The sequence below is a fragment of the Myotis daubentonii genome, chromosome 2 (genome assembly GCF_963259705.1).
Source record: "Myotis daubentonii chromosome 2, mMyoDau2.1, whole genome shotgun sequence".
Lineage (NCBI taxonomy): Eukaryota > Metazoa > Chordata > Mammalia > Chiroptera > Vespertilionidae > Myotis > Myotis daubentonii.
This window is the reverse complement of record NC_081841.1, coordinates 156,720,165-157,008,522: the sequence shown is the minus strand read 5'-3', so window position 1 is coordinate 157,008,522 and position 288,358 is coordinate 156,720,165. Positions and strand designations below refer to the sequence as shown.

Genomic DNA, 288,358 nt, shown 5'->3' with positions numbered 1-288,358 from the left:
GGTTTTACTTTGCATTACTTCTTTAAAATGCCTTATTTGATAATCCTTCAAGTACTAAAAAGTTACTAAGTTGTTTTTTGTTTGTTTGTTTTTTGCTTTATCAAAGATCCTAAATGTGTCTTCAAAAGCTTGTTTTGGCCCCGCCAGCATGGCTCAGTTGTTGAGCATCGACCTATGAACCAGGAGGTTGTGGTTCGATTCCTGGCCAGGGCACATGCCCGGGGTTGTGGGCTGGATCCCCAGTGCGGGGCATTCATTCAGAAGGCCCACACTGATGTTTCTATCTCTCCCTCTCTCATCACTGATGTTTCTATGTCTCCCTCTCTCTTCCTCTCTGAAATCAATACATATATATGAACTTGTTTTGAATTCTATCATTGGTTCAGTTGATTTTTCTGTAATTTTTCTACATTCTGTAAATTTTTAACAATTACAGATTGAATTATTGGATGCTAGAAATTATAGACTGATTCTTGCTATGACTGCTTTCATTATAAACATAACCTTATTCCCTTATTCACTTCTCTTAGTAGTTGTGTATATACATTCCGCATATACAGGAGTAGAATTTCAGGGTCATGTGGCAGATAGCCTTATATTATAACTTGTAACTAATTTTAAAAGTGTACCAATTATATTTCCACCAGCATAATATGAAAGTTCCTGTTGCTAGATCCTCTCCAAAGATTCATGTTGCATGGTTTTCATTCTGGTGGATGTGCAGTATTAGCTCATTGTATATATGTGTATTTTCTAGAAATATAATTAATTATTATTTGTATTCTATGTCTATTTTAAAGCTAGAAGTATTGAATTACTTTTTTAAAATTTTATAACTATCACAAAAATTTTATAATTATATCACAGAAAAGATGTTTCATGAACAAATCTATATATATAAAGAGGTAATATGCAAATTTATCTGGGACGCCTTAACAGTCACAACTGTCTCCAAGCCTTAACAGTCATGAACCAGCACAGTGGACACACACAGGGCTAGGGGCCTGTTCCCAGCGGCCGCGACATGACTCGGAGCACACACTCCCCCAGCAGACACACACAGGGGGGCCTCTGCGCAAGCTGCAGAGAAAACACCTTTTCTGACATCTCATTGGCTAAACTCCCTTTATGCCACTCACAGTGTTCTTGGTAACTTGCCTAATAAGAATCCAAGAAGGTAATCTAGGGTTTTTCCACCTCACTCTTGGAAGAAAAAACTAAGGTTCACTGCTGGAGGGGCTAAGAAATGTCATATCCTGCCCTAGCCGGTTTGGCTCAGTGGATAGAGCCTTGACCTGCTGATTGCAGGGTCCAGGCTCGATTCTGATCAAGGGCATGTACCTAGGTTGCAGGCTCCTCCCTGGCTGGAGGCAACCAATCGAAGTGTCCCTCTCATATTGATGTTTCTCTCTGTCTTTCCCTCTCTCTTCCACGCTCTTAAAAATCAATGGAAAAATATCCTCAGATGAGGATAAAAAAAAAGAAATGTCATATCCTATGAAAGAGACATCTTGAAAATGCCTAAAGAAAATTATCATTTTTTTCATGGTGAAGAGACTGGAGTCTGTGTTGATGAAAACACCTTGGCAGCTGTAGCAACAGCGGGGTGATGGTGGTGGCGCCTCCCCTTAATCAGCCCGGTCACCTCCTGCAGAGGGAGGCCCCAAACTGTGAGAGGGGGAAGGCCTAGCTTAGACTTGTATGACCATCCCAGGTTCAGAGTTCCCTGTGGACCTGATAGACTTTTTTTAAAACTTGATTTTAGAAAGAGAGGAAGGGAGATATTTATCAGCTGCCTCCTGCACACTCCCTGCTGGGGATCAAGCCTAAAACCCAGTCATATATCCTGACCAGGAGTCAAACTGGTGACCTCCTGGTGCATGGTTGATGCCCAACTACTGAGCCACACTGGCTGGGCCTAATGAGACTTTTATTCTGACTTCAGTACAACTCAACTTTTCTCTTCCAAATTTCATTTCTTTCATTTTTAAATGTATTATTTCCTAAGACTCCCCCGAAACTTCCTGCGTGAATCTTTTTCTCAGAGTCTGCATCCAAGGAATCTTAACCTACTAGAGTTAGTGCCAGGAGAAGTACTAAAAAGCAGACTCTAAACTAGGATTTGGGAGCTAGGTCATTCTCAGTCAGCTGGCTATGAGAACCACATCCCTGCCTGCTGGTGGTGTGTTCATACACCCTGCTATGTGGGAGCAGTACAATTGTTCAACATTTCCCTGAACTGAGCCAGCGTAATGGTAGAAGGAAAGCTACTGGCTGAGGCAACATATCAGAAATTTGAGTTATATTTGGGGCATCAGAAACCTTAGTTAAAAGGAAAATGGAATTATATAGGACAGAAAGAGCTGAGCACTGGGCCTAGGGCTCAGTCACAGGAGTAAGCAAGAATCCACAGAAGCTTGAATTCTAAGTTCTGGCAGATCTACTAGGCCAAGCTCAGGGGCCTGGTTGAGGACTAGGAGATTAAGACATGGGTGGCAATAACTTGGTTGATTCGCATGAAAATCTTAAATTACCAGATTTTCCTGAGAATCAAATTTCTCCATAGGTCTGACCTACATCTCACTATTAAAAGCTAGCACTTCTCCTTTTGGGCAGACAGGGCTAAAGCCTTTTTCTTGCAAGATAATAAACTATTGTTAATATTTAAACCAATGAATTCAGGGTTAAGTGAGACATGAGGTGGCCAGCATAGTGCTAGACCTCCTAAGGAAGGAATGAAACTATATTCCTAAGATGTCCCAGGACCTAGCCTATATACACTCAATGGAGCCAGAAAAATACTTATGGGACTGGACTATGAGATGCTGAATTAAGAGAAGTGTGGAAGATAGAGTTGATTAAGGGAGAGTTTATCAATATGAAAGTTAACATCACAGTAAGGACGCTTAGAGATGGTGCTAACATGCTTTTGGTGTTGTTTTTAGAACCATTAGGATATAGATAGACACATTACATATAGTAAAAATACCAGATCAGCTATGTTAGATGGTTGAAGAAGGGAGCAGAAGACTCAGAGAATAGGATATGCTAGAGTGGATATACTGCATAAGGTTGGAAAACTCACCATATTACAATGTTCTGTGAAAGAGCCTGGGAATATTGCATTTATAAAGTCAAGTAAGACATTCTTTGTTATCCTGGGTGGTATAGCTCAGTTGGTTGAGCGTCATCCCATGCACCAAAAGGTAACTGGTTCAATTCCTGGTCAGGGCACATACCCAGGTTATGGGTTTGATCCCCAGTAGGGTGCATATGGGAGGCAACAAATAGATGTTTCTCTTTCCCATCAATGTCTCTCTCTCTCTCTCTTTCTCTCTTTTTATCTCTCTTCAATAAAAACATATCTTTTAAAAAAAGAGATCCTTTGTTAAGAGGCCACCAACATCACTAAGAAAATCTATGGTGGCCATTCTCTACAGGTCAGGGCTGATAGTAGGAAGTGCAGGAACTGGGCTTCCTTAATCATAATGAAGATGACAGGAAATGCAAATAATAGGGACTCAGTCAAAAACTAGCTCTGTGTCATTCAGATAAGGTTCTATTTTTTTCTTTATAACTTCCTTATTTTCTGGTATAAATTTTCCTATACTTTCTTTGCCCAACCCAGGAATCAGTCATTTCTCTCAGAAGCCTGTTTCCTTTTCATGTGCCAAATTGAATTTAAAAACCAATGTCTAGATGCTAGGTGTGCTCACTATTTTGCAAGTATCACTGTTTCCGGGACTCCTTAGTGAACAGAGCAAAGGAATCTACACATTTATACACACATGTATGTGTGTAAATACATACATTAATGTATATATTTCTATATTGACTAACAGTATTTACATTGTACACCACAAACTTGCACTAATTTCTCCAATTCTTATGTAACACAACAGAGTTTGTTCTTGTGGGTTTTTTTTGTTTTGTTTTTTTCTCTTTTCATATATGTAACTCCCTTCTCCAATAGTAAAATGCCTGGCTCACATTATTCTAAGTACATTTATTTATTCAATCAGTCCGTCTCTGTTTATTCAATCCCTCCTCGCTGTCTTTGCCCCTTCCCCCGCTCCCCTAGAGAGGCCTTTCTCAGCCCACCTAGGCTTCAGCAGCCCACACCAGGCCACTACCTCAACCTGTCCCTGGGAGTCTATGCAATTTCTGATACCTGGACGGATGTCATCTTACTCAGCCTGCCCTCTCCCTTGTGAAATTCTTCACTCCACCTAGGTTCGAAAACCCAAGTTGGGCCACCCTTCCATCCTTCAATGATTCCGTCCTCACATTCCTGAGGCACTAACCTTCTGAGCTGGGCTGATTTCCAAGGAGCTGTTCTCACTTCATTTATGTGCCAACACCTTACAGAAGGTGGATCCACATACCACTAACTCTTTACTCCAGGTCATCCTCCAAAGGCCCACCTCCTCAATTCTCCTGGGTTTCCACACTCCATGTTGGGTAACCTTGCTTGAATTTCAACACCCATGTTAGACAGCTCTCTCACATGGGCATCTTCCTTATTCTACAAGGGCACTGATGCACTTTCCACTCCCTGCACTTATGTACTTTTCACTCTCTGGACATCTGATGCCTTGTGCCTGGCCATTCTTCCTCTACCTCTGAAGAGACAATCAGTGTTTCATAATCTCTGCCAAGCTATTCTCTTGAGTGGGTTCCCTGCTCACTAAACTTGGGCTTTGACACCATATGCTGCTGGCTGCCTTATTATATTTGAGTACCATCCAACGTGTGATCCTGCACTCCACACTCACCTACTCCTTGCTAGGCAGCCTCCTGTGGATTGGGTTTCAACACTTGGTTTCAGACCAACAACATCTCCACTCCCTGACACATACACAGTGCACACACACTCATACAGATTCCCATCTTCTGTGCCACCTAGTGGCTTTGGACAGATTTGTTCAAAAATAAAATGATAAGGGATAAAACAAAAATGGAAAAATAGGAAAAGTAGAAAAAGGGATGGGGAAAAAGAAGAAATTCTACATCACATTCTAGGAGAAAAATTTTTCTTGCTTATACATTTTAGATTGTTTAGTTCATGATGTAACTTAAAGATCAAGTTTCAGGTGTTTTTTAATGTGCTTGTCTTATTGTTCTATCATTATTTATTTAGAAATCCATACTTACTTCTGCTTTGAAGAGCTACTCTGTTCTGAGGGAAGTTAACTTTCCATAGAGTGATAAGTCTATTTCTGTGCTCTATATTTTATTCCATCTATTTCTCTTCAGTACACTAGTTTTAGTATAATTCTTCATAGCTAGTAGAACAACTCCTCCCACTTTGTTATTTTTATTAAATATCTTGGCTACTAATGGTCCTTTGCATTTGTATATACATTTTATAATTAGTTGCCAATAATACTCACTAAAATCTGCCTACATAAAAGATTTCCAGATGTGGAATTCTGTCAAATTAATTTTTTTTCTGAAAATGCCATTATACTTTTAAAGATATATTCTCTGACTTTAGAAATGTAAATTGACAGTTGTTTTCTTTCATATATATACTAGGGACCCAGTGCATGAATTCATGCACCTTGAAAGGAACTGTGGGCCATGAGGCTGCAGTAGGCAAAGGGGTGGATCTTGGTCCATCCTCCGTGCCCCCACCCAGCCCCTCCCTCCAAGCCCCCCAATCCCTTGTTTGCCGGCAGCTCCGCTCCCACTGTCACCTGTCACTGCTCCCACACACTGACGGCGCTGACTCTGCTCACACCTGCTGACGGCATGAAGCAATTGGGGCCAGTGCCAGCTGTAGGTGTGAGCATGGCAGGCTCTGTCAGCAGATGCGAGCGACAGCTGCTACCCCAATTGCCCCTCAGGAGCAGGGGGAGGTGGAGAAGCCCTCAGGGGTGATTGGGCCAGCAGCTGATGCTTGCACCAGCTGATGGCGCCAAGTGATGAGGACCGGCATCGGGCACCAGCAGCGGGTGTGAGTGGTGGCTCCGGTGCCCACTGTGGGTGTGAGTGGGGCCAGCGCTATCAGTGGGTATGAGTGGAGGCTCCGGCACTTTTAGCAGGTGCAAGTGGAGCTGTCACCAGTAGTGGGTGCAAGAGGTGGCTTCTGTCCCCGATCTCCTCTCAGAAGCAGGGGGAGGTGGAGAAGCCCTGAGGGACGATTGGGGCTGGCAGCCACCACTCACAACCACTGATGGTGCCAAGAGATCAGGGTCAGGTCTGGGCGCCTGCAGCAGGTGCAAGCGGGACCAGCGTCAGCAGCAGGTGCAAGCCCCAGGCCGGATCACCGCTCAAGGGAGCAAAGAATTTTCAGTAACCACCAAAGGCTCGCCCCAATAAGAGCAACTGGTGCCCCGCCTTGGTCTGGTGCCCCTATTTACCTGCTACACCATCCCACTGCAGCTGATGCCCACCATGTTCCGTGCACACCACCTGGGGGTCAGTGCAAGTCATAGCGATTGGTTGTTCAGTTGTTTGGTTGTTGCATTTTTGGTCTATTTGCATATTAGCCTTTTATTATATAGGTTTTATATATAGAACTAGAGGCCCAAAAATTTGTGCCCTCGGGTGGGGGCGTCCCTCAGCCCAGCCTGTGCCTTCTCGCAGTCTGGGACCCCTCGGGGGATGACCACCTGCTGGCTTAGGCCCACTCCCCAGGGGATTGGGCCTAAACTGGCAATCAGACATCACTCTGGCAGCCCGGGAGCCCTCGGGGGATGTCCACTTGCTAGCGGGGAGTAGGCCTAAGCTGCAGTCTGACATCCTTAGTGCTGCTGAGGAGGCGGGAAAGGCTCCCACCACCACTGCTGTACTGGCAGCCGTCACTGTGTCTTATGGCTGAGCATAGCTCCCCCATGTGGGAGTGCACTGACCACCAGAGGGCATTTCCTGCATTGAGCACCTGCCCCCTGGTGGTCAGTGTGTGTCATAGTGACCAGTCATTCCTAGTCATTCTGCTGTTAGGGTCAGTTTGCATATTACCCTTTTATTATATAGGATAGAGGCCTGGTGCATGGGTGGGGGCCAGCTGGTTTGCCCTGAAGGGTGTCCCGGATCAGGGTGGGGGTCCCGCTGGGGTGCTTGGCCAGCCTGGGTGAGGGGATAATGGCTGTTTGCAGGCTGGTCAAGACCCCCCCAGTGGGGACCCTCACACCATGGAGGTTTGGCCACCTGGATGAAGGGTGATGGCTGTTTTCAGGCTGGCCACACCCCTTTAGGGTGGGGGGTTCCCCACTGGAGTGCCTGGCCAGTCTGGATGAGGGGCTGAAGGCTGTTTTCAGGCTGGCCAAGCCCCCAAGTGATGGAAGCTCCCAGCCTCTCCTTTTTTTCTCTTCTTTTTATTTTGGGATTATTTACCTTCTATAATTGAAACTTTGTTGCTTTCAGTGGAGCTCAGAGCCCCACGGCAGGTAGGAAGCTTGGCTTCCTGCTTGCTCCAGCTCCGTGTCCACAGCCGGCTGATAGCAGGTATCTGGGTTTTATTTACCTTCTATAATTGAAACTTTGTTGCCTTCAGTGGAGCTCAGAGCCAGATGGGAAGCTTGGCTTCCTCCATCACTGGAGCAACCAAGCCTCCTGCTCGCTCCAGCTCTGTGGCTTCCGGCCTCCATCTTGGTTGGGTTAATTTGAATATAGTCGCTCTGATTGGCTGGTGGACATGGCTTAAGGTGTAGCGAAGGTACGGTCAATTTGCATGTTTGTCTTTTATTAGATTAGATATTATATATATACTAGAGGCCTGGTGCATGAAATTCGTGCACTTGAGGGGGGTCTCTCAGGCCAGCCTGCGCCCTCTTGCAGTCTGAGAGCCCTTAGGTGATGTCCAACTGCCACAGAGGTGGGAGAGGCTCCTGCCACCAACTAATGTGCTCACCAGCCGTGAGCCCAGCTTCTGGCTGAGTGGCCTTCCCCCTATGGTAGTGCACTGACCACCAAGGGGCAGCTCTTGCATTCAGCGTCTGGCCCTGGTGGTCAGTGCATGACATAGCAACTGGTCATTCTACTGTTTGGTCAATTTGCATATTAGCCTTTTATTATATAGGATCTTATATAATAAAGAGCTAATAAGCAAATGGTTGTCATGCCCTCACGCTGTCATGATGTAATGGCTCAGACACTCAACACTGGGGAGAGAGGAACGGGGACCAGCCATGCACAAATGAGCTCACAAGAGAGGAATGGGGACAGCCAGGCTGTGGCCTGGGAGAGGGACAAGCCACCTGCCCTGCGGTCCCAGGTGCCAGTGGTTGCACCTGCGCTTGCACCTGTGGCCTGGCCTGGGAGAGGGACAAGCTGAACACCTCGTGGTCCCAGGCACCTGTGGCTGTACCTGTGCCTGTGGCCGTACTTGCTCCTGTGGCCAGGTAGAGGGACAAGCCACACACCCTGTGGTCCTGGACACCAGCAGCTACACCTGCGGCCCAGGAAAGGGACAATCCACATGCCCCAGGGTCCCCACAGTCCTGGATCCCAGCAGCTGCACCTGTGGCAGAGGAGAGAGGCAAGCCACCTGCCCTGTGGTCCCAGCACCAGCAGCTGCATCTGCACCTGCAGTCCAGGAGAGGGACAAGCCATACACCCATGGTCCTGGGCACTAGTGGCTGCGGCCCGAGCGAAGCCGCCTGCCCACAACCCCCAGTGGATGCATCCAGCCCAGGTGAAGCTGGCCCGGGTCCTGGGTGCCTGGGGCCGCCCAGAGGGAGGGAAGCCCAGGTCCCAGGAGCCTGTGACCCACCAGAGAAGGGAATCCTGGGTCCCAGATGTGGGGCAAGGCAGAGGTGGTTAGCGGTTATCAGGCCAGCAGGGGAGCAGTTAGGGGCAATCGGGCCAGTAGGGGAGCAGTTAGGGGTGATCAGGCAGGCAGGCAGAGTTGGTTAGGGGCAATCAGGCAGGCAGAGGTGGTTAAGGGCGATCAGGCAGGCAGGCAGGTGAGCGGTTACGAGCCAGCAGTCCTGGATTTCAAGAGGCAGTCAGAAATCCCCTGAGGGGGTCCCAGATCAGAGAGCATGCAGGCTGGGCTGCTGAGAGACCCACCCACCTGTGCACGAATTTTGTGCATCGGACCTCTAAAATATATATATTTGTTTTTCTATTTGTTTTGGTTAAGAAGTATATTAGTCAGGATAAGTGAGGTCATGTTTCAGTAACAGTCCCCCTTATTAGCACTTAAAATAGTTTCTCACACACAGGACTCATATTATTTGGTATCATGTCATTTTCAATCAAGAATCACAGCTGAATCTTCAAACTCCTGATTGTCCTTGACAGCTGTGTCCAGGAGAAGATTCTGTGTGTGTGTCTGTGTGTCTGTACACATTTTGCTCCAGTTCCTTCATTGTCTTTATCAGGATGGCTCATTTGAATCATCAAGTTTGGGAATACTAGGAATAGAAAGTTTATTTTGAATAATATCCTATAGGGAAAGACATTTCAACCCATTCCTTGATAGTACACTGCACTGCAGAAGAGTTTACATTTCTTGGAAAAAAATATCCAAAAGTGCAACATTAATGTATATTTCTACCCATTGTTCCTTACCACTCTTTTATTCTCAGTAGTTTCTTAATTTGCCTCTCAACTTCATATAACATAGCATTTTTTTGTATATTTGAAAAACAAAATCTAATTTATTGACTACAAAGAAAGTAAGCTCCTTGTTTTACTCATTTAGAATTTTAATTGTTCTATTTTCTTGATTCTAAGTGATGTCCAGAGTTTGCTTTCTAGAATTTCTTGTAGAATTTTTTATAGAGTTATCTGTAGAGTTTATTTAACCTGAAATAAAATAAATGCCTAAATATAAGTGGGAAACTTCCTAAGTTTCCCTAACTTTTATCTCACTATTTGTTAGGGCCCATCACCATTAAAAACAACAGCTACTATGATAGTATGTTGTTGTTTAATAAACACTGGGGTTCTTGGCATTTTACTGCTTGTTTGCAAATTGTCAACCCTTTTCTCTCTGGTCATTTTTTCTTTTTAAAATACAGATACTAAATCTTGGTTTTGCTATTTCTATCTTTCTTGCTTGTTAACATTTCACATATGCACCACACTTCTGAAGGTGTCTTTTTGAAGTTTATCTGATACTAAGGAATGTTTATTCTGTTATTGGGGCATTGATAAAAATATTAAATAAGAACCTAGGATCATCCCTGCTGGATTTGTAGGGTATTTCATTGTTGTTGTTTTTCTCTTCAGTTTGACCCTGATTAACAGCAATGTGAAAAAGGAATATAATATTGTCTGGTATGTAGAAAAGAATGAAAAATTATGGTATTGATTTTGTTATAATCACAAATGTTTTTTACAGAATGAGAAGTTTGTTTAATATATCTACCAAGAGCAATGTGTTCAAATGAAGTGATTTATTTACATTAGTGTTGCTTTGGCATAATGTAATTACTCAAAGTGTAATCCATACATAAATCAAGTTAATTAATACCATAAAACAATAGCCACAACGATTCCAATTTTTCCAGCAATCTTAATCAATAATATGAAAATGAGAAAATAAATGAAAGTACAAAACCAGCTTCTGTCAAAAGTAAGCAAGCATAGTAATCCAAAAAATCAATTACCATATAAACATGATTTATTTAGTAGGTGACATTTCATTATTATATTTGTTTAACTACATAAAATTAATAGTGATTGTAAGTAGAGTGATTGAAAATAAAAGTATAAATATATAAATAAAATATGTTATTCAAGTTCTTAACTGTTACAGAAAGAAAGAAAGAAAGAAAGAAAGAAAGAAAGAAAGAAAGAAAGAAAGAAAGAAAGAAACCACAGAGAGAAAGGGAGAAGAAAAGAAGGAAGGAAGGAAGGAAGGAAGGAAGGAAGGAAGGAAAGAAGGAAGGAAGGAAGGAAGGGAGGAAGGAAGGAAGGAAGGAAGGGAGGAAGGAAGGAAGGAAGGAAGGAAAAGAAAACTCACCCAGGCCTTTAACTTAATTCTGAACTTGTACTGAAACTATGTTTCAAGTCTTACTATTGTATAGTTGACATTTTTTAAAGTTTCTTTATGTAATATTAACTGTTTACCAGTGTGGTCCATTTATAAAAATACTAGAGGCATGGTGCATGAATTCGTGCATGGGTGGGGTCCCTCGGCTTGGCTGGTGATTGGGACTGATCGGGGGGACAGCTGGCTGCGGGGAGGAAGGTTGGCCAGCTGTGGGAGATTGGCTATGGGAGCACACTGACCACCCAGGGACAGCTCCTGAGTTGAGCGCCTGCCCCCTGGTGATCAGTGCGCGTCATAGCAACCAGGCATTCAGTCGTTCGGTCTTTCGGTTGCTTAGGCTTTTATATATATAGATATTTGTCATCATCTATAATAATAAAAGCATAATACGCTAATTAGAATGGGCAGCCAAACGACCTTCTGGATGTCATTCTGGACATCTTTCCGGACAACCTTCAGGATGAAGCTGGGGCTGTGAGGGCCGAGGCAATCCACCACGGCTGCGAGGGCCCATTGCAGAGCTCCGGCCAGTTGGTCAGGGCCTCCGTCACAGAGCCTCAACAAGATGGGCAGGGCCTCCCTGTGGGCGGCAATCAATGGCAGAATCCAGGCCAGGTGGGCAGGGCCTCCCTCTGTGTTGGCTGCCATCAATTGCAGAGCCCCAGCTGGTTGGGCAGGACCTCCCTCTGTGGGGCATGGATCTGGGAGCCCTGTGATCCATCGCCCCAGAGAGGGAGGCCCAGGCCACCAGCCAGTGACACTGTGGCAGGTGGGTGGGCTGGCCAGCTGTATCCCACAGAGGGAGGCCCAGGCCAGCCAAGCGATGGCACCCATGCCTTTCGCCCACAGAGGGAGGCAACTGGTGGTGGAATGGGGGCGGTGCCTCACAGATGGCAAGCAGTGGCAGCCTCAGGGGTGGGGCCAGCTGCCAGCAGCAGGGGGAAGGGAAGCCCTGGTAGGCCCCTTTCCCTGCCAGCCCCGCCCTCAATCTCCCCCCTCCCCGACTCCTGACCCTGACAGGAGGGAAGAGGGAACCCAATTCCGCCCACCCCTCCCCCAGCCTGCGTCAACGACAGAATATGTCTGAAGACCAATTATTGTCACAATGTAGCCCTGAAGCCAAAAGAAGCTGATGGCATCAACACAATATATCTGAAGACCAGCTATTGGCACAATGTGCCTCTGCAGCCAAAAGAAAGCAGCATTGTCAACAGAAAATGTCTAAAGACCAACTATTGGCACAACGTACCTCCAAAGCTGAAAGAAGCCAGCACTGGTGACAGGATATGTCTGAAGAACAGCCATTGATAAGTACTACCAATACCAGTAGGAACTGCCTTCACAGCAAAACTGATGTAAATGAGGATGCAGTTATTGAATATAGTTGTGGTGGAATGACTGATACATGTCAATTTTGTCTATCACTAAATATCTCCAATGAAAAACCATCTGATAGAAAATATACTCGATGTTGTAGAAAGGTAAAGTTTGTCCAAATGGTATACATTTTTCAGAATACTCGGCATATCAGGATATGGGCCATACTGTTTTAGAATACACTGACAAGTTTATCACCGTACTGGAACTTTACATCCTTCTGATGGTGTTTCTCAGAAGTTTGCTCAACTCTATATTTCTATATCTCAAGCTTGCTGAGAAAGACTCATGATCAATATCAACAACCTCATGAATGAAATAAATGAATTAACAAAATCATACAAGATGCTACAGGAGGTAGAAAAGGAAGCCCAATCTGAAGCACAGCAAAAGGTATTGCTCCCACAGAGGTAACAATGGTGATTAAATACAATAGTAACAGTGACCCAGGTAGATATAATTCTCCCCGTGTAACTGAGGTTGCTGTCATATTCAGAAATGAAGATGGAGAACCGCCTTTTGAAAGGGACTTGCTCATTCATTGTAAACCAGATCCTAATAATCTGAATGCCACTAAAATGAAACAAATCAATATCCTGTTTCTTACATTAGCTGCAATGACATATTCTATTCTTTTTCCACATGGTGAAAAAGACCAAGGAACGGCTATTGCATTAAGACTCAGAGACAACAGTGTAATCAACAATAATACTAGACAAAAATGTAAGAACATGAATCACACAAATGCAGTATTATGGATTTCATCTCTCTGTCCGGGACACATTCAATCCTATTTTAAATGCAAGAAAATTAACTCAACAGTATATTGTTGATTCATATTAAAAAATGGAAGCCAATTGGATACATTTTATTAAAGCAAACCAATCTAAGTTGAGAGTTGAAAAATATAGTAGTTTGATGGATTATCTCACATATAGATCTGAAAATGACAATGTGTCAATTGGTAAAATAATAATACTTCCATCATCTTTTGAGGGTAGTCCCAGAAATATGCAGCAGCGATATCAGGATGCTATGGCAATTGTAACAAAATATGGCAAGCCCGATTTATTCATAACCATGATGTGCAACCTCAAATGGGCAGAAATTACAAACAATTTACAATGCTGGCAATATGTTGAAAACAGACCTGACTTGATAACAAGGGTTTTTAATATTAAGATGAATGCTCTTTTAAATGACATATGTAAATTCAATTCATTTGGCAAAGTAATAGCTAAAATTCATGTCACTGAATTTCAGAAACACTGATTGCCTTATGCTCACATATTATTGATAATAGATAGAGAATCCAAATTATGAATGGGAGATGACATTGACCATATAGTTAAGGCAGAAATTCCAGATGTACACCGATGTCCTCGACTTTTTCAAATTGTAAAATCAAGTATGGTACATGGACCATGTGGAATACAAAATCCAAATAGTCCATGTATGGAAAATGGAAAATGTTCAAAGGGATCTCCTAAAGAATTTTAAAATGCCACTATTGGAAATATTGATGGCTATCCCAAATACAAACGAAGATCTGGTAGCACCATGTCTATTGGAAATAAAGTTGTCAATAACACTTGGATTGTCCCTTATAACCCGTATTTGTGCCTTAAATATAACTATCATATAAATGTTGAAGTCTGCACATCGATTAAAAGTGTCTAATATTATTTAAATACACCTATAAAGGGCACAATTGTGCATATATTCAAATTTCTGAAAAAAAATATTATCAATCATGACAAAGTACAGGACTTCATTGACTCCAGGTATGTGAGAGCTCCTGAGGCTGTTTGAAGACTTTGCAATGTGAATGCATGATCAATCTCATGCAATCACAAGATTAGCTATTCATTTGCCTAATAATCAGAATTTGTATTTTCATACCTAGGATTTTGCTGAAGTTATAGATAGGGCTAAAAGGCATTATTCGACTTTGATGGCCTGGTTTTTATTGAATAGAGAAGACTCTCATATAAGTAATTATTATTATTGGGAGATTCCACAGCATTATGTGTTTAATAATTCTTTGTGGACAAAATGCCAAAAGGGTGGGAATAAAGTATTAGGTAGACTATTCACTGTGAGCTTTACAGAACCAAAACGATATTACCTTAGACTTTTGCTTCTGCATGCAAAAGGTGCAATAAGTTTTGATGATCTGCAAACTGTAGGAGGTGTAATTTATGATACATTTCATGAAGCTGCTAAACATCAAGGGTTACTAATCGATGGCACTATCTGGAAAGGTATGATTGACGATGTGATTATCCTTAATATGCCCAAACATCTGTGGCAACTTTTTGCATATATGTGTGTGTTTGGATGTCCTTCTGATGCAGACAAATTATGGGATGAGAATAAATCTCATTTTATTGAAGATTTCTATTGGAAATTACACCGAAGAGAAGGTGCCTGTGTAAACTGTGAAATGCATACCCTTAACGAAATTCAAGAGGTATTCACATTGCATGGAATTAAATGTTCACATTTCATACTTCCGGACTATCCTTTATTAATGAATGCAAATACATGTGATGAATCATACCAGCAACAATAGGCAGAGGTTTTGATAAATTCTCTGAATGACGAACAGTTGACAGCCTTTCAGACTATAATTTCAGCCATTGAAGACCAAACTGTACACCCCAAATGCTTTTTCTTGGATGGTCCAGTGATAGTGGAAAAACATATCTTTATAAAGTTTTAATACATTATATTAGAAATTGTGGTAGTACTGTTTTACCCACAGCATCTAGGAATTGCTGTAAATTTACTTCTTGGTGAAAGAACCTTTCATTCCAAATATAAATTACCAATTCCATTAAATGAAACTTCAAATTCTAGGCTCGATATAAAGAGTGAAGTTGCTAAAACCATTAAAAAGCCCAAATTCTCATTATTGATGAATGCACCATGGCATCCAGTCATGCTATAAACACTATAGACAGATTAATAAGAGAAATTATGAATTTTAATGTTATATTTGGTGGGAAAGTTCTTCTCAGATGAGATTTTTGATAATGTCTCAGTATTGTGCCCCATGCTATGCAATCAGCCATAGTACAAACAAGTTTAAAGTACTTTAATGTTTGAGGATGTTTCAGAAAGTTGTCTCTTAAAACAAATATGATATCAGATGATTCTGCTTAAGTGAATGGTTATTAAAACTTGGAGATGGCAAACTTGATAGCAGTTTTCATTTAGGAATGGATATTATTGAAATCCCCCATGAAATGATTTGTAACAGATCTATTATTGAAGCTACCTTTGAAAATAGTTTATCTATAGATAATATTAAAAACATATCTAAACATGTTATTCTTTGTCCAAAAAAATGAGCACATTGAAAAATTAAATGAAGAAATTTTGGATATACTCGATGGAGATTTTCACACATATTTGAGTGATGATTCCATTGATTCCACAGATGATGCTGAAAAGGAAAATTTTCTCATGGAATTTCTTAATAGTATTACTCCTTCGGGAATGCTGTGTCATAAATTAAAATTGAAAGTCGGTGCCATCATTATGCTACTAAGAAATCTTAATAATAAATGTGGTCTTTGTAATGGTACTAGATTTATTATCAAAAGATTGTGACCTAACATTATCAAAGCTGAAGTATTAACAGGATCTGCAGAAGGAGAGGTTGTTCTGATTCCAAGAATTGATTTGTCCCCATCTGACACTGGTCTCCCATTTAAATTAATGAGAAGACAGTTTCCTGTGAAGCCAGCATTTGTGATGACAATTAATAAATCACAAGGATAAACTCTAGACAGACTAGGAATATTCCTACGTGAACCTGTTTTTGGACATGGTCAGTTATATGTTGCTTTCTATTGAATTCGAAGAGCATGTGACGTTAAAGTTAAAGTTGTAAATACTTCATCCCAAGAGAAATTAGTCAAGCACTCTGAAAGTGTTTTCACTCTTAATGTGGTATACAGGGAGATATAAGAATAAGTTTAATCAATTTATCAGTCATTGTTTGTATCAATGTTGTTTTTACATCATGTTTTTGTTATTTTTATATCATATTATGTTGTTACTGTTTATTTATTAACAAATTTATATATTACTTTCATATACATTTTACTAATTTTCTTTTGCCTCTGAGACTTCTATTATAGAGAAAGGGTTAATAGCAATATTAAAATGTTCCCTCTAATTAATTCCCTTTCAATGTGCACAAGTTCATGCACTGGGCCACTAGTTACTTAATGACATACCAATAATTCTCAAAATTAAGATTCTATGTGAAATCTTGCTAAGCAGACCTGTCCAGTTTTGATGGTATTTCTGTGTGCTTAGGATGCAAGGGTTAACTTTTACTGAATTACATTATTTCCAAAATTAGTCCAAAACATGTGAGTTTCAAAATCATCAAAATTTCATCAATATAAGCTACTGTTAACAGATAATAATCAATTATTTATTCTCCCTCTGCCCACTGAAGGGGAGTGGGCCTAAGCCGCAGTCTAGCCTCCCGCTACAAAAGGTGACCGGCAGACCGATCAGGGGATGGCGTGGGCAGCGAACGGCCAGCCCCGCCTCCCATTGCACCACTGCTGCAGGGGGCCTCGCTCTGCAGTGGCCTCCCTCTGCATTTTGCCTCACACAGAAAGAGGCAACCCCAGTGGGCCTATTTGGGGACAGAAAGCAGCCATCCTCCCTCCCCCACTGAATCTCCTCACTGTGGTCCCCGGTGGCCTCCCTCTGTGTGAGGTAACCCTGGCAGGCCTATCTGGGGACGGTGAGCAGCTGTCCCTGCCCTGAATCACCCTGCCGCTGCTGCTGCCCATGGCCTCCCTCTGCAGGAGGTGATCGGGCCGGCAATCAGGGGACGGTGTCGGCTGCATTGCACTCCCATCACTCATTTCATGCACCAGGCCTCTAGTTGTAAATAATGCTGCTATGAACATAGGGGTGCATATATTCTTTCTGATCGGTGTTTCAGGATTTTTAGGATATATTCCCAGAAGTGGATTTCTGTGTCAGATGGAAGTACCATTTTTATTTTTCTGAGGAAACTCCATACTGTTTTCTATAGTAGCTGCCCCAATCTGCATTCCCACCAGCAGTGCACTAGGGTTCCCTTTTCTCCACATCCGTGCCAGCACTTGTTTGTTGATTTATGAATGTTATCCAATGAGATGATACCTCACTGTGGTTTCAATTTTCATTTCTCTGATTAGTAACATTGAGCAACTTTTTATATGTCTATTGGCCATCAGTAAGAAGGATATCTTACCCTTTGAGACAGCATGGATGGACCTGGAGATTATTATAAGTGAAATAAGCCAGTCAGAGGAAGACAAATATCACATGATCTCACTTATATGTGGAATCTAATAAACAAAATAAATTGGTGAGCAAAATAGTACCATAGACATGGAAGCATGGAACAGACTGACAGATCTCAGAGGGAAGGTGGGAGGGAAGGCAGGAAGAGATTAATCAAAGAACTTATAGGCAATATGCATAGCCCATGGACAGAGATGATAGGCAGATGAAGGCCTGGGGTGGGGTGGGAGCTGGGTGGAGGGGGGCAATGGGAAGAAATGGAGGACATTTGTAATGTTCTAAACCATAAAATCAATTTTTAAAAATTAAAAAAAATAAGCTACCTACAAATACTAAGTTTAAATGGTACTCATGGTTTGTATCAGAAAGAAGGTTTTTGTGTCCTGTATTAATAGCTAGTTTGTATTTTTTTAAGTGCTTACAGATACCAGATTCAGTGCCAACTGTTCTTTCTTCATAATTATCCCATGAAGTCATTATTATTATCATCACCGTATAAAATATGAGGAAATGTGAGATAAAGAGGCCACATTTTGTTCATAAACATGTCCAAAAGTGAGGCTTGTGCTAAGCACATTCAAGCTTTATTTGAAATATGGTTTTTGTACAAAAACTGGAAGGACTAGGAAGATAGTTAAGGAGAACAAGGTATAACAAGGAAGCCTCCGTGATGATTTCAGCCTTCTTTGATACAAAACAGGTGATTCTCAGGAGCTCACGAGAAAACCATCCAACACTTCCCTATTCTGTCATTTCCAACTCCTGCCAGAAAGCAATGGCTCTTTCTCCTCGGGATTCCATATCTTAAGTCATTTTTTTTCTCACTTGTGTAGACTGACAATAGACAAGCAGACTACTGAGCTCACTTTTGGCTGCCACTACAATACTGTGACTAGTGATTTCATTCATTTGTCAAATAGAATCTGGTTTAAATCTCAGACCTAGTTCAATTCACAGACAAAACCTCTTGAATGTAATAAAAGCTGAGCCATGAGGAAGGACTCTGACACATTCCCATAAATATGTACCACAAATCACCCTCTTAGCCTTATCCAAAATTCTGTGCCACCATTTACCCGAATGGCTACATCCTGCTGAATGGGAAATGTCTAAATCCTTCAGAGATTACTAGACTCTGGCTCTGCACTGAAAGGGGGCACATATGCCACTGAGGGTCCCCAGTCAGGGTTGGGGCTTATAGATGAGAATAGTACATGGTATACTAACCCATCTTGTGGTGATTTCCTTGGTCCCTGAATATTTGTAAAAATAGATACATTTGACCATAATTGGCACACTGACACATAGACTAAAAGTAATCCTATCTAATAAAGAGGGAATATGCTAATTGAACCTCATGCCATCACAGAGATGGTGGTGCCCACAGCCAATTAGGAAGGAATATGCTAATTGACTGCCCCGCTCTTAAAGATGGCAGTGCCCAGTCCCCTCAGCCCCTCTGGGGCGCCTGCGTCCGGAGTCCCCCAGTCCCCTCAGCCCCCCAGCCACCCAGGGCTGCCTGAGGCTCAGGTAACCAGGGCCAGCTGAGGCTTACACTGCCAGCAGTAGCAGCAGCAGAGGTGTGACGGGGGCGTTGCCTTCCCCTGATAGCCGGGTCGCCTCCCACCCCTGAGGGCTCCTGGACTGTGAGAGGGGGCAGGCCAGGCTGAGGGACCCCACCTCCAGTGCATGAATTTTCATACACCGGGCCTCTAGTTATTGCAATAATTCTGCTATCAATATTTCAAAGTAAATGGTATCTTATTAGGGTAAATCAAGCGAAATATGCAATAACAATTTATATGTAACTATGTATCTTTATACAGCAATAGTTAATAAATTCTGAAATTATTAACATGGTGACTTTTCCTTCTTGGTTCAATAAACAAAACTTTTTAAAGTTTTTTTTTTCCCTTATTACTATGATAGCCCCAAAAATGAAAAATTTTCATACAATTTAAAACTACCATATATACCCCAATCAGGTTGCTCCTCTAGAATTCCCTTTTAGATTATTTTAGATACTGTTTGCTCCTTCTGCTTATTCCCCGAAGTCCTCCTTGTATCCTGCGTCATCACTGTGGTATTTATTTTGAAATTCCCATGAAGTTTGATGAGTTGTCCTAATCTCAGGAGCATCTTCCTCCTGTGCCATAGCCAAGTGGAATTTTTGCAGTCATGTAAGTAAGACTGGCTCGATTTTCAGAAATCAATCAATGTGACCCACTTCTTTAAATGATTTAAAGGAGAAAAAACACAAGATCATATCAACAGATGCAGAAAAAGCATTTGACAAGATTCAGTATCAATTCATGATAAAAAAAAAAAAAAAAAAAAACTCTTAACATTCAGGTTTAGAAAGAAGGTTCTTCAACCCAATAAGGGGCACCTACATGTTTCCAACAAATACCATACTTAATGATGAAAGACTAGTGGTTTCCCCCTCAGTTCAGGAGCAGGACAAGCATACCCAGCCTTACTACTCCCATTAACATGGCACTATAAGTCTTAGCCAAGACAATAGACAAGAAAAAGGAATTAAAAGCATAGAAATTGAAAGCATAGAAATAAAACTGCTCCTATTCACAAATGACATGATTTTCTATGTAGAAAGTTCCAGGACTATACAAAACACCTCCTAGAATTAATAAAGGCACTTCAGCCAATAAATTCTATACTAATAAAAGCCTAGGTGGCCCTCATGTGTGACATCATCACAAGATGGCCACCAAAGATGGCTGCACGCACAGCAGAGGCAGGGCCCAGCGGACACTCTGCGCGGTGAGGCCTATAGGTCCTATGGCTCTGCATGGCGTGAAGGAGGCGGGTCCCAGCGGAGGAGGTGGGTCGTGGCAGGAGAGGGCAGTTGTGGGCAATCGGACCAGCAGGGGAGGGCAGTTGATGGCAATCAGGCCAGCAGGGGAGGGCAGTTGGGGGTGATCGGACTGGCAGGGGAGTGGTTAGGGGCAATCAGGCAGGCAGGTGAGTGGTTAGGAGCCAGCAGTCCCGGATTGTGAGAGGGATGTCTGACTGCTGGCAGTCAAACATCCCCCAAGGGGTCCCAGGCCAGGCTGAAGGACAACCCCCCCAGTGCATGAATTTCAAGCACTGGGCCTCTAGTAAGGCTATAAAATATAATGCTAACACACAAAAATGAGTTACATTTCTATATCAATCAACAAATAACTCCAAAAATTGAAATTAAATATTTCAAATATCACAGAAGGCCTATATAAACAGAGAAGAGTACCATGGAAAACTAAATACGGTAAAGATGTCAGTTCTTCCTAAACTGATTTTAGACTTTATGCAATACATATGCAAGTATTAACAGGATGTCTTTTTCAGATATATACAAACAGAATTGAAAACAAAGAAACTATACTTGCATGATAACTTTGAAAAAGAACAATGAAGTGGCACACTACCCAATTTTAAGAATATTTCACAATAAAGCTACAGTAATAAAAATAGCGTGGTACTGGCAACTGGATAAGAACAGAGATGAAAGGAACAGAACAGAGTTTGAAAATAGAGCAACACAATTATGGCCATTTGTTCTTTGACAAAAGTTTAAGTTTGGGAAAGTCTTAGCGCACTTGGCATAGCACTTCACTTGCTCACACAGCACTGGGAGGTGAAGCAAGCCTTCCATGTTGTCCAGCTTATCATGGGACATGAGATCTCCATCCGCACATCTCTAGATGATGTTTCTAGAGATGGTCCTGAGTAGTGATTCTATGGTTTCAACAGACTGTGATTAATTCAATCGATCCAGAAGTTTCTGTGTTCTCCATAAAGGCAACTCAAAAGTACAGTGAGAATTTTCATTGGAATAGCCTAGAAATGAGATAATAAGTATCAATTAGGAAATCTCATAAATGAAGACTCCATAAGGTGATAGATCTCTGTAACAGTTGCAAACACACTGCTCCACCCTCACCCCCCATATTAGGCAGGAGTGGTCATTGGTCATACTTTGTTATGTACCAGCACAGGTCACATGCCGTTATGTGTCTTAACAAAACAAAACAAAAGTGGATTATCCATGTCTCTTTCCACTCCATGAACCTACATAAATTTTCTCCTGGATTTATATGTTACCTTGGGAACTTGGAAATGGGGAGAAGATAGAAATTATGAAGAAAAAAAATGACACTAATAAGTTTGAAGTTGGTATTGATATCCTTGTAACCTCTGTTCAAATCTGTTTCCTTAGAGTTATGAGGAATAATAAGAGGCTGATATGTCTACTAAGGAATATTTATTACTTGGATATTACAGACAATTTCTCACCAAGAAGGTTAAAGACTTAAAAGTAATATTTTCTTGGGTTAAATTTTATATATAGTAATATATATTTAGCTGATAGTTTATTTCATTGAAATTTACTACTATCATAATAAAAGCAAATCAATGTAAATTATTTTAACTTAAGCTTAAACTTTTGTTTTTAGAGACAAAATATTAAACTATGAAACAGTTTTTAACTTATAACTGTATTAGATGACATGAAGTAACAAGTTTGTGGTCAATGTTTTGGAAAATCTGAATGCAGATTTTTGTATGCACATTAGATTACAGTAAGTTAACAAAACTTTTCTTAAGCATGTTTTTGTTCTGCTTCCTGTAGCATGAACACAATAAAAGTTATTTGATTATGAAATCTTTACCTTTTCCAAAATAATCAAATTAAATAATCTTTTAAAATTGTGCTTATAAATTGAAATTTATTTGTAACTTACAATTTGGATCATACCATATATGACCACCAGATGGTGGTAGAAGATTGACTAATATTAAGTAGCATTTGTACATTACAGTGTGCTTTGAAAATGTTTTAAATTTGGCTTCTTTCAGATCCCTTTTTCTGTCCAAGTGTTTTAAATAATTTCCAAATTACATCCAAATACCAACTGATTAAAAAATAAGACTGAGGTTATTGGAATATGAAGATTATTAGAGTTATAAAACAGTAGGAGAAGGAATAATTCTCAGGATTTATATTTTTTAAAGCATAGATGAGTATTTATTTAGAAAGAGATTAAAAAGTTAGACAATCACTTGCTGAGTTTCATAAAAAACTTTCATAAAAATTTACTGTTTACATATACTGTGTATATTCTTTATACTATGAATAACATAATTGTTCATAGAGGATAAAAGGATGTATTAAGTGGAAGTAATGAGTATGCACAGATAAGAAGCTTGAAATGATTTTAATGTTATATCAATGATTCAATATGCGGCATCACATAAATAATTGAGTGATACTTTCCAAGCATGTAATGGCTTTGCAGCATTTTCATATAAAGTGCAAATAGGTACCCAGGGAAGAAACTTCAGGGAAAAGGGAGTAAGGGTCAGGGTAACATTTCCATGGTAGGCCACTGCAGGAACTAAATATGAATTTCATATTTTTTGAGTCTTCTACTCTTTTTAAGTTATTTCTCCCTTTCTTTGACACTTGACCGATAATTAATAATTAACTTACTCCATATTAAATTTTAATTGTTTTCATAGATCTAGTCATACAAAATTTCAGATGTTTGCATTTTTTGTACAATGTAATATCTGAGGTTCTTGTGAGGAATTTGTATATTTTTCAATAAAAGTTTCTTAACATACTCATTGATATATCCTCAAGAATAAAAAAAAAATCTAGAAAGAGTGGTTATTTTTTAGTTTCTTCTTTTATTATACATTTTGACAAAACAGCATGGTTTAAATTTTCAATAATTTTTTTTTTCTATTCTATATGAACAAACATATTCAAAAGTTTATTAGCTTTGGTCACTGATCACCTAACAAAGAACTGGCATGAGGTGATAAAAAGTCAGGAATAACCCTAGCTGGTTTGGCTCAGTGGATAGAGCATCAGCTTGAAACCAAAGGGTCCTGGGTTCAATTGCGTTCAAGGGCACGGACCTTGGTTGCAGGCTCCTCGCCAGCCCAGGCCCTGGTCAGGGCTTGTGTAGGAGGCAACCAATCGATGTGTTTCTCTCACATTGATATTTCCCTTTGTCTTTCCCTCTCTCTTCCATTTTCTCTAAAAAAAAAAAAAAAAAAATCAGGTATATTTTCAGGGTTTAGCACTTCATGATGCAGCAGAAAAGAATGGTTTATCAGTGGTTCTCAACCTTCCTAATGCTGCGACCCTTTAATACAGTTATAATACATGTTGTGGTGACCTCAATTTCATTGTTACAGATTGAACATAATTAAAGCATAGTGATTAATAACAAAAACAATATGTAATTATATATGTGTTTTCTGATGGTCTTAGGCACCCCCTGTGAAAGGGCTGTTCCATCCCTAAAGGGTCACAACCCACAGGTTGAGAACTGTTGATTTATATAATTATTATACACTAGAGGCCCGGTGCACAAAAATTTGTGCACTTGGGGTGGGGGGTCCCTCAGCCTAGCCTGTGCCCTCTCACAGTCTGGGACACTTCAGGGGATGTCCACCTGCTGGCTTAGGCCTACTCCCCGGGGGAACGGACCTAAGCTGGCAGTCAGACATCCCTCTGGCAGCCCTGGAGCCTTCGGGGGATGTCCACTTGCGAGAGGGGAGCAGGCCAAAGTTGAAGTCAGACATCCTTAGTGCTGCTGAGAAGGCGGGACAGGCTCCCGCCACCACCGCTGCACTGGCAGCCATCAGCCTGGCTTGTGACTGAGCAGAGCTCCCCCTGTGGGAGCGCACTGACCACCAGGGGGCAGTTCCTGCATTAAGCGTCTGCCCCCTGGTGGTCAGTGTGTGTCATAGTGACCAGTCATTCCCAGTTGTTCTGCTGTTAGGGTCAATTTGCATATTACCCTTTTATTATATAGGATAGAGGCCTGGTGCACAGGTGGGGGCCAGCTGGTTTGCCCTGAAGGGTGTCCCAGATCAGGGTGGGGGTCCTGCTGAGGTGCCTGACCAGCCTGGGTGAGGGACTGGTGGCTGTTTGCAGGCTGGTCAAGCCCCACAGTGGGGACCCTCACCCCATGGGAGTGTGGCCAGCCAGGGTAAGGGGCTGAGGGCTGTTTGCAAGCTGGCCACATCCCCATCAGGGTGGGGGTCCCCACTGGGGTGCCTGGCCAGCCTGGGTGAGGGACTGATGGCTGTTTTCAGATTGTTCAAGAACCCCAATGTGGAATCACACCCCATGGGAGTGTGTCCAACCTGGTTGAGGGGCTGAGGGCTCTTTTCAGGCTGGCCACAGCCTCTTCAGGGTTGGGGGCCTTACTTGGGTGCCTGGCCTGCCTGGGTGAGGGGATGATGGCCGTTTTCAGGCTCAGGCTGGCCACATCCGCAGGCTAGAATCAGGTATCTGGGATTTATTTAACTTCTATAATTGAAACTTTGTTGCCTTGGTCCTGCTTGAAGCCTGGGTTGCCCCTGGCAACCCAGGTTCCCAGTCCCTCCTTGAGCGGAGGCCACAGTGGCTGGAAGCAGGTATCTGGGCTTTATTTATCTTCTATAATTGAAACCATGTAGCCTTGAGTGGAGCTCAGGGCCGGCAGGGCAGGCGGGAAGCTTGCCTTCCTCCATAGCCAGGGTAACCAAGCCTTTTGCCCGCTCCAGCTCCGTGGTCACCACCATCTTTGTAATGGAGTGGTGGTTAATTTGCATATTACTCTTTTATTAGGTAGGATTCCTGATATTTTATACCTGATTTCAATAAGAATGTGTTTAATTATATCTTAGTTTTAATTGGCATGTGAAAAAACATATTTCTATCCTTAACAGAGGATATAGACTTTGCCCTGCATTTCGCATAAAAACTTCAAAGAAACAATAGGTGTTAAAATATAATATTTCATTTCAAACATTCATGTTTAATTAGCTAGTTCACTGAGGGCTTGACAGAAATGTGACACACAACAGCCTATTAAAAATGAGATGGGTCTAGATTTAAGCCAGTTTCCCACCATAAATGTAGAAGAAGTACTGAAATTTGCTTTGGGCACTCCCCACCTAACTAGCCTTCTGTCTTTATTTTATTTTGTCTTTCTCCCATCAAACAATTTGGATGCTTTTAAGCCAGCAACATGTTTGAGCCCCATATTTCTGCCTGCAGCCGTGCCCCAGTGACATTTTATAATTTGAATCAGTGGCTTGTCATGCAGTCCGCTGACCATTGGGCATATTTCAGTCCATCTGGTAAATATAAAGATAAAAATAATGTAATAATTATTATATATATTTATTTTAATTTTAAAAAGTTTATCTACAAAAATGCTGAGTCTTATTTCTGCGTGGCAGCAATCAGCTTTGAGCTGAGTGGAAGCTGCCCTATTTAGACAAGTATGTGTGTTGCTTTCCTCAGGCTTCTACTTTATGGATTCCTGAAGATGGCCCTAAACGTCAGCTATCATTTGTTATCATATTAGTGCTGTTACTTTTTCCTAGAGCAGTGAATTATTTCTCTGTCTTCATGTCCCCGTCAAAAAATGGGAAAATAAAAGATCAAGAAAACACAAGGGCAAATGAATGAGAAACAGCTTATTAATTTGTGTAAGTGAACAATATTTCGGTGCATTTAATAGCAGGCTACCTTTCAGGCCAATGTAGGAACAGAAATCTGTGATTTCTGTTAAACCTATCCAACCTGATACCATGCTTTAAAATTTGGTTGTTCCAGGAAAAGTGAAATGTTTACATTTTCATTGAAAAAAATATAACTTGCATTATATAATTTGAATATAATTAAGAATTATGTAATTCTTAAATTGTTACTTGAAAACTCAGGGGTTACAAGAATATTTCTGTGTACTCCTAGCCATTCTTGACTATTTGTAAGCAACTATCTTGTCTCCTTCATATTTCAAGTTAATATACATGTATTTAAACAGTTGCTTTCTGAGTAGATTGTGGTGACCTTTCTAAAGTCCCAACTACAATAGAAAATTTCAGATACAATAGCAGGCCCATGAGCTGCTTTGTGAAAAAAAAAAAAAAAATCCCCAGTTATGTCACAGACAATCACATCTCCAAGAATATTTTTTAATGATTGTCTTATTATTGGAATCAGAAACATTTCTGAACTTCAACTAACCCTTCAAAATCCAATTTGAAGGTTATGTTTTTCTCAAAAGTTATTTATGTTTCACTTTCAAAAATTAGTTGTTCATAAGTTTATACCTAATTCAAATTATTATAGATTTTTGGTTATAATTACTTGTTTCACTGTCCATCTCACATTTCACACTGTGAAATGTAAGAATTAAATAGAAAGATGCCTAAAATTACCTATAAAATTAATACGATCATGGCCATTTTAGCTATAACAAACAGAAGATTACAGGACTTATATTTTTTAGTTGTACCTATTACTTTAAGTCATGGACTGCGGAGTTTAAATGACCTATGCCCAAATTCATAGAGTTAATTGCAAATCCAAAACTTGGGCTCAGGTCTCTTAATGACTTACTGGCTCACAGCATAATTTTGTGCTTAGAACATGTACCTCACAAATAAATACCATCCTGTGGTTTCCTATGGTTTACACACAACAAACAGAATCAGGTAACAACTACTTATCTTTATGAATATGTTTCATTGTTGTTTTGGTTACATTTGCAAGCATATACTATCAATGACTGGAGCAAGAAAACCCTACCTACAGATTCCTTCCCTCATCACCTAATATTTATTGGGTGATGCACTTCAGAGAGGGTCAGGTTCACTGCTTTGGTTCAGCACACTGACTCCCTTCAGCACACTGACTTTGCACCATTTGAACCCCTGTATCTCATTGATCAGAGTTCCATATAAAATAGGTTTAAGGGTTCTGAGATGCAGAAAGATATAAATTAGTTGAGTGCTGCCTCCGTGGAGCAATGAAACAAAAGCTGTTTAACTCTGAGCTTTTGCTGACCTTTTGATCCTGCCTTTGCAAGGAACTGAACTCCTTCAGGGGGCTGGTATTCCAAGGTGCCATTGAAATGGGCCCAGGGAACCTTTTAATATTTCATTCCAACTGTTTTGCTAGCTAGTTTATATACACATCTCTCAAGGGGTGAGAATAATTTTATGAGTGATTTTTATGAAGGTGCATATAAAAATGTTTTTCTAACTTTAGTTTTCTTCTGATTGTTTTTTTCTTGGGGCTAATAATACATTAAAGTCTACCTGCAAGAAAGAAGGGGTTTGCATGCCTGAATGGAGAAAATGTTTCTGAGATAAAAATAAAACTTCACAGATAGTTAAACTTCATTTTTTGATATAGAATATTAAAGCCCTTATTTTTAAGCATTAAAATTGAAACAGGATCACAAGATTCCAGTTAAGATCATTTGAGGTTGATTTGTTTTAGAGAAACATGTGGTGATAAAAAAAAATGTATTTTAAAATAGCTGCCTCCATTATCAATGTTTTAATCCTTAACACCAATGTTTTTAGAGGCTTCTCTTGACATTCTTATCAGAATGTAGTCATAGCTGACAAATGGAAAAGGTTAAAAATCTAATTCCCCTGGATCAAAATTTTTAGAGAAGTTATGAATTGCCAAATTGTTAAAAGGATTTTTAACATTAAATTACAAACACTATGAAAACAATCTAAACTTTTATAAGGTCATTTGGTGTGATTCTCTACCATGATTGAACAGTCACAGCCCATCCACACTCTAACATCCTTAGAGTATGGATTCTAATAACCTTTAAAAAAATGAATGAAAGATGTATGTTTCTGTATGACAGTTACAGGGGGTGATTGCTGTTTTTTATACTAGAAACATTATTTATCCCTTAAAAATGATCCATATTACACAACATATAATTATACTACGAGTCTTCAAATGAACAATGCAAATTAGAATAGGTATATAACTCCATGTCTCCAAATAAATTATTAATGTAGTTAAATTCAGGAAGGCTTGTTTGGATCCAGGAGATATTACAAAAACATTTTTTGTGGGTTTTTTTTCCAAATTAATTTCTCTGCTACTCTTCAAAAATTAATAAAGTCCAATTTTAAGGAATGCGGATCAAAGAATAAAAGTAACCTGGAAATTTTTCCTGATTTTTCTCATTGATTATGGCATGCCTTTTTTGAGTAAATCAATTGAAATCGAATGCTTATTTGTTATGCAATTCAATTTACGAGCATACATAAGATAAACACTATCATTTCCAATGTTGATATTCATTTATGCCAGTGGTTCTCAACCTTGGCTGCACATATGAATTACCTGGGAATCTTTTTAAAATCCTGACTTCTGGGTCTCATCCTCCGGAAATTCTGTTTCTTTGTTACTAATGTTGTGGCCCCATAACAAAGAAACAGAATTTCCAACGAGCAAGTACTTGGCAGTGTAATATATGATAATGAAATCTGTGAGTACTATAGAAGCACATGGGCTAATGACTGTCTTGTATCACTAAATGCATCATGGCTGAAACCGGAAGGACTCCTAGGATTTCAGAGGGCCAGTGAGTGGGAAGAGGTTTTCAGGTGGGAAAATCAAAAATCAAAAACAATAAGTGGGAAGAAACACAAATAAAAATAACAATGGTTTAAGTCTGGATTTTTATGGAAGGAGTATGAGTGCAAAAGCAAAGGCCAGATCACAAATGTTTCCGATGGACTTTCAGCAGGAGAGATTAATAGAATACGCAGGAGCTTCAGAGAGTGAGTCTTCATTCAGATGACAGACATGCACAGGTTCGCTTGTGCCTATGGTACACTTACTACACATGATCTTTGAATATTATATTGGGATTGAGAAACACATATCTGTCCATCATTCTGAGTTGCCAGGTGAAAAAAATCTCCCTCAGGAGCTTGGTTCTAGGTCAGTGATGGCGAACCTTTTGAGCTCGGCGTGTCAGCATTTTGAAAAACCCTAACTTAACTCTGGTGCCACGTCACATATAGAAATTGTTTGATATTTGCAACCATAGTAAAACAAAGATTTATATTTTTGATATTTATTTTATATATTTAAATGCCATTTAACAAAGAAAAATCAACCAAAAAAATGAGTTCACGTGTCACCTCTGACACGCGTGTCATAGGTTCGCCATCACTGTCTAGGTTAATGTTTGAATGCTAGAAGTGATAAACTAAGAAAGATGGAAATGATAAACTAAAACTCTTTCTTTAAGAAGCTCAGCATGCTGATACTCATTTCAAAAAGAATATTTTTATATTTTTATATTACCTTTTCTTATGCAAATACAGTGGTTCTCAACCTTCCTAATGCTGCGACCCTTTAATACAGTTCCTCATTTTGTGGTGACCCTCAACCATAAAATTATTTTCGTTGCTACTTCATAACTGTAATTAGGCTACTGTTATGAATCGTAATGTAAATATCTGATATGCAGGATGTATTTTCATTGTTACAAATTGAACATAATTAAAGCATAGTGATTAATCACAAAAACAATATGTAATTATATATGTGTTTTTGGATGGTCTTAGGCGACCCCTGTGAAAGGGTCGTGCAACCCCCAAAGGGGTTGCGACCCACAGGTTGAGAACCACTGAAATAGAAGAACAATCAGAAAATAAATCTCCTTTACCTCCTGGAATCTATTTATTTTCTACATGAATCCTTGGTTATTCATGTTTTTATAATTATATAATGCATATATTATATATATAAAAGTATGCAGATAGATAGATAGATAGATAGATAGATAGATAGATAGATAGATAGATAGAGATAGACAGAGAGAGAGAGGGAGGGAGAAAGAGAGAGAGAGAGAGATGCAGCATTTTATACAGATAGACTTCAGGAAGGAAAGACTTTCATTTAAATTAACTGATAGGAAGTAACAAATTATCAAATGTATTTTAGGGAAGAAAATATTGTAATTTTAAACTCTAATTGGCTTAGGAGCTGTAAAATGCATTCTTTTGAAATTGATTTACAAAATGACATACCCTGCATTAGTGACAGTCCAGTGTGTACATTCAGAGAGCTGTCTGTATGCAGTTTTTTAGATTTTGTTTCACTGTATAACTTACAGCAATGTATTAGGGCTAGTGTCAGACAGTTTTGGTTTCACCTACAGCTACTTCTAACCTCTGTTTTCAAGACTAATGGAATCAGACAATTAACAACATTAGTATAGTTGATGGTCTTGTCTATAGGAATGGTAATGGGCTTCAGAAGATTAATAGCATGAGTAGAGTTTTATAATGGAACATCTGCAGAATACCCATTAAGCATATTTGTCATAGTAATTTATTTGTGGCTCCTATGAAGGAATTCTCAGTAACCAGCTAATTTTTTGTACTGACCTAGTATGTATTTGAAAACCTGGTTTCCCCTTAGATATATGCGGTAGGATGCGGGCATTTTTATTTACCTTCTGAATAATTTAAATAGGACATCACTGACCATTATAGTAGTAACATTACTATTTCAATTCACCTGCATTGTGCCTTGAATTGAATACTTAATAGCAACCAATACACTTAACTAGCTAATTAATATCATTTATCAGTAAGAAAATTATATAAAAATATTAGTTCATGATTAGTATTAACTGAACTAATATTTTAAAGTGTTTTATAATTTAACAAAAGAAATATACTTTCAAGATCTTTTTTTTTTCATTTCAAACTAGGATATGGATAATAGACACATTAATTATAAAAGTTCATGCAGCTTATATGGTCCTTTCAAGTTCAATGGAGTACAGTAATGCATGCTATCAGGCAAACCAGAATGGAAAAGTCTCCATTTAATTGCATCCCAAGTCATTTCTGATAAATCTCATGTATGTATATGTGTGTGTGTGTGTGTGTGTGTGTGTGTGTGTGTGTGTATCTGATTATGAAGATCTGCTTCCACTTGAATCCATTTTTTTTTCCATTTCAGTTCCATAGTACAATTCATTTTAAATCAGCAGAGTGATGACTGAAGGTGAACAGAGAGCCTCATATATGAATACAAATACAAATTACTTCCCTTGACTCTGATCTTTCCTTGGGTTCATATCCATGTCTTATCCAGAGAGAATAGGTACATTTTCCAACACCTTCTTAATGCTCCTGGTGGATTCCCAGGATGTATTATCTGGAAGGAGGCACTGGAGCTGGGTCAGGCTCTGCAATGGTGGGTACGTACTCATGAAGTACTAGTTGAATTTGTGGGAATGGTGAGAAATTCCCTGTCTAAGGCAAGTCTGTGAATGGCAAATTAAAGTGAGGATAACAGTAAGGCAAGAATTTATGATAGAGAGGTTTAGATTATGAATATTGCTATTTTCCTTGTGAAGGGTTTGATACTAATGGGAATTATTATAAGGTATTAACCGTGCTACAGCTATACGAGAATAAACTTGCTGAGCACAATTACCAAGAAAAATTTTAAGAAGCTTCTGATCACAACGAGACTATAAGTAGGAGATGATGAGGGCCTAGGAAGGTAATAAATAAGAATTAAACTAATAATTAAGGATTAGGAGATTCTGAAGGACTTACTGAGGTTGATTAGATGGGATTTGATGACGGGCAATGGAAAATAGCAGGGAGCTAATGGAAAACCAAAGAGGCTGCCCGTTTTTCCAGCGTAGGCGAGAGTGGGGTGATCACTCTATTAGTACAACTGAAATTATAGGTAAAGAAACCACTAAGTGAGAGAAAAATGTGTTTAGTTTTGTATTTCAGTTTGAGATCCCTTATAGAGCATTTAAGTAAATAGGAGGGGTTAATCCTATATGGCGATGGCATTTGGGATAACGATTTGGATCTCAATAAAATTTAATCACAGGGTGATTGGATAATGTCATTCAGGGAGAACCAAGAATGAAGACAGAGGAGAGGGAAATTTCACTTTAAAAAGTGGTCAGAAATGGACGAACAGAAGAGATGGGAAAATTGGACTGGAATGCGTGGTGGCAAAATTGGGCTGGAACGTGTGCGGCATTCCTCTGGGCAGGATGGCTCCCGGGCTCTTTGTCGGACGAAAGGTGGTATAGTAAAAGGTGGAAATGTATTGAGAAACAAGCACAGACTCCCACATGGGGAGGGGGAAAGAGTCCCACTGAGTCCCTTTTCCTTCAGTTTATATAGGCTGCAGATCTTTGTGCTTTGATATCCCCTCTGATTGGTCACTGTCCCCCTCAGATTGGTTTCTATAGCAACTCCAGAACTCAGACCTCAGTGAAGTGAGGTTCCCTTCTTCCCTCTCTTATTGTTTCCCTATTCCCTCTGGGCTTTCTTCTTCCCTCTCTGAATGAGGGGCTTCCTTTCTTTTATTCTGTAAATGTATACCTTTCTGCAGCTCTCAGCTCCCTTATCTTATGAAAATGTACCTTCTGCTACTCCCAGCTCCCTTATCTTATGGAAATGTACCCTTTGCAGCTCTGTAGCTCTGTGCTTTTTCCATGGACCCTTTAATTCCTAAAATTTTCTAAACCTACCTATTTCACCCCTAAAAACTCCTTTCAGTGGTATAAGGCTCACAGATATTGAGGATGTAATAGTGTATTGAGTATGATAAAAAGAAGAAAAGGATATTTAGAAATAGTGTTAGTGAATATTGCTAGAGGCTTTAAATCCTTTAGGATAATTAAATAAAATATATTATTACCTTTTGGCTATAGCAATTTGCAGGCAATTAGTCATTCAGAATTTTTCTGACTTATGAGCTTTTAACTATTTTAGTATCCAAAAGAAAGAAAGAAAAAGAATATACTTATTTTACAAATAGCCACTTTTTCTTTCTTTCTCTCTCTTTTTTTTTCTCAAAGCAAACATATATTAATCTTATAGCTCAAATAAAGTGAAGTATTTGGGATAGTTTAGATAGACACTTGAATAATTCTTACCCTACAAAGAACTTTGTTTTGTTTAAATTTAACTATCATTGTCCAGGACAATCAAATTATTTAAATAACAATTCAACCCTTTGTGTATTATAGCTGACCTGATATTCATAGAATAGGAATGACAGAAGGAATAAATAGGCCATTCCCATGCACCTGAAATATGGCAGAGCCAAGCAATTTGTATGCATATTACATTGCCTTTTATGCTTAACAAAATTATTTAGTATCTTTATCAAACTAGCAGATGAAAAACTATCTAAAGTATAAGCAACACTTCAGAATAAAAACCACAGAATGGTAAGGAATAAGGGTAACCTGCATAATCAACTCCCCCAATCCTGAATAGTAGGCCCAGAAGGTTTATTTGTGAAGGGAACATATTTAATTATGAGAGTCAGGCATAGAACCCACTGCTACCCTTCATATGTTCTTACTCCTTTTAAAGAAAAGATGAAAAGTTTGGTGTCCTGATCAAATAGTTAATATAACCAAATGATATTTTGCCATTCATTTCCACAACTGTGAATCATTTATGTCTTAAACATTTATATTAACTCTCCCAATATTAAACCAGACAACCCATGGGTCTGGGCTGCCTTGTCACTATTTGAGCCAATTAAGCAGACATAGGGTTGAATCATGTATGAGTGTTTATTCTAATAATGCTGGCAGTATGGGAGATCAGCAGTTCATCCACAAAAATCTGCTCTGCACCCACACCCTCATAAACCAGCTGCTTAATGTGGGGTAAAAGGACAAAGATTGCATGGGGAAGTAGGCAAACGGAATAAGAATGGGTATAATGGTTACAGATTACAGGTAATGTGAGCTGGGGGTTTGCAAAGGGCTGGGGGTGGGACTTGGGGCTCCATTGTTTCCTTTCCACATGAAGGTTGCTAATCTTCCCATGATAATAGCAGTATGGATACTCCCATCTCTCATCTCCTAGAGCTGCATTTCCAAGTTAACTCCCATGTCCCAGGGGCATTATAACTCCCAACCAGGTTAGAATGTGCTTTCTTGAATCAGAACAAACAATCATGGTTAATAGTGCTTGATTGATATTTCTTCTAATTATAGCTAGTCCCCAATATTCTATTTCTGCCCCTAACAAATGTACTCCCTTTTTGAGTTTTTTTTATAACCCTCTTCTGAGGATATGTTTTTATTTTCAGAGAGAGGAAGTAAGGGGAAAATAGAAAGAAGCAAGAGAAAGAGAGAAACACCAATGTGAAAGAAATTGGTTGCCTACTGGGAATGGAACCTGCAACCTAGGTATGTGCCCTGACCGGGACTCAAACGGGTAACCATTTTTTTTAAAATATATTTTATTGATTTTTTACAGAGAGGAAGGGAGAGAGATAGTTAGAAACATCGATGAGAGAGAAACATAGATCAGCTGCCTCCTGCACATCTCCCACTGGGAATATGCCCGCAACCCAGGTACATGCCCTTGACCGGAATTGAACCTGGGACCTTTCAGTCCGCAGGCCGACGCTCTATCCACTGAGCCAAACCGGTTTCGGCGGGTAACCATTTTAATGTGTGAGACTATTCTCCAAACAACTAAGCCAACCAGCCAGGGCATGACCCCCATTTATAAAAGTAGTCTAATAGCAAGGTGTGATTTTAAAGCAAATTTAAATAGAATTATTGATCAGCAATGACAGATTATCATTGATAAAATTTACTAAAGCCAGTATTAGAGATGAAAGGAGTTTTTAGGAGTAAAATAGGCAGGTTTAGGAAATTTTAGAAATTAAAGGGCCCATGGAAAAAGCACAGGCTACAGAGTTGCAGAAGGCAGAATTCCATAGAATAAGGGAGCTGACAGCTGCAAAAGGTACATTTCCATAGAACGAGGGAGCTGGAAACAGCAGAAGGTATTCATTTACAAAATAAAGGGAAGGACGCCCCTCATTCAGAGATGGAAGAGGAAAGCCCAAAGGGAATAGGGAAACAATAAGGGAGAAGAAGAGAGCCTCACTACCTCACGTGAGGTCTGAGCTCTGGAGTTGCTATAGTAACAAATCTAAGGGGATAGTGGCCAATCAGAGGGGATATCAAGGCAAAAAGATCTACAGCCTTTATAAACCGAAGGAAAAGGGACTTAGTGGGACTCTTTCCCCCTCCCCACATGGGAGCCTGTGCTTGTTTCTTAATAAATTTCCACCTTTTACTGTACCACCTTTCGTCCGAGGTTTCATTCTTCAACTTCACTGGACAAGCCCGGGAACCATCTTCCCAGAGGAACACCATGTGTTCCAGTCCAATTTTCCCGCATCAGAGGTACTGAAGCATAGTAACCTCCATCTTGGGTAAAAACTGCTATTTAAAATTTAACACTGCTATTCTGGCTTCTGTAAACATTTGATTGCTTAAATAATAGAGAAAAATAAGACTACTCCCATTCCAAAGAGGTCATAAACTGTGCCCTAGACAGAGTTGTCAGTGTTGGCGCCAGGCCAGGCCTTGAGATATGGTCTCACAGCCCCTTCCCAGCACACAGGACTTTTTCTCAGAAGGTCCGAAAGTCTCATTCCAAATTTGGAAAACAAAGAACTGAAAAACATATAAATAGGAAAGACTTCCACCATATTGGGCCCCAGAATTTGAGAGGCAAGATTTCCTCTGGGCCCGCTAGCACTAGTGAAATGAAAAGGACTCCAAATAAATTTGGCTTATTGATTAAGGCATCTTCTTATTTACAATATAACAGTACAAAGTTAATTCTGTTATACTAAGCCTTTAAATATGGAGCTGGAGAGTTTATCTTAAAAGGTCAAAGTGCAAATATCATGACATAAAATTTCCCTAGAGTGTAGTGCTTGAGTCACCTGCTTCCAATAATAGCAGACCATACAGTCTACCCACTGTCTATACCAGTGATGGTGAACCCATGACATGTGTGTCAGAGGTGACATGCAAGCTCATTTTTTTGGTTGATTTTCCTTTGTTAAATGGCATTTAAATATATGAAATAAATATCAAAAATATAAATCTTTGTTTTACTATGGTTGCAAATATCAAAAAAATTTCTACATGTGACACGGCACCAGAGTTAAGTTAGGGTTTTTCAAAATGCTGACATGCCGAGCTCAAGAGGTTCGCCATCACTGGTCATACTAATCCTTTCCTGTTATGGTCTTAGGATTCCCATAATATTTATGAATTTCTTGAAAGGAAAATTAATCCAGCTCCATTCTATATTAACATACGTTATAGTGAAGTAGAATTAACTACTTAAAGAAAAAAGAGGTCAGCCATGGTAAATCATCCCCAAATCCAAGAGTTGTCTTACGGTCTCCCTGTTTCAGCATAGTCATAGACTGTGTCTCTTGCAGTAATCAGTCTTTGAGGATGGAATTTCTACTCACCAGTGTTACTGAGGAGATAGAAGAGGGCTAGGTAATCAGGGATGGGACCACAGGATGGACAGGGGGTGGGGGTGGTAAGTGGAGCGCTGCAGACGCGGGCAGAATGCAGCTTGCTGACTGACCAGCTGACTGCACACTGTTCTGAGAGAAACCACAGACACAGAAAAAAATGACCTACAACTGGACCCAGCTAGGCTGGAGTTACTAAGGCAACCCAGCTGGGAAAGAAGGGTGTGCTTAAGACATATGAGCTTTAAAATGTATGGATATTACTAAGGCAGAATTTTTTGAAATAACCAATCAGAATCTAGCAAGACGTATATCTACCCCTAGACCAGCGGTTCTCAACCTGTGGGTCGTGACCCTTTGGGGGTCGAACGACCCTTTCACAGGGGTCGCCTAAGACCATCCTGCATATCAGATATTTACATTATGATTCATAACAGTAGCAAAATTACAGTTATTAAGTAGCAACGAAAATAATTTTATGGTTGGGGGGTCACAACATGAGGAACTGTATTTAAAGAGCCAGAAGGTTGAGAACCACTGTGGGCCTAGACAAAGAAGCACAGTCCCTTCTCTCTCTGGCACACTGGGTTCCTGGCTCTCCTGAGGCAGGGGAATGCTCCCCTGCACCCATGTGGCTTATGGCCATATGGGTCTCCACACATGGACTAATGGACTTTAATTAGCTTAGATGCTGAACTACATTCAGCTATGACATGGAACAGAAGCTCTGGACACTGGCCTGCTTTTGGCTCTCCTGGAATCCCAGCTGTACCTTCTCTATGACTGGCTTAAGTGGCAAGGGACTTTAGAATCTGAGTCAAAGAAGCTTCACCAGAAACCCAGTTTGGGCCCCCTCCCTGCTGCTCGCTGATACAGGGCGTCCAACTTTTCCTCAGTAAACTTAGCTTCCACTTACCTCTTTGTGAACTCATTCGTTGATTTCACAAGACAATGAACCTGGACCCAAATAGAAATTTTGGCATCATCATAATTGCTGGATGAGCTCTGATTCCATCCAATCACACTACCATGAACTATAGGGAAAATAAGGCAAGTATTATTTGAATTTCATATTCATTCGTTCTTTTTATCATAGGCATTAGAAAGCAGGAATTGGTTTTTGCCAATTCCCTTATACTACGCATCAACATTGCAGAGGAAACCCCAGGTGGTTCATGAAAGTGAGTTTGACTAGAAGACTTTAGGGTTCTTGAGCAGTGAGAGTATCAATGAAAGTAGAGCAAATGGCTGAGATCCAGTTTTTCAAAAGTTACCATGCTGCCCTGGCCAGTGTGGCTCAGTTAGTTGAGCTTCTTCCTATGCACCAAGAGGTTATCGGTTTGATTCCAGGTCAGGGCACATGCCCAGATTGTGGGCTAGATCCTCGGTAGGGGCCGTGTATGAAGCATCTGATCCATGTTTCTCTCTCATCAATGTTTCTCCCTCTCACATCCTCTCTCTCTAAAATCAATAAAAACATATTTAAAAAGTTAGCATGTGAGCAGGGTTAATGTAGAAATTGCAATAAAAATACTTCACATATGTATTAATAACTTAGTATTTCTTGTGTAGTTATAATTTCTTTAGTTCATTCCAATCTTTAAAATTTGACATAAAGAGAACTCATATTAAAAGTGACTAAAAAGTAGTAGCATGGAGAATTTCAGTCTTAATGTTCTCTATTTCCTTTTGGAATTGACTCTGTGGGCGTGTGTATTCACTTGCAAGGGAGACACTTGCTATGTTTTTTGGGGGAAAACAGTATGTAAATATTGGCAAATATTTGAGACCGAATACTTGCGAGGTTTCTCAGGGTCCTGATACTCAGGAATCATTTCTGTTGGATAAATATTGAAATCATTCCAGGCTATTTTTGCATTAGAAGTTAAAATGAAAGTATAATGAGTAAAAATGTAATTTTCTTTCTGTGATTAATATAGCACTGAGATGATACAAACTTCTATTACAAAATAATGGCTAGCATAGGTAGGAAAAATTGGAGGAAGATGATATTAAATCTGTAGGGTACAACAGATTCTTTTTGAACAACACTGAATGAAAATATTGCAAGTGGAAAAATAAATATCATAAACAATATTACAAGTAATCTCCAGATTATCAAAAGCCAATGGTTTCATTATAGAAAAGAGTCAGTCTATGAAATGTTAAAATGACTAAATATAGGGAAAGATATTAACCAAGGTTATGAAATTTGCCTTCTCAATTCAAGAGCCATTATGCTAATTCCCATTTAATGTTTCTGTTTAATGTTTATTTTCAAATCAAGCAAACTAAAGAAATATAACTTCCAAACCATTATAATAAAAATGAGATGGTTATCTCCAGCTTCTTGATAAGAGATTAGAAAGTCTAGTTAAATTTGTGTTAGAATTTAAACTCATATACATGTTAATGCTAGTTTTCTGTTGAATTTCTATATTAAAAAAATAAAATAGTTCAGTTCAAGCAAGTAACTTTTAGTATGAAAATAGATGATCAGACATTATTGCTACTGCTGGGAATATGCAGGGATTTAATTTGCTCATATCATGAAACTTAGATATGTCCATGTTATTTAGTTGACCTTTAAGTATAAGTGGGATAGATACCCATTCCTTCTTCCTGGAGGCACTTAGCAACTGGTGTGCGGTTCTCCACTCTTTCCTTCCAGCAGGGATCCTGAATTGGCAACTTGGAGTACAGCCTCTCGGAGAGTCAGGAGACCTGTAATGGACTTTATGTGAGGAAGAAATAATAACTTAATGTGACAAACAAATGAGATTAAGGATTTTTGTTTCTGTTACTATAGCACAAACTAATCTGTATTTTATAAGGTACCAGTTAATATTTTATAAAACATTTTGGTGTAAAATTATATAACAAGTATAATTGAGAATATACATGAGTTAAATATGATAGTGCCTGGATTGTATATAGTAGATTAAAAAAATGTAAAGCACTTTCTTCCTGTATGAAGTGATGTATATTGGACAGAGGATTAATTTTCTAGCATTTTAAATCTTTAAAATATTATTCTATAAAATTACAGCATGATTAACATTGATGCTGTCCATTATTATTATAGACTAGTGGCCTGGTGCACAAAATTTGTGCAGGGGGGTGTGTGTCCCTCAGCCCGGCCTGCATCCTCTCCAATCTGGGACCCTTCGGGGGATGTTTGGCTGCCAGTTTAGGCCCGATCCCACAAACCGGCAGTCAGACATCCCTCTCTCAATCCAGGACCACTGACTCCTAACCGCTAACCTACCCACCTGCCTAATCACCCCTAGCCACTCTGCTTCCAGCCTGCTCACCCCCAACTGCCGCCACCCCCCCCCCCCCGCCAGCCTGCTTGCCCCCAACTGCCCCTCCAGCTGGCCTGTTCATCCCCAACTGTTCCCGCAGCTGGTCTGCTTGCCCTGAACTGTCCCCTCTGCTGGTCTGATCACCCCCAACTGCCCTCCCCTTCTGGCCTGGTCTTCCCTAACCACCTCTGCCTCAGCCCTACCACCATAGTTTTGTCTGGAAGGACGTCTGGAAGGTCTCCCAGAAGGTCTCCTGGTCTAATTAGCATATTACCCTTTTATTAGTATAGATTATGTTAGAAGATCATTAGATTACAACAATTTTTCTTTTAAGAAAGCATAAATAATATTCTTTTATAATTGATATAACAAAAATAACGTAATTTATAACTTTTATAATTTATACAAATTAGAAATGATTGATTAGTATAGTTGTACCTTGTATTTCAAATCAATAACTAGTAAAGAATATTCTTATATTTTTATTCATTAGGAAGCAGAGTATTTGAAAGATAGAAAGGACAGCTATCATCTGAGTATTAACACTGGCAAAGAAAATTTGCACCAGACAAGTTAAAACAGGCAAGAGAGACTTTATTCAAGAGTATTAAAAGAAGGGAGAGATATTGAACTCAATTCCACTGGGAAAAAAAATCAGGGAGATTTTAAAGTGCTGGGATGAGCTGAGGGGGAGAGTTTTCAAAGTGAGTAGGCCATCTGTTTGGTTAATTGATGATTAATGAAGTTAGGTTCTGACCCTCTCACAGAGATTTAATGGAAGATAGGGCCCCTATCTTTCTAGATAATTAATTACATTACAAGATATGGCTATCAGCTCACACCTGTCAGAATAGCTACTATCGGTAAATCAACAAACAACAAGTGCTAGCCAGTATGTGCAGAAAATATAACCCATGTGCATTGTTGGTAGGAATGCAGAAATGGGGTAGTGGCTGGAAAACAGTTGGTGTATCCTCAAAAAATTAAAAATGGAACTGCTCACCCTAACCAGTTTTGCTCAGTGGATAGAGCATCAGCCTGTGGACTCAAGGGTCCAAGGTTTGATTCCGGTCAAGTGCATGTACCTTGGTTGCGGGCACATCCCCACTAGGGAGTGTGCAGGAGGTAGCTGATCGATGTTTCTCTCTCATCGATGTTTCTAACTCTCTATCCCTCTCCTTTCCTCTCTGTAAAAAAATCAATAAAATACATTTAAAAAAATAAAAATCATCATTCTCCCCTTTAAAAAAAAATGGAACTGCTCTTTGACCAATAACTAGGAATCTAAGAAGTAACCTCTTAATGCATGGGACAAGCTTTAACTAACTGAGTCACAGCAGCCAGGGCTACAGTTGCAAGGTTCTTAGGTAAATTCTCTAAGGAGGTCAAACCTTATAGTCTGAAAGTAACCTGTCAGGATGAAACCTATCATCTGAGGAAATGTTATAATCATCCTGGTTATCATCTGTCTAATTTCCATTTTTCATTCATTGGTAGTCTGTATTCATAGATCCAATTAATGTACTTCACAGTATGGAAAAAATTATTTCACTCCCAATAAACCAGTCTCACCAGTCTAATCTTCACATATCATAAGGTTTGCTTAAACTATATTAGTGGAAAGAGAAACATAATTTATATGAAAAGTGATGAAGGTGTTTATTTTCAAATTAATATTTGACTATATATGTATTAAAATAGCCTTAAAGGAAATACATCATGTCTGAAATGCTATGATGTCTATAACTTCTACAGTGTGAATGTCCAGAAAGATATAATCTTATGATAGATGGATGCAGCCCTGTGGAAAACAGTATTTTGTTTCCACAAACAAACAAACAAACAAAAATGGAACTGGATTATGACCCAGCAATTCAACTGTTGTGAATATACCTGAAGAAACCCAAAACACTAAATTGAAAGAATATAAGTACCCCTATGTTCATTGCAACATTATTTGCAATAGCTCAGATTTGGAAGCAGCCCAAGTGCTCAGCAGTAGATGAGTGGATAAAAAAGCTGTGGCACATTTACACAATGGAATATTACTCAGCCATAAAAAAAGAAGGAAATCTTACCCCTTGCAATTGCATGGATGGACCTGGAGACTATTATGCTAAGTAAAATGAGCTAGTCTGAGAAAGGCAACTACCATATTATTTTACTTATATGTAGAATCTAATGAACAACATACTAACAGGAAACAGAAACAGACTTATAGATACAGAAAACAGACTGGCAGCTGTCAGAGGGTAGGGAGCCTGGGGGGTTGGTTGAAAAAGATGAAGGGATTAACCAAAAAACACACAAAACAACAAACAACAACTCATAGACATGGACAACAGAGGGAAAGGGATGTGGGGGTAGGTAGAAGAGGGTAGAGAGGAAATAAATGGTGATGCAAAGAGACTTGATTTTGGATGGTGACCACACAATACATTATACAGATGATGTATTATGGAATCATACATTTGAAATCTATATAATTTTATTAACCAGTCTCATCATTTCAATAAAAATATTTTTTTAATTTATCTTTATTGTTGAAAGTATTACAGATATCCCCCTTTTTTTTTCCTCATTGACTCCCTCCACCCTGCACCAACCCCTCCCAGACCTTCACCACACTACTGTCTGTGCCATGGACTGTGCATATATTTTCTATTTTAATTTAAGAAAACTTCTGTTGGATTTATGTCACTTTTGCCAACTGAATGCTGACTAATCAATATACCAGACATATATTACCAGAGGCCTGATGCATGAAATTCATGCAAGAGTAGGCATTCGCAGCCATGGCGGCTGCCTGGATCCCTCCCTCACAGGCTCAGGCGGATACCTGGATCCTGCGGCTACAGCCCTGGCTTCATCCTGGAAGGACTTCCCAAAGGATGTCTGGTCTAATTAGCATATTATGCTTTTATTTTATACATACATACCTTCTATCTAATAATAGACAAACATGGTAATTGACCATACCTTTGCTATGCCTCCCATTGGCTAATCAGTGAGACATGCTAATTAACTGCCAACAAAGATGGTGGTTAATTTGCATACGTATGCACAAAGCGGCGGAGTGAAGACTGAAGGCAGCTCCTGCCAGAGCAGCTCAGGCTTGAAGGCGGCTCTGGCCAGAGCAGCAAAGACTGAAGGCGGCTCCAGCTGGAGCGAAGGCCTGGGTCCCGGGTGTCGGAGGAAAACTGGTGCCGGCAGCCAGGGGAAGGGAAGGCCTATTGCACGAATCTTTTCGTGCAACAGGCCTCTAGTATATTTATAACGGATGTAACCAATATATCACTATAAAATTATTGTGAGAAATATCAAGATGAATAAAATACAGGACCCATATCAAACATATTAATTAATGTAATTAATAATACTCACCACTTACTGATAGTTATACTTTGAATGTAATGGCCATCTACTCTACATTAGTCCCATGCTATTTTATTTGGCAAGGTAAGAATTAAGGTTGCCAATCAGTTGCCCTTGATACAGGGAGATGACTGTGGATTGTTAGGGTGGTCACAGGTATCCACAGGGTCCTATAAGGAGAGTTGGTATCCAGGGAGATATGAAGATGCTAAGCTGCTGATTTTGAAGATGGAAGAAGAGGCAGGAGCCAAGGAATGCAGACAGTCTCTATAACTTGTAAAGGCAAGGAAACAGATTCTCCCCTGTTACCTCCAGAAGGAATGCAGTCTGCCAACACTTTGCTTTAGCTCAGTGAGACCCATTTTGAATTTATGACCTCCAGAGCTGCAATCATAAAATTGTATTGTAATAATTTGTTTTAGCGGCCATAGGAAACTACTCTGTTGTAACTAAGGGGAGGGAGACTGTCCAGAGAACTAGCCACTCCCAATGTTCCTGAAAGAGTTGGGGTATTGATATGGGATCACTTAGAAGTGTTCCATGTTCTATGCCACCACTCAGATGCCGAAGGAGTGTTGCCTAAGAAGGTCATGAAAAAGAAAGATAAAAAAGAAATTTTCTTTTAAAGGTATGACTGTTTTCAGATGTTCTATTTGAGTGGAAGCTTAGCCTCATAAGCTCTGGACTAGTCTTGGGCAAAGCCTTTGTTGGGGCTTGTTTTCTTCTCAAAGTATAAGAAAGGTTTCTTGACAAAAAAAAGTTAGGAACAAAGTTTGTCATTTGAAACATTTTTTTTTTTTCATTTTATGGACTAAAACTTCTTGTAAGCATTTTAAAATGCCTAAACTGTGGCTAGAATTTGCTAATGTTTCCTAATTCTCAATTACCAATTACTGATCTCCAGATAATTTAATAAACTCTAGAATACATGAGAAAGCAAAAGAAAATTCAGATTGTAACTTCGAATTTTATTTTCAACAAATTCCCTTTGCTAATGAGGGAGGCCCCTACACAAGCCAGGTACTTAACTAAACTTAACTAAATAGGTAAAAAGCTGGCTCAAGTACAAAACTAAGATCATGTCCTTTCCCCCATTATATCTTTTCATCCTTGGTTTTTCACTGACATCTTCCTCCATCAAAACTTTTTAAAAATTTTAAATGATGGCACCAGATTTCTATGGTTATTGTGTTTTTATTGAGTAAAGGGAACTTTTTTTTAACCAATGAGATGAAAAACAGTCCATATAGTTCTCCTATTCTTTGTCATTAACAAGAATGTCATTAACTTAACAAGAACTTCAAATAGAAAATATGAGTCTCCAAAGTACTGAATAAAGAAGTGAGTTACCTATAATAACTGCTTGCAAGGATAGCAGAATCTTCTTGGGGTGGGGAGTTAAGGAAACAAATTACAATGGAATATGACAAGTCCCATTATGAAGACATGTAGGCGAGGATTATTGAACACAGAGGAAAAACACTTAACTAAGTCCAGGCAATGAATAAAAATTTTCCAGATGGGATAATATACATTTAGGGTCCTGACAAGCATGGAGGAATGGATGCATAGAAGAATCAGATGTATTAAAAAGATGGAGGAAGCCGAAACCAGTTTGGCTCAGTGGATAGAGCGTCGGCCTACAGACTGAAAGGTCCCAGGTTCGATTCCGGTCAAGGGCATGTACCTGGGTTGCGGGGAAAATCCCCAGTAGGAGATGTGCAGGAGGCAGCTGATCGATGTTTCTCTCTCATCAATGTTTCTAACTCTCTATCTCTCTCCCTTCCTCTCTGTAAAAAAATCAATAAAATATATTTTAAAAAAAGGATGGAGGAAGAGCTTGCTGTTTGGAGAGCAGTATTATGTATTTGACATGATAGCACAGAATATTTAGGGAACTTTAAAGAGTAATACAGTAAGATACATGGATGAAGATGAGGTCACTGGCAGGAGAGCAAGGTGGAAAGGTAGGTAAACTTTAGATTAAGACCGATAATTTGTGTCATGTAAAGGTAATCAAACTTTTACCCCATGTAATATGTGTAATGTTCACATATAATAAATGCTATAAAACTATAAAATTGAATAACTATTTGTTGAATTAAATTAATATATATCCATATGAATGAATTAAATTCAATTTACTAGTCACTTATTTCAAGATATTTTTTAGTGAGTATCTCTCAAATATGTTTGTTGAAAAGAAAAATAACCAGGTTCATATGTGTTTCAATAGTTGAAAACTTTCAAATACATGTCATTTTACCCATGAAAAATTCACTGTATAATGTAATGTTTGCAGTATCTTAAACAGGTACCTTACTTTTCATAGGTAAAAGTGAAAATCAGTGTGCTAAATAGAGCAACATGGTGGTTTTTCTGTCAACTATGAAATATGATTATTAGGAAAGTCAGAGAGATAAATACAAAATATAACTTCTTTAAAGAAAACAGCTGAGTAAATTTTAAATTCATGATCTCCCATGGATATTATGTTGCTTAGAAATATTTATGTGAATATTATGGTGTCCAAGTTTCATGATAAGTGGTTGCTGAAAAGCTGAGTCGCACCGCTAGCCAGTTTTTGGTATGCAACTACATTAATCTTGAATGCAAGACTATATTAATCCTTCTTACACTCTCTCAGCAAAAATAAGAAATGTGTCATCCTCAAAATAAGCCTCTGAACAGGTTGGCATGAATTTGAAAGCATATTGACATAAATAAGGAAGAGCAAGAGAGAAATGAGTCCCTGCAGAACACAAAGATTTATTGTGGCAAGAGGAGAAGTCAAGGCAGCTAGAGAAATGAGTTGCTTGATGCCTGTTTGTGCAAGTGAAACTTTTTCTACAGAATTCATGCTACAGAGTTGATACAGGGTTAGAAATTAATACCTAATGTCAAGGCCAACTCTGGAGAACTTTTTATCTTTACAATAAATTTTATATAATCTTTTCTCAGTTAAAAAGCTGGATAAACTAATAAAATACATAAATCTTAAGAGCATACAGTATCTACACTAATAAAAGACAAACATGGTAATTGACCTTACCTTCGCTACGCTTCCCATTGGCTAATCAGGGTGATATTCAAATTAAATACCAACAAAGATGGCAGTTAACCGCCAACAAAGATGGTGGTTAATTTGCATACATAGGCGCAATGCTGGGAGGTGAAAGGGGAAGGACAGAAGAAGCCCCCTGCTGCTGACAGCGATCGGAAACCGAGGTGGCAGCCAAGAACCGGGTGACAGGGCAAAGGCGGCCCCCGGCCCGTGATCAGAGAACCAGGATGCCTTTGCCTGCCCCTGCAAGTGATCACGGGAAGCAGGGGCGGAGCCGGCGATGGGAGCTGGGGGTCCCCTGCCCAGGGCTAATGCCTTGGCCACAGGCATTAGGCCTGGACATGGGTGGAGTGGGAAATCACAGAGAGCTGAGGGTCCCCTGTCCAGGTCTAATGCCTCCGCCAGAGGCCTTAGGTCTGGGCAGGGGTGGTGCCAGAGATTGTGGGTAGCAGGGTCAGAGCCGGCGATGGTGGGAGCTGGGGGTCCTCTGCCCAGGCCTAATGCCTTGGTCAGAGGCATTAGGCCTGGGCAGGGGTGGAACCAGCCATCGCGGGGAGCAGGGGCCGAGTTGGCGATCGTGAGGAGCAGGGGGTCGGTCAGAGGCGTTAGGCCTAGGCAAGGGCGGAGCGGGAGATCGCGGGGAGCTGGGAGTCCCCTGCCCAGGCCGAATGCCTTGGCCAGAGGCATTAGGCCTGGGCAGGGGCATAGCCGGCGATGGTGGGAGCTGGGGGTCCCCTTCCCAGGCCTAATGCCTCGATGAGAGGCATTACGCCTAGGCACGGGCGGAGCCAGCAATCGCAGGGAGCAGGGGCTGAGTTGGCAATCGTGGGGAGCTGGGGGTCCCCTGCCCAGACCTAATGCCTGGCCAGAGGCATTAGGTCTGGGCAGGGGCGATTCCAGCAATCAAGGATAGCATGGGTGAAGCTGGCGATGTTAGGAGCTGGGGGTTCCCTGCCCAGGCCTAAGGCCTTGGCCAGAGGCATTAGGCCTGTGCAGGGGTGGAGCCAGCAATTGTGGGGAGCAGGGAGGGAGCTGGCGTTGGCGGGCTGCAGGGGCTGAGCCAAAGATTGAGGGAGCTGGAGGTCCCCTGCCCAGGGCTAATGACTCAGCCAGAGGCCTTAGGTCTGGGCAGGGGTGGTGCCAGAGATTGCGGGTAGCAGGGGCCAGGCCAAGCCGGCAATTGGTGTGAACTACAGAGGAAACACCTTTTCTGACTACTCATTGGCTTAGTTCCCTGTATGCCACTGGTAATATTCTTAGTAACTTGGGTAATAAGAATCCAAATAGGTGATCTAAGGTTTTTTACCACACTCCTGGAGAAAAAAAGGAAGGTCAGCTGCTGGAGGGTTAAGAAATGTCATATCCTGTCCTAGCTGGTTTTCCTCAGTGGAAAATGCCTCGGCCTGCCCACTGCTGGGTCTGGGTTCAATTCTGACTAAGGGCATGTACCTAGGTTGCAGTCTCCTCCCTGGCCTGGGCCCAGGTCAGGACTCATGCAGGAGGCAACCAATCAAAGTGTTCCTTTCACTTTGATGTTTCTCTCTGTCTTTCCCTTTCTCTTCCACATTCTCTAAAAATCAATGGAAACATATCCTCAGGTGAGGATAAAGAAAGAAAGAAAGAAAGAAAGGTCCTATCCTATGAAAGACACATCTTGAAAATGCCTAAAGAAAGTTGTCATTTTTTCATGGTAAAGGGACTGGAGTCCCTGTTGATGAAAACACCTTGGTGGCTGCGGTGACTGGCAGTGGCTGCAGCAGCAGGGTGATGGGGCTGGTGCCTTCCCCTGATCAGCCCGGTCTCCTCCCACAAAGGGAGGCCAGACTGTAGCTTAGGCCCGCTCCTCAAGGGGAGCAGGGAGCAGGGAGTAGGACATCCCCTGAGGGCTCCCAGTATGTGATAGGGGGCAAGCTGGGCTGAGGGACGCCCCCTCCAGTGCACAAATTTTTGTGCACCAGGGCCTCTAATCATATTAATAAAAATTAATGCTTGAATATGAGAAAATGCATATTAAGCTTGAAAAGAGCCACCAACTAGTTAAGCCAATGCTCAGACAGTACATTAATGAACTTTAGAGCATTTCTGGAAAATTTATATATGACTTTATGATGCATTATTTTAGAATACTTGTTTGCCTAACCCATTGAACATGGATAACTCTTGTTTTTGTTTCCTTTACTTTAATAAATTTAACTTTCAAGATGCTAAAGGTGTTATTTAAATTTAGAGTCCCTGTTACTAATTGTTGTATTGTACCAAAAAAATAATAAATCAAAGGTTTGAGAGGCTTGGTTTTTTGAGTTACAGAATGATTTCTTTAAATCATTCCTTGAATATTTATTGAGTATAGGAAACACTATCTGGCAAATAGTCTTCTAACTTAGGGGTGCATAGTTTTAGAAAACAGTGTAATTACTCATATAGTCCATTTATTTCATAAGGACAATTATATTATGACCATTTAATAAATAAACTTCTGATATGTCAGGTGGCAAAATTTTATATAGAGCAATAAAACATTTATAGTGTTAGGAGGGAACTCTCCAACCAGGTTATGTTTCAACTGAGATGGTAAATGCTATCAAAGTATTATAGCAAAAAAGTAAAAAAAAACCAAAAACAATAGCACAGGACTCATAGAACATGTATCTGTCAATTATCTCTCCAAGTTAATGTGTATTAAAACAGTCTTGGCTCTAATCAAACAGATAATAAGACTCAAGCAGAAAAATTCTAGAAAATTAGACAATTCTTACATAGGTTTGTTAAGAAGAATGCCCAAACATGATATTGAAATGACGTGCAGTACTCTCAATTGATTTCCAAGTTTTAAATGTTGTTTTATTATCGTTCTGCAAATATTTTACTTGTCACCTATGTTTCCCTTAAATGAGCACCTGTGACTCTTTTTGAGTGATATGATATGAGTTGGAATTACAATAAGTCACTTTTATGGTGTGGTAGTATAAAGTTTACTCATGATTCTTTAGTATTTTTCTTCCCCTGCTATGCCATCTGAGGAAGATACTTATTCTGTAAATTAGTGGATCCTCCATGAGCCTGCATTTTTGAGTGACTATGTGTATTAGGAACACTACCTGTTCCCTTTAGTTTCTACTCACAGAATAACAACATCTACACTAATAAAAGAGAAACATTCAAATTGGTGTCACTCTGCTACGCCCACCAGCCAATCAGAGCAACTATGCAAATTAACCCAACAAAGATGGCGGTTAATTTGCATATGCAGGTCAGACTGAAAACTGAAGACTGAAGACTGAAGACTGAAAGGTTTGGCTTCTCCACTGAGCCAAGCCTCGCTGCAGCCGGAGCAGAGAAGCCAAGCCTTGCTGCAGCTGGACCAAAGGCCTGGGTCTTGGATGCCGGAGGAAAACCGGTGCCGGCAGCCAGGGGAAGGAAGGCCTATTGCATGAATCTTCGTGCAACGGGCTTCTATTGTAAAATAATGAGATATATTGTATCTTTATTGCTTTAACTTACTGAGATTTGAGTGTTGATTTGTTAGCACAGCACAACTAGTCTATCCTGGCCAAGACAGAATCCATTACCAAAAGTATGGTAGCATCTTAGTAGTTAGCTACAGTTATTGAAGAACCTAATATAAGAGGCTGGAAAGAGGGCAAGTCATGATTCACAATGAAAAACAAAGTTAAATCTCTCCTGAAGCTTCTTGGGAGGCAGATCATGTACTCAATAAAATTACATTTCTAGAGAAAGAAGTTGGAAAATAAAATATTAGTAATAATGTTGTTTGCTGTTATGGACTGAATTGTGTTTCCCTAATTTTCCTATTTTGGAGTCTTAAACATTAATGCGAGTGTATTTAAAGACAGAGACTTCAAAGAGGTGATTAGAGTGAATGAGGTCATAAGGGTGGGGTCCTAGTCCAGTGTGACCTTGAAAAAAGAGAAACAGACACCAGGAGTGCAAGGGCACAGAGGCAGGCCATGTGCGGACACAGAGAGATGGTCACCACTTGCAAGACAAGGAGAAAGGCCTTAGGAGAAATCAAATCTAGTGACACCTTGACCTTAAGACTTCTACCCACAAAACTATGAGAAAGTAAGTTTATGTTGTTTAGGCCACTCAGTCTGTAGTATTTTGTAGGACAGCCATATAAACGAAAACAACTGCTGTGAAACTGCTATTGGCAACAAATTACAAGAAAGAGATTATTTGTGAAGAAGAAATGACTGTTTTTGCCTGCTTGGGCCCTCGATCTTTCTGAGGCAGGGAGAAGAATGAGAAGACTGATTCCTCCCAAGGAAAGCATTCCACCAAGCACAATTCATAAGTGGCCAAAGAGGATAAATGAAAAATGAAGAACTGTAAGAGGCCACAGTTAATGGTGGGAAGGATAGTTCTTCCAGGGAGCAAAATCAATGCCTAATCAAGAAACATTTCATATCCCCAAGGTGAGGGCCTCTCACAATTGCAAGAGTAATTGCTGAGTATTTCCATTCTTTCTTTCTTTCTTTCTTTCTTTCTTTCTTTCTTTCTTTCTTTCTTTCTTTCTTTCTTTCTTTCTTTCTTTCTTTCTTTCTTTCTTTCTTTCTCTCTCTCTCTCTCTCTCTCTCTCTCTCTCTCTCTCTCTCCCTCCCTCCCTCTCTCTCTCCTCTTTATTATCTGTCTCCATTTTTCTGTTCTGCATTAATTGTAGTGGGGAGAAGAGAAAACTTGTGTGTGTGTTTTTTTAATATATAGGAAGTCCAACTGAATGGGATTATAGAGAACACCATATGGTACACTTAGATCCTGGCCTTCAATATGAATTCAGTGCCTCGCTGGACTTTCCGCTTACCTACTTTGGAGATAAGTTGAGTGCTCTAAGTGTGAGAGGAAGGAAATAGTGGGATATTTACTCAGTAAACAAAAGGACTGCTAAGAAACAATAATTTGGATCAATTAATTAATTGTTCCATGTATCTCCAACCCTATTGTATTTAGATGAGACTATCTGATAAGTATTATAAATTTAATAAGTGATTGGATATGTGAAGTATCATTAGTAGACTAAAGCATTAAACTGTGTGTTCATTTTTTTACTGCAGCATAATTTACCCTTTCCTGATAAATAGAATCAGAGACAAAATGAAGTTATAGATCAAGTCATGAATAGCTAAGAAAAGAATGTTCTACACAGAGGAAACTGTTTCAACAGTCCGTGACTTATAAGTACCGCGTGCTAACCGATTGCGCCACTGGAGCTCCTCAACAGTCCATGACTTATGAATACAATCAGTTGTCTGAGAAAATTTCCATCTCTGCGTGCAATGCCTTTGCATTGTGTATAATATTACCAATATTATATCATCACTTTAATAGCTTACCCTAAACATGTTAAGATATTATGTCTCTGTTAAACAAATTTTCAGGTAAATATGTTGATAGAATAACTTGACATTTTTGAATTATTAATTATTCTGTATCCAACCACACTGATTTCTTTGCAAAAGAAGAGATTTTGATTCTACCAATTCTACCATTTAAAGAGATTTCCTCTTGTATTTATATGTTGAATATAAAAAATTAAAATAATATACTTAAATGTTTTATAAGGAACATAGAGACATTGTATATGTTATTACTATTATTTCTATAAAGTGAAAAAAGCACCAATGAAAACATATTTTGTTATTAATATTTTAAAGTGATATTTTCTTACCAATTAGAATGAGTTATTTTCTTACTTTGGTTTTGTTTAGTCTCATGCTTCCCACTGGCTATTTAATTTCTTAGTTGTTTAGTTGATTTGTATGAAATTCTTGTTTATGTTTCCAATGCCCTCATGATATTAGGGATGAATGACTTGAAATAGCAAACAAATTAGGAGTATTTCTCAAGAGACCTTTAACCCTGACAAAAATAAAACAACTAAAAATATTGAGACAATTCATAAATTTAAAATATTATAATACTGGCCCTAGCTGGTTTGGCTCAGTGGATAGAGTGTGGGCCTGTGGACTGAAGTGTCCTGGGTTTGAATCCGGCCAAGGGTACATGCTTGGGCTGCAGACTAAATCCCCAGAAGTGGGCATGCAGGAGGCAGCCATCAATGATTCTCTTTCATCATTGATGTTCCCATTTCTCCCTCTCCTTTCCTTTCTGAAATCAATAAGAATATATTTTTAAAAATATGCTAATACTGAAAACATAATTCATTACAAAACCAAGTTGGATTCATCTTTTTATCTTATAAGTATTATGAAAAATTTTAAGTCATTGCTATACATAGTTATGTTCACCAGTCTGCAAATGCCTCAAAATCCAAAGTTAATTACAGCAGAATATCAATGTGGATAGGTTCATATTATGATTGCATCTATTATCATTTAGGAAATCAGCCTTTTCAATTAATATACATTATGATAACAACAAAATTATCAAAGTTGTAGTTGATATATATATATATTGAGTGGCCAGATTATTGTGATCACCTGAAATTTGTAGGCAAATTAGCCATACACTGCATTGTATGGGATATAGAAGCCAAAGTCCTGTTCAAACACCTTTGCTGTCTGCAGTTACCAAGATAAAACATCTCCAATTTGCAAAGGATATAAGTATTTGACAGTTGAGCATTGGAAAAAAGTCATGTGGTCCAATGAATCACTTATCCAGTTGCATCATGCAGATGGCAGAGTGAGAATTTGGCGGAAACAGCATGAAAGCATGCACCCAATGTATGAGTACAACCCTTCAAGCTAAGGGGGGCAGTGTTATGGTTTGGGGCATGTTTTCCTGCCATGATTTGGACCCTTTAATTCATGTGGAACAACGTCTAAATAGCACAACATACCTAAGTATCATTGCTGATCAAGTTCATCCTATCATGTTGATGGCGTATCCCAATGGAGATGGTTTCTTCCAACAAGACAATGAGCCATGCCACGGTGCTCATATTGTGCAGGAGTGGTTTCAAGAACATAAGGGAGACTTTACCTTGCTTAGGTGGCCCCCACAATCACCAGATCTCAATCCAATTGAGCATTTGTGGGATGAAGTTAAAAGAGCCATCACGCAGTTGGTTCCACAACCATCATATCTCACAGAACTGGACAGTGCTATTCATCAGGCATGGTGTCAGATTCCTCGCATCACCTTTCAACATCTCGTGGAGTCAATGCCAAGAAGAATCGCCACAGTACTGAAGGCAAAAGGTTGCCCAAAGAAGTACTGATGGGGTGGTCATAATAATCTGGCCACTCAGTGTATATGTAATGTATATACAGTTAGTATATATAAAAGATTTTATAAATCTCCCAGACTTTTATTTTCCTTTCCCCAAATGTGTGCACACTACAATTCTTATTTAATGAACACAGTGACCTTATGAGATAGGTATTATTATCAACCTACAAAATACAGTAAAGAAACTGATGTGCCAAGAGACTAAATAACCATCTTTCTTTGGTTTTCTATTTCTGTGTAAAATCACTCCCCAAGTCTAATGACTTAAAACAAACATTTTCTTTTCCTTATGAATTTGTGCTTCAGGAGTTTGGAAAGGTCTTGAGTGGGCAGGACTTCTCTCATCAAACAGGAATGAGCAGGCAACTGGGGCTGGAGAATCCACCTCCACCCAAAGGTGGCTTCTTCCCTTATGTACACCCCAGCTGCTTATTTGTCTTTCTTTCTCTGAGGCAACTCTTCCTCCAGAGCATGTCTATGCAGCATGGCAATCTCATTAATAAAAGTAGAGAATGAGAAGTTAATGAAGCCTGCAATTACCATCAATCAAGAAAATCAAGGAAACCACCCCAAGGAAAGTTTCAGATAACATGAGAACACATGAACATTTATAAGTGTTCTAAGCTTGTGTTTGTTTGTTTTTTTTACTCTTGTTTTCTATAGCGACTAGCAAAATAAATTTCAAATAGAAATCTCAAAGACAAGTTTATTTTAAGGCTATAAAAGTAGGAGTGTATTTAGAGAGACATGTTTCACTCTGTAAACACAGTGCCCTCCCCCTCCCCCATATTAGGCAAATTTTTAAAGATTTATCTTTATTGTTGAAAGTATTACAGATGCCACCCCTTTTCCCCCATAGACCCCCTCCACCCTACACCACCCCTTCAAGGCCTTCACTACACTATTGTTTCTGTCTAGGGCTGCACATATCTTCTATATATATAAAAGACTAAGCAACTGTTTGACCGGCAAGTAGGTGTGATGTGCACTGACCACCAGGGGGCAGACGCTCCATGCAGGAGCTGCTGAACTGTTACTTGGCAGCAGCGGTTCTCAGGTGACGCACCCCAGAAACAGAGAGGAGGGAGCCCGATTTCTCATGGAGCCGGACGATTCCACCTTCGGCTGTGGGTTATGTTGTTGTTGGGGCACTGTCGGTCCTGAATCTGGTTTATTGCTGAGCTATGGTGACCACAGATTCCCTTCTACCCACTGTGCTTCCCCAGGTGTGACAGGCTCGGTGAGGGACTGCAGGAGGTTGGCTCCAGGGTATGTCTGGCCGTCTCTCGCAGTCCCTCCCCACTGACCATCTTCTAATTAATTTCCATTCAATGTGCATGAATCCATGCACTGGGCCACTAGTATGCATCTAAGTTCCTCAGTTAATCTCTCTCCACCCACTACCCACTCCCATTTTCCCTCTGAGATTCATCAGCCTGTTCCATGTTTACATGTCTCTGTATCTATTTTGTTCATCAGTTTATTTTGTTCATTAGATTCCACATATGAGTGAGATCATGTGATACTTATCTTTCTATAACTGGCTTATTTCACTTAGCAAAGTACTCTCCAGGTCTCTTCATGCTGTCTCAAAGAGTAAGAGATTATTCTTTTTTACAGCTGCATAGTATTCCATGGTGCAAATATAAAACTGCTTTTTTATCCACTCATCTACTGATGGGCACTTGGGCTGTTTACAGATCTTAGCTATTTTAAATTATGCTGCTATGAACAGAGAGGTGCATATATTCTTTCTGATTGGTCTTTTGGGTTTCTTAAGATATATTTCTAGAAGTGGAATCACTGGGTCAAATGGAAGTCCCATTTTTAATTTTTTCAGGAAACTCCATACTGTTTTCCACAGTGGCTGCACCCCCACCAGCAGTGTACTAGAATACCCTTTACTCCACATCCTCACTAGCACTTATCATTTGTTGATTTGTTGATGGCAGCCATTCTGACAGTGTGAGGTGATACCTCATTGTTGTTTTAATTTGCATCTTTCTGATGATCAGTGACTTTGAGCATTTTTTCATAGGCCATCTGTATGTACACTTTGGAGGAGTGTCTATTTAGGTCCTCTGTCCATTTTTTAATTGGATTATTTGTCTTCCTTTTGTTAAGTTTATGTGTTCCTTATATATTTTGGACATTAACCCTTATCAGATGTATCATTGGCAAATATGTTTTCCCATGCAGTGGGCCCATTATTTTGTTGATGGTTTCTTTTGCTGTGCAGAAGCTTTTTATTTTGATATAGCCCCATTTTGTAATTTTTTTTATTTTGTATCTCTTGCCCTAGGAGATGCATTGGCAAACATATTACTACAAGTGATGTCTGAGAATTTCCTGCCTGTGATTTCTTCTAAGATTTGTATGGTTTCCCATCTTACATTTAAGTATTTTATCCATTTTGAGTTTATTATTGTGTACGGTGGAAATTGGTGGTCTAGTTTCTTTTTTCACGTTTCTGTCCAATTTCATGTATTGACTCCATTATATGCTTTTGCCTCCTTTGCCAAATATTAACTGAGTGTAATGGTTTGGGTTGATTTCTGGAGTCTGTTCTGTTCCATTGATCTATATGCCTGTTCTTGTGCCAATACCAGGCTGCTTTGGTTACAGTTGCTTTGTAGTATAATTTGATATATGGTATTGTGATCCCTCCAACTTTGTTCTTTCTCAATTTACTGCATCTATTCGGGGTCTTTTTTGGTTCCATATACATTTTTGGAGCATTTTTTCTAGATTTGTGAAATATTCCATTAGTATTTTAATAGGGATTGCATTGAGTAGATTACTTTGGGTAATATGGACATTTTAATTATGTTTATTCTACCAATCCATGAAAATGGTATATTCTTCCACATGTTTATATCTTCCTCTATCTCTTTTTTCAATGTAGTTTTCCAAGTACAAGTCTTTTATCTCCTTGATTAAATTTATTCTTAGGAACCTTATTTTGTTGGTGGTGGTGGTGCAATTATAAATAGGATTATTATTTTTTTTTTTAGTTTCTCTTTCTGAAAGTTCACTATTGGTGTATAAAAATGCCATAGATTTCTGGGTGTTACTTTTGTATCCTGCTATGCTTCCAAATTCATTTATTAAATCTCATAGATTTTGGTGGTCTTTAGGGTTTCCTATTTGCCATATCATGTCATCTGCGAATAATGACAGTTTTACTTCCTCTTTTCCAATTTGGATGACTTTTATTTATTCTTCTTGTTTGATCTCTATGGTTAGGACTTATAGTACAATATTGAATAAGGAGTTGAGAAAGAGAGAGCGAGAGAGCGAGAGGGAGAGAGGGAGAGAGAGAGATAGAGAGAGAGAGGTCTGTGAACAGCAAGCCAGGGAGGACAGCTTTGTCCCAAAGGTTTCCAGAGATGGTGATGGTCAAATTAAAGTCTAAATTTAGGTAAGGGCAGCAGATGAAAGGAACTTCCAAAGGGGTAGGGAGATGGGTGCAGCTCGGTCAGATCCATCACATCCACTGTCCCAGGGCCACCTGAAGTAGGATGCTAGCAGATGTGGCCTTCTCCCAGCTCCAGGAGAATTGTGTTTTTGTGTGTGTTTGTTGTGGCCAAATGAGAGCACTGTAGTCACTTCATATCCTCTATGTAATATACAGAGTGGGCCAAAAGTAGGATTACAGTTTTGATTACATGACACATGGAGTTTATTCTTGTATTATTAATGAGTACTATATTATTTTTATACAAACAACTGTGAACATACTTTTGCCCCACTCTGTGTAAATATTACACTTGGGGAGAATTTATAAATGCTCTCTTGCTCTCACACCCTGGACTATTACTCTTTTTTATTTATCGAGATTCATATTAGGTATAACTTTTTTGAAGAAACCTTTTTCAAATGCTCAGGAAGCATTAAGTTCTTATTTCTTTCCATAGGACCCTGAGAGTATTTTATTGCAGTAGTTGTCTTCCATTATTAAAAAGAATGTCAAATTTTACATTTATACTATATAGTACATAAAGAATAATATATATGATACCATTTAATAAAATCTATATACTTCCATTTAAATTTTCAAAGAGGAAAAGCAAAACATAAATAATTTTTAAATATTTTAATGAGACATATAATAAAATTGTTACAAAATACAAATATTTTAAATTATATGTTTTCAGCTATATATTTAAAAGGTAAAGATCCTATATAATAAAAGATTAATATACAAATAGACCGACTAGTTGAACAACTGGAACAACAGAACAACTGAACAACTGGTCACTATGACGTGCGCTGACCACCAGGGTGTATGACCAACATGGCGGGCAGGACTGCGGCGCTGGTTACTGTCATGGGGTTGAGCCTCTGGTGGTTACTGAAAACTCTTGGCTCCCGTGGTCCTGCCCGGTGCTTGCACCTGCTGCTGGTGCTGGCCCTGCTCTCACCCGCTGCCAATTCCCGGCACTGGTCCTGATCACTTGGCACCATCAGCGGGTGCAAATGGCGGCTGCTGGCCCTGATCACCCTTAAGGGCTTCTCCACCTCCCCCTATTCCTGGGGGGCTATTTGGGAAGCAGCCACTGACTGTTCTGGCTCTGCTCGCACCTGCTGCTGGAGCCATCCACAATCTCTCTGCACCGTCAGTGGGTGCGAGTGGGGCTGTCACCAACAGTGTGTGGGAGCAGTAGCAGTGGGAGAGGGACTTCCAGCAGACTGAGGGCACGGCAAGAGGGGCTGGGCTGCGGAGGGTGGGCCGAGACCCACCCCTGTGCCTACCGCAGCCTGGCAGCCCACAGTTCCTTTCAAGGTGCACGAATTCATGCACTGGGCCTCTACTATGTTAATAAATTTCCATAAAAAACTAAAAAATTAATATCATTACTTTCTTTAACATTTTTCTCTTTATCAAAATTTTAAAATGAAATATTATTAGACATAATCAAGATATGTTGTTTAAAATGCATATTTATTATTATTTATAAGGTTTATGATATTTATAGTTTATAATTTCATAAAGTGGATAATTTATGTTTTACAATTAAATAAATGCATTGTTATAACCAGTTCCTATTATGAAAACTTTCCCATTGCTATGTTCTTTGAGTCGTCTTTTGGTTGGCTCAGTTTTCTTATTTAGTAATCATTAAGGTATACTTTTAATTTCAACATAAGCCAAAAGATACTTTATTCTGTAAGTTCTTATAATGTATCTGTTTCTCTTCTAATTATAGGACAACTTTATTGATATACAATTATTCATCAGACATTAATTTCCCAGGAATTTGTAGACAGTATGCCAAAATTTCCTGCCACTGTGTATTTCTATGGAAAAGTCTGATGCCAAGTTATATTTTTTCCCATTCATGACTTTCCTGTCTTGATTTCAAATGTTTTGTGCTTTTTCATTTTAGCAAATTACATATTTTTAAAACTGAATTATTTTTAGAGCACAATATTCTCTTTCATTCTACAAATAAAAGTATTGTTGTATGTCAATATCCTCTATATCATTGATTTGTAAAAATATTCTATGTGCTGTTTATATTTTATTAGAAATGTTCATTACTCATATATCTGTATCATCTTGTTTTAATATACCTTTAATTTTTTATTTTAGCTTGTTTTTTGTTTTATATTTTTCCACCAGAATTCAATCACCAATGTGATAGCTTCCTCTTCACAGCCTATGTACACTCACATCTCACCACTCTGATTGAAGATATTTTAATAGATTTTAGAGCAATGTGGGACTTGATATTAGAGAGAACTGTTTTCCGATAAAGGTATAAGAAGTTATATGAAGGCTTTTACATGTGTATTTGTGGGGTTTTTTTTCCTATCTTGGTCTAGATTTCACTGTAAAGCAATAAAAAATATTCACCAGAGTTTTGTGTCATTGCTTGGGAATTGAAGCTGTTTCTTTGTTATGTTGAAGAAAGAGTTGTTTCTCTTTTTACTTTTATGTTGTTTGGGAATTGAGGTTATTTCACTGTTCCTTTGCAGATGCAGCTGATTCTCTTAACTTTTTTGTTGTTGTCTAGAAATGAAGTTAAAACGTGTTAACTCACCATCTTTAAGTGGAATTGTCTCAGTTATGTATTATTTGAATGAACTAAGCAGTAATATGACAAAAAAATCAAGATTTCTTACCTGTTAGATAAAAATTACATATTTATCCTATCCTAAGTTTATTGTCTTAAACAAAATACATTAATGTGGTCCCAAAAGACATCTTAGAATCATCTTTTCTTACTCCATCATTCTACAGATTAGAAAATTAATTTAAAACGTCATCTCTTTTTAAAGTACCTATCCAATAGCCCTAGAGGCATTGTTTGTTTGTTTGTTTGTTTGGGGGGGAGATGGGGGGAGAGGGCAGCATTTCCTGGAAGCCAGCCAGAAGAATTCATTTCTATGGCTGAAATTTATCTTTGTGATGTGAATTCTCCCTTAACTAATCAAAGCTATGAGTGTCTACAATAAACATTTATTCTTATCTTTGTTAGCTTTTACACTCAGCAAATTTGCTTATTTTTCTTTCTTAATTAAAAAAGGAAATGACAAAAAATTATCTTTATACATAGTATTATAAATGTTATAATCAGAAATTAAGCTATTTTCGCTGTTGATTTTTTTCTGATGCTTTCCTTAAATTCACACTTTACTATTTGGATCCAATTATTTAATATAATTAAAATACATGGAAAAAGGATATCTGATGAGGAAATAAGATGTTAATCTTTGACCACAGCATTCTTGGAAAGAAAAACTTGAAACAGCTTTACAAATCACCTCTTTAAGATAAGCACATATCAGTTTTTGGACAGATAGTCAATGGAGATTTCACAACAGTGGTAATAAACTAACCAGAGTTAATTACAGATCTTGATTTTTTAGCCTAGCATAAAATGGTCTTCTTTAGTCTAATGAGTTCAAAATAGATGTGAGCTGACTCCCTGGTTATTTCTTTCTCATATTGTTTTACTATTCAATTGTAAAACTCAGACCAAGAAATATCGAGGACATCTTATAATGTGAAATACTACCATTTGTATGTGTTTCTTTTCCTTTATGTTGACAACGTAGTCTTAAATTGGGTTAAGGGTGAGCAACTAAACTATTATGTCTTGGTATATTCATTATGAATAGCTTGTGACGTGGAATATTTCAGAAGGAATCAGATTATATTTACCAGTATTAGGTTTAGGAAGAGAAATAACTAGGATGAATGCAGGAGAACTGAAATTTCCTCTTCTGTGATTGATTCAGTTTCTCTCTATCTGCTGTTGCATCACTGTACATGGGGAAAGAAGGCGACATTGATCCTTTGTCAGAACTGAGATATAGGCGATGCATGCTCTCATCTCTCTATTTCCTTGAACTGAACTTTGCATTGACCTACATAAAAAACATGTGTTTATGATCTGAACGGTGCCTGTAAATGCCTGTGACTTACGCAATAGGAAATAGGACTTTAAGTGGCCAGCTGGTTCTCTGGATGCACTTGGATGCCATAGAAAATGCCAACATTTCTCACTGAGTTTTTGTGTAAGAATATTTTTAGCTGTTGATTGCCGGGAGCCGGTCCATCCTTGCTGTTTCAAGGGACCTGGCATATATGGCATACGGTTCTTAATATGTTTGCTCACCTTCTTGGTGCTGTGTTTTAACCAAGGTCACCTCTCCGAGAAAGGTTGAATCCCCAGGTAGGGATTTTCCCCTGAAGTTAGGGAGGGAATAAAACCCCTCAACTAAGTGCCAGGCGGGTAATTAATCACTTTAACTATGAACAATCATGCTTAAGCTACATAATCTTTACTCCCTGGAATGGAGATAAGAAACGCCCTAACCTTTGGAATAGAGATTGATAGGATTGGAATCAACTGGTATAAATACAGATGCAACAAGACAATAACAGACAGAATTCAGAAGACAGAACCTACACGGAGCCTAGAGACAGAAGACAGAACTTAGAACACAGAACTTCAGAGACAGAACTTAGAGCACAGGACTTAGAAGACAGAACTTAGAGAGACAGAACCTAGGCACAGAACCTACACAGAACGTTCTCTAGAGACAGAAGGACTTCGCTGGAGAGAACATGGCAAAAGATCCTGGACTGAACCTGACTACAGCAATTGCCAAGAGAACCTGACTAGAACCTGGTGACTGAACCTGGCTGGAGAACCTGGACAGAACCTGGCTGGAGAACCTAGCGAGGGAACATGGCTACGGAACCTGGCTGGAGAACCTAGCAAGAGAACATGGACACAGAACCTGGCTGGAGATCCTAAGCAGAACCTCTCTGGAGATCCAGACCAGAACTTGGCTGGAGATCCTGGCTAGAGATCCTGGCTGGGCTGCTGATCAACTGAACGCTGTCTCCGTGTCCTTCCTTCTTCGCCGACTCCGTCTATGCCTTTGGGAACCCCTGGACCTGCTGGGGTTGGACCCCGGCAGTTGATGACTGAAAATCCAAATAGCAGTGTCTTATATAAGATGTAATTTTATTTCACTTTCATATAAGTAAAACATGCCAAGAGACACGTAGTCCACGTGTAATATGTTAAAGTATGGTATCAGAATTTCTTTCTTTTTTTCTTATTCTCTGGTTATGTCTTCATCTGAAATTATTTATCTAGCTCTAGCCCTCATGACCTCAGCTCAAGCCAGCAGGAATGAGGAGGGAGAAAGAAAGGGAAGAAACATAGTTACATCTAGATGCTAGGTAGGCTAAGAAATGTAGATGTTACTTTGAGTGCCCACAATCCAGCTCAAAATAGAGTCATGTCAAGAAGAAAAGGGAAGGGGAATAGATTTTTGACAGACAACTTGGAATCAGTTCCACTGTTACATCACGTTGGGCTTTTGGACTCATTTTTTAAAAGTATTTTAACATGTAAACTGGAATGTAAGCTCTAACAGAGCTGGACTTCTGTTTTGTTGTTATTTTATACCCAACATATAACAGCGTGTCTAGCACATCATAGTCACATAATAAAAATTTATTGAATGAATCTATGTCTGATGAAGTGCAACAAGCTTGGAAATTATGAGGCTTAGATTTGTGTTTAGGTCTCAGACATGTTCCCTGCCTGAATCTGTGTCGGTTGCTTAATTTTTCAATGCCTTATTTTTCTCTTTTTATACTTGGTCAAAATATCTCAAGAACACTTTTAAAAAATATATATTCTTTATTGATTTCAGAGAAGAAGGGAGAGGAAGAGAGAGATAGAAGCATCAATGATGAGAGAGAATCATTGATTGGCTGTCTCCTGAACACCCCACACTGCGGATCGAGCTCACAGCCCTGGGCATGTTCCCTGACCAGGAACTGAACTGTGACCTCCTGGTTCATAGGTCAACCATCAGCCACTGAGCCACATTGGCTCGGCTAGAACATTTTTTTTATAGAACTACCCGTGACATGAACTATGCTGTTGAAAAAAATCAAGCTAGGAATTCTGCAGTTTACTGTGAAGGGTTTATTTTGAAATAATGTTTTATTGAAATGTATCATGCTTGCAGAAAAATACACATATTATGAATGCATGGTACACAATTTCACAAATTAAATAAAATTTTTTAACCAGAAGGCAAATCAAGACATAGAATATTTCCAATACCCCCAAAGCCCTCCTATTGTTTTGGTCACTATACCATAAAGCTAAATATAATGATGGCTTTTATCAGCATAAATCTATATTTTTATTTAATATGTCTGGCTTATTTTACTTAACAAGATGTTTCTGATAGTCTTCTATTTTTGTATATAACATTACCTTATTTATTGTCATTGATGTATGGTATTCATTGAACAGGATCTATTTCTTTATATCTATATATATCACTAAAATATATAAATTAACCAGTAATATATGTATAAATGTTAGGTGGGAGGTTAGACATGAGTGGCTGGGGTGAGACCTGCCCTGGGGTCCTTACAGGGGTCAGCCCAACATTACCTTCAGGCTGCCTCTCCATGGGTGATCCAGCAGCCAGCAGACCACCAGCCAGTTCTTGGTACAAGCTCAGAGGAAAATGACATGACCTCAATGTGACCTTACTAGGGCCCTGGACTAATTAAGTAAAACTTACATTGCGGTTTTGATCCCAGTGGGTTTTCCTATATGCATATAGGTCTGCATGCATATGGGTAAGAGCATGCATAGAAGAAATGTAGCCATATACCCCTTTTCTGTTAATCATCCTTGAATACAAATGAAAGTCTCTACCCAGAAAATTCCTTATTAAAACCATATAATCCAGGAGTTCAGGGCCATTCTCTCTCTTAACTGGCACACCCTTTGCTTGGAGTATCTCTTCAATAAATCCCAGTTTACTTTACTTTCATTTTTGTGGACCTTAAAGTCTTTTCTGCATTGGTGAAAAGAATCAGGATCCCAAACAGTAACCCTAGTGAGAAATATGTATGCTCATATATAAATATATTGATGCTTCCTAGTGCTGTTGAACTTGTGGGCTGTTTCTAGTTTGGGCTGTTATGAAGAATGCTGCTAGATTATTTTCATATAAGTCTGCTGGTGAATATACATATACATTTCTGCTACGAATGATTTCTGGATAATAAAATATTTAAAGCCAAACAGATACCTACTGTCAAATTGTTTCCCCCAAAAGTTATATCATTGTATATTCCATTGAGATCCATTAGATGCAAATCCAAACTACTAGTATATGAGATTTCACCTCACAGGTGTAAAGATGGCTATTAATAAAAAGTCACAAGGTAACTATTATTGGTGAGATGTGAAGAAAAAGGAACCCTTATTCAGTATTAAATACATTAGTATAGTCATATGAAAAACAGTATGATAGTTTCTCAAAAATTAAAAAAAATAAAATTATCATATAATCCAGCAATCCCACTTCTGGATATGCATGCAAAAAAAGTAAATTTGCTATCTCAAAGAGGAATCTGCACCCTCATGTTCATTTCCAAAACATGGAAACAACCTAAGTCAATGGATGTATGGGTAAGGAAAATTGTATATATATGCAATGGATTCCAGCCTTAAAAATAAAGAAAAAATCCTGCTATTTGCAACAGCATGGATGAACCTGGAGGACATTATGCTAAGTGAAGTGAGCCAGATACAGAAAGACAAGTACTGCATGATCTCACTTATATGTACAGCTTTAAGAATTCAAAGTCTTAAAGAATCAAAATCTAAAATAGAAATAGAAAATAGATAAATGGTAACCAGGGCTAGGTGGTGAGGGCAAGGAGGAGATGTTGGTCAAAGGATACAAACTTTTCGTTGTAAGATGAGTAACTTCTTGAGCATTAATGTACAGTATGGCAGCTATAGTCAATGACAATGTATTGCATACTTGAAACTTAAGAGATTAGATTTCAAGTGTTCTCACTACATGGACACATAAAATGGTAACAAATGTGAAGTGATTGATATTTTAATTAGCTTGATTGTGGTAATAATTTCACAATGTATTTACATACCAAAACATTACATTGTACACCTTAAAGTTTTGTCTGTCATGCTTCAATAAAGCTGGAAAACAGAATTGTGTGATAGTTAAGTTGCTCTACATGATTGTCAAAAATAATAATACTGACTTTAAACATTACAGCTTCTCAAAAATCAAATTTCATTATGGTTTTAATTTGCATTACCCTGCTGAGTAATGGTAATGATTCAATTGTTATATTTATTAGACATTTGATTTTCCTCATTTGTAAAAATGTGTATTCAAGTCTTTAACCACTTTTTTGCTTTTTAAAAAAATATACTTCATTGATTTTTTTACAGAGAGGAAGGGAGAGGGATAGTTAGAAACATTGATGAGAGAGAAACATCGATCAGCTGCCTCCTGCACACCCCCTACTGGGGATGTGCCCACAGCCAAGGTACGTGCCCTTGGCTGGAATCGAATCTGGGACCCTTCAGCCTGCAGGCTGACGCTCTATCCACTGAGCCAAACCAGTTAGGGCACCACTTTTTTGCTTTAATAATTGATATTTAGACATTCTTCATTGATATGCTTCATTTTTTAGATATACATATTATAAATATCTGGTCTCAATGTGTGGCTTGTCTTTTTATTCTTATTGGGGGTACTTGAAGGAATAGCATTTATTGAAACTAGTCTAATTTATATACGTATATACTAGAGGCCCAGTGCATGAATTCGTGCACCAGTGGGGTCCCTTGGCCTGGCCTGCAGACATCCCCCAAGGGGTCCTGGCTTGTGAGAGGGCACAGGTCAGGCTGAGGGACCCCACTGGTGCACTATCAGGGCTGGGGAGGGACTGCGGGAGGGCTCTAGGGCAAGTCTGGCCTGTCTGACCCAGTCCCGATAGGCCGGACCCTAGCAGCAAATTAACCTACAGATCAGAGCGTCTGCCCCCTGGTGGTCAGTGCACATCATAGCTACTGGTAGAATGGTCACTTAGACTTTTGTATATATAGATATTTTCTTTTATGCTTAGTGGTCTTTGAAAAATCTTTGTCTACACAAGGGTCATGGTAATGTTTTCTTATTGCCCTCCTAAAAGCTGTATTATTTTGTCTCTCTCAATTAGAATTCTGCTCCATTTGGAATACATATTTTTGTACCGCAAAAGGCAGGGTCTAGGATTCACATGTATTTAGCTAACTGACTCGGCATACCTATTCAACAGACTGTCCTCCTAATTTACTAAAGAGGCACCTTCCTCATGTCTTTTGATGGATGCATATGAATCTGCTTTTGGCCTTATTTTCTATTACTCTATGTATGTATTCTTGTTCCAAGGCACACTGTCCTTATTACTATATTTTAAAATAAGTTTTGACATCTATTAGTTAAATTTTCTGAGATGTTTTCTCTTCTTCAGTATTGCCTTGACTATTCTTGGTTCTTTATTTTCATTTAATTTAAGAAACTGCCTGCCAATTTCCATGCAAGAAGATTAATAATAATAATTACTACTAAGATTAATTACTATTACTATTATTACTATTATAGATATATGGAGCTTTCTTTAAGATTTCAGTGAAACTATATTTTAATTTGGTATAATTGGCACCTTTAAAAATATTGAGTTTTCCAGTTTAAGAATATATGTTATTTAATTCCTCTCAATAATACATTATAATATTTGTGTATAATTCTTGCATACTTTTCATTATTTATATTCATTTTAAGATACATTCATTTTTCTCAAGGATTTTAACTAGTCAAGTTCTGGCTGTCTTGACAGTATAAAACCACATTTTTGCTTGCCCAATTTGTAAAACCGGCTATTTATTTTATTATTAGAGGACTAGTGCAAAAAATTCTTGCATAGGGGGGTGTCTCTCAGCCCGGCCTGCGCCCTCTTGCATTCCAGGACCCCCCAGGTAGGGTCCCTAGGCCTGGCCAGAGATCAGGGCCTATCGGGGCTTTCCTTCCCCCTGCTGCTGGCAGCTGGCTTGGCCCCCACTGCTGCCACTCTTTGCCATCTGTGTGACACTGCCTCCCCTCCCCCACCACCAGTCGCCTCCCTGTGCTGGTGACAAGCATGGGGTGTGATCACTTGGCTGGCCTGGGCCTCCCTCTGCAGGGCAATCACTGGGCAGCCTCGCCTACCCACCACAGCATCACTGGCAGGTGGCCTGGGCCTCCCTCTGTGGGGCAATAGATTGCGGGGTCCCCAGATCGATTGCCCCTCAGAGGGAGGCCCCACCCACCCACAGCAGCGTTGCCATTTGAGTGGCCTGGGCCTCCCTCTTTGGGGTAATAGATCACGGGCTCAGCAATTGATTGCCTTAGCAGAAGGAGGCCCTGCCCACCCTGCTGGGGTTCCACAATTGATCACCATGCAGAGGGTGGCCTGGGCCTCCCTCTTTGGGGCAATTGTGGAGCCTCCCCCCTCTCCAATCAATTGCCCCACTGGCCGGTGACCTGGGCCTTCCTCTTTAGGGAGATGATGGGGCAATGGTGGGGCCCCCCAACCAATCACATTGCACCCACCTTGGCTGGCCTGGCGCCAGTGCGTGTCATAGCATGGTTGTCTGGAAGGTCGTCTGGAAGGTTGTTCTGCTGTTTGGTCGATTTGCAGATTACACTTTTATTATTATAGATAAAAATACTACCGAAATTTAGAAAACAAAGCACACAAACATGTGTTCCTAACATAATAGACACCATAATTTTTTCAGATTGTATCCTATCTATTTAATTTTTTAAATTAAATGTATTGGGGTGACATTGATTAATAAAATTATATAGGTTTTAAGTGGACAATTCTATGATACATCATCTGTATACAGCATTATGTATCCACCTTCCAAAGTTAAAATTTCTTCTGTCACCATATATATGTGCATGCAACTTGGCAACCTACTTTTTAATTGTATATATCATAAACATTATTTCATGCTTCATGTTCCTTGTTAACATAATTTTAAAGGCTATATTACATTTTTTCTCTAGCAGATATTGCAGAAGGTACACATCCCCTATTATTTATAGATATAGAGAAGTTTCTATTTTTTATTGGAATAAAATTTAAAAAATGTTCTGCATATAAAGAATTCTTATTTCTAATTAATTTCTTTTTTTTAAATATGTATATTTTATTGATTTTTACAGAGAGGAAGGGAGAGGGATAGAGAGTTAGAAACATCGATGAGAGAGAAACATCGATCAGCTGCCTCCTGCACACCTCCTACTGGGGATGTGTCCGCAACCAAGGTACATGCCCTTGACCTGAATCGAACCTGGGACCTTTCAGTCCACAGGTCGACGCTCTATCCACTGTGCCAAACTGGTTAGGGCTCTAATTAATTTCTAAGGCTATGTTTCCAGAAGTACAATTATCTGGTCAAAAAATATAAGCACTTTTTCTCAGGCTGGTGTGGCTCAATGATTGAGTGTTGACCTATGAGCCATGAGGTACTGTTCAGTTATCAGTCAGGGCAAGTGTTTGGTTTGTGGGCTCCATCCCCAGTGTGGGGCATGCAGAAGGCAGCCAATTGATGATTCTCTTTCATCATTGATGTGTCTATCTCCCTGCCTCTCTAAAGAAAAATTATATATTAAAACATATGAGCGCTTTGATATGATATGTTTGATATATTTGCTATCAAATGGCTTTTATTCATAGTACCAATAGCAAGATGCAAAACGATAGTCATTGCTGTATGCTTACCATTCTCTTGAAACACCATTCAAACAGCTTAACATTTAATATACAAAATTCATAATACATCCTGGATAATGCTTTACTTTGCTTGTGTTTTTATTGAACATTTAAAAATAGGTCTGATTACTACTAGTTTTGTTCCTTCCCTTGTAAACCAACTTTTGTGCTTGTTGGCAATCTCGCTGCTATTGCTGTAGGAAAATAACCGTTGTCTGAACAGTAAGGTTTAATGTGGAGCACAGTGTGTGGGTGGCTGCTAGAGTGCAATGAGGGAAAAAATCTACTTTAGATTTTATGACTTTGCGAACCAGCTTCCAGAATGCCACTATTCTTGTTTAAAAAAAAAAAAATTAAAGAAGCTACACCAGGACTCTCCTCAGCTCTTAAACTCCCCTCTGGATCGTGACCCCTTTATTTTCTGTAGCAGTGAGGTGTTTGGGACCCCAGCAATGAGAGAGTAGAAAAGATCTTGGAACCTGACTTGAGTAGTATTCACTGTGGTAAATCTTTCCTTGAGGATCTTGGTGCACTTAGTATCATCGACACCCATTTGTCGCCATATGGTAGGACAGATACTTCCTTCATTTTCATAAACCACATAATAACCCAAGAAAATTCCTATATGTAATGGACCTTGTTTCTAAATGTCGTGTTAAGAGAGCCAGTACTAATGGTCTACATGTGCCCTCTCCAAAGCATGAACTCTACACCTTATGTTTTATATTCTTTTCCATAATGAGCACAGTGTCTGCTATCTCCTTGTGTAAGTAACCCCAAAGCAGGTACTCTCATGTACACTCTCCTGACATTACAATTTCCCCTTTCACATGCCAATTTTATGTGCATTTCTTCTATGGGTATACTCTCCCCTGTGTCTATACACAGATCAGCAGTCTCATCAGTGTGTTGTGGTCTTGGAACACAAAACTTCCCTCTGACAAAGACAGAACTGACATGCTAGTAGCTAATTTCTTTGATTGGAAAAAAAATAAATATCTTTTTCCTGAGAGAAATAGTTGTACATTTTTCTAATTCCCACATTGTCCTATCTATCTATCTATCTATCTATCTATCTATCTATCTATCTATCTATCTATCTATCATCATCTATCTATCATCACCAACTATCTAATCTACCTCAAAGCCATAGAGACCTAATATAAATCTGAGAGCTGTATCCAGTGCCCACAGTGTGGCCATGAATGGGATCCAGGATCCAGGATAGCTCCAGGGAAATGAACTGGAATAATTACTAAGCCATAGCACCAATCTATTCCTGATGGGGCAGGCATGGAGCAGCAGCTGAATCTTATGGTTCTCGAAGTACATATTCCCTTTATAAGTCAGTATTCTTATATATTTGTCCAACTTGTTATTGGTAATCTCACTTGTCCTGGAAAAAAATGAAAGAGTAGGAGTCTTGGCTCTGTAATTATGGGCCTTTCCTAAGGGGATGGGCAGAAAAATAAAGAGAAAGGAAAGAAGAAAGAAAGAAAGAAAGAAAGAAAGAAAGAAAGAAAGAAAGAAAGAAAGAAAGAAAGAAAGAAAGAAAGAAAGAAAGAAAGAAAGAGAGGAAGAGAGGGAGGGAGGGAGGGAAGGAGGGAGGGAGGGAGGGAGGGAAGGAAGGAAGGGAGGGAGGGAAGGAAGGAAGGGAGGAAGGGAGGAAGGGAGGAAGGGAGGAAGGGAGGAAGGGAGGAAGGGAGGAAGGGAGGAGGGGAGGAAGGGAGGAAGGGAGGAAGGGAGGAAGGGAGGAAGGGAGGAAGGGAGGAAGGGAGGAAGGGAGGAAGGGAGGAAGGGAGGAAGGGAGGAAGGGAGGAAGGGAGGCTCTTCTGTTGAATGCACACCTTTTCTATCCTTTCAGCCAATTCCCATTCTTTACCATCTCTTGACAGAAAGGCAGGCAAAGCTTTCTGGGCATCAAAGGCCCGTCATTCTGTATGTGCCATGGATCACCCAGAGAGAAGAATCCCATATCACCAGGAATATTTCCAGATCACATGAGCCCTGAATCTGAAGTGTCCTTACAAATTGCCTAACCTAAAGCATATCTACTTTCTGTTTCAAAATGGAAATAAATGAACTCTTTCTTAATTACTAAGGGAAAAAAATGCCCTTTGTAAACTTAAACAATATTGAAAGTATAAAGAAAGTTAAAAATAACCCTTTTTTCTGGAAATAAGTGCTATTAACTTTTTGTAGTATATCATTTCCATTTGCAACATATATTTGTCACATAGTAAGATGCTGTGGATGTTTCTCCATGCCAATAAATAACAATTTTCATTTCTAGTTTTAGTAAGTTGTATAGAATTCACTCTATAGATGTATCATACTTTATTTAACCAGTCTCCTACTGATGAAAATTTGGGTGCGTTAACAGATCCTAATTCACCAACATAGGCGAGCAAAGGCCGCAGTTCCAGGCGATCTTCCATGTCACCAGTGATTGAGATGGTCTGCCTCACTTTCAATTCTATTTCACTGGAGGAAAGGATACACAGTCAGCAGACTGAAGACAGCATACTAGTAAACAGTAGCACAGGTTTAGTTTCTTTTATGCTTTCATGAGCTTTAGAAAGTAGTTACTGCCAGCAGAGCTTATGTCTAAATAACTTTGAGCTTTAACAGTCATCCCCACTGTTTCCATCTCTCATGGACAGTGTTCACATGGAATTGTTTTGTAAGAAAGCTGAGTGCCCACCCACTCACTCCCCTCCCTCTCCCTCTTTCTTCCTATAATGCAGCACTTTTATGTTTACTAACCCATGAAATCTTGCTGGTCTTGTGCTTTATAGAAACTGAACATTACACAAGGATCTGGAGGTGGCACAGGCTCCCTATTGCTTTCTCATCTTTTTTTTTTTTTTTTTTTTTACAATTGTAGATAGGTTTGCAGCCCTTTTCCCATTCCATTTCATATATCTATCTATATCTATATCTATATCTATATCTATATCTATATCTATATCTATATCTATATCTATATCTATATCTATATCTATATCTATATCTATCTATATCTATAGATCTATCAACTTATTTGTATATTATCTTTCTATTTATAGATATATCTTTATCTACCTATATATAAATAATATATATAATATTATTACTAATTTTTAGAGAGAGAGGGAGGGAAAGAAACATCAATGTGAAAGCGAAGCATGGATCAGCTGCCTCCTTCACACCCCCTGCTATGGACCCAGCCCACAACCCCAGGCACGAGCCTGACTGGGAATCCAACCAGCAACCTGTCAGTACATGGAACAACAACCAACCAACTGAGGTATATCAACCAGGTGCACAAAAATATACTACTATTTTCTTTCTTCTTTACATTTATATGTTTGTACATTTTAAAATTAAAATCATTGAGGTGAAATGATTAATAAGATTATATAGGTTTCAAGTGCACAATTCTATGATGCATCATCTGTATATTGCATTGTATATATTTTATATTTAAATACATTTTTTTAAATTTTGCAAAAAATTTAGATTTAAGGAAAAGTTGCAAAGATAGTGCAGAGAGTTCCTGTATACCTTGATACATTTACATTTTTCCTCTAATGTTATCATCTTCAATACAACATATACTTGTCAAAGTTAAGGATCTAATATTGGTACATTAGTATTAAGTAAACTCCATCGGATTTGGATTTCACCAGTTTTTCCATTAATGTCCTTTTTTCTATTCTAATTACTTTAAAACTTTTTTTCAGTATTTTTTTCCCAGACTTTCTTATTGTTTCTGGTGAAGATACTTTCGTGCCCAATATATTCAAGTATCTATACACATGTGTATACACACACACACACACACACACACACACACACAGCTACACACATGCAGGGTTTTGATTCAGTGAATCGATACAGCTGTCTTTGATCCACTTCACATATCATTGCTCCTCATACAATAAATATTTTTAAATACTCTTTCTATTTTTTGTAGTAATTGAGGCTGCCACCAATTGGGGCTACCTTCTTGGACGTCAGTTCTTCTCATTTACACAGAAAAGGTTTTCAGGTCAACAAAAATGAAGGTAAAGCAAAGTGGGATTTATTAAAGATACACTCCAAGCAAGGAGCAGGCCAGTGGAGAGAGACCATGGCCCCGGACTCTGGGATTATATGGTTAACATGAGGGATCTTCTGGGTGGACACTTTCAATTGCATTCAGGGATGATTGACAGAAAAGGGTTATGTAACTGTTTTTCTTCTGTGCATGCCCTTACCTATATGCATACTGAAAAACCCACTGGGGTCAAAACCGTAATGCAAATTTTATTTAATTAGTCCAGGGCCCTACTAAGGTCGCATTGAGGTCATGTCATTTTCCTCTGAGCTTGCACTAAGAACTGGCTGGTGATCTGCTCACAGAGAGGTGGTCTGAAGGCAATGTTGGTCTGACCCCTGTCAGGACCCCAGGGCAGGCCTCACCCTAGCCCCTCGTGTTTAACTTCCTACCTAACAAGGCTTCTTGACCTCACTCTGCTGCCAAAAATGGGGATACCTTTTTGAATACCTATTATGTTTCAAACAGATATATTTTATTCCCCTGATACTCATGAAATTCTGTATATGGACACCATTCCTACCCTTTCAAATTTCTATCTATTGATTCCCTATTTTCTCTCTTCAAACACACAACAAAGGGCTTTCTCAAAGTTGTCCCAATGAATTGTCTTTTGGACCCTAGAGGGCAAGAGATATGACTTGGGGAGGGCTGTGAGATGTAAAGAAATAGGTAATATTCCCAAATTGTGATCTGCTACAATCCAATTTTAATAGTGGTTAAATTAAAGTTCAGAATCAACTTAGGATAAGAGATTACAATAAAATATTATTATGACATTAGAACAGATATTAGTCTTAAGTATTAGCACACCTACCTGTTAATAATTGAGTTGTGCTAATGTTTCACAGGAACCAGATCAGAATAAGGGTTGGCAAACAGTGAGCATGTCTATAAGTAAGTTTGAGTGTGTGAACTTATAAAAAAATGAATAACATAACTAAGAATGAAAAAGGACAATTTGCAAGTTAGTAGAGGTTTACCCCCCAAAATGAGTGTGAAAGACATGAAAGTGCTTCAAAGCATTCACCAAAAATGCCACATTGTCCCAAATAAACAGATATAACTCTAAGCTTGTATTTATCAGGCAAAGTAGCAGATAGTTCAGTTGCAGACTTTGGGAAACAGATAAAGTGATAGTGACAATTTTATTTTTACTGGAGTCACTTACACCAGTTCCTTGAGGACTAATCAGTCTCATAATATTTGTGAAGAGCTCTCCAATTTCCACTTATATTTGTCCATATTTCGATGTTTGAAGGTGATTTTGTTATAGGCACCCTGCAGACACCAGAAAAGGTGCTATAGAACAGCCCCCTGAGTCAGAGGGAGAAGACTTGGCCACTCCTCGGTTTTTGTCAGTCTCATGGGAATGAATTCATATGGGGACAGCAACATGGTAATAAAGCTAATTTATTAGAAGGTAAAGCAAGCCCCGCCAGCGTGGCTCAGTGGTTGAGCGTTGACCTCTGAATGAGGAGGTCACAGTTTGATTCCCGGTCAGGGTACATGCCCAGGTGTGGGCTCGATCTCCAGTGTGGGGCATGCAGGAGGCAGTGGATCAATGATTCTCTCTCATCATTGATGTTTCTCTCTCTCTCTCTCTCTCCCTCTTCCTTCTTCTCTGAAATTAGTAAACATATTTGTTTTTTTTTAAAAAAAGGTAAAACAAGTATATTTATTAAAGAAGCAAGGTAAGCAAATTTACCAAAATACACCTATCCTATGAGCTGTAGATAGATTTTCCAACTAATTTGGGAAGCAAGTGTGGTGGGGGTTCAAGAGGTTATATCTTCTTCTATCTATAGGTTTTAAAATTCCTCTGCCAGATATCCTGCTATAGATGAAAAAGTTCCCCTTTTACTTAGTTATGGCTTTTCCAGAATTCATGAGAAGCACATGGCAATTACATCTTGCCAAACCCTGAGATTGATGGCTTCTCTGTTTAGGGAATGACATATAACTGCCCTTTTGTTTATTTTTATTTTTCCCTTTCCCTTCCCCCTCTCCTTTCTTGTATTTTTTTGGTTGGAAAGGCATTAACCATTTACTCTCAAGTGTCCTTGGTTTGGGGAAGGTAATAGCCTGTTATTTACAAGCTAGCCACAAGCTGTCCAAACTGTTTGACTTGGTTTAATTTTCTCGACTTAGTTTCCCTATTCCACTTGCTTAGGGATTTTCCTAGCTTCTCACTCTCCTGTAACAACTTGAGGGAAATGGATCATTTACTTCCAGGCAAATTAGGGTAAGGGGAAATTTATTCAAGGCTTCTAGTCAGAGTATCCAGGCTCTTATTTTACTTCAGCATATCAGGTAAAACTCCCTCTTCCCCAGGTACGCTCCCTCACAAACATACAAAAGTAGCAGAATTACATGAAGAGTCAACATCTCTATCATTCTTGTGAACTTTGCACCTTACAAGCCAACATCATGGCCAATTCTCAGGGAAGCTCACTTTTTCATGAAATGTTTGCTTATTTATGCCTTCTCTGGATGTCTGAGCCTTTCTCCTATCACTTGAATGGACTACCCTTTCCCACCAAAACCAGAGAAAGATCTAATGTTTTTCTCAGTGGTGTGGGACAATGTTTGTTTCCAATGCTGCAAAAGAAAAGCTGCTCATGCCATCCCATGTAAGGCAAGAGATCTTGGATTTAGGATTCACAATGACAAATTCCATTTTTTGGGTGAAGAGCAGGAAAAAAACCTCTGACGTGCCCATGATTATCCAGCACTAGGAATTAAAAACAAAGAAACAGAAAACACCTATTAATGACTCAGTGAATTGTCCTGACAAGCGAGGCTAAGACTGAGAAGCATTTGCAGATAGGCAGGCTGACCGCACTGTATTAAGGAAGAGTGTTCTGAAGAGGTGGGAAGATGCTACTAAGAAAAAGAGAAAGTGTGACCCAGTTCAGTATCTAAACCCCAGCCAGTCAGGGGATCATAGTTCTTAACTGTTCCCTAGTAGCAAAAATATGTGGAAGTGAATTTTGATATGGAGGCAGAAAAAATAGTCTAATAAAAAGACTACTAAGGAGTAGGGTACAATTGTCAAACCATTCCTTCATATAGAATTTTTTTGTCTTCCATCTAAAGTTGCATCAGACATAAAATTCATACTCTGAAGAAGACCCCAGGGAAGGCATTCTGCCCTGGTTTGATAGGGTTTGTTCTCACTTCAACATCACCTAAGAAAGTTCCTGAATTTTTATCAGTACATACACTGGTAAGAAGGAAGAGAAGTGGAACAATAGGTTCCTGGCATATTATTTTAAATATTTCTTATTGAATAATTTGAAAGGAATGAAAGTCTCTCTATTTTAACAACACTGATGCAAAGGAATGGTCAGTGTAAATTCATCAACAGCCTAAACACATGTCAGATATAAATCATAATACATATTTATTGAGAAACTAGCATTGGCAGAGCAATATTATACAAGCAAGGGATATAGAAGTGTACAGAATCATGCAAAACCTCTCTATTTAGGAAATATACATTCTGGTGAGGGAAGGTGTTGGGCAATGATTTTATGAGATTCACAGTGTAGCAGTGGTCAGTGAGAAGCAAGTTTTGAAAAAGAACAAGGAGTCATTCTCAGTTACGGGTCTGATATCATGAGGAGAGGTTGCCAGATAATAATGTTATTGCTACAAATGTATAATTTATAATTTGTGTACCTATAAACAATTTAATGAAACTAAGTGTATTTAATTAAAACTGGGTAATTAACATTAAATCATCTTATATAATAAAAGGCTAATATGAAAATTGTCCCCTCGACCAGGAGTTCGACCAGGAATTCAACCGGGAGTTAGACTAGGGGGGTGGGGCTGGCCAGCCAACTACCCGCAGCCCCTCCCCCTGCCCTGCCAGATTGGCCCCAAATACAAATCCGAAGCCTAGATATTTAACATTTCAAAGGTGCATAATCCAACCAGACAGTAGCAAAGAAGTGAAGATACTGACCTTGTTATACTTACCATTTGCCCTACCTGTGTAAAGACCTTTATGTTACTTTGTGTTTATTATAGCTATATGCCTCTCAAGTACACCCTTTGAAGCTAGGGATACATAACTTTAAGATTAAAACTAACAGAAGAAAAATTGCTTTCCCCAAACAAACTCTTATAGACAATGGAAAATCAATCCCCAAATGGATTGTACTTTACAGCTCAGCTTGCTGTGATAGTTACAGCATTGCCATTGATGTACAAACACACTGATTATAGCTGCTCATCATCTCTCTATGCCACCAGCAGTCTCCACCTTGTTCGTCACCTGAAAATGTCATATTTACTTATATAGGGCTAAGAAATTTGAGACCATACTTCTCCCCTGAGTTATGTAATTAGTTATGATCATATTCACTTAACCCAGGGGGGAAAGAGACACACTCAACTAGAACTATAAGTTTAATCACCTGGTTATTTAGTCAGTGAGTCAATCAGAGAGAACAATGCACGTGGTTCTCCTACAATGTGCAAAGCCCTGCTAGCAATATCTGGAACATGTTGCATGTGGATTTTTCCTGGCTTACTCTCCAGTCCTTGGATTATTTTATGAATATGCAATCAAAATAAAATAAGCATCAAAGCCTTATTCTCAAGCATGAAGAGAAAATGATATGCACCTTTCATTCTTAGGAAAAACAAAGGACCAAAGGGTGCACCCAGGAAGCAAGTTGGTCTAGTTCTGCTGGAAATACTGAGAAATATTTACAGACAACTCATATTTTGTTAGAATTTTTGCTTCCATACTTTATTCTTTTAAAATTACATATATCTTTGTTGATTTCAGAGAAGAAGGGAGAGGGAGAGATAGAAACATCAATGAGAGAGAATCATTGATTGGCTGCCTCCTGCATGCCGCCTACTGGGGATCAAGCCTGAAACCCAGGCAGGTGCCCTATCTGGGAATCCAACCATGACCTCCTGGTTCATAGGTAGACTTTCAACTGATGAGCTACTCTGGCTGGGCCGTACTTTAGTCTTTTTAATAGATGACTAGTGGGAATGAGGAAATAAAAAATAATATAAATTGCAAAATATATACTTTGAGGGCAATGAACCATGATCTTCCTGGCTTTCTCTCCCTAAACACAGTTTAGGAATATAACTTTAAAACTTCCCAAGGAAGTCACACCCTCTAACCATTGAGGTGAAATCTATTTATTACATCTTTAATTTTTAAATTAATAAATATAAAATTGAGTCCCTAGTGCTTCTCTAATTATCACATTTTAGATTGCCAAATCACATCCACTCTTCCATATTATGTCAAAAATGAATGTGTCTGTTGGCATGGTAACTGTGCTATGCAGAAGCTTGTCCAGAGAAACCTATCTCATCTCATCATATTTGCAAATTATAGATTAAGGCCTTTAATTTTGGGAGGAAATGGGTAAAATAATTATAAAATACATTATATATTATTATTTAGGTCACGCCTTTTGAATAATAGATATTGTTTAGGTAATGATTCTTTAGTTTTTAGTTGGTCACTTGCCACCCACCCACCCTCCCCCGCCTTCCCTCTGAGATCCATAACATAGATCAGAGATATAGAGGAATAGAACAGACTGTGGGAAGAATATGCTTTTAAAAGAAATATAGAATTAAATTTTCTGGAGCAAAGAAATATGTTTTTGACAATGGACCTTGATGGTGAGATTATATGACAATTGAAATATATGTGTGATACTTGCTAAAATGGACAATGAAAGTCAGATCCTCTGAGTATCTAAAGTATAAGGACTCAGAAAACATTTGCCAATCATTCATTGCTGGGTAATTGTCCATTCCACACTAGCTATACACTCCAAATATTTTTGGTATCGCTAATTGATTTTATTTAAATTTTCATGTTTTTTCAATAAAAAATAACAATTTATTTGTATACTTTAAAAATTTTGTGAATCAGTGAAAAGATTATCAGACTATCAAGCAAAATTTTTAATGTGTGAATTTTATATCTAAAATAAAGAGATGTGATAAAATTTATTGCTCCAGGAAGTGACTTACAAAGAGCCAAAGGCCACTCAGAGGCAGTGACCTCACATCTGTTTGGAATTTGCCTCAATTCTTTTAAGTCTTTATTTTGAACATACATATTTATAAAACTAATAGAGACTGGCAAGTTTTAAGCTCTCAGTCCCCAAAGGAAAACATAAAAATGAACATACGTACTTGGAAATTTGAATGAAATACTGCATCAAACTTTCAACGGATAATGCTACCACAGTGAATGGTAGCTCTCTGGAGAAACTATGTTGGAACAGCACACTTGCAAATTATCTCCATAAGTACAATTATAAGAATGAAAACTTGTAAAGTGTTTTCAGTTTTATTATAAAAATGAACACACAACAAAGATTGTCTTAAGTCATTTCTTGGTTCTACTTGCATTTAGTACTTGCTCTTGAGCAGCTTTCTTTGATTTTACCATCTCGTCAAGTTCCTTATATTGTTTCACGTAGTCCTTCTTTGTCCTGCCAGGCACTGCTTCCGCTATTTTCTCCCATCTTTCAGGTGTATGTACTGGGTATGTTTTCAAGGCTTGTTCCAAAAGCTTCTGGTCTTTTCTTGTCCAAGGGGTGAAATCTGTGCATGGACCTTCAAATCGTTCTGAAGGTGTTGCATTGTCTGCTTGAGGCACTACTCCATGTTCTTCTTTAAATTTATCAAAAGCCTTTTTGTTTATGTCATCTTTTTGATGAGGGTCAAGTTTTTGAAGGCTTTCTGCTTTGCTGATAACATCTTTGGCGGTTCTCTTGACTCCAGAAGAAGAATGTATGTTCATGTAATTAGCAATAACTTCCCATCTTGAATTTGTTCCAGCAGGGAAGAGGTTCACAGCTTTAATTAGTAACTGCAGATCATCTTCTGACCAGTTTTTACTGCCATTTCCACCTCCACCAGCTGACTTCTTTGCATTCGTAGATGGTTGTCGCATACGAGCCTCAGCTTCCTCTTTCTCTTTTCTAATTTGCTCCTTTATTTCTTCTATCTGTTTTTCCTGAGAAGCCTTTCCTACTTCTTTTGTAGATGATGTGAGTGTTTCATTCAAGCACTGTAAACTTGCTAATTCAAGGCGATCACAAAATCTGTAAGTAAGAACTGCATTCTTTACCAAAACTTTTCATGTAAAAGGAACTTTTCAAAACATCTACAGTAATAAAAGGGTAATATGCTAATTAGACCAGGTTGACCAGACATCTTCCAGTTGTACAGTCCTTCTTCCGGACAAAGCCACAGTGGTGGAGGCCAAGGCAATGGCGGTTAGGGGCAATCAGGCCAGCAGGGGAGGGCAGTTAGGGGTGATCAGGCTGTCAGAGGAGGGCGGTTAGGGATGCTTAGGCAGGCAGGCAGAGGGGTTAGGGGCGATCAGGCAGGTGAGTGGTTAGGAGACAGTGGTCCTGGATTGTGAGAGGGATGTCTGACTGCTGGTTTAGGCCTGATCCCTGTGGGCAACCCCCAAGGGGTCAGACATCCGCTAAGGGGTCCCAAATTGGAGAGGATGCAGGCCAGGCTGAGCGACTGCCCCCCCCCCCCATGTATGAATTTTGTGCACCCGGCCTCTAGTACATACATACTATAATTGGATATAATTTATTAATCCTGATCAACATTTTGCAGTTTCTGAAATTTGCAACAAACAATTCCAAGTGCTAGTGCTACAAAAATTAAATATATATAGATAGATATATACATATGTCAATATATGTCTATATTTCTATACATTTATATTCTTATATTTAGGAGACATCATTTAATTGGAATAGATTTATAAACATAACTTAAATAGAATATGTAGAACTCCAAAGAGTGGATATCCAAAGATGCAGGTTAACTATCTTACAAACACATATATACACATTATCCCTCAAACACACACACACACACACACACACACACACACACACACACACACATTAATTCATTCGTTTTTCATTAATTAATTCATTCAATAATACATTAATTAAATGTTTTAGTAATATTCTCAGGTTAACTTTTAAATAGTACTAAAATTTCTACCTCTTAAGTTGCAATAAATAAATCTAAAATAAGTCTTAGTGAAGATTCATATTTCAGTTTTAAAGGGAGGAAATCAAGTTGCAGAGACTTGCCTGAGAGTAAGTTATCTGTTCTGGGAATAATTCCTATACTCATTTCAGATAGATGGTAGCACCAACTTCTATTAGACATCTTTGAGAATCTATCCTATGTCTTGGGTAGGTTGCACATGTCTTTTAAATCACTAACTGCAATGCCTTAGGATCCCCAGAAGGGACTATCCATTTTTTTCTTATAATCAGTTTGAGCAATGGCTTCAGCAATGACTATAGATTTCGGGGTCAACCGGACCCAATAATTTCTTTCCTATTGTCATTATAATTGAAAATCCAAATCCATATGCCCAAAGGCAATAGAGGTGATCTCATTAGCACACTCATGTTGGAAGTGTCTGCACCAGTTGAGAAAAGGTTGTTTTCCTGGGATCACTAATCCATGTGAGTCACAGCTCGCCTCCAGTATAGATTGAGTTCACAACCAGCTTTCCTTCATAGGGATTGTTGCAGCTCACAGCCTGTAAAATCTATTTAACTGTTATTTAATCTAAATATAAGGATGGAGGAAACAGTTTAAAGCATTTTTCCTCTAGCAAAACCATAGAGGACAAAGCATTTCCTGTAGTTACTTTGACTTTATTAAGGACTCTCCCATGTGCTTGTAATGATAGAAATGATACTTCTCATGGCATTTATGTTTTGAACAATATGAGGTGAATACAAATTTAGAACTAAATTTCTCAGAAACATCCTTTCTTAGAAGTACACATTGCAATTTCTGCCTTCCCCCTCATGTTGAGGGTTTATTGTTATCAATGTAAAAGAACAGTGTAGAAAATTGCAATGGACTAGAAGAGATTTATAGGATGAGCTCACTTTAAAAGGAGTCAGGTTTATGAGTTTTCTTGAGATGGAGTGCTTTCCTTATTTACTCAGAGGGACAAAAACAATCGCAGGCTCCATGATACTAGACCAGAATCACCAATGGGAAAACAGTAACTGTAGTAAAGACACACTGTGCTGCATCAAATAAAATTTCCATGTATGATGAAAAAATTATGTCTTAAGAAATGAAAGTAGAGGCTCCAAGGGATTCAGAAATAAATACACTAGAAACTGAATACTATATTATACATATGTTTAATTAGCTGTTGTTCAAGAAAATTTGGTATCTTGCAATAGCAGTTATATTAAAACACATTAAAATGAAATTATGTTTTAAACATGAAATATAATAACAACTGCTATATGTGAATGCATCGCAAAATGACACATCTTATTGGCCAAGGCCTAATATATGACCTTTTTTATTCATATGAAAAATGAAATATATGCATTCATTTATTCATAAAATAACAATACACACACATATATGTATATATATACACCTATATATACATATATATATATATATACATATATATATATATATATATATATATATATATATATAGAGAGAGAGAGAGAGAGAGAGAGAGAGAGCTATCTTTCATACATATTTTCAAAACCTTTATGAAAGTTAGTTGTGGCCCTACAGGAAAGATATGTACTGTTAACATTATTATATATATAAGTTAGGGGAACAGATGCTTTATAGTAGCTTTTAAAATTAAATTCTAGTTCTAAGATCTACCACTTACTGGCTCTCTGAGACCATTGTTCATTGATTTAATCTAGGGGAATTATGTTCCTTAGCCACTGAAAAATAGTCTAGTAACAGCTGCCTTACCTGAAAATATAGCGATGTTGGTACCTGGAAAAAGAAAAGTTCTATAAAAATTCAGCTACTATGTTGATGAAAAGTATTCTGTATTTTTTCAAATACACTTATAATTAAAATTAGATTATGTATTGCCTAATTCCACACACCACCATAATACAGATGAAGGAACCATACATAAAATGTCATTCCCTTCTCTAATTTTATTTTGTAAAATCAATTAAATAAATTGAAAACACTCCAAGATTTCTTACAGACATGGAAAATGAAGTTGAGACTATTGATAATCATTCAGGTGGTTCATATTAAAATATAACTTCTGAATTCCTTAAAGAACTATGAAATCAATGGATTTTTAACTAGTAGTTATGTATTACTTCCTGTTTCCCTAATCTGTTTGTACATATTGTTATAGGTATGGAAATATATGGATGTAGAAACATGATTTTCAAAATTTATGGTGGGGAATTTATTTTAATCTTGCATAAGCCATCAATCACCATTTGTTTCCAATCTTCTAAATGTCTGTTGATTCTGATAGCTAACATAAATAACCCTTCTCCAAATTCATTGTAATTCTCTGCTGGCCCAAGGTTCTCTTATGTGGACTGCTTCAAAACTTCTAACTGGACTTCCAAACTCTGGATCAGTTCTCTTCTTATTCACCCTCAGAGTATGTGTAAGATGTCATTATTCAGAAAGTGTTCTTGAACAACAATAATTTAAAAAATACATGTACCTTTAATTTCACTATCTTACTTCAAAAAAGTTCCAAAATAGCAACTTACCTAACCAGTGGCAGTGCTTGCATATTTCTGTGTTCCACATACTTCACTGTATCAAGTATTATAAACTGTCTAATATTTGATTTAATGAATGTACAATAAAGTTTTATAATCTATACTAGTAGCCCGGTGCACGAAATTCTTGCTCATTGAAAGGGAATTAATTAGAGGAACGTCATTTGGACTCACTATCTAATATCAATTATATGTGAGCATGAGGCAGTCTGCGTTTCTGAAATTCAATGACATGAATTTTAGCTATTACTTTGCCAAATGAATTGAATTTACATATATCATTTAAAAGAGCATTCAGCTTAATATTAAAAACTCTGGCTACCAAGTCAGGTCTGTTTTCAACTTTTTGCCAGCGTTGTAAATTGTTTGCAATATCTGCCCATTTTGGGCTTGCATGTCATGGTTATGAATAAATCAAGCTTACCATACTTCGTTACAATTGCCATAGCATCCTCATATCGCTAGTGCATATTTCTGGGACTACCCTCAGAAGATGATGGAAGTATTATCATTTTACCAATCGGTACATTATCATTTTCAGATCTAGATTTGAGATAGTCCATCAAACCACTATATTTTTCAACTCTCAACTTAGATTGGTTTGCTTTGATGAAATTTATCCGATTGGCCTCCATTTTTTTAATATGAATCCACAATAAACTGTTGAGTTAATTTTCCTGCATTTCATCCCACACAGAGATGAAATCCATAATACTGCATTTGGGTGACTCATGTCTTTACATTTTGTTTAGTATTATTGTCTACTACACTGTTGTCTCTGAGTCTTGATGCAGGGGTAAGCTTGTCCATGTATTCTAAAACAGTATGACCCATATCCTGATGGCGATGCAATATTAGCACCCATGGAAGCAAAAGCAAAAGAACTATTATGGAACGAATATTTTCCATTAAATTTTTACTGTCAGAATCTTCATTTGCCATTAATCTTTTTAAATATGCCAGATAATCTGGAAAATGTATATCATTTGGACAGACTTCCTCTTTGTTACATCAAGTAAATTTCCCATCAGATGGTTTTTTCATCAGAGAAATTTAGTGATGGAAAAATTCACATCGAATAGTCATTCCACCACAACAATGTTCAAGAATTGCATCCTCGTGTACTCCAATTTCACTGAAAAGGCAGTTCCTACCAGTATTGGTAGTACTTGTTGATGACTGTTCTCTAGACATATTCTGTCATTGCCACCGCCTTCTTTCAACTTCAAAGGCACATTGGTCTTTAGACATTTTCTATCGATAACGCCGGTGTTTTTTGGCATTAGAGTGACATTTTTCCAGTAGCTGGTCTTCAGATACATTCTGTCACAAACGTTGCCTTCTTTCAAGATCAGATGTACGCTGCTCTGCAGACATTTTCTGTCAATAACACCGGCATATTTCCGCTGCAGAACTATGTTGTATCAACAGTTGTTCTTTAGACATAGTCCCACCTCTCTACTGTCATGGTCTGAGATACAGGTGAATGAGAGTCCTGGCTGTCAGGCTGCTGAGAACTGTCTGACCGAAGGCTGATTCTGGCTGATTCTGTCGGGGTGGGACTTCCTCCTCCCTGCTGTCAGTTTCCACAGCTGTGTTGAGAAAGCTGGGGTGACAGAGGAAGCCACACCCTCCAAGCTGCCCTCTCTCTCACTCTGCTCTATGTCCAGTGGTCTCCTGTTCGGCCAAGTCCTCCAAAACTTCTGCCCTCTTCCTGCTCCTCTCCCGCTCTGCTCTGCACCCGCAAGGTCCTGGGAGCCCACGGCCACGGCTACCGTCGCACCCTGGGATGCTTGACACCAGCATATGCAAATTAACAGCCATATTTGTCAGGTTAATTTGCATAGTCACTTTGGCTGGTGGGCGTGGTTTGAGCATAGCGGAGGGACAGTTAATTTGCATGTTTCTCTTTTATTATATAGGATACTAGGGGCCCGGTGCACGAAATTCGTGCACTGGGTATGTGTGGGGGGGAGTGTCCCTCAGACCAGCCTGCCCCCTCTCACATACTGCGAGCCCTCAGGCGTTGACCCCCATCACCCTCCAATAGCAGGATCGGCCCCTTGCCCAGGCCTGACGCCTCTGACAGAGGTGTCAGGCCTGCGCAGGGGACCCTCATTTCCCCCCATCACTGGTTCTGCCCCCAGCCCAAGGCCTGATGCCTCTGGCCCAGGAATCATGCCTGGGCAGGGGACCCCCAGACCCCTCCGATTGCTGGCTCTGCCCCTTTCCCAGGCCTGATGCCTCAGCCAGAGACGTAGACCCCCATCACCCTCTGATCACCTGATCGGCCCCTTGCCCAGGCCTGACGCCTCTGCCAGAGGTGTCAGGCTTGGACAGGGGACCCCCATATCCCCCTGATCACTGGCTCTGGCCCCCGCCCAGGCCTGAGGCCTCTGGCCCAGGAATCATGCCTGGGCAGGGGACCCCCATCTCCCTCTGATCGCTTGCTCCACCCCCCGCCCAAGCCTGACGCCTCTGAGCCAGGCTTCAGGCCTGGGCAAGGGGACCATCATATCCCCCCAATCCCCAGCTCAGCCCCCCGCCCAGGCCTGATGCCTCGGCCAGAGGAGTTGACCCTCATCACCCACCGATCACCAATCACTGGATCGGCCCCTTGACCAGGCCTGAGGCCTCCGGCAGAGGTGTCAGGCCTGGGCAGGGGACGCCCAGCTCCCCGCGGTTGCAGGCTCCGCCCCTGCCCAGGCCTAACGCCTCTGGCTGAGGCGTCCAGCTCGGGCAGCGGGGACCCGCAGCTGCAGCGGCCCTGCGATCGTGGGCTCCGCTTTAGGCCCAGGCAAGGGACCCTTAGCTCCCGGGACTGCCAGCTTCGACCATGCCCAGCTCCCATCGCTGGCTCCACCCCTACTTCCTGCTATCACTGGCCAGGGCGGCAAAGGTGCCTGATTCTCTGATCATGGCTGGGGGGCAGGGCAAAGGCGGCCCCAGGGCCGCCTCTGCCCTGCCCCCAGCTCTTAGCTCCCCCCTGGGTTTCTGATCACTGTCAGTGGCAGGGGGCTTCTTCCTGCTTTCCCTTTCGCCTCCCTGCATTGTGCCTACATATGCAAATTAACCGCCATCTTGTTGGCAATCATAGTTGGCAGTTAATTTGCATATAGCCCTGATTAGCCAATGAAAAGGGTATCGTCGTACGCCAATTACCATTTTTCTCTTTTATTAGTGTAGATATGAAGAGCCTGAGGCCGTCACATCCAAAACAACCAAACGAATGACCAAACAGGCTGAGTGGGGCAACCAGGCCTGAGAAACTTAGTGAGGGATGACAAAACAACTGAGCAGCAGGCTGTGTGGGGCCACCAGGCTGGCAGGGGGAGCAGTGAGGAGTGACCAGGCCAGCAGCAGGGGGCTGTTGGGGGTGACCAGGCCGGCAGGGGAGGCTGTGAGGGGGAACCAGGCCATCAGCGGGGGCTGTTGGGGGTGACTATGCTGGCGAGGGGAGCAGTTAGGGCTGACTAAGCCAATGGGGGTGCCATTGGGAGCAACCAGGTTGGCAGGTGGGCCAATTAGGTGTGATCAGGCAAGCAGGCAGGTGAGCAGTTAAGAGACAGCAGTCCTGGATTGAGAGTGGGATGTTCGATTGCCGGTTTAGGATCGGGCCTAAACCGGCAGTCAGACATCCCTAAAGGGTCCCAGATTGGAGAGGGTGCAGGTTGAGCTGAGGGGATACCCCCCCATGCATGAATTTCATGCACCGGGTCTCTAGTTTTAAAATAAGGTGCCTGATAAGTAGAAATATAAAGAATTCCAATTTGGGAAGAAAATATATATTTTTAAAAAATTTTAAATCATCTAAAAAAATGCATGTTTAATAAAAATTTCCACTAAGGACTTGAGGAAAATAATTCTGGTCCCTTAAAAACATGAATACTTTTCCAGCTTCAGGTACAAAATTCTTGATTTGTATCCTGTGTGCCAGTTACATGAATTGGTCCTTCAACACACAGGCTTGCCTTGAATCATGTTCTTTGCAGGAATGGCATTTTTCTTGTCACTACCTAGTGAAATTCAACTTTATTGTAACATTTCCTTCAGGGTTCTCACTAAGTCTCTTTCTGAGGCAAATGTTATAGTTCTGTATCTGATATTGAACTGCACCTTATTCACAACTAGTTATTACATCATTCATGACCCTAAGATACCAGAGATTCACACTATTTCCATTTTCAATTTGTTTTTTTTTTTTTTTTATAAATCAGGAACTATGCGTTAACATAATCATCTGTGTATTCTTAACCCTTAGCACAATGCCAAGTATAGCAAATACTACTTGATACATATTTTAATGGATTGGTTTTTGCATTGATATTTGTTAATAAATCAATGTACAGTTAGGCAAAAGAAGCTCTGGTTAAACTGATAAAATATGCTTAGTTTTCAGTAGCTGCAGATTTACTTAAAATAGTAAGAATTGAAGTATTTCATGTGCAGTGTTACTATAACAAAAAAATTAAAGAAGACTAGCAAGGCTACTTTATTAAAATGTATTGACTACTTACGTATTAGCAAATAGTGTAATTGTTCACAGAGGAATGCTTATATTGATATATCTCTGTCTTACATATAAATACATATTATAATATTTCATCAAATTTAAGGCACAATTAACTCTAGGAAGCTCCATAACTGATATATTACTAAGAATTTGAAAAATAAATAGATGCAATGCTTTTTAATTGCTTATAATTTTATTTTATACTTATCAAACTAGTGGCCCAGTGCATGAAATTCATGCGTGGGGGAGCAGGTTACCCTCAGCCCAACCTGCACCCTGTCCAATCGGGATCGGGCCTAAACCAGCAGTCAGACATCCGTCTCGCAATCTGGGACTACTTGCTCCTAGCTGTTCACCTGCCTGCTGGTCTGATCTCCCTAACCTCTCTACCCTGCCGGCCTGATTGCCCCTAACCGCCTCTGCCTTGGCCCTGCCACCATGGTTATGTCTGAAAGGACATCTGGAAAGTTGTCCGGAAGTTGTTCGGTCTAATTAGCATATTACCCTTTTATTAGTATAGATTGATTTCAGAGAAGGAGGGAGATAGAAACATCAGTGATGAGAGAGAATCATTGATTGGCTGCCTCCTGCATGCCCCACACTGGGGATCAAGCCCACAATCCAGGCATGTGCCCTGACCGGGAATTGAACTCTGGGCCCTTCAGTCCTCAGGCGGAGGCTCTATCCACTGAGCAGCACCGGCCAGGGCTACACTTTCCCTTTCCACTGGGACGTATTCTGTCTGCTGGAGCTGAAACACTGAAGCTGTCTCACTGGGGCAGAGTGGGGTGCACTGGGCAGCTCAGAGCAGAGTGGGGTGCACTGGGTTGGAACAGGTGGAGCTCCCTGAAAGCTGGAGAGCGGCCTTGTTTAACAGCTGCACTGTTTCATGGCTGTGCTGCCTCGCAGTTGAGCAGCCACACTATTGGGCTGTGCCACAGTTTACACAACTGAACTGTCTGCACAGGTAGCTTCCTCCTCACCACACCCCCAAGCTGGGGGTTCCTCTTAGGGTTGAAGTGACACCAACCACCCTTGGTTGGTAGCCCAATCGGCCACTTTGGAAAGAGAAGTGGGGAATCCTGATTTTACGTGAACGCTCCAATTTCTTAAGTTGGCAACTAATGCGAACTTCAGATGTTTGGGCCAAACCAGAGAGGCGGTCAGGCCTGGTGTCCAGGCCACTGGGCAGCACTGGGCTCAGCCCAGCTGTAAAGGGACCCTAGGCGTCTGGGCAGGTGAAGGGGTTGAGGGTGCACTTGGGTAATTCCGATGTCATCCCACTTGGTTTTGTTGTGTGTGTTTTTTCCCACTGATCACAATTTATTATAATCTGTTGACAGCATAGATAGATATTAGTTACCAGAACTATGTCTTCATAGAAGTGGACAGTATGTAGCCATTCTATGGGGAACTGTGTGCACTTAATCAACAACATGATCTTTCAGTTTCTTTTTGTTGTTGTTGTCAATGAAAATAAGCTTTATTACATCAAGTAATAAATACATACAAAGATGCAAACACTATTAGTCACTTTCTCCCAGATGTTTGGATCCACTGATGGGAAAGGCAGAACTGAAATCTACATACATCCTTAGGGGAGATTTCAGGGGTCCTTGTCAGGCGAGGTTCAAGGTTGAGGTTCGATAAGTTGCTCTTTCTTCTGTATTTATAACTTGTGCATTTTAAAGATTGACTTCAAAGTACTAATAGTCATGCAAATGCTTAAGAAAAATAGTTACATTGAGCAGAATTTATACTGTGTGGTGAATGGGCACTGGCTACTAAAGCACTGCCGCAGGACTCACTTAAACAAACCCTCAGAGTTGGATCAGCTCAGAAGAGAAACATACAGAACCATGTGAGTAACAGAAATGTATCCAGAAGAGAAACAAGGTATCTGGGAGGCCAACTACGGTTTGCTGTGATAGGTAACTGACGTGCATCATGTAAATCAATGCTTTAAAAAAAAACACAAAGCACCCTGGGTAGTTCCTAACTAATATGCAAACCTAATGACTGCAAAGATCTCTTCTCCATCTCAGCAATGGGAGGTTTGGAGCCTGACAAACCACGGGAGGGGCACGGGAAGGAGAAACCAAGCTGTTACCATTTTGAAACCAAGTTTCATCTGAAGGGGGCAGGGTGGGGGGGAGGGGAGGCGGAGGCCATGAGCTGTCACCTCTTGGAAGAATATGGAAAGCCTTTCCTGTTGACTCGGAGGCTAGGGCCTGCCGTTCTGCTCCATTTGGGCCAAGCACTCCTGAACCAGCCCTCTCACATGAATGTTGCCTCATTTCTCCATCGTGCTCTTGCTGCCCACATACTGGGGGTTGGATCTCCTTCCCCAGCTCTTCGATGATGGCCAGCAGCTCAGCATATTTGCTCTGGAGTACCTGGTTGTTCCCTGTTCCCTGCATGTATCCTAGAGATGGTGGTCCATAGTCACTCAGCAGCTGGCGGTACTGGGAGGACGTCGCCATGCTGGTGGAAGGCGGTATTGAGGGAGGCAGCGGGCATGTGCGCAGTCAGGTTCGGTTTGTAAGACTTCCCCGAGGGCAGCGGGGCGCAGGCCCCACAAGGCAAGGTGGCAGCGAGGCTGGGCAGCGGCGAGGCGGGCCTGGAGTCCGTGTGCCCATCGTGTACCCACGGAGCTCCCTCTCACTTTTTGTTGTTGACAGCTCAGGCTGCACTGGCAAATCTGGTTGCCCCTAACCCTGACACCACCGCAGTATCATGGTCTTTCAGTGTCTCGATGTTCTGCTGGGGCTGCTCAATTTCTTTCTGCAGACACTCAATCTCTTTATGATGAGTGATCTCTTCTTCATGTTGTTTCTTCAAGGCTGCCAGCTGTTCTTTAGTCCACTCTCAGAAGTATCATTCCTCTTCAGCCTTCTCATTTTTTTGCAAATGTCCCACCGGCTTCCCTGATCGCACCACGCAAACCTGCCTTGGACAGGCCTTGAAGGTCTTTTTTCTCTTCTGTCTGCTAATGTTCAAGTGCCAGCAGCGCTGGTTCGTCGGTGCCTGGCCTGTCCTCTTGAGATTGACCCTGCAGGGCTACTAAGGGAGCCAGTCGCCAGTTCCACCCGGCCTGATGCTCCCTGCGCAACCTCCTCCTGTTCGGTTGTGACCCGTTATGGCATCCAGCCTAATTTGCATATTTCTCTATTTTATATATATAGATATATAGATATATAGATATATAGATATATAGATATAGATATAGATACATAATCTATGCTTTATTTACTTAAATGCAGATTTTATCTTATATCACTTGAATACAAACATAAAAACAAGACAACACAAGCATAATAAATTGAATAAGATATTTCCAAAATCTTTTCACATTTAGAGTCAAATGCTTCTGAAATCCTTTACTACTCAGAGTTATTGATGTAATTTTTCCCCCACATAAGACTGTACCATCAAAACATTAGTGTTACAACATTTTAAGGAATCCATAAAGAACTTGTAGCCATTGATTCTAAGTTCTTTCCTCATTTGCACTTATAAGCAAGATAACTTGATTTCTGCTTTAGGAATATTTCTAAACACATCTCTAAATCACCACTTCCAACCCTTTCTCTTCATACTATTTTTTCCTTATTTTCTTTAAGATTTTGCTCAAAACCGCTAACATTTATTCTCTAAGTCTTGATGCTAGTGGCTATGAGAATGTGTGCAATAACTGATAATTATTTCATGACTTATGCTTGAGACAAAAAAAAAAAAATTCAAGTATGCCATTGACTGGTGGATCTGTTTGTAATCTTAAAGTATAAAAAAAGGCATGTGACACAGGACCAGAGAAATATAATATTTGCTGACTCAGTCTGCAAGATTTTACTATCAGAAATATACATATATCAAATCATCATGTTATATATACATTTTAAGATCTTAAATTTTATTTGTCAATTATAGCTCAAGAAACTGAAAGTAATTTCCAGAATTTTATATTTGACATTGGATTAGCTATCTTTTAAAAATTGCTTTTTTTTTTAAAACAACTGAAAGGCATTAATCATATATACAAATCTCTCTTCTTGTAACAAAAGCTAACCATGTTCTTTCTTCCAAAAGCTAACCATGAAACATTCTTTTTTAAAATTATCATTTAGTTCAGAAATTGCAACAGAAAGATTAAACATTTTGCAAGTTAGGAATTGTTCCTTACTTTAAAAGGAAAAATAAATCTATTTCACCAAGAGAGGTTGTCTCCTTAATTGAAAAATATATAATTTCTAATGGTAATCTTTCTTATAAAACTTGTTAGGACCAAAGAGGTACCTTTATGGGACCTACCAGATGACATCCCTAAGAATTAGTCAAAATCAGAGCACTCAGAGTAAAGTGCCATGCATTCCCTAAAGTAATCCATGCACTTGCAGATATCTGTTTACGACAATCAGGGCTTCAAGGTCAATCAATTTACTGACTATGAAAACCGATTTATAGTCTGACACAGTACTCTAATATTCATGATTAAAAAGTGTTGTTATTCTTTTCCTGGGCCACTTTGGCACTTTTTTATTATTAAAACTCTGTTAACTGTCCAGATGGGGTAAATCTTTAAGAAAAGAGTAGCTCATTTGCAAGAGACCTTTCTGGCCAATTGACAGAGTCCTGTAGATGCTGTCATTACAAAGATTTATTTTTGGGAGGGTGGGGGTGTAGAGGGTGGCTTGCTGCTTTTACAGAATTTTTCCAAGGAGAAGAAAATCTTATGGAAATCAACTAATTTTGTTGTTCTCATCTCCTTTCCATCTCTCCTGACATCAAATATCTATCATAATCCCCTTAAAGATCTCCCATTTCTCATTTCTGCCTTACACTCTATTTTTTTTTCTATGCCCCTGATTCTTTTTTTTTAATTGCTTAAAGTATTACAAAGGATATTACATATGTGTCCATTTTTTCCCCCCGCCCTAGACAGTCCCCTAGCCTCCCCTATCCCCCGGTGTCTTATGTCCATTGGTTATGCTTATATGCATGCATACAAGTCCTTTGGTTGATCTCTTACCCCCCTACCTCCTGCACCCCCACCCTCCCCGGCCTTCCCGCTGCAGTTTGACAATCTGTTTGAGGCAGTTCTGCCTCTGTATCTATTATTGTTCAAAAGTTTATAATGGTCTCTATTGTCCATGAATGAGTGAGATCATGTGGTATTTTTCCTTTATTGACTGGCTTATTTCACTTAGCATAATGCTCTCCAGTTCCATCCATGACGTTGCAAATGGTAAGAGTTCCTTCCTTTTTAGAGCAGCATAGTATTCCATCGTGTAGATGTACCACAGTTTTCTAATCCATTCATCTACTGATGGGCACTTAGGCTGTTTCCAGATCTTAGCTATGGTGAATTGTGCTGCTATGAACATAGGGGTGCATATATCCTTTCTGATTGGTGTTTCTGGTTTCTTGGGATATATTCCTAGAAGTGGGATCACAGGGTCAAATGGGAGTTCCATTTTCAGTTTTTTGAGGAAACTCCATACTGTCTTCCATAGTGGCTGCACCAGTCTGCATTCCCACCAGCAGTGCACAAGTGTTCCTTTTTCTCCACATCCTCTCCAGCACTTGTCGTTTGTTGATTTGTTGATGATAGCCAGTCTGACAGGTGTGAGATGGTACCTCATTGTTGTTTTGATTTGCATCTCTCGGATGATTAGTGACTTTGAGCATGTTTTCATATGTCTCTTGGCTTTCTGAATGTCCTCTTTTGGAAGGTGTCTATTTAGGTCCTTTGCCCATTTTTTGATTGGATTGTTTTCTTCCCCTTTCCTCCCTCTTTCCCTCTCTTCTTCCTTCCCTGTCTCTCATCCTCCCTCCATTCCTCCTTCCATTCCTCCCTCCCTCCTTTTCTCCCTTCCTTCTTTTCTTCCTTCCTTCTTTCCTTCCTTTCTTTCTTCCTTCTTTTTCTTTTTAATGAACACATTTTTCCCCTCAAAATAATTAATATAGTGCCCATTAGTACCTTAAATAGAGAGGTGAAAAAAAAATAGAACACTTTTAGAAAAATAAGCTCTGGTTGATTTCATTTAAATATTAGCCTGCAACATCTGCTGTGGTATTACAGAAGCCAGAAAGACTTTGAAATAATTCATAAAATAAGAAATTTACTGAAATAGACAAAGCTTAACATTTTACTTGTGTTCTTTATTCTTAGAAGAAAAAATACATCCATGGACGTAGGAAAATTGCGTTTGGGGATAGAAAATGTTAAAAATAAAAGGGAGAAAAAGCTCAAGTGAGATAGAGGTGTACTCTCCTTTTTGTTTACTATTATGTGACTTTGGAGTCATTTTCTAAAATAGGAATGAACAAGTTGTAAAGGGTTTATATCAAAAACTTGCTTACACTCATACCATTAACTGTAATATAACTTCATTTTTAAAAAGGGAAATTTTTTTAAAGTTCAAATCAACGGAGAAAAATGGCCACAAAGTGTCAAACAGTTTGTCTTTTACTTGCTAAAAATATGTTCTTTATAATACCAACTAGAGGCCTGGTGCACGAATTCATGCACCAGTGGGGTCCCTCAGCCTGGCCTGCAGGATTGGGCTGAAACCGGCTCTCCAGCATCCTGTGAGGGGTCCTGGATTTCAAGAGGGAGCAGGCCAGGGCAATGGGCTGCTGGAGAGAGACAACAGGAAGGCTGCAAGGTCTGCCCAGCCTATCTTGCTCAGTCCAGATCGGCCAGACCCCACAGCAAGCTAACCTACCAGTCAGAGCAGTCACTCTGTGGTGGTCAGTGCACATCATAGTGACTGGTTGACCGGTCGACTGTCTGCCCCCTGGTGGTCAGTGCACGTCATAGCGAGTGGTTGAGTGGCCTTAGCATATTACACTTTGATTGGTTGAACGGCCAACTGGTCAACTGAACACTTAGCATATTAGGCTTTTATTATATAGGATTGTACTTTTAATCCACATGGACTTCCTCTTTCTAAAGACTCTCTTGTAGCTCTAAAGTTTTATGATTTTGAACTATTTTTTAAAGATTTGACAGTGATATGTTTTATTATATTTTATTTTTAATATGTTTTTAATGATTTTAGAGAGGGAGGAAGGGAGAGGGAGAGAGAAGCATCGATGTCACATAAATCAGCTACCTCCTGCAACCCAGGTATGTGCTCTGACCTGGAATGTAACTCTGTGAACTTTTGGTACATGGCAGGATGCTCAGCCATTTAAGCCATACCAACCAGGGCTCTGAACTTATCTTTATTAACAAAAATAAATGAATAAACCTTTAAAACATTTACTGGTTTTTTAGAGTTAGCTTTTATCCCTTTCTCTCTTTAATATTTCTCAGCAATTGTAAAGAGAAATATATATATACTAGAGGCCCGGTGCACAAAAATTTGTGCACTCGCGGGGGATGGGGGGTCCCTCAGCCTGGCCTGTGCCCTCTCGCAGTCTGGGACCCCTCAGGATATAATGACCTGCTGGCTTAGGCCTGCTCCCTGGGGGCAGAAGGCAGGCCCAATCCCTGGGTGCAGCCCCTGGTCGGGCTCAGAGCAGAGCTGATTGGGGAGTTGGGGCACCAACCCCTGTCATGCACAGAGCAGGGTGGATCGGGAGGTTGCGATGGCACCCTCAGTCACACTCAAGGTAGGTCCAATTGGGGGGTTGGGGCATCTCCCCCTGTCACACTCAAGGCAGGGTCGATGGGGAGATTGCAGCGCCACCCCCTGTCATGCACAGAGGAGGGCCCATCAGGGGGGTTGGAGCTCTGTACCCTGTCACCCACAGAGCAGAGTTGATCAGGGGGTTGGGGAGCTCCCCCCTGTCACACACAGAGCAGGGGCAATCAGGGGGTTGGGGCGCTGCCCCCTGTCACTCACAGAGGAGGGCCCATCAGGGGGGTTGGAGCTCTGTACCCTGTCACCCACAGAGCAGAGTCGATCAGGGGGTTGGGGAGCTCCCCCCCGTCACACACAGAGCAGGGCCCATCAGGGGGTTGAGGAGCTTCCCCCTGTCACTCACACACTCACAGAGTAGAGCCAATAGGGGATTTGGGGCACCACCCCCTGTCACACACAGAGCAGGGCGGATCAGGGGGTTGGGGTGCCACACCCTGTCACACTCAGGGCAGGGCCGATGGGGAGGTTATGGCTCTACCCCGTCACACACAGAGAGGGGCCCATGGGGGGGGGCAGGTTGGGGCGCCACCCTCTATCACCCACAGAGCGGGGCCAATCAGGGGGTTGGGACGAAGCCACTGTCACACTCAGGGCAGGGCCGATGAGGAGGTTATGGCTGTACCCCATCAGACAGAGCAGGGCCCGTGGGGAGGGGATTGGGGTGCCACATGCTGTCACACACAGAGCAGGGCCTATCAGGGGGTTGGGGCGCCGCACCCTGTCACACACAGAGCCGCAGGGTGATCAGGGGGTTGGGGAGCTCCCCCCTATCAGGCACAGAGCAGGGCTGATCACGGGGTTGGGGCGCCTTCCCCTGTCACAAACAAAGCAGGGCGGGTAGGGAGGTTGTGGACCCGCCCCCTGTCACACACAGAGCCACAGGGCGATCAGGGGGTTGGGCGCTGCCCCCTGTCACGCTGATCCTGGTGCCGGGAGGACTCACGGCTCCACTGATCCCTGTGCTGGGAGGCATATTACCCTTTTACTATATAGGATAGAGGCCTGGTGCATGGGTGGGGGCCGGCTGGTTTGCCCTGAAGGGTGTCCTGGATCAGGGTGGGGGTCCCGCTTGGGTGCCTAGCCAGACTGGGTGAGGGGCTGATGGCTGTTTTCAGGCCGTCGGGTGACTGAAGCTTCCAACTGCTCTTTTTTTCTTTCTTTTTTTTTAATCTGGGCCAGCTTTAGCTCTGAGGCTTGGCTCCAGCTCTGAGGCCTCAGCTGCTAAAAGCAGGTATCTGGTTTGTTTGGGTTCTATAATTGAAATACTGTTTCAACTCCAGCTCTGAGATCCAGGCTGGCTGAAAGCAGGTTTCTGGGGTTTTGTTTAGCTTCTATATTTGTAACAATGTTTCAAACTGCAAGCTCAGAGGCCAGCAGCAGCAGGTGGGGAACGTTGGCTTCCTCTGTCACTGAAGCAAGCAAGCCTCATGTTTGCTTCAAGCTGCCTGGCTGCCGGCTGCCATCTTGGCTGGCAGTTAATTTGCATATTGCCCTGATTAGCCAATGGGAAGGGTAGCGGAGGTACAGCTAATTACCATGTTTCTCTTTTATTAGATAGGAGATGTATCTCCTATCTAATAAAAGAGTCACATGCAAATCAACCATTCCTCTGCTACCTTAAAGCCATGCCCACAAGTCACGCCCATCAGCCAATCAGGAGCAAGTATGCAAATTAACCCAACTAAGATGGCAGCGGCTACGGAGTTAGAGTGAGCAGGAGGCTTGGGTTGCCCCGGCGATGGAGGAAGCCAACCTTCCTGCCCTCCCTGGCAGGTCTTGGGCTACACTCAAGGCTACAAAGTTTCAATTATAGAAGATAAATAAATCCCCAAAAAAAAGAAAAAAAGAAAAAATGTGAAAAAGGAGAGTCTGGGAGCTTGGGTCGCCGGGGGAGTGGTCAGCATGAAAACGGCCCTCAGCCCCTCACCCAGGCTTGCCAGGGACCCAATTGGAACCCCCAACCTGATCTTGGACACCCTTCAAGGAAAACCAGCTGGCCTCCACCCATGCACCAGGTCTCTATCCTATTTAATAAAAGGATAATATGCAAATTGACCCTAACAGCATAACAACTGGGAATGACTGGTCACTATGACACACACTGACCACCGGGGGCAGATGCTCAATTCAGGATCTGCCCCCTGGTGGTCAGTGTGTTCCCACAGAGGTAGCTCTGCTCAGCCACAAGCCAGGCTGACGACTGCCAGCACAACGGTGGTGGCGGGAGCCTCTCCTACCTCCTCAGCAGCACTAAGGATGTCCAACTGCAGCTTAGGTCTGCTCCCTGCTGGCAAGTGGACATCCCCTGAGGGCTCCTGGGCTGCCAGAGGGATGTCTGACTGCCAACTTAGGCCATATCCCCCGGGGAGCGGGCCTAAGCCAGCAGGTGGACATCCTCCGAGGGGTCCCAGACTGCGAGAGGGCACAGGCCGGGCTGAGGGACTCCCCAGAGTGCACAAATTTTTGTGCACTGAGACTCTAGTGTATATATATATATATATATATATATATATATATATATATATATATTTTAGAGAGAGGAAGGGAGAGTGTGTGTGAGGGAGAGAGAGAGAGAGAGAGAGAGAGAGAGAGAGAGAGAGAGAGAGACATCAATATAACATTGATCAGCTGCCTCCTGTACTCCCTTTACCAGGGATTGATCCAAAAACCCTGGCATGTACCCCAAAGAAGAATCTAACCAGTGACCTCTGGGTGCATGGGACAATACCCAACCAACTAAGCCACACTGACCAGGGGAGAGAAGAATATTTTGAAATGACTATTGTACAGGTAATAGTGTACACAATGAAGTTAAATTTTTTAAAGACTTTTTTTTAAAAGGAAACTAGATGTGAGACTTTTAAAGATAAGCACATAAGATTTTTGAAACTTCAAGTAGCATCATGTGTGACTATGCATAGAGTCTGAGCATTATTTTCCAGCATCTTTTGTGCAGAGTTCGATGTTCAATGACAGCTCTTGATAATAAATGCTTAAATAAATATAATTCTGGATACTTACATTTTAAATCATGACAAAATCAAGAAAAGTGGATAAAATACTATATAGCCAGGTACTTTCTAAAACCCCCTAAGCAAAAATAAAAGAAAAATTCCAGAATAATCCTACATAATAAAAGCCTAATATGCAAATCAACTGAACGGCACAACAACCAGTAGAATGACAGGTCGCTACGATGCTCACTAACCACCAGAGGGCAGACGCTCAACACAGGAGCTGCCCCCAGCCTGAAGACCCCAGGCCAGCCAAGGTGGGTGCTAGTGGGGGTCCCTCCCGATCGCCCTACCTTTCGCCCCACAGATCAGCCCTGATCGCCAGCCAGGCCTAGGGACCCTACCCATGCTGAATTTTGTGCACTGGGCCTCTAGTTCTAAAATAAAAAAGGATTTTTAATTTTTTAAATACAAGACTATATCTAAATCAAGAAAAAATATGACAAAGCCATTTTGACCCACTCTAAACCTACTTTTAATCCAAAAGACTTAACTTATTTTTTCAAGGTTAGCATAAATATGCATGAAAAATGCAAAACACCTTGATATTTCACAGATTTTGACCTTTTTCAATACGTCTCATGAATTTGTTCCCACATCTTGCCACTTAAGTTCACTTTCTCATATCTTGAGTCTACATATTTACTGACTGTTTAAAGTAGCTACCAACTCCTTTCAATAAGAGAGTATCTATGTCTTTCTTTTAGTCTATTACTGACTTTGTAGCTTCTCTTTTCCTTTCCCTTTTTGTTTTGTTTGGTTTTATTCTAGCATTCTTTCTCTCTGAATAATAATGAAAACAAGTTACTAATGTTTAGAGCAGCCTTTGGTATTCTCCAAGGTTATCCTAGAGTTTCAGGTTATTTTGTTTTGTCATTGTTTTGTTTTGACCTGTGTTGGTTGGTTTTAATAAGCACTTTAGTAACAGAAAAATCTGTTTAATTTTGTTCCTGTCACTTATCATTATATGAAATTAGAGACTTATAGGCTTTGGGAATTTCACAAAAGCTTTCTTTATAGGTCAGCATAGCAAATGAAATAATGACAGTATGTAAGGTTCATTAGAATTCTGCCACAAAATGTACCTATTATTACTATTTGTCACTTTGTGATTTAATGGCATTCTCTTCAGAATTATTCCTCAGTCAATGAACAAGTTATATCACTAGGATCAGTAACAACAAAAAAGACAGTGACGTTATAGTTCTGAGTTGTCTGGAAGCAGAAAACTGAAAAACCCCACGAAGGACCCATGATCCCAGTAGCTATGGGGACTCTTAGCAATCATGGGATTCTGGAAGGAGGCAAGTTTCTATAATCTTACAGAGTTAATACAAATATGTTTTGGTCACTCACTGGGAAACCTGATCATTATGCTTATGTGATAGTGCTAGATCAATTTCATCCTTTTTAAATTAATACTAATACTGACATCATTGTAATTGGAAAAGGTGAACTTCAGTTTGAAGATGCATCCTTATGGAAGCACCAAAAAAAAATATACCTTCTTATTACCCTGTACTTATAAGTTTGCCACTCAAAGAAAGGAAGGGCAGAAAGAAAGAAGAAAAGTAATTGACATGTAGGAGTATTTTATCGCTTCTGCTGGTCATTTTCAATTATATTACATCATCTTAGCAATCCTATTTCCCAAGGTTATAATATATGCTTACTTTATGATAATCCTGCAAAGCTTCATAATAATATTCCAGATAGTGAAATCACAAGGGTGTCTTGCTTCATAAAATTGGTTTGTGGTACAACCCACTTTTCTGTGAAGCCAAGGCATTTCACCACCATGTGTATAGGGGGGAGGGTATGTCTTGCCTCATTAGTCTTGCTTATTTCTGAAAATAAGTCTAAGGTAAATGTCAGTAATTATAGAAGATAATTCTTTCAGTGAATTTAATGTGGTTGAAATTGCCTTGATAATATTATGTATTTATCTTCACATCATTATGATATAAGGTTTTTTTAAAAAAATTATGAATTAACTAAATATTTTTAAACACTTGTGGAAGACCAAACATGTGATTTTAAAAATTATAATATAACTAACTCTCACTCATATTTTAAGATTACTTCACTTGCCCAGCCAGTGTGACTCAGTGCTTGAGTGCTGGCCTATGGACCAGTAGGTCACAGTTTGATTCTTAGTCAGGGCACATGACCAGGCCATGGGCTCGATTCCCAGTGTGGGGTATGCAGGAGGCAGCCAATCAATTATTCTCTCTCATCAGTGATGTTTCTATCTCTCTCTCCCTTTCCCATCCTCTCAAATAAAAACATATTTAAAAATAAAGATTACTTCACTTGGATACTATCATTTAGAAATTAATTTGCAGCCTTTCTTAAAAGGAGCTAGGCTTTTTCCAGTTTGTGAGAAAGAAAACCAGACTAAGATAATAAAATGTATGTTAACTTATATGTAATACTAGAGGCCCAGTGCATGAATTCGTGCATGGATGGGATTCCAAGGGGGCTGGAGGGGACTGGGACACAATTGGCCCTCCAGGTAGGCAGTGGGATGCCCTTGCTGGTCCAGGATCTGGATCCATCCCACTTACTTCACCCCGGTTGTTGGAAGCCACCTGGCAGCCGCTTTTCTATCATTTCTTCCTTGCGGAGCATCTAGGGAGGGGAAGTGGCTGCGATGCCTGAGGCCAACTTCCAGGAGGCCGGTGGTGCTGTTGGGATTGTGCTGGCGGAGCTGGTCCATTGGTGCCTGGCCCATTCTCTGGAGATTGGACCTGCAGGACTATTGAGGGAGTGAGTGGCTGCCACAGGGCTGGTGGGCTGCCAGGACGGGTTGGTCGGCTGAGTGGTGCTCCCATTGTGGAAGCACATTGACCACCAGGGGGCAGCTCCTGCATTGAGCGTCTTCCCTATGGTAGTCAGTGCACATCACAGTGACTGGTCTTCTGGTCGTTCTGTTGTTCAGTCGCTGGGCTTTTATTATATAGGATGAGTCTTTATTGCAGAAGCCAGTGGCCATATAGATGTCAGACAAAATAGTCTTTTACAACAAAATCCATACAGGCAGGCAGCCAAACATGAGCTGGCTAACATGTACTTCTTTCCTACAAAGCAGCATTAATCTCTGTACTCACAGTTGTTATCTGAGCAGCCACATGCTGCCCCCTAGACTCACTGCCTCACATGTAGCAGTACCTAAGCCCTCTGGCTCAGCAGCTTCTCCTGTCTCTCTTGCCCAGCACACTGTCTGGTTAACATGGTAGCTATAGATGAGCTCTCTATGAGCTCTTAACCTTACATTATAGTAGTATCAGCTCTCAGCTTTGTCTGAGCTCTCCCCTCTCCTGCACACATAGGAGCTACATTCTCTGTGTCTACTACCTCTGCTTCTCTGCACTCCAGATGACTCTCTTGCCATTCTCTCACATTAGCTCTGCCCAGCTGGGCTCTCGCTAGCAGACTCCTGGTCAATAATCTGTATATTACTCCAGAGACAAAGAAGGCTAGTTGCCAACAGTGACATCCATCATTTGGGTTATAGAAGGGCAAGGTGTACCATGTGTCCTTGCACCTGCTCCTGGTATCTTGGCCTTCAGCACCCCAATTAGGATCATGCTCAGAGCAGCCTTGACCATTCTGGTGTATTGACAAGGCCTCTGTTCTCCCATTGGCCTTGACTATCTGGGGACCTGGTGTGGTTCCCACAAATACGTAAAAATTTGAAGGTGTCATAATTCATGTCATTAACTTCCCCCTCCACAAAGCAGCAGCTGCTTCACGCATTTAAAAGTTCTCTTTTCCAGGGACATTGAGAGGGGAACAAGACTTCACTATGATAAATTTAGGTATGAAGAAGAAAATCCATGATGTAACTCAGCAGGCAGTGCTCAATATGGGAAACAATATTTTCAAACAAGACACTAAAAGTAAACTTGCCTTTAAAAGTTTAAGTCACATTTCAGTTGTAAAAAAAAATCAGGTGAAATGTGACTCACTATGTCATGATTTTGTTTTTAATTTCAGCTGTGGCTATTCTTCCACTGTCTTTCATAATTTATGGAATTAACCAGGACAATGACAATTTTGATGATTCATTCTTCTTAGTCACCAACACTCATTCTATTTTTATAAATTCCATTTCCATTCTCTCATTAGATTTAGAGTAAATACATATGACTGTCTCCAATGTCATCACCTTAATGTTAAGTCACTATTATTTCTGTCCTGGGTTAGTTGCAATAGAACCTTAATATTATACTTAAATTCACATTTGCATTTCTCAAAACTTTCTTGCACACTAGTCAATATGATATTTATAAATATAAATCTGATAATGTCAATTCAAACATCTCCATAGTGAAACTCCTAGAAAATAGCATAGGAGAAAACTTAGATGGCATTGGGCATGACCATGACTTTTTAGATACAACACAAAAGGCACAATCCAGGATGTTTAATCCATGAAAGGCATAATTTATAAGCTAGACGTCATTAAAATTAAGAACTTTTGCTCTGCAACACACAATATCAAGATAATGAGAAGACTGGCTACAGACTGGGAAAAAATATTTGCAAAAGACGTATCTGATAAAGAACTGTTATCCAGAATATACAAGGAACTCATAAACTCCAGTTTAAGAAAACAAACATCCTGATTAAAAGGGCCAAAGACTTTGACCGATTCCTCACCAAAGGAGATAGACAGATAGCAAGTGAGCACATGAAAAGATGCTCCATGCCGTATGTCATCAAGGAAGCGCATATTAAAGCAACAATGAGATACCAGTACACACCTATTAGAATGGCCAAAATCGGAAACACTGACAACACCAAATGCTGGCGAGGATGTGGAGCAACAGGAACTCATTCATTGCTGGTGGGAATGCGAATGATTCAGCCACTTTGGAGGATAGTTTTTATGTTTCTTGTAAAACAAAACATACACTTCCCATATGATCCAGCAATCATGCATCTTGGTAATTGAGTAATCAGAGGAGTTGAAACTTATGTCCCCACAAAAACCTGCACCTAGATGTTTATAGCAGCTTTATTCATAACGACCAAAACTTGAAAGCAAGCAAGATGTCCTTCAGTGGCTGAGTGGGCAAATAAACTGTAGTACATCCAGACAATGGAATATTATTCAGTGCTAAAAAGAAGTGAGCTATCAAACCATAAAAGGATGGTGGAAACGGAAGTGTATATTTCTTAGTGATAGGAGCCAATCTGAAAAGGTTACATACTGTGATTATAACCCTATGACGCTCTGAAAAATGCAAAACTATGGAGACAGCAAAAAAGCCAGCGATTGTTGGGAGTTGGTGGGGTGGAGAGGTGAATAGGGGGAACACAGAGGATGTTTAAGGCAGTGAAAATACCTTGTATGATACCATAATGGTGGATATACATTATTATACATTTGTCCAAACCCATGGAATGTACACCACCAAGAGTGAACAGTAATGTAAACTGTTGATTCTGAGTGTTGTGTCAATGAGGTTAATCAATGATGACAAATGCTCCATTCTGGCGGGGAATGTTGATCATGGGGGGAGGCTATGCATGAGTGGGAGAAGGGTGTATATGGGAAATCTCTGTACCTTCCTCTCAATCTAAAATGTCTCTTAAAAGTAAGTCAACCACAAACAATCTCATTGGCTTTACAGTCTCTCAGAGGTAAATCTGAAATCATTAACATGAACTGTAAGGCTTTTGAGGGACAGAATTCTGCCTGTGTATCTAATTTCATCCTACTCCCCCTTTTGCCTCTCTTACTGTAGTCATTTCAGCAGTGTTTCACATAGGCCAAGTTCCTTTTCTCTCTGTGAATGTTGTGCATGTGGTTAGAATATCCACCTCTTCGCCTATTTCTCCTATACCAGGTATCGATATTTGCATCATTTTTCTCAGAGAGGCATACTGTAACTATTCAGTCTGTAACACCTTCTTTTTCTTACATATGACTTCTCACAATTTGTAATTACATATTTAATGATTTATGTATGTCCCCTTGGCTGTACTAATGGTTGACAAGAACTATGTCTGTTTGTCCACTGATGTACATCCAGAATATTCTAGTTTACTGATTAGCCTAGGGCAGGGGTGGGCAAACGTTTTGACTCGGGGGCCACAGTGGGTTCTTAATCTGGACCGGAGGGCCGGAACAAAAGCATGGATGAAGTGTTTGTGTGAACTAATATAAATTCAAAGTAAACATCATTACATAAAAGGGTACGGTCTTTTTTTTTTTTTTTTTTTTAGTTTTATTCATTTCAAACAGGCCGGATCCGGCCCACAGGCCGTAGTTTGCCCACGGCTGGCCTATGTATGGTCACTCAAAAATATTACTTTTGACTTACTGATTGGATCTTATTTTACTATTAGTAAATTTATTTTAAGTTATTACCTTATCTTGTCCCTACAGCAATCATGGATAGCAAGATATTATTATTTATATGTTGCAGATTTAAAAAAATCTGAATACTTAAAAGCATTCTAAATCCCTAAGTAAATAAATTCAATTGGTAAATGTATTTAAATTCAATTTCCCACTAATATTAGTGGGATTTATTTGAAATCTCATGAAAAGCTATTAAGTTGGACAAATTAAGATGCCCAGGGTACTCAATATTGAGTTTTCCATAAAAATCATTATATGTTTAAGAATTACAGGTTTCAATTTTTATCATGAGTGGCATAAAAACTAACTTTTTACAAACTCTCTATCTTTTTGCTATTTATTTATTAATTATGCTGCTATCTGCTTCACGATTATTTTGAATTAAATTGTTGAAAGTATATAAAAGATTTTAGTTTATATAGTTGTGCCAAGAAAATAAACATATGGAAAATAGGATAACAAGATAATACTTATCAAATAAATATCAGGTTTAATATGAAAAATGCATACTAGAAGTGACTTGAAGATTAAAACGGAATTCACAAGAAATACATCACAGTAATATGAGAGAACTGTCTGTCCTCAGTCACCACACAGAGGACATTTAATGAGTGATAGCCTCAACAACAGTTCTACAGGAAACTCAATAATGACTTTCATGGGGATGTGTATTCAGTGTCTGTCAATATAGGCTGATGGGATGGAAGCAAAGTTAGTTCTATGTGGAACAAAAATAATGTCGTCTCAATAAACTCTCTGGTGCTGAGCCACCACTGGGGTTTTAGTTAAATTATCTTATTTGAACAAGCCTAGAATGGAGGGTTAGACATAAACATATGGTGATCTTTCCAACTACATTATCCAAAGCAATAGGTATCTTTTCTGAGAAGAAATCTCAAGTATTCAGGTTAAATAGTCATATCTGCTTTCAAGTTAATGCCTGTGCCCCACCTTGTGTATAATATAGTGAGAGACAAGAACAGCAATAAGACCACATTTCCCTGAGAAGGTTTATATGGCAAATATAAGATTATTACAAAACTGGTCATGCCGTAGCTCCTTCTTCAGTTTTAAGATGTTGAAAGAATTCTTTCACTGGTGGTTTTACTCTTAGTTATAACCTGTCATGTTTAACTTACTTCAGATAAATTACAATTCTAAAAGGCTACTTTAAATACTAGTACTTTCATTTAACATTGATCTTGTGTTATATGTGTTGATCATTTGGTTTTCAGGAGGAAAGTTTTATTGTATTGTAAGGTCAAAAATACTATATTTAACCTGAAACAACGTAGTCTCATTTATCCTGAATTCTCAAATTTTGTTAGGAAAGCAACACAATTTATAATAGCAACTGAATTCATAAACTCACTTTCAAGTAAAATACAACTTTATTAAATGACTAACCTGAGAAGCCCTGACTAGAGAATTTAACAGGTAATATAAGATGACATCATGCATAAAAAAAAGCCATAAATTACATGACTGAGCAGCTTCATTAGTCTTGTATCAAGGACTCAGAGGCTAATGTTCTCCTGTGTGTCTAGAAGAAGACAAAAAGAGAAGGGAGAACAGTTCTTTACAATACTATCACCTGCAACACTGTGTAATATTGTTAGGTAATTATTCATCGATGATAAAAATTAAAAAGTCTAATTTATGCTCCAAAAATCAGATTGATTAAAAAAATCCACTTTACTTTTATATATTACCTCCCAGAGTCAGATTGCTAAAATATGAGGTGTTTTGGTTTGAATAAAATAAAAACACCTCTCACCTATTATAATATAGAATGAAAGCTGTTTCTGATAAAGACGGTTTTATATTTTTAGAAAATTTGGCCAGAACTTGTCACAGTGGATTGAATGTGGTTTATTTCTCCCCAATTTCAATGGACAGTTTTATTATTTATTTAACAATCACAAACTTCACCTCCCTGCAATTAGAATTTCATCTTGTTTCCATGCTGAGTAGTAAGACAATGACAAAGCTCATCAGAATAAGCTACTCCAAAAAGAGATTTAAGTTAACAGCTCCCTTTCTCTTAACTGACAAAATATACATATATGCACTTTAGAATGCACCAAGAGAGTCAAGTGCGATCTTGCAGATTGTAGGCAAGGCCAGGATGCAGAAAAGATGAGCCGAGATGCTGTTTCTGAGGCTGCATCTCTTGGTCACTGGGTGGATCTTGACGTGGAGGAAGATTTTAGCTCATACCCAGTGGAGATGTGGAAAGCACAGAGTTGGCTTAAGGGATGTGCGCAGGAACCAAAAGCAGGAAAGTACTAAACATTGCTGAGAGCATCCGCTCCAGGAAGGACTTTTCCTCCAGACGCTTTACAGTGGCACCATCCCCAGTGCTCACACGGCTGACTTTAACCTCCAGGTTCCGTTTGGCACAGCAAGTGGCAGTGTCTCCAGCCCCTATGATGGTGATGCAGCCCCCGGAAGTGGCTTTCACCACTTCATTCATGAGGGCGTGGTCCCTCAGGCAAAAGCTTCCCATTCAAATAAACCCTCAGGTCCATTCCATGTCATCTGTTTGGCTCTAGCAACAGCCTCAGCATATTTCTTGCTGCTCTAAGGACCACAGTCCAAGCCCAGCCAGCCAGCAGGTGTCAGAAGTCACAGTCCTTTGGCCAGTCTTGGCATTCTCATCAAACTTGTCATCAGTGACAAAGTCAACAGGCAAGGTGATCTTCACAGCATTCTTCTCAGCTTTGGAATCAGGTCTTTTATGATCTTGGCTCCTTCTTCATCAGAGAAGTGCCAATCTCCATGTTGTTGAGCACCTTAAGGAAGGTAGAAGCCATTGCACCACCAAGAATCATCTCATTGACTTTGTCCAGTATATTAATGGTCTCAGCTGGATCTAGTCTGTAACTGTAGCTCCACCCAGGATAGCCAGGGAGGGCTCTCCAAGGCCATGACAAAGTAGTTCAGCTCCATCTTCACAAAAAGTGTCTCCAGACTAACTGCTACCATGGAGCTGTGGGCTCGGTGAGCAGTGCCAAAAGCATCCTTGACACAGCCACCCCCTCGCTTGGCAAATGAGGCTCAGAGGCTTCTCCTTAAGCTGGCTGGGCTGTAATCTTATTCCCAGACACATCCTTTCCCTTCCCGTCTTCCTCCACATGAAAAAAAAAAAAATGTTCCCTAGCAGGGTGACAGATCCAGCAGCTGGGTCAGCTCACTCTTTCTCCACTTTGGGGCCCACACAGTCCCTCACAAACAAACATGCTTGCCCAGCAGAGATTTGAGTTCTACAGCAACTGGCTCCAAGGAGTACTTGTCGGGTATGGGGTCAACATCAGGCCTGCCCAGGTGGCTCATAAGAAATGTGTTGGCTCCATTGTCCAAGCAGAATGCGATGCTTAGAATGCAGCCTTGATCCTCTGGTTATGGTATCTGGCTGTTCTTCATAGGAATATTAAACTCCACTCTCATGACGACCCGCTTCCCCTTTGCATCCAGTTTAACCAGAATCTATTTGTTAGAAAGCAATATCTTGGCAATACAGCATCAGCTATACCGGGGGAGGGGGATGAGCCAGCAGCCAGCGTCTTATTGAATGTGGTTTAAATTGAATGTAATATAAGCCTTTAATAAAGACATGAATGAAAATCATTGAACAAGAAAACTAAGTTAAAGTTAATTTTAGCTTCCCTCATCATTTTAAATTATTGTTTCCCAGAATGAGAGCTATCAAACCAGTAAGGCTTTCCTGATGTCTTATGCAAGTGACAACAATGTCTCCAAATGTGTTTGGAAACAATGACAAACAATAAAGACAACATTTTGTAATCCTAAAGGCAACAAAGAAGAAAAATTATTTCAGCAACATATGGTAGAAATAGTTTGGTTTTTTTTTGACACAGAAGGAAAAATAAATGATTGACAATAGATTCAATTTATGAACATATGCATGGAAAATATGTGATAACTCAGTTATTAAATTGTAGACAATAGTAAGTTCCCAAGTGTAAGGTGGCATATAATGTTATCAGCAGCTTGGTGAAATCATTCAGCTTGACACATCATTCAGAATATGAGAAAATAGGTAAGGATAAATTAATTTTTTTCAACCTGCATAAACAGAGGATAAGGAGCAAAATAAGATAATATAATTATTCAACAATTACTGATAATTTTCATTTTTAATTAACAGTTTAGCTACCTGTTCTTTCTAAGAATGATATATCAATGAAGAAGAATATCAAAATAGCATTTTTTTCTGGTTATCTATGATGGCAGAATACTGAAAAATTGAAATATGAAAAATGGAATGATTGGAAAATTAATTTGTTTAATTAGCCAAGATTACTCAACGGAGCCTTCATAGTGGATCTAAACCGGCTTTACCTATTGATTCCACCATTTATTATAAGAAAAAACTAAAAACAAGTTAATTGAATATTTCTGAACTCCATATATAATTTTCTCATCTTAATATGGAGATATTATTAAATACAAACATAGGGTTATTATGAAAACTAAAATGTCACATATTGAAACCTTTGTTACGTATTAGTTGCTCAGTAATTGTTAATCCCATCTTTCTCCACTTTTACATATACAAATAACCCAATGCAATAATTTGCAATAAGATTTACTGTGAGAAATAAAACATTTGTTTAACAGTCTATCCAGCCTAGGCCAGTTTCTATGTTTAATTACAATAATAATTAAACTTTGGAGAGATTCTACAAATGGGTTTTTTTAAGTTGGAATGTTGGAAAAAAGTCAAATTAATTTATAAAAATCTCAGTCACAATATCACAATGTATGGTGACATATGCAAAGTTATCAGTACATTTTGAAACACACATTTATTCTATTTATGTTATAATTGTGTTCATATTTTTCCGGGAACCTAACATCATCATTAGAAATTATATTTAATCTCCACATAAATAGCCTTCTTGGCTTTCACACATCTACCTACCCAGATGATAGCCTTTTGATGTATACAAACTAGAGATTTTCTGCATTAATAATTTCTCATATACAAATATTTTTGGCTTAAATAATTTTGCTTTATTACAAACCCTTTAAACCTTATTAATGTTTCTTGATGTGTAGAAATTGTCTTTCTTCATATTAGTCAATGGAAACTGCTCCTTGATGTATGCCAGCACACAACATATATTTCTATTGACTGAGTTTCTTCATCACAGTAATTCATACTGACTTTGTTTACTTTCTCTCTTATTTGCCAACTCCAAGCTCATCATCAAACCTGATGGCTGTATTTTTGAAATACATACAGAACCTTACCATTTTCACCACCACGTTATTAAATGGCAGCAGTAAATGGCCCCAACTTTTGGAAACATTCTTTTGATTCTCTAGTTCTCTCTCTAATTGATAAAATGAGGTAATGTATGCAATTACATTTCTTTTGCTTTTAACATAATCATAAAAAAGAAAATTCAACAATATTGATGGGAGGAAACAAAGTAAGCAAGTACAATTAGTAATTAGTTCTATGGAATAGTCTAATTCATCCATATGAAATGTAACACCTAATATAGGTCATATCATGTCATTCTTCAGTCAAACCACTAGTTACTGTGAATATTAAAAAGTATATCTTTTAAATTTCAATTAACACAGCTAGGCCTCATTTTCCTTTTAATGAAGAAAAGAAAAATGAGTTTGTTTTTTTTAATTTCCTTCATAAGCCACTGTTCTATAACTCCATGTATGTGGGATGCTTCAGGTTAAATATAACGTTTATTAGAATTAAACATGGAATGATTTTATGTTTTAATAATACCAGAAGCAGAATGATAAAAAAATTTTACAATCAGATTTCACTCTTTATCTTATGGAAGACATAGGGAGGAGACCAAAACATTGACTCCCCTGTTAAAATAAGCATGGATTTTTAAATATAATGAGTATGTGCTCCCAAAAAATCAAGCTCCAAGTCTGGAGTCTATATGTGAGTCTGTATGCTATTCAACCTTATGGATGGAACTCTTATCATGTCAACATGGTGATGTATACTAATCCAAAATGAACACTGATATATTTTATGTGAGGAAATCACTGTGTATAAATATATTTTTATGTTTATGTATAACAGAGAACAGAGCATTAAAGAAAATATAAATATCATAATGTTCTCATTTGCATAAATTCAAAGTACTTGTAGAGTAGTATTTCCCAAGTCTTGAGACTCTGTCCACTTTGGATTGGAATCATTTTGCAGCTGAAGCCCCTTTGTCAGCTGCTGTTGAAACACACAGTGTCAATAATTCTCCTTTAAAATTGTCTCATTAAATATTCATATTCTTGCACCATTTTTTTTCTATTTGCATTTAATTAAATCACATATTCAGGTAAAATCCCCTATGCCAGGAATCTGAAGGTTTTCACCTTTGTATTTTCCTTAGTATATATGGGGAGATATGAGATTTGCAAAAGTAATGCTGTTGCTTACAGAAAATATATCTCATTCCTGATTCTCTCAAGGGTTTGAAATTCATTCTGACATGCAAATCCCTGAGGTTAAAATCCTATTTAAAGTTCACATTTGAGTTTATAATGGTTCTGCTTCTGTGCTGATTTATAGTTCATAAGAATGCAAAATAAAAAGAACACATAACCTTTTACATCTAAAACAGATGACATAATGTTTGTAATTAATAAGCATCACACCATGGGTAAATAGTATTCTGCATGACAATTTTATAGCATCATTAATATCAGTGCTAAATGTCAAAGTAGCCAAATGTCAAAGCATTTTCTTTAACTTACAAATACTGTTCTTATAACAAATGGTATAGCACCTGTGAATTGATAATACAGTCATCCTGGGATTTGGGAAAGAATTCACAGGCACATGATTGAAGGAGTTGAATCATCAGCCTAACTTACATGGGACCTCCCCTACAGTGTGTTTGAAAAAGTTGTATTTTCAGCTGAGCCAGTAATGTCAACTTAGGATCAATTAGGATATTGTGATGTTTAAACATCTATTTTGTTGGTCAGAGATAAGACTGATCTAACAATTTGCTGAATATGGATTCAAATAATATTGCCAAGCTATGAAAGTTGTAACTAATAGTTTTGCTGAATGAGTGCTCAAGTGGAGAAGAGACACAGTTAATTAATCTATGTTTAGTATTTCATTGTTGTACATTATTTCACTTCATTTCGATAACTGAAACTTAATTGCATAAATGAATGTCTCTTTGTACATTCTCTAATGTAAGCTATTCTTTTCAAATATTCCTGCCAAAGGGAAACATTAGTGTTGTCCATGTCACCCACACTTTCCTCAATCTCAGTAATTGTTCTGCCACCTCCCTCTTCACAAATAGTCTCTCTTTTGAAGATCTTTCATGACATGACAACCTGTAGCATCACAAGGAATTTTATAGCCTCCTTCCTTCCTTCCTTCCTTCCTTCCTTCCTTCCTTCCTTCCTTCCTTCCTTCCTTCCTTCCTTTCTTCCTTCCTTCCTTCCTCTGCCCTTACAATGATTTTGAATTATTATTGTGTGCCAGGCACAGGGCCAAATACTACTACTAATAAAGTATTGACTGATACACAGTTTCTGTTTTCCAGATTTTAGCCTTCACCCTATTCCTTGTCACTATTCTTGGAAGATTCATCATTCACTTCTAAGTGTCTTCTGTAATCCTGGTTCCCAGCTTCCTTGATCACTTCAAGACTAATCACTTCTCTTGACATTTCATTCCATTTTTATTTCTCATTTCCACTATCCACATCCTTCTTTAGAATATCATCTTTTGTTTAATTCTTCAAAGTTCACCTAAGTTACTCCCTCTCCATAAAAAGTGGTTTAATTTCAACTCTTAAACACTGTGGTATTTTCTCTCTGTTTTATTTTTTAAAAAAATGCATACCTGAATCAAACAAATAATCATTAAATGCCTACTTTGTACCAGGACAATATTTACTTTAATATTAACATGTATGCTCATTGTGTACTTATCATATGCAGATTTACCTAAATGCCCTTTAAATCTGCATTTCTGCCTTACAGACATTCTTGCTAACTATTACTTAATATTTCTTGAAATAAATCTATCTCGCTTAAAACAATCCTAATGGTTTGTTAGGATTACACCTCATTACGTTTGTTAATATGCCCAGAATAGTCCAAATTACTCTAAAACAAGATTTTGTCACTTGCATCAAGCAAAATAGATAACTAGGTGCTCAATAAAAGAATCAATGTTATCATTGTCAAGTAAATCTTGCATTCATGTAGTGAAATGGATATAACATCTACTGGTATATTTATCATAGTAATGTATAGTCACCAGGAAAGGCAGCATTATAATGTTGGGAAAGAATTATATTTGATTTTTAAATTTCTGCTGTCAGATGTCCCAGATCAATGAACATTGGCTACGGCAGAGTGCTAACGCCCTGAATAACCTTTGTCCCTCACAAGATTCTGTAGAACTTCCCAGTCTGTGACAACGGTTTAAGGAAACTTCCTCTTCTTCTTCTCCTTCTCTTCTCTTCCTCTTCTTTTCCCTTCTCTTCTCTTCCTCTTCTTTTCCCTTCCCTTCCCTTCCCTTCCCTTCCCTTCCCTTCCCTTCCCTTCCCTTCCCTTCCCTTCCCTTCCCTCCTCTCCTCTCCTCAGCCCTCCTTGGTTATGACTTGTACTGCCGGGAGCCGGTCCATCCTTGCTGTTTCAAGGGACCTGGCATATATGGCATACGGTTCTTAATATGTTTGCTCACCTTCTTGGCGCTGTGTTTTAACCAAGATCACCTCTCCGAGAAAGGTTGAATCCCCAGGTAGGGATTTTCCCCTGAAGTTAGGGAGGGAATAAAACCCCTCAACTAAGTGCCAGGCGGGTAATTAATCACTTTAACTATGAACAATCATGCTTAAGCTACATAATCTTTGCTCCCTGGAATGGAGATAAAAAACGCCCTAACCTTTGTAATAGAGATTGATAGGATTGGAATCAACTGGTATAAATACAGATGTAACAAGACAGAACTCAGGAGACAGAACTTAGAAGAGAGCCAAGAAGACAGAACCTACACAGAACCTACAGACAGAAGAACTTCACTGGAGAGAACATGGCAAAAGATCCTGGACTGAACCTGACTACAGAAATTGGCAAGAGAACCTGACTAGAACCTAGTGACCGAACCTGGCTGGAGATCTCAGACAGAACCTGGCTGGAGAACCTAGTGAGGAAACATGGCCACAGAACCTGGCTGGAGATCCGAAGCAGAACCTTTCTGGAGATCCAGACCAGAACTTGGCTGGAGATCCTGGCTAGGCTGCTGATCAACTGAACACTGTCTCCGTGTCCTTCCTTCTTCGCCGACTCCGTCCACACCTTTGGGGACCCCTGGACCCGCTGGGGCTGGACCCCAACATTGTACATTATCACTCCTGAAAATTACAAGTCTCTTTTCCTTTGTTCATCAAAGTAGATATAATAAACTACTCACAAAGAAAATTAATGAAAATCATTTTAAAAGTATATTCCCAAGTTAGGAAATAACTGCTGTCAAAGTTCAGAAACTAGAAACTAGGTACTCATAAATTGCTACTTCAATAAGACATAATCCATAAAAAAATTGACAATCTAAAGAACTGTACTTTCCTTCTAAATGTAATAGGAAATAGGTTGCTTCTGATAAAACAAAAAATTCATTTCTAAGCTAAGAAAGAAGCATAAAGAAAATACTAGGGCTGCTCTTGGGCTTTTGCTATGGTATATGCTTTATGCTATTTATATGCAAGTTTATTTTTTCATATTTAAAATTATTGCTGTTCACATGTTACAAGTTAAGTAGGCTAATTTTTTCTCTATACATTTACATTTCATTTTCTTATACAATGAGTTATTAAACCATTTGTCCATGGCTATACAACAAAAAGATTATACATTTGACATGTATTTTAAAGCAACTAGATCCAGGTTTTGAGCATGGACTGTCACAGGCAAAATTAAGCTAGTCTCACCAAGTATTCCTGGTGGGCAGAGGACTAAGACTCTCTGCTCGGTCTGATTCCTTTGGCTAGAATCCCAGATACTGCTTTTTATTTTTTTTTTTGTATGTGAAAACAATGAGGCTTTGAGAAAACAGTTGAAGAAGTAGAAGATAAAAATCTGCATAAACCTTTGGCATGTGATGTCGCCGACTAGAGAGGCAGAATGTTAGTCCCTAACTAGATATGAAAATAAAATAATAGGCTTCTGTTGACTTATCTCATAGTATAGAATTGTTCAAATGAGAAAGTATAGCTTGGGTTATAAGCAACTGACTATTATTGTCTACTACTAAATAATAAACAAATGGGGTAATGTCTAGGTGTGATAAGAGGTTTTAAAAACTCCCGAAAATATAACAATAATAGAATATGAGCACACATTAGGTTTTTTAAAAGTTCAAGCTTAATGGTAGCTTTTCATTTTTAATGTTCTTTGAACTCATTCTGCCAATGTGATAGAAAGAATAGATGTAAATTTAAATCAAACAATTGCTTTTAAAACAGTTTGAACTAATAAGACTTGAAGGTTTTGCTCATCAATGAAGAGAGCTTAGAAAGAGTGTGTTGCCACCCTTAGGTTCACGACAAAGTAGCAATATAATCTGCAAGCCCACAGGTTTTCTTGAGCTCACTAGAGCTAAGGCAACTAGCGTGTAATCAAAGAGACAGCAGCCTGAAGAGAGATACAGGGTGTGAGCATTTTCTTACTTGGGACTGAAATAGGCAGTCTGCACCCAGTAAGGAAAATTCAGCAAGAATAATAGCTCACAGGTTGATGGGAAATGATTGTGGGCTAGGGGAAGAGTATGGAGACTGAGGGCTGCAAATACAAAGTATCTTTTTTTGTGCAAGCTTTATTTGCCGTGAATCTCCCTTGGCAAGATTCCTTAAGAAAGTCCCTTCATGGTGCTTGGATTAAGAGAACAGCAGCTGCTGGGGAAGGGAAGCTAAATTATGTCTAAACCATTCTCCTTTATCTTCCTATTGCTGAGAAAAGTTTTTCATGAATCTCTGTGTTTCTACACATCTTGCAAGTAGAGGCACAGATAACAAATATCCTTTCGTTCTGGACTGCTTTCCAATAAAATCTATAGTGAACAGCCTTAGAAGATACAGTGTCTCCCTCAGGAGTTGAAGCCGAGGATCCTACTGGGGCAAAGATTAGAATGTTTGCTTGCAGAACCTCATCCTAACATATAAAAAGCCATGGGCTGTCATGACCAAAATAACAGTATGGATGACCGAACAGCAGGCTGCGTGGAGTGACCAGGCCAGCAGGGGGGTTAGTGAGGGACGACCAAATGACTGAACAGCAGGCTGTGTGGGGCAACCAAGCCAGCAGGGGGACAGTTGGGGGCAACCAGGCTGGCAGGGGGGCAGCTGAGGGTGACCAGGCTAGCCGGGGAGCAGTTGGGGGTGATCAGGCAGGCAGACAGGTGAGCAGTTAGGAGCCAGAAGTCCCAGATTGTGAGAGGGATGTCTGACTGCTGGTTTAGGGCTGATCCCAGGGACATCCTCCGAGAGGGGTCCCGAATTGGAGAGAGTGCAAGCTGGGCTGAGGGGACCCCCCCCCCCCCCGCACGAATTTCATGCACCGGGCCTCTAGTATAACTATAGCTTCCTAGGTTTCAAGTTCCTTACCTGTGACACTAGCCTAATACTGTGTTGTCCCTTGGGACTGGGGAGTGAGGTTGAGGGGAGGGGAGTGAAGCAAAGGGAGCCAATGTGAATCTGAAGGTCATGCTGCTTGCTCTTCTGTGAGTGAAGCAGCCTTCTGTCTTTGACCCAGGGTTTTCACATTTCCTGCCAGCATCCAGGAAAGGAGGTGATGTAATCTGGTAGTTTTAGGTAGGGCACCATGTCAGATTTTTCAGTTTTTGATGCATCTCCCAGAAACAAAATCAGTAATCTATAGAGTAAAGGAAACATACCTTCTTTCCCTAAGGAGTCTGCTAAAACCTTATCACAGCTGAGTGAAGTACATGAAAGAAACTTTTAGTCCTGAAGGCAGACCAGGAATATATGTTGGGCCTAGAACTTTAGCTAAGGAAGACTCAGGGCTGCTGAGAAGGCCACAGTCCTGATACCTAGGATTATAGTGCCTGTGGAAGTCTGAGTCTTACTCAAAACAGCAGAGAATCACTCCCCTGTCTAAGCTAACAAGCACCAAATCACAGGTGAGCACACAATACTGCCAGGAGAGTTGAAGTGCATGAACAAATCTCCCTGACACACAGAACAAGGCAAAGACTTACAGCTGGCGATGGAGATGATTGAGAAAAATTGACAAATGTACCCATACTCTGTGTTAATGGTAAACAGAGGAACTTCAAGCCTGGGCTGACCCGAGGATAACAATAGTAGCCATAAACCTAAAACCCAGCAAACACAACCACATTTCCCGCTAGATGAATCCCAACCTTCACACTTAAGATTTGATGAAGGAATGATGTGCCCTTTTTAAAGCATGAAATCTATTTACCTTAGTCATCTTACCCCACACAAGATGTCCAGCTTTAAAAAACAAACAGACAAAACATATTCAAAAGCAAGAAAACACATTTTCAAGAAACAAAGTACTCAGCACAACAAGTTATATATGAAACACATTTTGGAACTAACAGGGAATTTTAAATATCTGTGATTAACATGTTAAAGTCTCAAATAGAAATGGCAGGCAGCATGAAGGATAAGAAGGATAATTTAGGCAGAGAGATGAAAACTTTAAGAATAATCCTAACAGATGCAAAAGATAAAAACCACAGAAACAGAGGTAAAGAAAGCCTTCAATGACTCCATAGTTGGTTTGATCTAGCCTAGAAAAGAATCAGTCAATTGTTAGAAAGATCCCAGAAGGATAAGAGAGGGAGAATGAGGCAGAGATATTTGAATTATAGTAGTTAAGTATTTGCCAAAATTAATAACAGAGAATTCTTACAAATCAAATAAGCTCAAGAACACCAAGAAAGACGATCAGTAACAACAAAATATATGTAGGCATGCCATATTCATTGTGCTTTAAACAAAAGACTAATAAAATCTTGATGGTGCGCCAGGCCGGTGTGGCTTAGTGATTGAGTGTCGACCTATGAACCAGGAAGTCACAGTTCAATTCCCAGGCAGGTCACATGCCTGGGTTGTGGGCTTGATCCCCAGTAGGGGGCATCTCTCATCATTGATGCTTATATCTCTATCTTCCTCTCAATGAAAATATACTTTAAAAAACAAAACTGTGAAGGTGCACAGGGAAAAAAAAATCTCACATGACAAATAGCCAAACAAAGATCCTATGTAATAAAAGGCTAATATGCAAATCCACCGAACAGTGGAATGACTGGTTGCTATGACCCACACTGACCACCAGGGGGCAGATGCTCAATGCAGGAGCTAGCCCCTGGTGGTCAGTGCGCTCCCACAGGAAGAGCGCCACTCAGCCAGAAGCCTGGCTCATGGCTGGCCAGTGCAGCGGCAGTGGCAGGAGCCTCTCCCGCTTCTGCAGCAGCGCTAAGCCATCAGTCGAACATCCCCCGAGGGCTCTCGGACTGTGAGAGGGTGCAGGCCAGGCTGAGGGACCCCCTGAGTGCACAAATTTCGTGCACTGGGCCTCTAGTAATAATAATAATAATAATAAATGTACTTCTCATCAAAATACATGCAAGTCATGAACTATGGCATGATGTATTTAAATTGCTGGGGGGTGGGGGTGGGGAGTCAAAACAAAACAAAACCAAACCTGTCAGCCCAGAATATCCAGCAAAAAAACCTCAACATGTGAGGAGAAATTCATACTGTCCTGTACCAACAAAATTTGAGAGAACTCATTCTAGCAAGTATCTACTACAAGAATGTTTATAGAAAAGTTTTTCAAGAAAAGGCAATATGAAACCAAAACAGAATCTGTGATCAATGTGAAGAGATTAAAACACTGGAAATAAAGATAATTTTAAAAATTTAAATCACTCTTAAAGGTCAGTGACTTTACAAAATCATTACAAATTTATTGTAAGCTTGTAGCATTTGTGAAAGTGAAAATATATGATAAAAATGGCATAACACATGGGAGGTAGGAATTAGGAATGTAGTGTTGTCTTTATGCAATATACAGTATATAGTCTTTATACTCATGTTAAAGGGTATGATATTTTAAGATAAAAATTGATTAAATGAAAACACATATTCTAAATGCTCAGCCAATTAGAATTGAAAAGATGTCTTAAAAAGAGTACAAATAACAAGTCTATAGTGGAGATAAAATTGAATTATAGAAAATTATCAAACTATAAAAATTCATAAGTAGAAAATAAAATATATGAAGCACAAAGGGAACAAAGGAAAACAACTAGCAAGATAGTAGAATTCAATGAAATCATATCTATATGTATACTTAATAAGAGTAGTATAAATCCACCAATTAAAAACCAGTTTTGTCAGATTTGATTTAAAATGAAAAAGTAAAAGCAAGGCTGGATTATATGGTGTCTAAAATAAACCTGATTTAAATATAAAAACAAGTCAAAGAAAAAAGGATGGAATGGGGTATTAAGGTATTCAACATCATAGAAACATAGAGTGCTGGTTGCAAGGAACGGGGGGAGGGGGAATGGGAGTCATTGTATAATGCACTTTATAAGATAAAAAGAATTATAGATGTGGATGGTGATGATATGCTGTACATTATAAGTGTATTTAATATCAATGAATTTTTCACTTAAATGGTAAAGATGGTAAATTTTGTTACATATAATTACCACAATAAAAATGAAAAGAAAAAAAAAAGATAGAGAAATATATACCATTCTAACATTAACCAAAAGAAAGGGTAGAGTATCTGCATTAACATTTGACTGGAAAATAATTAGGATTAAGAAGGAAAAGACGTATAAAATAACAACATAGGGGGCCAACCCTGGTCAGTGTTGCTTAGTGGTTGGAGCATTGTCCTGTGCACCAAAGGGTCTTGGGTTCACTTTCTGGTCAGGACACATACCCAAGGTGTGGGTTCAATCCCAGTCAGGGCATGTGCTGGAGGCAACCAATCGATATTTCCCACATTGATGCTTCTCTCTCTCCAGTGCTGTCTCTCTACAATTAATGAAAAACATCCTCAGGTGAGGATTAAAAACAAAAAACAATTTAGGGGGTCAAATTTCCAAGAAGATATAGAAATCTTAAACATTTATTTACCTAACAACAGAAATACAGAACTTTAATATATCATGAGATGACATGACATGAGAGGCCATAACATCACATAATATCACATAACATGCTCTAACCAGATTGCCCCAGTGGATAGAGCATCAGCCTGCAGATTGAAGGGTCCCAGGTTTGATTCTGGTCAAGGGCATGTACCTTGGTTATGGGCACATCCCCAGTAGGGGGTGTGCAGGAGGCAGCTGATGGATGTTTTTCTCTCATCGATGTTTCTAACTCTCTATCCCTCTTCCTTCTTCTCTGTAAAAAAATCAATAAAATAAATTTTTTAAACAATCATATAACATGAAGCAAGAACTACTAGAACTGAAAGGCAAAACTAGCCAAATACACAGTTCAAGCTAGACTTCAACATTCTTCTTTCAGATATTGATTAAATAGAAGATAGAAAATTGGTATACATATGAAACACATAGACAGAACTATCAGGCAATATAACCTAACTAATATATACAGAGGACTTCATCCAACAACAGCATTATTATCAAGAACACACTGAATACACCTTTTTAAGGACACCTAAGACATCCACTGAGATATACCATATTCTAAGAACAAAACACTTAAAAGTATTAAAGAATAAGATGTATACAAAATATATTTTCTGAAAATAATGAAATTAAGCTAGGAATTTATAACAGATACCTGGAAAATCCCAAAATATTTGGAAATTCAACTTCACACTTCTAAATAATCTATGGGTCAAAAAGGAAGTGTCAAGGGAAATTAAAACAAACAAACAAACAAAAAACAACCATTTTGAGCTAATTGAAAGTAAAAATAAATTATATCAAAATTGGTAGGATGCATCTCTAACAGTGCTTATGTATAAATTTATCACATAAATGCTAAGTTGAGAAAAGATAAACATTTCTGATAATCTCAAAAGATATAATAGTCCTGGCCAATGTTTGCTCAGTGTTTAGAGTGTCAGCTGGAGCACTGAAGGGTCTTGGGTTCTATTCCCAGTCAAGGGCATATACCTGGGTTGCAGGTTTGATCCCTGGCCCTGTTTACGGCATGTACAGGAGGCAATCAATGATGTGTCGCTCTCACATTGGTCTCTCTCTCTCTTTCTCTCTCTCTCTCTCTCTCTCTCTCTCTCTCTCTCTCTCTTTCTCCCCCCTCCCTTCCACTCTCTCTAAAAATCAATGGGAAAATATCCTTAGGTGAGGTATAACATATAATAAAAATTATTTGTTAAAACTGAACATCTTGCCCTGACTGGTTTGGCTCAGTGGATAGAGCACTGGCCTGCGGACTGAAGGGTCCCAGGTTTGATTCCAGTCAAGGGCATGTACCTTGGTTGTAGGCATGTCACCAGTAGGGGGTGTGCAGGAGGCAGCTGATCGATGTTTCTCTCTCATCGATATTTCTAACTCTCTATCTCTCTCCCTTCCTAAAAAAATCAATAAAAAATATATTAAAAAGAAAAAAAGATTTGTCGCTTTAAAAAAACAAACAAACAAACAAAAAAACTGAACATCTTTTCATGATAGAAATTCTGAACAAATTCGAAATAGAAGGGACTCTCCATTTAATGTAATACTTAGTGGTAAAAATGGGATGCTTTCTCAATAAGATAGGAAACAGGATAATAATTTCCTTCCTCATCATGGATTCAACATCACAGTGGAATTCCTAATCAATGTAATTAAGCAAGATAAGTAATGAGTAAAGCATACCAATTAGAAATGAAAAGAATCAATCTATCTCTATTTACAGAAAGTATCAATATAAGAAGAGCTCAATGTTTAGGTTAACAAAATCAATGCCCAGAGATTTCCCTAAATAAAGTTGTCACATAAAAAAGGATATGCTTAGTTATTTTTGTTATGTATCTCATGGCCTGAACTCTGAGAAGTTTTGCATTACAGAATCAAAAGAAACCTCAGAGCACAAAGAAAAATCTGAAGATGTAGATGTATCTTTGAAGAGAACTTTCCTATTAGAATCTAACTTTTTTGGAATCTACCAGAAATTAGGTTTGGTTGATATTCCTATAGTATAAGGTACTCAGAATTTTATGGTAAGTTTTTCATAGAATCCTTGATAAGGAGGTGATCTCTGCTTGAAAAAAAAATATACAAATATAATATATATATACTACAACTAAGATATAAATATAATATATTATACTTGTATTTCTCCCTATACAGACCCTGATGACGATGGAAATTTGAATTACCACTGCTTTCCAAGAATCATCACAGTAGTAATAACTCACCTCTATGTGGAACCTGAATAATAGCAAGAATCTGCTTTCTTTGTCTGCAAAACAAATGTTATTTATGAAACTGCAGAAGTCACAATCTCCATAATCTGAAGCGAGGAGTGGAGTAAAACAAGAAAATCATTGGGAAAACCTATAAGCAGAAAACATTTCATCTTTTCAGGAGCTTTCATTATCCCTTTACTCCTAAGCAATCCCAACTACAGTCTCAGCAATACCTTGAAACTGGCTCTCACAAATGGAATATTTTTAGTGATTAGGACTTGCCTGACACTTTTCTATGATTTGAGTTTTCTTGCAGGTCATTCACGTAAGATATATTGATCAAAATGGGCATAAGGTGTCAGCAATTGAAAGGTGTTACATAAGGGATGACTTTTCTTACACATCCATTTTAAAGGCATATTTACCAGAGGACTTCAAAAATTGATCCATGTCACTTTTATCTGCTCAGATCTGATCCTACTGCAATCTTTCTATACACCACAGAAAGCATTGCAAAATTTTACATCTTTAGATTTGAGATATTGCAAGTAATAACATGGCTTAATGGATCAGTTTTTATTCATTGGGAAACACACCTACTTCAGAAGCCTATACACAGAGCCACAAATACATAAATCATCATTTAGTTATTGTTTTCCTGGTGGGGTTACTTTTGTCCATGATTGGTTGTTTGCATATAGTTTAGAGGAGACCATGTGAGGGTATTTATTTAGTCTTTCATGTTTTATATATATATATATATATAGAGAGAGAGAGAGAGAGAGCACAAAGATTATCATGATAATTATCATTTATTATTTTAATTAGTACAGTTAGACAGCTAGTGGCTAATAGAAAAATGAAAGAAAAATATTGAGTTTTAAATAAGGAGATTGAATAAATTAATTTTCAAAGACCCTGTTAAAGTTATTTTGAAAAAAAAAATTTAAAGATTCACTACTTCCTTCAAGATTTCAATTACATTGATAACTCAACACACATACTCATACACACATTCCATCTTAAATTTACCCACATAAAATCAGATGTAATGAGGTTTTGTTTTTTTTTAAATTTCACTAAAAGTTCACTTCAGCCTCATCCTCCTGCTTATCAACCTCTAGCCATGCCCTTTATTGCCTCACAGCCTTCACTCATAGCCTTTTCCCAATCTTTCCCTTGCTAGTGCAAAACTACAAAGTCATTTCCTGACAGGCATCATCTGACTTTCTGATTTAAATTATGTAACTTCCCTCCTCCTTCTTATCATAGTTGCCCTTTACTTATTCCATTTGCCTATTGTTAAACAGCATCTTACTCTCTAGATCAGTGGTTCTCAACCTGTGGGTCGCTTTGGGGGTCGAACGACCCTTTCACAGGGGTCGCCTAAGACCATCGGAAAACACATATATAATTACATATTGTTTTTGTGATTAGTCACTATACTTTAATTATGTTCAATTTGTAACAATGAAAATACATCCTGCATATCAGATATGTACATTACGATTCATAACAGTAGCAAAATTACAGTTATGAAGTAGCAACGAAAATAATTTTATGGTTGGGGGTCACCACAACATGAGGAACTGTATTAAAGGGTCGCGGCATTAGGAAGGTTGAGAACCACTGCTCCAGATGGTGAGTTCCATCCTGATAAAATTATCATGTGCTTGGTTATTTATTTTGTGTGGTTAGTGCAATTGGGGGTAATACAATTGCTGGTGCATAGAATATGCTACCCGCAACACCTGGTCTGTGCCCAGTTCTCCTCATTTTAGGACAGAGAATTAGGCCCAAACCTGTGCCTCCTCCGTGTCTCACCTTTTAGCCAAACTGTTGGCAATTACAGGCAGATCTTCCTTAAAATATTCACTATAAATTACAAATCTGAGTTCTTTTCACTCCCTTTCCATTATACATGCTAATCCAGCCCTTTACCATGGACCGCCTGAGTTACTGGGTTTGCCCTTTAAATAGTCTGCTTCCCTCTGACTTCCAATCTCTACAAAATTTTCTCAGAAATCAGTGTTCCTCTAAAAAATATAAACCTATCATATTGCTCCTCTCCTCAAATGTCTTTAGTGTGCTCCAATCACACTTCAAAGATAAATAAAGCTCTCAGTGATCTGGTTCCTATTCTGGTTCATGTCTTACAACTTCAGTAAGGTCTTTGAACCGACCAACAGACACCTACACCAGGGCCTTTGCAGTTCCTGTTTCAGGTGCTAGGAACTATGACTCATGTGCACATTAGGCCTCCATTTCAGCATAGCATCATCAGAGAAGTCTTGATTGTCCATCCTTTCCAAAAGAGTTTCTTTGCACAATCATTGATTCCCAGCTTTATTGAGATGTTATTGGCATATAGAATGCTTCTTTTGTTTTTATTTCATGCAACTTTATCCTCTCTGCCATTATTTATTGTCTTATTTTGTTTCTTTTCAATAAAATATATGGTTTTAAGAGTATGAAAGTTCTTTTTTTTTAAATCAATTTTATTTTTTATTTATTTATTTTTTAATATATTTTATTGATTTTTTACAGAGAGGAAGGGAAAGGGACAGAGACTTAGAAACATCAATGAGAGAGAAACATTGATCAGCCGCCTCCTGCACACTCCCTTCTGGGGATGTGCCCGCAACCAAGGTACATGCCCTTGACCGGAATCAAACCCGGGACCCTTCAGTCCGCAGGCCGACGCTCTATCCACTGAGCCAAACCAGTCAGGGCAAGAGTATGAAAGTTCTTTAAAAATTTTAATTCATGTGTAATTTCCAAGCAACCATAAGGTTCTTAGTGAATACTGTTAAATGAATAAATAAATGTCCCACAAATAGTTCTTCAAAATCTGAATAATGTGGAATATAGTGAACAACATAAACTGATGAACTAAAATAGAGCCAGAGACATAGCAGCATCGAACAGACCATCCAACCTCAGCGGAAAGGCGAGTATGTGTGTGGAGGGAGGGGGAATGTGAGAGATCAGCCAAAGGACTTGTATGCATTCATATAAGCATAACCCATGGACACAGTCAATAGGGGGGGTGAAGGCATGTTCTGGGAGGGTGGGAACTAGCGAGGAGAGGTCAATGGGGGAAAAGGATTCATATGTAATACTTTAAACAATAAAGAAGTTTTAAAAATCTGAATAAATACATTAATGAAATAATGCTGCTTGAATGATTAAATTTAAAAAATCAGGTTGTGCAAGCAGTCATTCTCTTTAGCAGGCAATAAGCTATACCAAGGAAGAGTAAACTTCTAAGTTCTATGTTTGAGTCCATTAAATATACATCTAGCATAAAGTTTTATTGATACGTTCATAATGTTCATGTTGCATTAGTCCATATTATTTTTATATCACTTATCTGTTTCATTAAAAAGGACCCTGAATTTTTATAGGCCATAATATCCTGTCCAATATCTTTTACCAAATATATAAGATCCTCTATAATCTGCTCCTTTTATCTTACTTTATGGAAATCTCATATATCTCTTGAATCATCCAAAATATTAGAAATCGTGCTGACAGCAGGCAGCCACATCTTGGTTACTAATATCATTGTCCAATAAAAGAAACTCGAGCTCTTTCTGAAATGACTGAACCTAGGACTGGGGCAGGGAGTAAAGAGATGTTCCATCTTGTAAGATCAGGAAGCAAGAACGTGTTCAATGGAAAAGTCCCGTGATAGTAGGAATCTGTCAGTGGGGCCAACCAAAATGCCCTGAATGGCCAAAGCTGGAAAAATGGGTGCAACAAAACAAAATAAGTAGAATTGGATTATAACCAAAAGTATAAAATGAATATACTTGAGTTCATAATGATACATACACATGATCGAATACATGGGGAAGAGGAAAAACTCTCCTGTGCAGAAGAATTTCAAGGCATTTCTGCATTTACTCTGCTTTCAAGAAGCATAACTCTACTCCTTAAGTATAGACTTTACATAGGGATTTCTTTCCAAGGAGTATAGGATAAAAAGATGGGAGAAAGGACGACTTTATCGTGGAAAAACCTGACAAACACTAGCCAAGAAATTAGGTCAACATCAGTGTTACTAGAATATAGCCTTAATATGATGTGATGAGAATGAAACTTTATCTCTGGGTCTTTCCTCAAACCCATAATTTCAGCCTACTCAGGACAGAAACATATACAGAGAGGAAATATCTGCAAAATATCTGACCAGTGCTCCTCAAAACTTGTCATCAAAACAACAAAAGTCTGAGAAAGGGCCAAGGTACAAAGGAGGCTAAGGTGACACGATGGCTAAATGTAATGTGGTACCCTGGATGAGACCCTGAAGAAAAAGGAAAAAAAAGAACATTAGGTAAAACTAAAATAACTAAAGGAACCTAAATAAAGGATGGGCTTTAATTAATAAGCCTGCATCAATATTTGTTTATTAGTTGTGACAAACGTACCATACCAATGTAAAATATTAATAATGAGAAATTAAGTGTGGGTATATGGGAACTGTAACTCTCTTCACAACATTTCTGTAATTCAAAATTTACCCCCCCCCAAATATTAGAAAAAATAACTTACTCTGAGCCTACAGCTGGTACATGATAAGAATGTGAAAAGTAATTTAGGGCTAGGCATGGATTTAAAGCCTGTCATTTTATCTATAAAGAAGGTGAAAGAAGGTCAGAAAAACTTTCCTAACTACCTGGAATATTTTAAAAATCCTCTTATTTCTAAGCATTTCTATGTAATGCAGACATTTTATTTTGACTTGTATTTGCCCATATCAATTCCAAGGATGTTCTTTAATGACAGAATACTAGGTAACAGTCTTACTAAAGTTATATGAAGCTAGATAGCTTAATAAATTGATCTTTGAATAGTTCAGACATGGGCAACTTTATTTAAAGTGGTATATTACCTTGGTGGTAGTCACCTGCTGAATATTTCTAAATCAAAGAACATTCCTTCTCTTGTCATATTTTCACTCACAGAATGATTTTGAAAGATCTATTAATGTTTCTTATTACTTTGAAGGAGAAAGATTTAATATCCTGGCTTGTTTGGGGGAGCTGAATTATTACTCAAACAATTCATATAGCAAACACCTAACTTCGTTTGTAAACTCCAGTATCTTTTACAGCTGCACTCTCTGCCATCCATGTCACTGGCAAGAGCTATTAGAAAATCGTTTTTGTCCTTCACAGCTTTGTATCAGCTGTCCATTTTACTTTGACCATGGATACCTGATGACAACATAACATTTGACCAAGGAAACAATTTGTTCATTTTTATTGCTTCTTTAGAGAATTGCTCTGTTTCTTATATGTCAGGAGAGGAGAATGCTGACAAGATGATATTGAATTAGACTCAAAAACAGCCAGTTTGGTCATTAGTTTACGTGCCAACCAACGGCTTCCCATTTGGCTTGAAAATAAAGAAATTTTTTTTAACCTCTTAGTGCCAAAGTTCTTAATAATCAAACCTCCTCCTTGTTATCATCATCACCTTACTACTGCAGAGATGCCACCTTAAAAAGCTTTCAATTTCATGTTACACTCTAAAAAGTTTGACTCTAATTAATTGTAATAAATATAATTAAATTTAAGAGGAATTATCTCTAAGAGTTTTTACAGTTAACTTATTTTAATAAGGTTTACATCATATGGAACCTATAATTTATTTTAATGCAGGATTTTATTATTTAAAGTATCTTTTATAAAATCAATACGATTACAAAAAGCAAAATTTTAAATTATATTCATAAGACTCATATGGACACTTGTATTTTCGTAAAGATTTTCCTAAATTTATTTATGAATTTATTTTCAATAAGAGATAGACCTATATGAAATTTCAAATGCATTAATTTTTAAGATTATGAGTGTATTTTTTTTCTATGTCAAGAAATTCTTAATATAATGAGTTATAATTGGCACAATAATGTACAAAACCGGGCAAACAATGTATTAAGCTATCTGGCAATGTTCCACATTACATCTAAACTTCCATGCCAGAATGTTAATGCTTTTGTGCTTATAGTGATCTTTTTTAATTTGTCAGAATGGGAGAAACAAATCTGTTAGCATGGAATGAATGGTTCTTTATGATATAACAATGTTCTAACTTTGTTCTACCTACCTTTCTGCTAAACTATTGATAGCCACTAATTCATACTGTCCAGATTCATTGTTTTAGCAATGTCACATTTAGTGTTTGGCTGTACAGGAACACACATATCACAGGATCACTGTTATGTAACTGAAATGTTCTGTATGTATTTCATCATAGTTGTTAGAGGCTGTTCCTCTGGTTTATAACTGATTTGTATAGAATTAAATACAGTTATTGTACCAAAATATTCTCCATCAATTAAATGCCATGCAATGGCTTCACTTCTATTATTGGAAATTATTAATTAGTTGAATGATCATAATGGAAGATGTGATGCACATATATTTATTTATTTATGTATTTATCCTTTTAATCCTTATCTGCCAGTGGGCGGCCTGAGGGAAGCCAGCCCAGGTCCCGGGTGCCTGCTGGAAGCTGGAGGAGGGAAGCCCGGGTCTCAGGTGCCAGAGGAAAGCTGGTGCCGGCAGCGGGGGGAAGGAAGGCCTACTTTTGCATGAATTTTCGTGCATCGGGTCTCTAGTAATAATATAAGCCCCATGTTTGCATCATTTTACTGCCTCAAACAGCAATTTTCAACCTGTGTGCCACAGAATTTTTAAGACCTGACTATTTAGTCAGGGGCACTGACATCATTTTTCTTAGATTATCAAATACAAAAAAAATTGAGAGCAAGCAACCCAACAATAGCTATTTGGTATGAATGAATCAAAATTATACGTATTTTTTTTGACACATCACAAAAATTAAGGTATTTTATTTTGGTGTGCCACTGAATTTTAGTAATTAGTTTATGTGTGCTCTGAGATAAAAAAGGTTTAAAATTGCTGGCTTAAAGGAAGACCTAGGCCTTAGAGCAGTGGTTCTCAACCTTCCTAATGCTGTGACCCTTTAATACAGTTCCTCATGTTGTGGTGACCCCCCAATTTCATTGTTACAAATTGAACATAATTAAAGCATAGTGATTAATCACAAAAACAATATGTAATTATATATGTGTTTTCGGATGGTCTTAGGCGACCCCTGTGAAAGGGTCTTTCGACCCCCACAGGGATTGCAGCCCACAGGTTGAGAACCACTGCCTTAGAAGGATCATGATGGAACCCAGTCAGCTCTCTGAGATGAAGAGATGAAACTAGGAGAACCAGATAGCCAAAGTGGCTGGAATTTGCAAGACAAAGCACCAGGGGAAAGAAAGTTGCACCAAATATCAACAAAGGGTCTCCCTGGAGTCTTCAGCAAGGTATTGATCGGCACCTGTATATAAGGAAGCTACCAGATGTGGCAAAATGAATCACACAAACAGTGCAAAGAAAAACCCTCTGAGCACAGAGAGGACTGATAATAATCTGTGCTACCACCAGCCAGAGTGGAAAGCCCTGGAATTCATGGAGCATCAAGGATGCTCATTAGGGTAATAAAATAATCCACAAGATTCTTGCACCTATTACAAAGCTGTAAAGTACATGGAACAAAATCCAAAAGAACTGAAGGAGAAATACACAAATCCACACCTGCAATTAGAGATTTTGCTAATTCAGATTTATCAATTTGAAATTATTGATAAAATAAGTGAACAGAAAATTAATAAGGATTAGAAAAGTTAAACAACATGATAAACACAGTTGACCTAATATTTTAAAGGAATTTTGTGTCTATATTCATGAAAGATATTAATTTATAGTTTTTGTTTTTTGTGCTATCTTTGTTTTGGTATCAGGTAATAATGGCTTTATAAAGTGAATTGGAAAGTCTTTTTTATATACTTTTTGGAAGAAATAATGTAGAATTTGTGTTAATTCTTATTTAAACATCCTATATAATAAAAGCCTAATATGCAAATGGTCCCCTCATCCAGGAGTTCCACCACTCGCTATATGTACGCTGACCACCAGGGGCTGTGCGTAACTTGGTGGGCATAGGTGCCGTGGTGCTGGCAGCGGGTGGCAGTGGAGGTGCTGCCGGCCCTAATGAGCCCTGATGAGAGCAGGACAGTGGCGATATGATGGAGCATGTGAACGGATGGCACCAGGCCAAGGTGGGTGTGAGTGGGACCCAGTCGTTCCACCGATCACCCTGCAGATGGTGAGCAGCGGTGGTTGGGGGGCAGGGCTGCCACCCAGCTCAGCTCCCAGGTGCTGAGGGAGCCTGGCAGGGGCCCAATGACTCAGGCGGAGCACGGCGCACATGGGCCTGGGGGCCCAGGTGCTGCTCAGGGCCCTGAGGTCAGCTGGGACCTGCCCTTCCACGCCATATGCTCGTACTTCAATCGGCAGCCAGGCCTAGGGACCGCACCATGCATGAATTTTGTGTACCAGGCCTCTAGATAGATATAATTCACCAAAGAGACCATGTGGGCCTAGGGATTTATTTTGGGGGAATTTTAAAATTATGAATTCAATTCCCTTTCATGGTGTTAGGAGGCTATTCAGATTATCTATTTTATATTGGGAGAGTTATAAGAGTTTGTCTTTTTCAAAGAGTTAGACCATGTTTTCTAAGTTGTCAATTTTGTTTCTAATGTTGTTTATAGTGTTCCACTAGTATTCTTTGATGTCTGCAAAGTTTACAGTGAATTCACTTCTTTAATTCTGATATTGGTAATTTGTCTTTTCTCTTTTACTATCAGTCTTACTAGGGAGTTGTCAATTGTAGTGATCTTTTCAAAGAACTAACTCTTTCATTACGTTTATCAATTATAAATTTTAGTGATTTGTGCTGTTATCTTTATTAGTTATTCTGCTTTATTTATGTTTATTGTGCTCTTCTTTTTCTAGTTACTCGAGGTGGGAACGTCAGTAATTGTTTTAAGACATTTCCTATTTTCTTATGTATTTACTACAACTGTTTTCCCTGTTAATAGTGCTCTTTGTTCTGCCCCAAAGTTTTTAAATGTTGTATATGCATTTTCATTCTGTTTCATGTATTTTTAAAAATTTCACTTGAGGAATTTTGTTTAGCTTTTTAAGTGTGGAAGTTTAGACTCCCTGCTTGCCCTCTGCTTGTGTGGGTGAGGATAGAACCTTTTTTTTTTTTTTCCTGTGCTGCTTGACTAGATTAGAACACTTGTTATTAAGTAATATGTCTTGCCTTGCTAGGCTATCTCTTTCCTTGTCCTTCAGCTAGAGAGAATAGCTTTTGTTGGAGAATTCTTTTGTCTGGGCTATTGGCATTTTCAGGTTACTAGCTTGTTTAGATTTAAGTCTAAGGTATATGAGGGAAAGAAAAACCCACAATGTTTTGGTGTTGTTTCTTTAGTCCCAAATTTTCTAGACAGTCTTACTTCTCTATATGTTTTGGATATATATATATATATATATATATATATATATATATATATATATTAATTTTAAACAATATTAGGTTTACAATTTTGAAATATTTTCAATTCTTGAGTATTGTTGAAATATTTTAACATTGTATACAAGCACCTAAAATTACTTTTCTAATGCCTTACTTATTATTGTATGCATCAGTTGCCTAATAACATTTTAGGCTGTCATATACTTGACACCTGCAACTTCTGAAGACCTGGCAAGATGAAACAGATTGATTAAAGGAGCTTCTATGATTAATAAACAATATACATAGGACAGAATGTAAAATTAGGTTGACAAATTTTTATTAGTAAGTAACAGCTATGACCTAAAAAGCAAAATACTTATAATAATAATACCAAAAAGTGAATTATTTTAAAGGCAAGGGAATTGAGAAGTAATTGATGGATTAATAATAATAATGCACAGGAAAATATTTCAATTACATTAGCAAACAAAGTCAACAATAATACTATTTATTCACTGGTTCTTTTGAAAGAAATTTATAGATGATACTGCTGATAGTATTCTCTGAATGATACCCCTTCCTAGCCCTGATGATGCACCCTCTTGCAATCCGGGACCCCTTGAGTGATGTCAGAGAGCTGGTTTAAGCCCAATCCCACAGGCCAGGCCAAGGGACCCCACTGGTGCACGAATTAGTACACCAGGCCTTTAGTTGGTTAATAAGATGGTATAGATTTCAAGTGTACATTTCTATGATACATGATCTGTATATCACATTGTGTGACCACCATCCAAAGTGAGATCATCTTCTGTCACTATATATTTGACCCCTTTACCTTTTACTATTCCTAAATTAGAAAAATCAAATTCAATAGTTGTAAACTAGAACACTTTAATAACATAGGACAAGATTTGAGATAAATGTAGTAGGCATTTAATCTCCAATGAGGGTGGATATATAGATATCAATATAGATATATATTATGCTTTTATAAGTACTTAAATGATTGTTTCTATAAAGTAATTTAAATTACAAGAAATTTAAACTCATTTTGATAGTGATATAAACTAATAATCTAATTTTTCTATTATAAAACCAATATCCAATCATATTCTTCAATTTATTTCTTTCAGTAATCTTTGGTCCCTCATTGTATGGATGTGTTTATGTTTTGTGGAGTCTTTCTGTGCAATTCTCTAAAAAAATACAAAAGAGAAAACAAAATGTCTCTAAAGACCAGCCTCAGAGTCAGAAATCATCTTGGCACTTATTGGCTTCAAATTTTGGAAACATTTCCTATCTTACCAAGTCTGACAGCTAAAACATACTGTTCATGGTGCCTGTTAAAAACATAGATAGCAGCTATTATCTTGTGATTTTTTTTTAAATTTCAATCTCACTCTTATTTCTACCCTGCTTTCCCAAATCTAAAACAGAAAACAAAACAAAATGAAAACTCTTCCCTTTAAAAAGAATTTAACATTCTCATATATCTAGCCCCCCAAAATTTTCTTTGAACTATTATGGTTCTTTGAAATTGAAAATATGTCATTTCAGTTGAAAGATATAAAAATAAAATACAGCTTCTTTAGAAAGCAAGGATTCTGGACTTGGCCCTGGGTGATCAATAGTATTCTGCCCTTGGATGGACAATCGCCTCTTGTGTAAACTGGAGTCTTTTCTGCCATGTATGGAAGGACTTGAGTGTTTGAAAAAATAATGCATATTAAATCCCTGTCCCTAAAAAGAATGAGAGTAAGCATATGGAACAAATCTTCACTTTAAATCATTTGCACATGATATGAGAAAATCATATACATGGCTTTGGACACATAAATGTATTAGTTTAAAAGATCCACAAAATGTTTAATTTATATATTACTCCTCCCCAAAGATATGCATGCTCTGATAACATGGTAAAATATATTTTTATATTAAAATATTAATAGATTCTAAGAAAAGGTATTTTAATATTCAAATAATACATATCACTCTTAGTTTTAGTGTTTACTACATACATACAATAATTAATGTACATAACAACAATTAGCAAGTAGTGTTTAAGATACAAAGGCATTTTTATCTTCGTTGAAATGTAAAATTTTGTAGACTCATTAAAATATTTGTCTCAAAGTGTCCAAGAGCCCAAGTGTCTATTAAATAACAAGAAAACTGCCTATTAATAATTGAAGTTTCTGTAGTTTAAAAAATTATTTCAAAATATAAACAGAAATATGTGTAGTCTCTGTTAGATGTCTCGAACAGCAGGGCAGTTATACATTTTTAAATAGTCATTGACGTTCAAACCAAAAGTTGAGAGCGGGCTCCTCACCCCCATGGATGTGTGATTGAGAGGTAAGCTTGGCGATCAGCAGTTCTCACTGTAGACTCGGGCTATCATTTGGTTTAGTGTTAGACTCTGTGGTGGCATAGTTTGCAGCTATATGCAATTGCCACTTTGCTTCATAGGCTGCACAGGGACTGCATTCCGACTGAGAATGGTAGTGCATACCAAAGTAAGTGTTGGCTTACCTCTTGATGAACAATGAGAGATACATGCTCCGCACTGTGTGCAGATAGAGACAGTGTCTTGACTAAGTAACAAATCATTCTCCCTTGGAGTATCTTTATTTTTGTATAAATATATTATATACACATCCACAAGCCTCAGTGAGTAGTTAAGTTGTTATAGATAGATCCCTGTAGCTCAGTTATAAACCAACACTCTTTTCATTACCAATGAAAATGACATTTTGAATTCCTGGTACAAATTCCATTAGAATACATTACTAACAGTAGCTTCCAACTATATTATTGACTTGCAAAAGACCGCCTTCATTAGAAGAATATACCTGGCAATACCTAGTCCCACTGGTGGGGTTTAATAGTTCATAAATTAGCAATTGTCACTGCTTTGACCTATATCATTTATTTTTATTGCATTAAAAATTCTTGGCTTGTCGGTATAGGTCATTAAACATTTATGCACTTAACCTCAGCACTAAAATCCATGATTCTTTGGCAGTCCCTCAACAGACTACATAGCACTTAATATTTTTGTCCTCATAAATTGGAATATAATTCAGTAATATAAATTACTTATCTAAAATTGATCTGACTCTGGAAGCTAACAAATTAGGCACCTCATTTAAGTAGGTTACTGCCTAATATATCAGAAGATTTCATTCATTTTCATGGTCTAATTACATTAATCAGTTGCATCCAATAATTTTAAGTCAGATTTCTATAAATTACAATATGTAGAGAACAAAATTACATCCATCAAATTATCAAGAGACCTAATTTTATAAACTGGTGTGCCAGAATGATGTCATAGCAATTTTACTTAGTATGTAATTGATACTCAATTTTAAATTTGCCAATTTAAATTTATTTTTAAAGGCTTTACAGGTTCAACAAAAAGAGAAATGCCTTAATAAAACTATCTGGACATCACATTGCACCTTATAACATGTATATAGTTAATCCTCAACCAAGGGTATTTTTTCCATTGGTTTTTACAGAGTGAAAGGGAGGGAGGGAGAGAGAGAGAGAGAGAGAGAGAGAGAGAGAGAGAGAGAGAGATCAATTGATTACTTCCTGCACTGGCCCCAACAGGGGCCAGGGATGGAACCTGCAACCCAGGTACATACTCTTTTCTGGGAGTCAAACTGGAGACCCTTCTGTGTGTGGGCTGATGCTCTAACCACAGGGCACACAGGTGAGGACTGTGTTTTTTATTTTGATCTTCACCACAGACCGATAATTTAGATTGTAAAATATCTTGATATTGGGACAAGTAAAATGAACAACATCCCTTGAAAGTTTTAAAAGTCTTTGCCAGCCTCTGAAACCTCTCTTTACTGCTCTGGAAAGTTCTTCATTCTGTATAGGAGTATGCAGAATGTAAATTATAAAACATTTCTATTTTAATCAGAGCTGCACTTGTCTAATTTCTATTGTTGCAAAAGGACTTGCAGGAGCAGGCTGCAAGAATGGATACTGGCCATTTGGCAAGAATCCTCAAAGATATATTTTTTAGAAGAATCAGTTCTAAATATCCTGGAACCATCTTCACTCATTGTCATTCCCAACAAATTTACTATTATTTGACTTTTTTCTCCTTTCCTTACTTGGCTCCTCATTTGTTATTATGAATTATCTTCCTTTCTTTTCTCAACAGCTAGATTATAAACTGCTTGTTGGAAAGAGTAACTTTCTTGATATAAGTAAACTGCAGTGTCTAGCCAGCTGTGGGCAAACTACGGCCCGCGGGCCGGATCTGGCCCGTTTGACATGAATAAAACTAAAAAAGAAAAAGACCGTACCCTTTTATGTAATGATGTTTACTTTGAATTTATATTAGTTCACACAAACACTCCATCCATGCTTTTGTTCCGGCCCTCTGGTCCAGTTTAAGAACCTATTGTGGCCCTCAAGTCAAAAAGTTTGCCCACCCCTGGTAGACATAGTAAGTACTCAAAATTGCTGTTGCATTAAATAAAATACTTTCCATATGTCTTCATTTTTTTAGTTCTAGCTTACAGGTGCCAGATAAAATACCTGAATTATTAATAAATATTTTCCCCACTTTCTTTCATGGTCTATGACTTCAGCTTCATTTTTGGGATATTCTATGGATTTAGAATGTTCTTAACCTTGGTTTTCTATGCTCACTGTGAAAGGGAATAAAGTAGAACTGCTACTGTTGCTTATCATATAAGATGTGAGGTTGTCAGTGTCCAAACAGCAATGGTTGTTTGGATAGGTAGAGGGAATAGCCATATGGTGAATAGTAAGATGAAGTTGAATTTTTGGGTGAAGCAGTAAGTGAGACCAAGAACACAGTAGAGGAATAAATGAACATCTATATGTTTATTAAGAAGAGTTTGTCATGGCAACTTTGGATACGTTGTTTATTTTCTTCTCTTTCTGAAATTGGATTTTAGCAAAATGATATGCAGAGCAGCAAATTTGTATGAAAGGATGTAATGCGGAAAAATGCTGTTTAATAATGGGGCAAGAGCTATAAATGGCGGAGAGGCTATAATTTGCTGTGGACAGAGTAGCTATGCTACACTTTCCCCATGATGCAATGTTACTTCTCTGCTGAACTTTCCGAGAATGTGGATATTTTTATACCAGGAAGGCATGCCTTGTATTCCCAACCTCATTCTCCTGGAATCTCTCAGACGCTAATTTAAGACACGTTTCCCTCCATAAGGAACATGCCTGATTAAGCAGGTGCACACGCTGCAGTGAGGCCTCAGGGAGGGATGTGGGAACGTAAAGGCCTCACTCACATAGCACTATAGTATCCACGCTGGTCCAGTTAGAGAGAAGCACTGCTTTTACTGAAAGGTTTTCTTTGTTTTTGGGGAGGGAGGTAACATCAATCATGGAGTCTTTCTTAATGCATTTGAAATACATTTTTTACTTGATTTTGTTTACTTCATAAGAAGTCGTTGGGGCAATTCTCTTTGCCGAGTGTGGTAAGTCCATAGTTTACTGAACAGGTCACGGAGAAAGGATACCCAGTTTGGGGTGGGAGACTAAAACTATGTCTTTGAACTCCTTATGCTAAGAAAGTCAATCTTAGGTTTACAACTTGAAGCAGAGAGCATTTTGTAAACTTATTAGAAGTAGCTGTCCTCCTTAGCCTTTTAGTACTAAGTATGACTTAGAATGACAGCATGAACAAATGTTCACTTAGATATTGAAAATGAGGTATCTGAAATAAGAAATTGATTGCCTAATACTGGAGATGGAGTATGAAACATAATATGTACATAAAAAGTTATATAAACCTGAAAGAAAAATATTTAAATTGTGGTAAGCAGAATTCTGATGATAATTTCCCTTAGATTCCCATACCTTGGTTATTCACTGAAACGTAAATCTTGGTACTGCTAGAACCAAACATTGCACAGAGAAATAAGGTTATTGATGAGATAATCTGACCGTAAAGTGGGAGATTATCCTGAACACTAGGAATTTTATCTCAGAGATACTATCGGGGAAGTCCAAACACATGCCTGACACTTGTCTATATTCAATAATAATCTCTTTTATCTAGTTCTCCTTGATCTTTTTGAAATACTTGAAACTATTAATACATATTGCAATTCTTTCTTTGTTTCATTGCTTTTTTCCTGAGCCTTTTCTATCTTTTGGAACACACTTTTTTTCCCTTACTACCTTCTATTGTTTGCATTTTTCTATTTTTAAAACTATGCTTTATAATTTACTTCTTATTTTGTTCCATCTATCTCTCATACATTTCCTTGATTTCATTCAAGTCCATGTCTTTAACTATTACCTCTTCTATGTACATACAGACTTTGCACATTACAGAAATAAGCAAAATTAAATTGACACATCTTTAATTTTACTGTTAAATCTAGACATACATTTCACCTGCCTCTTCCAAATTTCCCTCTAAATGTTCCAGCAGCATCATAATTCAGCATGCCCCAAGTTTCTTTTCCAATGCAATCAGTTCTTTACTTTCCAATATCTACAAATGGAACTCTCTTAAGAAAAATGACTAGATTCCTTTGAATGACACTTGATGCTTTAAGAATTTCTCTCTATCCAATTATTTTTAAATTGGTGTAGCATCTACCTCTACCACAGCTCTCATACATAATTCCTCCTTTCTATTCTAATTATTATCTTTCCAAGATTACTGCAGACCTTCTAAATATCTCCATATTTCTTTAACTCATCCTGTATAATGTTTTAGCTTACTGAACAGGTCACTGCTTTTGTCCCTCCCTTGGTCAAAAACTTTCCAATGACATTGCATACAAATTCTCCCTCCCCCAATTTAGCCCTACCCAATATATCATTTAGAATTTTTCTTCCCCCTAGTTCCCATATAATCATCCAGGTAAACCATTTCTGTGGTTTCCTACCATTAGAATTTTCCAAATGTTATACTCTCCACCAGGAATTCCAACCCGGTATCATTAGCACCTGGTCACATTTTAGCTTTTCTCCATGAATTTCCTTTTAATGTCAAGGCTAAATGAAGTGGAGGGGGGCGGGAATGCAGGCAGCAGCAGATCAATGATTCTCTCTCATCATTGATGTTTCTATATCTCTCTCCCTCTCCCTTCCTCTCTGAAATCAATAAAAATATACATTTAAAAAAGGCTAAATGATGCTTTTTAAAAATCCATCTATATTCTTTAATGGCACTTGCTTTACTTTGCATTGAATTTTCTCTTCTTGATATCTCATATTCTCCTACCAATGTGTTAGTTTTTTGATGAAGTAACTGTTATTATGCTATATATCTTCATATCAGCCCCCAACAGATACCTTGCTCCAAATAAATATTTAAAACATGTATAACTAATTTGTTGAATTGAAAGAACTATGTAGGAAAAAAACACCCTGCTAAATTTACCTTTACAATAAAGAATACATTTCCATTCATCTTTTAAAAGTATTTTACTTTTCTTTGAATGAATGTGATAAGCCTCCTATTCATTTACAGTATTCCATAAAAATTTCAGAAGCACTGCAGAAGTGACATAACTATTGACGTGTTTTGACTTCCTGCAAAGTGGGGAAGGTTTATTTTTTGTCAATTATTTCTAAGGAATGACCATTCTTTCCTTGAACTGGCTTATGTGTACTCTAACAATTCTAACACAACCTGACACTAAATGGAACTAAATGGCAGAATAAACTAATATTAGAAAAAGACAGCATGTTTCCGTTGGGCTATACACTGGAACTGGTTCACAAATAAAATGCAGGAGCTAGAGCTCCCTTCCCACAATGTGATATTTAGTTTGATAACCACTTTATCACTTTAGCGGAAACTTTTCTATAAATTACTGTAGAACATTAGAGCAGGAGCACATACACAATCAGCACAGCCAAAACACACACAACTTTACCCTTCAGTCAGTCTTTACAGGTCTTATTAATTATCTTAATTCCTCACATGTCAATTTTGCTTAGCTTTCATTAGTTTTGCCATATATATATATATATATATATATATATATATATATATATTCACAAATTCTCAGAATATAAGATGCTTAGGTTTCATCCGAGGATCTAGTGAATGTTCAGAGTCCAACTCAGCAGATCTGAGATTCTGAATTGTTAATAAGCTCTCAGTTAATGCCAATGCTGCAAACATAATGACTGAACTTCAAGAAATAAGAAACTACAGTTAAAAGATATAAAAGGTTAATAATTAAATTTAAAAAACAAACAAACAAAAAAAACAAAGAAATATATCCCTAAATCACCCTCTTGAGGTAAGATGAAATTGAATACAATTTGAAGGGATAGCTATAAAATTAATGTATCTCATATTTTAGCATAATATAAATTTCTCTATTTGGAAAGAAAGTACACTTATCGAGTGATTCTTAATGCTAACTATACATTATAATTCTGTGGTGAAATTTGAAAAATTAATGTGGACTTTTGCTCTGTGCATGATGAAGTAACAGGGACTACATGTAACCGTTCATCTTAAACAATCAGAAATTGGACAAAATATCTGAAATAATAGTTTTCAGTCATTACACAAAAGAAGCAATTGCCATGAACCCTGAGCAGAGGAGGACACATGAAGGGAACCTTATGAATGTTCTGATTTTTATCAGGAAGCACGTTCTGCTCTCTGGAGCGCAGATGGGTGCATAGGTGATCTTTGTGGACTTGCTGAGTTGAGGACAAGAAACTGGCATTCAAAAACCTAGGTGGATGGAAGTTCTGTGAAAGATGTCTTAGTATGAGAAAAACATGCACAGAAAAAGAACTTAGAACTCCAGACATTTGGATTGGGGGCAGGCGTTGGAGGGGAGAGAGAGGTTAATTTTTGTTAGTGAGTGAAAGAAAAGACAGAAAAGAGAGAACTACATGAGGGAAAAGAAATATATTATTTGAGAGTGAACAGAAAATCAAATACCACTAAATGTTTGAAGTAAAGAGAGAGGAAAAGGGAGGCAGTAAAGTTTACTAAATCCTCCACTTTCATGTACATTCACTAGGTCATCATTAATGTTCAAGAAATAAAAATAAAGCTTGCATACAAATTTTACTTATTTAATAGCCTCATGAGAGCATATATATGGAACTCTGTGCTGCCAGAAAAAAAACAAAAAGGATAAAATAGGGATGTCTAATAAGCAATTTGTCTCACTTGAAGATATATTTGATTCAGTTGGACCTTCCCTATCCTATCCTATCTAATAATAGACAAACATGGTAATTTACTGTACCTCCAAAATGCTTCCCATTGGCTAATCAGGGTGAAATGCAAATTAACTGCCAAGAAAGATGGCGGCCGGCAGCCACGCAGCTGAAGCAAACAGGAGGCTTGCTTGCTCCAGTGATGGAGGAAGCCAAGGTTCCCAGCCTGCCGCCGCCCAGCTCTGAGCTGCACTCTAAGCAACTATGCTGCAATTATAGAAGCTAAACAAAACCCAGAAACCTGCTTTCAGCCAGCCAGACTTCAGAGCTGGAGCCGAGCCTCAGAGCTAAAGCCGGCTCTCAGTTCCAGTGACAGCCATAGAAGGTAAATAAATTCCAGAATAAAAAAAGAAAAAAGAAAAAAAGGAGAGGTTGGGAGCTTCAGTCAACCGCCAGCCTGAAAACGACCCTCAGCCCCTCAGCCAGACTGTCCAGGCACCACAGTGGGGACCCCCACCCTAAAGGGGATGCGACCAGTTGCAAACAGCCATCATCCCCTCATCCAGGCTGGCCAGGCACCCAAGCGGGACCCCCACCCTGATCCGGGACACCCTTCAGGGCAAACCAGACAGTCCCCACCCGTGCATCAGGCCTCTATCCTATATAGTAAAAGGGTAATATGCCTCCCAGCACCGGGATCAGCGGTCCGCGGTCTGGGACCTGGATCCATGACCTGGCGGGCTGGGGGCACTGCAGGAGGTTTTCCGCAGTCCTGGGACCTGGATCTATTACCCTGCCGGGCAGGGGGCAGCACTTGAGGCTGTCCGCAGTCTGGGACCTGGATCCGTGACCTGGTGGGCGGGGGGCAGTGCTTGAGGCTGTCCATGGTCCCGGGACGCGGATCTGTGACCCTGCCGGGCGGGGGGCAGTGCTTGAGGCTGTCCACGGGACCAAGACACAGATTTGTGACCCTGCAGGGCAGTGGGCAGCGGTTGAGGCTGTCCGTGGTCCCGGGACCCGGATCCGTGACTCTTCCTGGTGGGGCAGCAGCTTGCACAGGGGCAGATCGGCCGGGGTTGGGCAGGGCAGGATGCCTGGCTTCCGCCCAGCCCCAGTCACTCTGGGCAGGTGAGCAGCGCAGAGAGCCCCTGGACAGGGGAGGCAGGCCGGAGGAGGGCGGCCTATACTCCCCACATGGCGGTGGTGACAGCTGTGAGTGCGCCAAGCGGAGCCTGCAGGCTGAGCTGAAGTAGCGCCTGCAGATCATCAGTGCCCAAGAGTGGCTGTGCAAGATCCACCTCCTGGCCTAGAAGTTGTAGGATCACAGGGACAGCCACTGTGGTGGGCCAGACTGATGTTCTCCTGGCCGCACCACGGGGGTGTGCGGATCTGCAAAGCCAGAGGTCTCCGGTGTGCACATCCCCCCCTGGCATGCGAACATCGCCCAGCATACTGTCACCCTCCCGCACCTGCAACAGTTGCAAACCAAGGCGTGCACCAGTTCCCCCCGCCTCTCCACAGCACTTCCATCAACGCGGCATGCCTAACACCCCCACAGGATGTGCACACATCCCCTCTGATGTGCTCACGTCCTTTGGAGAGTTTATGGGTGTTCTGGGTGCTGAGGGTGGGCACCTGTGAGATGACAGTGAGAGGGCAGAGTGGTGATGCTCTGTTCCCACGGAGGCCAGTGCAGCTACGAGATCACCTCTAGTGGGTTAATGCAGGTGCTGAGGCAGGAGCAGGTGCAGACAGACACACCTGGTGGGCACGGGCGGCCCTCGCTGAGTTGCCTTCGGTCATCGTTCAAGATCAAGAACCCAGAGGCAGAGAGAAATTCCGTCCTCTCAGTGAAACAGTGGGATAGTCGGGGTGACTATAGAGGAGGAATGTGCACTTTGGGTGCCAGCACCCATGAGCAAAGGCTGCCCTGACTGAGCCTCGCTTGCTTGGGGCCTAGAGCACTCCTGCCGGGCAGCGAGTGACAGGACGTGTTTTTCTGAATTAATGAGAGAAAACGTTGATTCTCCTGCTGCCCACGAAGATGGAAAGTGAAGTGGGGAGACATGTGGGGAGTGAGCGAGGTTCCCTGTCTGGGGGTTCCAAATCTGCTGTTAGTTTCTTTCACCACTGACTAGAGATATACAGGGTGACCCCCAAAAAGTATACACACTTTGAATACCTACTAATTCCAATGGTTTTAAGCATAAAAAAGAAACAATGGAGCTGTTATCTGTTAAAAACTGTGGGCACAAACAGGTAGTTGGACATTCCCTGAGGGGTCTCAGATTAGAGAGGGTGAAGGCAGGGCTGAGAGGCCCCTTCCCCCCTACCCCAGTGCACGAATTTTGTGCACTGGGCTACTAGTCTAATAATAGACAAATATGGTAATTAACCGTACCTCCAAAATGCTTCCCATTGTCTAATTAGGGTGATATGCAAATTAACTGCCAACCAAGATGGCAGCCGGCACCCACGCAGCTGAAGTGAACAGGAGACTTGCTTGCTCCAGTGATGGTGAAAGCCAAGGTTCCCCGCCGGCCGCTGCCAGCCTCTGAGCTGCACTCTAAGAAACAATGTTGCAATTATAGAAGCTAAACAAACCCCAGAAACCTGCTTTCAGCCATCTGGGCCTCATAGCAGGAGCTGCAACGGTGTTTCAATTATAGAAGCCAAACAATCCCAGATACCTGCCTTCAGCAGCTGAGGTCTCAGGGCTGGAGCTGAGCCTCAGAGCTAAAGCCGGCTCTCAGTTCCAGTGACAGCCATAGAAGGTAAATAAATCCCAGAAAAAAAAAAAAAAGAAGAAAAGGAGAGGTTGGGAGCTTCAGTCACCCGCCAGCTTGAAAACGGCCCTCAGCCTCTTACCCAGACTTGCCAGGCACCCCAGTGGGGACCCCCACCCTGAAGGGGATGTGACCAGCTGCAAACGGCCATCATCCCCTCATCCAGGCTGGCCAGGCACCCAAGCGGGAACCCCACCCTGATCCAGGACACCCTTCAGGGCAAACCAGCCGGCCCCCACCCATGCACCAGGCCTCTATCCTATATAGTAAAAGGGTAATATGCAAACTGACCATAACAGCAGAAGGACTCGGAATGACTGGTCATTATGACATGCGCTGACCACCAGGGGGCAGACGCTCAATCAGGAGCTGCCCTCTGGTGGTCAGGGTGCTCTCACATAGGAGGATCTCTGCTCAGCCACAAGCCAGGCTGATGGCTGCCAGTATAGTGGTGGTGGTGGGAGCCTCTCCTGCCTCCTCAGCAGCGCTAAGGATGTCTGACTGCAACTAGGCCTGCTCCCCGCTGGCAAGTGGACATCCCCTGAGGGCTGCTGGGCTTCCAGAGGGATGTCTGATTGCCATCTTAGGCCCAATCCCCCAGGGAGCGGGCCTAAGACAGCAGGTGGTCATCCCCCAAGGTTTCCCAGACTGTGAGAGGGCACAGGCCGAGCTGAGGGACCCTCTCTCCCCACCGAGTGTACAAATTTTTGCGCACCGGGCCTTTAGTCTTATATAATAAAAGGGCAATATGCAAAATGACTGTAACAGCTGGTTGCTATGACGTGCACTGACCACCAGGGGGCAGACGCTTAATGCAGGAGCTGTCCCCTGGTTGTCAATGTGCTCCTACAAGGGGAGCTCCACTCAGACCCAAACCCAGCTGTGGGTGCAGTGGTGGTGGCAGGAGCCTCTCCCTCCTACTTAGCAGCTCTAAGAATGTCCAATTGCGGCTTAGGACTGTTCCCTCCAGGGAGCTGGCCTAAGCTACAGTCGAACAGCCCCCCAGGGCTCCCGGGCTGCCAGAGGAATGTCTGACTGCCAGCTTAGGCCCAATTCCCTGGGGAGCGAGGCTAGGCTGGCAGGTGGACATCCCCTGAGAGGTCCAGGGCTGCGAGAGGGTGCAGGCCATGCTGAGGAACACCCCCTACCTCCGAGTTCATGAATTTCTGTGCACTGGGCCTCTAGTTTACCTTATAATAGAGAAGCCAAGGAATTTTTATTTAAACTAATTTTTCATATGTTTAAGAAACATTATTAATATATCTTATATAATATAAAGCTAATATGCAAATTGTCCCCTCGACCAGGAGTTCTACCAGGAGTTCAAGTGGGAGTTTGATCAGGAGGCGGGGCCAGCCCCCCAACCACCTATGGCCCCTCCCCCGTCTGGCCCTCAACCGCCCCCCTCTGATTTGTGGTGGGCCGGCCGGACCCCACCTATGCACTAATCCATTCACCGGGCCTCTAGTTAAATATATTAAGCAAATTTCAATATCTAGCAACTACAGTAAGATGTTCTCTTAAAATTAAGCAAAATTTGTTTAAAGTGCAATTTTGGAAGTGCCTAACCAGTGGTTCTCAACTTTCCTATTGCTGTGACCCTTTAATACACTTCCTCATGTTGTGGTGACCCCCCCCCCCCCGCCAAGCATAACATTATTTTTGTTGCTACTTCATAACTATAATTTTGCTAATGTTATGAATCATAATGTAAATATCTGATATGCAGGATATATTTTCAGGGGTCACGAACCACAGGTTGAGAACCACTGGCCCTAAACATTAAGGGCATTATATATAAAACTAGGGGCCCAGTGCATGAAATTGTGCAAAACCCAGGGCCCAGAGTCCCAGGGCTCAGTGGGAACCAGAAACCCACCTGCTGCCCCGGCAGGACCCAGAAACCCACCCACGCCTCTGGTCAAGTCCTCCAGAGTCAAATACCCACCCACCTGCATGCGCCTCGCCTAGCATGCAGCCCCGCCCACCCCGTGCATGCAGCCTCCTGCTGATCGGTCATTACGGTGTGATGGCCGTGATGACCACAGGCTTTTTATATACAACTAGAGGCCTGGTGCACAAAAATTTGTGCACTAGGGGGTTTCCCTCAGCCAGGTCTGTGCCCTCACAGTCTGGGACCCCTCGGGGGACGACCACCTGCTGACTTAGGTCTGCTTTTCAGGGAAACGGACCTAAGCTGCAGTTGGAAATCCCTAGTGCTGCTGAGGAGGTGGGAGAGGCAGCCATCAGCCTGGCTTGTGGCTGAGCAGAGCCCCCCCTGTGGGAGCACACTGACCACCAGGGGGCAGCTCCTGCATTGTGCATCTGGCCCCGTGGTGGTCAGTGTGTGTCATAGTGACCAGTCATTCCCAGTCGTTCTGCTGTTAGGGTCAATTTGCATATTACCCTTTTATTATATAGGATAGATGAGGATAATATATCTTCTTATATAGGAGATAAAGTAAGAATGGAGATTATATTTGAGATTTTATATTTTTCTAAGTGATTGAAAATGTTCCCATTTCTTTCTGGTTTTATCACCCACATATTCATAGAGTGGATTACACTACTCTTTCAAATGTGTCTTCCATTTCTTCTCCCTCAATATTTTTCTCACATGTAATATTGTCAGGAACACATATGAAAAAAATACTAAAAATAAGCTTTGTGATCCAACATCTAAGGTGTAATTTATGTATAAAAAACATTGAATGGCTAGGTTGTAGTTTATATCACAAGATTTACATCCCACTTGAAGTGGTGCTATATAATGACTAAACATTCTCTTATCTTTTTTACTAAAGGGAAATATGTTGCCAATCAGCAGTATGCCAGATAAGTACTGATCTCATAAAAATTTGATAAAATAAGTGTTATTTCTCATGTTCAAAGAAAGAGGAAAAAAAGGCAAGAAAGAAAATCATAGTTAATTAAAAAACAAAATAATTATTATATATTTCTTTCCTAGAAAACTTGTTTTTAACTTTTGATTGCACAATAAAAAGAATTAAATTTCATTTTTTTAAAAAATCGAGTTTTGTACAATCTATTTTATTAATATAATTCTATAATTTTATGTCCTGATAAATATAAAATGTAAAAAATAATTTAACCCATTTTCAGAAATTTAAGTATTTTTTTCCATGAAGGATGTAAGTTTTCACAGTACTCTGCTCTGTTCTTCCATATGTCATATTTGATTTCATTTTTGTTTTCCATTTCCTTGTCCACTTTTATCAGTCCAGTACGTGATACAGGTGAACAGTCCTGACATTTAAAGCAGAAGAGCTTACATACCATGCACTTGGCATTCAGAATTACATTTTCTGGCTGGAAATCTCCAACTTAACTCCTTTGTAAGCATTAAACCTTTTATTTAGGAAATCATATCAGAAAGCAACATTTACATTTTTTAATACCATTCTGTTTTCTTTCTTTTTTTCTTATATATTTTTTCTTTATTGATTAAGGTATTACCTATGTGTCCTTGTCCCCCTAAAGCCCCCCCACCTCCCGCTCATAACCTCACCCCACTGTTGTCTGTGTCCATTGGTTGGGCTTAAATGCATGCATACAAGTCCTTTGGGTGATCTCTCCCCCTTATTCCCACCCTCCCCTACCTTCCCTCTTAGGTGTGAGCATCTAATCAATGCTTCTCTGTCTCTGGATCTGTTTTTGTTCATCAGTTTATATTGTTCATTATATTCCATAACTGAGTGAGATCATGTGATATTTATCTTTCTCTGACTGGCTTATTTCACTTAGCATAATGCTCTCCAGCACCATCCATGCTGTTGCAAATGATAAGAATTCCTTCTCTTTTTTTTACTGCAGTGTAGTATTCCATTGTGTAGATGTAACACAGTTTTTTAATCCACTCATCTACTGATGGGCACTTAGGCTGTTTGCAATTCTTAGCTATGGTGAATTATGCTGCCATGAACATACGGGTGCATATATCCTTTCTAACTGGTGTTTCTAGTTTCTTGGGATCTATCCCTAGAAGTGGGAACACTGGGTCAAATGGGAGTTCCATTTTTAGTTTTTTGAGGAAACTCCATACTATTCTCCACAGTGGCTGCACCAGTCTGCATTCCTACGAGCAGTGCATGAGGGTTCCTTTTTCTTCACATCCTCATCAGCACTTGTCATTTGTTGATTTGTTGATGACAGCCATTCTTACAGATGTGAGATGGTACCGCATTGTCATTTTGATTTGCATCTCTCGGATGATTAGTGACTTTGAGCATGTTTTTATATATCTCTTGGCCTTCTGTATGTCCTCTTTTGAAAGATATCTATTTAGGTACGTTGCACATTTTTTTTTATTGGATTGTTTATCTTTCTTTTGTTAAGTTCCCTGTAAATGTTGGAGATTAAACCCTTATTGGTGAAAACATTGGCAAATACGTTCTTTCATGCAGTGGGCTTTCCTGTTGTTTTGTTGATGGTTTCTTTTGCTGTGCGGAAGCTTTTTATTTTGATGTAGTCCCATTTGTTTATTTTCTCTTTAGTTTCCATTGCCTTAGGAATTGTATCAGTGAAGATATTGCTTCGGCATATGTCTGAATTTTGCTGCCTGTGAATCCCTCTAATATTTTTATGGTTTCCTGTCTTATGTTTAAGTCCTTTATCCATTTTGAGTTTATTTTTGTGTATGGTGTAAGTTGGTGGTCTATTCTGTTTTCTAAAAGAATGAAATGACACACGAGGAAAACATACTTTACTTAGAGAATTATATAAATACACACTTATTATGGTTCTACATAATAAAACATTTCTTTTCATTTATGTTAACACAATACTTGCAAAGACATTCCTATTTTTTTTCCAAGTCAATTTGAAATTACAGTTATGTGCATGTTTAAGATTTACTCAGTTCTTTAGGAGAATGCACATTTTTGATAGTCATTCAATACTCTCCAAATTAAATAAACTTATTTTTGACAGCATTTGATTATATTATACAATATCACATATTTTTATGTACAACAGTAAATGCTGTTATATTTGCTGTTTAAAAATTGTTTAAATAATCTAATTTTATAGGATGTGTTATATTATGCTCAATAAATAAAATGAATTGCTTTAATTTCATAAAAATATTTAGTTTGTTAAGCAATCTTTAATCATATCCATGCTTTATTGAGAAAATATAAAATGGAATAGAGAGGAAATGATTAAAGAAGGCTTTCTCACATCTGCCTCATATTTTTTCCTATACTGCATAAATGTCAGAGATCTCTCTAAGGGAATGCAGATTAAAGTAAGATGTGTGGCTATATTTATTAGATTTACTGAATGAATTTTATTTGGAATTACTGAATGTATTCAAATGAAATAAAAAGTATATTCAAAATCAAAACATGAACTTTTTAAAAATTATGCATGCCATGTTTATCCTTGCCTGAAGAGAATGAGAGTATTTTGCACAGTAATGACATGCAGTTTTAAAGACAGGACATTTTCTTCTGCTGACTAGTAATATATTTATATTGTTTTTAGTGTCTCAGGAATTAAAACAGTACTTATATATTAATTCAGATCCATTATAGTAAATTAGATTTCCAACTTTATCACTTAATTTAATTAAAAATTTTGGATTGAAATGTAGTACATTTTGTTATAATCAATCTATATCTATACTAATAAAAGGGTAATATGCTAATTAGATCAGACATCTTCTGGACGTCCTTACAGACAAAGCCATGGTGCAGGGGCTGAGGCAGAGGCGTTAAGGGCAATCAGGCCTGCAAGGTGAGCAGTTAGGGGTGATCAGGCCAGCAGGGGAGGGCAGTTAGTGGGCGATCAGGCTGGCAGGGGGAGTTCTTAGGAGGAGATCAGGCTGGCAAGGGGGAGCAGTTAGGGGGCAATCAGGCTGGCAGGAAGAGGCAGTTAGGGGTGATTAGGCTGGCAGACAGAGGTGGTTAGGGGCAATCAGGCAGGCAGACAGGCAGGAGAGTGGTTAGGAGCCAACAGTCCCAGATTGCAAGCGGAATGTCTGACTGTAGGTTTGTGGGATTGGGCCTAAACCAGCAGTTGACCATCCCCCAAGGGGTCCCGGATTGGAGAAGTTGCAGGCCTGGCTGAGGGATACCCCTCCTGTGCATTAATTTCATTAATTTCATGCACCAAGCTTCTAATCTACACTAATAAAAGACAAAGATGTTAATTGACTGCACCTTCACTATGCCCCAAGCCACACCCACCAGCCAATCAGAGCGACTATATGCAAATTAACCCAACCAAGATGGTAGCACACAGCCATGGAACTGGAGCAAGAAGGAGGCTTGGTTGCCTGGGTGATGGAGGAATCCAAGCTTCCCTCCTTCCCTGAGCCGGCTGTGGACTGCTCCTAGCAACAAAGTTTCAATTATAGAAGAAAAATAAATCCCAGATACCTGCTTCCAGCCAGCCTCCACCGGGAGCTTGGGTGGCTGGGGGCCATGGCCAGCCTGCAAACAGCCATCAGCTCCTCACCCAAGATGGCCACACCCTCATGGGGTGAGGGCCCCCACTAGGGAGCTTGACCAGCATGCAAACTGCCATCAGCCACTCACCCAGACTGGAAAGGCACCCCAGCAGGACCCCCCACCCTGAAGGGGCTGGAGCCAGCCTGAAAACGGCCCTCAGCCCCTCACCCAGGCTGGCCACACACTCATGGTGTGAGGGTCCCTGCTGGGGGGCTTGGCTAGGCTGGAAACAGCCATAAGCCCCTCACCCAGGCTGGCCAGGCAGCCCAGCGGGGACCCCCACCCTGAAGGGGCTGTGGCCAGCCTTCAAACAGCATTCAGCCACTCACCCAGGCTGGCCAAACATCATGGGGTGAGGGTCCCCACTGAGGGGTTTGGCCAGCCTGCAAACAGCCATCAGCCACTCACCCAAGCTGGCCACACCCTCATGGGGTGTGATGAGGGGCTTGGCCAGCCTCCAAACAGCCATCAGCCCCTCACCCAGACTGGCCAGGCACTCTTATATAATAAAAGGGTAATATGCAAATTGACCCTAACAGCAGAGCGACTGGGAAACACTGGTCACTATTACACACACTGACCACCAGGGCCAGATGCTTAATGCAGGAGCTTCCCCCTGGAGGTCAGTGCACTCCCACAGGGGGAGCTCTGCTCAGCCACAAGCCAGGCTGATGGCTGCCAGTACAGTGGTGGTGGTAGGAGCCTCTTCTGCCTCCTAAGCAGCACTAAGGATGTCCGACTGCAGCTTAGGCCTGCTCCCCGCTGGCTATTGGACATCCCTCGAGGGCTTCCGGGCTGCCAGATGGATGTCTGACTGCCAGCTTAGGCCCAATCCCCCAGGGAGCAGGCATAAACCAGCAGGTGGACATCTCCTGAGGGGTCCCAGATTGCGTGAGGGCCAGACCAGGCTGAGGGACCCCACCAAGTGCACAAATTTTTGCGCACTGGGCCTCTAGTCTTATCTAATAAAAGACAAAAAGAGTAATTAACTGTACCTCCATTGTGCTTCCCATTGGCTAATCAGGGCGATATGCAAATTAACTTCCAACAAAGATGGCGGCTGGCAGCCACGCAGCTGAAGCGAGCAGGAGGCTTGCTTGCTCCAGTGATGGAGGAAGACAAGGTTCCCCGCCTGCCGCGGCTCAGCTTGAGCCAGAAAGCAACAATCTTTCAATTATAGAAGCTAAACAAACCCCAGATACCTGTTTTCAGCTGGCTGGGGCCTCGAAGCTGGAGTGGCAACAAAGTTTCAATTATAGAAGGTAAACAAACCCCAGAATAAAAAAAGAAAAAAAAGAAAAAAAGGAGAGACTGGGAGCTTCCATTGCTGGCGGGTTTGGCCAGCCTGAAAACCTTCAGCCCCTCATCCAGACTGGCCAGGCACCCCAGTGGGGATCCCCACCCTGAAGGGGGTGCGAGAAGCCTGAAAACAGCCATCAGCCCCTCACCCAGGCTGGCCAGGCCCTCCAGTGGGGACTCCCACCCTAAAGGGGGTGCAGGCAGCTTGAAAACAGCCATCAACCCCTCACCTAGGCTGGCCAGGCACCCAAGCGGGACCCCCGCCCTGATCTGGGACACCATTCAAGGCAAATAAGCTGGCCCCAACCCGTGCACCAGGCCTCTATCCTATATAGTAAAAGGGTAATATGCAAACTGACCCTAACAGCGGAAAGACTGGGAATGACTGGTCACTATCACACACACACTGACCACCAGGGGGCAGAAACTCAATGCAGGAGCTGCCCTCTGGTGGTCAGTGAGCTCCCTCATGGGGGAGCTCTGCTCAGCCACAAGCCAGGCTGATGGCTGCCAGTAGAGTGGTGGTGGTGGGAGCCTCTCCTGCCTCCTCAGCAGTGCTAAGGATGTCCGACTGAAGCTTAGGTCTGCTCCCCGCTGGCAAGTGGACATCCCCCGAGGGATGCCAGGCTGCCAGAGGGATGTCTGATTGCCAGCTTAGGTCCAATCCCCTGGGGAGCAGGCCTAAGCCAGCAGGTGGTCATCCCCCAAGGTTTCCCAGACTATGAGAGGGCACAGGCTGGGCTGAGGGACCTCCACTCCCCCCGAGTACACAAATTTTTGTGCACCCGGCCTCTAGTATCTATATAAAAGCCTAAGTGACCTTTATGACGGAACTATTAGAATGAACAGAACTAGTCCACCAGTCGCTATGATGCACACTGACCACCAGGGGGCACACACTCAATGCAGGAGCTGCCCCATGGTGGTTAGTGTGCTCCCACAGCCAACCTCCCATGGCCAACCAACCTCCTGGTCTCTCCCCCCGGCTGGCAAACCTTCCACAGTCCTTCCCCCCTTCTTCCCCCTGTCTGGCAGGCCCCAGCCAGTGGCCTGCAGCCCACTAGGTCCTGGCCGGCAGGTCCCCAGGCCCCATCCGGGAGCTGGCAGGCCCTGGCCAGCAGCAGGCAGGACCTGGCCGGCCCAGCCTCAATTGGGACTGGGTGAGATGGCCCTGATAAGCCCTGATTGCCCCCATGCACGAATTTCATGCACTGGGCCTCTAGTAAGATAATATCACCCCAAATCTTACTCCCTTACCTAAGAAGCCCCAAAGCAGTAGAAAGCCCAGATGACTATTATTATTATTTTAATATATTTTATTGATTTTTTTTACAGAGGGGAAGGGAGAAGGATAGAAATTTAGAAACATCAATGAGAGAGAAACATCGATCAGCTGCCTCCTGTACACTCCCTACTAAGGATGTGCCCGCAACCAAGGCATATGCCCTTGACCGGCATCGAACCTGGGACCCTTCAGTCCACAGGCCGACACTCTATCCACTGAGCCAACCGGTTAGGGCAGATGACTATTATTGTGATGTTTCTTGACTTGTTGCCTAGAGAGGTGATGGTTCTCAAAGTGATGTCCCTAAGCCAGCAATATCAGATCCCCTGGAACTGGTGAGAAATGCACATGTTAGCCCCCAGGTTTTTATGATGCAACTAAATTATGAGAACCACTGGCCTAGAGTGTCTCTCATCCTCTTGTAATCATTTCCAAAATTAGCTGCACTTTTACAACAACCATACCTTCCTTCTCAGAATGTTGTTCATTTTCCATGAGAAGTAAAGACAAAAATAGCCTATTGGTCTCAAAATTAATCTCTGTTAATTTAAAATATGTAGTTGTTCTAAATTGTTTTCTCATACTTCAGAACAGAAAAGCTAATTTTTATATGAGTGTTGTATAATATTTTTTAAGTTATTTACATCAGAGTTCAAACCCTGGCACTACCATTTATTTACTGGCAATCTGATCTTAAAGCTCTGCTAATTGTACTATCCACAACTGTAGAAATGGATATTAATATCCAGAGATTTTGTGTAGATTAAATGAATAGATGAAATAAAGTACTTCTTGTAAAGTGCTTAGAACAATGTAAGTACTCAATACCTATATACCCTTTCATATATATATTTTCATTTTTTCCCTTGCAAATAGTCTTCATGGTTCTCAAAGTAAGGTTTTAAAATATTTTTTAGAAGGGTAATTTTATTCAGTAGCTCTGAAATGTATAAAGCATGCCTCTTGTTATCTTTCTCTGAATACTATGTGGTAATTCCTAAATGCTTTCATTTGACCCAATTATATATGTCCTCGTGTGTAATTTTGCCAGTCTATTTTGTGTCTCTATGGAGGTATCAAGAACTTGAAAGTAGAAAGCATTATTAGTGTTTGCCTTAATGCTAGTAGAAAGCTTGGCAGATAGCATGCACTTATTTATAGCAGACCACCCAGCCACCTCTGTACAACAGTCTTTTTACCTAGGTAGAAAATAGGTTATTTAGGCATTTTCATAATTATCCTTCATTTAGTTCTGCATTAATACAATTGGTAAGTGCTAGTGAATTTCACTTTTTGAATTTTAAACACTAACCCCTTTCATTCTGCTATTACAAAGTCTAAATTATTTTCTTACTTTGGCTTACATTCTAGTAAGTCAGGAAGCTATTTACCATGCACACTTCTATTTTCCAATGTTCTACTAAATCCAAAAGTTGCTACTAAAACTTATTTATTGTCTGTCACATATAATTGAAAATATTCCACTATTCCACAGTTTTCTGAAGTTATAATTTATTTTGTATGTTGATGACGATAATGTAACTTTCTTTTTCTCTTTACTTCCTACTCTTTATATTATGTGCTATTGACCTTCACACCAAAACTTTTTATTTCATATTTTTAATAATGCCTATTTTATTTGTTCTATTACCATTTTATGGCCTATTCATACTCACTATTTCGGTCATCTTCTATATATATTAAAGCATAAATATATTGAATAAGCATGGAGGACACTAGGGAGGGAATGACATTTTCTTGAATCTTATGGTCAAAAATGTAGTATGATATCTAAAATTTCAATACAAATACTCCTGCAAAGGGCATTCTTATACCATGTTAATTCTGTTATTAAATACTTATTGTTTTTGAAAATTATTCTCTGTATGTGTATAATCAAGAGCAGCTACATTAAAATCACAGCCCTATGACTTGATATGTATATGACCTTAGGGAATTTTTTCACGCTCTCCATATCTCTGTTTCATCATCTATAAAATGTGGTTGATAATAACAGCACCTTCCCTCTCAGAGTGTTTTGAAAATTGAATGTATCAATGAATATACAGCTAAATGTATCAATGAATATACAACCCATGGAAAACAGCTGTTAGTACTGGTATACTTACTGTAGTAATAATTATTAAGCAAGATTTATTTTTGAAAAACAAACATTTGAGCTTCATGTTAAGGGTAAAGGTGGTGCAAATACAAAATTCTTGCATTTACAGCCTTATTTGAAAATAGGCCAGGAATCAAGAAATTCAGGTAACCTATGCTAAGTTATACATAGTTAGGACCATTGGAATGTAATACAAATATATATTTAAACTTTAGGGGGGGAAAGACACAAAAGTTATCAATACTAATTTTGTATTAACATACTGATTTTGCCAGTTATCAGATGACTAAAGTCTAACAAGTTACATAAACAACCCAAAATTCAGCTTTCTCATTGCAAGGAGAGAGACTAAATATGCTAGTTTCTTCTGATCTGTGACTTCACTTTCCGTGGTTTCAGTTAGCTTCAAATTGAAGAAAGGTGAGCATGGTACAATAATATTTTGAGAGAGAGACCACATTCACATAACTTTATTACAGTCTATTGTTATAGTTGTTCCATTTTGTTATTAGTTATTGCTGTTAATATCTTACTATGCCTAATTTATAAATTGAACGTCATCACAGATATGCATGTGTAGGAAAAACATAGATTATAGAGGGTTTGGTATTATCCATGGTTTCCTATATCCAGTGGTGGTGGGGGGGGGGTCTTGGAACATATCCCCTGCAAGTATCCCACTGGGGGAGGGGGGCTACTGTATTATTTTTTATTGCTGTTTCAAGATTTATATGTAATTTATATAAAGTACTGAGCATGCCAAATAATAGGAACACTATTAGTAGATACTTCTATTATTTATAATTTTAATATATATTAAGAACACAAAAATAGGATGTAAATTTGTAGACTAACAAATAGAGTTCTTGATATTCTGGAGCACAAAGAGAATTGAGTGAATCAATTAGTACCAGATTTATCTGAATCTGTATATAGTACCAGGACTCCAACTGTCAAAACAAAAAATAAAATCATCATTATTATTAAAATACTAGAGACCCAGTGGACAAAAAGTTGTGCACTCGGGGAAGGGGGGGTCCCTCAGCCTGGCCTGTGCCCTCTCGCAGTCTGGGACCCCTCGGGAGATAACCACCTGCAGGCTTAGGCCTGCTCCCGGGTGGCAGAGGGCAGGCCCAATCCCTAGGTGTAGCCCCTGGTCTGGCTCAGAGCAGGGCTGATTGGAGGATTGGGGCACCGCCCCCTGTCACACTCAAGGCAGGGTCGATGGGGAGGTTGCGGTGCCATCCCCCGTCATGCACAGAGCAGGGCCCATCAGGGGGGTTGGGGCTCTGTACCCTGTCATGCAGAGAGCAGGGCCAATCAGGGGGGTTGGGGCGCTGCCCCCTGTCACGCACAGAGCAGGGTCAATCAGGGGGTTGGGGAGCTCCCACCTGTCATGCACAGAACAGGGCCGATCAGGGGGGTTTGGGCTCCGTACCCTGTCACGCACAGAGCAGGGTCAATCAGGGGGTTGGGGAGCTCCCCCCTGTCATTCAGAGTAGGGTCGATAAGGGAGTTGGGGCATCGCCCCCTGTCACACTCAGGACAGGACGGATCAGGGGGGTGGGGCGCCGCCCCCTATCACCCACAGAGCAGGGCCGATCAGGGGGCTGGGGCACTGCCACTGTCACACTCAGGGCAGGGCCAATGGGGAGGTTATGGCACTACCCCATCACACACAGAGCAGGGCCCGTGGGGGGGGTTGGGGCGCCGCACCCTGTCACACACAGAGCAGGGCCGATCAGGGGGTTGGGGCAACTCACCCTGCCACACACAGAGCTGCAGGGGGATCAGGGGGTTTGGGAGCTCCCCCCTATCAGGCACAGAACAGGGCTGATCTGGAGGTTGGGGCGCCTTCCCCTGTCACGAACAGAGTAGGCTGATAGGAAGGTTGTGGCCCCACCCCCTGTCACACACAGAGCCGCAGGGCAATCAGGGGGTTTGGGCGCTGCCCCCTGTCATGCTGATCCCGGTGATGGGAGGCCTCTCGGCTCCACTGATCCTGGTGCTTGGAGGCATATTACCCTTTTACTATATAGGATAGAAGCCTGGTGCACAGGTGGGGGCCGGCTGGTTTTCCCTGAAGGGTGTCCTGGATCAGGGTGGGGGTCCCCACTGGGGTGCCTGGCCAGTCTGGGTGAGGGGATGAGGGCTCTTTTCAGGCTGGAGAGTGACTGAAGCTCCCAACCGCTCCTTTTTTTCTTTTTTTTTTTTTTTATTCTGGGCCAGCTTTAGCTCTGGCTCCAGCTCTTAGGCCTCCGCTGCTGAAAGCAGGCATCTGGTTTGTTTAGGTTCTATAATCGAATCAATGTATAACTCCAGCTCTGAGATCCTGGCTCGCTGAAAGCTGGTTTCTGGGGTTTGTTTAGCTTCTATATTTGTTACAATGTTTCAAACTGCAAGCTCAGAGGCCGGCAAGGCAGGCGGGGAATGTTGGAGTCCTTCGTCACTGAAGCAAGCAAGCCTCATGTGAGTTTCAAGCTGCCTGGCTGCCGGCCGCCATCTTGGCTGGCAGTTAATTTGCATATCGCCCTGATTAGCCAATGGGAAGGGCAGCGGTCGTATGCTAATTACCATGTTTCTCTTTTATTAGATAGGATATTTATTTATAACACAATGTATATGTGTGTATTTTAAATTTATAACCTATTTGTGTGGGGGGGCTGTTTTGTCATGTAATTTTTAAATTGCTAAGCTAAACTTTTATTTTTTAACAAAAAATTAAAATTTTGTCTTCTTAAGTAAGATTATGACCATTTAAATTATTAAAAGGTAGTTCATATTGCACTGAACATCTGGTGGCAGAGTGTAAATATTTTTTTTTTTTCTCTTTAGAAAGTTTGACTTGGAAACCACTCCTTTTAATCCCCACTCCTTTTCCCCATGGTGATAAGTAAACACACCCAGATAATATGTACCTTTTTAATCTCTTTCGGGAATTTTACTTTGATGGACCACCTAGAACCATTCTGAATGTTCTCTTATCTTACTTTCTCGTCCCTTTCCCCCTTCTTTCATTTCCTCGCCTCACTCCTCTTCTGTTTACACACTTACTCACACACTCTCTTCTTCTATTTCATATGCTTATTTATTGTTCTATTTCCTGGGATTTTTTTAAAATTTATTGTAATTTCTTTAATTTACAAGAGCCATTTCCTGTTTTAAGAGTGCAACCTTTTATAAGCTTACTGCTAGATATTTAATGGACTTAATATCATCTTTCAACTCCCTGAGTACATTCATTATTTTTTGCTTTTTACTCTTTGTTTTTAAAAATGTCTTCTGCTTCTGCCTTCAATTCACTTTTCTCTTGTTTACTTTGTTTGTTTGTCCCTGATTTTTAATATGGAAGCTTTAAATCCTCTTCTTAAAATGTCAGATGATTTTTGACATTTTTCTTATATGTAAGAGGATGTACTATAAGATTAATTGAGAACTCTTGGTTATTATTGCTGATAAACTTCACTGTGAGTTGAGTTAAATACTTTAACTCATAGACTATTCCTGATGATTAACTGCACTTTTTTTTTTCCTTTTAGTTGGTCAATTTTCATCAAAGAGGAAACTTCATATATTTTGCAAGTAGGTAAATAAGTCTGGTCACCATTTTTGCATTTGAGTTGTGATATGGAACTGGGATTTCACTACCAACAGTGTAAAATTTCATTTGATTTTTTAATATTAGTTCAATACATTAGCAAGTAAATATGTCAAATTTAGTTAACTAGCTCAATATATTCAGAGAAGGGTGGTCATTTTGATGTTTGGATTTTTTTCCCACACATACCTGTTTGTTTGTTTGTTTGTTTGTTTGTTTGTTTGTTTGTTTAATATATCTTTACTGATTTCAGAGAGGAAGGGAGAGGGAAAGAAAGATAGAAACATCTATGATGAGAGAAAATCATTCATTGGCTGCCTCCTGCACATCCCCTACAGGGGATCAAGCCCACAACCCAGGCATGTGCCCTTGACCGGAATCAAACCTGGGACCCTTCAGTCCTCAGGCTGATGCTCTATCCACTGAGCCAAACCAGCTAGGACCACACATACCTGTTTTTATTGATAATGGTGGTTTGTTGTCACAGCTGCTCTGTGGGGTCTGGGCATACCACTACTACTCAATAGTTTGATTTTGGTTATCTCTTTTCTTCTTTCCCATTTTCTTTACTGATATAGACTCATGCTTAACTTATCTTCTTTAAAATTAAGTTTATTGAAGGAACACAGGTACTTATTTGCATTTGAGCCACCCTTTCTCATTGGAAATGCTAAATATTTAAGGTACTTTTAATATTGTTGTCTTATAAACTGTTCATTTGCCCTAAGGGTAAAATATAATTACTTATCTTAATAGGATCACTCTAATTTATTCTTAATGAGTTTATATTTATGAGCAGATAGAAATTATATAACAAATATATATTTAGATTATGTTTGTCTAGTGTACTGTCTGCTGACAAAATTTATTACATGATGCATAACAACAAACACTTCCTTAAAATAAAATTATAGAGTGAATTGTAGTTTACTCTGCAAGTACATTTCTTTCATTGGCTCGCTTATTAAAATGTCAAAATTGGAAAAGAGTAATGGAAGAGGAAATATTGTCCTAAATGTCATGTTATTTTGTTGACAACAGGGACTGTGTAGCATTTATCTTTGATTCTCTAAATTTACTTTATTTAACTACTAGAGGTCTGGTGCACAAAATTCATGCATGGCAGGGGGTCCCCTTAGCCCAGTCTGCACCCTATTAGGGGATATCCGACTGCCGGTTTAGGCCCGATCTTGAGGATTGGGCCTAAACCGGCAGTTGGACATCCCTCTCACAATCCAGAACCACTGGCTCCTAATCCTAACTGCTCACCTGCCTGTTTGCCTGATCGCCCCTAACTGCCCCTCCCAAGAGCCTGATCACCCTAACCACCTCTGCCTGCTGACCTGATCGCCCCTAACTGTCCCCCGCCCCCCGCCAGCCTGATCACCCCACGCAGCCTGCTGTTCAGTCATTTGGTCATTCCTCACTAACACCCCTGCTGGCCTGGTTGCCCCATGCAGCCTGCTGTTCGGTCATTACTGTTACTGTGATGGTGTCCCAGACAATTTGCATATTTCTCTATTATTAGTATAGATTAGTACTTGAGTTCCTATTATGGGCAATACACTATTAGAGACAAGCTATGATCCATTGAAACTTATATTCTAGTGAGAGAAGACAAAAATAGGCAACTTTATACAGTTTACATTAGTGATTATTGCCTTTAAAATTAGACAAGGATAATGAGGATGATAATAAGCATATTGCTCTTTAAAAATTGTATTTTATTATTTTTTTACAGCGAGATAGGGAGAGGGATAGAGAGTTAGAAACATTGATGAGAGAGAAACATTGATCAGCTGCCTCCTGCACACCCCCTGCGGGGATGTGCCCACAACCAAGGTACATGTCCTTGACAGAAATCAAACCTGGGACCCTTCAGTCCACAGGCCGATGCTCTATCCACTGAGCCAAACCGGTTAGGGTGGTCTTTTAAATAATACTCAACACAGACTTCTATAATAATGTGACATTTGAATAGATTCTGAAAGATGAATAGCATTGAGCTATGCGAATATCTAGATACAGAGCCTTCTAGTTGAAAGAAGAGCAATTGAAAATGTACTAAGATGAAGTATGCTTATTGAATTCATGAGGTTACAAAGAGACCAGTGCCTTTAATGTATGAGAAAGGGGGGTTAAGGAGATAGCAGTATCTAGCTCATGAAATTTCTTAAAGACATATCTAGAGTTTCAGAATTTACTTTGAGTGAGATTCAAACTTATTAGAAAGTTTTGAATAGAGCAGTGACACCATCTGGCATTATTTGAGTTAAACATACTAGTAATTGTTACTCTCCTCTATTATTTAATGCAGTTACCAGCTAGGAATAATTTTTTGAGAGCTAAGGAATTCTCAAGTTCAAATAGGAAAGTTATTTTGTATGTTAAGAGATCTTGGGAGTTTTCTGAAAAATGCCAAATTAATTGGGTAGGAACCAAATTATTTCCCAGGAATGAGAAACAGGCAAAGTGTGTTTTTCCAAATGTAGCCAACAGTCTAAAAATTAAAACAACCAATCATATTAAGTTTTTTTTTCATATCTGTATAAACTCTGAAGATAGGAAAATATGTATACTAATGAGTTAGTAATAAGTTAACAGGAAAAGTTCTGTTTATTCTACACCTGTGCATACCTGATACTATAAATAAAATATGGTAATTTAAATATTTAGCAGAATGATTACTAGTGTATTTATGTCCTGAAGCAAATACGTTTTAATGTTGGTAATAATAACAAACAGAAGAATCACAGCTTCGTTTCTCTTGCAAATATCTCCTTTTAGTGTCAGGAGGATTAAATGTCTTATACATATAATATGTTTATATTTCTTCCTTTAGAAACACTTCCATGTTTGTGTATCAATTTTGTAGTTGATGTGTGTAAACTGCTTTGCAAATTCCAAATTGATAAGTATAATTTTCTAAAATATATTTACAGTATTTATCTTATAACCACTGCATTCAATAAATCTAAAAATGTAATCTGGAACTAGCCTATACCAATAATTCCTTTATTACCTTATTAATATTTGCAAATCACCAAGGTCTATATTTTTCAAATATATACAACTAACATTACTTCTGTAATTAGATTAATAGTCTAACCTCTAGTTCCTAATTTTATGAAGTATAATGGCTACCTCTAGGTGATGCTCATTAAATTTTCCAGACTCAAAAACTATTGTTAAATTATATTTAATGAATGGTCTTCTTAGGTTCTTACAAAAGTGTCATAGAAGTCTTATTTCTGCTTATCTCTATTTAGAGTAGCTTTTAAAAATTTTGCTTTTGGATTGATTTGAACATTTCTGTCTAGCTGTAAAACACATTTGGATAAGAATGCAGATTTGTCTATGTAAATTAAAGAACATTTTTAATTATGATATAAATTTTATTATTTATTTACAGATTATACTTGTAAGTAGTGTATCTTTGACTGAAATCTTAAGTATTACTTTAGAAAATGTATGACAGATCACATTTTAAACTTCAGGCATTATACTCACATAGCCACAATTCAAATGTATAGAATGTTTATAAGATACTTTATGTTGTGATTTTTAGCTTAGGTTTCCTCATAGTAATACATGAGTGCTTATGGAATAAATAAACTCATTTCTGTACAGTCATTTAATTCTATCCTGGTTATTTAATCAAATTTGCATTCCTACTTAATCAAATTTAGATATGCACATAGTGAAAGACATAAATATATGCATTTTAGGCCAGATTTATGAGTCATATTACTCTATAGAAAAAAACAGATTTGTTCTCTATAAGTTAATGTAATTGGGCAAGAATTTAAACTTAAGAGAAAGAATAAATGGGAAAAACATGTCTTCAATTGTGTTTAGATATCCTAGACATCTCCTCTCTTCTGGGTCATGAAGCCTAAGCAAATAGAATCAGTTGGGTTTTTAAAAAAAATATATTTTTATTGATTTTAGAGAGAAAGGGGACAGAGAGAGAAACATCAGTGATGAGAGAGAATCACCTATTGGCTGTCTCCTGCGTGCCTCCTACTGAGGATTGTGTCTGCAACCCAGCCATGTGCCCTGACCTGGAATGGAACCTTAACGCTCTGGTTAATAGGTCAATGCTCAACCAGTGAGCTTACCAGGCAGGTAAGAATCATCATTTTTAAACAGAAAAGTAACTGCTAATATCTGAATAGCTTTACTTTTAATATACAAAGTAATCAATGAGTAAATATATGAGATGACAGCTAAATATGTGACATTTTTTTCAGGAAGCTTAAAGCTATTCTAGTTCATATTTTTGTTGTCAATTTTATATTTACTAGACATGAAGATCTTAATGCTAAAATTATGTATTTATTTAAATCTTTCCCAACTATTTTATATTGAATATTTACAATATAACTTTTCTATGTCTGTGCATATGGAAATGTATATATGTGCTACTTATACACATACTTATACAAATGTATATATAACAAAAGTAAGTTTGTTGTTGTTTTGGATTTATTTACTCCTGGGTTGAAATAGTTTTGTATATCTATTGGCTATTAGAAATCCCTCAAAGAAATGCATTACTTAGGGAGCCTTACCATAACCTAAGGCCATAAAATATTCTGTATTTTATTCCAATAACAATAATTTTTTCAAGTCTTTAAACTGTTTCAAAATTATATTGACATAAAATCTTTTACAATAATGCATTATTATACTTTTAATAAATTTAGTATCTTTATTTTCTAATGTCAGTAGGGTTTTTTTTTTCTCAGTTTTGGAGAACAAAAAAGAACTATAGCCTTTGCCAGGTAGCTCAGTTGGTTAGAGCATCACCACCATACACCAAGATTGTGGGTTCAATCCCCAGACAGGGCACATATAAGAATCAACCAATGAATGCATAAATAAGTAGAACAACAAATCAATGTTTCTCTCTCTCTCTATTTCTCTCTCTCTCTCTTTCAAAAAAATAAATTAAAAAATAACTACAGCAGAGTTATTTTCTATTTCAGTCCTAAGGTTATCATAATAAATTCCTTCCTGCAGATGTCTCTGAAAGTTAAATCAATCTGGGTTCTGCTTTACCCATGCAGCTCATTACAACCCCTACCTTGTCTTGAGCAATTTAGTTCTGCCACCAGAGTTCTGCTCCTCTGGTAGCATGAATAATATTTAAATCAAGTTGCTTTTTTAACCCTTTGAGTGCCAACCAATATCCTAGGAACTATGCTAAAATTGCCAAGGCATTTTTGCTGACTTTACAGCAGTTTAGGAAAAAAATTATGAATCTCAAGTAAATGAAGTTACATATTCAAAAACTTAAGGAAACCTTTACTACATTTGTTTTCTGCACTTCGGTGCCATCTGTCCATAAGGAGTGGACTACTAGCATCTAATAGTGACACTGCAGGAGGAGCGCGATAGCGCTCCTGGCACTTCTGGAGAAAGACAGGAGGAGCGTGATGTGCTCCCCCGCACTCTAGGGGTTGATGGTAGCATCTCTCATTGGCAGCTATTACAGAAATTTTCAGGGATTTATGTACTCCCTCAATGTGTTTTTATACTGTGATAAAGAGAGTGTCTTCATGCCTTCCCAGTATTAAAGGGGTGGCAAAGTGATACCTTTGCTTCAACATTTCAATTTTCTGAAGTCTATGAATTCATGTTTCTGCATTAGGCAAAGTTCTGGAATCTTAATCTTGCTTGATATAGGCAATTTCCAGTGAATAATTACCCTGTAAGAAGTCCTCACAGATATTTAAGCCAGAACACGGAACCTGAATACTCTGTTCATACCAGTGCATCTGATCTAACATTATGGAGACATTTTTTAACTTGGGCCCCAATGATTTATCCACTGGGTTTTAAATACCATTGCTAAATGCTTATTAATAATAGTATTGGCAATGTGTCCTCTGCTGTTCATTTTTATATTGAAACTAGTGGCCCGGTGCATGGATTCATGCACATTGAAAATAAATTAATTACAAGAAAGAGTTGTGAGTAATTACCTTACTGCAAAAAATTACATGTCACTTTCTTTCAGCTTCAGAGGTACGCTGTGCAAATAGTTTGTCTTCAGATACATTCTGGTGTCACGTGTGATTGGTGCCAGTGAGAGTTTTATATGTATTGTACATGTGTGAGTCAACGTTTATTTTTAAATTGCTAGTGCGCGTCATATGTACCAGCCGGTCAGTTGGATGGTTGGATGGGTGGACAGTCAGTCACTTGGCCTTTTATATATATAGATGTGTTCTCTTTCAATCAAAATTGTGAATAAGTTTTTGAGATTGGTGACTTTATAAAGCTGAGTAAAGTGATGATGAGATAAATTAAATTCTCTAGAAATCAGTACTAACATGCAGATATGCTTTGATGTTTGCATACTCTTTTCAGCTTGCAGCTCACAGCTGTTTCTGGATCCTCATTATCCCTAATTTCTTGGTTCCAAATTTGCCATTATAACATGGTTCTACATTTTCATCCAGATTCTGCATTGGGTACTTCAGATTTTTAACCTTTTAAAAAAATACCTTTACTATCCTCTAGTGTTCAACCTCTGGTTGCTGAGTGGTTCATCTTGTTGTCTTCCTACCTGCCTGACAACATAAAAGTGTTGGATTAAAGGCATACGTGGCTAAGCACTTCCAAAGTCTTATGTGGCACGCAGAAACAGTTTCTCTCAGTGGGTCGAGTTGGCCAGGAGTCCCTCTGATAACTTCTGTCTAACCTACAGTTCAACTGAGGTGGATTGGCTTGACTCTGGCTCTAAAATAGCAACTTTATTAGTCTTTTTATACTTATAATTTCTAAGCCAGAAATAATCTTTAGATTTAGTTTACTACCCAAGGAGACAAAGTCAGAAGTTTCTTAATACAGTAACATCTTAAGAAATGCCAGTGTTTTCAAATAGTACTAGTCAATGTGGCCAACCATTAGGTATAAACTAAATTACAAATAATCCTTTAAAATAGTTTTAGTGTATTTTTAAAAAGCATTAAAAAATTTATTCTGTCCCAACATTTCAGGAATGCACCTACAGTACAGAACAAACACATAGAAATTAAATTAAGAAAGAAATAGAAATAAGTTAATGCCTTTAAATTGAAGCAAAGCACAATCCTTTCTACAGATGTTCCCTTTAGCTGGTGCAGTTATCTTCTGAGCATGTTGAGATCCTGAGTTATTCCTTTCTAAGTGTGGAGAAGACAGGAAGCATTCAGATACGATCCTAAGAAGAGGCTCTTATTGATGTTCATTAGGGCCTTACATTTGAATGATGAATCTGGGATTGGTTGAGGCTTTTGGATGTGGCTCCTCTTCATCTAGAGACCTATAAACTGAAAAGGACAAGTAATGCATCCCCACACCCGAATATGGTGGTAAGACAATGATAGGGTAACCTGTATATAAAACATTGGAGCAATTACACCAGACACACTTCCAATGACACCTGAAATTGTACAGTGTTTATTTACATATGGTTCTAATAAAGGAAAATAATATGGTGGCAGGAGAAAGGCATTTCAGGGAAACACAGAAAGGTCCCAGGGCCCCAGCACAGTTCCTAGAGCTCTTTGTTGGTTATAGAAATGTACGTTGTCTTTGGTTAATGAACTGCCAGGGTACATCTGAGATACATTAGTCCTGGAAGCCAAAGCTCAGATGTACTGAGGAATATTTTATAACCTACTGATAAGACAGCCAAAATCCAGCTCTATAACCAACTAAGCTGGGTGTTAATAGTAAATTTTCAATTATAAAGTTGGCAAGCCTTGCCTCTAAGACAGGGAGTTTTTAGACTTCAAACATCTACACTAATAAAAGACAAAGATGCTAATTGACCGAACCTTTGCTACTCCCCAAGCCATGCCCTCCAGCCAATCAGAGTGATTATATGCAAATTAACCCAACCAAGATGGCAGCTGGAAGCCTCAGAGCTGGCGCAAGCAGAAGGCTTGGTTGCCCGGGCGATGGAGGAAGCCAAGCTTCCTGCCTGCCCTGTGCCGGCTGTGGCCTCTGCTAATGGCAACAAAGTTTTCAATTATAGAAGACAAATAAATCCCAGATACCTGCTTCCAGCCAGCCTCCACTGGGAGCTTGGGTGGCTGGGGGCCGCTGTGGCCAGCCTGAAAACAGCCATCAGCCCCTCACCCAGACTGGCCAGGCACCCCAGCAGGACCCTCACCCTGAAGGGGCTGTGGCCAGCCTGCAAACAGCCATCAGCCCCTCACACAGGCTGGCCAGGCACCCCAGCAGGACCCTCACCCTGAAGGGGTTGTGGCCAGCCTGCAAACAGCCATCAGCCACTCACCCAGACTGGCCAAGCACCCCAGCAGGACCCCCACCCTGAAGGGGCTGTGGCCAGCCTGCAAACAGCCATCAGCCCCTCACCCAGACTGGCCAGGCACTCCTATATAATAAAAGGGTAATATGCAAATTGACCCTAACAGCAGAGTGACTGTGAATCACTGGTCACTATGACACACACTGACCACCAGGGGGCAGATGATCAATGCAGGAGCTTCCCCGTGCTGGTCAGTGTGCTCCCACAGGGGGAGATCTGCTCAGCCACAAGCCAGGCTGAAGGCTGTCAGTACAGTGGTGGTGGTAGGAGCCTCTTCCGTTTTCTCAGCAGCGCTAAGGATGTCCTACTGCAGCTTAGGCCTGCTCCCCATTGGCAAGTGGACATCCCTCTAGGGCTCCTGGGCTGCCAGAGGGATGTCTGACTGCCAGTGTAGGCCCAATCCCCCAGGGAGAGAGCCTAAGCCAGCAGGTGGTCATCCCCTGAGGGGTCCCAGACTGCGAGAGTGCACAGGCCAGGCAAGGGACCCCCCTGAATGCACAAATTTTTGTGCACCAGGCCTCTAGTCACCTTATAATAAAGCATTCTCTTGTAGATCTCAACCCCATCTTTGGGCAAATGTAAGCACTAAAGGCATTTCTGGATATCACTCTGGAGGTACCAGATGCATGTCAACCCTGTGCTCCTGGATTAAAAAACAATGGTAGGCTCATCACAGCCCCTGGTGCAGCAAAGCAAATGCTTCCAGGTCCTCTCTGAGAAAGGAAATGTGACCTTGCTAGGTAGGAATGCTTTCTGAGATTCCTTACCCATTACATTGTTCTCTTAATATGGGCTCAGTTCCCTCAAAGCTTGGTCTGCTCTCTGAAACATCCTTTTCTTTTCTATGAGAAATGGCCCAGCCCTGGCCAGGTGGCTCAGTTTGTTGGAGTATTGTCCTGTACACCAAAAAAAAAAAAAAAAAAAAAAAAAAAAAAAAAAAAAAGGTTGCAGGTTCAATTCCTGGTCAGGGCACATACCTGAGTTGCAGGCTCGATCCCAGGTCAGGGTGCATACGGGTGGCAACCAATTGATGTTTCTCTCGCACTCTCTCCTTCCCTTCCTCTCTTTACAAAGCAATAAAAACATACCCCTGAGTGAGAATATATATATAAATGGCCCATATTTGCTGCAGTTATTTACCTTGCTTAGCCTGTAGAAAATTAGGAATTCAGAGGCCTTTTAGAAGCAATCACAACTTCTCTTAGACAAAGCTGATGTCTTCATTGCTGGTATAAATTTCATACATTTTTTTTTTGAAATGTCTATGTATCAGAAGTTTTATCACTTCATGTGACAAAAGCCACACCAATAATTCTTTGTCAGGCAAACTTTTCTCACTTTTAAGTGGAAAACAATCCCCAAACGATTGTTTGAGTCACATTTTGCTTAGGCTTTTTGCTTTGTGTTTAGGGCCTCATCTCTTAAGACCTGCCTTAAGCCTTTCAGAGTTCTTAAGGGTTTCACAGCCATACTCTTGATTTGATCCTTGACCCCAGGCCTCAGTCACAGTGAGAATACTTGACAACCTGAGAAGACTGGTGATGGGAGACAGTTTTATTTTCCAACCTAGTCCTATCTCCTCTCCTCTATGCTGCCTCTCAAATCTGATGGCAAAACTGGAGGATCGTTTCTTTATCTCATCTCTCTCTTGCAGCTATTTATCATTCACACTGGGTTAATGAAACCAAATCGTTATTTGCAATATCAGGTCTGGTGACCTTCTTGGCCAAATTCAAACGCTCAGTGGGTATACTTATTTTTCAGGTTACCACACACGAGAGTTTGGCCATTTATATTTTCACAACTAGGTAGCATGGGCAGGCAGAGAGTGGAAAAGCGTGCAGAGGACCATTAGCAAAGGCTGATAACAAGCCAATGGCTAGCAGAGGCTGAAAAAGCAGAGAAGTGAGTAGTTTTGATAGGGGAATGGAAAATGGGGAGCCTGCCGCCTTCTCCCAAAGGCAAGGGCACATGTTTGGCAGCATCCCACTTCTAAGAACCAATCGTCAACCATCCCAAATCTGAGTAGCTTGAAATAATGGCCATTTATTAAGATCATAATCCTGCTGTTACTGTGATACTGTGGCTGGACAAAGTTCCCTGATCTGAACTGACTCGTGTCTGCTGATGGTTGTCAGATCAGCTGGGAGTGGCTATTTCCAGATGGTCTCACTCACAGGTGAGGAAGTTGGCTGGGGAGATGACAACAGTGTTACCCTTATGCTCATTTACCCAGGCCAGTTCAAACATTTTATATGATAAATGGGATCCAAAAACAGAAGGAGAGGAATCTGCCAGACTTTGCAGGCCTAGGTTGGGAACTTGCTTAAAGTTACTTTCACTGCATTCTAATGCTCATAACAAGTCACAAGGCCAGTCAAGGGTGAGGACTTAAACTCCACTTCATCCTTATTTTGGAGGGAGGAATGGGAACACCTTATGGCCATTTTTCCAATCACATCATTGACCAGGGTAAAGTACAGGAGCCTTACTCTTTGATCTCAACTGATATTTCTGAAATGGCCTTGGAACCTAGAATCTACTTATTTTTCTATTGATGCAAGCATTTTTCTTGATCAGTACAATCACAATGTTTGTGTTTGAAATAATAATAATCCCCATTTACATTTCCAAAATAAATTTATTAGGACCATATTGTAAAGGATGACATTCGATTGACTGAAAATAAAACACATAATTTATTGTCTAGTGATATTTTAATCTTATATATATATTAGATTAATTTTATGTTAAGTAAATATACTTAACAAAGAACCCTGAAGTAAGTAGTCTTTGATTAATGAATGAATGTGAATGTGTGTGCTGGATAGTCATTCTTTTATAATTTATTATATACTGATTTGTGCTTGCTATAATCTTTGAAGTGAAACATAATGTGACAATTTAATCTAGGTAGTAATATCACAGAATGATGTCATACCTGAGAAGAGTCTAATAGTTGTCTAATGAGTCAATGATATGATTAACAATATAATTTCTTTTTAACAACATTTTAAAAACTCTTTTCCATTTATTTTTATAAGTGTATATAATCTACATAAATAAATATTTGGTTTGTGTGTAGTAAAATATAGGGGTCACATGTGTTACTGCTTTTTATACCCAGGGTTAAAAAATATTTTTCTTATTTGTAAATGCATCTACATTAAAAAGTATATAAATATAACATCATTCCTTTAGTAAAAAATAAAATAAAGTTACATAAAATATAATTGTAGTAAGAAATCTAGCATTCAAGGTAGCTACACTTAAGATCCCTAAAGCTTTTCTTTTTTTTTTTTTTTAAATATATTTTATTGATATTTTACAGAGAAGAAGGGAGAGAGATAGAGAGTTAGAAACATCGATGAGAGAGAAACATCGATCAGCTGCCTCCTGCACATCTCCTGCTGGTGATGTGCCCGCAACCCAGGTACATGCCCTTGACCGGAATCGAACCCGGGACCTTTCAGTCCGCAAGCCGACGCTCTATCCACTGAGCCAAACCGGTTTCGGCAAGATCCCTAAAGCTTTAAAGCTACTAAAAATATTGGCTTAATATAAGAAATAAGTTTTGGATTCCTAATGATTGACAGAGATTAAAATTACATTAGTTTATCTCCCATCCGAGTACTAACCAGGCCCGACCCTGCTTAGCTTCCGAGATCAGACAAGATCGGGCGCGTTCAGGGTGGTATTACATTAGTTTATCTCAATGATCAACAGTAAAAGCCATCACACTGACGTGTATATTATTCCCCTATATGATTCAATTCTCATAAGGAAGAAGAAAAGACAGTTTTGAGAGAGATATGAGAAAGTTTCTGGATTTTGCTCAAATACAACTTTTGTTGCTACTAGTATTAACTAGTATGAAAATGTCACAATGTTAATGAAAATGAATACTTTTATAAGATTATATTTGCTGCTGCTTATTTTATTTTCTATGACAATTGCAAGATGGGAAAACTTGCATCAATTTATATCCCATAAAAATGACAAAATGAGAAATTTTTGTGAATATGTCCCTTGGATGTTGTTTCCAATCAAGAATGTGTTAATATCTTTAATTTGAATGCATTGCTATTCTAAAATAAAATTAGGAGAGTAAAATATGTTATGTATCTAAATCAAAAACTAAGATAGTTACAGTTATTTAGATTTAAATCTTGTTCTTAAAAAATCCATATGTGCACATCACAACAAAATTTTGGGAAAAAATTAAGGAATTTCATGGATTCCTTAAAGGCAATCTGTATACCTGCACTAATTTTGGGACTTATATACACATTAAACAAACAAACAAAAAACTGAACCAATCAAATGCCTTAATAAGAAAGTATAATCAAGAAGCTGTAATCTAATAACTAAATATTTGCAGATGAAACTGCCATTTTAAAACAATTTGCAAAAACCACTGTGCATATTTTAGTATGTGATTTTATTTTTTATTGTTTTGTTTTGTGATTTTAAATAAAGTAGTTTTTAATATTATTTTAGTTACTTAATTATTTTTTTGAAGAGAAATGTAAAAAAGTAATAAGATCTAAAACTCTACGTGGACACTCTTATTTACTTGCTGGAAAAAAGTGTATGCTATGTAGTTGAAATTCAAATATGTGAATTCTAAATATGAAATGGATTTTCTTTTATTATTATAATATTAATTAACCCTAGATTAATGATTAGCCCAACACAAAATAATACTCTTCACAAAGAAATATTAGATAACACTAATGAGTCTGCATTCATTATAATTAGCAAATAAATTCCAGTATGACAGGATTTAAAGAACAAGATAGGAAAGAGTAAAAGCACATTAAAACCTTATTAAAGAAAATATAGTTTCCCCAGTGAAAAACCAATAAATTATTAGATTAAGATATTTTGATATAATTTGCCCACATGCAATTTTATCTTATTTAAGTTGAGTTTATCACCAAACAAAAATGTAGTACTTAGTAAAGCCAATTTTGCACAAGTAGGCTTTGAGTAATTTTTTTAAAGTTGCAACATTTCAATAAGTGTTGCTTATAAATATTTTTAAGATAATTTTTTTACTTGGCTTATCTATTTTTAGGATCAGTAAGTTAATCTTAAATATAGTGATTATAAAGTATATTTTGTCTACTTAAGTAATATAGGAACTACATATCAAAGTGTTGCTGAAAATATTGTTTGAATTGAATCATGTCATGTATTAAAAATTAACTTATGCAGGCTCGGCTGCTGCTCTGAGCTAATTATCAGTGTAATTTCCATAATTATGCATCAGATTCATTTCACAGAGCAACACTTAGGATGCAAATAACAATTTAGCATACTCACTTCAATAAACTAGATTTAAAAATATGCACAAATAAATTTTAGGGTATATGTGTTCTTGGAACAGAAGTGTCACAAAATGTCTGGGAAATAAACATTAATAACATCAAATTAGTTATTTTAACCAACTTTCAGCTCATGACTTTGCATAAGCCTGTATTTAAATTCAAAACAGTTAAATCTGATTAATGCAAATTCCTCTCCTCTTGAATCTGTGATTCAAGAAATACAATTGAATTTTACCCTAACAAGGAGATATTGATTTAAATACAAGCACTATGGTATTTATTTCAAGAAACATGCTTACTTTTTTGATAAAAAAACTTTTTTAAGCACTATTTTCAAGGTTAAGAACTGACTTCTCCATGTGACAGAAGCAGAAGTGAAATAGTGAATTTAGCATATTCTTTAGTAATTTATATTGTTGTTCAGAAACAAACATTTCTTGAGCTGGAATTTTACACACACACACAGAAACACACACATTATAGAGGTTCTTTGATTTCTGGAGATTACATAGTAGTGGTTAGTAAATAGGAATACTATCCCGGACCTCCTGGGCCTATCCTGTCCAAATCTGGTGTGCTCCCAACACACCACTTTGACATAATTCTGACATTTCACTGAGCGTTTTAAAGATGTTTTCTAAAAAACACACATATTGATTGATATTTTAAAAGCTTGGCAGAGACTCAGAGGCAAGGCAAAGAGATTATAAATATATTGGGAAATAAACTTTGGTAGTTACCAGTTCCCTTCTCTGCTGCCACCTCCCCATTCTCGGCTCTTCACTTTTATTTTTCTTTTTTTTTTTTTTGTCTCCAAGTGTTTGCTCCAGTCTATTTATTTAATCTAGAACTGACCAGACTCCACTTGCATTTTCTAATTTCCTAGGCCCTGGGCATGTTATGTGGCACTATTCACCACATTCATTCTGTAATACCTACCATTGATTGTCACACCACTACTTAATGGCTGAGTGAGCAGTCTCATTATCTAAGGTTAGATTTTAGCAGTTTTGCAAACACACACAACACAGATTTTTTCCATCCTGTTTTTTTTCTCAGAATCTTAAAAATATGTCAACTTAATTCAAGACAAGATTTAGAAAAACCTTCTTACACAAAACTATACTTTTTTGGTAACTAACAACATATGTTTTCCTAACTATTATATAGCTGATATTAGTCCATTTGTATCTGCCCTTTCACTCATGCCATTTCTTATTTTGCTGAAAATTGAGGGGTGTGAAAAGTGTTTTCTTTTGAAAATATGTCATTATAAAAGGTGGAAACAAAAAATTAATAGATAAGAAATAAAAATTCACAGACACAGACAACAGTATGGTGGTTACCAGAGGGAAGGCAGATGGGGATAGTAAAGGTAAAGGGGTCAAGTGTATGGTGACAGAAAATGATTTGACTCTGGGTGGTAGATACGCAATGCAATACACAGATGATATATCATAGAATTGTCTACTTGAAACCTATATAATGTTACTAAACAATGTTACCCCAATAAATGTAATAAAAAGGAAATCTGTATGAAATTAATATTTTAAAATAAATAATACATTTGAATATTTGCTTTACATAAATTAATGTAAAGTTAGAAAAGCCTTTAGTACATTCAACTTATCATCTAGCATAAATCACCTACAAACCATTTTTTTCTTATTACCACTGGCCATATATATGCCTACTTTGCCGTATTTTGCAATTCAGCAGATTTTATCACTATTATTTTATTCTATTTATTAACTTACTCACATAAGTTTAATATGTAGAATTGATGAGGATAGTATCTGTCCTGTAATATGTACTCTAAAAATTTAACCTCCTTTTGTGTATTCCCAAAGTAAAAGTATTTAGTACTTTCTTTCAAGATGAAAAGGCATTTCAATATTTTTGAATATTGAACAACTCTCTTTAAATTCTTCCTACATGTCAAATAATCTGCTGCTTTACTTAACACATTTAATTCTCACACCTTGTGACAATCCTATATAATAAAAGGGTAATATGCAAATCGACCAAACGGCAGAACGACTGGTTGATATGATGTGCACCAGAGGGCAGATGCTCAATGCAGGAGATGACCCCTGATGGTGAGTGCACTTCCACAGGGAGAGTGCCACTCAGCCACAAGCCAGGCTGACAGCTGGTGAGCACAGTGGCCTGCCTCTGCAGCAGTGCTAAGGATGCCCTTCTGAAGCTTAGGACATCCTAAGCCATCAGTCAGACATCCCCGAGGGCTCCCGGACTGCAAAAGGGCACAGGGCAGCTGGGCTGAGGGGCCCTCCTCCATCGAATGCATGAATGTTGTGCACCAGGCCTCCAGTATACTAGAAAAATATAATAATGCATTTACATGATTAATTAATTTATTCATTTAACTGGTAATTTTTGCAACTATCGTATGCCAGGCCATCTACTAGATTATTTATTGACTAGAGGCCCATTGCAGGAAGACTTCTGCAAGAACAGGGCTCCCTCAGGCCTATTCCTACAAGAATAGGGCTTCCTGAGGCCAGAGTGAAGCAGAGAAGAGAGTGAAGCCTGCCCTTCTCCACTGCCTCACTCCCTCCTATCTCCACTGTCTCAGGACACTCCATCGGCAGTGGAGTGGAGAGGTTGTTTTGGCTGCTTGAGTGGGCGGATTGTGCCTCACTGCTCGCCCCATGGCCCCTAGCCAAGTGACAGGCCCAGACACTCCAGCAGCAATGGAGTGGTGAGGCTGGACCTCGCCCCCCCTTCCCTCCCCCACCACCTGCCTGGCCAACAGGCCTGGACACTTCAGCAGCGGGGCTGAGGGGACTGGGCACCACTATCTTTGTCACTGAGTGATGGTTAATTTGCATATTACTCTTTTAGAGCTTGGATGGTCTCTATCTGGGGGCTTTATTTCCTAGAACTTGGGAGATCTAAGTAAAGAAATAAAATGTAGCAAATCTTCTGAATAAAGTGTAGAGAATATTGTGCAAGTACTGGTAATGAAATAGTCCATTATAAGGGTAAGGAGATCATGAGTAGAAGCCATGTATTCATGTGAACAGCTGTCAGGATCAACACACACATGGTCATCCTATCTAATAATAGACAAACATGGTAATTAACTGTAACTTCGCTACCCTTCCCATTGGTTAATCAGGGCAATATGCAAATTAACTTCCAACTAAGATGTCGGTTAACCACCAACAAAGATGGCGGTTAATTTGCATACGTAAGCGCAATGCTGGGAGGTGAAAGGGGAAGGACGGAAGAAGCTGCCTGCCGCTGCCGATGATCGGAAACCGAGGAGGCAGCCAAGAGCCAGGGGGGAGGGCAAAGGCGGCCTTGGGGGCCGCCTTTGCCCTGCCCCGTGATCAGAAAACTGGGTGCCTTTGACCGCCCCTGGCCAGTCATCATGGGAAGCAGGGGCAGAGCCAGCAATGGGAGTTGGGGGTCCCCTGCCCAGGCCTAATGCCTAGGTCAGAGGCATTAGGCCTAGGCAGGGGCAGAGCGGGAGATCGTGGGGGGCTGGGGGTCCGGTGCCCAGGCCTAATGCCTAGGCCGGGGCAGGGGTGGAGCCAGCCATCGCTGGGAGCAGGGGCAGAGTCAGCGATGGTGAGGAGCTGGGGGTCCCCTGTCCATGCCTAATGCTTCCGCCAGAGGTGTTAGGCCTAGGCAGGGACAGAGAAGGAGTTCGTGGGGAGCTGGGGGTCCCCTGCCCAGGCCTAACTCCTCGGTCAGAGGGTTTGGCCTGGGCATGGGCAGAGCCAGCTATCATGAGCAGGGGCGGAGTCGGCGATCATAGGGAGTTGAGGGTCCCCTGCCCAGGCCTAATGCCTTGGCCAGAGGCATTAGGCCTGGGCAGGGGTGGAACCAGCCATTGCAGGGAGCAGGGCCGGAGTCAGCAATCATGGGCAGCTGGGGGTCCCCTGCCAGGCCTAATGCCTCAGTGAGAGGCATTAGGCCTAGGCAGGGGCTGAGCGGGAGATTGCAGGGAGCTGGGGGGTCCACTGCCTAGGCCTAATGTCTTGGCCAGAGGTGTTAGGCCTGGGCATGGGCGGAGCCAGTGATCATGAGCAGGGGCGGAGTCGGTGATCATAGGGAGCTGGGGGTCCCCTGCCCAGGCCTAATGCCCCAGCCAGAGGTTTTAGGTCTGGGCAGGGGCGATTCCAGCAATTGGGGGTAGCAGGGGCGAAGCCAGTGATGGTGGGAGCTGGGGGTTCCTTGCCCAGGCCTAAGGCCTTGACCAGAGGCATAGGCCTGTGCAGGGGCGGAACCAGCGATTACAGGGAGCAGGGAGGGAGCTGGCGATGGCGGGGAGAGGGGCAGAGCCAATGATCATGGGGAACGTTGGCTGAGTCAACGATTGAGGGAGATGGAGGTCCCCTGCCCACGTCTAATGACTCGGCCAGAGGCGTTAGGCCTGGGCAGGGGCCACGCCGGCAATTGGTGTGAACTACAGAGGAAACACCTTTTCTGACTGCTCATTGGCTTAGCTCCCTATATGCCACTGGTAATATTCTTAGTAACTTGGGTAATAAGAATCCAAATAGGTGATCTAGGGTTTTTTACCACACCCCTGGAGAAAAAAAGGAAGGTCTGCTGCTGGAGGGTTAAGAAATGTCATATCCTGTCCTAGCTGGTTTTGCTCAGTGGATAATGCCTCAGCCTGCTCACTGCTGGGTCTGGGTTCAATTCTGACTAAAGGCATGTACCTAGGTTGCAGGCTCCTCCCTGGCCTGGGCCCAAGTCAAGGCTCATGCAGGTGGCAACCAATCAAAGTGTTCCTCTCACTTTGATGTTACTCTCTGTTCTTTCACTTTCTCTTCCACATTCTCTAAAAATCAATGGAAACATATCCTCAGGTGAGGATAAAAAAAATTAATAAAGAAATGTCATATCCTATGAAAGACACATCTTGAAAATGCCTAAAGAAAGTTATCATTTTTTCATGGTGAAGGGACTGGAGACCGTGTTGATGAAAACACCTTGGTGGCTGCGGTGACTGGCAGTGGCTGCAGCAGTGGGGTGATGGGGCCGGTGCCTTCCCCTGACCAGCCCGGTCGCCTCCCAAAAAGGGAGGCCAGATTGTGGCTTAGGCCCGCTCCCCAAGGGGAGCAGGGAGCAGGGAGCAGGGAGTAGGACATCCCCTGAGGCCTCCCAGTATGTGATAGGGTCAAGCTGGGCTGAGGACCCCCTCCAGTGCACAAACTTTTGTGCACCCAGCCTCTAGTTGATTAATAAAAAAGTTTTTTAGCACTGAAAGTATTTTTATTTCTACGAACATTTCATTTTTAGTTGGTATAGAAGAATATAACTGACCTGATTTCTGAAGTGATGCTCTAGTTTTCATAGTTCAAGCAATAAACCTAAAATACCATTACTACAAGGGCCACAGAAACATGATAATTTTTTTGTTACTAATGCACTGCTAAAGTTATATCCTAGTCTGTGGGACTCAAAAAGATTTGTATTTGACCTGTCCATAGTGAATTTTAGAAATGAGTGGAAATAATTAGCGATTAATCAAGTACCATATAAAAATCCTTGCATTTTATACTTCTCTTTAAGAACTATGTCATTTTAGACTTTTCGGATATTTTAAGTTGAAAGAATGAAAATTAGTTGCTGAGGTATGTGATTTTGATGTGATTTCTGAAACTTACCTAGGCAAATACCAAAATTGAGAAATTTGAATGTCTTAGTGGCAGAACAATGAGGTTATGAAGAACTGAATTCAAAGAATAAGCAGTTATCCTTTTCTATTTCTCTTGAGTGCTATAACCTAGATCACACATACATTTTAAATGTACTGTGTAAGCATTAAAGGCAGACATACTGTTTTAACAACAAGGTATTGTTAATAGAGTAAATCCAAAGATCTAAGTTCTTGCCCTTCTATGTTCACTTTTATTGCAATCAGTCCTTATCAAAGGCATTTTCTCTGAATAGGCAGTATTGTCATATAAATTTTATAGTTAGGAAACTTGAATTGTATGGATGTAGATGAAGAATGGTCCAATGGGTTGTCCATTATTAAAATGGTTAGAGAATTAAACTGACCAAGGCCTGCAATTTAATTCCCTAGTTGAGCAGAGGGGCAGATAACTCTCTTTAAAAGAGAATTCCTTTATCTATAACTAGGGGCCTAGTGCACGAATTCATGCACCAGTGGGGTCCCTCAGCCTGGCCTGCAAGATCAGGCCAAAATCAGCTCTTTGACATTCCCTGATGGGTCCTACATTGTGACAGGGTGCAGGCCAGGCTGAGGGACCCCACTGGTGCACATCTCACTCAGTTCTGATTGTCCAGACCCTAGCAGCAAGCTCACCTACTGGTCAGAGCGTCTTCCCCCTGGTGGTCAGTGCATGTCATAGCAAGCGGTTGAGCGGCTTTAGCATATCATTAGCATATTATGCTTTGATTGGTTGAACAGCTGATTGGACGACCGGAAACAGCATATTAGGCTTTTATTATACAGGATAGGATTACCTAGTACTTTTAAATCTTTTAACATCAGCCAGCATGAGTCTCCTAATTTTACAAATGACTGCACTATTAGATGGATTTTAGTTTTCTTCAGGTTTTTCAAGTGAGTCCTTTGGAAGACAATTAGAAAAATCCTTTCCTTGTTTTTCTCTTCAAATTCCTACTGCTTCATGAACTGTAATCAATAAAGTAATGACACAGTGACAGATTTGGATAACATCTATCCACTCCAAAATTTTACATCAACACTATAATATCTTCTTAAAGCTGTCAGTGGCAAAAGCTATGCTAGTTGGTAGAACGGTTTCCTTAAGAATTGCAATGCTGAGCTTCTTAAAAAAAAAAGGTATCAGAGTAGTTTGCACACATATGTCTAATTTATCCATTACCCAGTTATTAGATGAATGTAGTGAACCATCTACTATATATTATAAGGAACACAACAACAAAAATGATTTGTCCTCTAACTATACAAAGTTTATATTCTTGGAGGACATGTAAAATATATATGTAAACTATAAATATTTGGAGTGTTATGAGGGCTTAAAAACATTTTGTTGTATTATAAAATATACAGATTTAAATTCATCCACCTGTTTAACAATTTATCAATTATTAATCCAGATTTAACATAGTATTTATAATCCAACTAGAGGCCTGGTGCACAAATTTGTGCATGAGTGGGGTCCGGCTGGCCTGCCTTGATGGAGGCTGATTGAGGGCGGGGCTGGTGGGGGGACTGCAAGAAGTTTGGAGGGTCAATCGGGTCCCCGATTGGATCGACTGGCCGCCTCAATGCGAGTCATAGCGACTGGGTCATTCCGTCATTCAGGTTGTTTGGCTTTTATATAGAGAGATGTAGTAGATATGAAGTGGACACGAAGGACAAAATATACAAGAAAATGTAAATAATAAGCAAATAAGGAATTTGACCTGGGAAAATATAAATTAGAATACCACATGAAGAACAAACAAAGGAAGCTACAACTGAAAACTATAAATAACAAAAAACAGTATTGCTAACAATTAAGAACAAAGACTCAAGACTGATAGCTTGGGATTGAATTCCAATCCTACATTTGGATATTTTTGTGACTTGGACAAGTTTGATGGCTATTTAGTCATTTAGAGCTTATAGTGAGGACGAAATAAGTTAATCTATGCAAAGAGCTTAGAACAACACCTATCCTATCTAATAAAAGAGAAAAATGGTAATTGGCGTACGACGATACCCTTTTCATTGGCTGATCAGGGCTATATGCAAATTAACTGCCAACTAAGATTGGCAGTTAACTGCCAACAAGATGGCGGTTAATTTGCATATGTAGGCACAATGCAGGGAGGCGAAAGGGAAAGCAGGAAGAAGCTCCCTGCCACTGACAGTGATCGGAAACCCAGGGGGGAGCTAAGAGCTGGGGGGCAGGGCAAAGGCGGCCCTGGGGCCGCCTTTGCCCTGCCCCCCAGCCATGATCGGAGAATCAGGTGCCTTTTCCGCCCTGGCCAGTGATAGCAGGAAGTAGGGTTGGAGCCAGCGATGGGAGCTGGGCACGGTTGAAGCTGGCAGTCCCGGGAGCTAGGGGTCCCTTGCCTGGGCCTAAAGCGGAGCCCACGGTCACGGGGCTGCTGCCGCTGCGGGTCCCCGCTGCCCGGGCCGGACGCCTAGGCCAGAGGCGTTAGGCCTGGGCAGGGGTGGAGCCTGCAACACGGGGAGCTGGGGGTCCCCTACCCAGGCCTGACACCTCTGCCAGAGGCCTCAGGCCTGGTCAAGGGGCCGATCCGGTGATTGGTGATCGGAGGGTGATGAGGGTCTACTCCTCTGGCCGAAGCATCAGGCCTGGGTGGGGGGCGGAGCCAGAGATTGGGGGGATATGATGGTCCCCTTGCCCAGGCCTGAAGCCTGGGTCAGAGGCGTCAGGCTTGGGCGGGGGGTGGAGCAAGCGATCAGAGGGAGATGGGGGTCCCCTGCCCAGGCATGATTCCTGGGCCAGTGGCCTCAGGCCTGGGTGGGGGTCAGAGCCAGTGATCGGGGGGAGATGGGGGTACCCTGTCCAAGCCTGACACCTCTGGCGGAGGCGTCAGGCCTGGGCAAGGGGCCAATCAGGCGATCGGAGGGTGATGGGGGTCTACGCCTGAAGGCTCCCAATATGTGAGAGGGGGCAGGCTGGGCTGAGGGACACCCCCCACACACACATCCAGTGCACAAATTTCGTGCACCGGGCCCCTAGTCATATAATAAAAGCAGCATGCTTATTATTTTAAAACTAGAGGCCCGATGCATGAAATTCATGCAACAGTAGGCCTTCCTTCTCCCAGCTGCCAGTACTTGCTTCTCTCTGGCACCTGGGGCCTGTGCTTCCCTCACAGCCCTGGGTTCATCTGGAAGGTCGTCCAAAAAGACATCTGGTCTATTAGCATATTATGCTTTTATTATTATAAATATGCAGTAATAAAGCAACAATGGCCCCTATAATTGAATTTAAATGTAGCACAACTCTCTCCCATAATAAAAGTGGAAATAAATTTTAATATTTTAATTTTAATAATTTATAAAATTACCTTTTCTCATGTGAAAAATCCTAACCAACAGAATTATTGTAAGAATTATTAAATGTATAAATTATGCTAAATTTATACATGTAGTATTTATTAACTTTGTTATATTATTTTTATTATATATTTCTCATTATTATAAATCAACATGTAAAAACTTGAAGTTACCAAAGATTGTTTTATATTTTTGTTTTAATTTATTGTGGGTTTGGGGGGTTAATTTATGGCACTAATTTTTCATGTGGTGATTTCCAAAGTGTCTTTTCATAAAAATTAAAGTAACAATATGTAAATGCATCACAAGTATTTAAATTAATACATGCCAGGAGTTCATCCTCTCTTGCTTCTGAATCATTTACATACCTTTTTCTGCCTATCTTAAATATTATTTTTCTCAGGAGTTTTCAGACAACAACTGTTGAGCAGACAATTTAAGACTGATTCTCTAAGTGTTCCAAGTCCTGGGATTCTTTGTTACTCAGTGATTGTGGATAACTACACTTTAGAAAACTTAGAATGCAAATTTGTATCAGTGTGAGTGCCTATGAATGTTTTCCCAAGTAAAAAGCATCAACCAAGAAATTTTGTCAAGGTTATGAACTTCCTTATCTCTATACAACCCCAGAAATAACTCCTTATGCCCATATAAATGTGAATAAAGCAGCATTTTTCTTCAAGAAGAAAAGTCATGATTCACATCAACAAAAATGAAAACCATGATATAACTTTACATGATAGCCTAGAGCCAAGATAATTTAAGTTTTTCCTTCTTTTATTCTAGTTGGCATTAGCTCTCTAGCTATTTATTAATAAGGTAATATTTAAAGGTTAAGGTCTGAGAAAGAACTTCCTAGCCAATTCTACTGATTCTAAGATGTATTTTTTGAAAATTAGTGTCAAATAACAACAACAATAACAAAAAAGCTCACTATATGGGGTTATCAGGTTTGAATCAAATTTTGAAGTATATTATTAAGGATAATTTTATTTTTTAAGTTATAGGAGATAGTACTGTAATTCCTTCTGCATTCCCATATGCAGTTGCCATGCATTTTATGTTGAGGGTATTTGCATTTCATATTAAGAACTAACATTACCTATGGAATCAAAAGGGATTCTAAATGATATAGACAGGAGATGAATAGATTGGTAGGAGTCAGGCATATCTCTCTTTCCCCCAACTAGGATCAGTTGTTCCGCCTGAATCGCAGAGAATTATTAAAATTCAGGACTGGGCATGCTTTATTGTCCAGCATTTTAAATTGAGTTAGTATAGATTAGGTAGTAACTAGTTTCTACCCACAGAATCAAAAGCCAATGAAAAATCAATAAAAGTTTCAACTGCATTTATATTATTCTGGATGAAAATGTCCAGAAGTTGAATGTGCAGCATAAATAAATCATTAAGCTGTGTTACCCTACTGAATTTTACTGGGAAATGATGGTGTAAGATATCTGAGTTTTCAAAGGAATTTGGCACTATACTTAGTGCACTTTTCTGACAGCTCTAATACAAATGCTGTTTGAGTGATTGGGCACTTTACCTTTTGAAACGAAAATTGAACTTGGCCTATACTTTGAGTTTATCTCTTTGAAAATATAGCTGCAGAATTTTTTTAAAAAAATCTCTAATCATATTTTGATATCTAACTTTAGGAGTCTTAAAAGTTATCCCTGAGAGTAAAAGGACTAGTGAGGGAGAATATTACTTAGAATACATGTTTTTAAAAATGATCCTCAGACCCTAGCTGGTTTGGCTCAGTGGATAGAGCATCGGCCTGTGGACTGAAGCATCCCTGGTTCTATTCTGGTCAAGGGCACATGCTCAGGTTGTGGGTTCCATCCCCAGTAGAGGATGTGCAGGAGGCAGCTGATCAATGGTTCTCTCTCATCATTGATGTTTCTCTCTTGCTCTCCCTTCCTCTCTAAAATCAATTAAAAAATAATCATCCTCAAAATATTCTGAAAAAATAGTCCATACCCCTATATTACTTTTAAAAAAAATCTTTGTTGTTGAAAGTATTACAGATGTTCCCTTTTTTTCCTCATTGACCCCTTCTAGCCTGACCCACCCCCTGCCCCAGGCCTTCATCACACTATTGTCTGTGTGCATAGGTTATGGATATATGCATATAAATTCTTTGGTTAATCTCTTTCCACACACTCACCCATCCCCGCCTTCCCTCTGAGACTCGACAGTCTGTTTAAAATGTTGTCCTAGATTGGGGAATTGTAAAGAAATCTTTGTGGCAAGTTTAATAGGGAAAGAAAAGTTAACATAAAGGAAAAAGACTTATAATGCCACAGAAATCTTTTGGGGAAAAACAAAACAAAACACATTTGAGTAAAAAATGATCAGGATATGTTAGACACAACATGAAAATATTATCCGAAAGCAAGAGTGGAAAGCAGCTATTTATTTAGCATGAGAAATTGTTTAAGGACCAAGAGAAGAGTTTCTTGCCATTTCCTGTCCTCTGTTATGGGATTTGCTTGTGTGGTCCAAAGGCTATAAGCCAGGCGTTCTATTATTCACAGATATAAAATTGTGCTTATCTATTTGGGTATACTCTTATGTAATCTCTTCCCGGTCTGACAGAGCCAACTATTGGCTTTAGGGAAGCTCAGATTCTTATGATAGGAATTAAAAGGAAAAGATAAAATGAATGCTCAGCCTTGGCCATTAAAAATAAAAATTTCAAGCCTATAGAATATAATGATTATGAAAGTCAGGCTTTCTAGAGAAAATTGAATTTATAATCTCAAATACTTTAACTTTGCACATCCATAGGGAAAGCTGGCCAATTCAGGTAGTGTTTTAATAAATTTCATAAATTACGAGGAAAGGAGAATATGTCATAATGGGAGTTCCAAAAGAAAGGAAAGAAGATTCAGAGAGAGTGAGGGATTTGTAGTATACACAATGGAACCCAGCTCTAGGGTATGTCTTGGAGGCATGAAATGTAGACTTGGATGTGATAAATATGGGTCTGAAGTCATTGGTGTTCAAAATATAGTCCACAGACACCTAGAGGTCCCTGAGAGTTTTTTTGAGGGGGGTGGGAGGGAATCTGCAAGGTTTATTTAAAAAAAATATTAAGAAGTTATTTGTTTTCTTACTGTATTGACATCTTTACTCATGGTACAAGAGCGATGGTGGGTAAAACAATGTGCCATAGCAAGAATCAAAATGTGGCACCAAATCATACTCATAGTCATGTTGGATTGTTTTAGTGCCAAGGTAAAAAAAAAAATTAAGCAAGCAAACAAACAAAAACTAAAACAAACCTTTTATGAAAGATAGTTCTTTATAAAGCAGCAGTAAAAGTCATTAATTTTATTAAACATTGACCCAAATGCCATCATTTTAATATTCTGTGTGCCACAATCAGAAGTCTGCATATCACAGTTTGTCACGTACACGTCAGTACCATGCCTGCACTATTGCTTGAGTTGCAATCTCACCTCGTTTTTTTTGTATGTGTTTGTTTGTTTTTTTGCATGAAACATCATTTTTCTGGAAAAAACCATTGACAAACTATGATTATTCAAACCTGGACATCCACACAGTTTTTCAAAAAGGAATGAAGTAAATCTTTCACTTTAAGGAGGAAAAAAATAAACTATTTGATATCAGTGACAATCATTTTTTATCATGATCTTCATAGTTAATCTGTATAGCTAGCTAGATGCTATCAGTTCATTGTCTTTTTATAAAAGTAGAACTTTAGAAAGCTTATATTCAGCATTGTGACTTTGGCAGCCTTTCAATGCTTAAGAGTTTTCTGATGAGATTGATGGTGATATTAATATTTATGACCTTCTTTATATATATTTTATAATAAAATATGTCAACCTTGGTCAGCTATGCATAATTCAGTGAACCAATATTTTCCAAATGACCAAATGCCTGATGTTACAAAATCATGCATGAATAAAACTTCCATTCAAAGTACAAGATAGATGAATGGATTTTAATGGAGCAGAGTATAAGAAAAAAAATGTAGAGTTTCAGATACCACATTACAAGTTAACTTTAAGAAACTACCACTTGTTGAGTTTTAGCAGAGTATCAGAGAACAAAATCCTCAGTCATCGGAGAAAAGTGGGAAGGTCATAGGGCTGCATCACTCAGATCTATCTTCAAGAAAAACACCTGCAGTGAAGAGTGTAGAAATTTGAGGGGCCTTCAGATGTTGTAACAATGAGATCCACTGTGGCAAGCAGGCGTGGGCCTTGCTCTCTGCCAGCTGCTCCCAGCCAGTGATTACTCGGTGTATCCATCTTTAGTGTTTGTATTGGGTTTAGCCAAGATTTTTTAAAATTTATTTTTCAATTATGGTTCACATTCAATGTTATATTGTGTTCATTTCAGGTAAACAGAATAGTGGCTAGATAATCATATACTTTACAAAGTGTTTCCTTAATATATCCAGTACCTACCTGACATCATACATAGTCATTGTAATATTATTGACTATATTATTGATTTATGCTATCTATTGCCTCCTTGTGACTATTTTGTAACCAACAATTTGTCCTTAATACCTTTCCCTTTTTCACCATTCCCCAAGCTCCCTCCCACCTGGCAACCATCAGTCTGTTCTCTCTGTATCTATGAGTCTGTTTCAACATTTTGGTTTTGTTATTTAGATTCTACATATAAGTGAAATCATATAGTATTTGTCGTCTCTGACTGATTTATTTCACCTAGCATAATAGCCTACAGGTCCATCCATACTGTTGCAAATGGTAAGGTTTCATTCTTTTTTATGGTGAAGTAATATTCTATTGTATATAGTATCCACTGTGTTATCCACTGGCCTATTGATGGGCACTTAGGTTGCTTCCATATCTTGATGGCCAAGATTCTTTAAAGAAGCGGTTCTCAACCTGTGGGTCGCGACCCCTTTGGGGGTCAAATGACCCTTTCACAGGGGTCACCTAAGATCATCGGAAAACACATATATAATTACATATTGTTTTTGTGATTAATCACTATGCTTTAATTATGTTCAATGTGTAACAATGAAATTGGGGGTCACCACACCATGAGGAACTGTATTAAAGGGTCGCGACATCAGGAAGGTTGAGAACCACTGCTTTAAAGGCTGAAGGCTGAGATATTCCTCCCAGATCTTTCTTTGTTCCCTTTCTCCTTCTTCCTTTTTTGGTTGTCAGACCAGTATTACAGGTTGAAAGCTTTCCCTGAATGATATTGCTCTCTTTCCTCTATCTTTTAAAGCATCTCTTGCAATAAATATCTTTCACTCTAAGTTTGCTTGTACTACCTGGGGGATGTTACCATTTCCAAATAATATATATAATTGAATTTTTCTTTATGCATGCCAACCCAAATTACATATCATAATGAAGTGAATTTACTAAGTAAGCAGATATGAAAATTCAGCTGTCTTCTATGAAGCCTGATATTGGAAGATTTGCCAAAACAAAAGATAATGCCAGTCTTCTAACTATTTTATGGAAATATAGATACTTTTCATTAAAACATTTTATTTCTATTCACAGATCATATCTATTGCTGTTTTAAATGAATTAATATATATTTAAATGTTTGGGCTCAGTGTGTATTAGTTTCCTAATTCTGCTGTAACAAATTGCCACAACCTTAGTGACTTAAAACAATGTAAATGGCCCAGCTGGTGTTGCCCAATGGTTGAGCATTGACCCATGCACCAGGAGGTCACTGCACAGGTCAGGGCACATGACAGGGTTGTGGGCTCCAACCCCGGTGGGGGGCATTCATGAGGTAGCTGATTGATGTTTCTCATTGATGTTTCTATCTCTCTCTCCTTCTCCCTTTCTCTCTCTGAAATCAATAAAAACATACATTTTTAAAAAGCATAAATGTATTATAGTTCTGGATGTCAGAAGTCTGAAATGGGGTGGAGGATTAAAATCAAGGTGTCCACATGCCTGTGTTCCTTCTGGAGACTCTAGGAAGGAATTCAGTCCTGCGCCTTTTCTGGACCCTTGAGGTTGACCATATTCCTTGGCTGTTGCGCCCCTTCTAGCAACTGAAACCCTTCTTCCTCTGGTTCAGTTATCACATCTTCTCTGACTCACACTATGGCTTTCCTGCCTCCCTATTTTATCTTTTGAGAACCTTGAGATTACGTTGAACCCACCTGGATCAGATAGGATACCCTTTCTAAAGTTCTCAGGAGATCCCCTTTGCCCTATGATGAATATTCACAAGTTCCAGAGATAAGGGCATAGTCATCTTTGGGGAAGGAGCACTTTTCTCCCTAACACACAGTATAAGAACGAAAGGGTTTAAGGAGGTAAGAAGTTATGATATTTCTTGGGGAGCAAAGTTTAAGAGTGAAAAATGGTATTATTGAGATTGTTTTGAGGGCTAAGCACATTTTTGATGGAGGGCTCTAAAAGCTCAAGAAAGAAATAACATCAAAGTATTATTCTTTTAGACTGGAAGACAAGATTCTTAATTTTTGCATTGCATTTAAAGATTATTTGGGGGTAGTGAACACACAATACAATATACAGATGATGTGTTATAGAATTGTATACCTGAAACCTATATAATTATACTAACCAATGTCACCCCAATAAATTCAATAAAATATTTCAAATATATATTTGTCATACCAATCATTTATTCCCTGAAAAAACACATCTTACTAATGCACTGAACCACTGAGGAAAATATCCTGTTTTTTCCTCTTTAGAATTAACCATTCTAATCACTTTGCCACACTGGCCAGGGCTAGAAATCTAATTTTAAGTATATAGGTTTAAGGTATACATAAAGCTAATATACTAAAAGATACATAAAGTCACCTGTCCAAATACCTCATTAGAAATAAAAAATCCTATATAATAAAAGCCCAGCAACAGAAACAGCAGAACAACCAGAATGACCAGAGACCAGAAAGACTGTGGCTCCTCACCCCAGTGAGCCCCGTCCCCCAGCAGTTACCTCCACCCTTATCGAGGGTATGGCCGGCCTGCAAACCACCATGGACCCTCGCCCAGGCTGGCTCCAACCCCCAGAAGCAACCCCCGCCCTGATCCAGGGCCCCCATCAGTGCAGGCTGGCCGGCCCTCACCTGTGCACCAGGTCTCTATCCTATATAATAAAAAGATAATATGCAAATTGACCCCAATGGCAGAACGACCAGAATGACTGCTTGACCAGTCACTATGAGGTGCACTGACCACCTCTATCCCTTTCCCCAGCCGGCAGGGTCTGATTGCCTGATGGCAAATGGGGAACAGGGGGTGGGTGATAGGGTCGTGGGTGGCATCAGGCCAAGGCCACTGCCCTGCCAGTCACCCCACACACAGAGGGTGATCCATGGCAGGGACAGGGCCAGCGAGTGGGCAGGACCGGTTGACCTTTTGGTCCCTTCCGTTGGCAGTCAGCCTCTGATGACCCGATGGCAAATGGGGAATTGGGGGTGGGTGGTGGGGGGTGGGGCCAGGTGCAGGCAGTGGGGGAAGAGGGTCCTAATTGCTGGCCAGGCCTATGGACCATGCCTGTGCATGAATTTCATGTGCTGGGACTCCAGTAACCTAAAGAAACTAAGTTATTGGAATCTTTTCATGTGAGTTATTTTAAAACAATATATTTATTCTAAATGTTCATTCAGAAAGAAAAATATAAATTTCCTTATGATTAATACTTGTTTTGATACATTCATATTTGCAACTAAAACTCATGATTTGCTTGTAATTATGTGATGAATGATTCAAGAAGCGCTTTTTTCCAAATATTCCCGAATTGATAATATTCCAGGCTTATAACATCTTATTTATTTATTTTGAGGATTACAAGAAACCCAGTTAACTTTTAATTATTTAATGGAATATTTGCATATGAACATATGCATACTTTCTTATATTTAATCCTAAAATTCAAAATATGTTCATTCCAATTTCTGTAATCAACCAAGTGATCATGATTTATTGTATTACATTCAAACTGCTATTCTTCCCATACCATACATGTCCCAGGGGGTTGCCAAGAAGAGATGATGTCTTTGTGGGATGGCCACATTTATTAATTGAACTGCTTTGCCCAGTTATAGTCTGGGAAGAAATGGGAGAAGCAGAGTAAGAATATTTTTGAGTTGATTATTTTATTGCTATAAAATATATATTACATACAATTTATCATTTTATCAATTTTTAAGTGTACAATTCAATTCCCTGGAATTAAGTGCATTCACATTTTATGAAACTATCACCAATATTCATGACCAGAACATTTTCATCATCTTAGGCTAAAACTGTACCCATTAAACAATAATGTCCCATTACTCCCTCCACCCAGTCCCTGGCAACCACTATTTTATTTTCTAGCTCTGTGAATTCAAGCTAATTTTTGAAAAGTTCTATCAAGTGAAAAATAACAGATGCCTACGGGAGGTAGGAATTATGAAATATCCATCAAATATCTTGATTGTCAGTCAAATGTTTTCTAGTATTTGCAGCAAAATAACCTTTAATGTCAGTCTGTTAATAGTCAAGAAAGATGAATACATAACACAAATTAGTCTCAGGGGCCATAATGGAGTTTCAAGAACAAACTCATTGAACTAGATTAGTAATAGCTGTGCTAGGCAAAAATCCTAAGATAGCTCAAGACTTCACACACTCTCCCCCTTCTGCCTGATTCCTGGCACTGTAACTGGATGGGTTTTACTCTCAAGGTTATGTTAGGTTGTGTGGCCAAATTCAGTTTGAAATATAAATATTATCCCAGTGGGTCCAAGCTAATCACATGATGCCTTTCAAAGCAGAGATTTCCCTGGATGGTGCAGAAGAGGAAGCTGGAGATTCTAAATATGCAAAGGATGTTACATGTCATTGTTGGCTTGAAGATGGAGGGGGGCATGAATCAAGAAATACAGGTGGCATCTAGGAGCTGAGAGTTGCTCCCACTGACAGCAAGGAGACAGACATCAGTCTTCCGACTGCAAGGAATGATTGTATCAAGAAAAATATGATTGAAGTGAATGTTCCCCAAGCAGGGGTCCTCAAACTACGGTCCGCAGGCCACATGCGGCCCGCCGAAAACATTTATCCAGCCCGCCGGGTGTTTTTGCTGCCTCTGTGTGCATAGGAATTTGTTCATAGTTTTTTTTTTTTTAAAGTATAGTCCGGCCCTCCAACGGTCTGAGGGAGAGTGAACTGGCCCCCTGTTTAAAAGGTTTGAGGACCCCTGCCAAGAGTATACAAACAAAGTCTCAGCTTGATTCTACTTGTTCTCATCAGATGATGAGCCCTTACCCAGAGGATGGGTCTTTATATGACTGTACAGCCTGTAGAATCAATGTTTTTAACAGTTTGTGGCCTCTACTGTGGCGCCTTTAATCTGCCAGTCTACAGTTCTTCAAGTGGCAGAACAGTCAGCTAGGCCATTCATTGTCAATAAGCTAATAATGGGTAAAAACATAAGAAAGTTTATCAAGACCTATGAAAAGTTCCTTTATTTCTGACTAGTGATCAGAATGACCATATTTCATTTTAGTTTTACATAGTTGACACTAAGATTGAACAATAATAGAATCACAATAGCCACTCCTAATTTTTAACTTAGCCAAACAGACAGTGAAGCAGGGCCAGGAATTTAGGAAAATCTGTCAGCCAAGGCCCACAGAGAGCCAAAGCCTTCTCTTCAGGCAGTGGAATGCTACATAAGGTTCCCTGCAAAGGAATAGCTGCCACTCCATCCTGCAAAATTAAGATGTCAGTAGGGCAGGTCATCTATATTCTTGAATTTTCACCTGACAAGAGAAGTTTGCTGGATCTTTCAAATCTTATCTTTAAGCCAGAGCTGGCATATCTCAAAAAATGTAATATCAATTGAGTCACAAGGTCTTCATGGGTCAAATGTTCAGTTTCAGCGAGACCAGTAGCAGGCCAACAGCTGCCACTGTAAAAGGCATTTCTTTGCCTGGTTTCCCTGTGAGGGAAGCACTGTGTGCAAACCCCAAGGCATGCTTCTGGGAGGAAGTGGCCTACTTTTGCCAGAGGCTCCAATCAGCAGCATCAGTCAAAGAGAACACTGAGAACATGAGGCCCCAAAGGTCAAAAGAGAGTCACAATGTGAAGGTCAGGTTCCAACACAGTCTGTTGGTCCAGGCCCCAAATAAAAAATGCAGGTTTCCATGTAGTAAGTTGAAAGGACCAAGTAAAACTCCTAAGTGAGGCACATACTGTCTCCAATAGTCAAAGAATTTTTTATGATGCTTATCTTTCTTCTTCTTCTTCTTTTTTTTTTGGTAGTGGATAGCCAATGACATGATAGAAGAATTGTAACATATTCCCAAAAAACTGTACTTGGTCCTGACTTTCATTGGGGTTTCTCAGATAGTCCTTTTGTTGGAGATGTGATAATACTGCATTCTGAACTCAGACTGAGGCTTTGGACTTGGCAACCGACTGGACCTAGTCTAGGTTTTAAAAGCTTTGGACTCAGGGAAAAGGCTTCTGTGCCATGCCATGAACCCCAGCAGTGGTAAAAGGCCCAGGAGATTAGATATCCAGGTGGGAGCACTGCAGATGTATATTGGGGGCCTTTTCAAATAAATGTGATTTAGTCTTAGTCCTTAAGTATCAGTGAAATAGAAAAAGGTGTTCATGTTTACAACAGCATAGCATGTGTCATCAATCGCAGAAATGGATATGGTTGTAGTCACATTGTTTGGAACAGCTGGGGCTACATGTGCCAACAGTGAATTCAGTTGACAGTATTCCACTCTGTCTCCGGCTCTAGTTAGCCTTTCCGCTGGCCATGAGAGGCAGCTGTATTGTGACAGTGAATCTTTCATCATTTCTGCTGCCTTTACTTCCTTATTCGGGGCTGAGATTTTCCTTCATCTCTGGGAATTCTATATGGTTTCTGTTGGAGCATATGGGCAGGGGCGGGGGACAGAATCGCCTCTCCCTGGAGTGCAGTGGAGACCTGCGGCAGTCCCTAAATGGAGATTCTCCTTTGACACTTCATAAGCACTTAAAGCACAAGTATATAAAAACAAGCAAATAAAAAATCGAAAATCAACCTTAGTGTCAATTATACATTTTCACCTCAACAGTACATAGATTTGGCACCAATAAATCACTTTTGATTGGCAAGCCATATGAGTTGAATTTCTGTATGTGTTCAATTTGTGTGTGTGTGTGTGTGTGTGCGCGCTCATGCTTCTGCATGCTTATGCCTGTGTGTGTTTTCTTCTACAGTACCACAGACAAAGGAAGGAAGTCTGACCTTCCTCTTAAGAGGAGTGCAAAACAACCAGGATGGAAGGGGAGTCTATCTGCCTGTGAGGAATAATCAGGAAGGTTTCTATCATCTTTTGGGTTCTTGCTTCAGAAATAGCACTGCTTCCTCTGAGGGTTTCTGCCAGCACACAGACACTACGGGTTCATTTGCTCCCATCTCTGTTGCTTCTTGCTTTCAACTACTGCACAGAGCTCCTCATTAGCCACAGATATATACTGCCTGTCAGCTGGGGAGTAGGGATTGCTGTCCCATTGTCATGATAACTTCTCTTCATTTTCCCATCCAGAGGGGAGTGAGCAAAATTCAAAGCATCAGTTTGATGGTTTGTTTTACTCCCAACTTTTACTGCTTCCACTCTAAACATTCATTCACCGCCAGGATTGGGAGGGGGTAGAGAAAGTGGGAGGATGAGAAAGGAGTGAGTTTGGTATCCATTCTCCATGTAAACTTCATGAGGAAAGCCACGTGGTACAGACATTTACTCAGACTTGAGACATAGAGTTGAAGCTAGGTAGAGCAAATTTTACTGCTTCTGGGTATATTTTAAAATCCACAGGTTTTGTTGATGGACAGGATGTGAAATATAAGAGCAAGTGCAAAGTGAATACTACTGATTCCCAGCTTTTTCCCCCTGTGTTACTTTATGAATAGAGTTTATTTTTATAAAGTTAGAAAATATTATGAGAAGATTTCATTGGCAGGAAGTTAATGCAGGACTGGCATTTTAAAAGACCTAGATGATGAACTGAGGATGGCTCAAGAAAATTGAGGAAAATGTGTGATCTTCAAGATAAGTCATAGAACTACAGTGAACAAAAAAAGGAAGTGAGAATCTGAAGGTATTTATGGCTAGTGAAAAATGATTGGAAAGAAAGGTCTGTAATTTTGATAGAATTAAAGAATTGCTGCCCGGCCTGTGTGGCTCAGTGGTTGAGCATTGACCTATGAACCAGGAGATCATGGTTTGATTCCTGGTCAGGGCACATGCCCAGGTTTTGGACTTAATCCCCATTGTGGGGCATGCAGGAGGCAGCCAAGCAATGATTCTCTCTCATCATTGATGTTTCTATTTCTCTCTCCCTCTCTCTTCCTCTCTGAAACCAATAAAAAATATATTTTAAAAAACGGAATTTCAGGTGATGGCACAGCAGGAGGAATTATCTGGGAATATGAGAGGGATTTATCAAGGTGAAATGATTAAAATTGTGACTACAGAAGGATTTCAGTAGAGAAAATGACTAAGCTAGCAGTGATCAAGTGTACTCATGTTGTTATTGCATAACATATTACCACAAATTTAATGACTTAGAAGAATTCACATTTATTAACTAAGTTCCCAGAGGTCGGGAGTCCAGGCCTGGTCTAACTGAATCCCCTGCCAGTATCTCACAAGGCTGCAGCCAAGGTGCAGGCTAGGCTATGATCTCACCTGGAGGGTCAACTCGAGAATAATCCACTTTCAAGCTTATTTAGATTGTTTTGCAGAATCCACTTCTGGGTGATAGTAAGTCCAAGGGCCCTACATTCTTACTGGCTGTAGGTTGAAGACTGTCCTCAGGTCACGTAGTCCCTGTCAGGTGCTCCTCACCAAAGGCAGCCACAGCATAGCTGCTTGTTTTTTCAAGGCTGGGAGAATCTCGCATACCAATCTGCTCAATGGAGTCTAATATAATGGAATGTAATCAAGGGAGTGACATCTCACCATATTTGCCATATCCTATGAGTGAGAAAAAAGTCTAGGTTTTTCCATTACTCAAGGGTAGAGGATGAAATGTTGCGTGTCCCTTAAAATATGTTTGACACACAACATGCTCAGAATTTATTGATTTCTAATTGACTAATAATAGTTAAATTGATTAGAAGATATTTTCAGACACCAAGTTTGTGATTTCTTTATGAATCCTATGATAGTATATTTAATATTTTTGTTCTTATTGAAGCTTTGTATTCCACTTTCACTAACACTGTTGTGTGACCTTTAACCATGTCCTACCAAAACACAAGATTCTCAATATATTAAAGGAGTTTGATAAATTTAACATAATTTATTATTCTCTTATGAAGATATTTTGGTGCATTTTGTACAAACCAATTAAAATTCTTATACACAGAATTAAAGTAGAAATTCTATAAAATATATAAATTTTAAGAATAAAAAGATGTTAATAAGAAGATATGTGAATGGCCAACCAGACCCTGAAAAGATGATCAACAACACTAATCAACAGGTAAATCAAAATCAAAATCAAAATCTCGGGATGTCACCTTACACCTGCTAGAATGGCTGTCATTGAAAAGGCAAGAGAGAATGTTGGTGAGAATATGAGAATATGAATGTTGGTGAGAATATGCACTGTTGGTAGGGATATAATGGTGCAGTCACTATGCAAAACAATATGAAGCTTTCTCAAAATATAGAACCACCTTATGATTCACCCCCCAAAAAATAAATCACTCTCTTGAATAGATATATATACCCACATGCTTATTTCAGCATTATTTATAATAACTAAGACATGAAAACAACCAGTGTTCATTAACAAATGAATGAATAAACAAAATATGGTATATAATTTACAATGGAATATTATTCATCCATAAAAAGAAAGAAAATCCTGCCTTTTGTGCAATATGGATGGACTTTGAGGGCATTATGCTAAGTAAAATAAGATAAAGACCAATTATAATTTCACTTATATATGAAATCTTAAAAACAGAGACAACAAAAACATAACAAAAATCCCTACAAATTCAAATTCTTATATACAGAAAACATATTGGTGGTTGCCAGAGGCAAGAGTTGGGGAGTTGGGTAAAATGGGTGAAGGTGATTAAAAGGTACAAGTTTAAGATACGTTCTGGGCATAAAATGTACAGCATAATGACTCTAGTGAATAATACTATACCATATTGCATATCTGAAAGTTGCTAAGAGAGTGCATCTTAAAAATTCTCATCAAGAAAAAACATATAAAAAACAATAAAAAAGAAAAGAAAAAACATATAAAAAACAATAAAACTATGAGAGATGTTGGATGTTAACTAAAGTTATTATAGTAATCACTTTACAGTATATACATATATCAAATCCTTATGTTGTATATCTTTTTTTTTTTAAATATATTTTATTGATTTTTTACAGAGAGGAAGGGATAGAGATAGAGAGTCAGAAACATCGATGAGAGAGAAACATCGATCAGCCGCCTCCTGCACATCCCCCACTGGGGATGCGCCCGCAACCCAGGTACATGCCCTTGACCGGAATCGAACCTGGGACCCCTCAGTCCGCAGGCCGACGCTCTATCCACTGAGCCAAACCGGTTTCGGCCTTATGTTGTATATCTTAAACTAATACAATTTTATATGTGAATTATATCTTAATAAAACTGGAAACAATAATGTGACAATTCTAAAGACAATAAATATAGCATCATTGTTATAGACATAATCTGTAAAGGGAATTTCTGCTGAATTTGACCACTGATATAAGTCCTTTCTGTTTTTCCAGATAATTTCAGAAACCTGGCACTGTATAATATGGAGATATATTTAAAACAATATTCTAATATATTGAGTTGCATATTGATGACATACTTTAAACATTTAAGATCCTTCAAATATAATTCATTTTAAAATATCTTTAAATTTTCAGCTCCTGTTACTAGATGTTTCCTCCTGGTTTCTTCTCAGGAATAAAAAATAAAAAAAATAATCCCATGGAAGAGATTTTAAAATATCTTATATAAGTAAAGAGTTGCTTTAGATGAGCATTAAAATGTAATATAACCAATTGATTTTACTTTTGACATCTAAATGATGTAGTGAATTAAACATTTAGTATTCAGACTAAATATTCAAATAATACATGTAAACAAATAAGGTCATTGACGCTTTATTGATGCCTGCCTTTCATAGTAATAGCAAACAGTGGTAAGGTTTTTTTTCTTATTAATTACCAGTCATTGTTCTAGATGCATCACATATAATAACTCAATTTTTGCAACAAACTTATAGTTAGGTTCTGCTAATATGTCCATTTTATTGCTATAGAAACAGGTTCAGAGAATTAAGTAGTGCAGTTGAACCTTGAACAACATAAAGTTGAATTGCACAGGTCCATTTTTTTTTGCAAATTTTCTTTAATAAATATCTTTATTATTTTCTATCTGTGGTTGAAAGTCTATGGATGCAGAGTAGATGGTATGCATTGATCTATGTCATATTATTTAAGAAACTCGAGCACCAGAGAATCTTGGTACTCACCTGGGATCCTGGAACCAATATCCTGCAGATTTCTAGGGAGAACTGTTTTGGGGGAATGAAAATGTATATGTAGATTTTCAACTACATGGAGCCAGCACCTATAAATGCCCCCCATTCCCCTTGCTGCCATGTTTGGTCTGACTTTAGAAAAGTATTTATTCCTAATGCTGTTCAGCACAGGAAAAAAAAATTATAAGTGATTAGTTACTTTTTTAAGTCCTTTACTATCAGTAGGTAGTATTTAGTGTCATCAATAGCTAGTAGTTAGGCCATCAATTAGTAGCCACACTTACAATTAATTTACATCTATTATTCCATTTTAGATACACACACACATGCAGGCACATATTTTTGTATTCCTGATACAATGTATTGGAAATCAAGAAAGGCTGGAATTTAAAATTTTCTTGTATTAGTTGATTTTGCATATATCTTATTTAACATTAAATTAGAGTGTGATACCTAAACACCTACATCATTAGAATAACTCTAATCTTCATCTTAGAAGATAGGCTTAAGAGAAAAAATAATATTTCAGCTTATGCCTGAAGGTTTTTATCTAAAATTAACCAACTTAAAAAAAAATGAAAAATTGACATACAATCATACAATGTTTAAAAATCACGGGTAATCAATTAGTTAACTTTAAAAAAATTGTTAGTATATATTATTTCAGAGATAAATAATTATTAATAGGAAGTTATCTAGAAAACTGTTGAGAAATATATCTACAAACAACCACAGAACATCATTTGGAGGATATATAAAGTAAAAATGATTTTGCATTATTTTCAGAAAATAAGAGGCCATTGAACACATATGTATACCCCAAAATTTTATAAAGAAAAAAAAAGTGTGTGCATATAAATATAAGATATGGAGATGTGTAACAAATCGAAAGCTCCCATTATCCTATTAAATGAAAATTGTTTCCCCTATAAAAAATCCATAATTTATAACCTCAAATTTCTTGTAAACTGAAAATTGTAGCACTTTTTTCACATATATTCATCAACTGTCTAGAGTTCAATAGATTCATGTGACCCAAGAAAGAATTGAGTCTAATAAAACTGGAAGCTCATTGAGCTTTCAAAGGTGATGGCCGTGGAAGTAGAAGTGCAGCATTTCAAATTGACAGGCTAGTGTAAATCTCTGCCACAAGCTCTGGATACAGACATGTCTCAGATGAAACTGTGGACCTGAGAGAGAGAGTATCACTAAGTGGTAATAGCCTCATAAAAAAAAAAAGTGTATAAAGGAAAATTCTGTTCAATTAAAGTGTTTACTTTTGTTCTTCTTAAATTATTAAAAGAAAGATGATAGTTTCATCTATAATAGTAAAAGTGTAATATGCTAATTACACCGGATAGCCGGACGACCTGCCAGACAAAGCAGGGGCTGCGGGGGCTGAAAGGACAGAACAGGACTGATAGCTGCATCCTTAACCCCTCTTCCAAGAAAAAGCCACAGAATGTATCAGTTACTCAGCCTGCCCTTATCTTGGCCAATGGGAAAGCGGAGGAAACTAGCCCAAGGCCAAAAGAACGCTAGCCACCCCCGCCCCCCCCCCCCCGTCTTTGTGTAACCAGACCCTAGCTGCACCCTGCCCTTGCGTCACTAGCCCCTGGCCCTCACTCAACCAACCAGAATCAGCCAAATCAGTGGTGAGAATGTGCCCCCACCCCCTGATCCCAAGCCCTATAAATTCTTTGTTCTCTTGGGACTTGGGGCTCTCTCTCGCATCCAGTAATGGAGGCAGAGGGGGACCAAGCTGGTTTGAATAAAGACTCTATGCTTTTGCATCGGATTTGGTGCTCCCTAGTGATGTCCTTTGCGGGATCTTGAAATCTGGTCATAACAGGGCCAAGGCTGCAAGGGCCGAGCCCCTTGGATGATTTTGTGAATTGGGCCTCTAGTATTATCATAAAATTTCTTAACTTCCTAATGAACAATCCTGATATCAGTTATATTAATTTGAATCGAATAATTTTATTTGGTGTGAGTTTTAGGGAGAAGGAATATATCAGTGTATGTATTTTCTGAATCTGAAAAAGTATTTATTCTAAATAATATTTGATTATTAAATTTTCCTTTTAAAAATTCTTTTCACCTTTCTGCAGTCGAAAGCTAACATGAAAATACTAGTGTACTAATGTGAAATTATTAAATTTTATTTAAAAATCTGACTGATTACCACATTTATACATAAACAAGGTCAAAAGAAAGTAACTTTAACACTTTATATTAAATGGCAAAACTGTAACATGAAGCAAATACAGTTGCATATTATAAAAGTCAGCATTATAGGAAGTGTTGTTTAGGCTCACTTTTTGAGAAACTATTCAAAACAAATAAATCCTATGTATTTGATTGTAAGTAATGTGAAATAGTGTGTATTCATTTTCTGTTGCCACTGTAGGAAATTAGCACACAGTTGCTTAAAACAATACACATGTATTATGTTGCAGTTTTGGAAGTAAGAAGTACAAATGAGTTTTCCCAAGTTAAATCCAAGGTGTCAGCAAGGCCATGCTCCTTCCAGAGATGATAGGAGACAATTTATTGTCTTGTTTTTCCAGCTTCTAGAACTATATTCCTTGTGTTCCTTGTTTTATGCTCTCTTCCTGCATCTTCAAAGCCAATAGCACAGCATCTTCAAATTCCCCTCTGCTTCTGTCTTCAAATTGGTTTTTATTTATAAAAAGCCTAGTGATTACAACTGGACCACCTAGATCAGTGGCTCTCAACCTTCCTAATGATCGACCCTTTAATACAGTTCCTCATGTTGTGGTGACCCCCAACCATAAAATTATTTTCGTTGCTACTTCATAACTGTAATTTTGCTACTGTTATGAATCATCATGTAAATGTCTGATATGCAGGATGTATTTTCATTGTTACAAATTGAACATAATTAAAGCATAGTGATTAATCACAAAAACAATCTATAATTATATATGTGTTTTCCGATGGTCTTAGGCGACCCCTATGAAAGGGTCGTTTGACCCCCAAAGTGGTCTCGACCTACAGGTTGAGAACCGCTGACCTAGATCATCCAGGATAATTGTCCATCTCAAGATTCTTAACTCAATTACATCTGTAATTTCCTTTTTGTCACACAAGGAAACACTCTGGGATTCTGGATATTAGTGGATGGACATATCAGGGGCCATTATTTAGCCTATGATGCAATATTAGGCATAATTTAGAAAAATGTTTCAAACTTAACTAGATTCTGACTTACTAGCTCTAACCATCTCTAAAGATCATTAAGAAAGTACTTAGATATACCAAAGGCATGTGAATGCAAATGAAAGTTATTATTTACCCTATATGTGTATGTGTTATTTTTTCTTTTAAAGGAGATTTTTCTTTTACTTCTCTAAATATTTATATTGTTGAAAACATTTTAATAACCACAAATTAACACAGTAATAAACACTATATTAGAGAGAATACGAATAAAATAAATTTTATTTTATATTTTGATGGTCATTATGCAAATAGATGATCACATGAAAAATGCTCACAGTTATTTTTTAGTGTATAGCCTTTAAATTTGCTGTTAGAAAGACATCACCAAAAAGGTATAAAATTAGCAAATAAAATAATTTTAAAAATCCTATTCAATAATATGCCAGCATGGTACATATTAATGCATGAGGGAAATAGAAATGTAATGATTAGAAATATAAAACATAGACACAATAAAATGCAAGCTTCAGAAGTAATGCAAATGCATATCCTCCAAAGGAAGTGCATAGTGATTTAATTATTTAATGACTGAGAGTATTGAATGTGTCTACATAAACAGATTTAATTCCTTTGTCAAAATTCTCACCCACGTGATTGATTAGTCTGCATTCCAACATTTAAATTGGTGATGTATAATGTGATAAAGAAGTTATAATATAAAGAACGATCTTATTTGAAAAATGTATATTCAAAGTTACAATATTAGCATAATTAGAGGGTAACAATCTCAAGTTCAAATTCAAGACAGGGAAGAACAGGCCTTCATAATCTTTTTCTCATGTATGACATCTTCAACCAATTCATAATACATTTAATTTCTTCTACAGAAATTTTTTAAAAATACATTTTATTGACTTTTTTACAGAGAGGAATGGAGAGGGATAGAGAGTTATAAAGATCAGTGAGAAAGAAACATTGATCAGCTGCCTCCTGCACACTCCCCACTGGGGATGTGCCCGCAACCAAGGTACATGCCCTTGACCAGAACCGGGACTCCTCAGTCTGCAGGCCAACACTCCATCCACTGAGCCAAACCAGCCAAGGCCCACAGAATATTTTTGTAAACCATAATATTGTTCCAAAAATGTTATTCTATACAATTTATGAATTTAATCATTGTTATTTTGTAGCAAATTGCATTTGTATATACTCAGCATGTGCCTTATATCTTATAGAACCACATATTCTCTCAATCTCAATGCAATGTAAATTATAAGCTCCCTGAGGACATAAATTTTGAGATTGCATGGTATTTTGACCAAGACAACAGTCAATGTCTGATGAATTGAAAAAGTGATTTTAAATCATAAAATTAACTTAGATTTCTTTCATAAAAATAAATGTCTTAAAAATTTTAGGCCACCTTTTCTGAGTTCCAAAGTTGACAGATCTCCACAGAATAAAAATGAAGAGCATGTCTTTGTTGGAGTAAAAAGTTGTTCAGTAAATTTCTAAGCCCGAGGAAAAGCAAATATACCCTTTTAAAATTCTATCATACTAGCAATTCAATTTTAATAATGTGTCCTTAACAATACAAGGTTTTGAACCTTTTATGATCATAACAAAATAAATGCTGAACATATATGCAATTTATTTCAACAAGGACACCATGTATCATTCACCTCTGTTCAAATTTAAATTGATAATAATATCTTTTCACTTATCAGCTTTGTACATATTGGTTCAATCAACATCCCAGGAGTGTATTCATTTAAAGACAAATAGAAGAATAGCATCCAAGTCATGGTGAAAATAAAACTCTAAAAGGCCCTATGTGTGCCTTCAGTGTGACAACCAAAATAAAAGACTAGGAGATATGAAAATAAGCTTTAGCTTATGTCAACATCAGGAAAAACAGTCCATAAAGTTTTCAACAACTATGCATGGAGAGTACTCTTGTTGTTTAAGAAACTGCATGCCCAGATCACAAGAGAAAAAAAAAAGTGAAACCTATTTTTATGGCAGTAAATTATTCAAAGTATGAGACAGTCTTCCTTAATAACTATAATATATACCAATGCACAACTTTTTAATGTATATTATGTTCATGCAGATGTGTGTTTATGAGTGATGCTGTATAAATATGGAATAGAGTGTATATGTATGAGTATGGGGTATATGTGTGGTGATGTAAGTATAGGTGTGTTTGTGTGTGTATGTGTGTGTGTGTTTGTGTGAATATGAACATGGTGGTGTAGACTTGTGTTTGTGGGTGTTAGGAGATGTATGGAAGTAAGTATACACTTGTGTATATAAGTAGGTGTGTATATGAGGAGTATATTCATGTCAGTGATTCTCAGTCAGGGATGATATTGCCTCTCAGAGGACATTTGGTAATATCTGCATTTATTTTTTGGTTGTCACACTGTAGGGGAGGTGCGCTGCTGGTTTCCAGCCAGAGGCCAGTGACCTACCAGATGCTGCTTACATCGCGTAATGCAACCACGCATAACAAAGAATTTTCCTGCACAGAGCAGAATGCCAATAGTGCTGAGCTTGAGAAACACTGGTTTGTGTGTGTTCGGGGTGGAGTGGGTGGGGATGGTGATTTTCACAAGACTCTTATAAAACTTGCATAGACTAAGGAATCAATAACCTTGTATGCAATTTTATGCTTCATGTCATAAACCTGAGGCTATCTCATCCATTCCTTTGCATCATTGGTACCCAGCACTCTTGAGAATCTCTTGCTACCTGACATACCATCTGCTAACACTTAGAACCTAATTATGTGTATGAGACATATTTTTTTTCCAAAACTATAAACAAACATACCCAACAAAAATTCCATTTTACAGATTCTCAGAGAAGCAAATTTTTAAAGTAAATATGTAATGCCTATTTAAGATGAAGAGTCTCTATGGAAATGGTAGATTTATGATTATTTCCTTTAATAATACATAGACAATTGAATCCATTTTAGGTTAGAAATCTGTGTATATTGGCTGTAGCATATAAAATAGATCAAAATGTTAAATTATCTTTTATTTATATCTTCTCTCATGTATACTCCATGAAAGTTTTCCAGTATTAAAAGTCTTGCTGTTTCCTGATTAAGTCTACTTATTTCCAGGAAAGTTCTTTCAGCCACATCATAAGTTATGCACTAGTTAGCTGATGTAATGCCACATATTTTATTCTGATTTCTATTTTCTTTCCAGCTTTTTCAGGCTCATCCTGGCAGAAGAAAAGGCTGAAAATTGTATCTCCAACTTATGACTGCATCTGTCTAGGGGCACTATTCTGATTGAAATGACACTAAATCCACTGGGAAGTAGAAACTGTGGATTTGATGAGGATGCAACCCAGACAGCCGTGATCAAACCTTTGACTCTGTTACTACAGCTGTCAAATTAAACTGATATGAAATATAAAAAAAAGAGAGTTCTCACTTTTAACTGCCAGATACACTGCTATAATTCCCTCAAAAATATTTTCTGTTCATTATATAAAAGATGCAAATATGCATACTTTTTCTGTCAGGAAGTTATAAAATACAGAATATATAGAGATTGTGTACCAGTCAAAGGCACATTGATTAGCTGAGGACATGCATGCTAAAATCACATAGATCTGGCAACCAGCACGCAGTTTATTTTAAAACCATATATTTATAGTAGCTACGTGCTGTCAATTTTTTCCCCAGAAATAGTAATGCAGAATGTCACAGTTGATATTTAACTATTATTACTATACATTATTTCATGCATAAACTACTTTATTGCCCCTGCATAAAAATACTAACTGCATGGCTTTGGGGGGTTCAGAGGAAAGATACAAATTGACTTTATTTACATTTTCTCACATATGTGTAGTGGGATCCAAGTGGAAATATAACCATTACAATACTTTCACATCTATTTTCTAAGGATATTACTGTTGTCGACAATAAACCAACTGATATAAATGCATTATTTGATATACTGAGTTTGTATAGTTGTTTTATGGTCTGCCTAAAAGGCTTCAGTTTTCTTCTCTTTAAAAACATTTTACAAACCCTTTAAAAAGATATCAGAGAGAATGAATAATCACACTAAACTTCTGCCTGGGGGTTCATCTTTAATACATTATTATCTGTCTAGTTTTTTTAGTTGATAAGCAAGGCAACCCAGACGACAGCAAAGTCATTTATCTCTTGAGGTTACAACTAGTGCATTTCAGCTTTCTTGATGAGCAAACACATTCACTGCAGAGAAAGACACATTGACGTTTCACTTCAGATGAAATAGGATTAGACAATGTAATTATAAACTGTCACTCACAGGTCATTGAAAGTAAAACTATTCTGCTTTCATGTATAGAAATTTCTTGATTTGGGGTTGTTTCGTGATCCTGAAATTTAGCATCAAAATAGATGGCAAGCATCCCATAAAGTGGGGATAGTCTTCTGGAATATGCATATGGATGTTGATGAATGTTGGGTAGCATGAGAAAAATGGCTCCCACCTAGCAATTAGCACAGGAAATATTAGAGACTTCTTGGATCCCCATCATTAATTATTAACAACTGCAGTTTAACCTGCGTGGTAGGGTATTAAAGGATGATAAAGGCCAGTGATCCACGCTCTAAATAAAGAATTTTTACTGATCAGTTCTTTTAGTTTTCCTATCCTATATAATAAAGGCTAAAATGCAAACTGTCCCCTCGACTAGGAGTTTGACCAGGAGGGGGTTCAACTGGGAGTTCACCAGGGAGCAGTCTGGCCACCACCCCCAACTGCTGCCCCCTCATTGGGGGTGGGGCCGGCCGGCCAACCACTAGAGGACCCTCCCTCAGGCCTGCCTAGCCTGATAGGGATGGGACGGCCAGACCCCACCTGTACACGAATTTATGCACTGAGCCTCTAGTTTTTTTCATATTACCCAGGTACTTGAACCAGATTTTGAGTGAAAGGATAACTACAGCCATAATTCCACTAAATGGACCAAAACATAGTGACACCAAACTAATCATTATGGTGAACTGTGCATGTTACCTAGAATCTCTTTAAACTAAGATATTTAATTTTAAAATGAGACCACAAATATAAAAAAATAATATTTTCCCTATTAATAATCAATCTGGATTAATATATGAAGAAAAGTATTATTAAAAGCAATTTAATTGCATTTATCATATATTTAAATATTGAATGAAAACAATATAAAGAAAAGCATGAGGGTACGAAATGGTGAGGGTCATTTTTACATATTTTGGGGAAGCAGACCAAATTTAAAGTAGCCAAAATTGTTTAGCCATGATGCATATTCGCTACTATAAAATTATGGTAGTTACTTCAGTAAAATATATTATGCAAAACCATTAATTATTAAATGAAATTTCATTTAAAAATTATTGAAAACCTAAATCTGTTAGTTCCAATAGTCATAATTAATGCTTTAGCTGTGCACTGATTTTAGAACAAGAAATGCATCCACAATATGCATTCTCTCACCCATATATCACTGGGAGATTGAAATAATCACTAGGCTAATTCAGATTCAAGCACTTTATGCATTTATATGGAGTGAGCTTGTGTATGTCACTTTGTATGGGTCTTGATTTATTCATCTCTAAAATATGGGAAGTAATACGAATCTGGTTTAATTGCTGTAATAACAAAATGAGAGAGTTTGTGTTAAAATATTAGAGACTGAAATGTCAAAATTTTAATAAGCATTTATTAAATGCAAGCTATGCACCAGAAAGTGTGAAACATGCTGGGAGACACAGAGTTATATTTAAAATAGTTCTTTCTTTCAGGTAGCCTTCTTACCAGTGAGAAAGAGAGTGGTCATACCTTTAATATAATGTGATGAATGCTGGACAAAGAGCCATTGCAGTAACTCACCTGCATGACTCCACGGTTTGGAGAACGTCTTTCAGTCATTTTTCTGCTGAAAGTCTGGTAGCAAGAGGCAAATTTTCTTTGCCTTATTTTACTTGAAAATGTTTTTATTTCATAGTCATTCTAAAATAAACATACTGGGTTGGCAGAGTGTTTTTCTTTTTTCCTTTCAGTCCCTTAAGTTGTTGTTCCACTGTCTTATGTCCTTCACATTTCTGAAATTGTCAACAGTAGTCGAGTGTCTGTATTATTGTCTTGCATATAATTGGGTTTTCTCTGGCTCATTTCAACATTTTCTCTTAATCTTTGTTTTGCAGCAGTTTGACTATGATGGGTCTAAGTGTGGTTTTCTTTGTATTATCCAGCTAGGATTCACTGTCCTTCAAAAATCTGCTAATTTATGTCTCTAATATATTGCAAAATTCTCACCTATATTTAAAAAAATATATTCCCCTCAATATCTCTCTTAGTTGTCTATAAACATATGTTAAATATATATATATATATATATATATATATATATATATATATCTTTGATAGTTTCCATAAGTTCGTGAGGTTTCTTACATTTTTCATTATTTTATTAATACAGCTACATGTTTATTAGTTTTTTCCTTTACCCTCATCTTTATTCTGCTGTTCTATAACAGAAATTGGAGTTTTCCTTCCAGATTTACATTTTAAAAATATTTTTTTATTTTTTTAAATTCTATTAAATTTATTGGGGTTATAATGATTAATAAAATTATATAGGTTTCAAGTGCACAATTCTATAATACATCATGTATACATTGTATTGTGTGTTTACCACCCAAAGTTGATCTCCTTCCATCACCATTGATCCCCCTTTACCTTCTTTTACCTTTCCCCACCCTCTTTCTGGTTATCACCATACTGCTGTCTGTATCTATGAGGGTATTGTTTTTTGTTGTTGTTCTTTTCTTAATCCCTTCACTCTTTTCACCCAGCCTTCCAACCCTGCTCCCCCAAATTTCTCTATTTTCAGAGTTTCTATTTCTCTGCTGGTATTTGTTATCTTTTCTTTTCCTATATCTCATTTTCCTTTTTCCTTAAGTATAATGATAACAGCTATAAAATCCAACATTGAGGTAATCACAAGATTAGTTTTGATATATTGTCTTTTTTTCTTGAGAATTAGTCACATTTTTCTTTTTCTTCAGATGTTGAGTCATTTTGAATTATCTCCTGGGCATGGTGAGATTATATTTGGAGACTCCGGATTCTGTTAGTAGACTTCACTTCCTTGATCTCTCCTTCTCCCCCCACACTTTCCACCCCCTCTATCCTTTTTGTTTTAGCAGGCAATCAGATTTCCTGGTAAGACTGACCGCCAAATCTTAGTTCAGTTCTTGGATCCAGAGGTAGATTGCTCAGAGGTCACTCAGGTTTGGGATTTTTATATAGATTTTTATATAGAGAGAGATTTTTATACACTAGTAGCCTTGAGTGACTTCCTCTAGCTCTCGTTCTTCAGAGAAGAAACACTGTGGCGTTCTTATTGAATTTTTAACCATGTGGCACAATGTAGACTACAGGCCAGAGCTAGCTCTCAGACTAGGTGCTATGAAATTAGGAAATTAACTTAATACCACTTCTGTATTCCAAATGTTAAATACCTTTAGGACCTGCTTGTATTGGGTTGCTTCCTAGTGAAGTTGTCGCAAATGTCATGATTTTGTTCTCTTTTTACGGCAGAGTAATATCCCATCGTGTCCATGTACCAGTTTTTCTTTATCTATGTATCAGTGGAAACTAATCTTTTGATTGGAGCATTTATAAACCATTTACATTTAAATGAATTATTGAAGGTATGCAAGCTGAGTACAGGGAGGGACAATGAAAAAACAATGGCTTCTGCCAGCACTTCTGTCTGGGAGTAAACTTCCCCTCCGCCCTTGTTCTGAAGCTAGACAGTGCAGTTCCTACCTGTATATCCCTGATGCTTTTCAAGCTCCTATCCCAATGCTAGAGCTCAAAGTCAATGAGTCTGTCAGTGAAGAAATCCGAGTACCTGCCCCTAAGGGGAACCTGGGATGCTATCAAGCAGCCCTCTCTTTCACCCGTCCACTCACTATTCCTGCCCGTTTTCACAGCCAGAAATTATGGGGATTTCTCTTTCTGGCATTGGGACCCTGATCTGAGGAGCTCAAGTGAGTCTGGGACTCTTCACTCATAGAGAGGGGACCTCCGCAGCCTGGATACCCGCCACCACCATTTCTTAACAGCAACACTGTGAGTGGGGTGCTTGCACTTCTGCATCTCCAACCCTCCTAACAGTATCAATGCGACTTCTTCTGAATATCCTTAATTATAGAGGACTTCTGTTTAGCCAGTCTTCAGGCTGTCCTCAAGGAGGGTTGTTCTTTAATTTAGTTGCTGTTTTCATGTAGTTGTGAGAAGATTCCAGTATGGCGTTTACTTAGGCTGCCACCTTGACCAGAACCCGTTAGGATATTTATCTGAGTTTGGAATATATTGTATTAATAATTAACTGAAAATTTTATATTGTATTTTACAAATAATGGTGTTTCTTTTCCCCCCATCAGCTTATTGTTATTAGATCAACTTTTCTAAATTGTTATTAGATCAACTTTTCTCTCAATTTTAAAGTTTTGCAATTTTTATTTACATTATTTTTTCCTGCTTTGTTTATACCCATATTAGTGCTCATTATTTTGTGAGATTGTTTCATGGCACGTAAATATCCTGTGGTTTAAGGAAACTAAACTTTGGATAATTTGAGTGAATCACTCAAAAATACACAAGGAAAATGCTAACATTGGCCTAGAAATCTGGTCACTCTGTGGAACATCACTCCATTTCATATTGTTCTTCCAGCTGATACAAAAACCACATGACGTTGGGTAATAAGGCACAGTGTGAACTAAGTTAACATTGGCTGAGGAAACACATTAGAAAATGTTCAAAGTGATAATTGGCCAATAAAATATAAAAGTAAATACTTATTTGGCACCTTATGCAAGACATTTTAAAATGAATAGTCTCATATAATTTCAAAAAATCATAAAAATAATTATCACCTCCATTTCCAGAAATATAGAATTGCTTAGAATAGGTACATAATTTTTCAGCAAAATAACAGGAATTGATCATTTGAACTCGTAAATTGTGACTCTGAACAATAGAGATGATTACTGTTATTTTTAAAATCTTTATTGTTGAAAGTATTACACATGTTCCCTTTTTTTCTCCCCATTGTACTCTTCTGGCCCACCTGAACCCCCCACCCAAGACCTTCACCACCCCATAGTCATTGAACATGGGTTATGCATATATGCATACAAGTTCTTTGGTTGATCTCTTCCCACCCACCCACCTTGCCCTGCCTTCCCTCTGAGGTTCAACAGTCTGTTCCATGCTTCTAGGTCTCTGGATCTATTTTGTTCATCAGTTTTATTTTATTCACTAGATTCCACATATGAGTGAGATCATGTGATACTTATCTGTCTCTGACTGGCTTATTTCATTTAGCATAATGCTCTACAGGTTTTTGTAATTTTTGTTCCTGATGTTTCTCATTATAGGTAGATAGGAGCTTAACTAATTCCCTCCCTTTTACTCCTATTTTTTTCAGAACAATCTTTTCTAAATTCTTTTGTTTGTTTGTTTTTCTTATTTTTAAGCTTAAATTAAGTATTTCCATCATCCACCCACTCACACTAAAAGACCAGGAGACTTCAAGCTTTCCTCTGCCTGACTGATCTTTTTCAGGAAATATTATCTCAAGAGACAGAAGATGTTTCTGTAGGAAAAATGAAATGGATTCATCATGTGGGAGGGGACTGTCAAGCAGAAAATATACAGAGAACTCTTTTACCTTTCCCTCATCAGTTATTTTTTTACTTCCTAAATAGCAGTCTTTATTTTAATGTCTTAAGCAAGAATATTACTTTTTTTTTTAGGAATTAAAAAGACTATGAAAATTTTTTACCTTTTATTAACATTTCTATCTAAAACTTGGTTACAGCCTAATTTTGGGCTCAGTTAAATGTTTGTTTACTCAGTGCAATTAGATATTTTGACATAACTTTTGATGCAATCTGCTTCAAGCACTAAATTTTCCTAAATTAATACTAGAGGAAAGAGATTCTGTTCATGGAAATATCTCTGCAATTGATAAAGTCTCTCTTTGACCAAACTTTAGTCTGTTTCCTCTGAATTTTCTTCCCAACTAGGCCCTGACTTTAGGATTTCCTTGTCAGTCTTCACATTGCCCAGTTTCAGCAAGAATCCTGTTAAGTTGGTTCAGCCAAAATTTCCCACTCTCAATATCTTATCACTCTCAATATCTGACCAAATTTCCTCATCCCTCAACATCCTAGAGGTAGTATTTTAAATATATATATATATATAACTCCTATATAATAAAAGAGAAACATGCAAATTGACCATAAACCCCAACACCCTTCCCATTGGCTAATCAGCAGGATATGCAAATTAACTGCCAACCAAGATGGCAGCCGGCAGCCAGGCAGCTGAAGCGATCAGGAGGCTTGCTTGCTCCAGTGACAGAGGAAGCCAACGTTCCCTGCCTGCTGCTGCTGGGCTCTGAGCTGCACTCTAAGCAACTATGTTGCAATTATAGAAGCTAAACAAGCTCCAAAGACCTGCTTTCAGCCAGCTTCGGCCTCAGAGCTTAGAGCTGCTGTGATGGCAACAGAGTTTTAATTATAGAAGCCAAACAGACCCAGAAACCTACTTTCAGCCCTCAGAGCTGGAGCCAGCTCTCAGCTCCAGTGACAGCTATAGAAGGTAAATAAATCCCAGAATAAAAAAAAAAAAGAAAAAAAGGAGAGGCTGGGAGCTTAAGTTGCCCTCCAGCCTGAAAACGGCTCTCAGGCCCTCACCCAGACTGGCCAGGCACCCAAGCGGGACCCCCACCCTGATCTGGGACACCCTTCAGGGCAAACCAGCCGGCCCCCAACCGTGCACCAGGCCTCTATCCTATACTACAGGCAGGGTGGGATAGTGCAAGCTGCCATCCGGGCCCCATGTGCAGCCCCCAGCCGGGACCCCCGTGCCACCTAAGCCCCGCACTGCTAAGCCCCACCCCCAGCGGGGACCCTATGACTATTGGAGAGCAGGAAGGTGCCGCTGGGCCCTGGGTTGCTGTGGTGATCCGACCATCGGTAAGCAGAAAAGTGTGGCCTCTAGGCAGCCCCGAGCTGCGCCTGATCTGGGAGCAGGAAAGCAAGCCCAACCTGTAGGCAGCCCCAAACTTTGCCTGCTCCCCAGTTGCCATGGTGATCCGGGAGCAGGAAAGCAAGGCTGGCCTGAGGGCAGCTCCCAGCTGGTCCTGATCCAGGAGCAGGAAAGCAAGCCTGGCCTGCAGGCAACCCCAAGCTGGGCCTACTCCCAGTTGCCATGGAGACCTGGGAGAGGGAAAGCCCGCCTGTGGGCAGCCCCCAACTGGGCCTGCTCCCTGGTCACCATGGTGATCCGGGAGCAGGAAAGCCTGGCTTGCAAGCAGCACCCCCATCCTGGCCATAGCTCAAGGGAGAGTACAACATGCAGTGGAGGCCAGGAGCCTGAGAGATCAACACAGAGGGGCTCTGCTCCAAGCCTCCATGGTGTGGCTGCGGGCAGGCACCCAGCAGACACACACACACACACACAGTGCCTGCTCTGAGCCTCCAATGTGCCTGGGGAAGATCCCCAGTGGGGACACACACACACAGACACACAGACACACACACATGGGATGCCTACTCCGAGCCTCTGCTGCCAGACTGTGGCCATCAGTAGGACATCCACTGAGGGCTCCCGGACTGTGAGAGGGGCAGGCTGGGCTGAGGGAACCCCATCCCCCAGTGCACGAATTTCGTGCACCTGGCCTCTAATATATATATATATATATATATATATATATATATATATATATATATATATATATATATATATATATATATATATATATATATATATATATCCCAGAAGGGAGAGAGAAAGAGATATTTAAAAAAAACAGGAAGCAAAATTTCTGTAATTTCTGGCCAGAGTCATGGGGCCAGTTGTTTATATTCCAAAGGATTGTAAATGTCTAGGGAGCTAAGGTTTGTCTCCCTCTATCAGAAGAGGAGAGGGGACAGCTGTCCTACTACTGTGGAAACTGCTATATTCATAATTTTAGGATTTCATGTCTGTGGTTCAGGAAAACCATGCATACATGCTAGCCTGACTATCTGGCTCTTATCACATTGCCCCAGAACAAAGAGAAATTGAGTGTGAAGAACCATAGTAGTTATTACTGTTAAGTATAAATAATGGATCCTTATTCCAGGAACTTGTATACACACACACACACACACACACACACACACACACACACACTAAAAAGTTATTCGTAGCCACTGAACTTACCGTGAAGAGAAGGAGCAAGGAAGGAGTGGCTCACACATATATACACAGGATGTCTCTCACAGCTTCTGCTTAGAACCCTCAGGTTCACTTACGCTTACATTCTAAGCAAGCCAGATGTCCCAGCACAGTGTGGTAAGTAAGAGAAGCATGGGGAGAAAAGGAAGGAAATGAAAATTATAACCAAATATTAAAATCCACCATCGTCTACTGGTATCAAATATTTACCTTCTTCCTGCAAACAAAATATACTTAGCCTATTTCTAAACCAAGTTCTTATCTAATCAAAGTACCAAGCTTAAAATTAAGGTTTGACTAAAATTAAGTCTGAATCACACTCATTTCTGAAACTGGTATCTCTTGATTCAGAAAATCATGGACTAAAACAAAAACAGATCATCTGATTCGCACACACATGCAACACTCTACAATGAAGAAGAGAGACAGGATAACTACAAAAATTACTACATTAAAAAAGGTGCATAATAGGAAACACATAGACAGTGTCTGGCTCATGAAAATTTTGAAATTCAGCCAGGAGGACAAATTTTGCAAGGTCATTGTATTCTTCTGTTAGAATATAGTTTTTGATTGGGCCTTGGTTCTGCTCCCTGAGGTTAGGTATTCTGTCTTTTATTCTTCATGGTTTTTGGCCCCACATCTAAATCTTTTCCATTATCCTCCCTGACCATGTGAAAGGGGAGTTTGGGAATATACCTACCTTGGCAGCTGTGTTGCTGCTTCTGCCTGCTTGTTGCCAAAGATATTTGAGGTCTCTAGGGTCATTTTACTTCTCATTGAGTCAAAGTCTATTTTAACCCAAAGCAAAGGCATTTTTAATGAAAGAGCCTTTTAAAACACATTGGTGTTTATTTTAGTCAATCATATGCAAATAGCCACACATAATTCTTTTGAAGCTCTCTCTCTTCCTCAACTTAATAGAGATACTCTGAGTTTATCAGCCTTTCATTGGGATGAACTTAATGATTATTTTACTTGGACCATTTTATTTAACTGAAAAGATGTATTAGGATCATTTTATTCAAATCAGTGCTTTTTTTGTTTTGTTTTTAAAGACCTAAGTGTCATGTCCTTGATTTGGCCTTTGCTTCTACGGTGTCTTAATTTCAAATGTTGGAAAAATAACATTTAGTAGACAAATACTGTAATATTCTTTGTACTCATACATGAGTATGTGGGTACATTAAATGTATGAAAATTGTTGAAAGATGTTTATATTAGGATATTATACTATACTAATCACTAATCTAGAAAGATAAATTATTTTTTGTTTTTTCAGGTGTTCTTTATGACAAGTTTGGTAGGCAAACATTTTTATAACACTTTGCACTTAATTTAGATAATTATTCCTAATGTCTTTTATTTTAATGTAATGATAAAGTAAATCTTTGTGTTACTTAATGACCATTTTAAGAAACCGAAAGATAAATCTGGCATAAAATACCATTAGAGTTTTATTATTTGGAATGTGGGAGAGTCAAAATAAAGTACAGGTATTATAGAAAATAAAATATAATTCAGAAGTGTCTGGACACATAAATAATTACAGATTATGATAAAATAAAGGGCATGTCAAACAATAGTTATTAGAAAAGTTACCCTTTATAATCCAAGAAATATTTTTAATTTTTTAAAAGTATATTAGAAAACATTAAGATTAACAATAATTTGGTGACAAAAGAATGCTCTACTAATCTGAGAATAAAATAACCCAGTAATTTTATGGAAAAAAAGACCACAGTGTCTAATATAATTCCTTAGTACATTATTCATGTAACAATTTTCCATGAAGAATTTATTATTATGACTTTATGTGTAGATTTAGGCAGACTCAGTCAGATACATAGCTATACAAATTTTAATAATGTAAAGCTTTTAAAACATAACATTAAAATATAATTAACTTAATATATTAAACAAACCCATGTACATTTTATATTAAAATTTCCATCTGAATAAACTATAATGGCAGTTTTAATAAACAGACATGAAACATGTAAATTTATTATTTTTAGATTTATTTTTTCTGAAATTAATACACTTAGTATAATTAACAATTTATATTAATTTCCACAATTAACCAAAGTAATCAGTATTTCTTTTTTTCAGCTGCAACTGAAAACTAGAGCATAGGAAATTTAAAATAGCTACTTTCTTCTACATAAACACTTATTTGATATCATTATTAAAATTAATGAAGCAAAAAGAAACAATTTTATCCAATTTTAAACTCATCTTTATACCAACGTATATAATATAGAGCAATCAGAACAATTCAAGAACAGACTAAAAAACAAACAGACTTTACTTTCTAAAACAGATTCTGTTGAATGTTAGGTCTTGATGAAGTTCTGAGTTGAAGTTATTACTCTGAGATTGAGATATTGATATTCCAGTTCAGGGGAACAGCTGTCAGGTTTTTTGACAGTGGAAAGAAGAAAAGTCTATGATAAAAGGGTAGGAACTCAGTTGTGAGGGCAGCAAGATAGATACGGAATGGCTTAGAAGACATTTCTTGTCTCCTTTATGTTAGTGATTTTTTTTCTGTTTCATTAACTTAGACTGGGCATTTATTATTTCTCACATTGGTTTATTTATTCCACAATGGTATTTCCTCCTAGTATTGGGCTGACCTAATAATATTTTAAGTTCCTGCACTATTATTAACTAGGCTGGTTTTGTAGACCTTGAAGTGTATTACAATGAGAAGAAGAGGTGGGCAAGTCTAGAAAAAAATCTCTCCAGCAAATGTCACCACCTGGAAGCCTCAATAGTCCATTCACAAATTGTTTAATATATTGTCATATTCTCTTTGCCAAGTCTTAGAAGTAATATTGTAGAAGTAAAGTTTCCAGGTGGAAATGGTAGATTACTTAAATCTCAGAAGGAATGTGGGGGTGGGTGGGTGGGTGGGTGGGTGGGAAGAGATAACCAAAGAACTTGTATGCATATATGCATAACCCATGGACACAGACAGCGTGGTGGAGGCTTGGGGTGGAGGTGGGATGTATGCGGGTTAGAAGGGGACAATGGGAGGAAAAAGGGACATCTGTAATACTTTAAAAAATAATTATTAAAAAATAAATAAATAGAAATAGTAGATTAAAATCTCAGTTAAAAATAGTAATATTTAACCACTGAATTTGAATATTTCTGAATTTGGAAAAGTAAGAAAAATGAGTACAAATGGTATGATAGCAATGAAGAAATAATTTGTTTCAAAAGATTATTTTTATCAAGTAGGATAAAGTGATGTGGGTTTTTTGTTGTTGTTTTTTGTTTTTTGAAATGACATCTATTCATCTCGAGAGAGCAAGTTGGTAATTAGACTGCAGATTCCGTATAGTAAGCATCTTTCATTGTTAAGCTGATTATTTTCTCTGTCCCCTGAGTGGCATTAGGATATGTGTATGTGGCACACACTTCAGAGATTTGCCTTTTAATGACCAACATGGATAGGCTTGTCCTCCTAAGTGCCTGTATTTTGATAAACTTTGTTCTCAAATTTATGGAACATTTTAATATTTGAATGTCTCATATACAAATCCTCACTACAAGCAGACAGGACTGTGAGACCATAAAACATGATAGCTAGTTTTACTCCTTAGCAAGATATATTCTTTTTGTTTCAAAGTGTTTTCTCCAGTGCAGCAGGATGAGTGAAGGGATAATGGCATCCAGGCTTCGTACAAATCCAGTGTAAACTCCTAGAGCATTTTTTTTTTATTTATTCTAAGAATCAAACGTTTTTTGTTGTTACCACTTACTTACTTGGGAAATAATTACTCTCATATTATTACCAAGAGAAAACCTGCAGATTTTTATATTTTGTTTAAAACTACATTTTTAAGATGATTCTAAAAACGCCTTAGGAAACCTATACTTGTTAATAATTAGCACTAAACCCCCTATAGCTCAAGGACTTCTAAAACATTATGTTTTATCTTCTAAGATCTCATACCCCACACCATTTTACCAGACAACTGAACTCCTTTCCACACTTGGCTTGGCTACTTAGGAGACTCTGGCATGATCTCATATGACCACAGCTTTTGAATTAATGTGATATATGGGTCCAAGGAAGGGGGCAGAAGAAGGCATTTATTTTATACTAGAGGCCCCTGTGGGAGCTCACTGACCACCAGAGGGCAGCTCCTGCATTGAGCGTCTGCCCCTGGTGGTCAGTGCACGTCATAGCGACCGGTCGTTCCACTGTTTGATCGATTTGGATATTAGGGTTTTATTATATTGGATTCTATGTAAATGTCAAAACTTACTTTAACCAGAACAGAGTGTAATAATTTCTTCAAAGTCCTACGAACAAGAAACTGTCAACTTTTTTGTGTACAGAAAAATCTTTAAGAAAAATGGTCAAGATTTTTGGTTTAACTAAAACTAATTGTTTTTTAGTACCAGATCCTCCCTAAGGGACATTATAAAGGAAAGTGTTCCCAGAAAGTAAGTATCAGGGTTATCTCAAAAAGAAAATAGAGTGAAATTATAGGTAAATCTCTTTTTAAAACCTATAAAATAATAACACAATACTTGAGAATTTATACCACTGTGTACCAATACTGATACTAGATAAATCAGGAAAAACTGGATCAGAATTTTGTATTAACTACCTTAACTGATATTTTTTTGATCCTCAATAATAAATGTTGTCAAATTTGGTCTATTTCCTGGTCTACTGCCTGTTTTTATATGTCTCTGGAGTTAAAAAATGGCTTTTGCATTTTTACATGTTTAGACAGAAGTGAAAATAAGAATAACATTTTATGATACATAAAATTCATATGTATTTCAAGTGTCCATAAATAAAATTTTATTGGAACACAGAACACTCATTCATTTAAGTTTCATCTATGATTGCTTTTGTGTTACAATATCAGAGTTGATACAGCAAGGAGTTGTGGCAACAAAATCTGAAATATATAAGTGTTCCCCGCAAAAATGCATACACGTTTTAACAGCTGATAGCTCAATTGAAGTTTCTTTCTTTTCAGATTTCACCCATTGGAATTCATAATGGCAGCCAAAGTGTATATATATTTTTGGTACATACTATATAACATATGACCTTTTACATAAATAATAGGAAAGAAGATATATCTAACATCAATAACCTAAACTTTTATCTCAGGGAGCTATAAAAAAAAACACAAAACTTTAATCCTAAAGCAAGCAGGAAAAAAATGAGAGCAGAAATTAATGAAATTGAAAACACAAATACAAAGGAGAGAATTAACAAAACTAACATCTGGCTTTATAAGATCAATAAATTTTATAAAGCCTTAACAAGGCTAACCAAGAAAATAGAGAGAATATGTAAATTGCTAATCCAGAAATAAAGGAGTCGTCACTGTTGATTATATCGATTTTAAGAGGATAATCAAGAATACTATGAACAACTCTATGCCTGCAAGTTGATACCTTGGATGAATGAATTAATTCTTTGAAGGACACAAACAGCCACAATGTACACAAGGAGAAATAGGTAATCTAAGTAGGCCTATATTTATTAAGAGAAATTAAGACAGTAATTAATAACTTCCTAAAGAGAAAGCACCAAGCTGAAGATGGTTTTACTGGTAAATTCTACCATATATTTTAGGAAGAAATATTAACAATTCTACTAAATATCTTCCTGAAAATAGAAACATAAGTGCCACTCCTAACACATCCTATGAGGATAGCATTACTTTAATATTAAAATCATATAAAACATTCCAAGAGAGGCAAACTACAGAAAAATTTCTCTCATGAACATAGATGCAAAAACACTTCAACAAAATAATATCAAATTAAATCTACTAATATATAAAAATAATTATACTCCCAAACAAAGTGGGATTTAGTTTAAAAATGCTGGTTTGATATTCAAAAATCAATCAGTGTATTCTACCACATTAGCAGGCTAAAGAGCACATTCATATAATCACACCAACTGATGCAGAAAATGATTTGACAAAATCCAACACATTTCATATTCATAGTTAAAAGAAGCCAAGTAATAGCAAGCCAGGAATGGAGGCTGACTCCCTCAATTTGAAACTTGATAAATAACATCTACAAAACTACGGCTAATAGCATACATAATGATGGGAAACGTTGATTCCTCTTAAGATCAGAAAAAAGCGAGGATATCTTTTCTCATAACTCCTATTCATCATTTTGCCCCACCCCTACCGCTACCACTGCTTGCCATCTGTGCAGCACTGCCCGCCCTCTCCTGCCACCAGTGGCCTCCCTCTGCAGGTGACAGGCGTGGGGTGCCATGGCTTGGCTGGCCCCAGCCTCCCTCTGCAGGGCCATCGCTGGCTGACTGCATACCTGCCACAGAGTCGCCACCAGCCTGGGCCTCCCTTTTCCTTTGCTGGGGGGCGGGGCCAGTCCTGTGAGAGGCGTCTGCCTAACTAATCACTCCTAACCACTTGCCTGCTTACCTGATCACCCCTAACCACTTGCCTTCCTACCTGATCACCCCTAACCACTTGCTTGGGGGTGGGGCTAGCCCAGTGAGGGGCCATCTGCCTACCTGATCACCCCTAACTGCTGGTCTGCCTGCCTGATCACCCCTAAAACCACTTGCCTGCCTACCTGATCACCCTTAACCACTGGTCTGCCTACCTAATCTCCCCTAACTACTCTGTCTGCCTGCCTTATCACCCCTAACCACTTGCTTGGGGGCTGGGCTAGCCCAGTGAGGGGTCTGGTGGTTCTGGTCTCTGGTTGTTCTGGTTGTTATGCTTATGGTGGCTGGCCTTTTATTATATAGGATAATTATTATATTACAGGAGGCCCGGTGCATGGATTCATGCACTGGTGGGGTCTCTCAGCATGGCCTGCGGGGATTGGGCTGAAATTGGCAATTCAATGCCACCTGCTGCTCCTGTCTGCTGCTCCCACTCATCCCAGACCCTCTGCACCTGCCGCAGGATCGTGCCCAGTCAGTTCAGATCAGGAGAGGCTCATGCCGCCACAGTGGCACTCACCAGCCATGAGCCCTGCCTCTGGCACCCATCGGTCAGCTGAATGACACTCCAGCTGTGGGAGTGCATTGACCAAAAGGGGGCAGCCCTGCATTGAGCATCTTCCCCCTGGTGGTCAGTGCATGTCATAGTGACCAATTGACTGGTTGTTCGGTCATTAGGTCATGCGGTCACATAGGCTTTTATATAGAGAGATTTTATATACTATCAACTGTAAGCCTACTTTTGCTACACCCCTGTATATGACAAGTGAATGAAACAATCTCACCACAGCAAATGAGGGAAGGGTGCTGACCTAAGTACCTGGGTAAATGAACAAAATCTTTTATGCTAAAGGCAACTTATCTGTGCATGAGCATTTGTACTCTAGCAGGCAAAGTTGTTTCCCACTAGGGTACAGGTCAATAATTCTAATTCCACTATACATTATATTGAAATTGAACAATTAAGCCATAGATGATGAGTGGTGGGAGACGGGTTTGTTATTGTTTCTATGGGAACTCACAGACACAAAAGGGGAGGAAGCTAGAATAATACATGTGAAATGGATTAGAAATGGAGGAGACTTTAGTAAGAACTCATAATTAATATAGATGTATATAGTTATATATTGACGTATTTACAGATATGTGTATATAAACAGATTAGCATACACATATATTTTCTCATAATGTCAATTGAGAGGTCCTAGAAGCAATGACACCCTAGTATTGATAAGCATACCCAGAACCCAGATCTTGGTTTCTAATACTATTTTCCATCACAGGAAACCATGGCTTTTGTCAAAATGTCTCAATCCAGCTGGAACAGGAGATAGTCAAGATGAGCCTCTTACAGTATTAGAAAGTAAGAAACTGTTCAAAAAATCACAATGGTTGGCGTATGTTAAAGAGACAAAGGAGCCAACTGGATGAATGTCCAAAGCTGGACAATTTGAACAATCAATTAAGCAAATTAAAATGGGATAAGTCCAAGTATTCATAAAATCTGAGTCCATACTAATATAAATAAATGATTAAAGAAAGAAAGAACTAGAGAAAAATAGACATCTCATGTGCAGAATTTTATATACTGTGTCCTCCAGGAGTGGAGTATAACTCTTCCCCCTCTAAATGTAGGTTATACACTTCTTTCCAAAGGCACATTATGAAGGGGGCAGAGAATAACTTTACAATAGAGCAGCGGTTCTCAACCTGTGGGCCGCGACCCCTTTGGGGGTCGAACGACCCTTTCACAGGGGTCGCCTAAGACCATCAGAAAACACATATATAATTACATATTGTTTTTGTGATTAATCACTATGCTTTAGTTATGTTCAATTTGTAACAACGAAAATACATCCTGCGTATCAGATATTTACATTATGATTCATAACAGTAGCAAAATTACAGTTATGAAGTAGCAACGAAAACAATTTTATGGTTGGGGATCACCACAACATGAGGAACGGTATTAAAGGGTCACGGAATTAGGAAGGTTGAGAACCACTGCAATAGAGAAACTTGATGAACCCTCCTTCAGACAGATGATCAAACAGCAGGAGTCATGTTGATAGTGTGTACACTTGATTTCAGGTGATGATGATGGTATTTTGTCTCTATGATCTTCCTCCTCAAAACTCATTGACATAGTCTAATGATGAGAATAACATCAGAGAAATTTCAATATAGAGATATTTTATAAAATGCCTGATCAGTAGTCCTCAAAACGGCTAAGGTCACCAAAAACAAGGAAATTCTGAGAAGCTGTCACAGCATAGAGGAGCCTAAAAAGTCATGATGAATAAATGGAGTATGGTATCCTGGATAGGATCGCCCAACAAAGAAAGGATGTCAGGTAAAAATTAAGGAAATATGAATAAACTGTGGACTTTAGTTGGTAGTAATTACCAATATCGATTCATTCATTGTGACAATTACCATACCAATTACCAGTGTAAAATGTTAATAATCAGGACGCTGGGTATGTAAGTTTTATGTAAATCAAAAACTTTCAAAACAACAAAAAATAGTTTATTTAAAAAAGTCATAAATCATCACTTAAAATATAGATATTCTACAGATAAAAACTACAAAATTCTACTATTTATGTTTAGTATTATTGTTAATTAACATATTTAATGACTGCATTGTTGTTCATCATTGAAATATTGAGAGTTCAACACTAATTTGTTTTTTCACTAATATGAGGTCATTTTGATGGTGACTGCAATTTGTTTTTTTACTGAATATTAATAATTCATCTTTATGGAAATGTAATATTAAACTGACAATTAAATGTGTGTGATGGATGTCTATCTGAAATTACTCTTGAGCTTTAAATTATGGATTTCACACCTGATGTGTTCCAGTGGGTGTTGATAACAAATGGAAAACACCTCTGTATCATGGCCAGCTAAATTATCTCTGTTAACTTGGTGGTAAATATTCCTTCATGCTGTGTTTGCACAAAGCACAGCATACATTACAGATCGGGTATATGAAAAATACATTAATTGGATATTAGTGAGACTGACATGCACATCAAAAACACATAACTTACTTAGAATATAATTTGAAGTTTACTTCATCTTTTGTGTACAAGGAGTTAGTATGGATTAGTAATGCTCTTTTGTGTTTGTATAATGCTTAGGAGTTCCATGCTTAAATGTAACACAACAATGGCATCAGGGAAAGATTATCTATTACTCAAGCCAGATGCAAAGGTTTGCATCAAGAGACCTACTATACTGCAGTCACTACTTTTAAACACCTGAACTGCTTATTATTATTAGCAATGTTAGAATAATTATGACTATCCTATATATAATTAATCATCATAATATGAAAATATATAAATTAATTATTAAATAAATCCAGGAGCTCATTTGCAGGTAGAGATGGTAATATATATATATATATATATATATATATATATATATATATATATATATATATATATATATATATATATATATATCCTTGATAATAGGACACTGAAGATTTGATAAAATAAATCGCTCAAAGACAAAAGTGCATTGTAAAACTAAAAAAATAAAATATGTGTCTGTGTGGTTGTAGGTCTCATTTCTCAGTGTGATCCATGATCTAAGGGGTTGTAAGCCTGTCCTTTTAAAATTATACTCAGATTAGATTCTAGGTGAAATACATTTTACGGTCTGAGAATTTTTTATCTTCCTAAATGTTTCCCAATAATTTGTTAGTAGATTTTTTGCTAATATCTGATCCTCATAGATCCTTAGGGAATATAAGAAAATATTTTTAAAATCTTATAAGCTAATGACCTGGACACCAAGCATTACATTTATGAATACATCTCTTATAACCAAATTACTTAAAGAATGAGCCTCCTTCAGATGCCAGATGTGGGACAAATTTGAGCACCAGCTGCTTTACAGAGCCAGAATCAATGAGCTGTGCTGTTGGCATAATAAGGCGGGGCCAGGGTTCCCGTCTCCTCCAGTGCTATCGTGTTGTCTATATTAGCTCGGCCTCAAATTCTGACTTTGGGCAGGACCACCTCAATCCATTGAATAATTGTAATGTTAAAGGGTCATATTAATATTCCTCTAGAAAACCTCTCTGCTTCTCTGTAAATGTATGGGTGAAATATATGAATGCATGAAAAGATTACATTTAACTCCCCATTTACCAATATGTATATACATATGAACATTTAATAGTGAAACTGAGTCAAAAACCCTTTATATTTACACTAGAGGCCTGGTGCACAGATTCGTGCACTGTTGGGGTCCCTCGGCCTGGCCTGCAGAGATCAGGCTGAAACTGGCTCTCCAGCATCCCCCGAGAGGTACCGGATTGTGAGAGGTGGTTTTTGGGTGATGTACCCTGGAATCAGACTCCCTCCTCTCTGGTTCTGGATGCATCACCCAAGAAACACAGCTACTAAGTCACCACAGTTAGGCAGTTCCTGCATTGAGCGTCTGCCCCCTGATGGTCATTGTGCATCATAGCTACCAGTCAGATGGTCAGACAGTCGGACATTCGCTTAGGCTTATATATATGTAGATGTTTTACCAAACAGACGTGTGTGTGTGTGTGTGTGTGTGTGTGTGTGTGTGGTTGTATGTTACACTGGTGAATCCGAGAAGTAGTGAATTCAGCTTCCTGTGCTTGAATGTAATGGAATGTGTTGTGGGCAAAATGACAATTAACCATTAAAATATGGTTTACCATAGGATTTTTTTGTAACAAAAATAGAAAGGCCAAAAGGGATAATGTGTTTCTCTTTCCTCAGCAGCATACCACTTTTCTGTATGTTTATTAAAATGAATCTTAAAAGATAAAGACATTTTAGATAACCATATCATAAGTGAAAGGTTATTTTGGCAATAGACATGAGTTTCGGGAATATTATTTTTTTCTCTCATAAGATGTTTGCTAGCCATGGCTCTCTTTCTCAGGATCTGTACTTCTGGGAACACATGGGTACCATTTAGCTTGGCATCACAAGATAGCAGTTTTGCTCTTTGGGAGCAGAGCATAGCCATAAACTGTAACCTTACTTAGTTATAGATAATCAGAAAAATCATTGATCACCACAACAGTGCTTGCTTTCTTTGCATTCACCAGTGGTGGAATATTTTCTAATTACCATGTGACCCTCATCTTTATCCTTCTTACATTTCTCCTCTGACCATTGTGCTGTTTATTTTTGACAGTTTCCTTAGGGACCAGTAGTTGCTCAAATTGTGTTATATTCAGAAACCCTTATTATTTTATTTCATTTGATTATTGTTTGTTTTCCAACTGACATCATCAGCAAAATCAAGTAAAGCAAACATCTTGAAAATCCTGGGCAGGAACTCCTGGCAGTCGGTTTGGGAGACAATAAGTAGGAAGAACATCGAGACAGTGCAAACAATGTCATTTTACACATGCACAGTTTTTACCTAAATTCATGAGAATGCTTGAGGGGGTCATTTGAATAATACATATAAGCAAAATATGCTTCTAAATTCATTTAATTCTCCCCCTGAAGGTGTTATAAACTAATATTTTTTATTCTGTGCAGATCCAATTATTTTTCCCTTGGTAGACATAATGTTTAGTCATTATTTGACCAAGGCAGAGGGAATGAAAACTAATAGTACTCAAATTTCTTGGGACTAGTAACCTCATTTACTCTTCACAACATTATGTCATTGCAATAAAGGAGTGGAATTTAATGCAGATAAAGCAGCTATTTTCATTTTAATATTTGGTACTGTGCAGGTTGAGATAACCTAAGTTGAGTTGCAAGGATAAAAAACAAACAAATCCCCCCCCCCCACACACACACACACACAAACGTTCAGGACTTTATACAATATAGGTTTATTTTTTGCTCACAATTTATATCCATTTCAAGTCAATGTGGAGGGGGTTTGGGGGCATCATTCTCATTCTGTGATCCAGACTGACTTAGCTTTCATAAGGAACATTGCTTGGCACTCGAGTGTGTAAAGGAAGAGAAGATAGCAAATCACACATTGGAATTCAAAGGCGCCCAACCCGAAATGACCAGCACCCTCCATTTCATTTACTAAAGTAAGTCAGACAGCCATGTGTAACTTTATAGAACCAAGAAAGTCCATCCCTACACCCACAAACTCAAAAAGAGGAGAATAAAATACATTTGTCAATAGTCCTACTGAGGTTCACAGGTGCAGTGCAAATTTCTGTCAAAACAAGAAATCTGATAAATCATTTTCACTCAAAGTTGTTATTAAATATTTTATACTCTCAATAATCTCCATCTATACAATTTCTACATTTCCAAGCATTTGACATAATCGATTGTAACATATTGAACAATTCTTAACAGTCAACAAATTAGGAATATTGATTCACCAACTGGAAAGCCCTATGTACCTTCAAGATTCAATCAGGTGGCTGAGGTTTCTTGATATCTGGGAAGGCAGTGATGAAAGGATAAGTCCAGTAGGGGGAACCCCAAACCCAGACACTGGCTCTGATTAACAATTATGTTTGTGTTTAAACCAAGATCCTACTGCAATGACAGTATGACTAGTAAGTAGACTGGCTTAAGAGATAGAGTGATCACCTTCTCTACCTCTACGTATATCGCAGTGCAATTTCAGATTACCCAGCAATGTTACATTAGATATTCCAAACACTGCCCCTTGACAACACCAGGTGGTTAGCACTCCAACAACAGCTCAAGCCATTACTAAGGGGACTAATAAAGAATGAACCATGATTGAAATAGTTCAAAGAGTTTTCCATGAAATTGATTTTCAAGTGGAGATGTTCTTTATAAGAAAAACAAACAACCAACAATCAAAAAAAAGTATATATAAAGATATAAAGGATCATATTTGTTTCATGGGAAAATAATTCTCTGGCAAAATAATTACCTTAAAGTTTACCTTTTCCTTTTATTTAACTCTACCAGGGACTAAGTGCTACTTTTTGCCAATCCCCTCAGAGATCCTTTTAGTGCCTCCATTGCCTGTTACTAATCTCTCAGGATATTGTGTTGTCCTCAGGTATATGTTTTCCTCTTTGTTCACCATGTCTAACAAATTTTACAGACAACCTCCCTTTCCTTTCCCTAAACCCAAACAGGCTCTCTTCTATTTCAATGTCTCATTTCTTATCTCATTTCCCTTTCCTTTCCCTCTGTCTCTTTGATTGACACCTTTGGGTCCACATGTGTTTTGTTTTCCTTTGATTATAGCTGGCCTTGTAAATTAATTTACCTAGATTTTTTTAACTCAATAAAATTATTATGTTGGCGATAAACATATTATATTATTGTACTCAATTTTGTGAAATCACTAAAGTGTATTTTAAAACATCACATCTCAATTAGGAGGTTGCCACTCTAGTAAATAAGTGCTTATTATTACTAATTTAGTGAGAACCAAAGAGGTGAAAACATATTTGTCTCACCCATCCACTCCGTTTCCACCAGCACCAGCACATTGTGTGTCGATATACAGGACGCAACTCACAAACGCTGGCCAAGCAATCCTCCAAGAATCCTGTCATATACAGGTTATCATGTTTTCTATATCCATGGACAATTTCAGTTTTACACATGAATGAAACCAAGCATAATAAATTTTCATTAATTGATTCCTTCATACTACAAACATATTAATGAAATGCCCATGATTTTTCTTTCTTAAACATGGCACTACTACTTAATATTATAATTTACCTTATCAAATACTACATACAGTATTCAGTGTTTATCCCACTTGGAAATCAGATTTTCATCCATAAGTAATCAAAGGTGTAAAAGTATTTGTCCTTGAATCTCCACATACATAGTAAATGTTTCTTTAAAAATTAATAAATAGCGCTATCAGTGGTCAGTAAACTCATTAGTCAACAGAGCCAAATATCAATAGTACAATGATTGAAATTTCTTTTGAGAGCCAAATTTTTTAAACTTAAACTATATAGGTAAGTACATTGTTATTAACTTAATTAGGGTACTCCTAAGGCTTAGAGAGAGACACACTCAAGGGGCCAAAGAGCCATATGTGGCTCGCGAGCCACAGTTTGCTGACCTAGCTGGTTTGGCTCAGTGGATAGAGTGTTGGCCTGCAGACTGAAGGGTCCCAGGTTCAATTCCAGTTAAGGACACATGTTCAGATTGCAGACTTGATCCCAGTGGGGGGTGTGCAGGAGGCAGCCGATCAATGATTCTCTCTCATCATGGATGTTTCTATCTCTCTCTCCATCTCCCTTCCGCTTTGAAATCAATAAAAATATTTTAAAATAATAATATTTATTAAATTGTAGCTGTACATGAGATATATTGTTTGAAGGCAGGGCTGCCACATCTTACTGCCTTATTCACAACCAACCAGATTATTTATTCATCTGTTAGATGTAGATTTACATTTTATATGCTAGCGCAGATTATCCCCATGGCCCATTCCTCAATGACTCCTCTGTCAATGACCTATTTCCAGAAGACTTGAAAATGTTATGGGATCTTTCAAAATCCTTCCTTGAGGTGCTCTGACCTTTCACAGGAGTAGATCAAATACTATGTTTTCAAACGGAACCAGCCCCTGACTTACAAATGACCATTGCATTGACTTCATGCTTCCCTTATAATAATCTCCCACTGAGGCCATCTCACTCATTGCTACGGAAGTCATCAAGAAAAGAAACACACACACTAAATAAGTAAGTAAATAAATAAAAATAAGCACACTGAATGTAGCTGTTCTGAGTAAGGGATCATCGACTCTTGGCTACTTTCTAAGTCATGGTCAGTATGAAATTGATAGAGGGCTAATTAAAAAAAATAGGATTCAACCCTCCTATACATGATTTTTCTTTCTTTCTCTTAATAGCTTTCTCTCTTTCTCTGTGTCACTCAGTTATTACATTCTCCAGGGGGCAGTCTTCCCAAAGGGGACCCAGGAGATTCAAACATAATTCTACTTCAACAACTGGATTATTTTGTTGGATTGATGTGCCTAGTCATACGTATAATGACCACTTGGTTGAGTCACTGCTTGCCCAGTCCTCCCATAGTAACTCTCACAGGCCAAAGTAGGGATATATGATTCTTTGTAAATTTATAAAAATACTGTTTTCTTCATGCACATAGCCATTTCGAACTAAGTTTGGATATGAGTAAGAGATGACTGAAAAGTAGGGGAAGTTATAGATATTGGCATGGGTTGTACTGATTTTGTTGCGGTGGAATATGAGTTAAAACTCCAGCACCTGTGAAAGGAATATCTTAGATTCTTGGAGGTACAAGAAATGAAAGGACATTAATAATATTTTTATTTAAAAGTCATCTCCGGAGTGTGTCTCATAAAGAAAATGTTTTGGGGCAGGTTTTCCAAAAATGTTGCCTTTGCTTTAAATTTAAGTAATTGTTGGGCTGGCCATCACCTCTGAGAAGGCTTTGATTATGATTTCCTTGTCACTCCCCCTAATTTTACGGAGAATTGTATCAGATACAGCAGAGTATGCCCTCACTTCCAAAATGTCTCTCAAAAACACCTGCCATCACCTCTGGATCTTCCCCACTGCCATTCCTCTACCCATCACTCAGTCATCCCATGGGCTGGAAGGCATGGGCAAAGAAAATAGTTTGGACTGATTTTTCTCAGTAATTCCTCCAAAAACAAAAACAGTTTGAAATGAATTGGAAATTCTTAGACATATCTACCAGTCGGGAGGTGATGTTGGAGGCCCTGGCTCATGTAGATCCCACGTGGGGACCCTCCACAATGTTAAACATGTTATAGGGCTGCCACATGCACTCTCTTGGTTGTACTTATTGTGTGGAAGTCCGGGCATTAGATTGACTCTTTCACAGTGCCTTGCACATTGGAGGTGTACACTAGAGACCTTCATGTGTTTAAGAAAATGCCTCCAAAAGATCAATGAACTCTAACACAACCATAGAGACCTCTCTAAAGTGGCATCAACTTGCTTACCCTGGGGAGTTTCCTGGAAACTTTACTCACTTATGTCACCCGAGGACTGTTATCCCTACAATATACACGATCCAATTGGAGAGGGTGATACAAAATTTGTCCCTGACTTTGGCTGAAATGATCAATGATACCACTTCAGCACAAAGAAGGAATTCAGGTCAGCCTCAACGCACTGGCCAGCATCATTATGGATGATAGATATGCCATACAGTCCCTCCTTGCAAGCCATGGTAAGAAGTCTGAGCAACTGCTATTAGATCCTGTTCCACCTCGATTAATGCCTCAGGCAAGGGCACAATGACACCTTAGACAGACATTTAAGTAGGAAGCGACTTGGTTTCCTAAAGAATAATGTGATGGCTTGTTTTATTTTTCAGTTTTTTGCGTCTGGGCCCTGAGGGGTGTGAGTGAAGTGACTACTGCGGGTTGGTCTCATCCTGCTCTTTGGAGTCCTATTGATAGTAGCCCTAATTAAATGCCTTATGAGATAAATTGAACAGATTTGTTTCCAACCTGTCAGATCAATCGTAGTAGCTGATGGAACAGTGTACTCCTGGGAATACTTGCCAGGAGCCGAGACAGAGTAGAAATAAAGGTTAGATATTGTTGGGAAATAATTTTTTGTATGTGTGTCATGTTTCTGCACATTTTGTGAGCAGTGGCACTGACTGCCCTTGTTTTCTAAGCTACCTTTGCTAGGATGTTTATAATATGTACAGTCCTAAATAACAGAGGTAATATCTCCAACAGAACAAAGAATAAATTTGCTTCTAGTCTTTGACAACATACATAGTGTTTCCCTCCAGAGACAAAGGCACGTTTGCTTGCTGATCGTTATAAATGTTTTGAGTTCCCTAATCTCAGTAATCCTTGGCTATAACTCTCATTACCTGCCCAAATGTCTCCTGGCCCTCTTCACATTAACCTGCAGGAATTCAAGGTCAGTAAGCAGGTTCAGAAAATGCTGATACTCTGATTACTGGTTATGTTAGGAGACGTAATACTCTTTTTCTCTGACCTAGGACCCCTGTGTCTTCTGCCAGTACCCATTAGCTGTAACAGGCTAAATTCTTAGCTTGGACACAGGAGCCACATTATTTTCTGCCAGCATCAGTGAAACTGTGACAAGCTTGCCTTTTAGATTGCAGTTAGAAATATAAATCGTAGATCCTTCACAGTTTTTTACAGGAACTGATGACAAAATGTAAGCCCACTGTCTTCTTCCAAAATATGTTTTAATTCTATTTACTGTTTTCCTTTCTGCTACCACTTGCTATTCCAAACTGCCATGTCATTTCTGAATTCCTATAGAAACCTTTATTTATTTTTTTATGCTACCCACTTACACTCAATAGAGCAAATAAAAAAAAAGTGATCAACCAAAGAACTTGTATGCATATATGCATAACCCATGGACACAGACAATAGGCTGATGAAGGCTGGGGTGGGGGTTGGGGACAGCCTAGAAGAGGTGAATGGGGAAAAAATGGGACATATGTAATACTTTCAAAAATAAAGATTTTTAAAAAACCGTAAATCACGTATGTTTTCCCTGTTGTTAAACCCCTTAGATGATTTTTTTTTTTATTGTAACCCTTCCACTTGCTATGGCTTATAAGATCCTGTGCCATTTCGCTTCTGCCAGTCTTTCCAATGTATCTAACAGCTCTCTTCTTTTTGTTTGCTTTATTCTAACATCAATCTTTGTTTTCTATATTCCAGCACCATCAGCCTATGACAATGGCCTTGAATACACATACTTTTTTTCCTTCCAAGAGCCTTATCAAATGAACTATTATACCTGAGAGCAAGAATTTCTCAGGTTCCCTTAGCAGAGGGGCTCATCCTTTCTTATCTCCAAGGGCTCATCTCCTTGGAGAGGCATGAACTAAACACACAGTTGAGCATACAGCTTCTTGTTATTTTTTAAAAAAATAATTTTTATCATAAACGGTAATCTTTTTATATGTTAACCCACATATTAAAACCCTATCCCCATCCTATATAATCCTATCTAATAAAGAAGAAACATGGTAATTAGCCATACCTCCACTACCCTTCCCATTGGCTAATCAGGGCGCTATGCAAATTAACTGCCAGCCAAGACGGCGGCCGGCAGCCAGGCAGCTTGAAGTGAACATGAGGCTTGTTTGCTTCAGTGACGGAGGACTCCAATGCTCCCCGCCTGCCGCTGCCGGCCTCTGAGAATGCAGTTTGAAACATTGTTACAAATATAGAAGCTAAACAAAACCCCAGAAACCTGCTTTCAGCCAGCTGGGATCTCAGAGCTGGAGTTGAAACAGTGTTTCAATTATAGAACCCAAACAAACCAGATACCTGCTTTCAGCAGCGGAGGCCTAAGAGCTGGAGCCAAGCCTCAGAGCTAATACTGGCCCAGTATAAAAAAAAAAAGAAAAAAAAAGAGCAGTTGGGAGCTTCAGTCACCCGCCAGCCTGAAAACAGCCCTCAGCCCCTCACCCAGACTGGCCAGGCACCCCAGTGGGGACCCCCACCCTGAAGGGTGTGTGACCAGCTGCAAACAGCCATCATCCCCTCACCCAGGCTGGCCAGGAACCCTAGTGGGGACCCCCACCCTGATCCAGGACACCCTTCATGGCAAACCAGCCGTCCCCCACCCGTGCACCAGGCCTCTATCCTATATGCCTCTCAGTACTGGGATCAGTGGAGCCGCGAGGCCTCCAGGCACCGGGATCAGCGTGACAGTGGGCAGCGCCCAAACCCCCTGATCGCCCTGCGGCTCTGTGTGTTACAGGGGGTGGGGCCACAACCACCCTATCTGCCCTGCTCTGTTCGTGACAGGGGAAGGTGCCCCAACCCCCTGATCAGCCCTGCTCTGTGCCTGATAGGGGGTAGCTCCCCAAACCCCTGGTCTCCCTGTGGCTCTGTGTGTGACAGGGTGCGGCGACCCAACCCCTCCCTCCCCACAGGCCCTGCTCTGTGTGTGACAGGGTAGAACCATAACCTCCCCATCAGCCCTTCCCTGAGTGTGACAGTGGCAGCACCCCAACCCCCTGATTGGCCCTGCTCTGTGGGTGATAGAGGGCGACGCCCTAACTGCCCCCCACGGGCTCTGCTCTGTGTGTGACGGGGTAGAGCCATAACCTCCCCATCGGCCCTGCCCTGAGTGTGATAGGGTGCGGTGCCCCAACACCCTGATCCGCCCTGCTCTGTGTGTGACAGGGGGCAGTGCCCCAACTCCCCTATCGGCCCTGCTCTGTGAGTGACAGGAGGCAGCGCCCCAACCCCCTGATTGGCCCTGCTCTGTGCGTGACAAGGGTTGGCGCCACAACCTCCCCATCGACCCTGCCTTGAGTGTGACAGGGGGCGGTTCCCCAATCCCCCAATCAGCCCTACCCTGAGCGTGACTGTGACTGAGGCTGGCATCGCAACCTCCCGATCCACCCTGCTCTGTGCATGACAGGGGGCGGAGCCCCAACTCCCCAGTCGGCCCTGCTCTGAGCCCGACCAGGGGCTGCACTTAGGGATTGGGCCTGCCCTCTGCCACCCGGGAGCAGGCCTAAGCCAGCAGGTCGTTATCTCCCGAGGGGTCCCAGACTGCGGAAGGGCACAGGCCGGGCTGAGGGACCCTCCCCTCCCCCCTGAGTGCACAAGTTTTTGTGTACCGGGCCTCTAGTCCTATATAATAAAAGGCTAATTTGCAAATAGACCGAATGGCAGAACAACTGAATAACCAAACAACCTGTCGCTATGATGTGTGCTGACCACCAGGGGGTGCTAGTGGTGGGCGTCAGCTGCAGCGGGATGGTGGAACAGGGGAGCGGGGGCACTAGACCAAGGCGGGGCTCTAGTTGCTGTTCTCAGGGTGAGCTTCTGGTGGTTACTGAAAATTCTTTGCTCCCATGTGCCACGGTCCCACCTGGTACTCACACCTGCTGCTGGTGCCAGCCCCAATCGCTCCATGCCTTCAGCTTGTGCAAGCAGTGCTGGTGCCATCAGCATGTGAGAGTGGTGGTGGGAGTGGGGCTGCCAGCAGACAGGGGACTGGGGAGGCAGCTGCGGGGGGGGGCTGGGCAGGGGCGCAGAGGATGGGCAGAGACCTGCCCTTGTGCTCACTGCAGCCTCCTGGCCCACAGTTCTTTTCAAGGTACATGAATTCATACACTGGGCCCCTAGTTTAAGTATAAACACACTGTGAACTGGTACCATATTTGTTTTACTCCAAGTTGTAGCCCTAGAGACGATCATCTCTGTAAGATGAATTGTGTCCTTCCCCAAATATATATATTGAAACCCTAAGTCCCAGTATCTCAGAATGTGACTATATTTAAAGATAGGGCCTTTAAAAAAAGAGATTAAATTACAAAAAAGTTGATAGTATGACTGATGTCCTTATGAAAAGAAGAAATTTTGGATACAAAGGGAGGCACCAGGGATGCACATGCACAGAAAAGACTTTGTGAGCACACAGCAAGAAGGCAGCCATCTGCAAGCCAAGAAGAGGTGCCTCAGAAGAAACCAAACTTGCCAACACCTTGATCTTGGTCTTCTAGTCCACAAAACTCTGAGAAGGTGAATGCCTATGAGTTACGTTACCTAGTCTGTGGTACTTTGTTCTGACAGTCCTGGAAACTAATACAAGCATTATATTATAAAATAATTACTTCACAATATAGATTTAATGAATACATGAATTAATGAAAAAACAAAAGCAAAATCCAATAGCATAACACTCATTCCACAATGCTCATGTCTGGGCTACCAAAAAAAATGTTCTTTTACTCTTCATCACAACTAAATAAGAAACTAATTCTTTCCATTCAAAAATGGTACAGAGCCAGCTTTACAAAAAAAAAGTAATATAAAAAAGAAAGATTGATGATGTACTCTGTGCTGTTGACACTGTTAAAGATGAAGTCTGTGAGCTAGCACAGCTCTTGATAAAGGATGATATGGCTGTGTCCATGGGATCTTTGAATGATGGGACCCATAGCCAGTGAAATAAGAATATTTCTTTTTTCTGAGATATTTTATAGAAATAAATCTAAGTGTTATCAGAAGAAAAAAACAACAACAATAGAATGCCAAAACGTTATAAACATCTTTCTCAGAGATATTTTATTAAATTTAATATTTATAGATTTCTATCACCTTTGTTTTTAGGAGCAAACTTTATGCTGAGTCAGAGGGGAAGGTGTTCTTGTACTTCTTGTATTTTAAAATTATTTCCATTGTCTCATAGTTACAATTGTCTAATATCCTTTTACTACTCTTTTCTTCATCAGATCTGCCTTCGGAAAAGAGTCAAATACATATTTATTTTTTAATGTGACTTCCCATTTAACTGCTCCACAGGATGTTTAGATGGTAAGCCATATCTTAAGTTGCAGAATGGAAAATCCTTAATAAAGTAAACTGAGACATCAGATTTTAGAGTTGAGAAGTCCTTCTTACAGATTCTGAAGACATATAAGCCTACCTTTGCCTCTCTAAATACGAAGCTTAAATCTAGTTTACTAATGAACAAAGGTTCTCCCAGATTATATGGCACATCATAGAAGAAAGCTCAGTATTTCTGTCATTTAACAGTTTACTCTGGAGATATTTTTGGTGTATGGGTCACTGTCACCATGGCCCACAGCTGGTTGTATCTGCTTGGGCAACTTATTAGAAAACAACTTGAATTGTCTGACATAGTTACAAATAAAATACATTTCCATTAAGTAAACTGTTTACTGAGTTGTAATTAGGAAACCAAGATTTTTCTTTCTAAGACATTTTATACACAAGACATGGATAAGGAATGAATGGCAGGTAGTGAGGCAGAGAGATACACATACTTCTTAACAGTCTGGAAGAGACATTAATTTATTTCATATTCAGCAGACATTTCTTAATAATAGGTTGAGAACTGTGTTAGGGGGTAGACATCAACAACAACAACAAAAAAGTCAGTTAACACAAGCCCTAAGTCGGAGAAGCCACAAGCCAATAAAAAGCAGAGGTAATCAGCATCACTATTGTGGAAAACAGTATGGTGTTTCCTCAAAAAATTAAAAATGGAACTCTCATTTGACTTTGTAATATCACTTCTAGGTATATATCCAAAATAAAACAGAAACACCAATCAGAAAGGATATATGCACCCTGTATGTTCATAGTAGCACAATTTACAATAGTTAAGATCTGGAAACAGCCTAAATGCCCATCAGCAGATAAGTAGGATTAGAAAAATGTGGTACATCTACATAATGGAATACTACGCTGCTGTAAAAAAAAGGGGAATTCTTACCATTTGCAACAACACGGATGGAACTTGAGAGCATTATGCTAAGCGAAGTAAGCCAGTCAGAGAAAGATAAATATTACATGATCTCACTCATTTGTGGAATATAAAAAACATCATAAACTAATGAACAAAAATAGATACAGAGACTAAGAATAATTGAACAGACTGTCAAACTACAGCAAGAAGGCAGGGGAGGGCTGGAGGGAGGTAAGAGATCAACTGAAGGACTTGAATGCATGCATATAAGCATAACCTATGGACACAAGCACTGCAGGGGTGGGGGGAGGAAGGAATGTGTCTGGGGATAGGGGCGTTGGGGGGAGGTCAATGGGGGGAAAAAAGAGACATATACATTACTATTTGGAATAATTTAAAAATATAAATAAATAAATAAATAAATAAATAAATAAATAAATAAATAAATAAATAAATAAAATACCATCTTCCAGTAGTTCAAGGAAGGAGAGCAAAACCAAAAGAATAAAAATAAAATAAAATATGCAACATCATACCTAATAAAAGAGAAACATGCAAATTGACCATACTCTGTTACACTCACAAGCCATGCCCATAAGCCACGCTCACCAGCCAATCAGAGTGGCTATATGCAAATTAACACAACCAAGATGGCGGCCAGCAGTCACAGAGCTGGAGTAAGCAGGAGGTTTGGTTGCCCCTGCGATGGAGGAAGCCAAGCTTCCTGCCTGTCCTGGCTGGCTCCACTCAAGGCAACAAAGTTTCAATGATAGAAGATAAATAAAACCCAGATACCTGCTTCCAGCCAGCCTCCACTGGGAGCTTAGGTGGCTGGTGGCTGTGGCCAGCCTACAAACAGCCATCATCCCCTCACCCAGGCTGGCCAGCCACCCCAGCAGGGATCCCCACCCTGAAGGGGATGTGGCCAGCCTGCAAAAAGCCATCAGCCACTCACCCAGGCTCACCACACCCTCATGAGTGAGGGTCCCTGCTGGGGGGCTTGGCCAGCCTTCAAACAGCCATCAGCTCCTCACCCAGACTGTCCAGGCACCCAAGCAGAACCCTCACCCTGATCCGGGACACCCTTCAGGGCAAACCAGCTGGCCCCCACCCGTGCACCAGGCCTCTATCCTATATAATAAAAGGGTAATATGCAAACTGACCCTGACAGCAGAACTACTGGGAATCACTAGTCACTATGACACACACTGACCACCAGGGGGCATACGCTCAATGCAGGAGCTGCCCCGTGGTGGTCAATGCGCTCCCACAGGGGGAGCTTTGCTCAGCCACATGCCAGGCTGACTGCTGCCAGTACAGTGGTGGTGGCGGGAGCCTCTCCTGCCACCTCAGCAGCGCTAAGGATGTCCGACTGCAGCTTAGGTCTACTTCCTGCTGGCACGTGGACATCCCCTGAGGGTTTCTGGACTGCCAGAGGGATGTCTGACTGCCAGCTTAGGCCCAATCCCCCAGGGTGCGGGCCTCAGCCAGCAGGTGGACATCCTCCGAGGGTTCCCAGACTGCAATAGGGCACAGGCCAGGCTATGGACACCCCCCACCCCCGTCCCCGAGTGCACAAATTTTTGTGCACCCAGCCTCTAGTTTATGTAATAAAAGCCCAGTGGTCATAACGCTGTACTGACCAAAGACCAGTCACCAGGAGGCTGCATGCACAGGGAGGCACATGCAGGTGGGCAGGGACTGGACTCATGGAGTCCCACAGCGCTGGTGGGACTCAGGGGAGTCCAACTGCGTGGCGGGGTCTGGGGTCCCGGGTCTCGTACAATTTCATATGATGGGTCACTAGCTTTATTATAAAAAGCAAGGAGTGTTCTATTAAAGTGCCAAGTATACATCACACAACTTCAATATTTCAAAACCTACACACAATCTTATTTCATCTATAGGCCATCCATTGTACAATTCATCACTCCCCCAAATTATTTTTACTTAAACCCAGTTACCAAATTATTTTATCTGAATATCTTAATATCTATGTTTAAATGTTTGGGTCTCAAACTTAAAAGTTATAACATTTTTTCACCTAAAATATTTAACAATAACTTTTCAATAATGGATAAATATCCAGTCAGTTTTTACATATCTTTGGTTATATACCACAGTGGTTCTTAGATAACTCAGCCTCAGGAAATCTTTATACTCTTAAGGATTATTGACATCTCCAAACATCTTTGGCCTTAAGGAATTATATCTATTAATATTTATTTTATTATTAAAAGTTAAAGCTGATTTAATTTTGTCATTCATTTATTTAAAAACAACAAAAATCAATGCCATTTTAACAAAAATTCCACATCTTTAATGAAAAATAACTGATTTCCTCTTTAAAAGTGAGCAGAGAGGGAGTTGCTTAACAGAAGACTGCTAGGTTCTCATATCTTGTTTTGCATCCAATATGTTGCTATTTGTTGTTATACTGAAAAAATATAAAGAAATTTGGCACCTTATACATAAGTAGCTGAAAAGAGCTTTGTGGTGGTATGGGATCTCAGGGAATCCTCTGGGTGAGGCCATTAAAGTATATCAGGCCCAAACCAACCAAGATTTGGCCCAATGAAAGGAGAGCTCTACACTGGTCAGGCTTGTAAGGGAAAAATTATCCCTTCCCAGAGCCACACAACTCAGTCTGTCCCAGATTCTGCCAAGAGCTTGAGCTCAGCAGGGTGGCGTCCCCTCAAGTTGGGAGGGGGGTGGGGACACTTGGAGCCTAGAGTGTGGGGCCAGTGGGAAGCGTATATGAGATTCACAGGGAAGGGGAGGGATGGCCCCCACCCTAAAGCCACACAACTCTGTAACTGATACCCCTTGAGTCTGCTGGTACCTCTGCACACTGGCCCGGGCATATGACTCCTCAGCAGGGGGTGAGCTCTACATGGTGGGGTGAGAGGGAGTCCAGAGGGTGGGCTACTGCATCCCCCCCTATGGCTGATGCATATGGAAGGGAGTGCTCCACCCTAAAAAGATGGTGTCTGCAGTATGTGAGAGGAACTCAGCACAGAGAGCTGATCCTGTAGCTTCCTCCCCAGAGCCACAAACCCTAGTCTCTCTTCACAAGTATCTAGTCCGCTCTGCCCTCCTTCTAACAGAGCCCCAGGTGAGTGGCTGAGGATGGGACTTAGTGCATCGGCCCTTTATGAGGATGCCTGTCTCTGGCAGACTCTGTCTCACCCCGGTGGACAGAATCCCCACTGATTTTCACAGCCATATGTTATATGGGCACCTCTTCCCGGCTCTGGTGCTCTGGGCTGGAGAGCCCAGCATGGGGTTGAGATCCCATGGGAACCTTTGCATCTGCAATATCCCTCCAGAATCCCAGTCTTCTCCCTTTGAGGCAGGGTCAGCCCTTTTTGCATCTACACCTTTCCTACCAGTCTTGACAAGGCTTCTTCTGTAAACCCTTGGTTATAAGACTTCTGTTCAGCTAGTCTTCAGTTGGTTACTCAGGTTGATTTTTTATATTTTAGTTGTAATTCCAGTTTGGTCCTGGGAGGAAGTGAATGTAACATCTACCTACTACACTGCCATATTGGATCCCTCAGAACTTACTTTCTTGTAACTGAAAATTGTATCCTTTAACCTATATCTTCCCATTTTCCTCTCTTTCCAGCCCTGCTAACCACTATTCTATTCTCTGTTTCAATGAAATTGACTTCCTCCTCCCCGCCCCCACCCCCCGGAAAAATTCCACATATAAGATATACCACGCAGTATTTTTCTTTTTTGTAAGCTGAAGCTCTAACCCCCAGCACCTCAGAGTGTAAATATATGGAGACAGGGTCTTTACAGAGGTAGTTAAAATAAAATGAGATATTTTGGGAGTGCCCGCATTCAATATGTCTGCCTCTGTAAGGGAATTGATTTCCGTCATGTATGCTACCCAGAATGCGGTACTTTGTTATGTAAACCCTAGAAAACTAATATGCTCTCTACCTCTCTTTATCTCTCTCACTTTCCGTACTTGCCGTGTGTAGTAAGGAAATTTGGTTTTTAGTACTGTGGTGCCTCACCTTGTGGGTTGTGATGATTGCACCCCTGTGATATCATTTAACTTACTGTCCTCCGTACTTACATAAATTAGTAGTTCCTTTTATAGGAAGTTTCAGGCTCATTTTGTGAACATAACTACATAAATTATCCTTTATATTTTCATGAGAATTATTATAATATCTGGGACCATCTGTTTTTTTATAATGTTAGAAGTCATTTTGGATCATTGCCATTAGTTTATTTACTTTTAAAAATGATAAACCATCCAAAAGAAGACATAGCTGAGTTGTAGTGAGGGCTCAAAATGATAAAACATGTTAAAGCGTTTGACATTTAACCTTCAATTCAATCCTTTAAGGTTGTTATTGTTAGAGTCCATGTTTTATAAAGAATAAAACTGAACTTGAAAGAGGTTAAGTTGTTTACTTAAAATCAAAAGTCTAATAAGAATTATAACCCATACTTGAACCCATGTTTACTTATAGTATTTGTGTCCTTTTCACTCTAGCACTGACTTCTTGGAAGTCAGAAAATATGAATAATGTGTTAGATGACGGGAGCATTAAAAAAATTTAAATATCACTAATAAAATGATATAGTATTATAAAGAAGAATTATGTGGGAAATGAACACATATTGATTTTATTGAACATAATATGATTATAAGTAAAATTTCCCTTTAATTTTAATATTATAATATTAATGTATTACTTATAGAATAGCAATAAAAGTATTTTGATCTTTAAAAATACCTTGAAGTAATTTTGAATGTAGACTGCTATGGAATGTTGGTAAAGTGGACAGAATAGTCAGAGATAAAGTAGCTATTTCTGAAAAAAGTTAGATGCTGATTGTTACTACATGTAAAACTAGTTAGGCTAACAGGTTAATAGGTTTTCCCAGCTATAACTGACAAAAGTAAAAATATATGAGGTCAACTGCTACAACAAATTATCAGTTACTTTAAAATAAACAAATCTTTGCTTTAGAAACTATGTACCGACTTGTACATATATATGTGTATAATCTCATTTACAGTTCACAACAACATTGTGATATAGGTATTAGCGTATTTATTTTACAGAGAAAGAAAATGAGGTACAGATAATAGTTTTCAACATCATTCAGCTAGTAAGTGTAGAACCAAGAATGGAAAAATGGCACTCAAAATGTCAGCTTACAAAACATATGCACACACTACACTATTTGTGTTATAGCTATCATATTACTTTAAAATATTATATCCAAAACTGTCAATTGCTTGAGAAAATTGATTTATTAAATTATTTGGATTATTGTTCCAAGGTAGTTATAAGAACAATGCACACACCATACATTGTGTTTTATTTGAAATATTTTGTAAGAAAAAAAACCAATAGCATATGAAGAGAGGAATTAATTCCATTAAGCATTAGCTTAATAGAGAAAATTTTCTTTTTTACCTATCAACCAATAATTATATTTCCTATTGTGATCCATTCATTTTAATCAAACTACCAAGTTTATTGGGAATTTCTCTTTGATGCACTTTAGCTGGCAGTAGGGGATCTATAAAGCATATTTCAATGTGAGACCAAGATCTTTTGTCCTATGATTGCTTCTTTCTATAAAATCTTTATAGATTTACTTCCTACAGCAGAATTGGAAACTGAAACAAAGAAAGGATGAGATCTTGCAGGCTGAGTCAAATAAACACTTTTTTTTTTTTCTACAGAGAGGAAATTCTGTAAATGACATGAGTTTAGTATCTTCAAGCCACATATTTAAGGATACTTTGGTATGCTTTGTAATATAGAAACAAAAAAAATAGACAATTTTGAAAAATAAATGACCCATAAACAACATCTAAATTCATATATTTTCATATATATATATATATATATATATATATATATATATATATATATATATCTGCTTTTGGTTAAGAAACAGAAATTATTGTGCTACTTTCAAAAGAAAGACATTTGCTAGTTTATCACAGATAAACTGGCTGATGGAAAGGCATTGATGAAGACTGTTTCGAGGAAATGTGAGAGTTCTGGGATCTAGGATTGAAGGAAGCAGCCACCATGATCCCAACTTCCTCTGGGAACCAAAATGAATTATTTCAGGAGTACATCCAGAGTCCCCAATAGTATGCCAGATCAAGTACAGTATGCCAAGTTAAACTTGAATTTCAAATATGCAACTTTTTAAAAGAATAACTATGTTCCAAATATTACATGGAACATATCCAAAATAAAAATTAATGCCCAGCCAGCATGGCTCAGTGGTTGAGCATCGACCCATGAATCAGGAGGTCATGGTTTAATTCCTGGCCAGGGCACATGCTCGGGTTGCGAGCTCAATCCCTAGTAGGGGGTCTACTAGAGGCAGACAATCAATGATCCTCTCATCATTGATGTTTCTCTCTTTCCCTCTCCCTTACTCTCTGAAATCAATAAAAATATATTTTAGAAAAAGTAGTCATTTTTGTCTGGAATTCAAATTTACCTGCTTGTTCTGTACTTTTATTTGTGAAATCTAGTAAAGCTCCCTGGAAGCTGCCATAGGTGATCCCAGCTGACCACCCACAGCTGCTCACAGAGAATGAAGGTGTTTTAGGTTTCTCTCTGTGAGAGAGTGTGAATGGAGAGATGTGGAGTTGACGGCGCTCAATCGGCTACATTAGTTTAACTAGTGTAATCATAGCTCAAACACAAATATTTATTATGATATTTTATTTCTATTGTGATTGATATTTATTTTGTTACTTAAATATCATCATTTTTATGGATGCGTAGTATCCCATTTACCTTTTCTCACATTACTGAATATTTATGTTGCTTTCTAAATTATTTCAAGTATAATAAATAAAATTAAACATTAATCAATAAGAAAAAATGTCAGAGATGATTTTCCAAATGAAATAAAATGTGAGATAGTCATAGTAAATAGAACAAGAACAAGAAAAGTACAAAACAAAAGCAGATACATGAGAAAAACAATTGGAATAAAAATTACAATATAATGATATAGTGTATAAAGGACACATCAATGATAAAGTGTATAAAGGATGCAGTTGAGTTAAAAAAGGATCTTATAAAAGCTGCAGAAATTCATGGCAAATAATGACATGCTTTAACAAAGGCTTTCAAAATATTAATTTACAGGAGCTGTAGAATTAATTTTTAAGTTTTACATGCTAATAATATCAAAACAGAGTTAAGTTTGATATTAAACCATTAAGAGCATGCATAAGGGTCAAAATATAGAACCAACCTACAATAAGCAAGGATTCTAGCCTTGGTTCACGCATTAGCACTATGACATTTTGCCGTCAGTTAACTTCATTCACTATACTATTATTTCTCTTGCTATTTGATCTGAAGCTCACATCTCCATAGAGAGATTCAGTATATAGAACTTTAGAAGTCCTTAAGAATATTTAGTTCAAGTTACTTCTTTGTATAGAAAGTTCTCCAATGGAGCCTGAATGGGGGGCATCTAAGCTGTGTTTGAATCAATCAGCAGCTCTCACACCACTTCACTAAAAACGTAGTTTCTTTTTTAAAAAAAAAAATATATATTTTTATTGATTTTAGAGAGGAAGGGAGAGGGAGAGAGAGATAGAAATATCAATGATGAGAGAGAATCATTGATCGGTTGCTTCCTACATGCCCCCCACTGGGGATCGAGCTCACAACCCAGGCATGTGACCCTGACCAGAATTGAACCTGGAACCCTTCAGTCAACAGGCCAACACTCTCAGGGGTGGGCAAACTTTTTGACTCGAGGGCCACAATGGGTTCTTAAACTGGACTCAGAAGAAGGAGCTGCGGCCGTGTTTCCCGACGTTACCATGTTAACACTGCTGCTGGTGAAGGAGCGGAGGGGAGAGCAAGAGAACCCTCTGCTCTTTCTGCTCCGCGGGCCGGATAGAACAGCCGAACGGGCCGGATTCGGCCCGCGGGCCGTAGTTTGCCCACGGCTGCCTAGCCACTGAGCCAAACCAGCTAGGGAAAAACGTAGTTTCTTAATAAGTTCTCCCTGCTTCCCTCTGATTCCTAATTGTTAGTCTCAGTTTCCTGGTTAAGTTCTCTTTAAAAATGCAACAGGATATTTGGAATAGGCAGAAGCTCCCCTTCATTGTGAAGTCTGGAAGAGCCCTCTGTAATTAGGTGTCCAAACTTGCTCCTCCGGGAAAGCTCCCTTTAAATGGTGTATGTCTTGCACGGAAAACATTGCTATTACCTGAATAGTATAGCTGATAAAGATTAGTAATATTTGTGGATTTTTGGATATTGTCATCTTTCAGTACAAAATTGAGTTGTAAAAATAAATTTAACATGACTCTTATTCTTTAGTTTTAAAGAACTTATATGCAATTATAGGTTATAAAAGGACATTTTTACTTATATTGCTAATATTAGTTGACATTGAAAAGCAATTTTGGGGATGAGGACACATTTGTAATACCTTAACTAATAATAAAAAAAAAAAGAAAAGCAATTTTAATTTTAAGTTGTTTTTCTTAAATGTCATGCAATTTTATGCAACCACATGATGTTTCCTTGGCAATATTTTGGACCAGAACTTACATTTTTGCCGTGTTCTAGTCACTATGATTAAGTCTGTTTCTCAAACATAACTAATTAATGGATATTAAGTAACTACTAATATTACTTTGATCACAATATTACTTAAACTTACAAAGAATGTATACCTTAAATATAAGAATCACTTTAAATCTTATATCATTTACATATGCAATGTTCATTAAATATGGTGGATACTATTGTTTGGCTGAAATACAACCTGCATTTGCAGTGTGATTTTACTTAACTAATATTTTTTAAAGGTATTGTAGCTAAAACTGCTGTGTTCCATGTTGTCTTAATTTTTTACCATGTTCAATATATTGCATATATTTCTGTATTGAATATTATGAATATTGCTATTGTTTTCTATATGGACTTTAATCCCAATCCCTCCCTTGTTTTTCTAAACTTAAGTAGGAAACAATTTCCTCTCTTTTTCAGCCTTATGCCTTATTTTCTATTTCTACTCTTAACCCAGTTCTTATTCCAAAAGTTGACTGACAGTTCATATTTACTGAAATTAAAGTTCCCACTGTTGAAGGAGATATAAATACATTTGCATACGTCCTAATTTCCTCCAAAGAAACAGATGGATGGGGAGATTGTAAAGTAACATGCATTTAACTAACAATGTCAATCACATAGAGTTATATGGAGACTAAACATAGCACTTCTCTTGTGATTTTACTTTCAGTGCACTCTTTCATACATACCATTTATCTAGGAAGATTGAGTATGGCCACTTACAATCCCATTTGGAAAATGGGTAGATGAGATATCAAGCTGACTCTATAAAAAATACTGTTACAGGACACATTTGTCAACTACAATATATAATACTTGTGTATCAATCTGTCAGCATAACTTTATTAGTGGGCTTGCAGCTTCGCTCATCTATCTTTATCTGCTATGAAATGTCACATGGTATTAGTTCTATAGCACAATAAAACAAATGGATACTTTATGGCCTCCAATTGAAAATAAATGTTTCATGGAAAACATTTTTCTTTTCAATGGATCTGAAATACAAGCATATGGTTACTTTTCATTGTGTCTACAAATTTTTAAAAGAAAACAAAACAAACAAAAAACCCCACTCAAGTCAGTTTTGTTACTATTCAAAAGAAACTGCACTACTTTACTAAGTTGGAAGTTTCTTAGAGTGTTAGTACTCCAATGAACACCAGTGATGAGCATTACAATGTGTAAGAAATCTGTACTGCTACTATGTGGTTGAAGATGGAGCAGAGCAGTATATTTGTGCATTGTCAGGTGTCAGGAGACTTGTCTAAGAACAGAAGTCAAGCCCTTGCCAGGGTGGCTCAGTTGGCTGGGCACCAAAAGTTTGCCGGTTAGATTCCTGGGCAAGGCACACGCCCAGTGTGTGGGCTGGATCCCTGATCCCCAGTAAGCGGCATGCGTGAGGTAGCCAGTCGATATTCTGCTTTCACACTGATGTTTTTCTCTCTCCCTCTCCCTTTCTCTCTAAAGAAAAACAAAACATTAAAAAAAAAACAATGGAAGTCAATCTAATACCTTTACCTATCTTTATCTATTTTTAAGCCCTCTTTTTCTTTCCTTCCTCAAAAAGCTTAATTTTAACTTCCTATTTTGGGATTTTAAAATCCCATTATGTATTAACTAAATCATTTTTAAATGAATAAATGATATAACATATTTAGAGACAATTGAAACACCTAAATGAGAACATTTTTATTGATATCCATATATATGACTCGCATATCATTTATTACAATAAATATTTTTAATTAACATATATTTTATTATACCTTATGTCTTCCTTATAAGCAACAATAATTATAAAAGTTTGCATATGTCAATTTCTTATGGACTCATTGCTCATTAGTTCACTAATTGTTGTTTTGATTTTTCACTTTCTTTACATTAATTTATTTACACTCTGACAAACTCTTATCCTGACTTTATGGCTCTTTTATTGTGTGTTTTTTCTTTTGTTTATCCTCCACATCCTTGACATAAAAGTCAATAGTCTTCTTGTTTTATTTACAATTCACACATTCATTATTGTTTCTCAAACATTAACCACCTGAGATATGAATTTGGTCATAACTAAATATTGGGTAATAGCTATAACATTTACATAATATTAATATCATATTTTGTTCCTATTTTTATAGCTTTCACATAATTCCCATTTTAAGAGCCAAGACTTGATAACACAAAGCAAGTTTTTGCCTTTTTTTCCTTTCATTTTCTGGAAAAAGATACATGTTTTAACCATAATAACTAGGCAATAAAGCTATATTCTCTAGGCAGGAGAGAAGGATGCAAAAATTGTTCAGGCAGGGAGATAGGAAAGCCTACTTCTCACCTATGGAGACTCTAAGAATAAGAAGTATAATGAAAGAGTTCTAGGAATTTTAGTGGATTTGCAGGTGCTGAGTGAAAGAACTGAGACACATTATCCAGTACTACTAGCAACGGATTCAGGGGAATAAACCTGCCAACTGGGTGTTATAAAAAAAGATCCCTAGATAGTACTCAATCCTCTCACAGCTTCCTTTTTTTTTTTCTTTTTTCTTCTTTTTTTCTTTTTAACAGAAGGAATTTAGGAAACACTTTGAGAATTCAGGAGATAATCCATCATGTAGCCTGATAAGGTGGCTAAAGGGATCTTCAAGGAAGAGGCAGAAGGGTGCTGTTGTAGTTGCTGGGCTATTGCATTGAAGAACCAAAGAAACAACTTGACATATAGGGTTATCTACAGAACCCATAAGTGTCAATGTCAAATCAATCCAGCAAAAGAGAGATCCAAGCCCTTTCCAAGGGAAGGTAACAAGGCACAAATAGACTGACCGCACATTTCCACACTAGATGATATCAAGGCAACTGGAGATTAAACCTCAGAGTGATGCAATCATTGGAATCAGAAGAATGCTATTCCAAAGATTTTATTTAAGCCACTTGCAACCCTAATATACAGAGAACCCAATATACAGAGAAGTAGATTAAAGGCTTAGCACTTGTCCATCTAAGAATGAATCATCTAAAGGAGACTATTTGAAATGGCAAATATTAAGATACACTTTCTTGATTTATTTTCTTAACACAGAGAATCGTGTTGGGAGATAATTCCCCATGGGCCTTTTATATTTCTGCATGTCTTGGGAGCAGGAATGGTGGCAGGTGGCAGGCTCAGCAAAGCTTGCTGTTTATTGAAATAACTTTTCTAACATTAATATTTAATCAATTAATTAATGTGGCTTAGCAATAAAATCAAGAATATTTTGGCTCACAACATTAAAATTATGAATAAACATTGGCTGTGCAATCTAAAACATCAAGTAACAGTGCAGTGTTTTAAGCACATCACTAAATAAGCCATGAAGGCAAATAAAGTTTGCAATTTATATTCAGCTATAGGAAATTCAGTCTAAACACAAATTCCCATACTGCAAGGGATAAATAATTTAACTATGGCTAATATGATGTCATCTAAAGACCTGAACAAGTGAAATTAAAATAAATTATGGTGCGTAAAATAAAAATAAATTTTGTCTTTTAATGTGAGCATTAAATTTATATGAGGAAATAAACAGATTAATCAAGAAATTTCACATTACTTTTAAACTTGTTTGTCACATACACTTTTGCTATAGTGGCACTGTTCTAATGATAAAACACTATTTTGCTGTGAAAGCCTACCTCACTAAATTATGTTTATTCATGTAAAGTTTAGAATACTCTCACATAAGTTGTCTGAAATTTTAGTTGGGCATAGAATTAGGTTACAGTCAACATAAATACAAGCTAGGTTCTAATAATATTCATGCTGATATTTAATTATATATTATTTGAAGCCCTGTGTACAGAGGAATACATTTATAACAAGGCTTAATTGTAACTAAAGTTGTTAAGTTTTAAGCATCATAATATTGATATGATATTGATGCAATATTTTAAATTGAATGAGATAGAGACACATGAATAGATAAACTGATGCAATGCCACAATCCGTTATATATTCAGGTACACACAAACACAGTTGCACACACACACCACATTTGTATGAACAGAAGTAAAATATTGGTATCTCAAATTGGATATTTGCCAAATAACATAATGAGAAAATTGGTACCACTAATAATAATAATACCTCTTTTCTTTATATTGTTCCTTGAAGATATTTTAATCCTCTAAGTAATAGGATGTTTAACTAAATGTGACTCAACAAGCAAAATTAGAATATTTTTATATGGACTTGACCAGACTCCCAGGAGAATTAGTATAGCGCTCAAAAATATCAAGAAAACTTAGGCTCTTGCTTCTCCTATGGAGCCATCTCTGCTACATTTGTTTTGTGCTCAGGCTTATTTCCTCATCATCACAAGAAGGCTGCAAAGTTGGAGGCATCATATGCTCTCAGAAGAGTTTTTCCTCTTCTTTCTTCCTATGTGTATTATGGAAAATTATATTCCTCAGGAATCTCTCAAAAGACTCCCTTTTATACTGATTAATGAAATTGAGTCATATGTCCAGCCCTACTCCAATTACAATCAAAGAGGAGTGGTTTTCTTATAACTCGTTAATTTTTTAATAAGGTTTCTCCTACAGATCCTGGCATAAGAGAGCTCTTTCTTTCTAGACATATTACAACCTGATGTCTGAAGAAACTCAGTAAGAAGAAAGGAAATGATAGATGTGGGGTAATATACCAGTTGGAGAATAAGCTAGTAAGCAAATCTCTGTGTATGCTCTTACATATGAGATTATATATATATATATATATATATATATATATATATATACACACATATATATACACATGTATATGTATATATATATACATATATATATATATATACATATATATTTACATAATTAAGTGAGAAACTAGCAAAGAAATTCCATAAGGGCATAATGGTAACTAAGATAATTTTTGAATCAAAAAATGGCAGATTTGGCCAAAGCATTGTACACATGGAAAGTATATTCAAATTGAGAGTGTTTATTTCCACAGGAACAAAACACTTCCCTTTAGTAATAGAATATTTCTATGGTAAAGATCTACTATGAAGGCTGTGAAAGGTCTGACATTTTAACTGAGTTGAGAACTCACCATTTAGCTTGGCACACGTTCATGGATGGTGGTTGAAGACATGAGACTCATGTGTCAAAGATAAAATGACATATTATTCCTCACACCTTTTGTAATAGCCAATCAATATTTTTGTGTTGGTTCCCTGGATTTCAGTTCTCACTGGTGGGTGCAAAAAGGACCAGATGACACTTGATACACACTGGATTGTGTAAAAAGGAAGAAACCTGGACGTAAGGAAACTGTATTTTATGATGACAATAAATAAACCTGTTTTAATCTAACTCCTAAGGGTATAAGGGAATCTGCTTGTTGCTTTATTAAAATATGGTACCTCTGATTTCCAACATTGTTATCTAAAAACATTCATAAAGTGGTAGTCCTTAGGAAAGGACAGTCCATTCCTTATTCACAAGACAGAATAATGAACACACCTATGTAGAATCACCTCCTAACAATATCCAACCCCCATTTCTAGACCATCTTGGTTCCTGGTGAATTTTTGCGTAAGTATAAACTGCTTAGACCATTCTGACAAAGGCAGGGACAAAAGCATTAAGTTTCTCTTGTGCAGTGTTTAATTAAAACTACTATTAACACAGCACCAAGCAGTAGAATTAGGCCAAGCTGCATACTTTCTAGGGTTTCAGAATAAACCAGCTGTATAATTCCAGTACATCATCAGAATTCATCTTAAAAATCCAAGTGGCTTTCTCCTTAAGTTTTAGTATTGACCTCTCTATTTGTGCCAAGGAACTAGCTTACTTGGAGTAGAAATATTATTGACAATTTTATAAGCTACTCTTTGGGGAGGATGCATAATTGATGAAAATATTGCCTTGAAGCAGTGTGACCACTTGGTTAGTAGTTAGATTCAAATAGATATTCAAAACTGTATTAAGGAATTCTATATTTTCCTTAAAATATTTCAGTGGTCATGATTATAAATATTTAATTATATTAAATTTAATCATTTTATATCATGTATTTAGGTATTATATTAAACATATTTTAAAACCAGTGCTGCAAAACAGGAACCATTGAGAATGGGCACACTAATCACTCAGGGTAGACATGAGCTATGGAAAACACTCCAGCTGTACTGGTGAGAACTAGCTCATAGGGATTCAGTAAGGTGAGAAAATGTTCATTTATGTAGACACCATCTTCTAGTAATTTGGAGTGATTATTTGCTTCACTGATGAATTTTAAAAATCAATCAGATGGAAGCTATTTTTAACATCCCACAAATATTCATGACAAAATATCATTGAGATAATGCACTACCTGATAGCACTGAAATTTAGAAGCTTGACGATACAGGAAAATAACATTTCAGATGCTATTTTAATTTTTACTAACAGTCTAGTATGACCAGAGTATGATTTCTTTTTAGATTGGTTTTATTCTGCCTTAGCTACTTACTTGCTCATGTGTCTCATTGGAAATTGTATGCAAGTGCGAATTTACAGCAAATAATTGGATTCATTCTAATCACAGTTTTCATGCTGCTGTAATATCTGCATAATAAAACAGTCATTTACACAAGGTAAAGTACCAAAAACTAAAACTGTATTTTCAACTTAACCTTAAGATGAATGGGCCTGAAAATTATTCACAGTAGGTGGAAATGGAAAAGAGTTTTGTTATAGAACTTTATAAAGCCTTAAGATATTTTTAAAATTTATATCAAAATAATTTGTGATAGTGTACAGTTCATAAATTTTAATTATAATTTGCTTTGAAAAAATACATTTTAATAAATAGCATAATACTAACATTAGTATCATATAAAATTAATAACATATTAACATATTTTTAATCAGGCCTAGAATAAAATGTTAGTTTCTGTTACTCTGTTACGTAGCGGGTCATATGAAAATATGTATGTCATCAACCAAGCTCTTATGCAGAGTTCTTATACACAGAGTGCAGGTAAATTCAAGTGACTATCAGAAGGACTCAGGTATACATATATAAAACTGCAAAGGTACTTTGAATATTTTATATAAATGTGTTTTCTGCCATTGTGAAACAGGTAGGTTTTATAAGAGAGAAAAATACATTGTTGTCACTCTATAGGTCTGCATATATTTATACCTTTATAATCAGGAATGTATGCTTAGGTATTTGATAGGTATTTTATTAGATAAAATCCTATTACGACACCATTATTATGTTAAGTGTAATTTCACTATTAAATTTAGAATACAGGAAATTTCCTATTAATTGTTTTATTTAACCTGTAATAATTTGTCAGATAAATTAAAATATTTTAATAGTTTCATAATTTTGTTCATATTTCCTTGTTTAAGTTAAAATTTCCACAGATGCTTCAAAATTAATGTTCTGAAATTAATCCAGAGAAGCAGATTCTTAGAAAGCTGTTAATAAGATTTAGTATCATGAAATAATAGTCCCGAATTGAGTTCAAATATCTGTTCTAGACTGATGAGGTAGCTGTATGACCTTGGGCAAAAAATCACTTAATTGGTATTTTAAACTTTTTGTCACTTGTTAAATGAGAGGATATAGCATAATATATCTAAACTTCTATCCATTTTAGTTCTAAATCAGCGGTTCTCAACCTGTGGGTCGCGACCCCTTTGGCGGTCGAACAACCCTTTCACAGGGGTCGCCTAAGACCATCCTGCATATCAGATATTTTCATTATGATTCATAACAGTAGCAACATTACAGTTATGAAGTAGCAACGAAAATAATTTCATGGTTGGGTCACAACATGAGGAACTGCATTTAAAGGGCCAGAAGGTTGAGAACTACTGCTCTAAATCATGAATGGGTGTTGAGTGCCTAACAACCTCTTCAGAGTTATAGTTAAAATCTATCAATATTTCAGCAACATTTCAATTCCCTAATTTGGCTTAAAATACACTTGCATTATGTAAAAGTAGTAAGTCAAGAGAGAAAGAGGGTAATTCCACCTTCTATCCACATGGTGAATGTTTTCTATTCTTTGAGAATAGAGAAATCACCAAAGGAGATTTTATGTCAGGACATTAGACCTGATCTTTCCACCTGAATGAAATCTTTCAGCTCTTTGACCAGTTACAAGAATGATCTCCTCATCCCTGGGGAGATTATATATATATGGTATTATTTAACTACGATTGAATTCCATCAAGCAGATATGGTTCAGTTTTCTTAGAAAAACTGGCCTTTCTGGGGTTCTACCAAAATATCTCTGCCTCCAGGCTTATCTGCTTATCTGGAGCAAACTCCCATGAATCTGCCCTGCAATGACTCCTTTAGTCATTATGACTTTTATTATCCAAACAAAACAGTCACCTGTCCTGATCTATACCTTTCTGTACATATCCACAACTAACTTCTACAGTCAACTAATATTTTTGACCTTATCTTGCTCCCATGATGACTGCCAGTACTCAAACATAATTACACTAATTTTTTATTGGGAAGCAGTTTTCTTTCCTATGGTTCTAAAAGTAGCTATTAGTGAAGGCTTAGAAACATTCTATATAATCCTATATAATAAAGAGCTAATATGCAAATGATTGCCGCACCCTCGCACCGTCACACTGGAACTGCTCAGACACTCAATACTGGGGAGAGAGGAATGGGGACCAGCCAGGCTGCAGCCTGGGAGAGGGACAAGCTGCCCGCCCCGCGGTCCCAGGTGCCAGTGGCTGCACCTGTGCCTGTGGCCCGGGAAAGGGACAAGCCGCCTGCCCTGTGGTCCTGGGCACCTGTGGCTTTGGCCCAGGCAAAGCCGCCTGCCAAAGGCCCCCTGTGGCTACGGTTGGCCCCGGGCAAAGCCAGCCTGGGTCCCAGGGGCCTGTGACTGGCCAGAGGAGGGAATCCTGGGTCCTGGGTGCAGGGTGAGGCAGAGATGGTTAGGGGCGATCAGGCCAGCAGGGGAGCATTTAGGGGCAATCAGACAGGCAGGCAGTGGGGTTAAGGGCGATCAGGCAGGCAAGCAAGCGGTTAGGAGCCAGCAGTCCCAGATTGCAAGAGGCAGTCGGACATCCCCCGAGGGGTCCCGGTTGGAGAGTGTGCAGGCTGGGCTGAGGGACCCCCCACCTGTGCACTAATTTTGTGCACCAGGCCTCTAGTCAGGTTATAATTCTTTATCCAATGGCTGATCTTCTTAACTGGTCTGTAAACTCCAAGAATAAAGTAGGTTCTCTGTCTTGTTCACACTGTTCCACCTGAACTATAACAGTGTGGGTATTCAATAAACATTTTTTGAGTGAATACATTAATGTGGAGAAAGAAGTTCCAATAATAACTTACCCCTTCCTTCTTCCTTGAATGATTCTGATACATAATATTTTGTTGTTGCTGCTGCTGCTTTTGTGTGCTTCATTACCAATGTCATAAAATAGAAACTAGGGTAGACCCAAAGTTTTTCTAACCCTTTATTTTTCAGATGCCACTAGATTTAATAAGAAGTGATCATCCTTATCTTATCAAATTGTGATTTAAGTTGTTCCAACATAGATTACTTATATTAGCTCATTTCAGTCTCACAGGGACTTGGATAGTATAAATATTATTATCCCCTTTGATTTATTAAACAATATTAAAATGTTTAGTTGTGATTATCAACAACCTATAAACATGTTAATTTATTTATATGTTATCCCATATAAACATTTTATATTTGCAATACTTATCCACAAATTACTTATATTTGATGATTGTGTATATATAGGAATTATTTTTATACAATTGAAGGGGGCAGAAATTAATATATAATTCATATGAGAGTAAAATCATCATGAAGGAATATTAATGATTGTGCAGTTCAACACTGCTATTTTAGAAAACAATCAAAGACCACCAAATATATAGCCAGATGGTAGCAGAAATGGAAATAAGACAGATAACCAAGCAATTTATTCTTTCTAGTATTCCACAGTCACAGTCTTTCTTAATATGCCATGTGTTGCTAGTTTGTATGTTCATCTGTGACAGCCGTGTGAAGCCACTTTCTACTTTTAGGGCCTTAAGAATAAAAGCGCCATATCCATTCACATACTAACATTTTCTACTGCATCTGTGAAAAAAACAGACTTGTGCTGCTTTAGTGGGGAAGGCAAAAAACAGAGCTCACCATGGGCATGTCCTGAGTTGAAGCATCTGAGGGAATTTTTGTTCTTGTCTATGTGCTACTGTGGCCAACATCAGAAGCTTTGTCCTCATATGGCCCAGTTAACTGTCCATTGTTCTATAGCTGCTGATGGTAGGGTTTATTTAATTCTCTTTAGAGTGACTTTCTTCTATAGACATTTTAAAAAAGATTTCTGTTATAGTAAGCGTTTGGCTCTGGAAATAAATTGAGTTTAGAATAAATTGCTTTTATATTAAATGAATACCATGGAAATGTTATTATGCAGTGACAGAAGGACAATTGAAGTATTTTGAATGTTGAACCATTGTAATATGGGAATTTAGACATGTAGATTTGAAAGGATTTTCCAATCATCTCTTCAGGATGGTACCATCATATTTCTGGAGCATGTGCTGGCTAATGGAGCATAAATAAGAAAATTAAAATGTTCATTTTCAAATATAAACATCAGAATGAGAATATTTATGTAGACAATAAATGTGATTGATCAGGAACAACATATTTTGTTTTATGCATAATAAAATAAAACAGCAATCTATAATAAGAATGTATATATTAATTAGTTTGAAAACTTTGCAGAACAAAATATAAATTAGTTGAGAGAAAAAGATTGGGGGAAAATAGAAAGCATAGTAAAAATGCCCTCTCAAAAATGTTGTATAGCATTTTAATTTTACTTTATTTTATCTTATAGATTGTCATTTCTAACACAGTAAATATCATTCTTTTATATTCCATATAAACAAAAAGTTCTTGGCCATTTATTTGTTTTTCCCAGAGTATAAGGGTCATGAGACCAAAAAGTGACAAAACTACTGTGGTTTGTCCCAGCCATGATTGGCCAGTTTCCTCCTCTGACCACATAACGTGCCACTCCCATATAAGGCCCTGGCTGGGCAGAGGTTTTTGTCCCTGATCGCCCTGGAAGCTGATTGTGGTGACCCCTTGGTCTTGGACTAGTTAGCTTATATTTGTCACTTTATTTCCATTTGGGTTTTGTGGGATTTCTTTCCTCTGATTTTTACTTTTTTTATCATTTTTCTTTATTATTTTTCCTTTTAAACATTTCTTATGTCTTATCTTTTTATTTTGTTATTCATTTTTTATTTTGATTTTTAAAAATCTCTTTCCATTGTTGTTCTTATTTTGAAGTCACCATGTCTAATGATCTTGCGACAATCTTTGCCAATGAGGAGTGTCATATTGGCGATTACACTTACTCCTGAACACCATTGGCAAAGGATGCTTTGCTGAGGTGTGGTTGGCCTGGCACATGCTGACCAAAACAGAGGTGGTTGTCAAAGCCACTAGTCATCGGGGCTTCTCTATATTTTTTCAAGAAGTCCATTGTTTTAAGGGCTTAAGCCACCTCAATATCACAAAGTTATTTGAAGTGAGTGCCACCCAGAACAAACTGTATCTCTTCTTGGAGCATGTGAGTGGAGGGGACTTATTTGATTACTTGGAGAACTACGGCCACATGACCAGGAGGATGCCCAAGCCATGTTCCAGCAGATGATGTCAGTGGTACAGTACTGCCACTAGAGGGGCAGCGTCCACAGGGACCTGAAGCCAAACAACACACTTATAGACAGTGTGATGAATATTTAAGTAGCAGACTTTGGCTTCAGTAGAGAATTTAATGCCCATAAACTAAGCACCTTCTGTGGCACCATCTCCTCTATGGTCCCAGAGATCTTACAGCATCAAATCTATGACAGCCCCATGGTTGACATATGGATCTTGGAGGTTACTTTTGTACAGGATGGTGATGGGGGTTGTGCCATCTGTTGGGGACAATTTTGGGAAATTGGAGAAGTAGATACTGAGCGGACAGTTCCACAGACCATAATTTATGTCAACGGAAGGTCAAAAACTTAAAAAAAAATAATGACCCTTGACCTCAACTAACGACCAATGCTGGAAGATATAATGAAGGACCCCTGGCTCGACATGGGCCAGGATGAGAAATGAGGCCATATAGTGAGCCACCCTGGGGTGACATAGACCCCCGGTTCAGAAATAGTGAAGAACATCGGATTTAAACAGCACGAGATCCAAGAGTTAGTAACACACACAAAATACAACAGGGTGATAGGAACATACCTGATCCTAAGAATGACGAAAATCAAGATGAAGGGCTGCACCACTGGGGTAAGGCCCCGCCCCTCCCCTGAAACCAATAGCAGTGCTTCCTCAAACCTAGAGGCTCAGTCATCTGGTGAGAAGACCGAAGAGCTTGGTATTCCCCCACGGTGCCTGCGATTGAAAATGACCATTACCTACTCGGCCTGAAATCCATGACCACCACTCCCCCATTGGACCCTGAAGATGGGGCCACCTCCTAACCCAGACCTTCAGCATGGCCCTGGGGGCTCCCTTACCACCACAGCAGCAGCATTATCAGTGGAGGTGGAGCCCCAGAAGGAATCACAAAGAAAACTACCTCTAATCTGAGCAGCCTGATGGTGGGACCCGGGATCCGCTCTGGCCCCAGCCAGGACCGGCAGGGGGTGGCTAGGAGGGTCTTCAGGTTTTCCTTAAGATTCACATGTTATAGGTTGTTCACTAACCAGAAGCATCTCAAAAGGGCAAAAGTCAAGCCAATATAATTTTTTTAACTTGTAGACGGCCAAGGCAGGGCCACAGTCAACTTGAAGGTGCTGAGCTCCAGGAAGGCCAGCCACTTGGTATAGAAGATAAGCCAGAGGCGGAATGCAAACAGCTGCAGGTGAGAGCAGTGCCAGAAATACACGCTGTGTGTGCAAGGTGAGAAGACTTGTTTCAGTGGACCATGGAGGTCTGCAAACTGTCACGGCGTTCGTTCTCTACATGGGATTCACATCAGAAACAACTAATCCAAAATACCTGCTCAGCTTGGAGGACTGCCTGGAGCCCCCTGGAGGTCAAGAGGAGAGGCTGCCCTCACTGCAGGTCCATCCCTGGGCCCCACCTGAATGAAATTTCAGAGATTGGACTTATTCTTGGACCCTTCCCTTCCCTGCTCTCATTTGCTCCCATGTTTCTGGTGCTTCTTATTAAAGTACTTGTTTTTTTGTTTCTTTTTTCAAATTTTGTAATAAACTTGATGATCCAGGAAGAAAAAAAAAAAGTTGCATAGGAAAAAATGACTAAGTTTACTCATAATGAAAATTTACATGCTAAACAAATTATAGCGATTATCTTAGAAACCTGTAAATTGCTTTTTAAAAAACCTTGCATGCTTGTTTTTCTTCCCCTAAAATTTTAGGAAATTGATTAGTATCACACTAGTAAGTACATGGATATTATGGTGTCAGTATAAGGATCTTATACACATATATTTGGGTTAAAAATTGAATAGCTTGGCAAATATGTTTTCCCACGCAATGGGCTTTCTTGTTTTGTTGATGGTTTCTTTTGCTGTGCAGAAGCTTTTGATTTTGATGTAGTCCCATTTGTTCATTTTCTCTTTAGTTTCAAGTGCCCTAGGAGCTGTATCAGTGAAGAAATTGCTTCGGCATATGTCTGAGATTTTGTTGCCTTTGGATTCTTCTAGAATTTTTATGTTTTCCCATCGTACATTTAAGTCCTTTATCCATTTTGAGTGTATTCTTGTGTATGGTGTATGTTGGTGGTCTAGTTTCATTTTCTTGCATATATCTGTCCAATTTTCCCAACACCATTTATTGAAGAGACTATCTTGGTTCCATTGTATGTTCTTGCCTCCTTTGTCAAATATTAATTGAGCATATTGGTTCGGGCCGATTTCTGAGCTCTCTATTCTATTCAACAGTCTAAGTGCCCATCAGTAGATGAATGGATTATAAAACTGTGCTACATCTACACGATGGAATACTATGCTGCTGTAAAAAAAGAAGGAACTCTTACTATTTGCAATGGCATGGATGGAACTGGAGAGCATTATGCTAAGTGAAATAAGCCAGTCAATGAAGGAAAAATACCACATGATCTCACTCATTCATGGATAATAAAGACCATTATAAACTTATGAGCAATAATAGATACAGAGGCAGAGCTGCCTCAAACTGATTGTCAAACTGCAGTGGGAAGGCCAGGGAGGGTTGGGGGCAAGAGGGAGGGGGGTAAGATATCAACTGAAGGACTTGTATGCATGCATATAAGCATAACCAATGGACAGAAGACACTGGGGGCTAGGGGAGGCCAGGGGACTGTCAAGGGCGGGGGGGGGGGGGGAGGACACATATGTAATACCCTTTGTAATACTTTAAGCAATAAAACAATAAAAAATGAATATCTTTCAATTGGGAGATTTATAATACCTATCATTTTTATATTATAAAATAGCAAGAGTAAGATTTAACAAAATGACATAAATGTGATTGATAGAGATACACAAAAAAAATCATTTTATTGAAAAGCTGTTAATGATAATCTTCATTAATACAGATATTATACTTATTTTTTTAAAAAAAATTAGTAATCATAATATCAGTAGATTTGTAATGGAATTTTCTTAATTCCATACCTTAAATTTTGCCATTTAATCACGTTGCTTTTTTTCACAGAAAAAGGGATAATCATAAAGACTAATAACAATATTTAACTATCTAGTCTACAATTCTCAAAATACTAAATACGATCTTTTTAGATGTAGTGCAAATAGACATTTCAATTCAGGCAGCTTTACAACAGCACTTCTATTAGGTAATGTTTTATATAGAAAAGCAAAGGCACCTAATGGCCATATTCCCTTATAAAGTTAAAAGAGGTCTGCTCTAGAAATTACATGTAATCAATATGAATGCATCTATAAAAGTCACTACATATGGCACCCTGCAATTTAATTCTTTCTCCATAATTACTGCTGGTGATGGTTCTATATTTAGAGTGCACATAAGGAATAAATGCTTTGGTACCAAACCAAAACACTATATTTTCTTATGATTTTAACCCAATACATCATTTCTCAGCTCAACATGTATAAGTTAGTTAGTGAGTTATTTGTACTTAATTTTTATTTAAGTGTTGACTTTAAAAAGTAGACATTTTGTATTTTATAAAAAGAAACCATCAATTTTGTCAGGAAGAACACCATGGAAATCATCCAGAGACATTTAAAATTCAAATTAATGAAGGTACAATTAAAATTGTTTTGGGGAAAATAATCTGATTTTTGTGAAAGTTAATCAAAGCACACAAACATAACTTGCTTATATAATGTGACTAACTTTAGTTTTAGATTCTGTTTCACCTGAAATGGCAGGCGGCTTTTCCAAAGATTACCACAGTAATTCACCTCGTTTTATATATGATCTAAAGAACTAATTACTACTTAATGGTTTTCTAAACATTGTTTTCACAAATTAGATCCGTGACAACTGTCCATAAGGAAATGATCACATAATTTTGAGCAGCCACCCAATATCAAGAATTATTGTTATATTTATGTTGTATGTACTATGTTATGATTTTTAGAAAGTTTTTGAAGTCATATTCATCATAAATATATTCAGATATCTTTTATTCATAAGATCAAAGTACATTTTTTTCAGAAAAGATAGAAATATTTTTAAAATAAGCAATATATATTGTGCTCTATATTGCATTTAGAAAGAGCAATGTTTTCTAGAGTTCAAATGAATAACCTCAGTTACAATTGGGGTTGTATAAGTAGTTATAATGATTACCAACAAGATTATTGAGCATTAATATTTCATAAATAAACAGTAGCATACCAACATGTTCTTATCATTAAAAAGGTAAGTTCTAAGGTTATTTTTAAGTATTCTTATATTTTATTCTTGCAAATTGAAAAATATAATCTCACATCTCTTTCCAGTGAGCCCCCTTTCCCACATTTAGAATTAATCTATTATTTTATACATGTTTTCTGGTCACTGTTTCAGGGTCTACTCAACATTTAAATATATTTTTAAAATTGTATAACCCCAATGGAGCTATCACACTGATTATTCATAACCAAGTACTCTTAGAGCCTGACTTTTATGTGATAGATTTATTATCTGTAGTTTTTAAAATGTCTAATTCTTTCAAAGCCTTTATTTTTGCTATGGGGGACTTAATGACCAAATGTTCCTCTATCTCCACCATTTTTCAGTGCAGTATTCTGGGAACTTAGTTAGCATTTTGCACTTCACAATCTTTATTATTAAAATCATTCATATCTGGGTAATCGACAGTCTGCTTCTGTAAGCCTCTGGCAACTCCACAATATTGAAGTTCTTCAGTGAGTTACCACTAATACCTCACACCCCAAACATTCCAATTAACAACTCAGTGTACCCCAGGATTCAGCTATGTGGTCATGCATCTAATGCTTGAAAAGAAATGAGAGATAGCCTAAAAGAAATTAACCAGAATGCCTAGAAGCTCTTGGGTGCTCTTGTGTTATTCTGATTCATTTTTCAAAATGGAAATCTGCTATCTGTTCCCTTAAGCCATAGTCACCATATTGAGCATAACTGAAAAGTTCTTTTGAATCTTGTTTTAACAGAATTTGATTCTTACATTTTGCCCCCATTGATCTTCATGTTAATCCCCTTCTACCTGTTGCTGTTTATATTTCACTGATGTTGCTTGGAAAAGGTAGCAGTGGAAATAGACTACTGGGGAATTCATTTCTGACTTTTCCTTCAGCAGCTGAAATAGGGCAGAGCTCTGGAAAGACTGTTATGACAACAGAAGCAACGCTAAAATAGGGGAATTACTTTATCTCCTAAAAAGTTTAAATATAGAAAACAACAAGAAGCCTAGATTTCTAGGAGTAGTTTCTTAGTGGTAATTTATCATGGACAAAAAAATAAAATTTCCATCTGTTTGGATATTCCTACTTTTTTTTTTTTTTTACAGCCTGCCATGACACCAGCAAGATATACAAACATAAGATGCAGTTTATGATTGATTACAGGTTCAGTATTTTCTGATTTACCTATAATTCACTTATGTATAAGTATGTTAATAACTATATTTGTATATTCATTTTACAGTTTTAATTGTCTCTCATTTGTCATTTGATTTGAGTCGGATGTTATTATCATATAAAAATTGTGGAATATGAGGTTAAGCGACTTGTTTGATTGGTTAATGACTAAAAAATTGAGCATATCTAGCTTTAGGCTATGAAATTTGCATGTGATTGAGTCAAATTTTTTGACTTTGCAAATTCTTTTAGTAATGAGAAATTTTGGATACAATCCACTTGCATTTTTCAAATGTACCTGACATAATTACTAGTATGACAAGTTATTGATTATTCACAACAGGAAGTGTAACATTCCAATGTGCAAAGACTTCAAATGACATATTGATATTTGTTTTACGGGTCCACAGAATTTAATCTGGTGTTTACATATTTCATTTTAAGAAAAACAATTATTTAGGAATGTAGGGAAAATATGTTTAATTTTGCATTTACACACCCTTCACATCCTCACATCCCGCATTTTGTTCCAAATAAATATGTCTCAAAGCCCGCATGGTCTCTCTCTAGCTCTTCCCATGGTGTCTGTTTTTAAAGAACATATAATTATACAGAATTCAGAAGGGCCTTTTATAATTAGAAGTTTGTATTTCACTATATAAAAATTTGAATCTGCCAATAGCAATACCAAATAGCGCAATGGCCCATGATGTATAAGAATCTTAAGGATGCTGATTCTAACTTAGAATAAGTTTTGTTTATTTTCTCACAATTGTTGAGTTAAGAAACCTTTCATTAGTAATGGTATGATTGCTTTAATACATTTCTGTTCGATATACTTTGGGAAAACTCCCTTCCCTTCCTCCCTCCCTTCCTTCCTTCCTTCCTTCCTTCCTTCCTTCCTTCCTTCCTTCCTTCCTTCCTTCCTTCCTTCCTTCCTTCCTTCCTTCCTGAAGCAAAAACATAATACGAAAACTATCTTCTTTTTTTTTTTTTTAATATATTTTATTGATTTCTTACAGAGAGAAAGGGAGAGAGATAGAGAGCTAGAAACATCGATGAGAGAGAAACATCGATCAGCTGCCTCCTGCACATCTCCTACTGGGGATATGCCCGCAACCCAGGTACATGCCCTTGACCGGAATCGAACCTGGGACCTTTGAGTCCGCAGGCTGACGCTCTATCCACTGAGCCAAACCGGTTCGGCAAGAGAGAACTATCTTCTTAAAATTTGATGTGTTTGGTATAATATTGTGAACTAGAAGTACAATGTTGTACAACAGATCTCTAGAAATTTTTTACCTTGCTCAACTGAAACTTTTCTATGCGTTGATCAGCAACTCTCCATTTCCCCCTCCCCTCAGCTCTGGCAACTACCATTCTACATTCTGCTTCTATGGGATTGACTACTTAGATACCTTACATTAGAGGAATCACACAGTATTTGTCCTTCCATGACTGCCTTAGTGTATTAATATGTTTTCTTCTTTTGGCCCAGAAGTCAGAGAGTGGAAACAGATTTAAAAGATTTCTAAATAGCTAAATAGCTAAAAATAGAATTAAAAATATTGTACTAATTTGAAAATCTATTGTAAGACACAATTAGTGATATGGCTTAGACAATACAGAAATTTTATTAAAGCAAATTTCTTGTGCCTGTTTTTATGTCAAAGATTTTATAAACAGTACTGTGGCCCTAAATCCCAAAAAAGACTTGAAATATGGCACAAAGTATAATTGCCTTTTGCCTCTTTGCCCTTCATTTCCTTACACAGACAGTGATAAATAAATGGGTCTAAGTTCAGTTTATTTATTGCTTTGTAAAAACTAAACTCTCCTACTTCAATTTTCATTTTGGATTTTTATGATGACAGTGTCAAAGAGACTAACTGGTATGTTTTGCACATGAGTCACTTAGAAGATTGTGAGGTATAGGCTCATAAAAGTAACCTGTTTACACCTTGTATGAAAGCATTTCAATGTGGTTTAAGTAATCTATTCTATTAGACATGGGACTGATTAATACAAAATGGTACATGGGTGAGCTTTACAAATATTATTTTGCATTCTTTATTTGTATGAAATAAATTTGGCAAAGACAATGTGCTTTAATTAAAATTAAATTTCTCTGATCTCATAACTAGTAAAAATGCCTAAAGGTGGATACTTATTGTCAAGGTATTTAATAATAACATAATAAATTTACCTCTGTAGACATGTTCTGAAAACTTAAAACCATTGTACATGAAACCCAAATGATTGCTCTCATTTTCTCAAAAGAATGATTTAATCTTAAATAGAATAAAGCAATAAACCATAAACTTCAAATTTCACTTGACAAAATAAATTGGTATGAAAACTAAACCGTTGATATGTTTGAAAGCCCTCTTGGAGAAACAAACTTTCTACAGATAAATTAATTCAATCATTTTATTCATGGACTTTTTTTCCCCCCATAATATTACCATAAAAGATCAGAGTCTAAAACAGCAGTTCTCAACCTGTGGGTCGCGACCCCTTTGGCGGTCGAAGGACCCTTTCACAGGGGTCACCTAAGACCATCCTGCATATCAGATATTTACATCATGATTCATAACATTAGCAACATTACAGTTATGAGGTAGCAACGAAAATAATGTTATGGTTGGGTAACAACATGAGGACCTATATTTAAAGGGCCAGAAGGTTGAGAACCACTGATCTAAAAGATAATGAAGTAATTATTTTGTTTTGTTATTTATTTAAATGGTAAAAATAATCTAATTATTATAACCTTGATTTCATTAACCTAATTTAAAAGCACTACAATTCACTGGACACCATGTCTTGTTTCTGACCCTAGATGGACAAATTCAGTTTTTCACCTTAAGTATGATGGTAGCTGTGGAGTTTTTGATGTCTTTTATCAGATCGAAGTTTTCTTCATTATTTAATTTTTAGGTATTTTTATGATAAAAAGCACACTGTATTTTGTCAAACGCTTTTCTGTATCAATCAAAATGTTTATATATTTTCTCTTTTATTCCATTAAAATGGTATAACATATTAATTGATTATCAAAATGTTAAACCAACTTTGAATTACTGGCATGAATTTCACTTGGTCACGTGCATGATGCATTTTATATGTTGAAAAGTTAGGCTTACCTGTATTTTACTGAGATAGTTTGGTCAATATTCATAAGGAATATTCCATAGTTTTCTTAGGTGATGTGTTTGGTTTTATATCAGGGTAAGATTGGCTTCATAGAATAAGTTAGGAAGTGTTCTACCCACTTCTAAATTTTGGAATATTTTGTGAAGGACTCATATGAATTATTCTTTTTATGTTTGGTAGAATTCATCAGTGAACTCACCTAGGTTTGTGCTTTGTGGAAAAATTTTAATTAATAATTCAATCTCTTTATTTATTAATATTATTTTTAATCCCTACCCAAGGATATGTTGTTATTGATCTTTAGAGAGAGAAGAAGATAGGGAGAGAGAAACATCTATTGGCTGCCTCTTATATGCATCCTGACTTTGTATCAAACCCATAACCCAGGTATGTGCCCTGACTGGCATCGCACCCACAACCTTTTGGTGTATGGGACGACACTACAGCCAATTTAGCCACTCAGCCAGGGCTCAATCCCTTTAGTATTTATAAGTCTGTTTATATATTTTTGTTTTCTTTTGTTTTATTACTTCTTGAGGTAGTTTTGGTCATTTGTTTTATTTTAGGAATTTGTACATTTCATATAAATTATCTAATTTGTTGTACATATTTTTTTCACTCACAGCTAACATTATACTTAATGGTAAAAAGCTAAGTTTTTTCTAAGATCAGGAACAAGACAAAAATTTTCACTCTTTTCATTTTTATTCAACATTTTACTGGCAGTTCTAGCCAAGACAATTAAGGAAGAAAAACGAAACAAAAAGAAATAAAATGGGCAAAAAGGGGAAATAACTCAATGTCCATCAATTGATAAATGAAAAAACTAAATATATATTATAATAATAAAAGGGTAATATGCTAATTAGACCTGATGTCTTCCGGACATCCTTTGGGACGTCCTTCCTGATGGGCTAGGTCTGGAGGGAAGCCAGCCGGGTCCCAGGAACCTGATGGCGGCCTGAGAGAAGCCAGCCCGGGTCCTGGGTGCCTGTGAGTGGCTGGAGGAATGAAGCAGCCCGAGTCCCTGGTGCCAGAGGGAAGCTGGTGCTGGCAGCTGGGGGAAGGAAGGCCTACTCTTGCATGAATTCTCATGCATTGGACCTCTAGTATATCTATACAATAAAATGTTTAATCATAAAAATGAATAAAATACTGACACATTTTAAAACATAGACAAACCTTTAAAACATTATGCCATATGAAAAAATTTAGACACAAAAAGCCACATATTATATGAAAACACTTATTTGAAATGTCCAGAATAGAAAAATCTGTAGAAACAAAAGTATACTGGTTTCTGCCTAGGCCTAGACTGTGAGGAGTGAGAGAAGGATGATGAGTGACTGCTAACAGGCTTTTGGGGTAATGATAATGTTCTAAAATTAGATTGCAATGATTAGTATACAACTCAACTCAAAAAAATATATGCCCCCTATATTTATAGCAGTGCTATTTACACTAGCCAAGATCAAGAAACAGCCCAAATGCCCATCAGTAGATGCGCAGATGCAAAAGCTATTTACACAATGGAATACTATGCAGCTATAAAAAAGAAATCTTACTCTTTGTGACAGCATGGATAAACTTGGAGATTATTATGCTAAACAAAATGAGCCGGTCATCAAAAGACAGATTCCATATGACCTCACTTACATGTGGAAGTTAATGAACAAAATAAACTGGTGAACAAAATAAAACCAGAGGCATGGATACATGGAACAGATTGACAGCTCTCAGTGGGGAGGCAGCCAGGGGTGGGGAGGTGGCTGGATAAAATAAGGTGAAGGGATTAGACATGAAGAACATATATGCATAACCCATAGACACAGTGTGGTGATGGCATGAGGAAGGGGTGACAGGGGCTGGGAGGAGGTGGGCTCAGGGGGCAGAAAATGAGAACATCTGTAATGATTTCAACAATAAAAATAAAGTAAAAATGTAATGTCCATTTTGTATATAAAAAACAAGGAATTATACACATTAATGAGTGAATTAATGAATATGAATTATATCACAATAAACTTATTACATTTGTTAATGGACAATTTAATTCTGAAGTTATAACTATCACTCCTTTATCATGCTTGCAGAAACTAGTTTTTCAAAACATAAAAAATTAGTTTCTTGCCTGGCCAATGTTGTTCAGTGGTTGAGTGTGGACCTATGAACCCAGTCATAGTTTGATTCCTGGTCTGGGCACATGACAGGGTTGCAGGCTCCATCCCCAGTAGGGGACATGCTGGAGGCAGCCAATCAATGATTCGCTCCCATCATTGATGTTTCTATCTCTCTCTCCCTCTTCCTTCCTCTGTGAAATAAATAAAAATATATTTTAAAAATAAAATAAATTTCTTATTCAACAAGCGATGAAAACAGTTAATCCATAATTCCAACCTGGACACAATGCCTTCCACATAAAAATAATTAAATTAGTTAATATGTATAGCATTTTAAAAAATAATTTGAGATAATATTTTACTTCCTTAATATACAGTTTTACATATACAATTATATAAAAATAATTCCAAAGATGTTTCTAAAAACCTTAAATGGAGTTTTGATAAAACCAACCCAAATTTTATAAAAAGTATTGACATTAATAAGTATGATATGAAGTGACTAGATTAAAATCAATCTAAATTTATTTTAGAGCTTTATTATGTAGAGAAAACTGTTATGTGCTTTCTAAAATGATTTAATTATTTTATATTAAAAATGATTTTGCGAACTCACTTTCCTGAATAAGCAACCAATACTTTTTTTTTTTTAAATACAATGTGCTTAGAAACAATAGATAAGTCTCCATGACCTTGTATGCTATGTTTTCCCAGGTGTTAGTGTTTACTTTCATGTTACAGCATAGTGCTTTTACCAGAATGTTTGCTCACAGAACCTGCAATATTTGCTTGATTCGTATTTTCTATATCATAAGTATTTGGGATGTCATTAGGGGGGTATGATTACTACTTATAATAATAATTAATTTTGATTGATTCCAAAAAGTAAACCATCAAGAATTCATAAATGGTCTGAATCTCTTTATTTCTCAGTTATGTAAAATAATTTCTGTTGCTGAATGCTCATATTCTCAGGAGTATAGGGCACTCTAAAAAAATCTCTTATACTCTGCTACTCAATGGTATTTTTAATAAATGTTTATCACAAATACTGTTGAAACAGTGCTTTTCCTAGTAAAGGAATTTACTCTCAGTGTGTTATTTCTTTAATATACTGTTAAAGTCCTGAAGGTTATACTGCAGTAACATATATAAGGCATATGTATTTATTTACGGCCATGAATTTGAAAGAATCAAATTTATTGTGCATATATAAATCCATTTGAAATTCTCTTTTCTGTTTCCAGAATGAAAGATTTAGTAAGTCAAATTATGTTTCCTACAGTGTGCTAAAATCAATTAAGGCCTTTCTGGGAACTACAGAAAGACCATATAAATACTCTTTGTTCAGCTCTCATTCATGCAGGGAAAAGGCACTTTCAAGAGCCTACATGTTAGAAACACTGTTAGATTCCAATAACCTGCCAATTTTCAGCCTAATGTTTTATAAATGAGTTAAGTTATTGTTTCTACAATACTTTCAAATTTATTAAGAGTGCCAATACAGTGCCTCAGCGCCTTTTGGGCTAATAAATAAAGATTCCAGTGAGAGAAAATTGGATGAAAGAAAGCATTGAAAATGAGAGAATTTTCATGCTAATTTCAGGGAAAGAAAAATAGTTGGGAATTCCTGGAACAGAAAGTTCCAGAAATACAATCAGAATAGTCAACTTAGGTAGTACACAAAAGCAGATCGGGAGTACCATGCAGATTTACATCCCAATGTAATGGAAACCACTGATGGACTGTGAGCAGGAATATCCCACTATCACACTTGACATGTAAAATAATTAGTATGGCAGGAGTTTGGAGATTATCACAAGAGAAATGACAAGAAAGCCAGGCCAGTGTGGCACACTGGTTGAACATCAACCTATGAACCATGAGGTCATGGTTCGATTCTGAGCCAGGGCACATGCCTGGGTTGCAGGCTAGATCCCCAGTAGGGGACGTGCAGGAGGCAACTAATCAATGATTCTCTCTCTTCATTGATGTTTCTATCTCTCTCTCCCGGCTCCCTTCCCCTCTGAAATCATAAAATATATTTCAAACAATAAAAATAAATAAAATGTGACAAGAAGGATATTGCAATAATCCAAGCAAGAGATGATAAAGGCATAAACTATGGGGTGGAAATGGGATAGCTAGGAAGAACTTTTTTGACAGATATTTAAGAAACTAGTGGCCTAGTGCATGGATTCGTGCACATGGAAAAGAAATTAATTAGAATAAATATTTTAATATTTCTATTTTCCCTTTCTCTGTAATAGAAGCGTCAACCAAATTCATGATCAACGATGACAGATTGAAACACAGTAGGTCCTCAGGTTACGTCGGAGATCTGTTCCTATGGTGTGATTTAACGCGATTTTCGCCGTTAAGTCAGAACCCGCCTACATAAGCACCTACGTCACTCACATGGAGCACATACACATCAGTAATGAAGTGAAACAGTAAAAGTAATTTAAAAGAAAGATAACAATTTCTGACCTTTACTTGTGGTAAATAAATAATAAAAACCATAAAGCATATATGTACATACCTCAAAATGATGGAACTTTTTTAATAAATAAATGGGAGATGGTGACATGACCATGAAACAATGTATGTCGAGTCTGACGTAACCTGAGGACTGCCTGTATCATGCATGCACAAGTAACTTAGCCTTTTATATAGAGAGAATAAACTTGCTTAATTATACCTGCTTTTTGACTTAGCTAAACTTTTTCCAGCCCAGTGAAGCACCCAACTTCTCTTTCAGGTAATTGTCAGCAACACAACAGTAAATATCAACTCAAAGTAGATTATTATTGTAGATCTTACAGGGAGAACAAAGGGTAAAATATTTAACTGCAACAGTGTTTGACTATATTCTGAGTAATGCAAAAACCTGAAGTCATTTTCAAAGTCCACCATTTCTTACTTCTTTACAGTCAGGTCAAGTTTCTAAACTTTCTAAATCTTCATTTTACGGCTAATGCAGTGGTTCTCAACCTTCTGGCCCTTTAAATACGGTTCCTCATATTGTGACCCAACCATATAATTATTTTTGTTGCTACTTCATAACTGTAATGTTGCTACTGTTATGAATCGTAATGTAAATATCTGATATGCAGGATAGTCTTAGGTCACCCCTGTGAAAGGGTCATTTGGCCGCCAAACGGGTCATGACATACAGGTTGAAAACCGCTGGGCTAATGAAAAGAAAATAGGATTCTACCGAGTCTCCTATCTACGTACTCCAGGACTTCTGTAAGAATCAAATGAGATGAGGCATGTGAAAACGCTTCACAGACATTTGGTTAAAGTATAAAATGTTTGCACCTGGCTATAATGCAAGTCGTGTTCCTGGGCTGGAGAAACTGCAAGGAGGCTAGTCGCTAGGGAGAGGAAACAGGGTGTCGCTATGTGACATCATTACCGGGTGCCCACAGTGGCCACAGTCTGGGCTGGGCTATGGGTCACATTTTGCACCAAAGGGTCTCAGCAGCATTGTCTGCGATTTGGTGGGGTGTTGCTCCAGGGTGGTGGCGGGCCGGTGTCCCACTTGGGGGAAGCCAAATGTTGCTTTGTTGGCACCAGGTCTTTGTAAATGGCCAGTGTGCATCATGGCAGCTCCTGCATTGAGCTTCTGCCCCCTGGTGGTCAGTGCACGTCATAGCAACTGGTCAGATAGTTGGAGGTACACTTAGCATATTAGCCATATATACTATCTAATAAAATACTAATATGTAAATTAACCATCACTCCGTAACTCCATCACAAAGATGGTGGGGCCCAGTCCCCTCAGCTCTGCTGCTGAAGTGTCCAGGCCTGTTGGCCAGGCAGGTAGTGGGGAGGAGGGGGGAGGGGCTAGGGGTGTAGCCAATGATCGAAGAGGGCAGGGGCAGAGCTGGTGATGAGAGGGGGCTGGGGGTCCCCTGCTCAGGCCCAAGGCCTTGGCCAGAGGTCTTAGGCCTGGGCAGGGGCAGAGCTGGCTCCAAGGGGAACAGGGAGTGAGCCTAAGCCGTCAGTAGGACATCCCCTGAGGGCTCCCAGTATGTGAGAGGGGGCAGGCTGGGCTGAGGGACCCCCACCCAGTGCACAAATTTTGTGCACCAGGCCCCTAGTGTATATATCTATATATAGGTATATATAGATATAGATATATATCTATATATACTAAAGATGGCTTGTAAATCATCACAATTTCATTGAATCTAAATTATCTCCCACACTGAAAAGAAGACTAAGTAAAATAATCTAGGTGGAAATAAAGGGGATGATTTATTAAGAGGGATGTATTGAGATTCAAGTGGAAATATCCAATAGAATTTAGAAAAGTTGTCTGAAATTTGTTAAAGCAATCTGGTTTTGAAGGATCTAGTTGTCAAATACAGGTAGCAGAAGAAAGACAAGTTAAGTAGATGTCATCAAACAGTTGAAAATAATAAAGTCAGTAATCAAAATGAAGGAATTCTAATACTATCCATAACATCCATATTATCAAACTCAGTCCTTATCTTGTCAACTTATGAGTTGAAATAGTTCCCATCCCCTTCCTTGAAATTTTTTCTTCAAATCACTTTTGTGGCACATTCTTTCTTTTTTTCTTTTTTTTTTTTTTCCACACATTCAGTCTATTTTGAGCACCGAAGGCTCAGTGCTCTGACCTCTAGTAAAGCTCTATGTTCTCTCTATTTCTACCATAACCCATGCTCTCTCAGTCTGTTTTCCATGGAGTGATATTTTAAATGGAAAGCCAGATTCTTGTGTTTAAAAATCTCCAATGGCTTCCAACTCATTCATAGTAAAATTGAAGTTTTTACAATGTCTTATGAAGCTCTTCCTGCTTTTCCTTCAGCTAACTCTCTAGTCTCATCTTCATTATCTTTCCCTCACTCACTGTCTTCAGCCATATTGAACTCTTTTTGCTTTTTTTTTTTCAAGCACATGATTCACACTCTCACTCCAGGGCCTGAGTACTTACTGTTTGCTCTGCCTAGAATATGCTTTCTCCAGAAAGCCAAAGGCTGTTTTGGAGCCTTAGGTTTCTCGTTAAATGTCCCAGGTCAGAGAAGACGTCCCTGCATATTTATCTTAAATAAATTGCATATGCCACCAGTCATTATTCACTTTACTTCATTTTTCAATACAATTATTACTCAGGAAATAATATATTCTGTCTCAGTCCAGAATATGAGCAACACAGGGCAGGAAATATTTTTGTTCTGTTCTCTGCAGAATCTCTGCTGTCTACAGTAATACCTGACATCTACAAGTACATAACTGATATTTCCTGAATGACTAAATAAACACAATAAAGGCCCAAGCATAAGAAGAGGAATCTACAAAGTTGACTGAAAAGGAACAACTCAAAATAACAGGAGGTATCTAACAGAGTTCATAGTTGAACAAAACAACATCCACTTTAGCGTGCTTAGGCAGGAATGGAATTTATTTAATGCTATCTGGTAGCTCAATGGACCTCCGGGAAGGCCAGAGAGTGAAGCTCAGAGTCAGGTCATGAATGATACAACATACCATAATGATTCTCCACTACAAACTCCCCCATCACACTGAGGCACAAACATTCCAGTGCACACTGCTTGCATTGGGAATTAGATGCTAGAATCTCGGCATTGTTGCTCACAACACTTTACCTACAAAATAGATTCTACGTGGTGCCCATTTTATCAAACTGCCAGTGCTGAATCTAAATCATGTTCAAACATACCTAATTGGTAAAGCCTAGGACACAAAGCCGTGTCCTTGTGAAAGAGTCAGGAAAGTCAGATCTATAGCTTCTACACTGGAATGGCAGGCTGTATATGATAGAACATTGGCACGATATAATTAAGGCATTCAAACAGTTCTTACAAACCCCTAAAAGGAAGAATGATGGCAGTGCAAATGAAAAGTGTGGGCATTACTTTAAGAAAAAGCTTGCCATTAAAGGCAAACATTAAGGAAAGCATTTCATTCTTTCAAACAATATTTACTGACTACCTCCTATCAAGAAAGATCTGGTACCTACTCTATGGGAGCTGGAAACCTGGTAGGAAAGATAATAAGCAAACAATTTCTAAGGAGGTATAAATACATTGCCAAGCTAATTACATGGTGCTGTAGGATCAGCTAACCAAGTCTGCTAGGAGAGGGAAGACTTTTTAGAGAAAATAATATTTATATAGACAGTTAAGAAGTAAATGTGTTTTAGTTAAGTAAATAGGCAGAAAGGAAAAAAAAAGATTTGAAGGAGAAACAGAGATGATATTTAGTTATAGGTTTTGGGTACCATGAATAGTCCAAGTAAGTCCTGACAATGAGAAAAAGCATGAACAGTTTGAGTAAATAATCATCTTTCATTATGTCTGCAAGGGATTCTTTCATTTTCACAACTAAAATGGGCTTGGTGACTTTTTCTATAACAGTGCTAGGAAATCATCCAGATAGAATAATCTAATATTTGTTAAACTCACTAGATACAGTATTCACTAAATGGAAGATAATTTATTAAAAGCTTGAATGATAAAGTGTCATGAGACAGAAGGTCGGGCTGATTGTAAATGATTTTTATATATTAAGAGGAAAAATCTAGGGTTTTAATATAAGGAAATTTAAGAAATAATTATGAATACAAAATTTTCATTAAAGAAAAAGGAAATGTTAGCTAATGCCCAGATTAAAAAAGAATAACTTCAGATGGAAAGGGAAATGACTTCTTACTGAGATAAAGAAAATGAAATACTTTGATGAAAACCTTTGAAAACACAATCTAATACTAAATGAAGCTATAGAAGTCATATCCGCATAACACACCTTTTTTCATACAAAATTTATTTTCTGTCTTATATATAAGAGGTAGTTCCTATTTATCTCCTACTGTATGGTTGTTTATAGTCAGGCAGTGGTATTCAGAGTTTCCCCAAGAGCAGTGATTTTTCACACTTGAAGTATGTTGGAAACAACCTGGGAGCTTGTTAAAAATACAAACTTTCTAAAAACAGAAGTTTAAGTATCATGGCCTTAAGTGTATAGCAAAGCACTAACTCTTACTTTATGGGGATTCTTCAACTAGTTTTACATATAAGCTATTCAGAAAAAAAATTAACTAGGAATTAGAAGGATTATGACCATCTCGTTTTGAAAATTGCACAGTGTCATGGACAGAAGGCCCATAGGCATATAGACACCCCAGTGTATGCTCTCATGCCAAAAGGTTTTCCCTATAATAGGATGGCATTGCTCTCTTGTTATTTTTCAAGGTTACTTTTGATTATTTTTCTATGATATGTCCCCTTCATAGAATGTTTGTAATATTGAGACTATACATTGATTTATTATTTGCTTTAAGCCAGTACACCTTTATTTCTCTCCATCCTCTAATTTTCTTAAAATACGGTGAAAACCTCACATATATCTTACTGATGAATGATGGCATATAACTCTCCTGCGGGTTATTTTAGATCCCCCACCCCCCCGCCCCAAATCAGTGGCAAACAGGAATACATGACGTAGAATGGACAGACTAAATTTACCCTGCTGCAGTAGCCTAAATTCCCCCCAAATCATGGCCACTTCTAACTGGTGTCATTCATTAATTGATTTTTAATCACCTTTCTTATGAGACACTGTGTATCCTAAGCCCGGGATACCCAGGAAACAGGAAGCAAAGAAGAATAAGACATCTAGCCAGTACTTAAGAACCCTCTGTATTTGGATCTTAAGGGAGAATTTATAACTTAAATAAGAATTTTCAAATAATAGCACATTCAAAATCAGGGCAGAGAATTATGGCTATGTTTATTATCTTAGTATTTAAGCAATCCTTCTCATTGAGCAACAGAACACATTATAATAGCAATTCACTTCATGAGTACTACCAGAATTTGGAAGCCTAATCATTTTTGTTTAAAAAACCATATCTGAGTTGAAAAGTCATTTTTTCTAAAATTAACTATATGTAGTTAATTGAATTTTGTTCTAAGAAACAATGACTTAAAAACTGCTTAGGCAAATAATTTTTTTAAAATATGTATTATTGCCCTAGCCAGTTTGGCTCAGTGGATAGAGCTTTGGCCTGCAGACTGAAGGGTTCTGGGTTCAATTCTGGTCAAGGGCACATGTCTGGTTTGTGGTTTGTGGGCTCGATCCCCAGTGTGGGGCATGCAGGAGGCAGCCAATCAATGATTCTCTCACAGAATTGATGTTTCTATCCTCTCTCCCACTCTTTTCCTCTCTGAAATCAATAAAAATATATTTTAAAAATATGTATTATTTTGTATTATATTTGAGTGATATAGTTCTATAAAATATGTTTCTTCTTAAATATCACTTTATATAAAATCACTAATTATGTGTATGGAAGGATAATAAGCAATTTGAAAAAAGAATTGTTTCATTAATGCATTTTAACTGATTATGAAGGTCATGCATGTGTTTATTATTATTATTATTGTATGCGGAAGAATACTTATGGGACTTCTGTCATCTTTTTCTGAAGATTTTTATTTTTTCACTTGTCTAATAATATAATAAAATAATAAATAATTATATCTGAAGTATTTATTAATATTATTAATATTTAAAACCTTTTTCAAAATACCAAAATAAACTATAAATTACATAACAAGTAATTTATTCTCTCATTATCTTCTATCAAAATTATAATAAACTATTAATTATTAATACAAATGATGTTAGTTAAATAACTCACAAGACACATCAATTTGAGTACTATGTATAGAGTATTATTCCTTACCAGGAATTTTATCAGTTGTGATTTTACAGATCAATGAATCTAGTCTTTTAATAAATACTTTGTCCTTGGAGAATATGTCCATTTTCTGTTCCTATAGTTCTCTGGACTGATTGACAGCTTCCTAGCATACTATCTCCTGGCTTAAACTATGCAAAATCAGTCAATAGTACTATATATATTTCAAAAAAGTATGTAGTACCTGAAAAATGAATATATAATTTAGTATTATGATACTGAGTGGAATCTAATGTAGTACTCATTTCTAAATAATTATAACTCAAAATATGCATAAATAGACATTGCAGACCTTGATATCATTGCAATGGAAGAATGCACTTGCAACTATTGTCATTAATAAAAATCACCTTGGATATCTGCATGCATTACAACTATAGAAGTGAATGGGATACAGCTGTACATTAAATTTATATAAAATACTTTCTATAGGATATTGAAATTAAAATATTTTAATAAAATGTATATATTTGAAGACAGATTTTTATAATCAAGACAGGTAAAGTCAAACTTTCAAAATGTTTTACATAGATAAGTAAGCAGATTCAGTGTTTTAATATTTTTGGAATGTGTTTTTATTGATTTTAGAGAGAAGAGGAGAGATAAACATTGATCAGCTACCTAACCTGGACATGTTCCCTGACTGGGAATTGAACTGGAGACCTTCTGATACATGAGAGAACATTCAACCAACTGAGGGATATTGGGGCCAGGGCTGATTCAGCATTTTAAATAAAACTATAAACAAAGTTAACATGTACTGTGTAGCCCTGTCCAGAAAGGGAAAGTAAAGAATACATCTCTCTCTCTCTCTCTCTCTCTCTCTCTCTCTCTCTCTCTCTCTCTCTCATATGAATGTATATATATTGATTCAGGTGTCTTGAAAATAACTGCTTATTTCACTGGTCAGTAAACTTAAAAATATTGGATTTTTTTCCCATCACATTTATCCCTTCTATCCCCTCTTCCACCTCCACCCACACCCTTCACCCCTACCCCCTCAATCACCACACTGTTGTCCATGTCCCTGAGTTCTCCTTTTTGTTCTTTTTTCTTCAATCCCTCCCCTACCTCCCCTTCCCCACCACCAGAGCTGCCTGCCTACTCTCCATGAGTCTGTCTCTATTTTGCTTGATAGTTCAATATTCTCATTAAACTCCATATATGACTGAAATCATATACTTTCTAGTTAAAAGCTTATAAGTTTTGTCTCAGACATTGCTTTGCTCTCTATGCTTTCCAATACTTGCATATATCTAGCAGGATCTTCCTAACAGTCTTCACCTTTCATCTTTAAAGAGCAAAAAGTCATGTCTAGTAGACCTGTATTATATCAAAACTGTTTCTAAGGTTTGAATGGAACTGTTGACTATTCTTAGCATTCATTTTAGCTGTACGCAGTAGGCAATTATTCAACAGAGGAAGAAGGCAATACCAAAAGAATGTGTATGTCTGGCTTCAGAAAACACTGGTCTTTGTAGCAATGCTGGTGACATTTTCCAGCCTATTCCACAGTGTTCTCACAATACTTACCTGAGTCACCAAGAGGAAATGGAGTGCAAAACCAGGGCACTTTGCAGCAACTATTTCTCCCCAGTAGACAATACTATTTTTAATCACCTATAGATAGATAGTTTCATTTAGGAAATTTTTCTTTCTCTTCCTATTAATTTCCACCTTTATCTGGGCCTGAATTCCACCATTTTATGACGACCTTCCTCTACAATTAACTCTTGCCACAGTTATGGTACCTGAGACATAGTACTTTTATCTCCTTCAGTAATGTTTCCCATGATGCCACTAGCATATCACTGAGAGGATAAAGAACATTATTCCAGTGTGATAGGTGGGAAAATAAACTGAAAATATTATATATTGGCTCCAGTTGGTAGATAAAACTCAAAATCTCAGGTGTTTATTGTCAATCAGTAAAATTCAGTAGGTCAATGAAATATAATTTTTTTTTAATTTTCTAGCTATTTTAAATAATCTCAAACTTCACATCTGGCATGCTGGGATAGAGGTCTTTGAAATATTTGCCTCACACCATGAAACTCCAGCTACCTGCTTTGAATGAAATACAGAATATATCTTGAGGAAGGAAATGGCTTCTGAATCATAATAACACATTGAGTCGAAGGCTTTTTTCACTACCCACCAGTGTTAGCTCTACTTTATTTCAAATATTCTCCTGGTGAAAAAATTCTGAAAAGTAAAAACCAATCAAAACAAAACAAAACAAAACTTAAGATTATGATCTGCCACTCTTCTTTATGAAACATCTAATAAAAGTGACTGCAGAGTGTAGGAGAGAAAATCCTGAGTCATTCTAACGGTGCAGCAGTGCTTGTTAACATTACTCTTTTAAAGAATTGCCTTCTAGTCCATTTAGCTAAATGGCATGAGAGGGCATTATTAAACCTTTGTCATGGTAACAGACACACAAAAGAAATATGATAAATTTTATACCAATATCGACCATTAAAATCAACATCAGCTTTCACATTGAGAAACATGCTGTGGGACTATAATTATCACATGCTGTGCCCTTCTTTAGTGGTTCAGCCGTGGACAAACTACAGCCCACGGGCCGGATCCGGCCCGTTTGAAATGAATAAAACTATTGAAAAAAAAAGACCGTACCCTTTTATGTAATGATGTTTACTTTGAATTTATATTAGTTCACACAAACACTCCATCCATGCTTTTGTTCCAGCCCTCCGGTCCAGTTTAAGAACCCACTGTGGCCCTCGAGTCAAAAAGTTTGCCCACCCTTGGGTTAGATGGTTACTAATCCAGGTTTTACTTTAACCTTTCTAACCTTTCTTACTAACCCTCTGGTTGCAGGTGAAGATATGTAGGATCTACAGGAATAAGCAAGGTCCATTCTAGAGGGTGCATATAATTATATGCCAAAAAAAAAGTACATGAAGGGTAATTGATGCACTTCTTGGCCAACTTTATCCTTTATGAACTTGGACTAATACATTATAAGGGCTCTCAAAGATGCTATGGATGTTAGGGAAGCCAATTGTGGGCAGGGATGACACATCTCTATATTTGTCTATGTTCTTTGCAGTATAAATGGCAAGTGGTGGTATCCTATATAATAAAAGGCTAATATGCCAGGAGTTCAACCAGAAGTTCAACCAGGATGTGGGATCAGCCAGTCAACTGTCCATGGCCCCTCCCCACCCCCTGCCGGCCTGATTGGCTCCCATCAGGACTAGCTGGCCGGACCCCACCCATGCACGAATTTGTGCACCGGGCCTCTAGTTATATAAGAGTTGGCTACGCCTAACAATATTCTTGCTATTATCCACTTGGCAAAAAGAACTCTGAGACACATGTAAGTAGGGTTAATAATGGGGGTGAGACTTGAAATGAAGTTACCCACAGCATATTTTATATGCTTTAAGAAAATTAGGTCACTTGCCTTTTTAATAAAGATTTTATTATACATAATTTTTCTCTTAACATCGTGAATAGATTCTTGGAAAACAGAACTTTAAGCAAAAAGACATACAATGAAACCAATTTTACTGTAGGATGTTGATATAAGGAAGAGTTAAGTTCTTACTGCATATTTTTGGTCACAAAACTATCAACACAATTCTAATTAAAGACCCAAAACATTTCTAATATTAAACATTGAAGTTAATATGAGCTACACAGTCATTTAAGAAATATGTTTAATAAAAGCAAGTAAGATCCTTATTTTCCAACTCACTTATTTCAGTTCAGGGTCTTGGGTGGCTAGAGCCTCACCCAGCAGCTCAGGGCTCAAGATGAAAACCAGCCCTGGACAGGACACAGTTCCACTACAGAATGCACTTCCACTCACACCCACACTCATTCAGACTGGGACACGTTATACATGCCAATCCCCCTAGCTGTGCACTTATTTGGGATACGGGAGGAAACCAGCTTACAGGGAGAAGACTCACACAGATGTGGAGAGAACGTACAAACTCCACACAGACAGAACCTTCACCTGAGGATGGATTTTTTTTTCTCATCAAGGTCACAATGAAAGTCATTATTTGAAGATCTGCTGTATTAAGTGATTTTAGTAGAAATAGATCTGAAAAATTGCTCTCACTGTTTGTCAGTGAGACCAACAATGAAAGTCCTCCAGGACCTGAATGGGCTGATAAAAAGTGTGGAATCTTGAGTGGATCTTGGAGCTCTGAAAAGAAAGGAAGTGGGTGGTGAGGGGAGATAATAAACACTAAAGGACTTCACAGAAATGCCCTGGAGATTCATATTCTCTTTATCCTGGTTGAGAAAACCAGGAAGTCATGAGAAAGGACTTGGTTGGATAGTGATACCTTTCCATCTACGTTTAAGGGAGAACATGGTACTGAGACTGACATCAGCTCTTAAAAGCTTTGCCAACATCCCATGGAGTAATTACTTTTCATTACAATTTAAAATGGGACAATTGAGTTTTATAGAGTTTAAGTATCATTCCCAGAAGAAAAAAAAAGGTAGAAAGTTGTAGACAGAGTTTAAACTCAGACTTTTTTTCCTTTTAATTTCAAAAAGATTTTGTGGTCTTTGAGATGGATGTAGAGGTGAGGCTGAGTCACACAAAGGGTGCTTACCATCCCATCACTAACAGATCAGGAGGCACTTCTCTGTATGTCTTTGGTAAGTGAGGGCAGCTGGAATCCATCATCACTTATGATTGAATCCGCAGTGAAAGAAACACCACTGAGTATGCAGAAATAATGTTTATGTATAAATAGAAATAATGATCCTATCTCAAGTCATTCTTGCTTTTGGGGTTTTAGAAACCAATCTTATGTTCATGAGCTATGTAAATAAATATAGAAATTTCCCCAGCATTATTACAATTGTCAGAGATAAAATTAGAAGTGTATTACTTTTTGCCCAAAGTGTCTTTGATGTTATTATTTTAACAGCCAAAATCAGTGATGGCATTTTCTTTGATATTTGTCTTTTAAATAAATAGTTGATTTATCTTGTGAAAATATAAATTTTCCAATTATAAATCTATAAAAATGAATTTCAATTTAAATAAAAAATAAATGCTATCACTGAGAAAAAGAGTTCAGGTTCTGCATAGTTTCAATAACACAATACAGAAAAAAATATTTCTCCCAGCCTCCTTTGCAGCTCATGTGGTCACATGACCAAGGTCTGACCAATGAGTTCAATGTGAGCAAAAGCAAGTGTGTTCCTTGCAGAAGTTTCCTTATGCCTCTCCTTCTCTTCTTCCTATTTGATGTAATGGCTGAATTACAACAGCAATCCCTGACTGTGAAGTGAAATTGAACCCAGAAGCTACACATGGTGAAACTACTAGGTTTCTGACAACATGGAACATTATGCAAGGGTTGAGTTGGCCCCTCAGGACTTGAACATGAAAGAAAATTTATCTTCTATCTTGTTTAGCCACTGCACTTTTGGAATTTTCTATCACTCACAGCTAAACTTAGTGCTACTAGATCCACCCTTTCTGGAGGCAGGGACTCTGGATTCTTGGATTTACCACACTATACTACAGAGAATCATCATTTGCATCCTCTTCCTAAATTAAATAGTAAGAAAATATGAAGACTGGGACTGTGTCTTATATATTTCCATCCTCTCCTGTTCTATGAAGCAAGAGGCCTCATACACAACACAAATCATGTCTGAAAATTGAATTGAATTCTTTGTACTACACTCCACGTGGCTTCCTAATTGGTATATCCTTAGCAGGCCACAAAACGTCCTGGCATGGCACACCCAAGGAAAGCTGCTCTTCACCCCTTCCAGGCAGAATGCACCCCGCCTCCCAGGAGGAACATGCACTTACCAGGATGTCCGAGTCCTCAGGTTTCTCCCTGGGGCTGGGCTGGAGCAGTTGCTGAGTTTGAATATCCAGTAGTTCTTAGCGGAGACCAAGAAGTTCCATGGCAGGAGGCCGCCCATGCCCAGGCTGAAGAAGGTGACGTAGGCGCCATTGAAGGGGTCCTCGGGCCTCGGCAGGCTGCGCGGTAAGCGGTCCAAGCAGCTTCTCAAGCAGCGCGTCCTGGTCCGAACACAGAGAGTCGCTTGCGGTTCTATAGGTGGAGTTTGAACTCTGATGGAGTTATCCTCTGAGACAAAGGCCACTGTTGAAAGAGAGAGAGAAACAGAGATAGGGCAGGTGATCAGAAGCTAAAGCTGGTCGCCCAGCTGGAGTGGCTCAGCGGTTGAGAGTGGACCTGTGAACCAGAAGGTCACGTTCAATTCCTGGTCAGGCACATGCCCAGGTTAGGGGTTTGATACCCAGTGGGGAGCGATTATCTTTCATTATTGATGTTTCTATCTTTCTCCCATCCTCTCTGAAATCAATAAAAATATATTTTAAAAAATTATAAACAGGGAAAACTGGTAGAAATGGCATGTTCATAGTAACATTTTTGGCACCAATGATTATTTATATTTCACAAAAATAACAGAAGGTAGATTGAACAGTGAGAAGAGGAGTTGAGAATTTATCAGAACAAAAAGGGGATTTATTAATTGTCAAGAGATTTCAAGGGCAGGGTGAAGATGAAAATTACCACTGTACCAGAGATCATTCAAAGCTTTGATCAAATCAATTGTTTTCTATATACAGGGTTGGGCAAAAGTAGGTTTGCAATTGTTCGTATGGAAAATAATACAATAATTAGTAAACAATAATACAAAAATAAACTCTGTACTCACAATTGTAAATCTACTTTTGCCCCACCCTCTATGCTAAGGTAATAATATAACATGAGCTAGCTTTTTATTTTTTTATTGATTTTACAAAGAAAAGGAGAACAAGATAGAAACATCAATGATGCGAGAGAATTATTGATCAGCCGTCTCCTGCACACCCCACACTGGGGCTTTAGCCCGCAACCCAGACATGCTCCCTGACTGGGAATCAAACCATGACCTCCTGGTTCATAGATCCATGCTCAACCACTGAGCCATGCCAACCAGGTTAACAAGAGCTCGCTTTTAATTATCTTGAATTGAGTCAGTGTTCCAAATTTTTTAAGATAAACAACATCAAACAAAGCAAAGTAAAAGCAGTATGTTAAGAGAAACTTATCATAATTATACTTGCATTAATCAGGCTTATCCAGAGAAACAGAACCAATAGGAGATTATACACACACACACACACACACACACACACACACACACACACACACACACACACTAGAGGCCTGATGCATGAAATTTGTGCAAGAGTAGGCCTTCCTCCCCCGGCTGCCGGCACCGGCTTCCCTCTGACACCTGGAACCTTGGCTTCCCTCACAGCCCAGGCTTCATCCAGAAGGTCGTCTGGTCTAATTAGCATATTATACTTTTATTATTTTATATATATATATATAATATTATATACTACTATTAATTCATTAATTAATTCATTAATAGTATTAATTTTATATATGTATGTTTTTCTTTTAAAAGACTTATAAGGCATCGTCTCACATGTTTATGGAGGCTGCACAGTTCTGAGATCTGCTGGCAAACTGAAGACCCAGGAAAACTAATGGTGTAGTTTCCGTCCAAAGGCCCATAGGCTTAAAACCTAGAGGAGGACTGATGTTTCAGATCATGTCCAAAGGCAGGAAGAATCTGATGTCCCAGCAGAAAGGCAGCCAGGCAGGCAGGAGAAATTTCTTCTTACTCAGAGGAGAATCAGCCTTTTGCTTTATTCAGGCCTTCATCTTATTGGATGGGCCCCTCTCAGAATAAGGAGAGCAATCTGCTTTACTCAATCTAGCAATTTATATCTTAGCCTCGTACAGAGCTTTCTCGCAGACACATCGGGGATAACGTTTGATCGATCAATGTCTGGGAACTCCTTGGTCCAGTCAAGCTGACACATGATATTCATCATCATGCTACCATATCACTGTGAAGCACTCATCCTAGAAAATTTGGATTATCTTTCAAATTTCACACACTCTCCCAATATATCAGATCTCCCTCTAGAATAATGATTAAATAGGCCTACTTATTTGCACTACTACTGCCTCTTTCCTACTTATAATTCTTGTAATCTGCTTCAGCTTTGCAAAAGTAACTGTTTGAAATATTTTTTCTATAAAATATTGTATTGCTATTAAAGCACTTTAGAAAATATACCATTGGAAAACATATGAAAATATGTACAGAAATATCAATTGCATCATTGTTGGAATATTGTAAAGAAGTGTAATTTCAACCAATGGTGGACTGGTTGTACAATTTCTGATACATCTATAAAGTGGAATAAATTCACTCATTATGAGAAAAACTGGCAGACTAATATGAAAATGCCAGAAAAGTAAAACAAAATAACATTGATCACAAGAACTCATTACTATATAGAAGTATAGATTCATCCCATTTGTTATAAAATGAAACATTATTTTTGAGTTATTTTATACAAACAGTAATTCACTGCCCAATGACTTTTTAAGTCATGCACTGCCCAGTGACTTTTTGGTCAAGTACAAATCATGTATGTCATGATGATACTATCAGATTAGAATGGAGGGGGAATGGAGGGGGAATGGAGGGGGATACTATCAGATTAGAATGGAGGGGGAAATTCTTATCCTCTAGTGACTCCTAGCTGCCAGCCATGGTAACATCATAGCCCAAGGCATTACTCTCTCCTGCTGCCTCAGTCTCTGGATAGTAATGCTATTGGTTAAACATGTTTGGGACACTCGCCTGGGCTTCAGTGAGCTTCTCACAGGCATCTCCCCTTTCTAAACCAATGTCCCTCTGGACCAACCCTTGTGGTTCTTATTACAGTTGCAAAATGCCCTTCAGCAATAACCACTAGGAAATTATGAAGATAAAAAAGAGTTTACTACTTACAGGCCCTGGAGCTTATAAGGGGACGCACAGTGAGGTCAGGGTACAGGGAAAGGGAGGTATAGAGAGATGATAGAGATAGAGATAGAGATAGAGATAGAGATAGAGATAGAGATAGAGATAGAGATGGAGATAGAGATAGAGATAGAGATAGATAGAGATAGAGATAGAGATAGAGAGAGAGAGAGAGATAGAGATAGAGAGAGAGAGAGAGAGAGAGAGATAGAGATAGAGATAGATAGAGATAGAGATAGAGATAGAGATAGAGATAGAGATAGAGATAGAGATAGGGATAGAGATAGGGATAGAGATGAGAGAGAGAGAGAGAGAGAGAGAGAGAGAGAGAGAGAGAGAGAGAGAGGTGGAGGTGGAGGTGGAGATGGAGAGAGAGAGAGACACTGAGGCCTGGGCATCTGGTTTTAGGGTTCAGGGTTGGTGCCTGGGGTTTCATGAGCTCAATCTTTATTGGTTAATTTAAAAAACATAAGGTTGGAATTTAAAGCAAAGGAAGAGAATAAAAGAAAACAAGTAGCCCAAATGGCCTGTTACTGAAATCAACCAAGATCTAAAACAAAAGCGCCTCAGTGGGGGCGGGTGGGGGTGGTTATCTAGTCCTGTGAGTTAGCTGCAGTTGGCCCTGGGTGCTTCTTTGCAATGGGTGCCTGGTTGAAGTGGATGTCTGGCAGCCAGAGCTTAAGTTAGGAACTCGCGTGACAATAAGGAAAGCTAACTGTGTCTGTGATGATGTTGGTGTAACAAACCTGCAGCTGCCAGGGGTATAAAAGGATAGCAACCACAATCACAGTAATAGGCTAACCATCTAGGTTTGTCTAAGTGCACTCCATGATGCTCGCACAGGGATGTGATTTTGCCTAAGGATGCATTTTGAAGTAATTACCTAAGAATGCAATTCTCAAAATGTATCCCAAGTTAAACTGGCGCATATACAACGTCTTGGCCTGTCATTTATTGTCCTTCAACTCCATTTTCCAACCTCCTCTCTTCTGTCTAAAACCCTGGGTCTGGGATTTCCATTACATTCCAGCCATTAATCAATTACTCATCCTTCATTCCTTGCATATGAGTTTTACCTTAAAAACAGTGGATTTTCTCCCCCCCCCCCAACCACTCACTTTGTATTATATTTGCATCCCGATTCTGCCTTTTGAAACCCTACATATTTTTCAATGGTAAATTTACATGTGGCCTCTTGGAGGAAGCTTTTCATGTTCCTACAACAGGATTTCTCAAGCTTGCAAGTATTTCTATTGTGAGCCAGATGATTCTTTGTCGTGAGGACTGCCTTGCACACTCACCAGCATCCTTAGCTTCCACCCTTTATATGTCATAATACATCCGCACTGTGAAAACTAAAAATGTCTCCAGACATTGCCACATGTTCATCAGGTAGGGTAGTGTATTTGTGTGCAACTGAGAAACACTGCCCTAGCATAGAAAGTTATCCCTCACTCTTTACACTCTTTTGGTACTTGATTTGTGCTGTCTCGGTATGTGTTATATTCGCATCACATTTTATCTGTGCATTCAGTAGTCTATCCTGTTTTGTGTGAGAAAATGTGCTTAATATATATTTGTTACACAGTATTGCATAAACACTGTTTTTCACATCCTAGGTGCATTGTTTATACATATAATTGAATCCTGATGCCTCTTCACTTTGTTTAAAGATACATTCAGATTCGTTAATAATGATGATACAATTTGTTCTTGTGCAATGGAATTATCTATAGGTCGATGTGGGTTTGCTACACCAGGGCTCTAGAGGCTGTTTGGTGTTCTCTCATGCTTGTATCTTTAATAAGCAGCCACCAGATAGATAGCAGTGTTGTGATTCTCTATTAAAAATGGCTTTGTTATAGTGTAGCTAATTAAAACAAAGATTAACATGTTTTCTGACTTGATTAATAATTCTCTATAACAAATGAAGTCCTTTTTAAAATAACTAAGTTGGCTGTAGCCAGTTTGGCTCAGTGGATAGAGTGTCAGCCTGTGGACCAAAGGGTCCTGGGTTCAATTCTGGTCAAGAGCACATACCTTGGTTGCAGTCTCCTTCTCAGGGCTCATGCAGGAGGCAACCAATTGATGTGTTTCTCTCACATTGATGTTTCTTTCTGTCTTTCCCTCTCTCTTTCAGTCTCCCTAAAAATCAATGGAAAAACTATCCTCAGGTGAGGATTAACAAAACAAACAAACAAAAAACAGAACTAAATTGTATAGTAGATTACAGATTAATTCTCAGGTTCAAAGTGGAATTCAAAGTACATTTTTTCTATATCAACCCCTATATCTGCAGATATATAATGAACATTAGAAGCAAAATTAAATACATAAAATCATAAACCATAGATTTTGTTATTTCATGTTTCATCTTTAATGCTGCGTATTATAACCCCCTTTTCCCCTCTAGTATTAAAAATATATCAATTTTAAACTGAATCTCTCTTGGAGGCAGAAACGTTTTCATTGCATACATAAGGTTTTTGACCTTTGACCATAAAAATAACATAGTGCATGCTAAGCGAAATGCTTCTTAAGAACCAGATGCTCAGGCGTCCACTATGACATCTTATACCTGAAATTTTGCTTCAGAGTGTCCTCAATGTGCTTTTTTCCTGTCTATTCTGCTTTTTTTTTTCCTTTTCCAACTTAGAGCACCATATAGCTGCTGCTTTGCCAAACATATTTAACTTTCTAAAATTTGTATAAAATACTCTATTAGGATTTTTTTAAAAAAATAGTCCTCCATATCTGGACTCATCCCAAATGTGTCCTAATACGCCCTATGGAAAATAATTGTGGCTACCAAGAACCACCTGCTGCTCTCATGCAAAACTCCAAAATTATGGCTGTGTATCTCTAAGATATTGACAAATCTATTTCTGTTAATGTCACAATTCTCCAAAACATCCAAGCTTTGTAAAGACTTTAATCTTTTCTTAAATCAAATTTTTTTCCTCTAATGAATTATACTCGATATTCTAACAACGTTTTTATTTCTTTTCTCCCAACTATGTTTATCTAGAACTTGTTTCTGAGATTTTATTAATAGACACAGACGAGCTTGAACTGACTGACTTTTGAAACTCCATATTCCAGATTTCTCTCCAAATACAATCATACAATATAGACTAATAAATCTACAACAGGGGGTCCTAACTTCCCATAGAAAAACAAAAAAAAAATTTCTGTTCAAATCTTTTTCTAACCTAAACTTTATCAGGTGTTTTCTTAATGTAAATCATGACACTGAAGACATGAGCCTGAATCTCACCTAAAACTTCTACAAATTATATTTCTTTGCCCAATTTATTAAAAGCTATTTTTGTGTATTTGTTTCTAAAATAATTACTCTAAATCATTTTTCTTACATACTTTTGCAACTTTGAAAAAAAATATTCTCACAAAATTAGGTTGTATATTCTAAAGCGATGCTACATAAAGCTAATTAAAAATAATAGTAATAAGAAAAGAAAGAGAAATAACTGTTTTTTTCAGAGTATTTTCCACTTTCACCTTATATAAATAAGGTTCCATATTCAGAAATATATTTGTTATATCCAGTCACTTTCTACATTCTATTACTTCACACAAACCATTCTGCCCACTCAATAATTTTCGGCTCCCCTCCCGCATAGGGTGGTCCATCTCAATCTATTTTACTCTAAAATTGCAAGCTTGTAGGTGATCTCTTCTCTGAATGCCTGTGTTACTCAGAATGGCAAGCTCTTGGACTCTCATTGTGGGTTCTTGTCCTACAAAGTTTGAAGAATAAAATTCACGAACTAGAAGATTTTAGGTAAAAATGTGGACGTTTATTGTAAGCATATACAATAAACAAGTCGGGAAAAACCTGCTCTCTCTCTCTAATGGGAACAATCAGTTCTATGAGTCTATGGGTTTATATATGCTGAGAGCTTCTTTGTCTGAACATGATGCTTTCTACTTGGACCTTTCCTTAATTTATGTCCCCTGTGCTTTCCTAATTGGTCACATTACCCCTTATTCCTGAATAATGTCAGTTTCTAAGTTTTAAAGCTTACCCAGTGCTCCCCTCCTCCTCTTCCCCTTATCTTGTAACATTCCTCTGTCCTCTGTGAATGAAAGATGATCAATCTGGCAGCTTGGAGCGGTCTCCACCCATTATGCATGTCTTTCTCTCCCATGGACCCCATTTCCCTAACACTGCCTTTCCTGTCTCTAATGCCTTTCACCTGTAAGTTACTTCCAGGCACTACCTGCTGTTTCAGGCTTATCTTGTATTTTTCTTGCTCAAGGTATACAATCAGCCATTTCTCTAACATTTCTTGTTCCTTTATCAGAAAATTATATTTAGAAATCAAGTCCATCCACTGAAAGTGCTCAGTGTCCTTGAGGTGCCATTTCTTCTAGACCTTCCAGAGGGCAGCACTAGGTAATATTTAATGCACACTAACACATTTATATTATATTCATATTGCTATAATTATTTTTGTATCTATCCAACTATATATATTAGCTAAACGTGAGTTATTTTATATTTTTAAAAAGAGTATCTGATAGAATGCAATTACTATGAGCCAGACTTTGAGCTTTTAATACATAATTTATTTCTTTTATTCTTCATAGCAACCCTGTCAAATGGGGGCTATTCTTATCTGCATCTTATAAATAAAACTGAGGTTAAAATATTAAATC

The 288,358-nt window shown here is 38.7% G+C and overlaps 1 protein-coding gene and 1 pseudogene across 1 annotated transcript; both read right to left on the bottom strand.

Annotated features, from left to right (window-relative positions):
• Positions 1-79,085: 79,085 nt before the first annotated feature.
• LOC132226734 (dnaJ homolog subfamily C member 2-like) lies at positions 79,086-85,398 on the bottom strand. Its single transcript, XM_059681209.1, has 3 exons — positions 85,229-85,398; positions 82,784-82,807; positions 79,086-80,088 (listed from the first exon to the last, which is right to left on the bottom strand). The coding sequence occupies exons 1-3, from the start codon at positions 85,396-85,398 to the stop codon at positions 79,368-79,370; spliced, it is 915 nt and encodes a 304-aa protein (XP_059537192.1). The 3' UTR covers positions 79,086-79,367.
• Positions 85,399-107,417: 22,019 nt separating this feature from the next.
• On the bottom strand, positions 107,418-282,698 carry LOC132226733 (phosphoglycerate kinase 1-like; annotated as a pseudogene).
• Between the last annotated feature and the right edge of the window lie 5,660 nt (positions 282,699-288,358).

Coding starts and splice junctions, on each gene's coding strand:
- LOC132226734 (XM_059681209.1), bottom strand. CDS start 85,398: ATGGCTGTTAATTTGCATATGCTGGTGTCAAGCATCCCAGGGTGCGAC. Junction 82,808..85,228: donor ACCACTGGACATAGAGCAGA/GTGAGAGAGAGG, acceptor TTCTTTTTCCAG/GTACCAACATCGCTATATTT. Junction 80,089..82,783: donor CAACATCGCTATATTTTCAG/GTAAGGCAGCTG, acceptor TCTTACTTACAG/ATTTTGTGATCGCCTTGAAT.